The 217239-nt window shown below is 40.7% G+C and overlaps 3 protein-coding genes across 15 annotated transcripts in view; 1 reads left to right on the forward strand and 2 right to left on the reverse strand.

Annotated features, from left to right (window-relative positions):
* Positions 1-11219, reverse strand: part of Trmt10b (tRNA methyltransferase 10B) — a 13330-nt gene extending 2111 nt beyond the window's left edge. The window contains exons 1-7 of one of the 6 annotated variants that reach the window (XM_047525744.1): positions 11181-11219; positions 9661-9862; positions 9079-9187; positions 8370-8494; positions 6163-6315; positions 4412-4490; positions 3728-3795 (exon numbers count right to left, since the gene is read on the reverse strand). In XM_047525744.1, the coding sequence (XP_047381700.1) occupies positions 3728-3795; positions 4412-4490; positions 6163-6315; positions 8370-8494; positions 9079-9187; positions 9661-9862; positions 11181-11218 (774 nt within the window). In that variant the 5' untranslated portion in view covers position 11219. Of the gene's footprint in view, positions 1-3727; positions 3829-4411; positions 4491-6162; positions 6316-8369; positions 8495-9078; positions 9188-9660; positions 9863-10812; positions 11153-11180 lie in introns of those variants that run through there. The other 5 variants (XM_047525743.1, XM_047525748.1, XM_047525747.1 and 2 more) reach the window with 5 other exon arrangements.
* Positions 11220-15638: 4419 nt separating this feature from the next.
* On the reverse strand, positions 15639-190735 carry Frmpd1 (FERM and PDZ domain containing 1). Of its 8 annotated transcripts, XM_047523702.1 has the most exons (19): positions 190519-190735; positions 171775-171873; positions 97982-98093; positions 66597-66701; positions 50169-50326; positions 49310-49412; positions 46202-46247; positions 40282-40416; positions 38761-38868; positions 34794-34889; positions 31464-31589; positions 30166-30285; positions 29155-29291; positions 27853-27979; positions 27613-27708; positions 25558-25740; positions 24518-24662; positions 21463-22269; positions 15639-18518 (listed from the first exon to the last, which is right to left on the reverse strand). In XM_047523702.1, the coding sequence occupies exons 4-19, from the start codon at positions 66695-66697 to the stop codon at positions 16195-16197; spliced, it is 4812 nt and encodes a 1603-aa protein (XP_047379658.1). In that variant the 5' UTR covers positions 66698-66701; positions 97982-98093; positions 171775-171873; positions 190519-190735; the 3' UTR covers positions 15639-16194. The 8 variants fall into 8 exon arrangements, with proteins under 8 accessions (XP_047379658.1, XP_047379660.1, XP_047379664.1 ...); XM_047523704.1 differs by lacking the exon at positions 171775-171873; XM_047523708.1 differs by lacking the exon at positions 97982-98093.
* Positions 190736-199239: 8504 nt separating this feature from the next.
* Positions 199240-202632, forward strand: Tomm5 (translocase of outer mitochondrial membrane 5). The gene is made up of 2 exons (XM_047523678.1): positions 199240-199435; positions 201956-202632. Exons 1-2 carry the CDS (start codon positions 199315-199317, stop codon positions 201988-201990), a joined length of 156 nt encoding a protein of 51 aa, XP_047379634.1. The 5' UTR covers positions 199240-199314; the 3' UTR covers positions 201991-202632.
* The last annotated feature ends 14607 nt before the right edge of the window (positions 202633-217239 follow it).

Below are 217239 nucleotides of genomic sequence, written 5' to 3' on the forward strand. Positions count from 1 at the left end.
GATATAGACATCTCTATATGGCCTGTTAGTTCTGCTCCTCTAGAGAACCCTGACTAATATACTAGATCGCCTGCCTCAGATTAACATGAAACTAGAATTCCAAGAGAGAACTTCCAAAAATATTAAGTGATGCAATTAGGTTGGGATAGGCATGGCTGATAGGATTTCACTGAAGAAGTGTAATACTTTTTTGCACAGATAGCTAACCCAGTACAATTACTTTGAACCACAGTTTAGAATTCAAAGTTAGTAGGATGCCTGGATGCTACCCTACGAGCTTATAGTATAGCTCTTTTTTTTGCATACTTAAAAATAAGTTTTTGAAGAAATACTGTCAATGTATGGCTGTGAAAAAGTCAAAATCTCCAGTAAGAAATAAAAAGTTTTACACATCTGATATATCTTTGTGTCAGTTGTTTTTCAGTTTAAATGGTAAAGAGATAAAAAAGACATGTTAAAATTGCAAATTTAGAGATCACATGATGCTCATTGACCCTCTGGATTTTACTTCCTCAAAAAAGGGGCTGTCTGCCCACTATAGAAGAGTAGGGACAATTTGCTGGGTAAATAGTAATCTTGTCTCTTAAATAAGGATATCCTCCCCCAAGTTTTTATTTTGAAATATTTCAAACCTAAGAAAAGCTAAAATAATAATGTAATCAATACTCATTTCTGTTATCTACATTCACCAGCTATCATTATTGTTTGGTTTGGTCTGGTTTGGTACTGGGGATTGAACCCGGAATGGGTAACCACTGAGTCACATCCCTAGACCTTTTAACTTTTTATTTTGAGACAGGGTCTCGCTAAGTTGCTCAGGCCCTCACTAAGTTACTGAGGCTGGTTTTGAACTTGCAATCCTCCTGCCTTAGCCCCCGAGCTGCTGGGATTATAGGCATGCACCATTGTGCTCAGCTTACATTCACCACTCATTAACGTTTTATTAAACTTACTTATCTCTATACAGACACAGGTTCATTATGCTGAACCAATTTGAAAGTAAGCTATAGACATCACAACACTTCACAAAAATGCTTTAGCATGCATCTAAGAACAATGACCTTCTCCTGCCTTACCAATTTCCTCATTTTTAAGAAATTCATCCATAATCTGTAAAATCACTTAATACATAGTCTATATTAAAATTTCTCCAACTATCCCCAAAATGTCATTTTATAAAGACTTCCTCCCAATCCAGAATCCAAGACTCACTGCATTTGACCTTATTTTCATTCATATATTTTTGAGATGGGGTTCACTACATTTCCCAGGCTGACCTCAAAGTTCTAAGCTCATGTGATCTTCCTGTCTCAGTCTCCCAAGTAGCGGGGACTGTAAGTGTATACTGTACCAGGCTGTTTTTTGGGTTTTTAAAATTTCTTTAATTTACAACACATGCCTTCTATTTCAGTTTCCACTACACTGGCTTTTTCTGTAAGATTTTTGTCTTGCAGAAAGGACCCCTGTAATACAAAGCTGCTCCCCGTCCCTTTCCGATGCAGCCATTTTCCCCGCCTCTCAACTACTGTCAGTCTGTGAACATCCTAGCTAGCTATTGGTTCATCAGTCAGCTTGCAAGTATCCTTCTCCGTTATTGGTCCCCTGTTAGCCTGGGGATTCTTAAAGGTTCACTGCCATCTGTTCTCTCTTGCTTTTCTCTCCCCGACTTGCTTTCTTTCTCCTCCTTGCTTTCCACTCTCTCTAGCGTGTGCCCTTTCTTTTTCTCTTTTCCTCTCATTTTCTCTTACCCTGCAGGGAGACACTCTGTTTGCTTAATAAACTCCCTTATGTGATTTCCTGTGTCTGGCGTGGTTTCCCTGGGATTCCTTACAACCCCATTCTGGATTTGTTTGTTTCCTCATCATTAAATTCAGTTTAAACATTTTTGAATAGGAATACATCACAGGTGAGATTCCATCACATCAGGAGCACACAATATCACTATTTATGAGGCTATGTTTGATCAAATTTGGACTAGACTGATTGCTTCATTGTAATAGTATATTTTTGCTTTTATAATCTGTATTATGATACTTTGATACCATATAAATAGTTGGTTCCTCCACAACTTTTCATGTAATCAATTGCCTGAATCAATGACTATATTGTGACAAAATATTGATATTCTAATTCTAGTATACATCCCTCATTTATTAGCTGTTCTTTTTAAAGAGTTTTTTTGTTATTTTTAGATATACATGACAGTAAAATGTATTTTCTACATATTATACATATGTGATGTATGACCTATTCTAATTAGGATCCCATCCTCATGGTTGAACATGATGTGGAGTTAGATTGGTTGTGTATTCATATATGAGCACAGAAACGTCCAATGCATTCTGTCTTTCCCATGCCCAACCTCCCTCATTCCTCCATTCCCCTTTGTCTAATATGATGAAACTCCCCCATTTATTATGTTATTAGCTGGTATTCTACAAGAGATTCCTGACCATTTTTTAGGTTAGCATTATGAAGTTGTGGAACACTAATGTTTCAAAAGTAAATGCAATTAAGTTGAGCTATCATTTGTGTTAAATGTTTCATATGTGTACCTCACACATATGAAAAAACAAAATACACCCACACAAACATACTTCTGAGATCACAGACTGTATCAAGAAGGATACATGTATGGTTTGAATGTGAGGTGTCTCCCAAAAGCTCACATGTGGGACAATGCAAGAAGGTTCAGAGGAGAAATGATTGGGTTTGAAGACTTTTAACCCAAACAGTGAATTAATCCCCCACAGGGATTAACTGAGTGGTAACTGAAGTGGCAGTGTATGGCTGGAAGAGGTGGGAATTGGGGCATCGCTTTGGGGTATATTTTGTATCTGGCAAGTGGAGACCTCTCTCTCTGCTTCCTGATTGCCATGTGAGCTGCTTCCCTTCCCAACGTTCTTCTGCCATGATGTTTTGCCTCATCTGGAGCCTTGAGGAACGGAGCCTGCCGTCTATGGACTGCCTCTGAAACCGTGAGCTCTCAAAACTTTTCCTTCTTTAAAATCGTTCTGGTTAGATCTTTTAGTTACAGCCCCCAAAAAGGTAACTAAAACAACATGTAAGAAAACAGTGATTGCCTTGGGGAATGAGGAGAGACAGAAACTTACTTCTCTCTATACTCCTTTATGTACATGTTAACTATTATATCCATTATTAAACTTAATAGATTCATAACATACAATAATTAGTAAATAAAAACAAAGAAAATTATCTCAGCAAATAGTTGCATAATAGAAACAAAGTTTAAAACTTTAATGACAACCAAATTATTCCAATGAAACTCCAGTTCAACAACAAAAAAATCTGGACAATCTTACTGAGTTTGAAGTTTTGGAATAAGACACATATTGGCAGGGAAATTAGCCAAGAAAAAAAAAAAAATGGCTGATAAAAATGTTGCATCAGTGCTTACTTAGTCAAGAGCAGAGTTACCCCTGCAGAACTGAAGAGAAAAGAAAGAAGCTCAAGAATGGCTATTTCTGTAACTGCCACACACTACCTATGCTAATTCCTGCTTCTGGCTTCTGTGAGGTTCAAGACTGCTGAGCTGCTGCTGAGAAGAAGGAATGCACTGAGAGACGGCCAACCTTGAAGAGCAGGCTCTTTGTTCCTGTCCCTCTAAGCTCCCGATCCTTTGGGTAAAATTACAACAGGGCAATCACATCTGAAAGTAAGCACTACTTTTCAAAATACAGATGTTGGGGCCAAAATGTACACTTACCTTCTGAATGCTTTCATCCACAAGTCCGCCAAGGACGTAAACTTTGTTTAAGTCAACATCTTGAAGAGCTAATGAGAAAATGAAGGCCACTGAGATCAAATCTGTTTTATAATTTCAAAATCCAAAGAAAGCAAAAGGAAAGAAATATTAACAATAAAGTCAAAATTTAATGAACAGAAAATAAAGATAGTAGATTTGTTCAATAAATCCAAAAATTCTCTAAAAATACCAATAAAATAGACAATCCATTGACATATCTAGTCAAGAAAATAAGACAGAAGGTCTAAATCAACACTAGATTCAGAAAGGACAAAATTAAAACTAGAGGAACATGAAATAATTAAGAGAACACTACAATAAACTTAAAATCAATAAATCTGAACATTAAGTGAAATGGATGATACTCTAGGGGAAAAAATACATGTCGAACACTGACCCAGGAAAGGCCAATGAAGGAAGCTGACCAGAGAAACTGGATTGCCTGAGGATAGAGACCCTGAATCTGTGCAGCAGTGTGATCAAGGCAGGACACCTGGGAAGCATCTGCTCAGAAGAGGTGTATAGTTCACACCCCCTGCCTCCTTTTTGGGTACTACTTGAGTGGCTGTAATAAATTGCCAGAGAATACTGAATCTAAGGGTTAGGAGCAAAGTGCTACATGATTCTACGCAGTAACATACATACCATGTTCTGAGTCAGGAGTCAAGTACACAAGGGTTTCCAGGGGAAATAAACTAAAGCAGTCTTCTTCTGTTATGTCCAGCTGGAACACACAAAGAACCCAATATGGTAGGAATGAGATTAGAACATGGTCCACAATTCAACAGCTAGTTACTGGGCATCTACTTTCCCTCAGGCGCAGCTCTAGGTGTATCAAGGAGTGGCATGTCTGACAGATTCTTGTTAAAAAGTACTTGGTCAGGGAGAGAAAAGTGGAAAAGCACAGACACTCAAAATTATGAAGTGAGTCAGAAAGTGACACGGGGCTCTCACAGAGGTACAGGGAACACAAAGGACTACAGGTGAGGGAATAACACCAGGGACGACCTTCTGGTAAAGGAAATGCTGGAGCTGGGTTTATAGAAAGAGGTGGACTGACACAAATGGAAGAAGAATTCAAAGCAGATGGAACTGCCTAAGAAAAGCAGGAAGACAGAAAAAGGAACCATTTGTAAGTGGGTTTGTTCAGCTTATGTACAAGAATCATAAAAAAAAAAAAAAAAAGTACAGAGAAATAAATCCAGAAATGGCTGATCCTCAGTAGAGGTTGTTCAGACAGTAACAGCAATTCAGCTAGCTGTGCAGTACTACACAGCACACCCTGCACACTCACAGCCTCTGTGGACCTCCCTAGGGAAGGCCACAAATGCTCAGCCCCAGCTATACCATGCAAATGCATTAGGGCACTGTGTGTGTGTGTGTGTGTGTGTGTGTGTGTGTGTGTGTGTGTGTGTTTAGTGGAGGCTGAACCCAGGCCTCATGCATGCTAGGCAGGCACTCCAACACTGAGCCACATCCCCAGACCCCACACGGCATTTTTAAAGGTCTTTCTTAGAAACTGACCTGTATTCTCACTTGCATATCTATGATTTATAAGATCCTAGGAAAAGAGTTAAAAAGCACCTTAGTATTCTCTAAAACTCATCTGAAATCCAGACTACTTCTAAAAACCTTCTTTCTCTTCCTCCAAAAATCGTGTTTCCAAGTTTTGTACAACTAAAAGCAAGAAAGGAATCATGGCATTTCCCAAAACAATTCTGGAGTTTATAGTATAAGCATAAGCCACACAGGTAACAAAACAGTCCTAAGTAGTGGTGATATTAGCTTGCCAATGCAATGTAAGAGTGAGAAAAAAATGTAAATGTTAAGAACTAATAAGAAGGGCTGAGGTTGCAGCTCAGTGGTAGAGCACTTGCCTAGCATGTGGGAGGCACTGGTTCTATTCTTAGCACCACATATAAATAAATAAAATAAAGGTCCGTCAACAACTAAAATAATATTAAAAAAAAGAACTAATAAGAAGTTATGAATTTTAGATTGCAAGAGTGAAAAGATATAATTTATATATATGTACATTACAGTGCCTTCAGTACCTATGGGGGACTGGTTCCTGGAATCTCCCCCAGATACCAAAACCCAAGGATATTCAAGTCCTGCATATAAAATGGCCTAGTATTTGCATTTAAGCTATGCACACTCTCCTGTATACTTTAAATCAACTCTAGATTACTTATAATGCCTAATATAATGTAAATGCTATGTAAACAGTTGTAATATTGTATTGTTTAGGGAATAATGTCAAAAAAAGTCTATACATGTTTTGTACAGATAGAGAGGCCCAACTGTGTATCAAAACAAGAAAATTAAAAAAAAAATACTATTAACCCATGACCACTTTTTAGATAATTCCAAAGAACACGCAAAAAGATTCTTACCAGGTAACTAGAAAATCCATCATTCATCCTCAAACATTCTTCATAGAGGGGACTATCTGTCATGAATCCAGTGAGGCAGATCCAAAAGGGTCTGTCCACTTTTTTGTTTGAACCATACAACCTTCGGATCTGTCCAGCCAGCCTACTTAATTCCTTCAAAAAAATAAGGACAACTCAGGGTGGAAACATGCCAAATCCTTCTCATTCACTACTGACAAATGGTTACACAAGATGCTATTCCAGAAGATCTCGTGGACTGGGACGGCAACTTTAACTCCAGGAGTAAGTACATGCAGGGGTGTTAGACACCCTGTGACACTACACCTCACGGATCAAAGTGCAGGGGATGATACCAGCCCAGAAATGATGAGCAAATGGAAAAACAGTCTTCCCTTCTGCTTACCCTGCTGTTGAGTATTTAATAGATGAAATAGCTAGGTTAGCACTTTTTTTCCAATTATTTTTTAAATTTGTTTTTTATACATGAGAGTAGAATGCATTTTGTTGTCACACATACATGGAGGATAACTTCCCATTCTTGTGGTTGTACATGATGTGGAGGTACGCTGGTTGTCTATTCATATATGAACACAGGAAAGTTTTGTCTGATTCATTCTACTGTCTTTCCCAATCCCATTCTCCCTCCCTTCCCTCCATTTCCCCATCCCAATCCAGTGAACCTCCACTCCTCCCTCCCCCTGCCTATTTTGAGTCAGCACCCACAAATCAGAGAGAACATCTGACCTTTGGTTTTCCGGATCTGGCTTATTTCACTTAGCATGATAGTCTCCAGTTCCATTCATTTACTGGCAAATACCATAATTCATTCTTCTTTATGGCTGAGTAATATTCCATTGTGTATGTGTACCACAGTTATGTTACGTTTTTATCTTAACTTTTAGCAAGTGATATTTACTATTTAAGTTATTTAAAAAGAGGCTGATTATTGTCATTTTTATACTTCATCAGGAATATTTGGCATCTTTGCCCTTAACTTAAGAGAGATGCCATAGGGTTGGAAGTTTTAATTTTCCACCCTGATTCTAGAATGGCTGTCTCACCACCTAATCTTATTTATTCGGTAAAGGAAAAAAAGGCTTTGGGTTTGATTTACTCTGTTATCTCAAGTAATGTAACTAGCAGAGAATTCCTAGTTCACCTTTTCAGAGGGCTAGAGTTGCCATGTAAGAGCCCCAGGTCTACAATTCTCCTGGTTTCTCTGAAAACATGTTAAATACTAGCACATATAACATGAAAGTTTGAAAACAAAGAGACTTGTTTAAAGTCTCTATTGCAGTATAAGGTCTAACACTGAGGAACATTACCTGCTGCCATGACTTCTGGTGAAAATGGGAAGACCTCAAGTGTCCTAATTCAAGTTCCCCTCCCAGCTCTGCCCCTTCAGATGAGCTAAGGTTCCCTAGCTAAATAACCTTTTTTTAATCAAGGGGATGAGGTATAATTCCTGTTTAACTCTGAGTAGCTGGATCTGGTTCCCTGCTAGCACAAGGAATTAACTAAATGAACAGTCACAGCCTCCTGCAAGAACCAGGGGGCACCTCACCCCTGTGATACTACAAAGCCCACACATCCCATCACCCTGGGTGCTCATTTTATTCTCAAGTACATCCCTCTTTGTGACCTTGTGTGGTATGTGGAATATTCCTCCCTAGGGCAGTGAGTATATGAGACTAAAAAACTGCTGTCAAATGTCTGCTGCCAGGTGTTATGCTTTAAGTATTTGACCATCCCCAGAACCCTAGGGTGGAAATCCCTCCCTCACCAATGGGATGAATGAGAAACAATTAAAACATACACTGCAAGAAAACCTTGCACCAGGTAACCTCTCCACAACATACTACCAGGTAAATATTCCTCTTCCCAGCAGAAGGCCAAAGATTAAGGGTCTGGAGAATTGAGCCTGAAAGGTTCCATCCAAACTAAGGACACCATGAACAGACAGGTAAAGGTGGTGGGCTCAAAACAGAAGACAAGGTTTAACATTTGCAAAGAAACCATGGGATGTATATTCTCTTCCAGATTCTTTCCAACAGCCATCTTGGAACTTAGTAGCCCAGTGTAGAGAACACTTTGGCTGGATTACTAAAAAACTACAGAAGCTGGCGATGGTCATACTCTTCACAAAGGCTGTACCCTCTGGGCCTCCCTCAGGTGAGCAGGAAGTCCAGGCTTAATGCATGTTCTACCTTCTTTGACATGTGATGGGTCATACTCAAATCGATACACAGTCTTGGTCCTGAGTGTTTGGCCTCCAAGAGTTTCTCTTTGGTTAAGGATCTCAGAAAGCGTTTGCTGTGCTGGGGGCAGATGCCTATAGCAGAAATATCAGAAAGGAGTGAATGGGAAAACGGGAACAATATCCTGTAAAAAACAAACCTCCCTTTTATTTTTACACATAAAGAGAATCTTGAGACTCATGAAAGGTATTCATTCATTAGATTTATGTATAGCAGAGTGGTGAGGAGTGTGGGCTCTGGAGCACACAGGCGCAGTCTGTTCACTGATTAAATTAATTACCTTATGCACATTATTTAATTTCTCTGAGCCTCTGTTGCTTTCCTATAAAACGTAGGTAATCATAGTACCTATCCCTTAGGGAATCCAGTAACATTTTTAGAACTGAACTCAACATAGCACTGTATAAATGTTAGATGTTGCTGGAATCTTTCCTTCTGAGTTTATAAACACATATGTCAACCAGACTGCTTATATTTAAAATGCAGCAATTTTGCTTTGATACTTTGATGCCCAACAAAATCAGATACTGGGTCCCACCTCCCAGATATTTGTTTTTCCTTAAAACAAAATTCCTACTCTCCTAGGGACATGACGACACCAGTTTGCTAAAAAAAAAAAAAAAAAAATGATTACATCAATAATTTTATTAATCGTTACCTGGATTTTCTGCACGATTGGCTTTTCTTCTTTCTTTTTCTTGTTTTCTTTTGCTCTTCTTTGCTGCAACTATCTTTTCCCAGTGCCTCTGTTTTCTCTGGACATTTTTCTTATGTTATCCAGAAAAAAAATTGTTTGAGAACTTCATAAGCAACAAAAAGGAAAATGAATATTAGAAAGTTACTTAATTGTTTTTTTTTTTTTTTTTTTTTCATTTAGAGGTAAAGTTAGGAGAGAAATAAAGATTTCATCTTAAAAACAAACCTAGACTGGACTGTTTAGAGAAAACAGAGCCCTGGAAAAGATATGTGACCTGGTCAAGGTCATAGTAAATTCATCAGGGACAGGTCCTAATGTACAGTTTAGATTCCCTGACCCTTCTGAGGTACATAAAAATAATCTTTTTGAACTTTATCTACTTTTCTCATGACTCAAATGAAACTGAAATCTTATGATTAGCAGAAAATTAATTCACTATTTTAAATACACAAAAGTCATTCCCAGTCTCTTTTTATTAGTGGTAACTACCCCTGAAGCAGGGGTCTTAGGGACAGTCCATCACTGAAAGTCCCTTGCACTCACCGAGCACCAAGTTGTACTGCTTGTGGGGAGGGGCTCCCTGTCTTGGCAGTCACATTCCACATCAATCTGCAGAAGCTGGAAGCTTTCAGAGAGTCCATCTTCACCTAAGTCCTCTAGGATGCCTTCTTGCCCCTGCAACTCTGGTGACTCTGTTGTTTGAACACTCCCTTCCAATTTCCAGTCCATGTGCTTAGATCTCTGTCTTTCAACCAAATTGGAAAAATACGAAATTACATGAGATACTACACTACTTCACTTACACAGCTAATTCCCTATATCCAAAAGACAACCAATGCTATTGTGTTACTGATGGAGCAAAGAGATGTAAAATACTGACCCCTACTTATTGGGGTCAAGAAGAGTAGGTGTCTTCCAGAGAAATATCCAGCACAGAAACAGTTAAGTAGTAAGGAAGCCCAACATACTTCTTTGAGGACAAACATAAATCCTGACATCTCCAAGCAATCGGTGATTATTCCTTGTTACGGTGATACAGATAGTCAAGTTATTTATTGTATGGGTGTTTTTTTGAAACACACTGAATGACTATGTTTCAAACAATTTACTTTCAAACCAGTGATTTAACAAGTACTTACTGAGTACTACAAACAAGGTCCTATACTAAAAACATCATGGGAGAATGAAGAACCAGCCAAAAATAAGGTAAAGGGGCATGAAAGCAAGCAAGAATTCTTCTAGGTTTGAGTGATGTATCAGAATTCTTAAACTATATATCCCCACCCTCCAGCTGTGTGTCACTGCAGCAGAAAGTCAGTCATCAGTCTCACTGTTTAAATATGCCTCAGAAATGCTTATGTTAAAAAATATGGAGAAGCACTGTAACAGTGCACTTAACAAATTATGTCAATATTCAGGTCATTTCTGATCCGAGAGAAAACAGGTCAGAAATGTTCCATAGTCAAGTGACACAGACCAAGAGTGGCACAAATACTGCCCCTGGCTTGTTCGATATACGATTCATATATATGATAAAAAGACCTACTTTTAATGCCAAGTAATGATCTTCCCTCCTACCCACTTCCACCTCCAGTGGTAACCCTCGTTAAACAGTTGTTTTTAGTTTTTCTAATTTCTTAGCCTTGAAACTATATGCTTACACATTACTTTTTAATTCATCAGCTTTGAACTTACCGACTTCCAAAGAACCGTGAAAATTCAAATCACTTAAGCAAATCCCCTTAATATTTTACATCTTTTATTAGTTTTGTTGGTTTTATTGCTTTTCCTTTTTTGGCGGAGTTGGGGTAGAATCTAGAGTCTGGCGCACGCTAGGTAAGCTCTCCAGCAGCACTAGAACTCCCAGACTCCAGGCCGGGGAGGTGCGGGTCCCGCCTGCCCCGGAAGTCCCCAGCGCGAGGGGCGGCAGGAAGCGGTAGCACTATGAAGGCGGCGTACCGCGGCACTGGACCTCAACGCCGCCTCCCGGGCGAGAGCGCTACGGCACTCGCAAGCTGAGCCTCGTAAATCCTATCCCACCAGGAAACAAGCCCCAAACATACCTGGGCCCGACGCCTCGCGCAAAAGAGGCGGTGCACATCTGGCCCCGCCCCCAGACCAACTTCCGGTTCCTGATCCCGTTCGAGCGGCATTCCGGGAATTGTAGTGTTTTTTTTTTTTAAACTTAACAGCCGGACAGAAGGATGGGTCCCTGCCTCCCTCCCTCTCTCACCCTCCCTTCCCCTTTCCCTCCCCCATCTCTCTCTCTCTCTTCTCTCTCCCCGCTCCACCTCTAATACTTTTTAAGTGGTAGATGAACACAGTATCTTTATTTTATTTATTTTTATGTGATACTGAGGATCCAATCCAATGCCTCACACGTGCTAAGCAAGCGCTCTTCCACTTAGCTACAACCCCAGTCCAGCAACGCTCTTCTGAGCCTTGATTTCCTCATCTGTTAGTTGAAGATTACAATCCCAGACCCTTGCCAAACGCACAGGGCTCCTGTAGGGCCAGGAGTCTTGTTGGCTGTGCAGGGCTGATCCTTGCAAAACAGGTGAAACTAGGTCTTGAACCACCAACCACCGACCATCTCTCAACCGAGGGCCCTTGCCCCCACTGAATTTCTTAACAGCCAGCAGGGCCCATGACCTGACACAACCCTTTCCTGAGCACACAGCCCCTCTTTCTCTACTACCTGGCTATTCAGGCTCACAACAAATGTATGCCTGGGTTTTGGCAATAAGAAATCTAGCCTCTGGTCACTCTCCCTCCTCCATTTCACGTCATACATCAACGGAGACGTTGAGGCTCAGAGACATGTAGTGACTTGCCCAAGCCTTGCCTTGATAAAGACTACCAGCTACTCTTTCCTTCACTCCTGCAGGGTCTCTTTGAAAGGGCAGTCCCCACCCTTTCAAAGAGACCCTTCCATAAATAGGCCAGAAATATCTCCTTCTCAAGAAACTAAGGCCTGTTTGGAGCCCTTCTTGGCCCAGTTCCTCATTTGCACAATGCCCTGCAAACCATACTTCATTCCAAATTTTAACCACTAACACAAAACATTGCTTTCCCTCCCTGTAAGTCTTTTCTAAAACCCAGCTCTCTCAGCTCTTTGCTCTGAAGCTGGTCCTGGCTTCCCACTGTCTGCTGCTATTGGGGTTCCATATTGACCGATCCCCAGAGAGTCAAAGTGCACACATGGCAATGCAAATCACACAACGAGGTTTTATTGCAAGCTCGAGCCTGGACCACAACCAGCCTCTCAGACCACTACCGTGGCTGAGTGGGGAGCAGCCCCGAGGGATGAGAAAGCACTCTACTTAAGAAATGTCCAATCATTCACATACAAAGACCTGTATATTATTGGTTAACATTGGAACAGCTAAACATTTGTTCTCTTTTGGTTGGGTCCTGCCAATTTATTTGCATCTCATTGGGTCCCGCCAAATCTGAATGGTCCTGGAGGAAGAAGGGAGGAGGGAGGGGGTGAACTATGCAGGAGATGAGTCAGGGCTAGGCCCCCTCCCCTGTCCTTGATAGATAAGGTTTCTGGGCAGCTGCCCATTTCTCAGACAGATATCTCTTAACAGCCTTGATAAACCCCGGGGGCCCAGTATGTCCTGTTTTTCCTGTATTGGCTCTTGAGGGTAGTACCTGTGCGCCCTTTCCTGGGGGGAGGTTTTACGGGCCAGTTCCCGAGATGACTTGTTCATACAACATGGCTGCACAGATGTCACCTTGTTCTTAACACTGCAATGTCTCAGTGAGACCTGAAATGTGATTCAAATGACTTTCAATGGCCCTTTCATGACTGAGCTCACACCACACCTGCCTGTCTGTATACATCATTCTCAACCATATTGAATAGCCCCATCACCACCACCACTAAGCTCTTGTGTCCCGTCACCTCTGAAAGAGCTCTCATGGCTACTCTGCCATGGAAAGCACAGACCTTCTGACTGATCTCACTGCTTTCCCATCCACCACATCTGTTTGCCAGATAATTATGCACCCCCAACTCCAGATCCCCTAGTGGCCTCCCATTACTTACATGCAAAATCCAACCCTCCTCCTAAGGCCTTGAACTAACAGGTTCCGACCTGCCCCTCCTGCTCACGTCAGAATCTTCTTCCTCCCTCCAGTTGCACTGGTCTTGAAATGCCTTAGACACACCAAGGGCCTTTGCACATGCTGTTCCCTTTCCTCTCACATTTTCCATAACTGACTCTTATTTATGTCTCAGCTTAAACATTCCCTGTTCAGAAAGGCCTCTCCTGGCTACACTAGGTAAGACTAGCTCTTCCTATCCCTGTCTTGACATCTTTGTTTTTAAAAATCACTTTTCAATCAGTAATTAATTTTTTTCCCTTGTTATTCCTACTAACTATAAGTTTTTCAAGGAGACAATGTCTGACATACCCACGGTTGTATTCCTAATGCCACTGCATAGTAAATATTTGTTGACAAAATAAATTATTTTTCTTATTTCCTGACAGATCCAAATCCTGGGGCCTAATACACCAATAAGTACTTCCTGACATGTTAGTTCTAATGAATGCTGCTTCCTACAGGAAGTCTTCCCTGATTGCTATTCTGCTTCTAACCCCCAAAATGACTTCTCACAGCACCTTAATTCCTGTCTTTGGCATCCCTGGGCACATCGTGCCTTACGTTTTCAGTCTCTTTCTCTATACATCATCTAACCTCCACCTGGAGCTCTTGAAAAGAGGATTCTCACCCAGTTACTTACATCCATAGTCTGGCATCAGGCATCACCTGGCACGGGTGTTCCACGAGAGTTTGTTGAAAAAGATGAATCAGTTGATATGATGGTGGTTGGGAAAAGAAAGGAGGGGTATGTGTATCCAGTAATTTCTTAGTCATTAAACAATTGGCTCTTCGGGTTGCAGGGTAGGTAGCTTCATCCTGCCCATCTCCTATGTCTCAAGGAAAGTGCCAAACAGAGCAACCCCTCCTGCATTTTACCTCCGCAACAAGCAGTGAAGGGTTCCCACCAATTCTGGGACTTGGGCCTTCTCATGGGAACTGTCCAGAAAAAGACAATCTCCATATGGTCACTACCCAAGAAAGGTGATGGAGTTGAGGAAAAGAAAGAAGAAACCGCACACTTTCTGAGGGCCTCAACTTGGCCTCCAGGATTATTTCACACAAAAATGCTGAAAACATATTATATAATAATACCTAAAATATTGAGCATGTTAAAAAATGTATTCAAGCTAGCTAAACAAGGCATCGGGTCCACTAATTAAATGGAGACTAGTATTATTTCCTTTTGTCAGATGGGAAAACTGAGGCCCAGAGAAGTGCCTGTAACAACACCGGCCACAGCCAGGATCCAAGCCCTGGTTGAGTGAGGTCCTAAACGCCTTCCCTAAACTCTTGAACACAAACCTCCATTCACATAAATAAGTTAGTTGACTCTTCGTATCCTTTTAATGAAAAAAATTTCAAGTCCTGTTTTAATATCCTGTATCTAAAAAATTGATACCCTATTGTTCCTATTTTTCCTTACCATTAAATCACTTCAAATTTGTGTTCAAGAGTTATCTAAATTTCATTCAAAATATTCTGTGAAAAGAAATAGCCCTCTAAAAACATAAAACTTTTCTTGGCACAAGTACTGAATAGCTAGTTACTCATTAACAAGTAACTGATAACAGGACAGGAGGGAGATCTCTTCCTCTCCTCTTCCAAGTATTGCGATTCTTCTGACTGGAGAAAGCTTAGGGACATGACCTAACACACTCATCCCTGATCCTGCTTTTGCTAGGTGAAGGGAAGGAATCAGGGAGCTCATAGGAGAAGGGAAAGCTCTCAGCTCACAACTGGTCAGGAGTACCAGAGGGACAATGACACCCCGTTAATCACCTCTAATAGCCCAAGGTGAGCCACTGAACCACCCACAGCCTGGAGTCTCAAAGGAATCTTAAAATGTCTCCCTGGAGTCTGAGAGCAAAATGTATGGAATGGTTTCAGACTAGGAGAGGCATTCAAAATGTTGAAGGTTATTACTAACATTTATTGAGACTCTATTTCCTGGATTCATGTCCCATAACTCGGAAAGTGTCAGCATCTCCATTTACAGAAGGAAAACCAAACACTGAGAGGTTAAGTAGCTTGTCCAAGGTCCACTGTGGTTTACTAGGATTAACTGGATCAGCTGTGATTAGTTAGAAAGGTACTGAATGTATTTATTTTGACCTAATATTATTTAAAAAGCACATGTAACTGGAGCTTTAGTATTTGCCTTTTATTTATTTATTTATTTATTTTTTGGTGCTGGGGATCGAAGCCACGGCATTGGCTTGCAAGGCAAGCACTCTACCGACTGAGCTATCTCCCCAGCCAGTATTTGCCTTTTATATATTTAAAAACAGAAATAGGGTTCAAGATTCAGGGATGCAATTTCAGATCAAGTGCAGAATACACCTGCCTGTGTGCTTGGCTGTGCAACTAAGGAACTTACTGCCACCTAGTGGCAACCTGTGCTTACTACAGTGAGACAGCCAAGAATACCAGGTCTCCCTGGGGTAGATTGAAAATGGGGGAAGGTAGTCCATCCAATATCACCCCTGAATGCGGAAGGCTGTTGTCAAAGCAGTGTGACATGAGAATTCAAGACTATGTGTTATAGTCACCTGTATCTTTCTCCCTCATTCCTGTCTTCTTGGGACAGTGTGTGACTACCTTTTGGTTCCATTCCCCCTGAGAATGCTCCTTTAATAGAACAACTTTGCTGATGGCCGTGTATCGCAGAGGGTCTGTAAGCATCCTGACCAAAAGCTGGGACTTGTGTTATTTATCTGTCATTCTCAAGCTACTAGTATAAGACCTGACACAAAAGAAGTATTCAGTGAATGTTTGTTGTTGAATATAAGTGAGTGCTTTTGACCCAAACTTGTTATCACTCGGTATGATTCAGGTCAAGATTAAGCAGCAGTTTATTTGAATACTCTGTATAGTAAACATTTGAATAGGGTGGGTGGGGGACTGGAAGGGGCTCCTTGGGGAAGTGTCCATGGCAGGGCAGGGGCCCCCGGGCAGTTGACCTGCTCATAGGGCAGTGGATGCCCGGAACTTCTGGGTCAAACAGAACACAGCAGCTGTGAGGGCCGTGCACTGACGGGCCAAGAGTTTCACACTCAGGTCGTGGTAGCCTCTCTCACAGGTCAATTTTGCAGCCTCTACAAACTGGTGGTAGGTGTACACCACATCCCTCAGGTTCCCGGTTGCTTCCCTATGCCGGGCAGAGCAGCGGCTGCAGTCCGTGAACTGGAAGCACAAGCCAGCCAGCTGGACCAGGTACTGGAAGGTGTCACGCACAGCACCCTGCATCTCCTCAGGGGACTGGTCCATTCTGATCACGTGCTGACAGCTCGAAAGGAGCTTCTGGGAGCCCATGCAGAGGCGGCTCCGGCTTTCTGAAAAGTGCCAGGTGCACTTTTCTGGGGGGTGTTTGCTTCCACCCCCCCAGGAAGCTTCTAAAATGTCTTGTAGCTCTAGCAAGTTTTCTATGAGTTGAATGAAGCCCTCAGGGGTACTGGCAGGGGCAGCTTTCAGCTGTCTCAGTGCCCTGGAACAGTACTCAGGCCAGATGTGGCTCTTCCTTGACAGGGGCGCCGTGCTGCAGCTGTGAGCCCGGGCAGGCCTCCAAGGCAGAGCCAGCCTGCTTCCTGCAGAGGGCGGAGAGGTGAGGGGGGCGGTGGGGTGTGTCTCTCGGCCCCTGTCCTCTTCCTCTGTGTCAGGCTGTGGGACACGGAAGCACGTGGCATAGGAGAACTGGCAGCTGCACTGTTCCATCCTGATCCTGGGGGCCACCACCTCCTCGCTCATGCCTGCAAAACCCAAAGATGTGGCCTTCCTAAGACTGGCAGGAACTGCAGGATGGCTTTCTGGGGCAAAGCACAGGAAAGACTTCTCAGTAGGAAGGCAAATACTAGAACTGCTGTCTTTGCTTTCTGATAGTGAACAATGGTTTGATGCTTCAAAGTGGGATTCCTCTTGACAGGGTGGTGGCTTTGTCAGGAAAGGATTAAAACAGACCTGCTGAGGAGTGTCTCTAAGGGCTGCAGTCTCCCCCATGACATGGTTAAGTGACTCTGCCTTGACCCCCTTTGGAGGGAAGGCTGATGGAACAGCCTTCTTCTTCTCAAGTAAGAAATCAGGGTCTAAATCCAATTCTGCCAAGTGTTTTTGTTCTTGGGCCCGCAAGGCTTGACCTCGGGCTTCTCTGCATTGTCCTTGGGGACCTTTGGGGGTATGTGGTGGGGTCTGCTCAGTACCTGTCCCAGAAGCTTCCAAGGAGAGGGAGGTAATTATTTCATCAAGAGCCCGAGGAACATTACCTTTCAGGCCACCCGAATCCTCCCCAGATTCCTTCTGATAGAAGTTGGTACCATTTTTGTTTGTAATTTCACTGTCACTTTCCAAAGATAGTTGCTCCTCTTTTGTAGGGATGGGGGCCATCTCTCCTGAATTCATTACACATTCATCACTTCTAGGCCCATCTCCAGGAGACGACAAAAGCTCTGTGTATTGGGGGGCAGTCTCTTGAATATGATTTGTTAAAAAAGATCCCAATCCCATTGCCAACTGAATGCCTCCCAGCTCCAGTGTGTCTCTTTGAGAGACATTATATGGCCTGGGGCTGTCTGGGTTAGGGTTTGCGCTCGAGAAGAAGGGGAAGGTGCTGTTCCCAAGCTCTCTGGTAAGTTCTCTGGGGGCAGTGCCATCTGGGTCTTGAAATGGAAACAAAATTTGGAAAGGCCTAGACTGAGCAGTTCCTGGGCCAGAGGAACCTGGGTTGGAACCATGAGGAATGATTGCTGAGGAACTATCAACAGTGGCAGCCAAAGAGGCAACCTCAGAATTCTCTTTATTGTTGGGGTCAATCCTGAACCGAATGGCAGAAATAGAAGACACTCGAGAGTCAATGACTGACTTTGTTTCCATGGTCTCAGGCTCCATCTCCATGACCCTGGAGGCTGGGTTTTTGTTCTTGGTCTCCCTCAGGGGAGCCAGCAGCCCCAGGGCCTTGGTCTCCAGGAGGCCTGGTTCACCTTGCACGTCCTGCAGGGAGGACACAGTTGGGGAAGGTGCACTGACAGTCAGGTAGGGCTCCCTGTCATAGTAGCACACGTCATCCACACTCTCCAGGGAGGCTGATGGCACCAGGGGAAAGGAGACCTGAGAGGTGTAGTCGGTCTGCAGAAAGGACCTTCTTTTCCTCAGGGTCCTGGCATACTTCTTCACTCCGCCCCTCCTGCTTGGCTGTATTCCATTTGGCCCAGGGTGCAGGCTGTCCTCACAGGTGCAGGTGCTGGCCTTACCGTGTAAGCCTGTGGCACTGGGTTCTATGGCAGAAATGGTTCTGGGTCCTGGGAGTCAAGAAAGAAAAAAAGTACATAAAGAGCAGAAAAACAAAGGTTTGTAGAGCTTGGGCTCAGGACATGGGCCTGCCTAGATTCAAATATCCTTGGGCAAGTTAAATATGGACCTTCTCAATTTCCTCATCCAAAAGATGGGAACAATAATTATGAAAGACATTCTTTGATTTTTGGTTGCCCAAGATCTGTTTCATTGTCTTCTGGTCACACTATTTTCCCCTCAGGGGACTTCCTTTCAGGGGATGACATCTTCCCAATGGTTACAGTCATCTGGAAGAATTACTATTATTATTTTATTTTTTGTGGTGGTAAAGATCAAACCCAGGATGTCATGCATGCTAGGCAAGTGCTCTACCACTGAGTTATGCCCTGAGCCCCTAGAATTATTAATGAAGGTACCCTCCCACATCACTCAAGTAATCAGATTTATGGCCCAGCCAGTCAACTACAAATTCTCCAGGATTTCAAACTTGAATACATTGATTAAAAACTACTAATGAAAGTAGAGCCCAGCCTTTCCAGCCGTCATATTCTGACAGCACAGATGAGGAATTCTGCTACGCAGACTCCTGGGCTGGTAGACGTCCATGTCCGAGCCCAATTCCCCAGACCTGCTGGAAATCCACAACCTTCTAACACTTTTTCTTGGTACTCGCATTAACCTGAATCAGTACCAATGGTACCAATCAACGCTGCCATGCAGATGAGATGAGGTCATGTGTTTTTGTAACTTACCTGACATAAGGCCTGTGTCTAATAGGTGTTCACAAATAGGAAGCTGCTCTTTTTGTTATTATTATTTTTAAAATATTTTTTAGTTGTAGATGGACATAATACCTTTATTTTATTTATTTATTTTTAGGTGGTGCTGAGGATCGAACCCAGGCCCTCACATGTGCTATGCAAGCGCTCTACCACTGAGCCATAAGCCCAGACCTACTATTGTCATTTCATGTGTGAGGGTTCTAAAAGAACTTTATTTTGACATACAAGGGCCCCAACCCTCAGTCACAGGCATGAGGCATTTTGAGAAAGTGGGGATGGATCTTTCTCAGGGGAAAAGCACTGCTGTGAAGAAGTCTTAGGAATCAGCCAGGAGGAGTCAGGATCATGGCCTTGCACTTAAGAATCAGAGGGTTCATCTACTTGTATCAGTTGTTCCTCACCTGGTTGTACAGTGTTGAAAATCTTATCAAATCCCAGGAAATTCCCTAGACTTCCTAAATCAGAATCTCTGAGGTTACACCAAGGAAGGAATCCATAGTTTTAAAACAAGGCCCCTTGGGTGATTCTGATGGCCAGATATGTTGCTGTCTAGGCTACTGGTAGCCATTGATCAATGGGGTTTCTGGGGCCCAGAAAAGGAGGTGCTCCCATAGCAAGTCAAGGGCGAGACCGGAACCCAGAAGCAGGAGCCACAGTCCTGAGTTCTCTGTTCAGCACCTCACTGGCTCCCTCCCATGAGAAAGAGCATCCAGGATGGCCCTTAAGCCCCCAACTAGACTCCTATAAAAGGGCCCTGCCTGACGGTCTCTGTAGCACCCCCATCCTAACTCCAGTATGATGGCTGCCCAGTGAAGCAAAGCAGAGGCATGGAAGGCTGTTGTCCGGGCCCTTGAGGGAGCAGGGCAGTCTGGTCATAGCTGCTCCTTTCCCTGGGGGCACAGTTAATAACTGAACCCAGGCTAGAGGGTGGCCAGTTCATTCATCCACTTAGTGACGACTTTCAGGCTTTGTACCCAGGGACACAGTGATGAATGAAAACCACACAGTGGCTGGACTCAAGGAGCTCTCAGTCTGGAGGGAGAGGCATGCAGGCAGAATAACTCAAGTAAATATGCCACTACAGGCAGTGCTAAGTGCCAGGAAGCAAAAGGCCCAAGTGTGAAGGAACATGTGACCAACACGGGCAGACCTGCTTTGATCTGGGAAATCTGGGAACCATTCCCTGAGGGAGTGGGCCTCAGGGAGACCCGATGGATGGATGGATGGATGGGCATCAGCAGCTGAGGATCAGGGCAGAGAGCAGCAGGTACAAAGCCCAGAGGTGGGAAAGAGCTTGGTGCTTCTTAAAAGTGGCAAAGAGGTTTGTGTGTCAGGAATGCAGGGTGCTCAGGAGTGAGACAGGCAGAGGTCAGGTCACAGAGGGCTTCAGAGCGCCCACTCTGGAGCTGGCCTTTCTCCCAAGAGCAATGGAAACCCCTGGGGAGCAGGAAAGGTATGTCAGGGAGCAACAGGAAAGCACTGGAGCAGAAAGGAAAGGGCTGTGGCACTCCCAGCTCCTAGGAGGTCACCCTGCCTATGTGCTGTTTCCAAAGTTTCTCCTCCAGAATGCAGTGAGTATGATAGTGTGTGTGTGTGTGAGGCGTATGTCCTTCAAGGTTCTCAGGTCTGCCTGGGAAGCCATTCTGTATGGGTACTGCACACTCTCTATGGGGAAACATCTGAGGAACCTGGTAGGAATGTAGTCAACAGATCCCCTACCTTCTGGTGTCAGGGTCCCTTGGACCCCAAAAGGCCTTCAGTGTCACTGACAGTCCGTCAGTTACAGTTGTCTTGCTTCAAGGTCTCATTTAAGGTAACCTCAGGGTCAACAAAGACACAGCCACCTCCTCTGCTGGGTATTTCTGTGAAACCCTTTTCTTTTTTGTAAATTCTGTCCATAGGGCCCAGCCCATCTGGTACCTCTTCCTGGAACTCCTTCCCACTGGGGAATGAGTCCCTCCCATCTCTGCTCGCCCACAATTCTCTGAACCTCGCTTGCAGCCCTCACTGGAGGCCACGATGCTGGTAATCTGGTCCAGGGAAAATAGGTCTACCTTCTTGAAAGTGGACAAGGACCCCATCTTACCCATGTGTTGTCCTCTCAATCTTGGCCCCAGCCCCTTAGCAGCTGCCTGCGGAGCCTGCAGACCTGTTGGGGGTGGGGCCTCACCTGAGAGCATGTCTGGGGGTGTGAGCTTATCAGCTGCATCATAGTATTCTTCATCGGAGCTGCCATCCTCGAAGGCCAGTGGCGGGTGCAGGGCCGGGGCTTCCAGTGTGGAGTTGGGCTGGGGCTCAGTCCAGCCCTGCTGGCCCCAGGCTGGTGGGGTTCCTCCCTGCCGGGAAGCTGTGCTCTCTGAACTGTCACTCAGGCGGCTGGCTGGGGAGATGCTGGAACACAGGCTGTAGTAGTTGTCCCGGCTGCCCTCATACAGCCTGGGGTCCACCCTGCCCACACTCAGCTCTGGCCCCCAGCTGCAGGTGTCAGAAGCTGACCGCTGGGCACACTCTGTCTTCTGGCACTGCGCACTGGCACTCTGGGCCAGGTCCAGGAGACAGAGGAAACCACTGGCTTCAATCCTGCTCCTCTCCTCCAGGCTGTCAGAATCGAGACCTTCCGGGAAGCCTGACGAGCCAAAGTGGAAGAAGCCAGACCTGCTGGAGGAGCAGGCGTCCAAGTCATCCTCTTCCAGGGCGTCCACAGACTCGCTCGAGCCACTGGTCCTGCAGCCCCGGCTCTCAGTGTTGGCTGAGTCGGATGCTTCAGACTCGGCACTGTCGGTGGTGCTGCCAGCCCCGCAGGTGCTCGCAGCCCTCCGGGCCTGCTCGGGAGTGGGGCTGTCCTCGGGAGGCTGGTCCTCTTTGACAGGCATTCTGCAGGGGCCCAGCTTCACCAGGCATCTGTCAGAGAGAGGCTCCAGCACACATTCCACTTCGGAGGACTCCTCCGAGTCACTGCAGGCCCTGGACTCATAGCCTGCAACACAGGGGACGGGGTTACAAAACAGCCTCCAGGACTGCAGTTGCCTGTGTGTCCCTGCCTCATCCAGGAGGACACGCCTCCAGGAGGTTCGGAAGGGGACTGGCTCAAATCCTACTGCACTGACTGACACAGGATCCCCAATTCCGGCTTTTCCCCACACTTTTGGGTCAACTGTGACCATGTTTGTCTGAGTCACCTAAGGAGAGATGATTAGCCCACATTCCCTTCTAAAGAGGCCTATCTGTTCATGGAAACGTGGTGGGCATTGAATTGGATTTTACTTTGCCGTGGGCAGCAGCACCCAGGCTTGCCAAGCCCCTCCCTCAAGTCTTACTCTGTCCTATTTGAACATCAAAACCAACCGGGGAATTATATTTAAAGCATAAAAAAATATCTTCAGTCCTACCCCTGTTGTACTGAGTCAGTCTCTAGGGAGTGGAACCTGGGAATCTATTTTTAGCAACTTCATGGGGATTCTGAGGCTAGGCTGGCACTGTTCTGAAGACTGGCCTTGGGGCCCATTGGTGCTGTGGGCCTTTCAGGGCAGTGGAAATTCATCTAGCTGCAGGTTGTCTTCATGGTGGCGCAGGGACAGAGCCAGGTCTGTGGTCTTTCTCCCATAGCCTTCAAGTGATCTTTCTAGAACTTCTCTCTGATCACATCTCACTGTGCCCTTTCATAGAAGGGCTGAAGCTCTCCCACAGGAGTTAAAGATTCTCATGAATGGCCTTGCTGCCCCTGTCACAGGGTGGACCTGACCCGCTGCCGGCCTCAGCAGCCTCTGTGCTCTCCCTCACAGTCTAGGCACCCCCTTCCACAGTTTACTCGTCCTTCTCACAGTATGGCTCTGGTTCTTCTCAGCCTCCTCCTCACATACACCCTGTTATGGTTTGGTTGGATCTTAAATGTTCCTCCAAGGCTCAGGTTTCAAAGGTTTGGCCCCCAGTTGGTGGTGCATTGGGAGGTGGAGGAACTTCAGGAGGTGGGGCCAGTTGCAGGAAGTAGGTCAGTATGGCCTGACCCTTCCTCAGCAGCCTGGTCTGCCCTGACACTTCTTCCATCTGTATGGCCATCTCACAGTATGGCCTGGTCTCTCCCCAGGTGTACCTGTCACACTCCTCACAGTATGAATGGATCCCTCCTAAACAGCCTGGTTGTCTGCTGCCAACTTCCTCACCACACTCCAGCTACACACAGAGCTTCTCACAGACCACGGCCTTGCCCGGTGTTCCTGCCTCCGTGTTCCCTCTCCTCAAATGATTGTTCCTCCTTTTTGACCTGGTTAACTCCAGCATGTTCTTCAAGATCTATTTCAGATATTGCCCCCTCCAGAATTTATATATCAATTCTAACCCATTTTACAGGAGGGACTTGAACATCTGTGGATTTGGGATCCCTAGGGGGTTCTGGAATCCATGCCCCAAAGATAACATGGGATGACTGCATTTTACTTTATTTTACTATTATCTATTCTCTTGAGATGATTTACACCTGCTTTACCCATGTGGCGGAAACACTACATGATGAAGAACACCTCTTCCCACCTCCACATTCCATAACATCATGTGGGGGCTTGAAATTGGTCATGATGGGAGTGTTTAAACCACATACTTAGGCAGCTGCTTCAAGTCAGGGTGTTTTCTCCTGCAGAGACAGTTGTTAAATGTTTATCAGCACACCACTGGGAAAATGTTGCCCGGATACAACAGTGCTGACCCGAGAAAGCCTGATGGACGCTGGAGGCTGAGCTGGCTGGGGAGCCTGTGTGTCTCACCTGCCCGCCACTCCTTCATTCCTTACATGATACCATATCTGGTCTCTTTTGTCTCCAGCTATCTCTTGTAAACATGGAAGGTGGAGAATTTCTATTGTCATTCAAGAAAATGAAAAAGGTGCAGAGGCCTGGAGGGGAACCAGGCCAATCTACTTTCTCAACACATAAGTGACACTTCCTTTTGCTGAGAAATGATGATAAAACGCAGTGGATCTTAGAGATGATTTCAGTAACTACTATGGAGAAGCAGAGCAGGAGCATTCCTTGCTTTAGGAGAATTTCAGGTACACAGAAAACTTATTTGGGAAAGATGAACTGTTCACTTGGGAAATAAGTGGAGAAATACCTCTCATCACCTTGAGTTGAAGTCTGGGCTCAATTCAATTCACCACTGCCCTTTGGGCTGCCCTTACCTACAAGGCTGGGGAAATGGGCCTGTCCTTCCTGGGGAAAGAATCAGCACCTCACCTTCTTCAGCAGACACACGGTGCACTTGTTTGTTTCCAGGCCAGAGGAAAATGGAGGTAACTGGGTCGACAAACAGCCTGTAGTACCCAGCAATCAGGCAGGCTAGGTCTTTTGCACTGTTAGACTCTAGCAGCAACGACAGGACCTTTGAAGGCAAAGAGAAATCTTTTGCTTAGAAAAGGGCAAGGGAAACAAGGTCATGTGGGGCCAAAGAGAAATACCACGTAAGCCTAGCCATGGTCCACTGACATTTGCACCAATCAGGCTCCAAAAGACTTTGTGTATGCACATACACAATCGCCCCCCACACAGTGGGGTACCCACCACATCTACACTATGTCTCTTCTCTCCATCCCCTACCCCAGCCCTGGCTCCGCCCAGTTCATTCACACCATGGGGTCCCTTCGAGACCTGACCTAGAAAAAGAAACAGAGCAAGAACAAATAGCAGAATGAGGGCATGGGCGATGAGAAGAATAAAGCACAATTCTTGAGCATACTGGATTAAATCAAAAGAAGGAAAAGTAAGCGTAGGACCTTCCAGAGAGACTCAGGAGGTACTTTGAACTATTTACCCATTTTAGTTTCTACCACTCAAAACTCTTGGGCAGCCATTCTGGTCCCATGCATGTGATCAAATCCTCTGGGGTTCCCATCTACCTTTTCTGAACCAAACAGACTTTGGGTCCAGAACTCATCCAGAAAGCACATGATCCATCTCAGTTTATACAAGAACAAACAACCTCTTCTACTCTACTCCCCTCCCTCCCTCTCTCGGCAATCTCTTCCCAGAGGCCAGAACTATAAGAAATAAATCTGTTTCTTATATAAACAAAAAAACAAGAATCATTTTAGGACCTTCTCAGACTAATGTGCCCTGTTCACCCCTTGCCATTTGATGGGACAAGATGGATAATCCATCCTCAAAAGCAGATGTTGAATATTAGATTTTGTTACTGCTTGAAATTCATATAAATGATCCTAGAATAATTTAGCCCCCAATTCCAGGAGCTGGATTCAGAATATCTTCCCCTGAGTTACCTTAATGTCCTGAAGATACACTTTGACCATGCTCACTTTCTCAGACTCTTCTGTCAGCTCTACACGGCTGATGCTGGCAAACTCGGCCAATGTGGACATGATGTTGAGTTTGCTATTGATAATTTGACTAATCCCATATTTGGCTCCAACTAGAATGGCAATGTAGGATTCTCTGTCCTGTAACTACAGAAGGGAGGAAGGGGTATTAGTTTGCATTCACAAGCTAGTGAAAATACAGTCCTCATTGAAGAAATGAGACCTCCCTCTGCAACCGCCTTGATTCCTACTTCAGGTCTTCACTATTACTCCCAGAGACTATTTCTGAGTATAGACTCTGCCTACAGCCAAATTAAAAAAAAAAAAAAATTAGCAGTGTGTGGTAGTGCACACCTGTAATCCCAGTGGCTCAGGAGGCTGAGGCAGGAAGATCATGAGTTCAAACCCAGCCTCAGCAACTTACTGAGTCACTAAGCAACTCAGCCAAACCCTGTCTCTAAATAAAATATAAAAAAGACCCAGGGATGTGGCTCAGTGGTTAAGCACCCCTGGGTTCAATCCCTGGTACCAAAAACAAAAACAAAAAATCTCCCATAAGACCCCTTTCAGTAGAGGGCTGCTACCTGCTCCATAAACGCAATCTGTACTTCCTACCTCTGTGCCTGTGTTCATGCTGTCTCCTTCTCTAGGAATCTCTTCTCTGCTGCTGCTAACTATTGAAATCCTGATCCTCCTTTAAAAGTTTACATCAAAACTTACTGTCTACAGAAAGCATCTGCCTGGTCTCAGCCTCCTCCCAGAACAGCCTCTTTCCTCCACATTGTTCCCACACTACTCCCCCTGGGCTTCTCTGATCACACTGGGCATGTATGGCTTCTTCTAACTATTTCTATTCAAGTTTTATATTCCATTTTAAGTTCCTGACAAGAGGGTCTGTATCTACCTATATTTGTATAGGCAAGCACCGTGAGCCATTGTATGTGACTGGTTGCTTTTCCCATTACCAGTTCTTTCTTTAAACAAGAAAGTTAAAAGAGACTGGAGATAGAACTCCTGCTCTTGGAAACTTTGGGAAGTTTTTCTTGTACCTTTGAAACCTTCCTTTCAGTGATTGGACTTTTTCCCACCTTTGGGGCCTTCTACTTACACAAAAACTCCATCCATTTCCCTGCTTTCCCTAACTACCTCACACTCTCCTTTCTCTCAAAACATTGGTTCTCTTCTTCCATCTATGTTGCAGTCAGCTGTCTGATTAAATGGATCCATCACTGAAAATAACTGAGAGGCAAATCAAATCCTTTGAAAGCAGTTTGTTGATATTAAAAGAAAACAACAGTGCACACACACAAAACAAAATAAACAAAAACACTCTAGTGGCTAATTGGCTTTGTTCTGGAGAGTTCTGGGACTGACTGTGTGGTGGGGAGACTCCCTTCAACCACACCCCCAGATGCTGACTGTCGAAAGCACCAACTCTAGGCCTAGACGCCAAGAAGAAGCCAGAAGAAGAACAGGCTCAGAACAGACGGCTCTTCTGCTTCTCTTATGCCCACCATTCAGTTCTTCCCTTCTTCTGAACAATCAGGGTCCCATCCCGGCAGTCAGTCTAACATTCCTATTTCTCCTTCATGAGTCCCAATTTTTTCTCTTCAGCTTTATGTGCCCAAAACTTCAGAGTACACTGCTTATAATACCCTTCACCCAGAATGCTTTCCACCACACCGACCTCCGGCCCCATGCAACCTTCTCACCTGCCCTTAATGCCTTTTCCTTCCTGACACACCCTACATTAGCAGTGGTGTGACAGCCCTCTGCCTGTCTCATGGTTTGCTCTGTCTTGCTGGGTAACTTGTTTCCTCCTTGAGGGCAGGATGATTCAGCTCCACCTCCCCCAGCATCTTCCACAGGGCTGATCCCAAGCAAGGGCATGATATATACTTGCCTATGGCATGATATTTAGCTCCCTGGACAAATTCTAGTACATGGCAGAGGTCTCAGGACACACTGATTTGCAGAGGACTATATGTGAGTAGAATTCCACAGTTCTCTGATACATACCATTAAAGTAGCATTAAAGATTTTCCCACCATATGTCTTGAGCTCCCCAAGGATCTGTAGATAATTTAAACGTAGCTGAGCCGCAGAAATAAGTTGCTGAAATAGAAAAAAAAAAAAAAAAAAAAAAGATTGTTGAAGTCAGAGTTACTCTTGCCTAAAATCCAGGCAAGTTGAAAATGTTCTCCCTGAGGCTCACAACAGACAGCTGGGTGGGGTGGGCAGAGGCTGCAGTAGCACTACCTTCTGTCGGGGTTCCAGCAAATTCTGGTTCCTCTTCATGTGGAAGCTAATGGCTTTCTTGATGTCTTTGCCTTTCATGTTTCGGAGTAAAGTTGGAGATATAAAGTTCTCTATTCCCCAGTCTTTCCTGCCACGAGACATTGGAGACAAGCAGGCCCTTTTGGACAGTGTACTTGGCTTTAACGAAGAGCATAATTACATTTCACTCAGTACTCATTGTTCCCATAATTCAGCAATTATAAGCCTGCTTCTCCAGCAGAAGGAGTGTGTGTGTGTGTGTGTGTGTGTGTGTGTGTGTGTGTACGTGTGCGTGCATGTATGCTTCCCCCAGCAGACATACATCAATACATATACTCCACACAAACCACCACAGACATTCAGGAATCAAATTCCATTGACCATTCTGGCAGCAGATGACTCTTGGCTTGGTGTGGTGTGATACTCCATTAATCAGAGCAGAAGTTCTCAATCGTTTTCAAGACAACATGTGACATGTGTGACATGATTATGTATAATGTACTTTTTTTTTTTTTTTTTTTTTTTTACCAATCTAGCGAATTAGAACACAGGTCCCCAAACATGCTAGGCAAGTGCTTTACCACTAAGCTAATATTCCCAGCCCAAACATTAGTTGGGGCAACCAAGAAGTACCTGTGAATCCTCAAAGTCAAGCTTCAGAACGGTGTTAGCCTAGCAGCCTCAAAATTCCCCACAAATTTGTTAAAAGTACAGTACCTCAGACCCCTCCACCCTAGAGTTTTGACTAGTACATAGGGGGTAAGAGCAAGAATCTATTCTGTTTTTAAAATATATCATTTCCCTGTATGATTTCGATGCCAAGGCAGGATAGAGCTGAGATTTAGTGGCGGGGGCTTGGCAAACCTGGGTGATTCTACTCAGAGAGATTCTAAGCTTGGAATCAGGAGGTATTGAGATCCTAGGACTTGAAAATGCCTATTGGGGTATAATGCAATAGGATTTGGTTTACACCCCAGAAAGAATTAAATTCTGAGGCATTTCTGCCTTTGGAAAAGCTTTACATTAAAGTTGTTGATTGACCAGAACATCTTTCCAGGAACTGGGAATGTACAAGGGAATTCTTTGGAGTTGTCTTCTGACCCAGAGGGAACAGCTGGGTTCTGACAGCCGGGTGAGCCAGGCTCGGTAGAAGTGTTCAGAGGGAAATGGATGGAAAGATGAGGATGAGGTCGGACAGGCAGGTGGGTGAATATCATCTTCCTGTGAAGTCTGGCCACCTGCAGAGTCACAAATGCAGCACAGCAGCTGTCCCCTGTCACTCACTCAATGTACTTCAAAGAGATCTTCTGTGGCTGGGCGCATGCGTAGATCCGCTCCTGGATGTGCAGGGCTGCGAGCCGGAGTGCAGAGCTACATTTCATTTCCACAGCAAAACGCTCCTGGAGCACATCACTGCAGCTCTAGAAGAGATTAGACAGAGTAGTTGGAAAACAAGAACAGGCATATTGTGTCTCCTAGTTCTTTCTGGTGAAAGGCAACAGGACCAGGAGTTGAGCTTTGAGGCTTGACTCTGGCAGTTCTTGGCTGTGTGACCTTGGTTAAGTTACCAAGACTCTCTGAGCATTGGTGTTGTCCACTGCTAAATAGAGACAGTCAAATCTACCTTACGTGGTTTCTGTAAGGCTTAAAAAAGATAAGGTATATGAAAGCAGATAAGAGATATATAATATGTAAACAGAGAGCACTGACAATATAATTGCTATTATTATTTTCTGCTACTATTTCTGTAAGACTTTGGGCAAGTTGATCCACTTTGTCTAGGTTATCTGTTCTGTAGAAAGCTGATGCCTCAAAAGATTCTTTCCATACAAATGAGAATGATGTAATAAATGTCACCTAAGGGTCAGCAGAAGGGAGGAACAGACTAAGAGTCAAGGAACTAGGTTTTGGCTCTGCCACTAAGTTGGTCCCCCCACCCCCATCCACATGACCTTACTAAGACTCAGTTTCATCATCTCTAAAATGAGGCTTTGAAGCACTAAAGCCCCATTTAGCAATCAAAACTGAAATGATAACAATCTGTAAATGGATTTAGAAAATGTATCATCCACATTCAGGACTAAGCCTAAATTTCATTACTATACTGCAAATCTCCTATTACAGCAACTCAGTAACAGGAAAGGGAATTCTGAGGGATAATCAGGCCCATTCTCCTTCAGAAAAAGGTAATCCCTACTAGAGTTGCTTAATTGCCTGGAGCTCATGTTCAGAATAACCCAATGTGCCAGCTTTGAGGACAACCGCCATTATTTCAGGAAGCTCAGACCCAGTCACCTGCAGATAGAGGTACTCAAAGGCCACAGGGTCTTCTTTTAGGAGGTCCAGGGGATCCTTGGGGACAAAGCACACCCTGAAGAGGCAGCGAGAGTCATGGGACTCCTCCCTTTCTACCACCTGCCAAGAGTAAAGAAGATACTGTTAATCTTCTAGCTGCCCTTGAACTTGTAGCTATTCCACAAAACAACTTCAAAAAGAAAAAAGACAATGAAAGATGGCCCCCAGTTTCTATCTGAGTGCTACCCAAGACAGTCAGTGACCTTCATTCCTGATCTGACTCCTTTTCTCATGGATACAAAAAATAAAAAGTTCAAAAGAGTGATGTTTCCCAATGACCCATCTCCCAGTTTCCCTTTCCAGAGGAAACCCCTTTCCAACTCCTAAAGTGCCTCCAGAGGTAGTCCATGGATATGTGTACATTGATACACATGGATTTTTTTCCATAAATAATAACAGTCTAAATAACATTCTGCACCTTATTTTTTCACTTAAACTATTTTAGGGATTAAATTTGATTTTCTTTTTCAATGCAAATGCAATATGAATAATAATGCGAATGCAATATGAATAATCTGAAAAGGAGTTTGCAAGCAGCAAACTTTCTAATGGGACAGGGATGGGGCCAGAACTCACCTGCAATGAGGAATATGCAGAGTGGCTTCCCTGGGGCCAGGCCTTACTCTTGCTGGCCCCCTGCTTAAAAGTCCCCTTCCCTTTCTGATGGTTCAACTCCTTTCCATCTTCCACACTCAGCAAGGATATGTTGAACCAACCAAGGATCTGTTGTTTGGCTTTAGAAAGTGGGTACAACAAATAACTGGTTGGCTGAACAACTAAATGGTGCCCAGGGACCAGCTGTGTTTGCCTTGTCCTGACATCAGGCCCATCTCAGTGGCGAAAGTCCCACAAAAAGAGGTTTGCACACAGCAACCAGTGCTTTCCTAACAGCTCAATGCAGCAGGTACAGGGGAAGCTCGTAAGAGCCTGGAAGCAAAAGACTGGGGCTCTATCAGCTGGGTTACCTTGATTGAGTGGTAATCACTTTACCTCTCTAAGCCTCTATCTCTGTATTGGTAAAATGGGGACCTTAAATCTGTGCCCCGCCTACCTCATAGGAGCAGATAAAAATCAGGCCTGATTCTCATCCTATTATCCCCAGGCTGAGAAAACTCTGAGCTTCCTGGGGCGGAGAAAGTATATCAAAGCTGAAGAAGTGCTGAGTCCTGTCCCGGAAGGCTCTGGCTGAGGCATGCAGCCGGCTCAGGCCTCCCAGGAGCAAGCTTCGTCCTCCCTACCTGCTGGATGAGCTCCTCCTCGTGCAGTAGGTGCAGACGTGAGACGTTGTACTGCTCTTCCAGGGCCAGGGCAAAGTACTCAATACTTCGGATCGACAGCTTCTCCTTCACAGTGAGGATGATGTCCTAGCAGGCAGAGAAAGTCACGGAGTCACCCGAGGAGCAGGGAGGACTTTCCTGGCCTCATTGCTTCCCAGTGCAACTAGGGAAGCAAAAGCCTGTGCTGCCAATTCATTAGGGCTCCAGCTCCTGCGAGTCAGGCTCTCGTGGCCCTGCACCCTGCTCCCCTGAGCCCTAGACTCTAGCACCCCCAACATGGCCACTCACTTTTGCATGACTTCCAAAACTGAAGCCACCAATGGAGGTCTATCTCTCTCCTCAATGTCTGTGGCTTCATCCTCTCTGGAGTCTCCAGTCTGCATGGTCAATTGCTTTCCAGGCAGATTCCCACCACCCACATGACACATAACTATGGGAAATTGTCCTGACATTTCCAACCTCAGTTTCTTCCTCTGTGAAATGGAGGAGGAGGATGCCTACCCTCTCACAGTGGCTGGCAGGATGGAATGATAATTATGGCTGTGCTGAGATCTTAGAGTTGCTAGCCCACTCCCCTGGTTCACCATGGTGGCTTTCCCTCTGTCACAGTGATTGCCTTGGGGCACTCACACATTGTTCACTCATTGCACATTTTTCCTATTACTCTTCATAAGGCTGCTTCTCTCCCTTCAGAATTCAGTTCAAATGTCACCTCTCTGGCCTCTGTATCCCAGTTATTCTCTGTTTCAGGGCCATTTTATTTCCCTCATCATTATTTAATATTAATTTCTTTAAAACAACTATGTTTTTTGGTATAAGGTAGTATAGCAAAGTTAAGTGAATGGGTTCAAGACCTAGACTGGCACTTACTGGCTGTGTGTCCCTGGACAAATTGCTTACTTTATGCCTCCATGTTTTTCACCTGTAAAATGGAAATAATATTGATGCCTAGCTCTCTGGATTGTTTTGTACATTAAATTAATTTTCCCTGCATAAGGCACTAAGAATAGTACCTGGCAGATGGTAAGTATTCAATATATGCTAACTGCTAGTGTTTGTTTTCTTATTATCTTTTACCACACATAGATGGTAACTCTCTGGGAATGTGAACCTTGCCTGTCTTGTGCTGGGCACTTACTAGATGCTCAGTGAACTTCCCCTTGATGAATCGTCATCATCAACTCATCACAGGAGTCCTGTAAGAATCCGAAATTCAGTGAGTCCCAAGCCTTTAGGTGCTACTGCTCCTCAGGACTCCTGATTCCGAATCCCCTTTTTACTTGGCTCCCTTCCTTTCCATGACTAACCAGTGACTAAGTCCTGAAGAGTCTTTCTGCTTCTGCAACTCAACAACAGTAACTCAGGGCCTACTGTGTGCCAGGCTTTGTGCTGGCCATGATGGAAACCTGTCTCTTGCCTGGCCTTTCTCCAGACTCCCACATCTCTGCTGGTTTGAGCTCACACATTCCTTCTGGCTTTGTAGGGTGGTGTCCTCTGAACCCTCCTACTACCCATCTGTCTTCCACCTTGCATCCAGAGCAGAGGTTTGCAAACCATAGCCCACAGGCCAAGTCCAACCCACTGCCTATTTTTGTAATTAAAGCTTCCTGGGAACGAAGCCATGCCCACTTGTTATGATGGCAGAGATGAGTAATTGCAAGTTTTCTATCTGGTCTTTTACAGAAAGGTTGCTGAATCCTGATCTAGAGGAACTAGTCTAAGCCTTGGTCATTCCCTCCCTCCCTTGTTCGAGAACATTCAGTGATCCTCTAGGTCTTGTGGACCAAAATCCAAACTCCTGAGTTTAATATTCAAGACTCTCAAGCATTAAATGCTAACCCACTTTCCTAGTGCCCCCTGCTCACAAACCTCATGTACTTGCCAAACTTGTCCATCTCTGGGTGTCTGCCCATGTCTGGATGCTATCTTCACACCATTCCTGGTCCATTCCTGTCAAAAGCCCATTTACCTTTCCATGTCTGTCACATAGGTTGCTGTTCTCTGGAAGCCTTTCCTTGCCACCCGTCTGGATGTTCTCGCTCCCCTGAGCCTTTATCAAACCATTTCAAGTTTGTGCCTACTGTGTGTGTGTGTGTGTGTGTGTGTGTGTGTGTGTGTGTGTGCATGCAAGTGTGTCTGTGCATGTGTGAGAGTGTGTTTTAGCTACTGCCCATTATCTACGGTCACATCAACCCACCTGAACCTGCTCTTCCCTACTTCAAGAGCTGGGCTCCATGTTTATTCTTTTTTTTTTTTTTTTTTAAATTTTTTTAGTTTATTTAGTTATTTTTATGTGGCGCTGAGGACTGAAACCAGTGCCTCATACGTACTGGGCAAGTGCTCTACCACTGAGCCAGGACCCCAGGCCCCATGTTTACTCTTATGTGGTTTTTAATGATAGAATAACTTTGCTTCTTCACTACACCACTTCCTCCCTTGTTCATTTGCTATATTGGTGTCATCCTTTATTGTCTCTGGATAAAATCCAAACTCTGCTGCCTGGTACTTGAGGCCCTCCAAGCCCACTCCCCAGTGACCCCCTCAGTAAACAGCTGTGCCCTGCTGCAACGTTTGCTATTGCCTGGACAATGCCCGTTTTCCTGCTCTCTGCATTCGTTCATGCGGCTCCCTCCGACTGATGTGTACTCCACTGCACAACCGCAGGTCGCTGCCTGCCCATGTTGAAATCTTAGTTGCCCTTCACAGCTCAGTTCAGGAGCAGCTTCTTCTCCAAGCCTTGGCTGGCATCCTGGCAGCATGGAAGAGACGTGCGTGGCTGGCACACACAGTGCTACCTTGTCCCTCTCTTTATAGCCCTGATTTCATCTTGCCCTAGGAAATCTAGAATGTATACCCTCCCTCAACTAGACTGCAGGCTCCTGAAGTTAGAGACTCCCCTTTACCAGAGCATCTCAAGTGGGTGCTTGTTAAGTATAAGTTGAACTGACTTTAAGGCAAAACAGAATATATGGGGGCTTGGGCCTGTCCCCATATTTTGCCTGGGTTTTTAGTTGCTCTTGTATTTGAATAGCAAGTGGAGACAAGAGGCAGAGTTGTGATAGTACCCTGGGCTAGTCACTTCACCTCTGAGTTCCAATTTCCTCCCTTCCAAGAGGTAACATGAATACTTGCTGTGGTTGTGCAACTAAATGAGAACACAGTGCCTGGCTTATCACAGTGCTCAGACCACGGAGGCTGTGAGAGTACCAAGGCAGATGCAGGGCAAGATGCTGCAGGTCCTCAGAGCCACCAAACTCTCCCGAGAAAGAGGTTCAAGTTTACTCTTATTACCTTCACAGTTGTGTTCGCTTCAAACTTGAAAGCTTTGGTCTGTCCATTCTCCAAGTACAGCTTCAGCACGTTGGGCATACACAGCAGAGAATTTCCCTGGAAAATACAGGGTAGTGTTGTGAACCTGACACAATGTTCCCGCCCCTGGGTGCGTCAAATCCTTGGCCAACTGGTTTGAAGAGCAGGAACCTCTCTAACCTCACCGTGTTCAGAGGTTGCTTCTTGGCATTAGGGAATTTCACCAAAGGGCAGTTATGCTTTGTCAATGGCCACTCATGAGAGCTGTTAGATCTGATGGATGGTGGGGAACAGGGAGCCCTGCATAAGCCTATACAATGTCTCAGGACCAGTTGCTGGCATTTCTCTGCTGGGTTGCCACCCTTATGGGACGAATTTGGCAAACAAGACCACCAGCACACGTGCTCTGCAAATTGGTTTTTTTGTAGATTCTTTAGCCCTGCTTTGAGGGGTTGGTGTGAAATGGGGGGGTGGGGGTAGACAGCTTCCTTAGCCTGAGCCTCCCTGTTATTTTACTGTTGCATTCCCCGTAATGAACCATCACCAAAGGACAGAGGGATGGATGCCCTCCACCTCCACTCACCCCAACCAGCACCCCAGATTTGTGAGATCTCTAAGGGACTCTGCCACTCCAGCAGGGCTTCTTGAGAATAAGACACAGGGCTGGTCTCTGTTTGATGACCCTACGCCAGTCAGAATTCCTGGAGTGAGGCAGAGCAGGGTTTTGGAGAATGCCTCCAGGACCAGTTTTCATAAAAAGTGATTTCTGAGAGTTTAGCCACAAGTGAAAGGGATCTTGAGGCTGGTGGCCTCTAGAACCAGTGTGAACTTCTAGAGCCCAGGGTTTGAATTAGAATTGCCCTGCTCTTCAAAGAGTTTAGGTACAAAGCCCACCTGGGTAAAGAAGTTTATCATCTTTATTGTTTTTAAAATCCCTGACAGTTTTCTGATGAGAATCTTGAGTCTTCTAAATATAAGGGTGCTTGTATCTTCTATGCAAGACTCACAATCCTACTGTTCACCATTTTTTTAAACCCATAGTGTTTTGTGGAGAAGAAAGAGATATGGTCATAGCCCAGAGCCACTTCACACCTGATGAGGACGAAGGGTTTCCAACTGCTCACTCTGCGGTCATCTCACTTCTCTGGCTTTGGGAGCTTAGAAATCTTAAGTTTCCACAGGGGAAACTTTTTCCTTGGTACTTCATTATTCAGACTTATCAGGTTTACAAAAAACATCCATTATATCACATACCTACCATCATTTACTTTTCTCTAAAGTTTTCAAATTTTTACCTATATTTGTCAATTGCTTTTAGAGAGATTCAATAACAGACTATATCTAATTCTATGCTCATTTTTTTTTTACTCAACACATATTTTATATACAATTTTTATGTGGGCTTAATGTTTATACTTTTAGTAGCTTTCTAATATTCTATTGAGTTGAAATATCAGAATTGATGAAATCATTCTTCTGCCCTGGAGAGTTGGCATTTTTTTCTATTTCTTGTTTTTTTAAAAATATCAATACTATAAATATCTTTAAATATATAGATTTTTGCATTTAAATTATTTTATATTCTAAATTAACAGGAATCTGGGCCACTTTTTATGGCAGTCATAAAGTTGTGTTTTTTTCCTCCCAAAAATGTTTGAGCCAAAGCACCCAGGTAGAGCAGAGTATAGTTATTTTCTCAGCATTAAGTTTTCCATTTTAGTGACACTAAGTACCAAGTGTCACTTCATATTTTTCTTGGCATTTCTTTAACTGTGAGCAAAGTCAAACACATTTCAGATGCTGGTTTACTACTTCAGATCCTTCTAGAGTGGGTATCCCTGAAGCTGCCTTATCATTTTTCAAGGGGAAAAGTTTAACCATCAGTTTTATCATCTTTTAAGCATTTGAAAGGATGAACAGGTAAGTTGCCCCAATGAGGTCTCTCTGTTTCACAGTATTTGCTACGTGTGGCTGATGCAGACTCCCCCAAGTCTTTCCTTGGTGCCCAAACATGCAAGTGTTCCCAGAGACACCTTTCTAGAGCCCTGATCCTCTAAACTCCCCATACCCACCTAAACCCTAAGCCAGGATGACGGTCAGTTCAGGCCTCGGACCTCGTCCTTATCTGTCTTCTCAGTCCAAACACCAGTGAATGGGGGGTCATGGCCCTTTTAACAAATTATCATCCAGGTGATCTGGTGCACGCTTGAGGTGACCCTGTTCTCTACCTGCCCTGTTAGCTGGTTCTCACCTCCACTGCTCATCACTGTGCACTGCCTTTGAAATCACCTGTCAAACCTAAACTTAATCTGCTAAAGAGATTCAATCCACTTTCACAAATATGGACACCCAGAGACTCAAATATTGCTGACCAACAGCATCAGAGGTCCTTTCAGATTATTTATTTGGCTACTCACTGGCTCCTTCCAGAACAAATTCACTTTTCTCTCAGGTCTAACGAATGGTCCATCAGACCTTTCTCTTAGGTCTTTTAAATGGCAGGACAGAGAGAAAATAAAGGCTCTGTAGATGTGCAGCACGTCACCTGGATCCTTTGTTAAAAGGGCCAGGGATCCTTCCCACCCCCTACCCCAGCCCCACAATTTGTTGGTCTCTATGGTGAGAAGACCAGATAAGGATAAATTTTGACTTTGAAGTTTCAAAATCTAATATTGGGCAGGGTGTGATGGCACACGCCTGTAATCCTAGCAGCTAGGGAGGCTGAGGCTGGAGGATTGCAAGTTCGAAACCAGACTCAGCAACTTAGCAAGGCCCTAAACAACTTACTGAGACCCTGACTCTAAATAAAATAATTAAAAAGGTCTGGGGAAGTGGCTTAATGGTTAAACGTCCTGGGTTCAATCTCTAGTACCAAAAAATAAATTAAAAAATAAAAAATCTAATATTGGTTGCTGAATTCAGAATGGCAATAGTTATAGACCATTATGTAAATTATAAATAAATGAGTCTTTTATCCAATAATGCACATCAAAAACATCAAACTTTAACCAACATTTTCCCTTTACGAATAGGTCTTCCTATCTCCAATCCTGGGTCTTTATGTATCAATGAGGATTAGATAGCATGTTATAATAAAAACAGAAGAAATGAAGCCACACAGACCTGGGATCCTGGCTTTTCTTACTATGTGATTTTAGTGGTTAATTCTCTTAATCTCTCTGAACCTCTGCTTCCTCTTTTGTTAAAATACTTCTCTTATAGAGTATTGTGATAATTTAGGATTATGTACATAAAAAGTTTAGGTCATTTAATATGGCCTTTTAGATAATGGATCTGAAAAAAAAAAGCAATCCCCACCATCAACATAACTGTTATCAATATATCACTCTAGAGGGAATAATAAATTTGAAGGTTCATAATGAGAAATTAACTATTGGAGTTTGTTGCAATTTCATGGGCAGAAGAAAGCAGCCTCAGAACAATGAGGAGCTATACCCAGGACTTCTTTCCTAGTCCCACCCATAGCCCAGAGCTCCCACCAGCAAGCCTTGTCCAGGGTCTGCAGGCATCTGACTGAGAGGGTGCACGAAACCTCTAGCAAGTGTGCTGTACTCCCTCTGCATCCTCTCTATGCTGTGGGATTCCAGGGTTTCAGAAAGTCTGTGCCAGAAGGTACTCACCAGTTTCATCAGAAGTAGTTTCTTTCTTTCTTTCTTTTTATTTTTACTTATTTATTTGGTTGTTTATTTATTTAATTGTGTGTTTGTGTGTGTGTGTGTTACTAGGAACTGAGCTCAGGGATACACTGTACCATCTGCAGTCCTTTTTATTTTAATTTTAGATAAGGTCTCGCAAAATTGTTTAGGCTGGCCTCGAACTTGTGATCCCTCTGCCTCACACCCTGCCAAGTAGTTGGGATTCCAGGCATGCACTGCTACACCTGGCTTCATCATCAAGAGTAGTTCCGGTCCCGTGACTAGTGACGCACCTGGCTGTGTCCACTGACGAGCACTTCCTCAGCAAAGTGCACCTTCACAGGGTTGGTCTTCAGCCTAGCCCTCTTCTCCTCAGTCAGGAAGGACGATTTGGGGACTCCCTAAAAAACATTAACATGACATATTTTAGAAAAGTTCTTCCACAAAAGCCATGTATATCTTCTCATTTCTTGAAAACAAACACTCTGACAGCTGTTATGGATTTCATTAAAACCCACAGGAAAGGATGACATCTCATTTCAAGATCTCTTTTTCTAAAATCTAGGGATCCCAACCCAGACAATGTTTACATGTGTTTGAACAGCTGAAAATTCAATATGGTAGCAAAGAGGCTGTGATATGATGAAGACAGAGAACTGACTTGTGAAGCAGGAGGACTGTGTTCCACCCCAAGTTCTGTTAACTTGACAGTTGTTAGAACTACCTCAAACACAAATTCCCATGAAAGAAAATGAGAGGTGTTGCATGTGTAAAACAAAACAAAATAATTGTGTGACTTTGGTCAAGTCTTTGCTCCTCTCTGGCTTTCAATCTTCCTATCTGTACAATGTGGGAGGTAGAACACCCTGAAGTTCTGACCCCTGTGACTTAACCCTTGGCCCTTCTTTACTCTGTTCAAGAGTAGAAAGATTCATCACTGGTTGGTGTGAGTAAATGTTGAAGCCCTTGGACTGAACTGTATCAAGACAAACTGTAGCATTTGACAAGAAAAATCTTATATGATTTAGAGCAACAGAATGTGATCTTCCTGAATGAAATACACTAGTTCCCAGCCTAGCATCCTATGTTGCCCTGGTCTGAATGGCCCTTTAAGTCAGCCTCTAGAATGTTAAATGTGTAAGAGTCCTGAGATGGAGTTCCTGCCTATGTTCTGTGTAGCTGAGGGAAGAGACACATAATAGCAATCAGGGAAATTGCTGGAAATAATGCTCATAGACATAGATTTATCAACAGACCAACATCATAAACTACACAAAATGAACAAATAACCCTGAAAATGTAATGCAAGAAGAAATATGCATTTATTAGTAACTAGAATCTTGGTGTGACAAGATATATATGATTCAGCACTTCAAATATATAGTTTGCTTTAAAATGACAACATCATTTAGTAGAAGAGAGGGGGAATTAGCAATGTTCCAAGAGAAGTTCACCTGTAGAAACTGGTGGTCTTCCAATCAGAAGGGATAGAAGAGATAAGTAAAAAAGAAAGATCACAATCTAAAGCTAGTGGTAAGAGTATCAGACTACTTTGAATGAGTTTAAGATTCTTTTCCAGGTGAATCTAGGGGGCTCATGGACAAGGTAACAATTGCCATCCCACAAGATAAAGGAATGGATGAAATATTAGGAAGCTAAAGATGTTCAATTATCAAGTTTCCCAGACAATGAATATGGAGGATTCAGAAAAACATGTATTGGTAAGCTTTGTCATTAATTCTTGAAGAAATGTAAGACAAGAGATGATCAGAGAGTTTTTAGGCAGCAATCACGAACAACTAATATGGAGTTACCAAGAATAAGTCAAAGTCAACCAAGTTCATTTTTCTTTTGATGATAGGATTCCAGATTGGTAAGCCAGGGTCCTGTGGACATGGAAGTATTCCTTCATTCTTGTAAAGCATTTGATAATCTCTCCTATAATCCCCCTGTGGAGAAGGCCAAAGGCAGAGCCATTAGGTGGATTCAAAACTGATTGACCTATACTAAAAATAGTTTTGATTTCTTTCTTTCCTCACCCACTCCCACATGTTGGGCACTGAACCCAGGGTTTTGCACGTTAGGCAAGTGCTCTACCACTGAGCTACAACCTGATTTCCAAATGAGAAACTCAGGCTCCTTTTTGCTTGATTTTTATCAATGATGTGTAGCAATGCCTTAGTTGAAGTCAGAGAAAGTGAATAGTGAACAACACAACTTCAAGGTGTTATTCAGAAGATTTCAAGCAGCGGAAATTGGGAGGAAAGATTGAGGAACTTGGAATCTAGAAGAAGGCTGCACAGGAAGTCACCAAGAACACATATAAGAGGGTCTAGGAAGAACTGAAAGGAACAGAATAAAGTGAGCAAAGCAACCCATATAACCATCGCTACCCTAGAGACTCCAAGGAATGAGAAAACAGGCAGAACAGAGGAGAGATGCAGAGAGAAAAGAATCTGCAGGAGGCAACCATTGTTGTCTCTAACCTTAGGGAGAACAATTCTGCCAAGAATTAGGTCCAGAGCCGGATCACGCGAAAGAAAATTAACTGGCTAGTAGTGGGGGAGTCTTGGGAAGAGGACGTTTCCTGATAGAAAGGGAGATGACTGCAGCTGGCAACTCTACAAATAAACCTTTCAGTTCCACAATTCTCTAACTATGAAATCTCAGCATGCCAGAACACCAGGACAAACCGACATGACTTAACAGGGATTAATGTGAAGGGTGGCACTGAGGATCAAAAAAATCAATTGCGCAAGCATGGGACTGAGGGGATTTGGCTTGGAAGCTATTCATTTGAAAACTAGCTCAGTATTTAGTTGAGCACAAGTTTCACCCAAGACAACAGTGTGATTGGGCTTGCCAAAGTATTAACCCAATCTTGGACTTCACTAGCATTCTTGGTGCATTTCAGAAGGGCACCCCCCATTCCCCATGGTCCTTTTTGATCACTGATGGAACTGTGATCATTTCAGGGTGCCACTATCTGGGAGAGTCACTCTGAAACTGTAATCCATTCAGAAAGCTATCAGGGAAGGGAGAGTTCAAAAAAACACATCTATGAGGAACAATTGATAGAACAGTTGTTTAGCCTAAAGAAGAGAAGACCACAGTTACAGTTCTTTGGAGAACTATTTCATACCAGGTAGACTTGTTTTCAACTAGGACTAGTTGGTGGGAGTCACAGGGAAGAAGGGTCTGTCTCTCTTACATTTGGAGCCACCTGACCATGAAACTGGCTGCTTTGAGAAAGAAAGAGCTCTCTTTCATGAAAATGCCCAACCCACAAGACTCACAGAGGTTCCTACATCTGAATGTCAGCACTAGTACCTACCTATCTCGGCATCTAGAACATATTGTAAAACACCCATGTAAGTGCTCTTGGTCAACGAGTACTGTAAGTGGACAACTGAAAGGATATGAGCTACCCTTGATTCTAGGACTTTTCAGCTCTCCCAGGGCTCTGACCTAATTCATCAGAGAGAATTCAGCAGACACAAGCTGATAACATCTGTGTTTTTGCTGAGCTAAGAGTTAATGCTTAAAAGAGCATTAACAGGGACAAGTTGGAAAACATTTCTACATGTTTTTCTAATACCCCTCCACACACTGGGTTACTCAATGTCATTGTATGAAAACAGCAGGGGTTAAGGACATAAAACAGCATAATGTTAACAAGTGTGTATTCTGCAGCCTCCTACCTGGAAAACCACCAGCCCATATCCAATATGAGACAATGGGTGTGTGAGGCCAGTGTCCTCATCCATAAAAGGAGGATAATGAGTATACCTGCCTTGGAAGATTTCCTTTTGGAGACATTAACTATTAGTATTGATTTATTATAAATAATTAATATAAGCAAATACAGATCTATAAAATTAAACCAAAAATATTTTTCCATAAAATTCTATGTCCTAGAGAAGCAGTAATTAATATTCCAACTTTGGATTTTATCATTCCTAATCGATTTCAAGTCACTTGAGGACTCCAAGAATCTACACCTCCTTGCTGAAGCACAAGACACATATGACCATTTTGCAATGCTTGCAAAATGTTTCAGGATGCTTCTGGTGAGAGGCCCGGTGGGGGTCAGGTCGTGGGGGGCAGTCAATGTTCAGGGCATTTCTCAGAGGCACTGAAGGCCATAAAGCAGGCTGATACCTGCTTTCCCTTTAGGACCTCCAGAGAAACAGATTCACATTACTCCTTTCCGGGAAATCTTGTGGGAACCTCAGGAGTGGTAGAGGAATATAGCAATTTCCCTTCTTCCCCACTTTTCAGTTTTTAAAGGATGCTGCTATGTAATGTTTCTCTCCTTACTTAACAAGTGTTTTATTTTGCTCATTTCTTGGAAATGGAGTAGGGAAAAAAAAAATCCCCACCTAATTAAGATTAAGAAGTTCCCCATTGAGATGATAATCAGCTAAATAAAAAGAATGTCTTAACACCTGCACCATCATTTATACTGATTAGCCTTCCCTGTGTTTTATAGGTTTCACATTATTTCACAGGCAAACTGTTTACAATAGAAAAATCTCCATTTATTGTGCATAAAACACTTGGTCTGTCATATTCCTGGCAAACATCTTAATCGTAATTAGGTAGATGTTTTTCCTACTCTATTTCCAAGAAATAATACTTGTCAAGTAAGGAGAGGAGATAATTTCTTTGCTTGTGAAGAGTTTGGACCACAGGAACTTTATATTTTCACATAATGAAATAGCCATCTGTCCCACTGTGCTCTTCCTATTGCCTAGGTGCTTAGGAAATCTTTCTATAATCTGGGACCTGATACATACCCATCCATATTGTTTACACTTTTATGGTTTGTTTTTTATATTTAAATTCTGTAACATAGTGTGAGTCAAGACTGTATTTTTTCCAAATACTTAATGTCCAAGTATGACTTCATTTAAAAAAATTTTTTTTTAGTTGTTGATGAACCTTTATTTAGTTAATTTATTTATATGTGGTGCTGAGAATTGAACCCAGGGTCTCACACATGTTAGACAAGTGCTCTACCACTGAGCCACAACCCCAACCCCAAGTATGACTTCTTGAATAATTGTTTTTTCTCCTCCTTTTTTGGGATGTCATGTTTATCACATTTTAAATTCCATGCAAGTATTTATTCTTTCTTTCTTTATTTTTTGTACTTGGGATTTAATCCAGAGGGGCTTTTCCATTGAACCACATCTCGAGCCCTTTTTATGTTTTATTTTGAGACAGGTTCTTGCTAAGTTGCTTAGGGCCTCACTAAGTTGCTAAGGTTGACTTTGAACTTGTGATCTTCCTGCCTCAGCCTCTTGAGTCACTGGGATTACAGGTGTGCACCACTGTGCCCAGCTACAAATATCTATTCTTGGCCTTTCTGTTTGATTACATTGATATGTTCAATATTTCACCAATATCGTACTGTTTTAATGATTGTAGCTTTATTAGTTCTAAAATCTGTAAAGCAAGGTCATCCTCACTGTTCTTTTTAAAAAAGATCTTGATAAGTCTCACTTTGGTATACTTTGTTAATATACAAATAAAAGTTCCATGAGGGCTTGTTTGCATCAGCGTATACATTAATATGAGAATAAATGATGCATTAAGATATAGTGAGAAGCCGCAGGCAGTGGTGCACACCTGTAATCCCAGTGACTCAGGAGGCTGAGGCAGGAAGATCACAAGTTCAAAGCCAACCTTAGCAACTTAGCAAGGCCCTAAGCAACTCTGTGAGACTCTGCCTCAAAATAAAATATAAAAACGGCTGGGGATGTGGCTCAGTGGTTAAGAACCTCTAGGTTCAATCCCCACTTACCGCCACCCAACCCCCTCCCCCATAAAAAAAAAAAAAAAGATATAGTGAGAATACTTTGTCTCCCCATCAAGGAACTTAGTATGAATCTCTTTTCATATTCAAGACTTGTTTTTTTACATTCTTCAGTAATCTTCCTTCCTTTCATTCTTTGTCCCTTCCTTCCTTGCTGTGGTTCTGGGATCAAAACCCCAGGACCTTACCCCATGCTGATCATGAGCTCTGCTACTGAGCTACACACCTCTCCAGCCCCCTTCAGTGAAATTTTAATTTTCTTCACATAGGGCCCATATATTTCTTTTCCCTAAGTTTTTCCTATTTTTCTATTTTCCCCCTTAAAGAACTAGCTATTGAATTTATAACTTTACAACTTTTCTGTTTTCTAAATCATCATTTAGATTTAGATTATTTTCTTCAGTTGTATTAGTTTTACCATCTTGTTTTCCAACTTCTGGAGCTGGTTATTTAATTGGTCTATTTCCTTATAAACTAATTAAGGTTATGAATTTTACCCTGAGAATTGCTTCAACTGTGCATAAGTTTTAAGAAATAGATGCATGCCTGGGAGCGGTGATACATGCCTGTAATTTCAGCTACTTGAGATACTGAGGCAGGAGAATTGCTAAGCTCAAGGTCAGCCTGAGCAACTCAATGAGGCCCTCTCTCAAGATTAAAAGAAAAGAAAATAAGCCAGGTACAGTGGCACATGCCTGTAATCCCAGCAGCCTGGGAGGCTGAGACAGGAGGATCTTGAGTTCAATGCCAGCCTCAGCAATGGTGAGGCACTAAGCAACTCAGTGAGACCCTGTCTCTAAATAAAATACAAAATAGGACTGGGGATGTGGCTCAGTGGTTGAGTGATCCTAAGTTCAAATCCCCAGTAACCCCCTAAATAAAATAAAATAATATAAAATAAAAAGAACTGGGGATAGAGTTCAGTGGTAGAGTAATCCTGGGTTCAATCTCCAGTACTGCCAAGAAAAAAAAAAAAAAAAAAAAAGAGTAGGGCTGTAATTTATAATTATTTTCTGAACTGTAACAATAGCTTTGCTTTTCTATTTGACTCCATCTTTATTTAGGAAACTGCCCTTTACTTTCCAAAGGGCTGGATGCTTTTAATTAAATTTTTGGCAGTTATTAGTTTCTATTTTAAATTATATTCAGGAAAAGGAACCTATACAGTTTTTCATTTGGGAATTTATTGCATTTTCTTGGTAGCCTGGCATGTGGTCAATTAGGTTAGATTGTTAAATGCATTATAAATTTCTCTATGTCCTTTCTACCTTTTTGCGGGGCGGGGTGGTATCTGTAGCCAAGACTAAGAGGTATGTATTAGTCACTCACAATGAGAATTTTCTGTCAACTTTCCTCCTTGGTAGTTGTTGCCCTTATAACTTGATCATAAGCTCTTTTTCCTGAATCATATAAAAGAGACCCCTTGCCCTGTGGTGGTTCAGGATTACCAGTTCATTCCTGTGCTCAGCTCTGCCACACCTTGCCTTGTAGGCCTCAGAGTCAATAAAACTGTCACATCCAGCACTTCATTTGGTCCTCAGAACAATCCATTAGACACACAAGGCAATCACCGTCATAAACACTAATTTTAAAAAGTAAAAAGGGAAACTAACAATTTGCCCCAGGTGACACCACTCAAACCCATCTTCTGACCCTTAGTTTGGAGCCCTTCCCCACAGTCCCGTCTGCAGAAGCACAGGTCTGTCTCCTCCACTGGGCCAAAAGTCCTCCAGGCCCAGACCATGTTCCTCCACAGCACCTGCATACAGGAGGTCTTCAGGCCACCCACTGCCCAGCAGCTGTCACCCTCTGCCCTTTGACTTTCCTGCTGATTTTATGAGAGCTCTCTTCCAGGGGATCAGGGTCTTGAGGCCAAGAAGGCTGAGACTAATACACAGGACAGAGAGATTTACCGATATGCAGCGAACGACTGTGATTGAAAGAGAATCCTCAGCTTCCCTGAAAAAAAAAGAAAGAATAAAGATACAAACATTCAGTCATTCTGTGTGAAACGTGTGTGTGTGCGCACGCATGTGTGTGTGACAAAAAGACTGATGGCATTACTATAAAGCAGCCTCTTCCACGTGGGTTTCTTTGGCTCTGCAAAACTGAGGATGGCAGTGGGGAAAGTGGCCACCTGCAAAGGAGCGAAGCTGGCCTGAGTGCTCCTTCTGACCCAAGGGAATTTTCAGATTCCACCTCCACCATCTAGTCTACACCACAGTCACTCAACTAAGGTCCCTAATTTAGTCTCATGTGATGGAGAACACATCCAGTTGATACTAGCTAGGCTTATGTCCAAAAAGAGTTTTAAAGAAAACGTGGTAATGACACAGATAAGTTAGGTTGCTATTTCAGAAAACTTAGGGTAAACATTTCACTAAGTAGAATGAATGTCTGTAGTTAAGATTAATCAGATAAAGCCAACCAGTTGTTATGTTTGGACACACCAAGTCAGTAATGAGTCCAAACGTAAACACTTTAGTCTTGATTTTTCTCATAGATTTCAAAAGCGATTAAATCAATCAAATAACTGACAAACCTCCACTTTCTATTAGTGAATGCGATCATGGAATTGACTCATTTTTTTCCCCTTTCTCTTTGCCACTACAGCATAGAGAAGCAGTTTGCAAAATAATGTTATCTGACTTCTTACAAGATGAACATTTAAGCCAATGGCAGCTGGTGTGTCATCTCCTCTAATGAACGAACTCTGAGTTTTCTAAATGTCTGGAGACTCCTCTCCATTTTATGTGATAATGGGCCTCTTCTGAGATAAATCACAATAAACCTAGGTCCCAGTGGCTCTCAAAAAGACATTTTTGGCCTCACAAATATTGGAAGGAGTTAGAAAGGTTTTACTGCCATTCCTGGTGTGTTATTTTGTTTTGCTTTGTGTTTTTTTCCCCCCTTACAACTGCTTTTAGACACTGGAAATGAATTTAAAAAGATAAGCAATCCTGGAATTTTCACAAGCAAGATATGGGCCAGGGCACATGTGCACAGCACACCTGGAGTTACGGCCTGCTCAGAAGCCTGTGATGGCATGCCCCACCCCCACCCCGAGAGTGGAACTTGCTGTGTTGGCATCAGGACCCTCCATCATCTGGGTTTCACTTTCCAGAACGTCTCTGGAGGCAAACTGAACTCCTCAGCGGCCGCTGCTGCCCATCCTGCTGTTCCTGCTCATCTACATCTTTGGGGGTGAAATTCTACCCCCTGTTAAAGGGTCAGCTAAAACACTTCTGGACCTTCTCTGCTTTGTCAAACTACAACTTTCTTCGAAGCTGGAGGAATCTCCAGTATGTATAGCCCATTTCCTCTGCTTTTCTTGAGTGCCTGCCTTCAATCTCAGAGGGGTGTGCACACTACCAGCCTGTAAGTGACTGAGGCGTGGAGCCACCTTGCCCCACAGGGTTTCTTGCCCAGCGTCCGTGCTCAGTGAACAGACAGGTGCTAAATGGTACCTAAACACCCAATTTCTGGTTTATTGCTTAAATGTTAAAAATACATTTGTTGATTCATCAGAGTTTGATCTACTCTGACAGAAATATGAGTAGTGCTGAAAATCTAAAATGCATTTTCTGGAAGTGATCATCTTTAGGAAAATAGCCCAATGACTAGGAAAACAAGCTTCCATGATATCCACACTGGTATTTCTTTATTTTTAAATGAGAAATGTTTTCCTGACTGTCCCACCTACTCAACTTTGTCTCTGGCATTCCTGAAACAATACTGGGCTTGCTAGAAGGGATTCTGTTTTCTATGTTTGGTCAGATTCTCTATTAATCTATTTTTGGCACCAGGGATTGAACCCAGAGGTGCTTTATCACTGAGTCACAACCCCACTCTTTTTTTTTTTTTATATATATATATTTTATTTAGAGGCAGGGTCTCACTGAGTTGCTTAGGGCCTTCCTAAGTTGCTCAGGGTGGCTTTGAACTTGTGATCCTCCTGCCTCTGCCTCCTGAGCTGCTGAGAATACAGGAGTATACCACTGTGCCTGGCTCTGTAAATCTTAAATTAAACTCTGTGTGTGTGTGTGTGTGTGTGTGTGTGTGTGTGTGTGTGTGTGAGAGAGAGAGAGAGAGAGAGAGAGAGAGAGAGAGAGAGAGAGAGAGAGAGACTGACTGTGCTTGCCCTGCATCCTGTACCTCCATTCTCTCTTCTCTGCCTTGTAGCCGTAGTTGCCTGTGTTCTGTGTGGGCTAAGATGATATGCCCTCAGAAATGAATTCCAGTCCAAAGCACATCAGTCAATTCACAGAATGTACAAGTTAGCTTTCACCTAATTCTACTTCTCATCTCTCTCTCTCTCTCTCTATTAAAGTCATTTAAACGGTGTTGAGTAGGAAACAAAAGCCAAAGCCTGCACATGCCACAGGGATGTCTGTTGTCCCTTCCCTCCCATCACTGACATTCCTCCTTTAATCAGGGTCGCCAGTTCCAAGTGCTAACCACATTCACTGATTCAGCTGAGCACCCACTAGGTGCTTGCCCTGGTCTCAGTGATCATGGTGTAGGTAGAAAGTGAGGCATTTACTCAAATCACAATGACACCAAGGAGACAGTTGCAGGTTACATCAGTGAGACTACTTATATGCAGGCAGAACCTGCAAGAACATTTAAGAGATATCAAAAGGATTGAGAAAAACAAACAGATTTGGTATCACTTTAGCTCAGTCTCTGGCATAAGTACAACAAGCCCATCAATCCTTAGAAAGCAGGGCCTCAGTGATATTCATTAGTACACTTCCCACAGTGCCTAGCACAGTGTCTTGGGCACAGAAGGAGTTTGACAAATAAGCACCTGTGATGGCCAAGTTCTGCAGGAGAGCAGAGAGTAACAGCCCCCACCAAAAAGCCACCTCACAAGACAGGGTTGGAACTCTAAAGATCTGTTGCTTTTTCAAAGGAGATTGGACCTTCCTAAGATCATGAGATCAACTATACCACTCCTGTTGCTCATCTTGCTCTGTGATCATGTGTGCAGCTCCGGATGATGGGAGACAATTTGGTACCTTAGAATGTCAACTGCTCGTTCACAGGAGAGGTCTTCAGCAGTCTCATTGTTCATTTGGAGGATCTGATCACCAGGGAAAAGCTTGCCATGAGCAGAGCCTCCTGTTGGACAGAAAATAAGTAATTGGTACTCAGGCCAGGAGTGCCCAGACCCCATGTGTCACAGAGGCACAGCTGAATGGCAGCCTGAGTCCCCTGGGCACTGTTTCATATGGAACCTACTGTTCCTCTTTATAAGCCATGGATAATGTATCTATCATCCATCAACTTCAAGGGATGTAAAGACACTATTCTGAGAAAGAAATCTTCTAAAAGCAAAAGAGCTGGTTAGTGAAATCTACTATATTCTTCTCTGAAGGACTCTGTTGTGTCTCTGTGTACATGTGTGTGGGTAAATTGAAATTAATATATTTTAACTAGTCCCAGATTTAACATCACTACATATGAAAACAAACACTAGGTTTTCCCAGCCTGCTCCTTCCACCCTGGCACAGCCTATATTTCACAGACTCAAGTGAAAACAAATCAATAGTTTCTATTATTGTCTGCCCAGACTGTTGCCAGCTAGAAGCACAGCAGGGTTCAAAGAGAAGGGCAGCTTATCTAAATACTTTCATTGCCCTGGCCAGGTGGTTGGGGGAGGACAGAGGCTTTGGGGGACCTGGGGGTCTTGGGGCTCCCTTCCTCCTAGCACCAAAGAAAGGTGCAAAGCCCAAGACAGAATGAGGTCAGAATTTTCTAACTTCTTGGAGGGCAGCATTTTATATCTTTTCTTATGGGATAGATTGATGGGAGGAGACCCAGGGCTACTTTCCCCCAAGAAGCCAAACCCTTTCACATTTTCCAGTCGACCCTTACCTGCTGTGACGGCCACCACTGTGAGAGGAAGGCTCTCAGAAATGTGAAACCCATAGTCCTGGAGGAGGGCATCTTTATCTATCCTGACTGTGTGCCTCACAGGGGTGAGGGCCTGGGGTGGGTTCCCGGGAGGCGCATTGGCTGCGGCAACTTTAGCCCTGGAAGAGAAGGAGTGTGTAAAATCAGAGAGAGGGAGGATACCCGTTGGTGGCCACAAACTGGGTCAGCCCCAGGCATGATGGAGAAAGATGCAGAGCCGAGCCAACATCAGCTCTCCTCTTGAGAGGGATAAGGCACAAACACCACTAATTACAAAACCACGCAGAAATTAACCCTGTGGGTTTTTGTTTTTGTTTGGTACAGGGGATTGAACCCAGGGGTGCTCTACCACTGAACCACATTCCCAGCCCTTTTTACTTTTTATAATGAGACAGGATCTCTCAGTTGCTGCAGCTGACCTCAAAGCCCCCAAGTTGCTGGATTACAGGTGTGCACCACTGTGCACCTTAGCACTGTGCTTTAAAAGAGAGGTTGTGAGGTACTGTGGGCACTCAAAGTAGGTGAAGTTTCCACTTTGTAGGGCAGGAGATAAGAAACCAGGGGAGCATTTGTTACATGGGAGAGGTAGGATTTGGGCCACACCTTGAGAGGTATCTATGGTATGTCTACACAGCCCAGATCCTGGAACTCATATTTGATATGCTGCAGACTTAATGAATGGTTGGATGGATGGATTGATGGATGGATGGACAGATGAACAGAGAAGTATTCCAAGCAGGAGATACTGCTGGAGCAGAGGAACAGAAAAAACACATGGATGGTGAACAGGAACAAGGAGTTATTTGGTTTGAATGTTTGATGATGGCTAACTTTATAGATGGATTGTTTCTTTGGGGATTTTTAAAAAACTTTCTGTGTGTGTGTGTATTTTTTTTCTCTATGATAAATTTCACTTTCCTTTAAGCTTTGTAACTGTGAGTATTCCAATATGAAATTCTGGATTGCAAGGACTCTGTATAGTAATCTTTGCAAGCATATATATTCTCTATCGAAATGCAGGTTAACTTGAAAATTGTATTTTCTCTTACACTGACAAAGTGAGTGACAAGTTATTTTTCATTTGTCTGTAGCAAATGATTTTTTTTCCTTCTAAAAACAGTGGTTCTTTCTGAGTAAGGTCAAATAGGATGGGATGAGGTGTTTACTGTCATTAAAAACTGCAGAAATGTGGAGAGTAACAGCTTCCTTGGGGTTCTGCAGTTCAGGTCTATCATTTATTCTCATCCATTTACCAAACACTGTCAGGAACTGGGCCTAATGAAACAGGACCTCACTTATGGGAAAATCACCTCTGTCATTTATAATGGTCTCGAATTTCAACAAGAATCAGGAAACATGAAAAACTGTTTCACAGAGTCCAAATGCACACGTCAAGTCCAAGTGCAAAGCCTCCTGCTTCATGCATCATCATCAGAGCAGATTTAGACTCTGTCCAAGGTGACATAAGCCACACAGCTAAGATAAGCAGAGAGAGGATTTCTTCTAGGCAAGCACATGGGTAATACTGAGAAGGGACAGCAGAGAGACCTGCTACAAGGGAAGACACAGAAAACTGAAAATTTCCATTGAGTAAAGCCTGTAGCTCTTCCTGGTTTAAAAATAAAAACCTTAAAACAAAACAAAACAAAACAAAAACCTTAAAACTATACAACAGCTGCCAGACTCAGTGGTGTGTACCTATAGTCCCAGTTACTCAGGAGGCTGAGGCTGGAGGATGAGCCTGGAGGATTGTTTGAATCTAAGAATTGGAGTCCAACCCTGGGCAACATAGAGAGATCCTCTTTCTTGGTCTTGCTGAGTGGCTTAGGGTCTCACTAAGCTGCTCACAATCCTCCTGCCTCAGCCTCCTGAGCTACTGGGATTACAGGCGGGTACCACCATGCCTGGCAACATTTGCCTTCTTTTTTAAAAAGGCCACAGGATCTGAGTGTGGTGGTGCACACGTGTAATCCTGTGGTTCGTGAGGCTGAGGCAAGAGGATTGCAAGTTCAAGGCCAGCCTCAGCAATAGAAAGACCCTGTCTCGAAATAAAAAATAAAGCCAGGTGCAGTGGCGCATGCCTGTAATCCCAGAGGCTCGGAAGATTGGGGCAGGAGGATCTCGGGTTCAAAGCCACCCTAAGTAACTCTGTGAGATCCTGTCTCTAAATAAAATATAAAAGAGGACTGGGGATGTGGCTCAGTGGGTAAGTGCCCCTGGGTTCAATCCCCAGTACAAAAAAACAAAACAAAACAAAAAAAAAAACCCACAGGATAAGGATACCATAGACACTACTACTCTTAAATGAAGCAGGAAAAATGATTATACTCTTAATCAGGGAGGAAAAAATGGTAAGAAGTCTAATAAGCATAGAAAAATGTGAAAGCACCTTTTTTTTTAAAGCAGATGGTGACATATGCCTTGAAAATGATAAGCAGAGAGACTTTCTAATGCTATAAAATAAGTAGAGTTGCAGGATAAATAACACAGCCTAAAAAAGCATTCAACAGGGGCAGGAGGTGAGGGTTAGCTCAGTGGTAGAGCTCTTGCTTAGAATGTGGCCGGCCCTGGGTTTAGTCCCCAGCACCACATAAAACAAAACCAGAGCAAAAGCATCCAACAACTCATTAAAAACAGATTAGCTGAATGCACATCAGGTGCCAGGCATTCTTAATGAGTTGATGCTCAACAGCTAGAAAGGATCCAAGTCATAAAATTAGTGGTGTACATTAATTTAATACAGGGTAAGAGAGATTTATTTAAGAATACTCTAACTTCTTCTGAAGCAATAAAAGAAGATGTAAGTAATTGGGCAAAAGTTATGCTGGGTTCCTGGTTGGAAAGATTAAATATTGAAAAATAAAAACCCTAAGTGAAAATATTGATTTTAATTTTAATATAGATGAAAAAATCCTTCTGGATTACAAAATGAACTTGAGAAACTGACAGGAAGAGTAGTGGTAATGACAATAGTAATAAAATAACATAAGCACAACTGTATATTGGAAGATAATTTAATAACAAGATAATTTGTTTTCTTTTACATCTCATTCAAACCTCTTGACAAATGGGTGAGGTAGGTGTGATCATTATCAATATTTTATAGGTAAAAAAGGAGACAATTTTATGTTGACAGTTTTTAACTTGGTTAAAGGCAGGTTTCAAATTGGGGCTATTCTCTTAATGCCTATGATATTAATAGGCATATCATACAACTTCTAGGGCATAGCTGCCCAAATGAAATCTAAGGCAAGTCTTAGACAGAAATTTAAGTTTTCTAGTAGACATGTGAAAAAAGGAAAAACAAGTAAAGCGAATTAATCAATTTTAGCAATATATTTCAATTTAACTCAATATATCTAAAATACTATTGACATGTAATTAATTCAAAAATTATTGATGCTTTACTCATTTTTTATATTATACCTTCAAAATCCACTCTGTATTTTATATTTACAATGCATATCACTTGGAATCTATTTTCATCAAAAAAATTTACAGTTGAAAAGTAAACTTTCAGGTCCAAATTGTTCCAAACATACTTAAAAGTTTTTCCATAACTGATTGTCATTCTTCAATTTTAAATTAATTAAAATTAAATATTCAGTTCCTTGATCACACTAGCCATATTTCAAATGTTTAAGAGCTCTCTGTGGGTAGTGGTGACCATACTGGACAACACAAATCTAGAATCTATAAAAATGCATGAAAAATGAATGAGACTCCTATATGTGAAAACTGTAAACATCAAAATTGTGATTAATACATTAAAGTAAACATCCAAAATGTACTTTTATGTCAATTTGTCAAATCTTAAGAGTCACAAAAGCTATTCATTGTGAGATATGGGTACACTTCATGTATCGTGCATGATATCATGTAGACTTGGGCCTCCAAACAGAGCTATATTTGAACCCAGATGATTTGAATTGGGAGCCTGAGCTCTTAACCTCTAAATACTTCTGCAAGTTCAACATACAATCACACATGTGAGATCTCTCTTTCACAGATCATAGCTTCATTGTGCTCCTATTAGACAAGGGCAATGATCATAAATGCATGCTGTGACTTTCATCAGTGAATTTGAATAGAGATTCTAGAAAACTTTTCTCATGTCTGGCAGTTCTCAAGTATAAACATGGAGCATAATATGTCCATCAATTTTACTCCTGGGTATACATCCAATGGAAATAAAAATATATGTCCACATACAAACTTGCCCATGAATGTTTATAGCAGCACTGTCTATAACAGTCCAAAAGTAGATACAACTCATCCACTAAAGACACAGATTAAAAAATTCCATGACAGAATATTATTCAACAATAAAAGGCATGAAATACTGATGCATGTTATAACATGGATAAACCCTGAATGCATTATGCTAACTGAAAGAAGCTAGTCACAACACATGTTGTATGATTTCACCTATGTGAACTCTCCAGAATAGCTAATCTATTTTCTTCTCTAAAAAATTTATGGGCTGGGGATGTAACTCGGTTGGTAGAGTGCTTGCCTCACATGCACAAGGCCCTGGGTTCAATCCTCAGCACCACACACACACATACACACACACACACACACACACACACACACACACACACACAAAAAAATATATATATATATATATATGGCATATGTGCATTTTGACACATTGTACACAAATGGAGCATAACTTCTAATTCCTCTGGCTGTACATGGTGCTGAGTCACAACAGTAGTGTGATCATATATGTATATGGGGTAAAAATGTCTGTTTTATTCTACTGTCCTTCCCTCCCCACACCCCACCCCTCCCCTCATTCCCCTCTGCACAATCCAAAGTTCCTTCATTCTTCCCTACCACTGCCCACTATGGATCAGCATCCGCTTATCAGAGAAAATATACAGCCTTTGATGTTTCAGGATTGGCTTATTTCGTGTAGCATGATATTCTCCAACTCTATCTATTTACTTACAAATACCATAATTTCATTCTTCTTTTAAGGCTGAGTAATGTTCCATTGTGTATATGTACCACATTTTCTTTATCCATTCATCTGCTGAAGGATATCTAGGTTGGTTCCATAGTTTGGCTATTGTGAATTGAGCTGCTATAAACATTGATAGTGCTGCATTGCTGTAGTATGCTGATTTTAAGTCCTTTGGGTATAAACCAAGGAGTGGGATAGCTGGGTCAAATGGTGGATCCACTGCAAGTTTTCTGAGGAATCTCCATACTGCTTTCCAGAGTGGCTGCACCAATCTGCAGTCCCACCAGCAATGTATGAGTGTGTCGTTTCCCCACATCCTCGCCAACACTTATTACTGCTTGTATAGAATAACTAATCTATAGAGACAGAAAGTAGATGAGTAGTTGCTTAGGGCCAGGGGAAGGAGGTTTGAGAGGAAATGAGAAATGACTGTTAATAGCTGTGAGGTATTTTTTTGGGGTGATGAAAATCTTCCAAAATTGATTGTAGTGATAACTGCACATTTCTGTGAATATACTAGAAATAACTGAGTTGTATACTTTAAATGGGTAAACTATATGAATACAAATTATATCTCAATAAAATAATAAGGAAATAGGTTAAAAACTAAATAAGTAAATTTATTCAAAAAAATAATATCCTAGCCAAGCATGGTGGTGCATGCCTATAATCCCAATGTTTCAGGAGACTAAGGCAAGTTCAAAGCCAGTCTCAGCAACTTAGTGAGGACCTAAGCAACTTAGCAAGATCCTGTCTCAAAATAAAAAATAAAAAGGGTTAGGGATGTGACTCAGTGGTTAAGTGCCCCCTGGGTTCAACCCCTGGTTAAAAAAAAAAAAAAAAAAAAAAAAAAAGAAAGAAAGAAAGAAAAAAAGGAAAAGAAAGAAAAAGAAAAAGAAAAAATATCCTGCTGGGTGCCATGGCCAGTAATCCCAGTGGCCTAGGGAGACTGAGACAGGAGGATCACAACTTAGCGAGGCCCTAAGCAACTTCGTGAGATCCTGTCACAAAATAAAAAAAAAAAAATTTAAAAAAAAAAAGGACTGCAAATGTAGCTCAGTGGTAAAGTGCCCCTGGGTTAAGTTACCAGTACCAAAAACAAACAAACAAACAAAAAATATCATGGGGGGAGAAAGCTCATAATATGAATATATGAAGAACAAGCACAAATGCATATGGTAAATATCCAGGTTTCATGCTCAAAGCAAGTAAATTGATGATTCTTTCATGTAGAAACAAAGCTGGTAAATAACACAGAAAATGTACAACCTTATTAATTAGGAGCAAAACAGAAAGGGCTACAGAGTACTATTATATTGTCTACTAAAGTACCAAATATGAATAAAAATAAGGCCCCACATGTATGGACACTGAGATTTAAGGCTAACGACATAAATTGGCTATTTCATCTCTCTAGGAAATAAATCAGGGATATTATAATGTGAATTTAAAACTTGATCATTCTCTTTGATCACCTGTTACTCTTTGGACTAGTAATGAACCCAAAGGGAAAATATAATTTGCACTAGACTATGAGTTGCAGATGACATGATTCTATATTTAGAAGACCCAAAAAATTCCACCAGAAAACTTCTAGAACTCATAAATGAATTCAGTAAAGTATCAGGGTATAAAATCAACACCCAAAAATCAAACATATTTCTATACATCAGTGATGAATCTATAGAAAGAGAAATTTGGAAAACTAACCCATTCACAATAGCCTCAAAAAAAAGAATAAAAAAAAATTTAAAAAACCTTGGGAATCAAGCTAACAAAAAGAGGTGAAAGATCTCTACAATGAAAACTATAGAACACTAAAGAAAGAAATTGAGGAAGACCTTAGAAGATGGAAAGATCTCCCATGCTCTTGGATAGGCAGAATTAATATTGTCAAAATGGCCATACTACCAAAAGCATTATATAGATTTAATACAATCCCTATAAAAATCCCAATGATATTCTTCATAGAACTAGAAAAAGCAGTCAAAAAATTCATTTGGAAAAATAAGAGACCCAGAATAGACAAGGCAATCCTTATCAGGAGTATCAGTGCTGCTTTCTTATCAGTGAAGCAGAAGGCATCATATTACCAGACCTTAAACTACACTACAGAGTCATAGTAACAAAAATGGCATGGTATTGGCACCAAAACAGACACATAGACCAATGGTACAGAAGAGAAGACACAGAGACAAACCTACATAAATACAATTATCTCATGCTAGACAAAGGTGCCAAAAATCTACATTGGAGAAAAGATAGCCTTTTCAACAAATGGAGCTGGGAAAACTAGATATCCAAATGTAGCAAAAAAGAAATTAAACCCCTAACTCTCATTCTATACAAAACTCAACTCAAAGTGGATCAAAGACTTAGGCACTAGAACAGAGACTCTGCACCTAATAGAAGACAGAGTAGGCCCAAATCTTCACCAAATATAATTGTCCTTAAACTTTGTATTCCTTGGAAGCAGGAACCACATTTTATCCCCCTGAAGTGAAGAACTCTGCTCACAGGAAGCATCAGTGCTTATTGGGCAAATAAACAACAAAATACTACACATAGAAAGCATGGTACCTCTAATATAGTTGTACCTCTCCTATAATCAGCAAAAGGTGAAAATGTATATGAAACTACAATAAACAGCAGTTTGAAAATAAGTCACAGAGTTCAATGCTTGTCATTTTCCTTTATGTTTGCTTAATTTGATGCATTGCTCAGCCCTATGACTATTGTCCTAACCAGGACTCTTCTTCTCTATGTTCCAGAGCTCAGTAAATGGTATCACGAGGATGTTGGCAGTTGCTCAAGTCAGACTCCTGGTAATCTCACTTGACCATTCCCCGCTCTCATTCCTAATATCACATCAGTCCCAACATCAGAAGATCTCTAAAGATGTCTGTTTATTTCCATCTCCACATCGACCTTTCTATTTCAGGGCCCTACTACCAGGCCTACAGATTTCGGCAATAGGTTCCTGACTGGTCTCCTGCTTTTTCTTCTTCTTTCTCCCAAATAATTCTCCATTTGGCAGGCAGACATATTTTATAGATGAAAACTTGTTCATGTTGCCCCTGACTTAATGTCCTAATTCAGACTGCTGAATATGGCTTAATACCACCTCTGCTCATCACTCCAGTCTCTAAGACCAAACCAGTCATTCTCTTTGAAACTTCTGTTCTGATCAAACTAGTCTCTTCTGAGTTCCTCAAACACATTGGCCTCTGGACAATTTCTTCCCTCTGTGTGCACACACACATTCTTTCTCTTGTTCTTCTTTTCTTTTCTCTTCTTTCTCTCTCTCTCTCCCTCCCGCTTCTTTCTTTCTTTCCCCAACATGCCTAACCATGTAGTCTATCTGTCTAACTCCTTCTCAGACTTTTGAGTAGATGGAAATATCTACTGAACACATTGACTGTGCCCAATAAAGCAGACATCCCTTTTTGAAACACACACCATATTCATAACAAACAATGCAATGTTGCTTGTCCTTTCTAGAGCGTAATTTGCATGGAAAGAACTGAATATTTCTTGTTCCATGTGCTGAACTCAATGCCAGCCATGGAGTAAGGCTTAATAATTGTCCAGAGAACAAAAGAAAGAACAAACCTTACCACAGGGTTTCAAAATGGAGAACAAAAGAAAGAACAAACCTTACCACAGGGTTTCAAAAGAATCCATTTTGATGCTTTCCAAATGGGTGGGCTTCAGCTATCTGACACTTTCCATTTGGAAGGGGGTATTCTTCAACAATGGTGGACAAATGAGGCCCTGCTGTGTTGACTAATCCCTGGACAGTGTCAGTGGCTTTGGCTCAAAGTCTGGATTTGACATTTTCCCCAAAGGCCATGTTCTAGCTTTTGTTTGGAAAGGGATTACCTAAGTACATGACCAAACTGTGGCCTCTCTCACAGGGAACATTTAATATTTGACAGTAAGCTGAAGGAAATGATTTCTGCAACAAAATTTCCTCCTCTGAAGCATCTTATAAATATCAAACGAAGTACTGATCCAAAAACATATGTCTGCTGCCTTGGTAATGATTTCAAACTATAAATCTGAGGTCATTTCTGTGATCTTACTCTGAAAGTGCATAAGACTCATCATCACACTAATGAGATTCCTGTCAGATAACCAGATTTACCCCAAGGTAGAACCAGAAAAACATGTTAAATTTATCATGAAAACAGTCTGGTGTAGGCTAATTCTAAATTTCACAGGTCATAAGTTCATATTGAGCAGATCAATAACACTGAGAAGAAAAATTACCAGATGGAAACAGATTATGTTTCAAATCTTCTCTGGCTTTTTATCTGCTCTCTGATATGCTGGAAAAAATATATTTTACCTCTATCCTGTAACAACAAAGAATTCACCTTCATGTTTCAGCAGGATGTGGAGAAACTATTTTGAATCTATGTTTAAACACTTTATTGTGTTCGACTTGAGCGAGTTTAAAAGCTAAATTTGATATAAACTGGATTTTGTAATTTAAAGTCAATTCAAAGAAAGCTGAAAGAGAAGCGGGCTGAGTCTGTATCAGAAAGAAATTTAGCATGTAGCCACAATCAGAGGAATGTGCTTGTGGTTGTGACAATTTCTAGGGTGGCATTCAACATAGATATTGCGAGCACAATGCTCCTACAGTTTAGAGAATGAAAAATTCTTCCATTATTACTTTAAAAATAGGATTTGGGAAACAATGCAACTTTGTGGATGTAATTCAGGAAGCTTCCAGGCTGTTCTCTTCAAATTTTTCCACTTCTGCCCATAGGTAAAGAAGCAATAAAAAATTGGTACCTGGAAGGGTTTGCTACCCCACCAGGTATATTGAAAAGGTCAAATAGTTAGCCTTATAATTATTAAATTGGCTGTTTATAGTTATAATGAACAAAAAAATTGGGAAAGTGTATAAAATCAGCAGCAAGGGTGTCTGACACAAGATGCTATCATGTGTATATGTATGCATATGTGTGTCTGTGTGCACATATGTGGGTGTGTGCACATGTATGTATGTGTCTTGTTCCTGTGTGTGCAGACATGTGCATGTGTCTTTAATAGTAAAAGATTCAAGCTAAGTTGAAAGAAATCTTCTTTTCAAATCCTAAAGATAAAAGCAAGCAGTAACAAAGAAGGTATGAAGTTGCTTAAGGTCTTTATACTTCTTTAGATCTTGTCCCATAGAAGTAACATTTCTAGATTAAGCAGAAGAGAGTTCAGCAAATCTCATGCTTAATTGATTTAATAATGGAATTAAATGATTCTAAAGTTCATATAGCAGAATAGGTAGGTAGAAGTAAAAACACTGAAAACAAGAAATAAGAGCCTAGTTTAATAGATAATAAGATGTACAAAGTTATAGTAAATAATTTTAACATAGCTGTGTTAAAAATAGGAACAGAATAAAAATGGAACAGAATAGCCCAGAAATGTATTCCATCTCTCACTTGGAGACAAAGGAACTTCATATACAACAAAGGAGGGGTTGGGAAAGAATAATGCAATTGAGAAGGGAAAGATCACTCATGGTTAATGGTGACGCAAACCATTACTATCTCAGAAAAAAATCGAGATAGATCTTCCTTTCCTAGCATTTACTGAAACTCAAAATCAAAGACTTATATATGAAATATTTTGAACTATTATACATAGAGTTGAAAATTAAAGATGAACATGAAGATTTTTATAAGCTTGGAAGCAATCAAAGAAGTCATCCAAGAAAAGAATACTATTTAATACTCTATGAAAATGGAAACTTTCATAGGGAAAAACTGCCATAATTAAGTGGAAAGTTATACTATAATCTAAGTCTTTTTTCTTTCCTCCGTTTCCTTCTTCTCCTCCCTCCTTCCTTCCTTCCTTTCTTGGTGCTGGGATCAAACCCAGGGTTTGCATATGTTAGGCAAGTACTCTACCACTGAACTATACCCCCAACCCCATTTTATCACTTCTATAGTCATATAAACCTATAGAGAAGATGCAAATTTAAATGAAAGAAAAGTGACTAAAAATTAATTTGTTTATGGTGTCATTTCACTATGTTATAGTTTTTATTAAGCAGTTTGTAAAGCTGGGGATTTAGCTCAGTGGCAGAGCTCTTGCATGTGTGAGGCCCTGGGTTCAGTCCCCCAGTACCACAAAGGGAAAAAAAAGCATTTAGTATTGCATTGTTGTTGTTATTGTTATTATTGTTTGTATTAATTTTTTATTTGTTCTAATTGTTTATACAGGACAGCAGAATGCACTTTGACACACTGTACACAAATGGAGCATAACTTCTCATTCCTCTGGCTGTACATGGTGCTGAGTCACACCAGTAGTGTAATCATACATGTACACAGGGCAATAATGCCTGTCTCATTCCACCGTCCTTCCCATCCCTGCCACCCCCACCCCTCCTCACTTCCCTCTGCACAATCCAAAATTCCTTCATTCTTCCCTACCTACCCCCACCCCACTATGGATGAGCATTCACTTATCAGAGAAAACATTTGGCCTTTGGTGTTTTGGGTTTGGTTTATTTCACTTAGCATGATAGTCTCTAGTTACATCCATTTACCTGCAAATGCCACAATTTCATTCTTCCTTAAGGTTGAGTAATATTCCATTGTGTATATGAACCACATTTTCTTAATCCATTCATCTGTTGAAGGGCATATAGGTTGGTTCCATAGTTTAGCTACTGTGAATTGAGCTGCTATAAACATTGGTGTGGCTACATCACTGTAATATGCAGATTTTAAGTTCTTTGGGTATAAACCGAGGAGTGGGAGAGCTGGGTCAAATGGTGGTTCCACTGCAAGTTTTCTGAGGAATCTCCATACTGCTTTCCATAGAGGTTGCACCGATCTCAAGTCCCACCAGCAATGTCTGAGTGTACCTTTTCCCCCACACCCTCGCCAATACTTATTATTGCTTGTATTCTTGATACTCTTGACTGAAGTAAGATGAAATTTTAGAGTAGTTTTGATTTGCATTTCTCTAATTGCTAGAGATGATGAACATTTTTTCAAGTTTGCTGATTGATTGTATTTATTCTGTGAAGTGTCTGTTCAGTTCCTTAGCCCATTTATTAATTGGGTTATTATTATTATTATTTTTTTTTGGTGTTAAACTTTTTGAATTCTTTATATGACATTGTTATTGTTGTTTGACTAATTTACTCTGGGTCAATTCACTTAGAAGCAGAGGTAAAGTTTAAATTTTATGGAAAAAATGCCAATTACAGGTAAAATAAGTACAAAGTTGAAAAGACTGAATTTTTTTTTAATTCTGAAAAAAATAACAGAATATGTATGCAAATTGATATGACTGAAGATGAGCATCTGTTTCCTTTTTTTTGGACTACAGAAAACATTTCAATGTACTTCCTTCATTGCTAGCCCCAGCTACCAGGAAACTCAGAGCTAATAGTATTAAAATGCTAAATCCTAAGTCTAATTGGTTGGAAATCTATAACATTTCTATTTCCTCTTTAATTTTTCCTACATGTCTTAAAACTGTTTGCCATCAAAAATTTCTCTGGAAGGAGGAGGGATGGAAATTTCAGATATATTAAATAAATAATACAGTCCCTTACTATGAAAGCCCTTTGTCAGTAAAAAATGTATTGAACATTTATTACAGAGTAGGCACTCTGCAAGGGCTGAGGATACTTGGTAAAACAAAACAGTCATGTCCATGGTCTCATCCATGACACGAGGGTGAGGGGAGAAGGGTCACAACAAACAGGTGACAATGAATAAGTAAAGGTGGATGTTATTACCAAGCGTGGTGAGTGGAGGAAACGGGATGGACCCATTGTGCTTCAGAAGGTCAGGAAAGGCCTTGTAAAGAAGGTGATGTTTAAACAACCTGAAGAATAAGGATCCACCATAAAAGAGAAAAAAGAACTTTGTAGGCCAACTGAACAGTGAGTAAAAAGGAAGGAGCTTGGTTGGTTCCAGGAATGTGAAGGAAGTACCATGATGGAAAATGCTAACCAAGCCTGCAAGGGGACAAGGTGAGCCAGGAAGGGACTTGCAGGCAGTGGCACAATGGAGGTGAACCACTGAATTGTTTGGGGTTGGAACTGGGGGCTAGTTCAAGGACGAGAACCATTTGCATTTTGAAAGGTCTACAGAGTGGGAGGGGGAAGAATAATGACCATGGCAGGGTGCCTGGGGACAGAGATCTGAGATACATTTGAAGGCAAATCAACAGGAGCTGCTGATGGGCCAGATGCAGGGCATTCAGGATGTGCTCAGGTTTCTTGATTAAGCAACTGGGTGGTAAGTGGTAGCTTTTACTCTACTCCTAGCAAAAGTAATTGTTTACCCCAAAACTTAATATTTCCAATTTTTAAAAAAATTTTTTTCTTAGTTGTAGATGGGCACAATATCTTTATTTATTTATTTTTATGTGGTACTGAGGCAAGCACTGTACCACTGAGCTACAGACCTAGCCCTAGTATTTTCAATTCTCAATCATTTTAAAGTAATCGGAGGAGACCAAGAACCCAGTCTATATAAAGGTTACAGAATGAGATATGAAAAACAGTTTAAACAAGGCTATATGCGGATTCATCCTTGAAACATAGATGCAAAAATGTTGTTTTCCATGAATGCTGATAATAACCTCTTTTTTATTTTCTTTCTCAAGCATTTAGAAACAAAACTCCCCAGGCATGTGAAAAGATGTTCAATGTCATTAGCCATCAGGGAAAAGCAGGTCAAAACCAGGAAATACCACTTCATGCCCACTAGGATGCCTACAATAATAAAGATAGATTATAGCAAGTGTTGGCAAAGATGTGGAGACCCTGGAACCCTCATACACTGCTGGCAGAAATGTAAAATTGTGCAGCTGCTTTAGAAAACAGTCTGGCAGTTCCTCCAAAGATTAAACATAGAGTTACCATGTGACCCAGCTAATCCATTCCTTAAGTATATACCCAAAAGAACTGAAGACATAAGTTCACATGAAAACTTTTACACAAATGTTCATAGCAGCATTACTCCTAAGAGTCGAAAAGCAGAAACAAGTCAAAATGTTTCTATCATAAAAATACATAGAGTGTGTGCATGTGTGTGTGTGTAAACATGCTATATATTTTTTGAGAGTATGTGTCAACCCAAATGTTTATATCAACTGAAGAATGAACAAAGAAAATATTCCATAATGAAATATTATTTGACAATAAAAAGGAATGAAATAGTGATCCTTGCTATAACATGGATGAATGCTAAGTGAAAGAAGTCAGACCTAAGTGATCTCCTATTTTAAGATTCTATTATGTAAAATACCCAGAATAAACAATCTATGAAGCAGAAAGTAGATTAGTGGTTACGTGGACCTAGGGGAGGGATAAATGGGAAACAAATGATAATGGGTATGATTTTTCTTTTTGCAGTATTAAAAATGTTGTAAAATCATATTGTGGTGCTAATTGTATAAATTATGTATGTATGTGTATATATATGTATACATGTATATACACACACACAAATATGTACTAAAAATCCCTTAATTATACACTGGTTGAATTTTATGATATGTGAAATACATCTTAAAGAGGATGTGGGGGAAAAGCTTGCTAGAGGTCAATATTATTTCTTATGTACATCCTGCGAGAGAAGTAAGATGTTATAGGGTTTCAGAGTCAAATAGTTAGGCAACATCCAATTAAATGTGTCTCTTTTCTGCAGAAAATTTTTAAAAAATATTTCTTTTAGTTGTTGATGGACCTTTATTTTATTTATTTTTATGTGGTGCTGAGGATCAGAGCCAGTGCCTCACACATGCTAGGCAAGCACTCTATCACTGAGCTACCATCCCAGCACTAGAACAACTTTTTAGAGCTTTAATTGATATCATGTGCATAAGGTGCATAATGAATCAACAAGGTACATGATTAGATAGAATATAGGCTACATAATTTCTCAAACATATCTGCTCACAGAATCATTTTTAGTGGAGCAGCACCTCACGAGACTAGGTTTTGCAGAATACTGGGAAACAAGATGCTTTGCAGTTTTCCATTCATTCACTGAACACTACCTGACCACCTGTAATGCTCCTGTAACTGTCACTTCTGGGCTATAGAGATGAGGCTAATACTTCCCCTGGCCTTGTAGAAGAATGATCTAGAAAAAAGAAAATGAATGTGCTCAAAGCAGTTGAACACACCAGGAGGAGCACAATGCTGTGGCTACAATTCAAATATGGGGTCCCGTAGGAGGGTTCATTCTGAGTGTGGACTGGGTGACACTTCATGGAAGACCCAGCACTTCAGGCAGCTTTAAACCAAGGGTGGGTTCTGGACATAGGCAGTAGGAAGAAGGGACCTGGCACAGGAGCCCAGGTCCAAGGGGCAAAGGGGAAGAGACAGTGGCTATAGTAGGGGAACAGTGAATAGCATAATATGAACAAAGGAGAGCATAATATGAACAAAGGAATAAGATAAATAGCTTAAAGAACTGTGGATCAACCAAGGGGAAACTGGAAATGTTAAACCAAAAAACTGTTTAGACTTCATTCTATAAGAAATGGGGACCCACCAGGGATTTCTGAGCAGGGATGGTCCTAAAGCAGTCACTCTCTGAACTTCAGGTGTTCATCTGTAAAATGGTACCAATTCTACTGGCCTTATCTCAGCTCAATGTGTGGGGATCAGGGAACTTGCCTGGCAGGCAGTGTAGCCCTTCGCAAAGCTTATTACTGGGCAGCAGAACAGCTGTTTCCATTTCCTTCGGAAGAATGTGTGTCTCAGAAACACCTGACACGTGATATTTCATCTCTGTGGCAGGGCCAGATGGGAAATCTGAGATGGAAAGTGAACGCTTTGAAACAGAACATATTTTAAAGTTCTCTTGTAGCAGTCAAATCAGATCCGTATTGGATTTCATTTTATTTTGTTTAGAATGAAATAAGGACTACAAGGAAGGAACAGCTGCAGGAAACAAAGATAGGGAGAGAATATAAACAGCAGGTTGCTTGGTTCACATATCAAATACCAAGACAAGGTGTGTGTGTGTGTGTGTGTGTGTGTGTGTGTGTGTGTGTGAGAGAGAGAGAGAGAGAGAGAGAGAGAGAGAGAGAGAGAGAGAATATGAGTATGTGTTCCAGAAAGTGCATATGCACGTGTCTGCGTATGCATGAGTGTTTGTGTGACTGTGTCTGGTTGTGTCTGTTTCTATAAATACATGTGTGAGTTTGGGCTGAATATGACTGTGCATGTGGGTATACGTTGGGGTGGGGTACAGGAAAGGCACCCCAGCCAAATCGCTGACCTGTTTACACTTCTTCCTCCATATGGTGTAACAAAGCAAGGCAGCGACTGCAATCCCCAGGTGCTGCCAGGACTGTCAAAACCTCCTCCCACAGGGACACCAAACCCTGACAGATAAAAATCTCTGCTAGCCCGGGAGCCTTACCGGGCTGAGCTGTCCCGGGAGCGTCGAAGCCATCTTGCTACCATTTGTTCTATTCTGTGTGCTTTCCGAGTCTGGAATAAACTGGTCTCCAGCTCTTCCATTTACCTAAAAAGAAGAAGAGTGTTCTTAAGAAGCTAACCAAAATACTGTCAGGTATGATACTTCCTATATTTGCCCATTTGAAGACATGCTGAGCAAATAACTAGCGTTCTCCTTCTATCTGACATCAACATAAAGCTCAATGTCTGCAGAGTAAACACTTTAGCAACCTCTGCCCTGAAGAGGCCAGTCTTTGGTAAACAGAGTAGCTTTGTATCTTACACACAAGGATGAGACAGTACAATAGATAAGGCTTCTCGAACTTTCCAACTGTGACCTATAGTAAGAAATGCACCTTATTGTGTGACACTGTCTTTCCCCCCCACTACGTATGCACCCCTGGACAACAGGTTCAGTTTTGCCTGCATGAGGAACTGCAGGAACCTGGAAGCATTCTTAAACACATTGGGCATACTCTTCTGAGTGCTGCTTCTTTTGCTCAATATTTTATATTTCATTTTTGAATAGGTAGTTCATTTGTATAATACCAGACTTTAAAAAAAAATACGTCACTACTGTTAGCCATGTAAACGTTTGTGAAGAGGGTAGATCTTGTGCTAAGCGTTTTTACGTAGTAAAAAATATGTATACAGTGAAAGCTCTTCCTTCTGTCTTGAATTGCTGTCTACCCAGCTCCCCTGCCCATGTTCTTCGCCTGCTATTTGTCCTTCCAGAGTTTTTTCATGCCTATGCAAATAAACACAAATACAGATTTTTCTATTTCCTCAACACAAACAGTAGTACACCACACACTGTTCTGCACCATGCTTTGTTTTCTCCTTAGAATATATATCCTTGATATCTTTCCACATCTGTACATAGAATCCTTCCTCATTCTTTTTGACAATTACTGAGCAATCCATTGTATGAATGTATTGCAATTTTAAAAAGAGTCCTGTTGCTAGACATTTGGGTTATTGCCAATCTTTCACTATTATGAACAATATTACAATGAGTTATGTTGTACATATATCATTTCTGCATGTATGCAATTATACACCTGGATAGGTTCCCAAATATTAAATTGCTAGGTCAAAAGTTACATGCATTTGTGATTTGATAGATATTTTCAGGTTTCCAAGGGAAGAGAAATACACACACACACACACACACACACACACACTCATACACACACATATATATATAAATGATTAATGTTCCACAAATCAATGTATATTGATTTTTTTATTATAGTCTATTTCACTTTAAAAAATATTGGTCTCAACTCACAAATTAATTCCACAGCTCAATAAATACCCACACAAAATAAGATATGACATCTGAAAATAAACATGGATACAGAACAAATTTTTTAAAAAGAAGTACAAGATATTGTGTTAACACTATACGAATACACTTGAAGACCCTGATGACATAGAGAGTTTCCAAAGGAAAACAAAAATGATCTAAAATGACCCTGGAAGAGACAGAAAAGGTATAATTTTCATAGAAGAGGAATTTGTTAAAGAGCTTCACCCCTCCCCTCACTTAAAAAAAAAAAAGCCATTCACAGATAGGCTTGAAGGTGAATTCCTACACCTCTATAAGATGAAGGTCACCCTAGTGATTGGTTCTTGTTTTGTTTTAAATAAAGTCTTCATTTAGGAATAATTGTAGATGTATAACCAGGTTGCATAGATAACACAAAGAGTTGCCAGATGCCCTTCATTCAGCTTTCCCTACTGTTAACATCTTACATAAGTGCTGTGCTGTTTTCAAAATTAACAAATTAATATTAGCACAATACTATTAACCAAACTATAGACTATATTCAAAGATCACCAGTTTTTCCACTAACATTCCTTTTCTGTTCCAAGATCCAATTCCGGATACCATGTTGCATTTAGCCAACTTAGTTAGTTTTTCCCCAATGATATTTCAACTGTTTGAGAGCATAAAGAAGGAAACTTTCCAAATTCTTTTTAAGGAGCCAGTGTAACACTCATATGAATTTTGACAAAAACAGCATGGTGTGGTAAAAATGCACTCTTCTTTATGTATATAAAAATATCCTTAAAAAATTAGCAAAAATCTAGCAGCAGAAAGTAATTGTGGGATCTATCCCAGGGGTGCAAGGAAAGAGCACTGACAAAGGCATATAAAAATGAACGCAGGAGAACCAAACTGATCTCTTTGAAAACCTGGAGACATACACTGTTCAGTCAAATACAAGCCAAATACAAATTCAGGGACAAAAAGGCTAACAGGGACATAGGCTGCAACCAAAAATAAATTCCATTTAGATCAAGGAATGTATCCTTCTAGTTTTATTCTACAATGGGGACATCAGACCTGAACACTATCTTCAGTTCTAGGCATGTAACTTTTTAAAATGTATAAGCCAGGCGAAGTAGCACTCTCCTGTATTCCCAGATACTTGGGAAGCTGAGGCAGGAGGATCAAAAGTTTGAGGCCAGCCCAGGCAATTTAAAGTGAGACCTTGTCTCCAAAGGGCTGAGGACATAGCTCAGTGGTAGAGCACTGACCTAGCTAGGATGAGACCTGGGTTCAAACCCCCGCCCCCCGGGGCCCCCTGCCACCAAAGGTATAAAAGTAATATGAGAGAGTAGATTTCTGGTTAGACATGGTGAATGGAAACAATGTCATAATCTCTTCTTCCTAAACTCTAATGGCAAAGGAATAAAAACCATATATCTCTAGAATAATGATGAGAGGAGAGAAGATAACAGATGAGAGATGTCAGTGATGTTTGGAAGGTAGAAAGTGTTTAGAAGAGAGGTAACAGAGACCTGTGTGCATCCCCACGGGGATTCTGATGAAAAATGAGCAGATTCTCCCAATGCCCCAGGAATTAGAGGCACTAGGTACAGGAAAAAGCAGGAAGGAGGCGAAAACCTGAAAATATTGGAACAAGTCTCCATGAGGAGCAATTGTCCCCATCTCACTTCCCTTGCCTACCCAAACAACAAACCCTCCTCCATTCTGCTGAAAAAAAAATTGAACAAAAGAGGATCGAAGATGTCACAGGAGAAGAGATGTCTCTGGAGAAGGGTCTCAGGAGATCCCTAAGGGAACAGAGAATTCGATTCAAAACCATTGGGGTTCTTGGCATACGTGATGGAAAAGAATCTCAGCACCTGCTGGACAAAGGCATAGGAAGTAGACAGACCTGGAAGGGGAAATGCTGGCTATCTGGAGAGTAAGAAGCCCCTTCTTGCATTGGGGCTCCAATATTTATCGAAGGGCAATAGTTGGAGGCCAACTGGAGGTGGAGCCTCACATCTTGGCACCAGATTTCCCGGAGCTTGCAGACTTCCCTCAGTTTACAAGGGTGTGGGCCCAGGGCTTGTCTCTCGGGAGTTACATCTGTTACAGAATGCTTTCTGCATCTCAGTGGCTCATGGGCGTTTCCTTTGAGACTCAGTATATCCCTTTCTTTATCCTAAATCCCTATCTCAGGGAACCAGGCACAATAGCAGGTGCAGGGATGAAAATAGAAGGATTAAATAAAATTCTTCTTAATGACGTCTTACTTTGCACAGTTCCCAGAATAAGAGCAGCTAGGACTTTATATCCCAAACAGGAGATTATAGAAACCTCTGGAGAACTGAAAAGCACCAGAGTAAGGCCTTTAGATAATGACATCTTCAGAGTTCCCCCAGTGAAGAGACAATACTGCAAATCACCATGCAATGAAGCCTGTTCGCCAAGGAGTCTGACCCAGAGCAGGAAGTTTCCAATTCTTTGTTTTTACCACTTTACTCTTACCTATGAGTGGGTATTTAAGGAAAGACTGCATTAAGAAAAAAACAGATGCAAACAAATAGAAGAATTCAGAAGTAACAGAGACAATGCAGGAAACAAAAGAAAAAAATAATCTATAGTTTGCTTCCTCAAAAAGATGTTACTTCCATGAAGTATCTTTTTTTTTTTTTTTTTAAGTAAACTGTCAGAGAACAACAATACTTGCAAACTAAAAATAAGATAGCTGGAATTAGATAATTCAATTAAATTTTTGAAAAATGTAGCCAATGAAATATTGCAGAGAGAGTAATCAAATGTCAATTTCAAAGAAAATATACGATCCAATAAATGTATACTATCAATCCAGAAAGTCCAATACTCATGTAATAGAAGTTCTAGAAGTAGGAAATAAAGGAAGTAGAAGTAAGAAAATTCTCCAATCATTCAACAAAATTTCCCTGAAGAACCTGTTTTCAGATTAAGAATATCTACTAATTGCCCAGAACACCAAGGAAAAAATACCCAACCAAGGAACGACATTATAACATTTCAAAAACTAGAAACTAAAAATATCTTATAAATTTTCAGAGGGGAGAAGAGCACAAACAATTGATAATAAAAATGGCATTACACTTAGTTAACAAAAATGGAAGCTGAAAGACATTGAGATTATGCCTTCAAATTTCTGAAGGAAAATGTTTTCAATCTAGAATTCAATATCCAAATTACAAATCAAGTAGAGTAAGGACATTTTCAGATGTTCAATTCTCAAAAAATTTTACCTCTCACACACCCTTGCTCAGGATGATACTAGAGGATGTGTTCCTGCAAACAAGTAAGTGAGTAAGTAAAGAACAAATGAAATCCAGGAAATCAGTGTTGAACTATGGACAAGAGGCAAAAGGGACACCCAGGATGACTCTGAAGGGATGTACCATGGAAACACCTGCATAAAGGACCTAGAGAGCAACCTGGGGAGACAGAGGTCTTAGGAAGCAGAAACAGGGATGGACAGATGATCTGATTTGTTTGTATGGAAAATGTGAGAGGATGGGGCTGGGGTTGTGGCTCAGCGGTAGAGCGCTTGCCTAGCATGTGTGAGGCACTGGGTTCGATTCTCAGCACCACATGTAAATAAATGAATAGGATAAATGTCCATCAACATCTAAAAAATATTTTTTAAAAAATGAAAATGTGAGAGGTTGTTGAAATGTGTGGAAAGAATTAGTAATAAGTACTGGAAGATGATGCAAATAAAAAACAGGGAATTATGACATCTGGGAAATATAAAAAGTGGTGCTAGAAAGAAAATAAAATTATAGTTCTCTACTTGGCTCAGCCATGAACAATATTTACATTCCCATAATAACAGACACTGAAAAGTGATTTCTCAAAAACAGTGATATAATGATATTGGGAAAATATGGTAAAGGAAATTAGTGGAGTGGCATAAAAGCTAAATCCTTATCTACCATAATAATTAGATGATGTTCTAAATTAATAAATTTAGGAAACAGTAATATAAGCATATTTCTCAGAAATATGGAGGAAAAAGCTAGAAGAGTTGAAAGAGGTTGCTTCTAAGAGGTTAAGGTCACTGATTTTTTTTTTTAATTTATTTTTATTGTAAACAAATGGGATACATGTTGTTTCTGTTTGTACATGGAGTAACAGCATACCATTTGCGTAATCATAAATTCACAGAGGGTAATGAGGTTTGATTCATTCTGTTATTTTTTCCTTCCCCCCACCCCTCCCACTCCTCTTTTCCGTCTATACAGTCCCTTCTTCCTCCATTCTTGCCCCCCTCCCCCCCATTATGTGTCATCATCCGCTTATCAGTGAGATCATTCATCATTTGGATTTTTGAGATTGGCTTATCTCACTTAGCATGATATTCTCCAATTTCATCCATTTGCCTGCAAATGCCATTATTTTATTATTCTTTATAGCTGTACAATGGAATATATATATATATATATATATATCACAGTTTCTTTATCCATTCATCAATTGAAGGGCATCTAGGTTGGTTCCACAGTCTGGCTATTGTGAATTGAGCAGCTATGAACACTGATGTGGCTGTTTCTCTGTAGTATGCTGATTTTAAGTCCTTTGAGTATAGGCCAAGGAGTGGGATAGCCGAGTCAAATGGTGGTTCCATTCCAAGTTTTCTAAGGAATCTCCACACTGCTTTCCAGAGTGGCTGTACTAATTTGCAGTCCCACCAGCAATGTATGAGTGTACCTTTTTCCCCACATCCTCTCCAACACCTATTGTTACTTGTATTCTTGATAATCGCCATTCTAATTGGGGTGAGATGGAATCTTAGGGTAGTTTTGATTTGCATTTCTCTTATTACTAAAGATGGTGAACATTTTTTCATATGTTTGTTGATTGCTTGTAGATCTTCTTCTGTGAAGTGTCTGTTCATATCCTTAGCCCATTTGTTGATTGGGTTATTTGTATTCTTCGTGTAGAGTTTTTTGAGTTCTTTATATATTCTGGAAATCAGTACTCTATCTGAAGTATGAGTGGCAAAGATATTCTTCCACTCTGTTGGCTCTCCACATTGCTGATAGTTTCCTTTGCTGAGAGAAAGCTATTTAGTTTGAATCTATCCCAGTTATTGATTCTTACTTTTATTTCTTATGCTATGGGAGTCCTGTTAAGGAAGTCTGATCCTAAGCCAACAAGTTGAAGATTTGGACCTATTTTTTCTTCTATTAGATGCAGGGTCTCTGGTCTGATTTCGAGGTCCTTGATCCACTGTGAGTTGATTTTTGTGCACGGTGAGAGATAGGGGTTTAGTTTCATTCTGTTGCATATGGATTTCCAGTTTTCCCAGTACCATTTGTTGAACAGGCTATCTTTTCTCCATTGCATATTTTTGGCCCCTTTGTCTAGTATGAGAAAATTGTATTTATTTGGGTTTGTGTCTGTGTCCTCTATTCTGTACCATTGATCTGCCTATTTTGGTGCCAATACCACGCCGTTTTTGTTACTATTGCTTTGTAGTATTGTTGAAGTTCTGGTATTGTGATACCCCCTGCTTCATTCTTCCTGCTAAGGATTGCTTTAGCTATCCTGGGTTTCTTATTCTTCCAGATGAATTTCAGGATTGCTTGCTCTATTTCTGTAAGGTACGTCATTGGGATTTTAATTGGAATTGCATTGAATCTGTATAGCACTTTTGGTAGTATGGCCATTTTGACAATATTAATTCTGCCAACCATGAACATGGGAGATCTTTCCATCTTCTAAGGTCTTCCTCAATTTCTTTCTTCAACGTTTTTTAGTTTTCATTGTAGAGATCTTTTACATCTTTGGTTAGATTGATTCCCAAGTATTTTATTTTTTTTGAGGCTATTGCAAATGGAATTGTTTTCCTCATTTCCCTTTCAACTGTTTTGTTGCTTGTGTATAAAAATGCTTTAGATTTATGCGTGTTGATTTTATAGCCTGCTATTTTGCTGAATTCATTGATGAGGTCTAGAAGTTTTCTGGAGGAGGTTTTTGTATCCTTTAAATATAGAATCATGACATCAGCAAATAGTGACAGCTTAAGTTCCTCTTTTCTATTTGTATCCCTTTAATTTCTTTAGTCTGCCTAATTGCTCTGGCTAGAGATTCGAGGACAATGTTGAATAGAAGTGGTGAAAGAGGACATCCCTGTCTTGTTCCCACTTTTAAAGGGAATGGTTTCAGTTTTTCTCCATTAAGAATGATGTTGGTCATGGGCTTAGCATAAATAGCCTTTACAATGTTCAGGTATGTTCCTACTATCCCTATTTTTTCTAGTGTTTTGAGTATGAAGGGGTGTTGTATTTTGTCGAACACTTTTTCTACATCAATTGAAATAACCATATGATTCTTATCCTTAAGTCTATTGACATGATGGATTACGTTTATTGATTTACGGATGTTAAACCATCCTTGCATTCCAGGGATGAACCCCACTTGATTGTGGTGCACGATTTTCTTAATATGCTTTTGGATACGGTTTGCCAATATTTTGTTAAGGATCTTTGCATCTATATTCATCTAAAATTGGTCTAAATTTTCTTTCCTTGATGTGTCTTTGCCTGGTTTGGGTATGAGGGTGATATTAGCTTCATAGAATGAGTTTGGTAGGGTACCCTCTTTTTCTATTTCCTGGAATACTTTGAGAAGTATTGGAATGAGATCTTCTTTGAAGGTCTTGTAGAACTCATCTGAGAATCCGTCTGGTCCTGGGCTTTTCTTGGATGGTAGGTTTTTAAAGGCTCCTTCTATTTCATTGCTTGATATTGATCTGTTTAAATTGTGTATGTCCTCCTGGTTCAGTTTGGGAGGAGCATATGTCTCTAGAAATTCTCAATGTTTTTGGTAGTTTCTATTATGTTGGAATACAGATTTTCAAAGTAGCTTCTCATTATGTTCTGTATATCAGTGGTGTCTGTCGTGATATTTCCTTTTTCATCATGAATTTTAGTAATTTGAGTTTTCTCTCCCCTTCTCTTTGTTAGTGCGGCTAAGGGTTTGTCCATTTGGTTTACTTTCTCAAAGAACCAACTTTTTGTTTTGTCAATTTTTTGACAAAAAAAATTTCTTTTGTTTTAATTTGTTTTCTTTTGTTTCTTTTGTTTTAATTTCATTGATTTCAGCTCTGATTTTAATTATTTCCTGTCTTCTACTACTTTTGCTGTTATTCTGTTCTTCTTTTTCTATAGCTTTGAGCTGTAATGTTAGGTCATTTAGTTGTTGACTTTTCATTCTTTTCTGGAATGCGCTCCACGCAATGAATTTTCCTCTTAGTACCGCTTTCATAGTGTCCCAGAGATTTTGATATGTTGTATCATTGTTCTCATTGACCTCTAAGAATTTTTTTATCTCCTCCCTGATGCTTTTTGTTATCCATGTTTCGTTCAATAGCATATTATTTAGTCTCCAGGTGTTAGAGTAATTTCTGTTTTTTATTTTGTCATTGATTTCTGCTCTCAGTCCATTATGATCTGATAGAACACAAGGCAGTATCTCTATTTTTTTGCATTTCCTAAGGGCTGTTTGTGGCATAACATATGGTCTAATTTTGAGAAGGTTCCTTGTGCTGCTGAGAAGAAAGTGAATCTGCTCGTTGATGGATGGAATATTCTATATATATCTATTAAGTCTAGGTTATTGACTGTGCTATTGAGTTCTATGGTTTCTTTGGTTGGTTTTTGTTCAGAAGATCTATCTAGTGGTGACAGTGGTGCATTAAAGTCACCCAGAATTATTGTGTTGTGGTCTATGTGATTCCTGAAATTGAGAAGGATTTGTTTGATGTACGGGGATGAACCATTGTTTGGGGCATAAATATTTACTATCGTTATGTCTTCCTGATTTATGGTTCCCTTAAGCAGTATGAAATGTCCTTCTTTATCCCTTCTGACTAACTTTGGCTTGAAGTCCACTTTATCTGATATAAGGATGGAAACCCCCGCTTTTTTACTGAGTCCACGTGCGTGGTAAGTTTTTTCCCATCCTTTCACGTTTAGTCTGTGATGTCTTTTTCTATGAGATGAGTCTCTTGCAGGCAGCATATTGTTGGGTCTTTCTTTTTAATCCATTCTGCCAGTCTATGTCTTTTGATTGATGAGTTTAGGCCATTAACGTTCACGGTTATGATTGAGATATGATTTGTATTCCCAGTCATTTGGCTTATTTTTGGTTTTTAAGTTGGCTTGGTTTCTTCTCTAAGGTAGTTCCTCCTTTTGCTGACCTCCATTGTTGTTTTTCATTTCGTCCTCATGAAATATTTTGTTGAGAACATTCTGTAGCGCAGGCTTTCTATTTGTAAATTCTTTTAACTTTTGTTTATCATGGAAGGATTTTATTTCATCTTCAAATCTGAAAGTTAGTTTTGCTGGGTATAGGATTCTTGGTTGGCAACCATGTTCTTTCAGAGCTTGAAATACATTGTTCCAGGCCCTTCTAGCTTTTAGAGTCTGGGTTGAGAAGTTGGCTGCTATCCATATTGGTCTCCCCCTATATGTAATCTGATGCTTTTCTCTCTGGCCTTCAAAATCCTAGCTTTATTTTGAATGTTAGGCATTTTCATTATAATGTGCCTTGGTGTGGATCTGTTGTGATTTTGTGCATTTGGTGTTCTGTAAGCCTCTTGTATTTGATTTTCCATTTCATTCTTGAGATTTGGGAAATTTTCTGATATTATTTCATTGAATAGGTTGTTCATTCCTTTGGTTTGTATCTCTGTGCCTTCCTCAATCTCAATAATTCTTAAATTGGTCTTTTCATGATGTCCCATAGTTCTTGGAGAGTCTGTTCATGATTTCTTACCATCTTCTCTGGGCAACTTTATTTTCAAGATTAAATATTTTGTCTTCATTGTCTGAGGTTCTGTCTTTCAAGTGGTCTAGTCTTTTGGTGATGCTTTCCATTGAGTTTTTTATTTGGTTAATTGTTTCCTTCATTTCAAGGATTTCCATTTGTTTTTTTTTTTTTTTTTTTGAGAATCTCTATCTCTTTGTTGAAATGATCTTTTGCTTCCTGCAGTTGCTCTTTCAGCTTATTGGTATTATCATTCATTGCCTGCATTTGCTCTCTTATCTCATCCTTTGCTTCATGAATCAGCTTAATCATGTATAATCTGAAGTCCTTTTCTGACATTTCTTCTAACATACTATCATTGGATTCTATTAATATAGAATCTAGATTTGTTTGGATCATTTTCTTCCCTTGTTTTTTCATGTTGTTCATGTATCTTCACCTCTAGCAGTGCAGACCTGGTGTATTGCAGATTTCCCCCTATAGGCTTATAGTGGCCCTATAGGTTTCCAAAACCCTTTCTTTATGGGGAGATCAATATTAGCAGGGCCCAATTCAGATACTATGCAATCCCAGAGCAAATAGCCCCTATGAGGACATTAACAAAATTGTCATAATAAACAGAATGAATTCAAATATTATCTTCAGTAAAACAAATAAATTTGCAATAAGGTCTGCAGTTTCTAATGGAGGACAAAGAGGATGCAGAGGGATGTAGAATGTGACTGTTAATGGGATAAGAAAAGAATATACAGAAGTTGTAGATAATAGAAAGGGTGAGAGTGTAATCAAAAGAAATTGGATGTTAGCATACAAAAAAGGGAGAAAGAGACTCTGAGGGAGCAGGTAAACAAAAGGAAAAGAGAGCAAGAAAAGTAAAGAAATAAAAACTTAAATTTTTTCAATAAGGAGAAAAAAGAAAATCTACAGTATAATAGTCATATAGTAATGAAACCTCCCAGAGTTCAGAAGCTAATACATGAGGGGTACCTGACAATGAGCTTCAAGCCTCCAGCAGGTGTCTCAGGAGGGGATTTGCCCCACCTAAAGATCGGAGCTACAGCTTCCAGGATTATCCAAGATGGCCGCTCTGGCTTTGAAACGTGTTGGCAAATGGGGAGCTGCGGCTCAGGGTGTGGATGTGGTCAGCTGGAGGTCCTGGAGGCGGGACGCGGTTGGTCAGGCAGGGGTCCTGGAGGTCGAGTGTGTTTGGTGTGGTTGTGGGATCCTGGAGGCCAGGTGCAATCAGTCGGTCTGGGGTCCCGGTGATAGGGCATAGTTAGATGGTCTGGGTCCTGGTGGCAAGGAGCAGTCAAGTCGATGTGAGGGTCCCAGAGGCAGGTAGTGATCAGTCAGGCTGAGGGATCCTGGAGATGGGGCTCAATCAGTCTGGCCAGGGGTCCTACGGGGCCTGGCTGGTGTCTCAAAATGGCCGCAGCCACGTATAATCAAACCTGCAGGTACTGTCACAGTGAACTTCCAGGCAACAGCAGGCAGCTGGTGCTCCACTGGCAGTGGGCAATCAGTTTGCTCATTGTTGTCGGATGATCAGGAGGTGAACCCCATGCGTTGGGTGATGGATAGGAGTAAGGCAGGCGATGGACAGGCGAGAGGCAGGCAAATGGTGGATGATAGGTGCCCGACAGTGAGCAATCTGCACTCAAAAAAGGCATCAATATGCTGGCAGATTGCAGGTGATCACAGCAGACAAATGGGGTAAACAGCAGGGGATCGATAAGCAGCAAAAACTGCCTTACCAAGAAAGAGATATCCTCTGCTTGAAACCGGAGTTACAGTGCGACAAGGAACGCAGCCTCCCTCTAGTCCGCCATCTTGGATCCAAGGTCACTGATTTTTATTAAAAGTCTTAGTACTATCTTGTTTTTAATTTTTAAAGTTATTTAGCTTATGTTTTCAAAATTGAAGTAATATATGCTTATAGTAAAATAGAAAAATGTAATGAAAATAAAATCCTCTATAATCCTACATCCTAGAGTTACCAATGATTAATTTTTCATTCTTTTTCTATGTTTTGAAAATGTGTGTATTTTTAAAATAAAGTGAAGACAAGGGGCATAATTCAGGGGTGATGCCCTGGGTTTGATACCAGCACTGGAAAAAAAATGCTATTATACTTTTCCCACTTATAGTTTTCATAAACATCATTACATATTAATATTTAAGCATTTACACCATCATTTAAAATGGCTACATTAGTAGTATTTTCTCTCATATCATAATTTATTCAATAAATCTATCATCAGAAATTTATGTTGTTTGCAGTATTTCAGTATTATAAAAGCTTTACAACAAACATCCTTATTCATGACCAATGGCCACTTACTAGGTATTTTCTTAGGATAAATATATAGAAGTAAAATTACTGGATGTAAAGATATATTCATTTTTTTCAAATTTTGGATATATGTTATCAAATTGCTTCCAAAAAAATAACAATTTGCATTCTTTCTATGACAGGCCTTTATGAAATTTAAATATTATCATTTAAAAAACTATTTGCCAATGGGATGGGAAACTGGATCTAATTATCAACATGAATATTTAATATTTTAAGAAACACAGACAACTAAAGCAAATTTCCATGTTGTCACAAAAACTGGATATTATAATTTGAAAAATATTTGCTAATGGTATGGAAAGTAGCATCTAATCATTGTTTAAAAATAATTTTACATATTATGTATATATACATAAGTATTATATTTATATAAAACAAAGTAAATATCACTCATAATTCCATCACATTAAAAATTAGTTAAAATAAGAATTTCATTTCAAGCATCAAATCCATACTCTCAGAGGTGAACACAGTTAATAATTTGGTATGAATTCATGTTAACTTTGCCCTAAGTTTATGGAGGCTGATATAAATATTAAAAATACCGTTTCCACAAAAATTGTATCATATTTCACTCAGTGGTCTCACTTTGTATTTTTTAAACCTGTGAATATATTGTGGACATATTTCCAGGTCAGAGCTCATTATAGTTTTGATTTGAAATTATTTGATTACTAGTACATTTCAATATTTTTCATATGCTCTAGCCATTTATAGTTTTTTTTTGTTATTTTTCTATTTCTGGTTTCTCCTTATTTTCTTACTGAAACGTTTGCCTTCTCATTACTGATCTGTAAAAGCTCTTTTATAATAAGAATTATTTAAGGTTCCTTTGCCAAGGACACAGTCATATATTTCTGTGAGACTTAACATGGAGGATCAAGAATGTATGTTCTAATATTCTGACAATATAGGCATATTTCTCAGAAATATGGAGGAAAAAGCTAGAAGAGTTGAAAGAGGTTGCTTCTAAGAGGTTAAGGTCACTGATTACAGAGGATAGAATAAATGTCTAGAAAAGTTCGGATGTTGTTTTGTATATCTATTGCCTCAATCAGACTTTCTATAGAATCAAGTTAGGTGACAATTTTAGGATATGGATATTAACTTGGTCTGTCTTCTTTTCAGTATCCTACTTTCAGGAGTCTAAAATGGCAAAGAAGCTTAAAACCAAGTTATATGAAGACTCATTGAAAAATCAGAGAATGCTTATTAGACAAAACTTGGGGATGAACTATATGATTATGGTTCATAAACAGCTTAAAAGCCACCATGCGGAAAACACATTCCATATGGTTCTGGAATGCAGAGCCAGGATTAATGGGAAATGTCACAGAATGGCTGCCTTTAGCTCAGGTTAAATCAAGACCTCTGCAGGGTTCTTTATAATCCAAGGGTGTGATGGGTCTTCTCAAGAATTGTTAAGATCCCAGTCACTGAGGGAGACTGAATAACTCTGCATGGGTGTAGCAGGCGGGATACTGCATGGACGTAGAGGCAGCTTCTATGGAGTACATGAACTAGAAGAAGTCTTCTGCAGTTCTTTCCATCCATTCAATTTGAGGGCTCCCCTAGATCTCAGAGTCAAGTAAGATGATATTTGGTGACTTCTGTCTGGAAATTTAAAACTCCTAGAGTATTTGAAAGTCCCTACGTAACCACAGCACCGGAAGTCGCAGAATTTCTGACCTCTACCTTGTTTCAGTCCCTGAGTGGCTGCAGGGTTGTCAGGGATCTCAGACCTATCCATAAATGCAGAAGGCCAGCAAGCCTTTCTGTTTCTTTTGAAGGTCATCAAAATTCAGTGGTTACTTACAGGGGATTGTTAAGAAACTGCTTCCAAATACAATTTAGCTAATGATTTCCATAAATATATATGACTCTGATTAAAATAATTAATTTGGACTGTGGGTAAGCACATGCCTTCAACCAGGGATTCCCCCAAAGACCAAAGAAATGGCTACATCAATGAAGGCATTAAAAGTGTTCCCTGACTTAGCACGGTCTGAGAAGGGGAATTTCAAGTCAAGAGAATGACCTGCTAATGGCTTTAATATTAGCCTCTGGATTGCAGGGCTAATGGAACAAAGTAAGAGCCCAGATAATTCCCAAACATTTGAATCGTCCCTGCAATCCCACTGCCAAGAAGTCATCTGACCTCTAGTGGTTTTGTCATTCACAGTAGGACCCATCTTCTTGTTATCAGAAAGTGTCTTTACCCAAAGCTCTGGTCTCTAACAGTAGTGCTGTCCTCTGACCACCCTGACCACAGCCCCCAGAATTAATCTGCTACCTCCTCAGAACATGGAAGCCTTGTCTTAAGTCTCCTCTACCCAAGACTAAACATCCTCAGTCCCTCTAAAAGTTCTTCACAATTCAGTGCCACTTCAGATCACATGCTCGGGCACATACCTACTAGGCAAAATCCCTCAAAAGGCACAATTCCCAAAGTGACATGCTCTGGAACAAAGTGAATATGAAAAGGCAAACCCTTGCAATGTATTCTGCAAGGAGATAAGATGACTCAATGTGACAGGGTGATAGTTATCTTAAAAGCAAGTAGACAATTAAAAATATAAAATCTCAAGAGGGATAAAAGAAGTGATAAGGACTTCAGGTAACTAAACAAGCTATTGAGAAATTAAAACCCAGGAGGGAGGCAGTGAAAGAGAGAAGAGAAACTGAAGGACCAAGAATCATTTACACAAAATTGGAATTTTAAAATAAAACTGGAAAGCAATTCGAGTGAACTGTTCAGACCTAGAGTCAGACTGAGAATATCCAGTTTACAAATAATAGGGCCTGGTAGAGAAAAACAGAAAAGAAATGCACAAAATTATAACAAAAGTAGTGGTAAAATTTCTTGAGCTGAAAACACCTCTGTTTCAAATAAGAAGAACTAAAAAGCAATCCTCAGATAAGCTCCAAGGAAGGCTCTTACCCAAGTTCTTAAATTTAAAAAATCAAGGAACTATCCTTTGCGGAGCATGCATGAGACCCTGGGTAGGATCCCCAGGACCACACACACACAAATCACCCTTAAAACCCATTTTAGAAAAAAAAGAGAATGATTGTTTAGAATAGATTTCATGTTTTGCAGCATATTATGGAGCTATAGACTCAAGCTTGTTATTTTTCTCTTTGAAAAGCAAAAAATCTTTATAAATGATAAGTGACACATCAGTGAAAGACATCCCTAAGAGTCATTCTGTGATTTTTCAACCTCTTTTGTCAGCCTAGTTTTTTTTTTCTTCCTTTCACGATTTCTTCTCTCCTCTTAATAAACTATCAACAATTTGTGCATAGAAACCATGTCTTATCCACAATTATTTTCTCTCAGGTTGTGTCACATAATAAGACTTAGTAAATGTTGTTGAATGAGTGAATGAATGAATGAACAAAATTTAAATAGAAGTAGAAATAAAGTAGAAAATTAGAATAAAATTTCACTTAATAGAGACAATGTTAATAATGTGAGATTGACAAAATCAATAATCCAATGGTACAAGTTATTCTTAATAAAATGAGAAATGAACAAACATAACATTAGGCGGAAATATAGAGTGCCACCCTTGTTCTGGGGATGTAGCTCAGTGGTAGAGTGCTTGCCTTGCATATCCAAGACCCTGGGTTCAATACCTGGCACCACTAGGGGCGGGGAAGAACACTAACTTGTTATTCACAAATAATTTAAGTAAGCTAAGTAAATGGGTGACTTTGGAAGATGTCTATTTCTAATCTGCCTGGTAAAGTTTTCTTTGTTTCTTTTTTGGGATCAGGGATTGGACCCAGTGCCACATTCCCAGCCCTTTTGTGCATTTGATTTAGAGATGGGGTCTCACTGAGTTGCTTAGGGCTTCACTAAGTTGCTGAGGCTGACTTTGAACTCATGATCCTGCAGCCTCTGCCTCCTGAGTCGTGGGATGACAGGCAAGCATCACCATGCCCAGCTGATAAATCTTTCAAATCCCGTGGAGCAAAATCCTGGGTAACAAGATCAACTTCATAGAATGGTGCTTTCCCAAGATTTCCATATCAACCCTTTAGTATCTAAGTGCATTCTTATTTGTTGGGGGCTGTGCCATGCTCACATCGGCGGTGGGGAGGTTAATTGACATAAGCGCACTCAGGTGATTTATCACTGGCCGTATTCAGTTAAGTCCATGTGCACAACATGTGCACAGGTGTTCCCGAGCACGCCTGCTTGGGCCTGCTCGTTTTAACCGTTGCCGTGATGGGGCAGCTGGCTCCCTGATCGAAACTGGCGTGGCCCTGCCCTCCACCTCCTGGGAGGGAATATAAGTGGGCGGTGGGCGGGGGCACGACAGTAAGGAGCAGCAGCAAGCAGAGCAGCAGCAAGCAGAGCAGCAGCTAGCAGCAAGAAGCGAAGAGAAGCCACTAGCAGAAAGAAGAAAAGGCAGCAAGCAGATAGAAGAGGCTCGCAGAGAGAAGCAGCAGGCAGCGGCAGAAGGCAGATCGCAGAGCAGAGAACTGAGAACACATCTTTAGGTTGCAGATCACAGATCGCAGTATGCGGGACACATCACTAAAGCACCTCAGATAGACGCACCCTTAGTTCACAGGATGCAGAATGCACCTTTAAGAAGAAGCAGCAGAACTAAGAAGATAAGATCTCTGAAAGTGTAGTCTCTCTCTCTTAAGCAAAGTCTCTTTCTCTCCAATAAGCAGTCTCTCTCTCTCTCTCTCTCTCTCTCTCTCTCTCTCTCTCTCTCTCTCTCTATCTCTCTCTCTCTCTCTCTAAGAAAAGCCTTTCTTCCTCAACAGCCCAGGGAACAAGCGAATAAGCGAGAAAGCAGCCCACAAAAAGAAAGATAGAAGCAGTTCATTTCCAGTCCACCACCGATACAGACCCGCGCAAATTGTTGCTGCAGGCGGTGACAAATACCCCCAGATTTGGCACTGCAAAGAGCCAGTGACACTTATTTATGGTTTGGATGTGAACTGTCCCCTAAACACGTAAGTGTGAGACAATGCAAGAAGGTTCAGAGAAGAAATGATTGGGTTATAACAGCTGTAACCACATCAATGAATTAATCACCTGATGGGATTGAGTAGTAACTGAAGGCAGGTAGGGTGTGGCTGGAGGAGGTGGGGCATTAGGGGTGTGACTTTGGGGTACATATTTTGTACCTGGCAAGTGGAGTCTCTCTCTCTCCTCTCTCTCTCTCTCTCTCTGCTTTCTAATCATCATGTGAGCTGCTTCCCTTTGCCACACTCTTCCTCCATAACATTCTGCCTCACCTAGAGCCCTGAGAATGGAGCCAGCTTTCTATGGACTAAGACCTCTGGAACCATGAGTCCTCAAATACACATTTCCTCCTCTACAGTTTTTCTGGTTGGGTCCTTTTAGGCACAGCAGCAAAAAAGCTGACTAAAACACCCCTAGACCAGTTCCTTGGACATAGTGGAGAACATGTGAGATCCTATGTAAAATCTTAAAGAAGAATCTAAGTCCCATAGAGGGGGATAAAAATAGGATTTTCACCAATGAAACATTCTGACAGCCTCTGGGGACCTGCAGGACTAAGAGGTTGATGCTAGTCTTCCCTGGATGTGCTGAAGATACCAATTGTAATGTAAAAAATTCAATTCACTGAGAACACATTCACTGAAAAACAGTACAGGTGTTCAAGAATGAGAGATGAGTAAGGTAATAGCCCACATAGAACCTGATGTGATAATGTATTTATCAAAACCTCTCCGCAAAATTAATAGACAACATCTCTTAACAGAGATAATGACAGTAGGTAACCAAGTTCTTTTAATGATGCAAAGATAACCTTGAACTTAAAATCTGACAAAGATTATATTTAATAAAAGGAAATGTAGGTCAATCTTACTAATAAGCTACTCACAAAATTGTGAAATAAGAACCTAGCCAGGAAATGTTAATAATTCATGAATCTGGGAGATAGCTACATAAAGTTAATTTTACCATTCTCTCTGCTTTTATGCACATTTAAGTCTTCCCTTAATAAACTTTTTTAAATGAAAAATTACTGCCAGCAAAACCCAGCATCTATATATTATAAGGATTATATGCCATAATCAAGTTGGATTTGTCCTAAAAAAGTTTTCAAAAAACTAAATTTAGGGAAAATTATTAACATCTTTCTTCTAATAAAGAGAAAAAATAGAATAAGGTAAACAATTATATCATAAGAAACTGAAAATCATTTTTTAGATGTAACCTAATTTTCTGGTTTAATAAAAACAAATTAAACACAGAAATACCAGGTGATTTAATGTTACTTCAGAAAGAAAAATAGATATATTCCACTTAAAAGAGAAAACAAAATTACTTTATTCATCACAACATTAGAGTTGCTGGTCAGTGCAATGCAACATGAACAAGAAATGAGAGAGAGAGATGCAGCACAGGAAGTGCTTAAACCCTACAAATGCTTGCAGGTAGCATGATTGCATATAGGACTGTGATGGACTGACTGAACTGGCTCCATGAGAATGTTCTAGGCCAGACTCTAAGGGAAATAACTAGACAGACTCCATTTTGCTCTGAGACTCCATGTTATGTAGGAAATAAGCTTCTCCCATGGGAATACCTCACCTCTGTACCCATCATCAGTTACTTAGTGTGACATGTTTAACAATACAGAATGATAATTCCTATGTAAAGAAAAATTGCTCTCTTTTGATTCCTATTGCTCCTAAACAATGTACCATGTGAACAGTGATTGTGTGGATGTTAGTAACCATTCTTTAGTTTGTACCTAGGTAAGGGTCATTTTGACTCACTTCCCCCTCTGTTGATGATCTCATGATGTTAATGTGTAATTTCGAATCATAGCAACAGATACTTATGATTAATGTGATTTTTGGTATAAGAACCCCTACAACCCTGTGGTCGGGGCTGTTCTCCCCATTTTGGGGGGCATTGTGTGAGACAGTCGGCTGGCCGGCTTAATAAAGACTCTCAAATTTGAACTTCTCAGTGGTGATCGGTCTGTTCTTAAGTTGCACCCCATAACAGGACTCAATTTTGAAATATTGGAGATCATGAATAACCTGAGCAAATTTGTCTAGGAGGCTTAGGAGATTTTAGGAACAATCAAAAGTCCTGGAATAGACTTTCTGTGTAAAAGAAGCCTGGACTTGTTCTGTATGGTCTAAAAGTAACGGTTCATCCAAGTTCAAGAAGACAAATACTGACTTAATCTAAAGAACTCTTTAATTTTTCTTAATTTCTCTTAGGGAAATTTTTAAACATACACAAAAGTAGACAGATCAGTATCATGAATTTCCGTGTATATGTTACTCAGGTTGAACACTTACCCAATCTGCCCATCTTGTAAAGAATGTTTTTCATAATCAGGACTATCAAAACTGCACTGGGCTACCCTGCTTTTCATCACCAAAGTATATAAGAATACAGAAAGGTCAGCTGGTCAGAGACCCTCTAGGGGACAACCAAGATTGGAAGAGGAGGGGCTGAGGTCATAGCTCAGTAGTAGAGCACTTGCCTGGCATGTGTGAGGCACTGGGTTCGAATCTCAGCACCACAAAAATAAATAAATAAGTAAACAAATAAATAAAAGATATTGTGTTCAACTACAACTAAAAGATGTACAACTATAATAAGAGATGAGGATTAGAACCAACATGTCTTCCAAACCTGAGAATGATTTAGGAGAGACGAATCCATATTGTGAGCTGCTTGGGGCTAGATCATAAACAACTTAAAGGCAGGGTTTTTGTCTTAGTCATCTTTGTATCTCTAGCTCCTAACATAAAATAGACATTCAATACATTCAATAAGTGTTTGCTAATGTGAATAAATGGTAAATGAATAAATGGAACACAAATAGGATGGTGGGTCTTCTATACAACAATAATAAACAGAAAAAATAATAATATAATAAATAATCAACCTTTCCACAATATGTAAGAGGTCCAGAGTATAAAAGGTCCAAGTATATAAACTGACTGTTGGCACAAGAAGAAAATACAAACAAGAAATCAGAAAACAGGACAATTATTCAGCCTTTTGAATAATGAGAGAAATAAATTAGTACTTTCCCTTAAACTAACATAAATAAAATGTTACAACTTTTCAGCTTTCCTCCTTGGTTCCTGTGACACCTGCCCAGTCTCTTAGGTTACAACCTACTCAAGCCATCTTACAAACTCCTCATCATCCTGAATTCTAGGGTTTGGTTAGCAACCTCCCTTCTAATCTAAAAAAACCATAGTAACGATTATTTCTAGACCTGTAGCTTCTCGAACTTCACTGCATATATTGGAATCACCTGCAGAGTTTTTAGAACTCCCAGTTTGCATACCAGACCAATTAAATTAGAACTTTTGAGGATGTGAGCCAGATACTCATAGTTTTAAAGACACCCTTGCCCCTGTCACCAAGTAATTCCAGTGAACAGCAAAGTTTGGGGCTCACTGTTCTCAATGGGCAGTCCCACTTATTCCCACAATTCCTGATGCTTTGAGAACCAACTGCCTCTTTAGGCAAGAGTTCCAATAAGAGTTCCAATAAGGGTTCCAAGAGCTCCGATAAGCATGTGAGCTAGTTACATCTAAAACAGAACTCACCATCTTTCTCTTCTCTATTCCTCCAATGCCTTCCTCTAAGGTAAAACATCTTGTTGAAAAAGACCACCATTTAACTCTCTAATCACCCAAGTCAAAAAATTGAGAATCATCCCTATCTCCCTGTTTCATACCTCATTTTGATCCAGTATCTAGGTCCTGTGACTTAGTTCACAGTTACCCTAATTCTCGCCATCTCTCCTTTCTCAGTGCTACTGATGTAATGCAAACTTTCCTTTCATCTGAAAAACTATAATAACCTCCTAGTCAGTCTCCATGGCTTTACCTTCCATCAATGTGACTGCCTTCCTCTATGTGACTGCCAAATAAGATAACATGCAATTCTAATCAAAACACTTTTATTAATATTAATTCTTTTTTTTTTTTTTTTTTTTTTTGCGGTACTGGGGATCGAACTCAGGGCCTTGTGTGTGCAAGGTAAGTACTCTACCAGCTGAGCTATCTCCCCAGTCCTATATTAATTCATTTTTAAATTTTTTATTTCACTTCTGGGGATCAAACCAGGAGCCTCTTGCATGCGGGACAAGTGCACTACCACTGAGCTGCCGCCACAGCCCAATACTTTTATTTTCAAAATCCCCCACTGGCTCCCCTTCATCTTTAGGATAAAATCCTACAATAATGTTAATAACATAACTACAAGGTTGGGGTTGTAGCTCAGAGGTAGAGTATTTGCCTAGCATGCATGAGGCCCTGGGTTCGATCCTCAGCACCACATAAAAATAAAGGTGTTGTGTCCGCCTACAACTAAAACAAAATACTAAAAAAAAAATAACACAACTACATTAACAATACTACCATTTACTATGTGCTGGGCACCGAGTTAAGCAATTTACAGATACTATTTAATGCTTATAACAATCCTCATTCACAAAAAAGGAAATGGAGGCATGAAGAGGTTAAATAATTTGGCTAAGAGTACACAGAAAGGAAGAGGAAGAAATGGGATTCAAAATCAGATTAGTTCACTTGTGCTGGTGCTGGACTGACCATTTCATTCCATTCCCTGTCTCCCTGCCTTGGGGTCATAGTCGAAGCTTTTGGGATTTGGTCCCTGTCTACCTGTCCATCTATCTCCCTCACTATGCACTTCAGAGCAACCGACTGCCTGTTGTTCTCCAGACAGGCCCTGATTTCACATGCCCTTATGCCTCTGCAGATGTAATTTCCTCTGCCTTGTCCCCAACCCCACTGCCTATCCATCAAGTTCCTACTTGCACTTCCATGAACAGGTATGGTAGTATATGACCAGCACAGAACATCCCCTCTCTGGTTTGTTTTCTCATCCATGAAAACAACAATAATGATCCCTACTGGCTATGTGCCAGGATTGCTCTAAGCCTTACATTCCATTCTGTTGTGAAGATGCTTTGAAAACTATAGAGTTCTATGCAAATGTGAGTAACCAAGTGTAACCTCTTTTTCTGGGTAGTGTGAGTTCAGGTATGTGAGTCAATTTGTTTAAGGCAAAAGTTTGACAAGTTTCTCTCCACCATAAAATGGAATTTGATCCTGGGGTTGGGGCTGTAGCTCAGTGGCAGAGCACCTTTCTAGCATGTGTGACACACTAGGTTCAATCCTCAGCACCACATAAAAATAAATAATTTTTTTTTTAAAAGGAGTTTGATCCTAACACATGCTCCAACATGGAAGAACCTTGAAAACATGTTAAGAGAAAGACTCCAGACATAAAAGTCCAAATATTTCATGATTCCACTTGTATGAAATTTCCAAAACAGGCAAATCCACAGAGATAGAAAACTGATTAGTGGTTGCCGGGGGGTTGTGGGGAAAGGGAAACAGAAACTAACTACTGATGGGCAAGAGGTGTTTTTTGTATGGTGCCCAACTTTATCTGTCTGTCCCTTTTTCCTTGATGATAACACTCAACTCTGAAAAGGAATTTCTCATATCTTCCCCCATCTTTTTTTTTTTTTTTTTTTTTTTTAAGTAAAAGCCTAAGGCATTTAGAGCACCTGGAGGACTGGATCAGACACAAATCACTGGGGTCTGGAATTTCCACATCAGTAGGTCTCAAGTGGGGCCCAAGAATTTGCATTTTTAACATCCCTCTAGAAGAACACCTAGGGTTGCTGAAAAAGAGCACCGAGGACATCTGGGGTCCTTTCTGGTTTTGCCTCTACTTGAGCATAGATTTATACAAGTCACCAAATCTCTGGTTATCTTTTTTATCTTCATGGAGCATTTGCTGATTCTAAAATGCTATTACTTTGTCACTTTCCTCCTCAAGTCATCCAAGACTCCCTGCCCCTAAAATCCAGGCTCTTCCAGGATATCCAATTCCATCTCCCACTGCTACCTCAAAAGATTGCTCTCCTGACCAATTTGGAAAATTGCAACTATTTACTCCTCATGACAACACAGCATGTTGGAAATTCATAACTCCATTTTGTGAACTAAGAAACTGAGGCTTGCAGAGGTTAAAGAACTTTGAAGAGTCAAGGTGACCCTAAAGACTCATCCTCCTCCTGCCATGTAATTCTCTGTTACAAGGCTGTTTTGATTCCTCAAAAAACCCCTAGGTAGCCCCTCCTTGTGTTTTTGCTCATGATCTTCCCAGTCTCCGGGACTCAAATCCTATCTAACCTGCAACACCCAGCTAGAGCACCACCTAATCCAAGAGAGGTTCCTGGCGACTGGCCTACCATGTTCCTCCAGGGTCCCCAATCACAGTGCTGCTGTGTAGCATTTTACTCCTTCATCTAGCCTGTGACTATCTTCCCTGTGCTTTGCCTTGTGTTTTCTAATTTCATATGGATTCAGGTCTTGTTTTCTGCTCCCTGGATTGTAAACTTGAGTGGAGGAGAAGAGTGCCTGCTTTACAATCCCTTCAGGGCCTAGCAGAACACCCTGAGCTTGATAGATACTTGTTGACTTTAAAACACAGGCTATGGATGTCTGAAATGCAGTGGGAAGATCAGAACACCAGAACAATAGCAGCTTTAATTATAGAACCTTCTGAACACAAAGAAAAAGTTATTGACAAATATTTCAGGGAAGCTCATATTTGCATTTCTAATCTCAATCATTTGATGTTGCTTTGGTTCATTACAGTGATCAGAGTTCAGTGAGAGAGAGTGAGCTGGTGTCTCACATTTGCATGAATTTCTTAAAAAAGAATTCAGATTCTAATGATGTTTCATCAGAAAAATGACAGTACTAAGAAAGGAAGGGGACTTCTCTATTATACCATGTGAATATGTCTCAAAGTGCAATTGCAAGCAGGACCCCATGAAGGAGTTTCAAATCTCTCTCCCCTATGCAGGGATTCCAGTCAATCTTTCATGGCAACACAGGACCTGATATGTTATGCCTTCACATGATCTTTCATCTCTGGCCATAAAAAATGTCAAGGAAGAACTACGTGGAATTGCTTCATTTCTTATTTTGGAAGAGCACTACATATCATCCCTGTGCCTCTTCCATCTTTTTCCCCTTTTTAAAAAATTTTAAAAACTTTTTTATTTGTTCTTTTTAGATAAACATGACAGTAGAGTGTATTTTGACATATCATACACGCAGGGAGTATACCTTATTCTAATTAGGATTTCATTCTTGTGGTTGAACATGATGTAGCATTTCACTGTGGTGTATTCACATAGTAACACTGGAAAGTTATGTCCGAATCATTCTACTGATTTTTGGCCTTGCTCTCTAATAGAATCCCATTTCCACCCTACCCCCTCCTGCGTTTTTTGTTTTTGTTTTTTTCTTTTTTTTACATATATGTATAAAAAGACTTTGAATGACTAAAAGCAGGTTTACCATGGACCAAAGAAAAAACAGTGACTCCCAGCTAGCTGGTTTCCTAAGGTCACGTGAAGGAGCTCCAGGTACCAGCATCCTCCACCATCTCACCATACCCCAGGTGACACAGGAGGTAGTTCATGGGAAAGCACCCTGGATCACCGTCATCCTGTGGTAACATTCCCCAATGACAGTTGATCTCAAACTGCCTTCATGACTTGTCATGTCAGTAAATCACTAGGCTACCACATCTGTCACATATACAGTTCTGCATGAAAGAGATTCTATGATATGGTGCCTCCCATGTTAACTTCGTCCTAGACAATAATATTCATTAAACCACAGGTTTGATCATTCTGGGTATATTTTTTCCCTAATACACATTAAAATGAATATACAACATTTTAAAGAAATGAACAAAAAACATTCATTTTCATATCACCTAAAATCATCTTGAGTTCACGTGACGTAAAGCTCTTGGGAATACGAGTCCAGGGCATCATCATGCCCCTTGGATTTCATATCTGCCTAACAGGATTAGACATCTCTAAGAGAGGGTTTAGCCTCTTATCTAGCTCAGTACAGATGGCCTCCTCATGGCTCTCTGGGTACTATAGGGCAGCCACAGGAATAGTCAGCATTAACAGGGACCCAGGCTGTGTCTTTCTCTTGCTAGTGATCACAGAGAATGGGGCCCAAGTAGAAGATAGGAAACTGGCCAGACTACTCATCCACTTAAAATGAGCTTTGGAAAGGACGCAGGACAGGGCTGACACTAACACCAATGCAAGGCCACACTTGACCTTGGGGTCCCTTAAGCAGCCTCAGACACGGGCAGCAAATGATACCACTGAACCTCCTGTTCCCATCTGGGTGAGAGACAGAGTACTTTACAGGGAGACAGAAGACCTGCAATCATGTTCCTGTTCTGTTAACAGTTGGACAGGTGACCCAAGTCACATCCCTTCCTTCTGCAAGTCTCAGTTTTCCTATCTGTAAGGTTAAGGGGTGAAGCATGAATGCCCGTTGAAAACCTTATGCTTAGTGTTTTCATATGAAAATACAGAATCAGGAAATCTTTGTGCTGGGCACTGTTCTATGACTTTCAACAGGAAAACAATATCCTCATGGAGATTACATTCTTGTGGAGGCTCCCACTAGACAAGAAGCAATAAACATATAACAGAATATGATTCAGCCATTAAAAAGAATAAAGTACTAATACATGTTATAACACAGACTAGATCTTGAAAACATGATGCTGATTGAAAGAAGTTAGACCCAAAATACCACATGTAGTATGATCCCATTTAAAATGTCCAGAACAGAAAAGATACAGAGATAAAAAGCAGATTGGTGATTGCCAAAGACTGGAAAGAAGTGGGGATGGAGAGACTGATTAATGGATGTGATGAAACATTTCGAAACTGGATAGAGGCAACAGTTGCATAATATTGTGAATGTACCAAATGCTACTAAATTGTACAATTTAAAATGGTTAAAACGTGGTAAATCTTATGTATTTACTGTTTAAAAAGTACATGATCAACCATGTTAATGTCCAAAAAAGCCAAGAGAACCATAAGATTGATGCTGAAAAGGGCCTGTAGATTTGACAACTAAGACCTACGCAATGACACATTCTCCTGTTGCCTCCTGCTGTCAGTCACACAAAGCGCCCAGAAGCTGAACTAGAAGTCTGTTAGGCTGTCCAGCTCAGAGATTTTAAGATCCCATGGCCTTTAGTGTCCCCTGGCCATTCAATATGAGGTTCTTTTCTTCTTAGACTTGTTGGTTATTACAAATGCCTTGAATCTGGTTGGTTGGTTTGGTATGTGTGTGTTTGATTGTTTGTTGTTGTTATTTAGATTTTCTTAACAGCCATCTGGGCATAATTCAACAAAATTATGGAACGTGAACTCAAAGTCTGGATTTTTTTCCCCTTTTTACTGTGGAATGATTCATCAAATGTCATTACACACCAACTAATTTTCTTTAGCCTCTGGACATGTTCGATACCACAAGTGCCAAAAAGAAAACCCACAGACTACAGTGCTTGGAAAATTGACACTGAAGACTCCCAGAGCTGCTGCTTGCCACCCTGGGAGGCTGAGATTTGACTTCATATGTTTGTGACTGGGGAAGGAAGACAGGATTCCAATCCTGTCATGCTAAAATAAACAATAACAGCCACAACTACAGCACAAGATATTAAGAATGGTTTCCAGGGCTGGCCCCAAGGTATGCTCCATAGAGCTCCTACCCATGACCTGTGACATCAAGGCTTTGCTCTGCCCCTGAGGTCCCTTCTCAAGTCCTTACCCTTCTTATGCACTTAGTACTAGCCATGGCTTATAAGACCCCAGTCTTTGCATTTTTCAAATCCAGTCCCTGCAGTTCAGATTCCGGTTTGAAGGGTCCGCAGCCATCTCAAGCCAAAGAGTTTGGTCCCTAAATCAGTGCAATTCATTCCACTTGTCTCAAGTCCCTTCTTTCCACTGGGATGTATGCTGGGTATGGTAGAAAAGACCCAGGTTAACTACACTTGGCCCTGGCCTGGGGAGAGTTCATTGTGTTATAGATGAGATAAGACACACAGAGAACTCCTAACCAATATAAGGCAGAGTGTGGGGTCTATAAGAATAGGAGGTCTCAAATGCCCTAGGGAGTCTAAGAAAGTACTCCAGCCAAACAGCAGGGCAGCCTGGGCCTCCTCACCTCTGCCTGGGGCTTGAGAACAGCTGATTGCTGTCAGCCAGCCAAGAACGCCAGGTGCTGCCTGCCAATCAGAACCTTCGGCAAAGGTTCAGGCCAAAGGGCTGCTTTGGCTGTCTTAATTAAGCCCTAATTAAGTATTCTGCCCGGAAACCTCTTCTCTCTCCCGTAGAACTGCCCAGTTTACAGCAAGTGATTCAGGGAATCGGGTCAGCTGTTAGGAGACGGCAGCCATTAGGAAAGGAGCCGACAGCTGTGAATGAATACCAACTGGATTCAGAGACCTGTGAAAACCACGGGGCCCAGAAAGCCAGCCCTCATTAAACATTCTGCCCTCTGTCCCTAGCCTCGGTGAAGAAAAGTGTCCCGTTTGGGTCACCCCGCTGTGAAGTTCATAGCGACTGCCATGGCTGGGAGTGTTGCCGAAGAAGAGAAGGAAAAGGTCATGCAACCGGATGCTCACTGAGGCACAGGCACTCTCTCTAAGAATGCAGGACAGAACGAGGACGATAGGAGAATGGTTAAGGAAGTTCCAGCACACCCTCTTTCCTGAAGGCTTACATAATGCTAACTACAAACCACACAGGATTTTCGAAAATGCTTTCTAATCAAATGCTTTAATGTAGGGTGTGAGCCATCAGCTCTAAAACCATGTCCAAGCTCTGAGAGCGAATGGAAAAGTGAGGCTGGGAGGGAACACAAAGCAACAAGTGCAATCTGATGGACACGAGGGGTAGGTGGGACATTATTGTCTTCCTTAGTTAATTTCCATTCTTACTTTTTGGGTAGCAACGATAGCTCTTTTAAGGATCAGAGAGACAATCTCTGAGAACCAAAACTTGAAGGGATGGAGCAAAGGTTCCCTGGGGAGTGGCAAGGTGGCACGCAAAGGAATGTCCTTGAGCATCAGCAGGTACACACCTCATGGTGCTTGGCATGAACCCCCTGCAGGACCTTCAGCAAACCTCTTCTTCTGGTACCTCCATTTTCATCTCTAGACCAAGAGGGATTCTAAGGCCCCCGCCACCTCGATTCCATGATTCTGACTGGTAGAGGTCAGAGGTCGAATCTATACTTTCCTGCATAGCCACTAACTATCCTACACTGGGGCACACCTGTGGCATCTACATCATGAGGACCATCAAACACTCTTTTTACTCAACTTCCCAAACCCCCAAATCCATGCATCCCTCTGAGAGTTTCTGTACTCTCCCCTCAGATCCAACACTACCAACTCCTTTCCATGTGGCCTCCTATACATCTCTCAAGTTTCCACTTCACTCCATCCCCACTGCCATCATACACATGCAGGGTGGCAGGGTCTCTTAGGATCACAGCAGCAGCTGGTCTCCCTGCCTTCAGCCTAGCTGTCCTCCAATCTGTGACACACACCACAGAGTAATCCTTTTCTAAGATGTAAATCTGACCTTTTCACTCTCCTGCATAAAACTCTATGATGTAATCCCATAACTTTTAGGATAATTTATTAGGTCCCTACTGTGAACTCTGAAGCCAGACCTCCTGGGCTTCTATTCCAGTTCTGCCATTTAATAGATCTGGGACTATCAGCAGGTAACTCACTACTGATAACATATGGACAATGGTACCTGTCTCACAAGGTGGTTGTGAGAATTAATGAATTAATGAATGTAAACAGCTTAAAACAGTGCCTGGCATACAAGCTCTCCATAAATGGTAGCTATTTTAATAATTTATAGACCTTTAAGGCTCCACCTCCCCTTCAGCCTCTTTGCATAAACATTTTGCTTTAAAAAATGTTTAAAAGGAAGCAAGAAAGGAAGGAGTTAGTTCTGGAAGTTTCCTACAAAGGCATTCTGTTAAGCAGTTTCCAGTTTCCTACAGATTCTCCACTCTAAAATTAGAGCTACATCTCCCCTGAACAATAATCTATGCCCTGGATACTTATTTCAAAATCCAATGACCATCTTAAGAAAAGTAATTACCTTCCAATTAAACAGTAAGACAAATTTTTAAAATATCATCACACCGCTACAAAATAGTTACAAAATAAAAGTAACGAAGGCCTCCCCCTCACACACCTTAATTTACTTCCTGCACTGATGGCAGATGAACCTTACTGGAAGCCCAGCTCTTGTCAAGCCTCACGCTTGTTGGAAACCTTTCAATAGCAACCTATTGCCTTCAGGATGAAGAACTCCTAAGTGGATATGTGCACATCCTTCTCCTTTTGCCACTGACCTACTTACATAGCCTCATTTTCTTCTAATCATCTTCAAATAACTCTGATACAAACAAATTGCACTGAGTACCCCTGCCATGCCTTTATCTTTTTCCACCTCTGCCTAGAATGTTCTTTACTCACAGCCAAGCTCTCTGGGTCAAACTACTACCTCCTTTCAAATTTCACCCAAAATGTCACAGTCTTCATGAAATCTTCCATGTCCTCCTCCATGACACCTGCTCTAGATCATCTCTAGGCTTCTAAGCCCTTTCACTAAAGGTGAGTTTCGTGTATTTATCACTTGCTGGCTCATAGTACAGTATTTCCAAAAGTATTCTCCACCTCTTCATAAACCATAAACTCAAATACACACTTAACACATGTCATGCAAATAGATTGTTGAACAATGAGTAAAATAACTAAATGATAGAAAAACATGGTACAATATGGACAGAAACCATCTAATTTATCTGAGCTTGGAGAAGTATCGAGTTTTTGGATTTGCTAAACTGTTTATATTGAAATCCTCTATTTACTTTCATTATTGGCCAATATATATTTCACTTCTGCTAGGGGTGTAGGAATGAGGGGGAAGCAGAGTGAAGAACAGGAGTTATTATTAAAAGTTGGCAGCAGCAACAGAAAAATTCTCTTTGGTGAAGAAAACTCAAAATCCACCAAAGAGACAAGATGAATCACAGCACTGGCTGTCAAAACACAGGTCATGTCAGGCAGTGGTTCTCCAACTTCACTGGGTATTGATCACATGCAAGACTTGTTAAAACATACAACGTGCAAGACTTGTTAAAACATACATTGCTGGGCCACACCGCAGGGTTTCTGCAGGTCTGGGGTGGAGCTGAGATTTTGCATTTCTAACCAGTTCACTGGAGCAATACTATGGGAACCACACTTTAGGGATCATCAGCACATACTGTTAAATAAATCAAGGGATTCAAGGTCAAGGGATCAGCCATGGTATATGGCACAGGCATTTCTAAAGCTAGAAAATTCGTTTTAATTAGATCAAGGCATATAGAAAAACTAAATCAAAGAGTGATTTTCCTTTTCACTTGTAATTCAGAGGCTAAATTTGACAGATTAGACCAGAGAAGTATAGACAAGGGAATAGGGGACCTGGACTCAAGTTCTGATCCTGCCACTAGTGAGCTATGTAACAAAGACCACTCGTTACCCTCTTAGGACATCATTGCACCATCTGAAACACAGAGCTATTAACCTGGAAACCTTCACTCTCCAGTCTTACACCCTACAATCCCACAATTTTGAAAACCTGCAGGCAATTTAATTCTAAAAGTATTCAAGAATCAACCTATCTATATATAAAATGATTGAAGATACTACCATTTGAAAGCACAAATGTGAGAAATAATTGTCAAGTTAAATTTGAGATGAACCCTTAACAAGTAAATTGCCATTATGAAAACTGAAAGAACCTTTATTCAAGCAGACTGCAAAAAGGATAAATATTCAGAACAAATATACCGTGAAAATATATAAAATATAGAGTAGATACTACAACTGAAAAGCAAAACAGCCCCCTTTCTGAAAATAGTCTAGACACAACAGAACACGTTTCAGAGTGAGAAGTCATCAACTCACCGTTCAAGCAGAGCTGAAGGGACTCCTCGGAGGAACAAAAGGCACACCTCCTTCCCATGCAGACACCTCCCCTCCATCTCTGGACACTGCTCCTGGGCCTCCCAGCACACAGCTATTTTTAAAGACAAAAGGCCACATTCCCAAGATTGCAACCACAAGAATGTGAGTATCAAATGACCTTCCCATAGCTCGTCAATAAGCCCAAGTGAAGCGGGCTGTGCAGCCATATGGGCAAAGCTGACAGTCTATGTGTGGCCAGGGCCCCGGTGCTTGCAGGGCCTCTGGAGCTGCTGGTCCTAGGCAGCTGCAGCTATGCCTTTTAACTCAAGGTTGGTTTTTCTCCTTTCAGCACCACAGATCCAGAAGTCCTCCAGATGTCACTGTTATCCTCAAGACCTTGGCCACTTGAGCCAGCCCACAGAGGAAACCCTAGCGATCCTTGATTGACAAACTAGCTTCCTCAATGCCAAGGGCAGCACAGATGACGACGTCAAAGGCCTTCAGATGCATCCATTTAGTGGCTATAGTATATTCTGTGCCACCTAACCCTTGGTCTCCTGCTGGTTCTGCAGGAGTCATCTTTGGTCAAAGTTAATAGCAATGGCTTTAGCTCACTAAGCCTCACAACATCCCAGGGAGGCAGGTCACTCCCAAGCACATCATCCCCCCTTAACAGATGGGGAAATGACGCCACAGGAAGATTAAATAACCTGCCCAGCCTCACACAGCCTGCCACAGGTGGAGCACGAGACGATCTCAGCCCTCATGCCAGCTTGGGACAAAGAATGCTCTGGAGAAAGCCCTTTGCAATTCTAGGATCCCATGCAGCATGGATAGTTTGCACTACAGAGGTTGAAAGGGGGTAACCTTCTTAAAACTGCTCCATTTGTCTCTTGGCCTGTGCCTCCTACAACACCATGAGAGAAGAATGATTTTTAAATACACCAGCATTGAATAAAAGATGGTGTGGGCACAGATGCAATGGGCTGGTCAGCAGCAAGGGACCTCAGTGAAAAGGATCAGAGGAGGAGTCAGTCTGTCAGTGACTCTGTATGCCTGTATACATGCCTCTGACCTCTGTGTGCCACAGGGCTTTGCACAAGCTGTTGACCCCTGGCGTAAAACTGTACCCATTTCTTTCTTTTCTACAATGAAAACTTGCATATCTAATGTGTCCAAGGAACTGAGAGAAACACAAAAATGAATTGACCATATCTGCAGTGAAGAAAGTTGAAAAGTTAGCAAGGAGCATACATCAATCACTGAAACCAAGGTAAAAGATAGCAAGAACCACAGCTGGTGGAACTGAGAGTCTGATGGTGGCCAAGCTATCAGGAGGCTTTGTGCAGGAGGTGGCCAGTGATGATGGACAGAAAGTGAGACCTCTAGGGGTGGGGAGAAAGACACTGGAGGCAGTATCTAGCAAAGTGAACAGAAGATGACACCGTACTACTCTGTAGGTCACATGTTCAGCTACGGATGAGGAGTGTGCCAGGTGTGACAAACCTATAATCCCAGTGACTTAGGAGGCTGAGACAGAGGGATCAGAAGTTTGAGGCCAGACTCAGCAACTTTTTTTTTTTTTTTTTTTTTTTTTTTTTTTTGCGGTGCTGGGGATCGAACCCAGGGACTTGTGCTTGTAATGCAAGCACTCTGCCGACTGAGCTATCTCCCCAGCCCTCAGCAACTTTTTTCCAAAATAAAAAATAAAAAGGGATGAGGATGTAGCTCAGTGGTAAAGCACCCTTGGATTTAGTTCCATGTACTGCAAAAACAAACAAACAAAAACCCTGCCTCTCTCTTCTTTTGTCAACCATCAGGACAACTCCTAAGTTTCCTTATTTATTATGTTTTGGCCCACATGGAGACCATAATACGCTCCATCAGCTTCTCACCCAAGAACACTGAAAATTAATGATGAGGTAATGTCTGTGAAATGCCCAGAGCTCTTTGAAGATGTGGCAAAAGGCATCACTATAATTAATATTTAATGAGATGCTACCCAGCTCTGATCTCTTTTTCTGCAGACTAATGTTACGTCCACAGGATAAGGTGATGCCAGATTGGTCCCTAAATGAGCATTTCCAACAGACAGTAGGCAACACAGGCTGACATTCCCTAGTCCCGTACATGGGGCTGGCAGAGTCCACCATCACAAGAATGCAAGGGTGGTTGCCCATGTGGGAATCCAAGGTTGCCAAAGACTTTGGGAGCAAAGCAATCAGGTAGAAGGGAAAAATAGATTCCAAAGGGTGGTCTGCCTTGGGACCTCATATTTAACCACGAGAGAGATTCCAGTGGAGATTTCAAGGGGAATTATTTTAGCAAAACCCACATCCTAAGCAAGTTAATATTTTTAGGTCTAAGGCAGTGTCCAAGAAAGGAAGAAATAAGAATAGCTCTGTGGGTTCAGTTACAAATGGAGTGGAGAAAATAATTTCAAAAGTTCAAGGGGAAAAAAAATCAATCTATTTCCTCCCCCTAAAGCTTTCACTTCTATAAATACATTCACACAAATGGACCTAAGACCACTCTTCCTTCTGAAAACACTACCTGTCTGGAATTTGCAAGATAAATTACGTGCCAAGTTAGCTTTCAACCCACTGAAGCTTAAACAATGCTCTTCCAAAGCTTATCTCTTCTCTTTAAATAACACTCATTTTCCCTCTCTGATTATAAAACTAATACATGTCCCTGGTAGGAAATGTTGAAATTTTCATTTTTCATAAAGAAGAAAATAATTATCCACCAAAATCTACAAGTTGCTAATTACCCTTCTCGCTTTGTGTGTGCATGTATGAAAATACACATTTTTAACATCACTTGGGAACTTACTGTCTATTCTGGTTTATAACCTGATTTTCTTCTCAGAAAAATACACAGTAAACTTTCCCTGAATTTTCATTATCCTACAACATTATTTTATGACCTGTACATCGAACATTCATTTTTAAACTAATCCCCTATTGCTGGGCATTTGGTTTACCTTTAATGTCTGTATTCCAAATAACATTGAGGTAAACATCTTTGCCTAATACATCGCTAGATATACTCTTAGGATAAGTTCCTAGGATTGGCACTACAGTGTGAAAGACTGTGCATGAGTTTTGAAAGCTTTGATTACAGTTAAACTGCCCTGCAGAAAGGTTATCCTAATCTCACTCCCTCAGTCAGTGGGAAAGCCACTTCCCCCAATTGCTCACCAACCCTTATTTTGAAAGATTTATAAAGGTAGTGTTGCTGCTTTTATTTGCAGTTCTTTGATTATTCTAGAAGCCTATTTTCCCCAACATGTTCAGTGTCAAAAGTAGTTTTCAGAGTATTTTTTAGTTTGCACTTCTGATCATCAGAAAGCCAACATCCGACGCCCTCTGCAAAGGGTCTGTCCCTCACTCCACCTCCAAGTGCAAGCCTGTTGGACCTCCTGCTCTGCATCTACTACCCCCATTTTCACCTTCATGCACTTCACTCCTTTCTGAGCAAACATTTCACAGTTCTAGGAGGCGAGTCAGACAGAACCCATGGGTCATTTATTCAATCATTCATTTCTTCAACTGATATCTCTCAGGGGACTGCTATGCTTCTGGCACCAGACTAAGAGAAAAGAAGAGACCAATACTAGGAGAAGCCAGGAGAGGGGAAGTAATGAGGTCAGAACAGCAGAAGTACACTCAAGCTGAAAGATAACTAGTTTTACTGGTAGGGGAGGGAGGAAGGAAGGCCAGGCAACAGGAATAGCATGTGTAAAAGTTCAGAGGCATGTTAGCGCTTCATGTGTTGAAGGAACGTTATCATTGTTAGGTCATAAGAAGGAGAGGCTGAAAAGTTAGCTCATGACAAATTCACAAGCTGGGTTCACCTACTGATTTTTTCTCTTTCCCCTGCATCTCAGTGGCTTGCAATCCCTGCCTGGCACAGAAGAATCCTCCAAAAACCTTCCTGGAGAGCCCCTGTCATTATCCATCTATCCAAACCTTCTGCCTGGGGCAGGAATCTTGGTAGGGTCACCAATCTGCTCAGCAATCTCCAGTGAATAGATGACTTTTCGCTGATTCCTGAGTGTAAGTCTTATAGGTCTAGCTAGAAAAGAAACTTTTAGCTAGTGATATGTTTCCTCATACCCCTAGGCTCTCAACACTAAACTTACCTAATAGGCAATCAATAGAAGCTTATAGAATCTAACCAAATTAAATTGGGCAGAATAAACACAAGACAGGATGGGTATACACGGTTGTATGCATCTAACTGTCATCCAGGCAGTTGGGAAATTTGAAACTGTCTTTGAAAATTAGCTTCTAAACAAAATCATGGCAAAAGATGAATTAATTCTCTTTAGTCATGTAATTCTGCATCAAGCTAGACATTTCTCAGTTAGGCACACAATAGGTACTTGTTCAGCTGAGCTGCATAGCCCAAGGGCTTCTGTATAAGGAGGTTAATCTATTCTAAAGGTTTGGATTTTTTTTTTTCCTTTGCAGGAAGGCAGCAGGAGAAGACAGGAAAGATCGCTAACACAGGACATTTCTGCTGGGATTTTCAATACTGATAATTCCATCTCAAAGCAATAATCCTGGGAGGGCCTCATCTTCGTCATTCATGTTTTCATGAAGACAACAAACATTTCTAGATAATTCTTCCCTGAGGGTAAAATCCCAAACATTCCTCAAGTGGCTTGTCTCTCCCTGTTCTGGTTTGGATTCCCTCAGTCCTGGATTCATCCCCTGTGGGAGAATTCCTCATGTTGATTTGTTTGTCCCCACACTAGGCTCTGATCTCTACAAGACAGAGGACTGTATCTCCTTTCCCCAGCATGTAGTAGATTATCTACCTATGTTGTGGAATTAAATGAAGTGTCAGGGCTGCAAAGGACCTTAGAAATAACCCAGTCCACAGACAGGAAACAGGCTCAGACAGGGGAAGCCATCTCCAAATTCACCTGGGGAGTTCGTGGTAATCAGCAGGTGAAAGAGTGAAAGATAGAAAAAAATGTCAGCAATGTTTTAAACTTGAGGAAACAGAAGTGGGGAATGAGAGGAGGGGGGGTTAGTGGAATATGAAAAGGATGACAACTTAGAGAAAAACTAAGCTTGGTCCTAGACAGTCTCTAACACACAGAACAAGTCTATCTCTTCTCCATGACAGTCCTTCAGATAGTATAAAAAGGAAATTAACATTTATTGAATATTTCCCATATGCAGATAGAAAATAGGGATCCAGTCCTCCCTGTGTTTTCTGTTTTGTAAGTTTAACACACCCTGATGATCAGTAAACCTAAATAATGGGTCTTAGTTTACATAGCTAGTAAACCAAGGTCTGATGGAGTCAAAAGCCCTGGCACTTTCTTCTGCACCCCATTTCCCCTCTAACTCTAGTCCTAAGGCTACAGGGCACCAAGAAAGAGCCAGCTGGATTCCAGGTCAGCTTGGCCATGTCCCAGGACAACAGGCAGCAGCTCTAAAGGCTGGATGTTAGGTTCTTGACCTCTTCATCCTCTGAAAATGCAGAGAGTGGGCAACACCCTCTGAGTTCTTGCTATTGTTTGACTGACAAGGCAGATCGACTCCAGGTGCAGATGTAAGATGGAGAAACGCAGAGGTCCACATATGTACTTGACTTAGGCAGCATGCCACTGGGGACAGTAAGGATAGCAGTGTCAGCAGGGAGCCAGAAGCAACTGAGGCAGTAGTCAGGATCATCATCATCATTCATTCATTCATTCATCAGTCAACAGTATCCCGAACCTCTGCCCTGGACCGGCCCCATTTCTGGGCTCTGGATTAAGGAAGCAGCAGAGCTCAGTGCCTGACAGAAGCTCACAATACAGTGGGGCAGGTTACACAGAAACCCCTGAGACCATGCAGTCAGGGGAGTGTTATTTGGAGCAGGGAGGTTCCCTTAGCCTGGAAAAGGCATCCCACATGAAGGAAAACATTGTGATATGGACATATTACAAAGTGGATGTACCAAACGAGCCTTGTCAAAATGGGAAATCACTGTGCTTTGAATCCATCAAGCAAAATAAGAAGCAAGAATCTCTGAACCACTGTCCTGCCCTAGGGCTCCAAGCAGTACAGACTGAATATCTCAGCCTTACTAGGTGGTACTTAATGTACCTTTCAAACCTAAGGTTTTTCCAACACAGCTCAGGTTGATGACCAAGAAAGGAGTCATCTGAAGCCCTGGAGAGACACAGCTGAAGGCATCTTTTGGGTATACTGCTCTATCCATCTCTCCCCTCTTTATCTCTTACCCATTAGGGCTCAGGTGAAATGCCAGTCTCTCCTGGAAGCCTCTCTGGATCTCCTCCAAGGCACAGCCAGCCCTCTTTTGGGCTCCCATGGGTCTCTAAAATGCAGCACCTTGCTCAGGCTCACTTACTGCCAGCTGCAGGTGGGGCAGGACTCTGTCTGATTCATCTGTCTCCTGTCTCCTCCCTCTCCACCTCCCCAGCACCCCAGCCCTACACAGGCCTTTTTAAGCAAAGCACAGTGAACTGAGCAGAGAACCCACCGAGGAGGCTAATCTGGGCAGATGTGAGGCAGGAACCCTGGGAGCAGGAGGGGCAGCATTGAACAGAGTCTGGAGCTGCTCAGTGACAAGATCCTCACAGATCACAGTCCTCATCCTGATTTTCCTTGGTTCTGCTAAAACCTGCACCAGATCAGCACTCCTGCTTGCCCTGAGGCTTCTCTTGGTGCTCTGGAATGTCAACCGCAAACAAAGTGGTGCCCACGCTTTGGGGACAAAAGCACATGTCAGAATTGCATTGGGAGAGCTCAGAAGCCAGCAGCAGCTGCAGGCCATACAGAACCATGAGGCGGTTGTAGGGCAAGATCACACTACAGCACTCTTTCAGGGCTACTAACAGGCAACATCCTCGTTGTTAACAGAAAGAGGTGTATGCTTGAGTATTGAGCATATAAATAATTTCCTTCAAGTTCATGAGCCAATACTGGACTAAATGAGTGAGGAAATAGGAGGCCCAAAGTTTTCCTCTGTGTCGCTTCTCTGTCTAGAGCACATTCACTGTGGGATCTTTCCTAAGTCTAACAACTGGTAATGAATATTTTAAGAGCTTCAACTTCTCCTTCCCATTGATAAAAACTCCACTGACTAGCCAAGCATGCTGGTGAAAATGAGGGTGTGGACCAGAAAAACCTGAGCTTTTCTGAGCAGCCTGATCCCTGATGGCCCCACCCAATCATAGAACAGGGATGATCACAGCAGCACTGGCACCCTTCAGAGCAGTAGTAGCTAGGATGATGAAGGCCGGGAGAGACACAAAATGGGCAGAATGAAAACCTGAGGCCAGTGAACCTGGAGAACTAGGTTCAAATGCACTCAAGAGAAAAGGCAGTTGCAAAAGTAGCCAAAAAGAAAAATGTCCAAGTCCCAACTCCAGAAAACTACAAATGTGACATTATTTGGGAAAAGAGTCTTTACATGTGCAATTAAGTTAAAGATCTTCAGAGGAGGAGCTTATTTGGTTCACCCAGGTGGATCCTAAACCCCATGACAAGTGACCTTATGAGAACAAGGCAGAGAGATTTACTGTAGACAGAAGAGGAGGAGGTAATGTGACCAACGAAGTAGAGGCTAGAGTGACAGGGTCACAGGTCAAGAAATTCCTGCAGCCACCAGAAGCTGGAAGAGGCAGAGAAAGGATCCCCCTTACAGCCGTCAGCTAGGAGGTAGCACTGCCAACACCTTGATTTTGAACTTCTGGTTTCCAGAATTGTGAAAGAATAAATTTCTGAAGTTTTAAGTCATGGCTGTGATGGTATGTTCCAGTATCCACAGGAAACTATACAGAACCTAAGAAACGGATAAGGAATTTGAGTTCCAATGTGGTGGCCAACTGACTTGGGGCCACCCCACATAAGCCACTGGTCCACTCTCTTCCACAACCTACCAGGCCCCTCTGACAAAGGGCATGGAGTTCCCTAATGGCACAACCTAAGGCCCATGGGGACCCTAAGTGAGCCTAAGCAGGACTAACACAAGCACAGACCTCTGAGGTGAGGCTGCAGTGGTCCTGGACCCCTCTGGGCTGATCTGAGCCCACCGGCACAGCTGTTCAATTCTTAGCTCTGTCCTTTTCAAGGGACTGGATAAACTGGAGCATTCTGCCTGAATAAAGGAAGACTCTGGGGCCTGATCTCTGTCTCTGAATGTCCAAATGGCCTATGTGGCTGTCAGGAAAGAAGAAATGGATTTTTATGTGGGGCCTCAAAGGGCAGAATCAAGGCCAATGGGACAGCATTGCCTGGGGGAAGATTTTTGGCTCAGCACAATGAAGAATTTTCTAATAATCGGAGCCAACTGAGAGTAGAATAGGAGTGCCTGGAGGATTGGCAGGTCCAAGCAGAGTCTGGGTGTGCTGGGGGAATTCCTGAGCCAGACAAAGGCTGCTCTTGATCATCTCTGGAGCTGGCAGTTTTGTGTGAGGGTCCAGGACTGGTGGCTAAAATGTCCTGTAATGTGTGTATGAATCTGGGTTTTCTACTTAGAGACAAGTGACACTCTAAGAAACTTATTATGCAGCTTTTGTGAAGAACTAAGTTCAGAAACTACCCAGAAATGACTTGATAAAAAAAAATTGATTCTTACTTAGTCACAGTGGTACATGCTTATAATCCCAGGACTCTCAAGGCTGAGACAAGAGAATCCCAAATCCAAGACTCAGCAACTTAACAAGACCCTATCTAAAAAGAAAAAAATAAAAAGGAATAGGGGTGTAGCTCACTAGGAAAGTACTTGCTTAGTATGTGTGAGGTCCTATAATTGATTCCCATCTACACACACACACACACACACACACACACACACAGAACCAATTCTTCCTGTCCCTATATACAAAATGTTCCCCACTCCCAGGGATCAAGAGAGTAGAAAAGCATGTATCTCTGTATAGACATCATTTTCTAACCTGACCAGGGGCCACAGCACTGTACAGGTGACAGAGGAGCCCTGCAGGGATAGTCTGGGTTTGATGTTCTTTCCCAGGGAAAACCAAAGAGAACAGAGGCTCAGCTACTGGCTGAAGTATCTTCATAAGAACAAATAAATGACACCATCATCTTTATCTTAATAATTATTTTTTCTTCTGAATTCTACATTTGGGACAAGTAAGACAACGAAGTAGTTACTCAGAAGGTTACCGTGTTACTGTCCATAGGTTAGCTCTGGGGAGAGTGTTTCTGGTGGGGGCAGGGTGTTGACGCTGCTTTAGGAGGCTGTAGTCTACACTGGGTATCTTGAAGACTCAGGACAGGAAGCACAGCATTTCTCATCTGCCTGCACATCTGTCTTCTTTTAAGTCAAAATCTCAGAACGAAGCACTATTGCATCCGGATGAGTTCCTCTGAAGCTCTTTCCGTTCAGGATTTTGAAAATTTGCCATGTTACCCTTTTACTGAAACAGCTGAGGTTCTCGGATCATTCCTCAAGAGAGGTCAAAAGAATACACTTTCATACTTTTAGATTTACCACCATATCTTTCCTAGTCTGTAATTAGTGTTTTGGAGTTTTTTACCCCACTTTTTCTTCAGAAGAGTCAGTGTCAAGAACACACATCATTTAGTGGATGACTTGGGAAATGATTGGAAGCCTGAATCTTTTCTAACCACTGGCGAAAAGGTTTCCAAACATCAGATGAGTCCCTGAAAATGCTGTCAGTTCACTGAAAATAATGGCTACTGCCCTCCCATCAACTGGCCAAGCACCAAACCAGGCTTTCCACTGTCCTTCAGGCCGAGAGTTAATTTTTTTTTTTTCTGAGCTACAGAATGTAATCTGTAGTTACCCAAACAAATTTAAGCCAGTATTGCTACTGCTTCCATGAACATTATTAAATATCTTAAAATATTATATATCTTAAAATAGAGTAGAAATAGCTGGGCATAGTAATACACGCCTATAATCCCAGCTACCAAGGAGGCTGAGGCAGGAGAATCACAAGTTTGAGATCAATGTGGGCAACTTAGCAAGACCCGGTCTCAAAATAAAATTTTAAAAAGGGATAAGGATGTAGTTTGATGGTAGAGGGCTTGCCCAGCATGCATGAGGCCCTGGGTTCATCCCCAGTACCCTACTCCCCAACATGCAAAAATAGAAATACAACTACAACAGCTGTACAGTAATCAAAATTTTATATATTGAATAGTGTTAAGAACATAGGCATGTTTGGTATTTGAAGACTTTTCATATCAGATATTTTGGTAGGGTAAAGAATACTTTTTATAATACAAACAATTATTGTCAAAAGCTTGAAGTTTCAAGTCTTACATAATATATTTATTTAAAATAGGCCACAATGAAAAGCTAAATTCAAAATGCAGGCTCATCTTTGAGGTTGCATGGACTGTTCATCAAATGAAGGCCCTATATTTGAAGCTTCAGAATGCCAGCAGTGAGTTCAGCTAAGGACCAGATGCAACCCCTACATAGCAGCACTGAGTTTTTGGCTTGACTCAAACCACTTCAGATCTCAGAAAAATCATAGGCTTTTATCAATCCAAAACAGCAAACACATTACCAAGCTTGTGCTAGTGCTGGGCTCTATTGAAAGGGCTGAAGAGTGAAATGGAACATCATGCCTGCCACTCCAGGGGTTCCTTGTGGGTCACAGCCACATATACCAATGACCACATACAACGTACTTCAAAGCCAACAGCAACTGCTTCTCCATGGAAGGAACCAAATACAATGGGAGATCAGGGGATAGAAAAACCTCAGGACAATGGGATCAGAAAGACAGCTTCCTAGGGGAAGGAGGATTTGAGCTTGGCCTTCAGTCATGGTTAAGACCATCAAGACTCAGGTAGATGCTAGGCAGAGAAGGTATAGAAGGGCAAAGGCCTAGAGACCTGGGGGTCATAAGGTATCATGATGCTATTCTTCACCCTCCTGTCCTTTTCTTCTTTGACCACCACAAATGCTGAGCAACCTACATTAGGGCAGAAGGAAGCCAGAGTCCAGTTCCTAGCATATATGGACAAAGAAGATATATTTATAACTGTGTCTGACTGTCAAATCCTCCCACCTGGGTCCTTGAGCACATAGTGATAAGCTTGTGGGAGGCAGGGATTGAGTCTTCTGATTAACCCATCTGCAGCCTCTACTACCTAACAGTATTTACAGGACATTGGCTGCTGCCACTGTTAGTATCTGATCTAAGAACCCTCGAAATAACAAATAGCCCCTGTCTCTGGAATCAGAATGCACTCTGAGTATAACAAGTTGTCATGGGCGTTCCATCCTGGTGGAGAGGTTCAAGTCAATATGCAAACTAAAACAAAAAGCACCATTTTATACTCTAACAGTGCCTGGCAATATACTGAACTTTTCCAAGAACACACTGATAAGAGGAACCAACTTTTATCAAACACCTATTATATGCTAACACCCCATGTAAGAGCTTTTATACATGATCTCATGTAATCTTGTAAGCTTGAAATTATCATTATTCCCCTTTGATAAATGAGAAAAGTGAGATTCAGAGGCCCAATATCCCAAAGCCAGCAGACAACAAGCAAAGGTCTGGAGCTTGCTGCACCTCTTCCCACTGACCTCTGCTTTGGAACATTTCACCTGCTCCTGTATTTCCACCAGACTCACTGATCTCATTTGTGTCCTGGGTTTTCCTAGCTCTGTGCCTTTGCTCATACCAGTCCCTTTATATATGTCACCACCTGTTGAAACCTTCTTCCTCCCTCCACCTTCTAGAGGGCAGACTTCTCCATCCTGTTAGAATTCACCATCCTTCTGTTCTCAGAAGTCCCAGGTGATGAAGCCCAGAATGCCCTGTGGTATAATCTCTCTATTCCTTAGGACAACCTGAGCTCCTTGAGGGAAGGGCCTATCCGTAATTTTCATATTTGTTTCTTCCTGAATGAGTGGTAAGAAAGTGCTTGCTGAACCACTAGAGAATGAAGAAGAAAAAATTAAGTTTGCATTTGAATGCATCTGAGAGATAAAAGGCTCTGGACAAATTAGCTTGGAATACAAAGCATCACTTGGGAAAGGCAAACGTATGCACCACAACTCTGCTCCAGTCACAAAGCATGCTCTCACCAGCCCTCTGACTTCATAAAGCTTGAAATTTAAAACCAGGATCTCTAGGAAGGAAATAATAAAAATCACTTCCATGAGAATCTTTTCATAGTAATGCATTTCATCCACACACTGGGGAGACACTAATTGCAGCACAAGAGGAACAAGATTTGGGCAAAAGAACAAAGCTCATGTCACATTTAACTACCTCCTGCTTATCTTGCTGTGGCTGCACTAGACTTCTCCTGTGTTGTACTTGCTGATCTCTAGGCCTCCCAAACATCCCTATAAGAGCGCTCACCAGGTATTCGTGATTTAAAGTGATTTTAAGTGGTCTCCATTGGAAAACATCTCCACCATGGCTTAAATTAGAAACAACTAGATGTTGGCCTCTCTGTCAGACCCCTATAACAGTGCAGTATTTTTTTCCAAACAACAAATCGAGGTTTTTACAAAAATAACTGCCTCACAAACAGAAACATTTCCTGATCTATACGCCACTTTGAAAACAAATCATTATGCCGTTGAATATTTTATGATGGTCCAAAGCACTGAAGGAGGCAAAATGAGCATTCACCAATCCTTGCCATGTCTATTTTGGTACTCCCAAAGCAAACTGCAAATGTTTCCTTTATTTTCTAAACACCCATTTGCAAGTGCTGGATGGATTTTTGATGAAACATTGCCTCCATCCAAACTGACCCTTTAACTCAGAGACCCAAGGTTCCACTTCCCTAGAACTTACAGCTGGAGGACCTTAGCCAACAACGAGTGAACACTACTTGCACCTTATGTTGAAGCGACCAAACCAGTGGGAGACTTGCACAAGGTCACACAGCCTCCATGGTATAAGAGCCACCAGGATCTAGACTCCCAACCCTGGGAGCTTCCTCAACTCTGAGGCTTTCTCAATACCCCTTCTTAAAGCTCAGTCAAAGCTACTGCAGTTTAGCGATAGGACTCTGAGATTCACTTCTGTGGGTCCCAGCATTCCTCTCTAACCCCCATGATCCCTGGAGCTGAAACACTTAAGAGATGCCCCTCCACTCACAAAACGGCAATCCAGGGTTGGTGCTCAGCGGATAGTCCCTGGCGAATCCCTGTGGGTCCAGGGAGGGCCGGGCAGGGAGGGCCGGTCTGAGGTCACTCAGAAAATTGGCGCTGGCTGCGACCGCACCTGAACTCAGGTTTGCCTCCCGGTTTGCCGCTCTTTCCACTAACTACACCAAGCAGGTCTCGGAAACTTAGGCGATGCATGGGTCCTGTGTAAAGAGTTAACCGTTGCAGGTCCTGAACTAAGCGGTGGGCTAGTCTCGCGTCGGGAGTGGGGACACCAGGACCGGAGTCCGGCGCGGATCACCGGGGACCGCTGGTGCAGGCAAAGCGCACCGTGGAGGGCGGCGCGGAGGAAGCCGAGGGAGCTTGCAGCTCCCGGAGGCACAGGCCTGGGGTGTGGAGACCGGCAGTTCCCCCAAAACTTTGCGGCGAAGGGACCTCGCCCTTACCTGCAGAGGAGGTGCCGCCCGCGCGGACACGGACCTGGCGGGCTGACGCTCTCGGCGAGGGGCGGCCCCGCCCAGCGGCGGGCACAGTAGCGGGCCAGGCTCTGGCAGCCGCTCGGCTCGGGCTCGGCTCGGGCTCCGCCTCCCGCGCCGCGGCTGCAGCCGGAGGGGGGACGCCGGGCCGGGCCGCGCCCGCGCCGTCTGGCGGCGGCAGGTGCTGAGGCTGCAGCTGCGAGGCCGCCAGCTGCCGGCGCCGCGACCCCCGCCCCGGGGGAGGAGTCCCGCACGCCGCCAACAAGGGCCCGGGAGGTCCCGGCCCGCCGCAGTGGGCGGTCCTGCTCCCACCCGGGCCCTGCCTCCGCCGGCCTTTCCCAGCTCCCCGCCGGAGCACGCTGCGTCCGCCTGTACCCACGGGGACACTGAGGCCTGGAGAGGAAACGGACTACCCAAGGTCACCCAGACCCGCGGAGGTTGGGGCAAAACTGGAACCCAGAATGACCTTCTACTCCTACCTTCCTCGGCTCTCCTACCCCAAGGGTTTTCAGATGAGCAGGGCTACCTGGTACTGTGGGGGACACAAAGGACTTTACTTTCCCCTATAACCTTCCCAGCCCCTAGCGCCCAGTCCCTCAGGACCTCGGGATGAGTGAAGAGGGCAGGCTGGGGGGAGCATATGTGGCACGCTGGATCTCCTCTCCCACCTCTGCAAACTCCTCAGGCTCGCTGGGACGCTTCACAATCCCGGCTCCCCTCCCCAGCCCTCCTGGATGGCTGGCTCCTCAAATCCTGAGAGCCCTAAACTGCCGGAGCGTCCTGGATATCTCCACTCAATCCTCTTCTGATTCCTTGGGCCATCTCACCTACTCTCTCGGCTCCCGTCTACCACCTCTCTGTCCATATACCCATATGCCTGTCTCTATCCAAGAGACACTTGACCCTTACTGTGTGTCAGAAACTGGAGATACAGCCTTCTGCAAGATATGATTCATGCCTCAAGTAATGTAGAGTCTAGCAGACTATGAATACAGTGCAGCTGCAGTAACAATATCATATCCCAGGTGTCCAAGACCCCATGGCAGGTGCCTGTGTTAACTGAGTGAAGTCCTCCTGGAGGAGACAACCTCTACACAAACCTGAGAAGTCAATTGGGGTTGGCCAATAAAAGGGAAAAGTGTGAAGAGAGCATTCCAGGCAGAGGCACAGAAACAAAAACCCAAAGATGAGGTAGGTCCCACTAAGAGAGGGGCAGGAGGTCAAAGCAGAAGCCAGAAAGTCAGAGGGGCCCATGTCCGGTCAGGAATTTGTACTCTGTTCTCAGTGAAATGGCAGGTTTATGAGTGGGATTATGAGGATGGAAGAAGACCAGCAGACTCTTTGCAGCATTGGAGTCAACTGGACCCAGATGTAGACAGATGCTCCAGCACCTACCTCCTCTGTATCCTTCATTCCCAAATGAAGGACATCCCAATTTCTCCAGAAACTCTCTCTTGAACAGCTCTATCTTTGAAAGGCCTCCTAGGTACTGCACCCAAAGCTTTCTTTTCTCTCAATGCCCAACCCTGTGCCACCCTGTGCCATGGGCTGAATAAGGCTCAGCTCCTTGGAACCTGCTTCTGATCTCACCCATCTCTGTTGTAGAAGTACAAAGTTCTCCCCAAGGATAAGCACTATTGGGAGAAATGGACAAAAATGGAAAATTCTGAAGCCATAATAGAAATAAAGTAAGTCTTTAAAAACTTAAGTTTATCTTTCCACATTATTCTTTACAATTGCATATGAATACAGTTTTCTCAAAATAAAGTTTAACTTAAAAAAGTGTATTTTAGATAAAGATTAATAACCAAATTATGATCTCCAGTGCAGATTAAACATCAAAGACAGCACTTGTCAGAAAGGAAGATAAGAACTCAACCCTCTTGTCCAGTGAGTACAAATTTTCCCCATGGCATTTCATTCCATTCGTCTCAATTTCCTAGTGGCCTGTGCCAGAAACATCTACCCCTTCAGGTACTTTATGTATTTCTGTATAAACAATGCCACCGTTGTCTCCAGTGATACCCCCCACCGGCCCTGTAGGGTTCCCATTCTGATTGCTTTTCCTTCTCACTGTCCTTTGCCATTTCTTCCTCATCTGCCAGTGTGGCAGATGCTGAGGTTCCACATGCTCCCCCGTGGTCTCTTTCTCCCTTCACTCTCACTGAGCCATTGTGTTGGCTGCGTGGCTTCAGTCCAGACCTTCTTTTGACACACCACTGCTTGCTGGACATCTCCTGAATGCACTTCAAGAATCCTGGTCCCAACACAGACGCTTTAGTCAGCTTTTTGTTGCTGTGATCAAAACACCCAACAAGAACAACTTAGAGGAAAGAAAGTTAATTTTGGCTCATGGTATCAGAGGTCTCAGTCCTTACACTGCTGACTTCATTGCTCCAGGGAACAGAACATCTGATGAGGCAGAACAACTTAGGGGAAGGGCTTGGCAGGGAAAGCTCCTGTCCTCATGGCAACCAGGAAGCAGAGAGGGGTGGGAGGAAAGGACCACAGGGAAGATGAACCCTTCCAGGGAACACCCCCAATGATACGCCTCCTACTGCCAGACCTCACCTAACTACGGTTACCACCCAGTCGGTTCATTCCAACTAGTATGAGCTGATTAGGTCACAACCCTCGTAATCTAATCACATCACCTCTGAACATTCCTGCATTAATGCAGGAGTTTATGGAGGTCACCTCATATCCAAACCATAACAACAACCAAAACCAAACTCACATCTTTCCCCCAAATTACCCCTTCTGCATTGTTTCCTTCTCTACTGGTGGTGGCTCCATCTTCTCACAGGCATTTGAACTAGAAACTTAAAGGACATTCTAGACTCTTCCTTCTTCCTGGCCTACTGGTCACTAAGACCAGTCAACTCTGCCTCCTTATTCTTTATGCATGTCAGCTCCTCTTCATCCTGCTGTCCTCGTCTCAGTTTGGAGCCTTAGCATTTCTTGCCACAGTTGTAGTAACTGCCCCAGTCTTGAGTATTTGCAATTCATCCTTCAAATACTGACTGTAATATTTAATATTTTAAACCACAAACCTGACAAGTCACTCCCCTGCTGAAGATACTGCAATTGTTCCTTTTATAATTTTTTTTTTTTTTTTTTTTTTTTTTTTTTTTTTGGTATTGGGGAATGAACCCAGGTTAACCACTAAGCTCCATTTGCTGCCTTTTTCATTTTTTATTTTGAGACAGGGTCGCACTAAGTTGCCCAGGCTGGTCTTGAACTTCCCATCCTCCTGCCTCAGCCTCCTGAGTCACTGAGACTATAGCCATGTGCTACTGCACTCTGTTGCATTGTTCCTTTTTGACCTAGCCATAGTTTTAACACCTTAGCAAGGTGCGCCACCCTGTTACCAGTTAGCCTTATTTCCATTTCACCCTGTACCTGCATACCAAACACCCTATGTTCCCAGGGTGCATCATACAATAAGAAAACAGCACTGTGTTAAAAAAAAAAAAAAAAAAAAGGAGTCTTTAGTGAAACCATCTGGGTTCAAATCCCAGCGCTGCCATTTTTTAACCTGTGTAACGTGAAGGGATAGTTCCATAACCTCTCAGTTCTATATTTCTTTCTTTGCAAAGAGAGCATAATAAGAATATCTACACCCCAAGCCAGATAAGGTGGTACACACCTATAATCCCAGCAACTCAGGAGATCTGAGGCAGGAGGATTAAAAGTTCAAGGTCAGCCTGGGCAATTTAGTGAGACTCTGTCTCAAAATAAAAAAAAATAAAATAAAAAGAGTCAGGATGTAACTCAGTGGCAGAGCACTCCTGGGTTCAATCCCCAGTACAAAAAACAAAAACAAACCTAGCAATATTCTATAAATTCTGAGTTTCTAGAAAAGAACCTGCTAACCATCACTGTTAGTGAGACTTATAATCATTCTATGCAGTGAAGATTACTCTGTTTATTTTACAGAAAAGGTCACTGAGACTCCAGGAAGTTAAGTAACTTACCTAAGATTTCACAGCTATAAAGTAGCAGCCCCGAGATTCATATGGGATGCTAAATCCCATAGTTTGAATAAGCTCTTACCTCCCTCTTGTTTCCCTGCTTTACCCACTGCCTGTTAGACAAGCTTTTCTTCTTCCTTTAAATCCTGGTAAAAAAAAATATTTTCTTTTCCATGAAGTCTTCCCAGTCCCTCTTTGTGCTTCTGCTATATGAAGCATATACATCAAATAAAGCACACAGCATGCCATTACAATGGATTGTTAACATGTTTATCACCTCTAGACCCCTTTGAGAAAGATAATGTCTTATTTTTCTCTTCCTAGAATTCTATAAAGATTTGTTGAATGAATGAATAAGTCAACACATAAAATATACATAAGATTCTCAAGAGTTTTACCCAACAACTGTCATTTCCATATAGATCACTTTTAATATTTATTTTTGTCACTCTGAAGAGTAACATTTTGGTGAGAGAAGAGCATTAAATGATCCCATATTGATATAGAGCAAGATGTAGCAAGACTGAAATTTCTCATCTTGCTGTTTGGTTGTGCCTTGTCCCTATCGGATGTCTCTCCTTTTTTTAGTGACACAATGTAATAACCCATAATGAGAAGCCATGTTGCATTCTAATGAGACTTCCTGACTAAAACATCTGAGGTTTGAATTTATTTCCCATAAGTACCATTTCAGTTAAAAGTTTGCTTTCTCTATGGCAATGAGCGTACCATTTGTCATTTGCTAAGTGCCCATACCTTCCCTTTATCTGTATTAATTTCCTTTGCATTCAAATAATTCTAAGAGCTGACTTAATAGTTAGCTTTTCTATACAATTTGTGTTCTTAGAATGCCTAACTCTTCCTGCTGCACATCTATTGTTCCCAAAATAGAATAGTTTACTGCTTCAAATTTCAGCTTCACTGTCTGCAGTGACTTAGGACAAGTTTCTACTTTTCCTCAGAATGATCAAATGCCATGTGGTTAAACAAATGTTTTTAAAAACCTGGGCTTGTCATTTTGTATGGAGTAGTGATTTTAAACTAGATGTTAGAAACATTTAATACATACCAGAACACAAGTGTATTGGCAATTTTAATGACTTCCCCTCAAATTAATGAGAAGCACCGCAGGTAAAAGAAAGCACACTGTTCTGGAGAAGAGTACGAAGAGGAGATTCTAGTACTGTTCTAACACTTATGCAAGTCTTTTTTAGGGTCTTATTAGAAAACAGAAGAGACAAGATTACCTTTCAGGTCTCTTTCAGATCTAAAACAACGTGCTCCTTGTGTCAAAATTGAAAGTAAAAAAGGCTGGCGATGTAGCTGAGTGATAGAGCATCTTTGGGTTCAGTCCCCAGTACTGCCAAAAAAAAAAAAAAAAAAAAAAAGAAGAAGAAGAAGAAGAAGAAGAAGAAGAAGAAGAAGAAAGAAAAACCATTTAAAAAGAAAGAAAGAAATAGCCATATACAAAGGGCTAGAGATGTGACTCAGTGGTAGAGTGCTTACCTAGCATACATGAGGCCCTGGATTTGACCTCCAGCACCACATGCAAATACAAAAAAATAAGAAATAGCCCTATCCAAGATCTACGTCAGAGTTCTAGATCCTAGTTCTCTCTACCTTGCTTCATGGCAAGTCCACTCTTCTGGGATACAATTTTTTCTTCCATAAAAAGAGGGGCTGATATCTGATGATAACCAAGATCCCTTGAGCTCTTCACCAAATAATTCTTCGAGATTAAGCAAGTTAAAGTGCTATCGAGTCACAAAGAGAGGTGCTGCTGTGCTCTGCCAAAGACACTGGGCACTTACCATGAGGATTACATTACCTCTTGAGCACAAGGAAATTGTTGCTGTACAGAGAGAAATGATGACATGAAAACAACACGCTCTTACTCCCCAGGTTCTAGGACACAGGCAGGGACATTCACTGCTCACTTCTGAACAGTGAATCACCCAATTCACTGAAAATATGGAGAACAGGGAGTTGGGCTCGAAAATCTACCATCTGTGTATTAGTGAAGCGGGATGAGTCCCCCCAAACTCCCCAGATCTTGCCCCATCACTTATCACAGTAGTTCCTACAAAGGTGATCAATTTGTACTTTTAATTTATGGGAGGATTGCTTGGGGGTGGTTAAGAAACATGTCTCCCTCCTGGATTGCTTCCTTAGCTCTCATAGAAGCTTTGCTTAAATTTCATTTCTTGCTCCTTGATAAAACTGATATTCTAATCTATTTCTAATGTGATAAACTTAATGACTCAGAAACAGAGGGAGAAGATGGGATATTTGTGTAGAATTGGGAGTGATTATAACAATTTAAAAATATTCAAGGTCCTTATGCCTCTTGTCAGATGCATTTTAATCTCATTTCTTAGGTGACAAATCTTTCTGTGTTTTGAGGACAGTTTTGAATATATATAGGAGTGACTTGAGCATCTTTTACTCTCTCTTTTTATCTCTGTAAAAATCTCCTCACCTCTGCTGTTTTTGGGAGATAGCATCTGGGAGGAAGGTACGCTTTTGAGGTTGTGACCAATCTCCAGTGTGGCCCTACCATGGTCTCACCAACTACATCTGGTCCAATTCCCGACACTTGGTTCTGCTCTGAATCTACTGGGTAACTGCAACTGTGCATCTCTGTTCTGTTCTGCTCCCCACACCTCTGGGAGCAGATGCCACCATCTTCAATGCTACTCCACCCCCTACATCTCACCCCTTTACTCTTTCATAGAATTTGAGTTTGTTACATACCAGACAGAGAGGTGATTTCATTTTAGTCTCTCACCAGCTCCTTGAATAATGCAGGACAAACATTATGATCCCCATTTGACATAAGATGAAACTCAGACAAGTTCAGAGAAAAATGATTTGCATGAAGTCACAGAGTCGGTCAATGGAATTGAAATTCAGGTTTATGTGGGGAGCAGAGTTCTATCCTTGGCGGGAAAAAGGTGTTAGGAAATTTCATATCAAGTTATGGAGAAATTACCTTGATCCCCTTAGGATGACTTTCCGGGGGTGGTTCTCGGATGACAGGGACCTGCATCCTACAGCCGACACCTCTCTTGTCCAACTCCCTACTGAGAGAACTCAAACTGTGAGATGTACAGTGAATGGAGGGCATAGGACACTGGGGCTATGGTGGGAGCCTAAAGGAGATTGCGGGGGGACACAGCTAGGGAGACACCCAGTGCAGGAACACTGAGGGTATCCTCTCTGCAATGCTGTTTAAAATGCAAGGTGAACCAAGGCCCAGGAGCCTGTGGAATGTCCTACCTCACTAGTTTGCAGTGAAAGTTTTTGATCCTGGAACTAGCAGAGGAGCTCAGCTGACCCCAACTGAGCAGGACCCCTTAGCAGGGAAGGAAGAATTGCCCGTCCACTCGTTGCACATAGCTCTGAGGGAAGACGCCTGATTCTACTGAGTCCTGCCCCTGTAGAGGAGGACACAATTGGGTCAAAATACATTTTCTAGGTGTACTGCTAGCATGCACAGCATCTTTAAGTGGGTAAGAAAAAGGTATTCCATTTCGGATGTCATTGTGATAATAAAAAAACAATGCTCCCTTCCTTTGAGCAAGCACACCAGGGTATGCAGTTCAGCCAGTAAATTTTGCTCCTTAGCCTCTCAACCAGGTGCTCATGTGCAGTAGACAACATACACAACAGCACACAGCAGCCCAAACCCTCCCCGTTCATCCTGGGAGTATTCAAAGATCCTACAGGCCTCTCCCACCTCATCTCAGCCTTGTGCATCCAAGATTAATCATCTTGCTCCCCATTGGACCACTAGGGAAGAAGCACCTTTCTTTCCTCTCAGGATTGCTGAACTACTACTACCAAGTGGCCACAACAGCCTGTCCTGCCCATGTGATGTTGACACCAGTGGTCAAACCAAATCAGGTTCACTGAGAGGAAGTCAAAAGTTCGAAGGAAGAAGACCAAGATGGCTAGAAGAGAGAAATCATTCTAAGATAAATGTAACAGAAGAAAGAATATATTTCATAAGAATTTTAAGGAGATTCAGGTCGAAATTAGAAAGAAATGGTCAGAGTGAAGAAAAATTGTTTTTGGAAATTAAACATAATTTTTAAGCTTAAACTTTATAATTGTGGAAGTGAAAAACAAAATGAACACCACTGAAAACTTATTTAATGCTCTGAGAATGAAAAAGGAGAACTAAAGAATCATATGATTATTTCAATAGAGGCAGATAAAATACAGCACCCCTTCATCTCAAAACGCTAGAAAAAAGTAGGGATAGTAAGAACATACCAACATTGTAAAAGCTATCTATGCTAAAACCAAGGCCAACGTCATTCTAAATGGAGAAAAATTAAAACCATTCCCTCTAAAAACTGGAATAAGACAGGGATGCCCTCTTTCACCACTTCTATTCAACATCTTTGAAACTCTAGCCAGAGCAATTAGACAAGCCAAAGAAACTAAAGGGATACGAATAGAAAAAGAAGAACTCAAACTATCACTATTTGCTGATGACATGATTCTATATTTAGAGGATTCAAAAAATTCCACCAGAAAACTTCTAGAACTCATAAAGGAATTCAACAAAGTAGCAGGATATAAAATCAACACTCATAAATCTAATGCATTTCTCTTCATAAGTGATGAATCCTCTGAAAGAGAGATTAGGAAAACTACCCCATTTACAATAGCCTCAACAAAAAAATAAAATACTTGGAAATCAATATAACAAAAGAGGTGAAAGACCTCTTCAATGAAACTACAGAACACTAAAGAAAGAAATTGAAGAAGATCTTAGAAGATGGAAAGATCTCCCATGTTCTTGGATAGGCAGAATTAATATTGTCAAAATGGCCATACTACCAAAAGTGCTATACAGATTCAAAGCAATTCCAATTAAAATCCCGATGACATACCTCATAGAAATAGAGAAAGCAATCATGAAATTCACTTGGAAAAATAAGAGACCCAGAATAGTCAAAGCAATCCTCAGCAGGAAGAGTGAAGGAGGAGGTATTACAATACCAGACCTTAAACTATACTACAGAGCAATAGTAACAAAAACAGCATGGTATTGGCATCAAAATAGACAAGTAGGCCAATGGTACAGAACAGAAGACACAGAGACAAACCCACATAAATACAGTTATCTCATACTAGACAAAGGTGCCAAAAACATACAATGGAGAAAAGATAGCCTGTTCAACAAATGGTGCTGGGAAAATTGAAAACCCATACACAGCAAAATGAAATTAAACCCCTATTTCTCACCCTGCACAAAACTCAACTCAAAATGGATCAAGGACCTAGAAATAAGATCAGAGACCCTGCACCAAATAGATGAAAAAGTAGGCCCAAATCTTCATTTCGGCTTAGGACCAGACTTCCTTCACAAGACTCCCAAAGTGCAAGAAATAAAAGCAAGAATCAATACATAGGATGAATTCAAACTAAAAATCTTTTTCTCTGCAGAGGAAACAATGTGAAGAGAGGGCCTACAGAGTGGGAGAAAATCTTTACCACACACACTTCAGACAGAACACTAATCTCCAGAACTCACAAAGAACTCAAAAAACTTAACACCAAAAATATAAATAACCCAATCAATAAATGGGTTAAGGAACTAAACAGAAAAAGATATACAGTCGATCAATAAATATATGAAAAAATGTTCAACATCTCTAGCAATTAGAGAAATGCAAATCAAAACTACCCTAAGATTCCATCTCACTCCAATTAGAATGGCTACTATCAAGAATGCAAGCAATAATAGGTGTTGACAAGGATGTGGGGGAAAAAGGTATACTCATACATTGCTGGTGGGATTGCAAATTGGTGCAGTCACTCTGGAAAGAAGTATGGAGATTCCTCAGAAAACTTGCAATGAACCCATCATTTGACCCAGCTATCTCACTCCTTGGTTTATACCCAAAGGACAAAATCAGCATACTACAGTGATATAGTCACATCGATGTTTATAGCAGCTCAATTCACAATAGCTAGATTGTGAAACCAGTGGAACCAACCTAGATGCCTTTCAATAGATGAATGGATAAAGAAACTGTGGTATATATACACAATGGAATATTACTCAGTCTTAAAGAAGAATGAACTTAGGCATTTGCAGGAAAGTGAATGGAATAGAGAAAATCATGCTAAGTAAAATAAGCCAATCCCAAAAAATCAGAAACTGAATATCTTCTCTGATAAGTGGATGCTGATACATAATGGTGGAGGGGGGTGGTAAGGGAAGAATGGAGGAACATTGGATTATGTAGAGGGAAATGGGGGGGAGGTGGAAATAGTGGAATGAGACAAACGTCATTACCCTATGTACATGTATGATAACAGGAATGGTGTGAAACTACATGGTGTACAACCAGAGAAATGAAAAGTTGTACTCCATTTGTGGACAATGAATCAAAATGCATCCTGTTGTCATGTATAACTAAATAGAACAAACAATTAAAAAAAAGAAAAGAAAAGAAAAAGGAGAACTATCCCACAGATAAAGAGACTCGGTGAGGTTAAATAATTTGCTCAAGATCATCCAGCTAGTAGACAATGGAATCAGAATTTAAATCTGGTTCTACCACCATCCTAGTAGGTCAACAGGCTAGAGTGGCTTTTGGAGCATATTTCCCGTGGTTATTCCCATATTCCCATGATTATTGTCATCACAGTGATCCAGAAAGAGAAAAGGAAAGGGTCTGTCCTGTCTGGGTGATTTTAGTCAATCCTACTGAGTCACACAGTGTCATCTATAAAACAGAACTAGACTCCAGCAGCACTTTGCTAACTTGGGTAGAGAGGAGGCCAGAAGAATATTCAACCAAATCCTATTAAACAGAACCCAATATAAAGGTGTAAACAGGGCAAACAAAAATGAAGGGACCTAGGTAATGTGGGATTGGTGTAGGCCTTGACCTCTTCCAACTAAAACACTCCTTCTGGACCCTAGGATCTGGGAGCAAGGACATGGAGAGCTCCCCCTGGCACGCAGAGTCTCAGGGTTGCTCTGTCTCATCTTCAGCACAGGATGGGAGTGAGAGGGACGATGTTGATTCTCCTAAACACAAGGCTTTATTCCTGTTTTGTTACTATGTACTGTGTACTGCAACAATGTTTCAGCTCGTTCTTTGAATCAGAAGGACGTTCTGGAAAGGACCTGGGCTATGGAATCAGATGCAGCTTGAATCCCAGCTCTAGCCCTTGCTAGTTTGTGACCTTGAACAACTAATGTAACCTCTCACTTTTCTCATCATAACATAAAGATAATACTGACCCTGAAGAATGTTCTGAGGAATAAGTGAAATGGGACAAAGTTCTTTGCATGGGATCTGGGGTGTTGTAGGCACTCAATAAATGGCGGCTATTATTATGCATTTCGAAACTCACACATCCTCAAGACACTTTGTCTACCTTTTCTTTCACAATTTGTGGAATTTGGTGCTTTCTTCCTTCTGCTCTTTCATTATTTTTTAGGCAGACTTTTAAAAGAGATACTTCTTGTAAAGAGACCCTAAAGCTTATGTAAACATAACTCAGTAAGCTCTGAAGAACCATGTATTTATTAATTATGCTGAAGACAAGATACGCTCATAATTTAGATTCCAATTAATTAATGCCTATCGCACATGCAGACTAACCTGAAACAAAACACATATTCACAAAATAATCCAATGTAAAATATAAAGGTTTTTTTTTTTTTCCAAAAATAAAAGTTGCTTTTATGAGCCTAGTATTGACAAAGAACATTATTTTACAGGCTTTCTGTCTTAAAATAAGTGCTGTCTTATGCATCATCATGTAGTTGGGGTGCAGCCTGGCCCTCCAGAACCTAGGAGATCTAGGAGTAGGCTTTACTGGAGGCTAAAGTCATGTCAGATTTCCTATAATGGACCAGGAATTCCTGCCATTTTCCATGAAGCTTAATGGGAGAATATTTCAGAGCATATGGTACTTTGTCAACTGATCCTAATTTGTCCATTAGTGCAACTCCAGAGGGAATTGCAATCTAAGCCTAGAGAATGGTTACTTGGGGAATAGAAGCAGCTACTTATAGCCCCTGCCTTCACTTCAGCCTCTTCTTCCTCCTTCAGTCCTACCAGGAAGAAGGTGGAACAGGGTGTCATTAATGGTACCTGCTTAATCCACACCGGAACCATAATCCTTCAAAGCATACCACCATGGCATCCTTCAAAGCCTTTAAGCACACAGTATCTCACTTGACTCTCAGAGTTAATACTCCTCTGAGTGAGGTATTGTTATCCCATTTTTCAGATGAAGAAAACAGAAGCTCACATTAACATAAACTACTTGATCAAGATCAGAGGTAAGCGTGGGAGCTACGCTTAGTTCAATGCTGTGCCCAACCTCATGGCAAATGCATGTAACTTGTATATTTGGCCAGATTGGGTTCTGTGAATTACTCCCTTTGCCGAATCAAGGTGTGGGCCCAAATTTAGTACATGCAAATATATTCATTCAAGTAAAACTGACAGGGTGCTTATGGGTAAGGCGCTGTGCTAGGTGGGGTGAAGTAGTGTCCTTGAAAGTACATGAACTTTGGACTCATGCAGTCCATGAAATGTATGAACCCTAGTAAGTGCTCAAGAGCTAGACACTATTACTAAGCGGTACTGTGGAGGACACAGATGAGACATGGTCCTGACCTTCAATAGGAGATATGTACACTTTCACGTAACTGTCACAGAAGGTAGAATGTATTCTTTGACATCAGAGGAAGAAGAGTACTATGGCCAAACTATGGTTGAGGTGCCCTGGGAGCTGCAGAAAATTCACAGGGACACTATGAGACATTTTAATATTTTGAGGGAAATGTAGCAATACTCAAAATCTACTGGACATTCACCAACTGCTAATTCCAAGCAGTTTACAGTTTCAACATTAAAGCACACTACATGCCTTTCTAGGACATCAATCGTTGCAAAGCAGAGTTTTTGTTAGTTGCTGGGGAAAAGTAAATACTGTACAAAAACCAACATGGAACAGGGAATGAAAGTGGTAGCATCCAATAGAATTCCAAGGGTTGAGAAGTTGTGTGGTACCCAATAGACATACCCATCCCTTTAATAAATAATTGTGGTTATCTTAAAAATGAAATAAAAAGCCAGGTGCTATGGCACACACCTGTATCCCAGCAGCTCAGGAGGCTGAGGTAGGAGGATCATGAGTTCAAAGCCAGCCTCAGCAACTTAGGGAGGCCATAAGCAACTCAGTGAGAACCTGTCTACAAATAAGATATTTTTAAAAGGGCTGGGGATGTGGCTCAGTGGTTTAGAGCCTCTGGGTTCAATTCCCAGTACCAAAAAAAAAAAAAGAAGGAGAAGGAGAAGGGGAAGGAGATAGGGAAGAAGAAGAAAGAAGGAGGAGGAGAAGGAGGAGGAGGAGGAGGAGGAGGAGGAGGAGGAGAGAAGAAAGAAAAATATCTTTTCAATGTATGTGCATTGTTTTTCAAATGACTACTAAATTATTAGGACTTAAATACTTAAGTTATTTTGACCTAACTACTTAATATGTGAAACTCTTAGAAACTGATTTTTGCCTGGGGCTGCTAGAACCTGAGGAAGTTGAGGAACCCCTCCTCTCAGGGATTTTAAAGGAGGGAGAGGTCACTTGAGGATGGGAGGGCTGGGACTGTGAAGATTAGGACAGACCTAGAGGAGGACAAAAACTAACATTTGAGGCACGTGCCTTACAAAAGTGGGGTGCTGGAACATACTGCAACAATCTGTAACAGCTCTCTGTAACAACTCTCCCCTTGGAGCGCTGGGCCAAGAACTTGCAGAGTTGCGAAGCACATCAGGTACAAGGCATTATTCTCTTATCCACTTGGAGGAGCCAATGGGGACACAGATTTAGAAAATACCTCCCTAAGGGGCTGCAGCAAGTGGCATCCTGGACTATCTGCACCACAGTCCTACAATCAGACTCCTTTCTCTGGGATGATATAAAAACAAAAGATATTTAATACTAAAAAAAAATTTACTTCCTGAAAGTCTGTGGGCAGAATTTAATAATCAGACAGGTGGGCAGCCACCTCCTTGTCACTATCAGGGTGCTCTCTGGGCCACAGAGGCGTGATAAGTCCTTTCTTTAATTAATTTTATTCTGATTTCCTTTGAAAAGTCCACAGATGTGTGACTCTTTAAAAGCTAACACTGATTAATTCTGGTCTCTCCTGAAATATTTTTTTCATTCACTTTTTACCAGGATGATAGTTTATCTTTGTGTAGCACTTTGCACTGTTCAATACATCTTTACTTCCAGCATGTCTGTTTATCCTCATAATAAATCTGAAAGGCAGAGGGGATGTGTTAGTCAACTTTGCATCACTGTGACCAAAATATCTGACAAGAACAACTTAGAGGAGGGAAAAGAGGTTTAATCCATGGTCGGCCAACTCCCTTGCTCTAGGCCCAAGGCGAGGCAGAACATCATGGCGGAAAGGTGTGACGGAGGGAAGTTGCTCCGTTCCTGAGAGCCAGGAAGCAGAGAGAGAAGTGGGAAGAGGTCACAGAAAAGAGCACCCTTCCAGGGCACACCCTGAGGGACCTACCTTCCCCAGCCAAGCCCCATCTGCCGAGTTATCACCCAATCAGTCTATTAGAACTAGGATGGGCTGACTAGGTTAGAGCATTTACAACCCAATCATTTTACCTCTGAACATTCATGCATTGACATAGGAGCTTGTGGGGGACACCTCATATGCAAACCATAACTGGGGATAAGTGATATTGCTCCCATTCTGCAGATGAGCAAACTGACACCTGGGGAGATTGACTTCCCTAAAACTCCTCTAGTCTCTCTACCAATTTGTGAGAGCTTTATAAAGTACTATAGGATGGAGCAGAAAAGGGGAGACAGGGGAAAAAAGAGGTTTTTTACTGACATAATAAGCATACTTACCAGGGTGCCAGCTGTTATAACCAATTGAAGGACCACAGTGAACTGGCATGGAAAAGAAGCTGTGAAGGCCTCAAACCCTTATTATTCCCTGCAGTAGGGAATCAACCAGGATCTAGACATATGGAGAGCTGCAGGAAACAGTTATCAGTGGCAGATTGTATTTTCTAAACATGACTACAGTGTCTCCCATCCCACACATACTTATATCTGACTTTGACAATTCTCCCATTGAATTCGGAGGATGTCTATTTTCTCTCCCTTTGAATCTGGGTAGTCTCATGACTAGCAGAAGTGATGGTATGTGACTTCCAAGGTCAGGTCATAAAAGACAATACAGCTTCTTGGTGTTCTGAGGATATTTACTCTTTAAACCTAATCGCCATACTGAGAGGTACAAACTAGCCCTTGCAGAGAGACTGCATTGAGAGATCAAGGGTAGCTCCCAACCTTCAGCTCAGCTGAGGTCCTGGTCGATAGTTAGCATGTGAGTGAAGATATTTCCAGATAGTATTGTACTGGTAAATTGGCTTTAAACACACACACACACACCAAAACAAATAAACCAGGAAAACCCCTTGATTTATATATACTGTTTTTCTGATTTTTATGGTGTAAATACTCTGACCATGACTGATTCAAGACTTGGAAGTTTTACTAAAACAGAATTTGAGATAAAAGGTACACATTGGCTCTAGAGCCAGTGTGAGCCAGCTTCAGTCTACCAGTGCTCCAAATGAGTCCAGAATCCTGATATTGAATCGCTTCCAGCCTTGAATCTTACCAATCAAGGCCCCAAATATCAAGGAGCAGAAACAAACCATCCCATTTTGCTCCATCCAAATTATTGATCCCTAAAAACTTTGAGCATGTTAAAGTGGTTGCTTGATGACCATTTTGGGGTGGTCTATCACACAGAAAGAATGAATGGAACATAGGGCATTTCATATGTCCTCTGCTTTGTGGATGGAAGCTACCACGGTGATCAAATGAGTTACTATACTCAGTTTCCAAAAACCAATAATAAAAAGACCACTACCACTAGAAAAATGAACAGAATATAGGGACAGATAATTTATAGTGAAGCTATTGTAAATGACTCTAATATCTATAGAAATGATCAACTTCAGCTAGGTGCAGTGGGGCACACCTGTAATCCCAGCAATTTGGGAGGCTAGGGCAGGAGAATTGCAAATTTGAGGCCAGTTTTAGCAATTCAGTGAGACCCTGCTTCAAAATAAAAAAGGAAAAGGGCTGAAACTCAGTGGTAGAGCACTCCTGGGTTTAAGACCCAGTATCAAAAAAAAAAAAAAAAAAAAGAAAGAAAGAAAGAAAATGTTCAACTTCACTAAAAAATGCAAATAAAGGCCTTTCATGAGCATGGTGGCACACACCTGAAATCCCAACTACTTGGGATGCTAAGGCAGGAGAACCACAAGTTGAAGGCCAACCTATGTAACTTGGTGATAACCTGTCTGGGGTGGGGAAAGATCTAGGGATCTTTAGTGGTAAATCATTTGCCTAGCATGTATAAGGCCCTGGGTTAAATCCAGGGCCTTTTTAAATCCAACATTAAGATATCGTGTGTATGTAAGCAACTTCCTAAAGCTGTGACAAAATACCTGAGAATAACAACTTAAAAGGGGAAAGATTAAGTTGGCTCATAATTCCAGAGGTTTCAGTCCGTGGTTGACTGATTCCATTGCTTCGGGCCTTAGATGAGGCAGAATATCAATACTGAAAGGTAAGGCAGAGGAAAGCTGCTCTCACCTCAAGGCAGCCAGCAAGCTGAGAGAAAGAAAGAGAGAGAAAAGGGGGTGGGGAGAGTGCTCAGGACAAGGCAGTCCCCAGCAGCATACCCCCCCCAAGGACCACTCCCTTCCACTAGGTTCCACCTCCCTCACTTTCTACATCCTCCCAGTAATGACATCAGAAATGAACCCACTAATGGATTAATCCAGGGATAGATCAGATCCCTCATGATCCAATCACCTGCAAAGAGCCCCACCTTTGAACATTACTGCACTGAGGACCTGAACTTCAACACATGAACCTTTGGGAAATATTCCAGATCCAAATCCTAACAGGGTATCATTTATCATGATGGCAGAGATCAAAAAGTTCCATACACTTTGGTATACACTGTGGTGATTAGGATGTACAGAAAACAAACTCATACCTTATTCATGGGGTACAATATCTCTAAGGAACACTTTGTCAATGACTGTGGGGTTTATTTTCCTTTTTTTTTTTTTTTTTTTTTTGGTACCGAGGATTGAACCCAGGGGTGCTTACCACTGAACTATCTCCAACTCTTTTTATTTTTTCTTTTGAGACAGTATCTTGCTAAGTTGCTCAGGGCCTCACTAAGTTGCTAAAGCTAGCTTTCTGGCTTTAAACTTGTGATCCTCCTGCCTTAACCTCCAAAGCTGCTGAGATTACAGGCCTGTACTGCTATGCCCAGCATGTCTATGACATTTTAAAAAATGTACACCAAGAGAAAAACATTTTAAACAACCTAATGTCCACCATTAAAGGACAGATAAATTATTCCATTTGATAAAATACCATGTAACCAGAAACAGTAAAGCTCTTCAGATACTACTGATTAAGAATCAAACACCATTATCCTATGTAAATGTATGATTACACATATGGTATGCCTCTACTTCATGTACAATCAGAGAAACAAGATGTACCATTTGTTTACAATAAAAATAAATTTTAAAAAAATGACATTTTCTGAGGCCAAGGATGTAGCTCAATTATAGAGTGCTGGCCTAGTATGCATGTGGCCCTGGGTTTAATCCCCAACACTATAAAAAACAAAATAAAACAAACAAACAAAAACTCACAAAAAGAACAATTTTCACAGAAGTCAGAGAATCTTGAAATAATATGCTACAATTTGTATTTTTGAAAATGAAGGAACTAGTTCTTTAAGGATATACATGAAACTGATAACACTGATGGACTTGGGAAGAGAAGTAGGAAGTCAAAGAACAAAAATGAAAGCTACACTTTTCACATACACCCTTTCTATCTTCTGAAGTTTGAACTGTGTGATGACATTATATACTTTAAACATTTAATATTGGAAAAATATTTTAATCTAGCAATTCTACTTCTAGGAACTAATTCAACAGATGTATTTACACATGTACTCCATATGTACAGAAGTATTCCTATTGAGATATCTGAAGACTCTTGAGTCCTCTCTTCTTGGCCAAGCCCTGAATCTGCAAGTGTTTGCTTTAGGAGAGATCTGTCTTCACCCTGGTCTCCACCTCTGGATCCTCTCAGTCCCCAGGGTCATTTTGGAAAGGTCATTACTGAAAGCTGACCACTCCAGACTACTGAGGCAAGGCTAGCCATACACTTTCTTTTCTTTTGTGAAGGGACAGTGGCCATCCTAAGCCTTGTAATCTTTTACCTGCAGCAGAATCTAGATTCGGAGTGGCCTGCTTGAAATTGTGACATCATAGAACATTTAACAACACGAAAAATGCAAGTTGCTTCAGATTACTGTGTTGGGGACTGTGTTCATGAAGCTGTCCCGAATGGTGTGAAGAAGAGCAAAGTGTATCTGCAACTAGCTAAAGATGTGCTCATGTATGCTGGACTTCCAACCTTACCCACATAGCTCTGCATCACTGGAAGGAAGTGCGGAGCTGTTCTAGGAAGGACATGGAGGACCTCTGTGGCTTCTACAATCTCTGATCTAGACACCATTATAAATTTACCTTAGCCCTTCTTGGGTCTTTCTTTTTAAATATAATACTTAATCTTTCTGATTAGAAAAATTATACATATCCATAGTATACAATTTAGAAAATACAAAGAAAGTTCAGAAAAGAACACTCACAATCTTACCGTATATGTACCGTCATTTTTTCCGTATTTTAATTTTGTTTCTTACAAAATTGAATGACTGCATACAGTTTTGTATTCTACTTTCTTTTCAAAACTGAGGATCAAATCCAGGGCCTTGTGCATGCTAGGCAAGCACTCTATTGCTAAGCTACATCCTGAGTCCTTTTAATTTTTAATTTTTTTGCCATACTGCAGATTGAATTCAGGGGTGCTCTACTGCTGAGTTACATCCCCGGCCCTTTTTTGTTTTTCATTTTGAGATAGGATCTCACTAAATTTCCAAGGCTGCCCTTGAATTTGTGATCCTCCTTCCTTAGCCTGCTAAGTTAGGTGAGATTACAGGTGTAGGTTACCATGTCAACTGTTTTTCAAAAACATGGTTTGAAATACTTCAAAATGGTATTTCATGAAGATGTGCTGTAATGTATTTAACTACTCATCTATTTTTAGATATTTCATTTCCAATTTTTCCCTAATTGATGCTGTGATGAACAGCTTTTTACATAAATCAACATCTGCCTTCTTGATTACGTTTTAGAATAAATTTCTAAAAGTGGAATTCCTGAACCAAAGGACTCTTGATATGTAGTGTTAAACTGTTCCAGGAGGAATATACCAAGTCATTGTGCATATACAGGTACCAATTTCACCTCATGCCAAACTAACTGGGCATTATCATTTTTTAAAAATGTTGCTAATTATGTAAGTAAGAAATGATAACTTACGCCTTTAATTTTTATTTACATTTATTTGATTACCAATGAAACTAAGTGTGTTTTCCTGTGCTGACTGACATTTGTAATTCTTACATGAATTATCTGTTTAAGTTTGTGGTCTTGGGTCCTAACTGAATGTTAGTCAGATTTCAGAGGATCTGTATAAATGGCCTGCCCAATATTGTTGTTGTCAGAACTTATGCTGATAAGGCAACATTCTGCTAATTAGTATCATGTTTTCATATAATTACCTTTATCAAGCATTATCTCTTTATGGAGCAACGAACTAAAGATGTCTACATAACTGCTTGCATATTAAAAGCTACAGACTTTAATTGTCCTCCATCTTGATCTATGAGATTAAATGAGCCTAAAAAGATCCTGATATGAAATCATCAGCCTTATAGAAAGACAAATTGTCATGTTGGGTATTGTGTTCTCTGAAGGACTCAGAATATTAGACCATTCTGAAAAGGCAAAAAAGGATTCCTTCTATTTCATTCTGTGTGGGACCAGGTCAGAAGGCAAGGGGCATACACTGTCACTGGGCCAGGAGTCAGAATACCTAGAGCCTATTCCTAGTTCAGTCTGAGTCTAGGCTCACTTGTTCTGGAAATTGGAATAGGCATTGGGTATCTGAGACCATCTCCCTCACTTACAGATGAGACAACTGAGATTCTGGGGACAGAAGGCTCTTCACTAAGGTTTGTTTGTTTGTTTGTTTGTTTCCAGGGGAAAAGACTGTTTTCAGAAGAAGGATAAGGAACTATTGGTGTGCTTGACCACTCACAGCAAATGGAGTAGCACAGTGACACAGGGTGAGACAATAGTCATTTACTCATCCAAAGAGGGGTCCACTCAGATGGTCTCTGCAGTTAATTGCAAGCTCTGACACTCTGTGAGTCACTCATAGGAAAGTTATCTATATGTTCTATGCACACACTGTGTTCCAGTCTAGGATAAGAGATTTCACAGACCACAGTCTCAGGAAGAACTAGCTTGTGGATGGTTGCATGTAGCTACTCACCATCACCAGAAACCAAATCAAAGTTTCTGTTTGTCTCATGGTGTATCAGTGGGGCCACACTTGCAGTACATGGTGAACATTTTCAGTTTGCTCACAAACCACCCTGCAAGTTTAAAATCTGGAACCAAATAGCAGCTAACCTAGAAAAGTAGGGAGATGCTCCTTCTGTAGGCCTTCAGTCTCTGCAGGGGCTGCTGGGACACTCCCCCTCAGGGCACAAGGACATGCTCCTAAGGTGTTCAGGGTGCAGGGCAGAAGCTGCATCACTGTCACAGCCATGATTTCATCCAGAGAGGAATGATCAGCCACAGGAGGGAAGATGACAATTGCCTTCAACTTCTTGAGGCCAAAAGTGGAATAAGATAGACTAGGTTTGTTCTGTGTGGTCTTTCAGGGCAGAGCCACAGGCAGTGGGAGGAAGTGGCTGGGAAACCACTGGAATGGATGGAAGGAAGAACTTGAGTTCAGTCTGTCTTCCATGTTCTCCAGTGACTGACCCTAGACAGGGCACACAGGGAAGGTCATATCTTGCCTCCTGAGTCTGGAGCTCAGACACCTAGCAAGGCTCTGAGAGCAGGGGCTCTCTCAGGCTTCCTGGTTCCCTAGACTGGTGAGGATGTTGGTGTTTGCCGTTACAACCAGTGAGAACAAAACTGGACGCTATCAAATAGAGTACTGGCAGTGTACCCAGCTCTACTCCAACCTGGGTCCCCAAGAATCCTTTGTTGTTGTTTTTTCAATTTCAAAAATCTAATTGTAGGGCAATCCCTAAGGGGGGGTCCCCTCTTGCACCTGCAAGAGTTCTATTTCTATTTTTCATGTTTGAATAAATCCTACTCCTTTCATTCTAGAAAAACAATCTAATTGTAAAATAGACAAAATACACAAATCAGCATTTCACTGAGCAGTATCTAGGGATGGCAAATGTTTTAGTCAGTTTTGTATCACTCCCAGGAATCCTTGACTGCCCTATTTCTTTACCTTATACATGTAGTCACCAAATATTAGCAATTCTAAGTCCCTTCCTTCTTGTCCATCACATTGCCACTATCTTGATACAGGTCCTCCTTACTGTTTGCCTGAAGCTTTTCTTACAAAACTTCCCTGCTGGGTGGGGATATAGCTCAGTTGGTAGAGTGCTTGCCTGACATGCACAAGGCCCTGGGTTCAATACCCAGCACCACAAAAAAAATAAAAACAAAAAACTGCCTTACTGTTGTCCCCGCCTCCCACCCATGTCCCTTCAGCCATCCAATGTACTGATGCTGGAGTGCCTAACAAAGCATAGTGCTAGTCCTACTGCTCCCCCGCCCCATACCTTTCAGGAAGGCATTTACTCATTTACTCATTCATTCATTCAACAAACATAAGCCGATTGCCAACCAAGTGTGCTCGACACTAGGACTACAGTGGTAAATAAAGTAGAGATTGCCCTAAACTCACAATGTCTGTTGCCCAGTTGGATTTTGTCTGGCATCCATGACCCTCTACAATATGGCCGAACCCAACCGCCATTCCAGTCTTCTGACCTCCCACCTCCTCCATGTGCCCCAGGCTCTGGGAAGACCAAACCATTCGAGGTGTCTTGGATATGACCCACATATTCCAGTCTCCCTGCTGACCCTTCTACTTGCCTTCCTCCCTTTTCTCACATATGTCTAATCTTACTCATCTGTCCAGTCCCAGAGCTAATTACCACATTTTCCAGGAAATCTTTCTTGATTCTTTTCATGCTTCTCCTCCTCGAGGGTGGATATAATCTTCTTCTTTCTTGACTTCCATAACTTTTTTTTTTTTACTTTTTCTTTTTTCAGCACTAGGGATTGAACCCAGGGACTTGTACATACTAGGCAAGCACTCCACCACTGAGTTCTATCTCTACCATTTTTTATTTTTATTTTTAGACAGGCTTTCACTAAGTTACTCAGGCTGGCCTTGAGGTTGTGATCCTCCTACCTCAACCTCCCAGCAGCTGGGGTTATAGGCATTCGACACCACACCCAGACTCCCGCAGGTCTTCTGTCATATCTTCAGCATGTCAGGTTTTCACCTGCGAGGTCCACATTTGCAGTACTTTCTAGGCCAGAACTCTGGGAGGGCAGAGTGCACAGCAGCTGGGCTGGTCCTGAGGATCCAGACGTGTCAGCTTTTTAGAGTCCCTCGTTGGTTTACTCTGCTTCCCTTTCCTTTCATCTATGGACAGGGCTCCAAATGACAACCAAGTTCCTTCAAGTTCCTCATGAAGGCAAAGTTCTCAGTAAAGAGGTAGAAAAGGGGCCCCTTCTAAACATAAGGAAGTGAGCGAGATCCTGAAAGGAAAGGTAGCGCATGGTTCTTTCCTAACACCTTACACTGCAGCCTCCTTCACCTGCAATGCTCTTCCCCTTCTCTTCTCATTGTAAGTCAAGGACACTCAAATACCACCTCCTTCGTGAAGTCCTCCTGGGTCTCTTCAATCTTAATCAAGTCTGCATTGAAATATAGACTAGATCTTTGTGTTCCAGACTTAGACCACAAACTCTCTGAAGGCAGGGCCCTCTCTGTATTCATCACATAGCACAGAAACTTTCATGTCATCTTGGTTGTTTTTGTTTTTGTTTTTTGGTACTGGGAATTGAATTCAGGGGCACTAGACCACTAAGCCACATCCCCAGCCCTACTTTATATTTTATTTAGAGACAGGGTCTCACTGAGTTGCTTAGTGCCTCACTTTTGTTGAGGCTGGCTTTGAGCTCACAATCCTCCTGCCTCAGCCTCCGAGTCATTGGGATTACAGGAGTGCACCACTGCACCTGGCTCATGTCATCTTTAATCAGTCAATGTTTTTTTTTTTTAAATTGAAGTAGTTATATAAAAATTTTAAAACTTCCTAATTGCCAAATAATTTTCATTAGCAATATAAACAATAATGAGGGACAGATTATTTTAAAATGTAAATGAAGTACACTGGACTTTCAAAAGAACGAACTTGATTGTTCTGTTTCTGGCCTAAAATGGATTAAATGTCAGAAAGACCTATCAACTTCATACATTTCATAATACATACCTGAGGTCAGAATTACAGCAATGACAATAATAAAAATAATATCAACAAAAATGTAATAGCTAGCTTATACCATGGGTCAGGCATTTCACGTGTGTGTTTGTGTGTGTCTCTCTCTTTCTCTCACCAATTTTTTAAACAGCAACTCTATAAAGTGAATTCTATAAATATTCCCCCATTGATGGAAAAGTAAACTAAGGCTAAAGTGACTTGATCATAAATGATGGAGCAAGGTTCCAGTGTACTTATGGTTCCTTAGCAGGATTATGATCCCAGGTCTCCATCCAGAACTGGTGAATTAGAATCCCAGGGGACATTTTGGAAATCAGTGTTTCAATAAGAGTTATTCTTGAACTCAAGAATAGGATATAGGCATTTTTACACTATCTGACTTCTAGCAGGCTAAGTCATCGAAAGCAATATAACTTCCACGTGGCTCTTTCTCTCTTAAAATGTTTTTCCTTGGAACTCAGCCACCACCCAGAGAAGAAGCCCAGGCCATATGAAGAGGAACCAAGGTTCATAGTCTTCTCACCTTCCTGAGTTCACAGTCAACAGCCAGCACCAACTTGCCAGATATCCTGACAGAGGATCCTCTAACTGAGTATAGTGGTACCTACCTGTAATCCCAGATACCAGGGGAGGCTGAGGTAGGAGGACCTCAAGTTTGAGGTCAGCCTTAGCAACTTAGCAAGACCCTGTCTCTAAGTAAAAAATAAAAATGGGGGGATGTAGCTCAGAGGTACAGCACCCTTGGGTTCAATCTCCAAAACTGAAAAAGAAGAGGAAAAAAGAAAGTATATACTTCAGCCCTCAATTGAGCTACCCAGCTGAAGCCACGTGGTATAGGAGCCTTTCCTGCTGAGTCCAATCTAAATGACAGTGTTAGAAACAGCATTTCTCTTTAATTTTTCTTTCTTTCTTTCTTTTCTTTTTTTCTGAAAACCGCTATGTCCTGTCTGGTTCTATAACAATAGAAGACCAGAACACCTTCATATCACAGTGGTGGAAACTGTGCTTCAGAAAGCCAAAGTGACCTTTCTTTCCTGAAGGTTTCTGATTATTCCAAAGTAGTTATCAGTTCTCAGAAAGACAAACAACTTAAACTCTCTGAGATTCAAGTATATCCCAAACCTCATTTATTGTGACATTAATAATTTTTAAATTATTTATTTTATGTTGATTTGCCTTTTAACCTCTAATCCTAAAGAGTACTGAGAGTCCGTGTATAGTGTGTTATTTACTTGCACACAATATTCCAGACCAGTAAAAGTACAAGAAAATGTTAACATTATCCAGATAAGCCTGACTCAGAGACAGCTCCCAGAGAAACAATTTTTAAAAATATGTCCTTACATTATTAGCTTTATTAAAAGTTGGATTAATAGAACTTTACATGAGTAACATACCTATAAGAAACATAAGTGATGAGAGTCTGTTTGTTCTCAAGAGAGTAAAGTCAAGCTGAACTCAATGGATTTATATCCAATATTTATATACCGCACCCTTCAACTTAGTTGTTGATTGGTGACCAACCTAGGGACCTCCAGTTCTCCACTTTGGTCTTCTTCTAGGTAACTTGCAGGAAGGTTAGCTAAATTCACAGGACCTGTTTCCACATTTGTAGAAGAAGGGGGATTATCCCTGCATGTCAACTAGCTCCCTCTCACAAATAACCATATTCTCTACCTTTGCTTGCCTTCCAAGATGGTGGCGTAGGGATATTGAATGCTCTGAACAACTCAGGGGATGGTTATTCTGATGTCATTCCCTCCTACAAGACCCAGAGCCAGGTCAATTCCACTGCAGGGAGGCTCAAAGCAACACCAATAGGGCAATGCCAGCGCAGGACGTGCAGGGTTAGGAGAGCAGATGGTGTGACAGAAGGTCAGAGGGCATCTGCTCTCTGCTCTCCCTGCCAGCGCAGCGCTCTGAGGATGGTCCTCACTCTAATCAACTTTTGATGCCGTGTTCTAAAGATAGAGGTTTTCTCTGAGTCATTGGTAATTTAGTGAATTCTAACTGAGAATTTAACTGCAGCCAGATTTTTTTTTAAGAAAAATCACAATAAGATCATACAGAGGGAAAAAAAAAATTTAAAGGAATGGCTTCTAGGATACGTTCCAGGGGTAGTGTGAATATAGCCACATAGCCCAATTCAACTGTCAGTTTGTCCACCCGAGAAATGAAAAGACTTAATAAGATGATGGGTGAGGTTCCTTTGGGGCCTACAACTCTCAGTCCATAAGTCTGCATAACGGACTTTCGCCTACACCATCGGTCCCCACTTATGCACATATTACGGTATGGCTCTAACATTGATGCATTCTTGAAACACTTAAATGATATTACTCCAATAATCTTTGCCCAAATTGCTAAAAGAATATCTTTACTCAACATTTTTTGGTATCAAAATATAGAATTTCAGGAAATGGGGTTGGAGCATATAGGACATGATTCCTTCCTAAGACCAGATGGATAGTTTTGTTCAATTGTTCACTTTTCCAGGTCTCAACACTGAATTTTCTTCACAGCATAAAAAATGGGTACCATCTTTTCCTATCAATTAAGGGAAAAGTTTGCAGAGAGATGAAAGTATTTCTGACTTTACTTTGAATTCTTAAACTGCCTTAGATGTTATCTAGTCCACTGCCTGTTTTTTCATATAGGTATAAAGACCTAAATGGAAGTCTCTAAGATGAATCCTCATTGCTTCCTCTTTGGCAACAGAGTCCTGAGAATTTCACTCAATTGAAACTTTACATTTCCTAATCTGTACTTCAAATATAGGCAGCCATTAGTGTTTACGAAATTATAAGAACAAATGCCCACAACAGTTCTTTAAAGGAGTAACCATTATTCTCTTTTTCCTTTCCTCCTCCTGGTAACCTAGAATTTGTATATGATAGCTGGAGCTTCAGAATCCATATGGGACCAGGAGCTGAACTTGAAGAAGGAATAATATGCTAAAGATTGTGGGGCAAAAAGATAAAAGGAATCTAAGCTTATAACAAGTCAAGGATAAATGTTGTAATCTCAAGGGCAACCACTAAAATAATAATAAAAGAATGCATAACTAAAAAGCTCAGAGAGAAAAATATGGAATAATAAAAAATAGTTGACTGATCCAATATAAGTTCAGGGAAAAGAGAAAAAGGAATATAAAACAGAAGGGACAAATGGAAAACAAGTTGGGCGCGGTGGTACGCACCTGTAATCCCACTGCCTCTGGAGGCTGAGGCAGGAGGATCCAGAGTTCAAAGCCAACCTCAGCAAAAGCAAGGTGCTAAGCAACTCAGTGAGACCCTGTCTCTAAATAAAATACAAAATAGGGCAGGGAAGTGGCTCAGTGGTCCAGTGGTCCCTGAGTTCAATCCCTGATACCCCACCCCCCCAAAAAAGAGCAAATGGAAAGCAAATGGTAAGATGGTGAATATAAACTCAATCATGAAACCAAATGGCTGGTGAAGTCACTGCTATCATATCTACAAACTGGCCAAAGGAGGGAAAAATCTGAGTCTCAATACGAATAATAAGAGAATTGGATTGAAACTTGTATAATGTATTTTAACTCCTTAATTCATAGTAACACAAATGAACCTAATTCGTCACCTTGGAAGATCCTAGGGAACCAATTCATTATCTTGAAAACTGATGAAAAATAAGGGGAGAACCAAGTACTTATCTAGTTTCCTTATAAGAACCATGCCCAGTTGTGCGAATGTTTAGCAACTAGACAGCTATCTAGTGGGGACAGTCCTAACTTGCATCACTTGCCAATTTCCATGGTGTAAGTACTCCTGGCACCGACAATTCCAAGCTATCAATGTGGTACTGGTGAACCTGGGGTTGGAAAGAGACGTGCACAGTCAGCTCTCATGAGCAGGTAAGATGTGGCTTCAGCATACCACTGACCAGATCCCCAAGGAATAAAATAGTTCAGGAAGGGAAACATCTCTGTGTCAAAAGTATTCCAATTAGTAAATGAAAATGCTAGAGTTAGAACATCATCATTTTGCAACTTCTCTTGAAGCACTGGATCTTGGCATTGAGAACCCACAACTCACACAACATCACACTAGAGAGATGACCAAACACTATGTGACTCCTGCTGGAGGAGCCACTGCCCTTAGGGTTTTACCAGTGGGATTGAACCTGAAAAACCTCTAAATCCTGCTGTCAGTTTAGCAGGAAATACAGAGAACGGGGTGGGGGGGTGGGGGGATGAGTTGAACTGTACCATAATTATGCAATAAGCAAATCCAGGCTGTAGAAAACTCTACAGGTCAAATGATTCATGTTTTCAATAGAAAAATTATGAGAAATAGAAGGGTGTGAAGGAGAAGCTAGTAGATTAAAAAATATTTAACTGACATAATGACATAATCAATGTTGTTGTTTTTTTTCCCCCCCAGTACTGGAGTTGAACCCAGGGACACATTACCACTGAACCACATCCCCAGCCCTTTTTATTTCTTTAATTTTGAGACAGGGTTTTACTAAGTTGCTAAGGCTAGCCTCAAACTTGTGATCCTCCTGCCTCAGCCTTCAGAGTAGCTGGAATTATAGGTGTGAGCCACTGTGCCCAAATATAACAACTTTTATAATGAATGAGATTAAAGGATAATGTCTATGGGTGCAGAGTTGGGTGATAAAACATAAAGGAATGCAAGGAATTCAGTCTAAAATCAGGAGAATTATTACTGTTAAAGGAATGGAGTGGAGGTTGCAATAGGATATATGGAGGGGCTCCTGGGTAGGCTTACAGAGCTCTAATTCCTCACCTGGGTTCTAAGAACTAATTACATATGATCCTCATAAAAACTCATTAAACTAACCAGGCAGGTGGTGCACACACCTGTAATCCCAGAGGTTTGGGAGTCTGAGGCAGGAGGATCATGAGTTCAAAGTCAGCCTTAGTAACTTAGTGGGACACTAAGCAACTCAGCAAGACACTGTCTCTAAATAAAATATGTATATATAAAAAACCTTGGGTTATGGCTGTGTGGTCAAGGGCCCCTGAGTTCCATCCCCCGTACAGAAACCTCATTAAACTATTTGCTTGTAGTTTTCTATATCTGTGTTTGAGTTCACAATAAAAAGTTGAACAAAAGCCAGATAAAAATATGTACAATTTTTAAATGTTCGTCAAGTTTTTAAAAAATGTTTAAGAAGATGGAAAAGCTAACTATTCCTGATTGGATCATTATATACTGTATACATATTGAATTATTATGTAGTACCCCATAAATATGTACAATTAAAATAATAACAAATTAAAAGACACATGTTGATTTCATTTAACAAAGCTCGAAAACAGATAAAACTAATATGTGTTAGTGATCAAGATAGTGGTTACTGCCGGGCGTGGTGGTGCATGCCTATAATCCCATGGCTCAGGAGGCTGAGGCAGAAGGATTGTGAATTCAAAGCCAGTCTCAGCAAAAGCAAGGTGCTAAACAACTCAGTGAGACCCTATCTCTTAATAAAATACAAAATAGAACTGGGGATGTGGCTCAGTGGTCAATTGTCCCTGAATTCAATCTCCAGTACCCCTCCCCCAAAAGAAGTAGCTTAGGTAGAGCTAGTGACTGGAAAGAGACACAAGAATTTTCTGAGTAACATTCTGCTTTTTATTTGGTTGCTGGTCACATGAGTGAGTCCATTTTGTGAAAATACATGAAAGAAAATTAATCCTCTATGTGTTAATACAGTCATTATTTTGGATTTTCTGTTGCGTGTCGCCAACCTAATCCAAAGTCCCATGACGAGTTCATCACAAGGTGACCTCTCTCCATTACCTTCACTGTGATGCTACCTGTCCTGTGGGCCCTCAGTGACGCTCACCTGTTGCCGAGTTTTGGGTCAGTCTCCTCTCCAGGAAACAGAGGATACTGAGCACCAAGCCTCCCTCTGCCTCAGAAAGGTATTGTCATTCCACTACTCCATAACTGAGCCCCAACCTGTACAGTTGCAGAGATGAATTAATCGCCATCTTCATGGGCTCAAAATCCAGTGGAAGAGGAGGGCTAATGACAGGAATAGGATTTATATAGAAGACTCCTTTAGTAACAACAGAAACTTTAGCAGGGTGAGCCTCTCTCCTCCACAGCCAGCAAGGACAAGCTGCACACTCTGTTCTGTTTTCACTTGAGAATCTCTGTTTTCAGTTAGTGCCTAACCAACCATGTTTCCATTCTGGTCTTGACCAGTTCTGCTCTTTGGCCTTTCCTCCATCATTGGCCCTGTTCTTCCTGTCCAGATTTATACACTGATCTGATGTTTGCATTTGGATATATGCAGTTTTAGGACTCTGGTTTAGTTAATCTTTCTGGATGTTTTCACCTGTTTTAGATGTCCTTACGATTGCCTCTCCTGGATCCAGACCCTATGGGGTTATGAACAGCCACAACCACCCAGCTCAGTCTCTTTCACTTCAAACACAGACTACCAAAGGGAAAGAGATGGGAAATCATTTTATCTCTTCCAAAAACATCTTAAATGTCAGATCTTTTAAATGTAGTGCACAAGAACAAAAGTGAAAAATGGAAGAAAAGGAGGAAGTAGGGATGGAGAAGAGTTTGTGAATTTGTTGGTGATGATTTCTTCTTATGAAAAATAACTAAATTTGTGACAATGGCGGAGCATTGCATCTAGAATTGTTTGCTCTCCAGTTTCTATCAAGAGTCTGTGTGAAGCAAGTCATATTTGAAAATGGAAAAAAAATGTGGGGATCACTAAGTACTTATTCCTAGATTCTCTAAGCTTTGTCCTTGCATCAGTTCAAATCATCATGAAGCTATGTTCTAGGTCTACATTATTTTGACACTCCATAAAAATAATTTTATAGAAATTACAATTTAATAAACAAAGAGCTCTTACAAATAAATAAGAAGCAGATAACTATGCAGTAAAAATAATAAATAATTCACAATGACTTCTAAATGAATTAGAAGGATGCACCCTTTCTTCTACCATTTCCCTTTTAAGAAGGCTTATTCTGGTATTGGGGGAGGTTCCTTTGATTGACAAGAAGAAGGATAGTTGTGAGTATTCATTCCTTAATTCCTGACAAAGAGATGACAAAGAAAGTGAAGAAGATCCTGAAGCATAGAAAGCCAGAACTGTCAAGCTAAGCACCATGGAGGGGACAGAGTAAAAGGGAACCGAATAGAGAATGTAGCAATATATAAAAAGCATAACTAATCATGACCCAGTCAGGCTTATCCCGCCTATACTAAACTGTACAACACCAGAAATTTAATAAATGTAATTTACCATAGAAGCAAACTGAAAAGAAAAAACCACAGGATCATCTTAATAGATGCAGACAAGTTATTTGATAAAATTCAAATTCAATTCAAATCATCATGAAGCTATGTTCTAGGTCTACATTATTTTGACACTCCATAAAAATAATTTTATAGAAATTACAATTAATAAACAAAGAACTCTTACAAATAAATAAGATATAATTTATAAATCTAATATAGTTTGGTTCTAGAATGTCCCCCAAAAGTCCATTTCCCCTTTAAAAACTCAGTTCCATTTAGTATCAGAGGCAGACGGTTGAAACTAAGAGGTGGGGCCTAGCAGGAGGTTTTAGATCATTGGAGGTGTGTTCTTGAAGGGGATTGTGGGACCTGGGTCTCTTCCTCTTTCTCTCTCACTCCCTGACATGAGGTAAACCACTTTGCTCTGCCATGCACTCCTGCCATGATGTACCACCACAGGCCCAAAACCATGGGCCAACCAATCATGGACTAAAGCCTCCTAAACTGTGGGGCATAATAAGCCTTTTCTCTCTACAAGTTGAATTTATCTCAGGTACTTGTTACAGTAACGGGAAATTGACTAACCCAATATCCATTCATGATAAACACTCTCAGCAAACTAGGGTTAGCACAGATCCTCCTCATCTTAATAAAGGGCATCTGCAATAACCTCCTGCTAGCATACTTAATAGTGAAAGAAAATGCTTTCTCAGGTCAAGGAACAATGCAAAGTGTCTGCTCTCACTACTTCCATTAAAAATCATGCTGGAAGTCCTAGCTAGTGAAATAAACCCAAGAAAAAAAGAAAAAAAAAAAAAAAGCTTACATGTTGGAAAGGAAGAAATAAGACCATTTTTATTGGTAGATGACATAATTGTCTACCTAAAAAATCCCAAGGAATCTACAAAAAAAGCTAGCAAGTTCTAATAGCTCAGTACAAAGTCAATATTTTAAAAATCAGCCTTATTTCTAGACACTAGCCTTGAAAAAATGGAAATTGAAATAAAAAATAAGTACCTTTTTAAATTGCACCCAAAAAAGTTAAAACCATAGGTTTAAAATCATTTATAAATATGTGCAAGATCTGTATGCTAACAACTATAAAGACTGATGAAAGAAATGAAAGGAGACCTAAATAAATGAAAAGATATTCCATATTCATGAATTGGAAGACTAAGTCTTATTAAAATGTCAATTCTCCCCAAACAGATAGATACAGTCAGTGTACTTCCAGTCAAGTTTCTAGCAGTGTTCTGTAAAAATCAAGTTGATTCTAAAATTTATATGGAAAGGCAAAGGAACTAGAAAAAAAAAAACAAAATAATACATTTCTTTTAAAGTTGGAGGACATATACTACCTGCATTTCAGACTTTCTACACAACTGAAGTAATGAGGAGAGTATAGTATTGGGAAAAGATTAGGTTGTGGAACAGAATAGAGAGTACAATGATAGAACCACACATACATGTCAGTTGATTATCCACAAAGCTACACCAATGCAAAATTTTTTTTAAAAAAGCAATACAATTAACTCAAAATAGAACATAGTTCTATCGGTAAAACTTAAAAAAGAAGGGAAAATCTTGTGATCTTAGGTTAGGCAAAGATTTCTCAGATTTAACACCAAAAATACAATTAAAAAAAAGAAAGACTAATAAATTGAACTTCATTGAAATTAAAAGCATCAGGTCTTCAAAAGATACCTTTTGTTAAGAGAATGAAAAGACAAGCCATAAATGAAGAAAACATTTTCAAATCACAAATCTAATAAAGAAGTTGTACTCAAAATATATAAACAGCCCTCCAAACTTAATAATAAGGAAAAATCATTTTTAAATGGGCAAATGATCTGAATTCTTTTTATTTGAATTTAAAAGGAAAGAAGATATGTATTCACAAAAGAAGATACATAGAAGGTAAAGAAAGACATTAAAATATACTCAAATCATTAGTGATCAGAAATATGAAAATTTTATATCACTGTAAGATATTATAAAGCTTCAGACAAATATCCCTGATGAAATAGATGCAAAACTTCTTAATAAAATAATGGAAAATTGCATGCAAAACATATTAAAAAGATAGTGCATCATGACCAAGCGGTTTTCAACTCAGGGGTGCAAAGCAGATTCAACATACAGAAGTCAATAATTGTAATTCACCACATCAACAGACTTAAAGACAAGAATCACATGATTATCTCAGTAGATGCAGAAAAAGTATTTGAAAAAAATATCTGTTCATGTTCAAAACACTAGAAAAACTAGAGATAGGTGGTAGAACTATACCTAAACATTGTAAGGTATTTTAAGGCCAACATCATTCAAAATGGAGAAAAATTAAAAGCATTCCTGGGGGTTGGAGATACAGCTCAGTTGGTAGAGGTGCTTGCCTTGCAAGCACAAGGCCCTGGGTTCAATCCCCAGCACTTCCCCCATGCTCCCCAAAAAAGAAGAATTCCCTCTAAAAACTGGAACAAGATAGGGATGCCCTCTTTCACCACTTCTATTCAACATAGTCCCTGAAACTCTAGCCAGAGCAATTAGACAGAAGAAAGAAATTAAAGGGATATGAATAGGAAAAGAAGGACTCAAACTATCCCTATTTGCTGACCACATGATCCTATATTCAGAAGACCCAAAAACCTCCATCAGAAAACTTCTAAAACTCATAAATGAATTCAACAAAGTAGGATGTAAAATTAAAACCCATAAATCATGTTCCTATATATCAATGATAAATCAGCCAAAAGAGAAATTAGGAAAACAATCCCATTCACAGTAGCCAAAAAAAAAAAAAAAAAAAAAAAAAAAAAAAAAACCTGAGAATGAGTCTAACAAAGAGGTGAGAGACTTGTACAATGAAAACTATGGAACGTTAAAGAAAGAAACTGAAGACCTTAGAAGATGGAAAGATCTCCCATGTTCTTGGATAGGCAGAATTAATATTGTCAAAATGACCATATTACCAAAAGCACTATAAATATCTAACAAAATTCCTATTAAAATTCCAATGATTTTTTTTTTTTTTGTACAGAAATAGAAAAAGCAGTCACGGTGTTTTCCAAGATGGCAGAATAGAGAAGATTGCTTTCCTGGCTGCTCTGTGGAATGAAACCAAGAGAGCAGATAGACAGTTTTTTAGCAAGGTGGGTGAACTAAAAGATGGGGGGAGCTTTACTGGGATTTAACACTGGAAATTCAAAGCAGAATGGGGACTCAGGAGGTTGAATATAATAAAATAAGAAAGAAATCCTCAGCACCACCTCTGCTGCCACCACTGGAAGCAAAAGTCAGAGCAGTCCTTCCACCAGCAAAGTGGAGGGATAAGGGAATTAAAGGAACCTGCGTTTTTGGGAGGCCTGAATTGTGTCTGGGTACAAACAGTTTAGAGATCAAAGATACTGCCTGATTAAACTGAGAGCTGTGCTGCATACTATCCTTGTGCGGGAAAGAAGCTCCATCTCTCCTGGCTGCATGTGAAGGACAGAGGAAGAAATCATTTTGTAGCTGTGGTGCAGGGTCTGGCAGCTAGGGGAGCCAATTCCTGGCAAACCTGAGTTTGGCCCAAAATACAAGCCTGGCAAACCCACATTGCATGACATAGATTGTGCCTAAGTGACCAGAAGAAAATCAAACATGGAGAGGGAGGTTTACACAGAGGACTTTTGGTCATGGAAACTCCCCGGATATCTCTCTCCCTGTCCAATTCAGTTGCCTGCAGGACAATTGGGAGAGACTCGTCTAGCCCAGAATTTAAAAGGAAGGGGGTGGGGGAGATTGAGTTTAGAGACTGAACACAAGACCAGGAAACATGGGATCAGCAGGTGACATAGTGGACAAAGAATTGGGTCCCCCACCACATGAGTGGAACCCAGGGGAGATCCCTGGGATGTAGTCTTCTAGCGTGAACTGGTAGTTGCTGGACCCTGGAGATGCACTGATTTAAAATCTACAGTCCGACTGGCATTCAGTGAAGAACCTAGAGTACACCTAAGCCTAAACCCCAACTCCAGGAGTTTCACCAACAGGATTACCTCTCTCACCCCTGAGGATGGAGCAATCATCACACTCCAGATGACCCCACCTAACACAGCCAGGAAGGGAACTGAGAATCTTTTGCACTCCCAAAGAAACAATTCTTTAACTTTTCATCGAGATTTTTAAAGTTTTTTTCTTTTCTTTTTTAATCATAACCTGAATGATTCATGGATATTTATACATATTCATATTTGTTTTTTTCTTCTTTTATCTCCTAGCATTTTTGAAGTCTTTTCTTTTTCATGGATCAGTATTTTGAGGACTGAGATATTTGATTAGTATATTATCTCTCATTTATCTCTTTCCCTTGATTCTTTCTCTCTTTTCTTCTGCTAACAGTCAATCTCTGCTATTCTCTTTCACTCTTCCTTAAACTTTCCACTTCTGTCTTCTCTCCTCCTTCCCTCATAATCATCACATCCGACATCACTTCTGTTTTCTCCCTGTCCACCATTCAAAATTGTAAATGCTTTTGCAAACTTGCTATTTTTATTATAGGCAATAACTGATCATTTTATTTCTGTTTATTGTTACAATTAGCATTGTAGACATCAGAGCAGGAACTATTTGGTTTAATGTTGTTTATTGTTTGCATTGGTTGCTATTATTATTTGTCCCCATAATTTAAAAAAAAAGTTTTTTTGTTGTAGGTGAACACAATACCTTCATTTTATTTTTATGCAATTCTAAGAATCAAACCCAGAGCCTCATGCATGCTAGGCAAGCACTCTACCACTGAGCCACAACCCCAGCCCTGTCCCTGCTAAATACTGAGATACTAGAAGTCTTCAGGGACACTATAAGTCCACAGGGTAGAAACTCTATACTGCCCCAAATCCATACTGTTAGATGGGTAGACACAAAAAAACATGAAAAAGCAAGGGAACAAATCGCCCCAAACAAACCAAGATACTTCGAAACCAGAATCCATTGACACCGTAGTGGGAGAAATATCAGAGAAGGAGTTTAGAATGTATATAGTTAAACTGATCTGTGAAGTAAAGGACAGTAAAATGAAATCAGAGAGAAAGTATAGGAAGTGAAAGATCACTTGAATAAAGAGACAGAGATTCTGAAAAAAAATCAAGCAGAAATCCTCAAAATAAAGGAGCCAATAAACCAAATTAAAAATTTGGGTTGAGATCCAAAATGTTGGACTAGAGGGAGGTTTCATTCCTTCTCTCTCTGTAACTCTGTAACTTGGGATACATGCACAGGAAATACTGTTTCTCTGTGAGGCAGTCATCACTGCCCACATATTTACTGCTGTTTGCCCCCTTCAGATGCTGCCAGTTTATCGCCTGCTTTTTGAGTGTGGATTGCTCACTGACTGCCACTTATCGTTTGCCATTTGCCCAACTGGCCACCTCTTGCCTGCCCATCATCCATCTTTCACCTACCCATCACCCACCACCTGACATCCACCCACCAATTATCCGCCATTAGCTTACAGACTGCCCACAGACTGCCAGCAGATTGCCTGCTGCCCACTTCACGTGGAAGTCCATTGTCACAGTACCCACAGGTTTGGTTACACATGGCTGCCACCATCTTGGGACAACAGCCAGGAACTCCAGGTCTGCTGCTGACCACCGCCATCTTGGAGCATGGCCACTACGGTCTGGGGACTCAGGCCAGGACCTGAAGATACATTGGGTGCCTGCAGGTCTGGTTGCACCTGAAGTCTTCCTGCTTAGTGTGTTACTGGCTGCCATCTGGCTGCTTCTTTGCAGGGTTGCACCTTTGTGTGAGCACAACCTTGGTGGACTCTCTGCGAATTGAAAGGGCATTGAGATGTTTGGACTGAAGCAAGACAGGGCCTGGGGGAGCTGAAGCCCAATTGCAACTGGGTTTGCCAGTCTGGATCTGGGAAATCTGTGGAATGCCAGAGACTAAGGGCAGTTCCCTGGGGGGAGCACAGGATGAAGGAACTGGAGAAGACTGGACTCTCTCCAGCTCAGTGAGTCCTGAAGTGTGCAGGGATGGAAGGGGCCAGCTACAATGGGTAAGAAGACTGGAAGAGGGTGTGAGGGCATCTTGCTATTAGCTCACCCGCCCAACAAGTCCTGCCACCCACTGGACTGGAGCTAACATCAAACTTCAGACAACCCCACCTATTGGTGAAGAAGGGAAGCTGAGAAAATTTATGAAAGCCAACAAAAGTAATCATTCAATTTTCCACTGAGACTTTGCTCCATTTTTTTCTTTATTTGCCCTCTCTCTCCCATCTCTACCATCTTTGAATCCAAATATTTTTCATGAATCAATTTACTGAAGAATGGGATATCTGAATAGTATTGACAGTTTTGTTGTGTATTCTTATATTTTTACTTTTTTAAAAAAAATCTGTACATATATTTTTCTCTCACCTACCTGTCTCCCTGATTCTCTTTCTCACTTCTCTCATACTAAAAGCCAACCTCTATTAATTCCTCCCTCACTCATACTGTAAATTTTTACCTCTATCTTCTCTCCCTCTCTTTTGTAAACATCACAACTTATACTACTTCCATTTCCTCATTGTCCATCATTCGAAATGGTAAACTATTTAGCAAACTTACTGTTTATATTGTAGACAATAATTGAACACTTCGTTTCTGTCTATTGTGACAAAACTGAAAAAGCCTTAATAGGAGACATTTGGTTTAAGAAGGTATATCATTTGCATTGAATGCTGTTAATATTGGTCTCCCCCTTAAATGTGAGGTACTGGAAGCCTTCAGGGACACTATAAGATGAGAGGATAGAAACTGTACCAACTCAGATCCAAATTGCTAGATGAGAAGACACACAAATGACATGAAAAAACAAGGGAACAAATGCCTACAAACCAAGATATTCCAACAATAGAATCAATAGACAACACAGTAGAAGAAATGTCAGAGAAGTAGTTTAGAAAATTCACAGTTAGATTGATCTTTGAAATAAAGAGAAAATACAGGAAGTGAAAGATCACTTCAATAAAGAGGCAGCAATTATAAAAAGGAATCAATCAGAAATTCTCAAAAAGAAGGAAACTACAAACAAAATTAAAAATTCAATGGAAAGTATCACCAACAGATTAGACCACTTGGAAGGCAGAACCTCATACAATGAAGACAAAATATATACTGTAGAAAATAAAGTTGACTGCACAGAGAAGATGGTAAGAAACCATGAACAGAACTCGAAAGAAATATGGGATATCATAAAAAGACCAAATTTAAGATTTGTTGGAATGGATGAAGGCATGGAGATACAAACCAAAGGAGTGCACAATCTTTTCAATGACATAATATCAGAAAACTTCCCAAATCTAAAGAATGAAATGGAAAATCAACTACTAGAGGCATACAGGACCCCAAATGTACGAAATTATAGCAGACTCACATGAAGGCACATTATACAGAGAATGATTATCATACAGAATAAAGATAGAATTTTGAAGACTGTGAGAGAAAAAATCAAATTATAGATAGGGGGAAATCAATTTGGATCTCAGCTGATTTCCCAACCCAGACCTCAAAACCAGGAGGTCTTGGAATAACATATATCAAGCTCTTAAAGAAAATGGACGCCAACTGAGAATTTTATATCCAGCAAAATTAAGCTTCAGATTTGAAGATGAAATGAAAACCTCCCTTGATAAACAAAAGTTAAAAGAATTCACAACTAGAAAGCCTGCACTACAAAACATTCTCAGCAAAATAATCCATGAGGAGCAAATGAAAAACAAAACAAAACAAAACAAAACAATTAAACCCAGCAAAAGCAGAACTACACTAAAGAAAAGGTCTATCAAAGGAGAAACTGTGTCAAGTTGAAAATCAAAAATAAACCAAAAATAAACCAAAATGACCAGGAATACAAATCATATCTCAATAATGACCCTGAAATATGAATGGTCTAAAAGCATCCATAAAAAGATATAGACTGGCAGACTGCATTTTTAAAAAAGACCTAACAATATGCTGTCTTCAAGAGACTCACCTCCTAGGAAAAGACATCCATAGACTGAAGGTGAAAGGCTGGGAAAACACATGTCACTCACATGAACTAAGTAAACAAGCAGGGGTTTCCATCCTCATATCAGACAAAGTGGACTTCAAAGTTAATCACAAGGGATAAAGAAGGACATTTCTTACTGCTTAGGGGAAATCAAACCAACGAGACATAACAATCATAAACATATATGTCCCAAACAATGGAGCATCTATGTACATCAAACAAACGGTTCTCAATTGTAAAAATCAAATAGACAACACAATAATACTGGGTGACTTTAATAAACCTCTCTCACCACTGGACAGATCTTCCAAACAAAAACCAAACAAAGAAACTATAGAATTAAATAATACTATCAATGACTTAGACTTAATGGACATGTATAGAGTATTTCATCCACCATTGAGCAAATACACTTTCTTTTCAGCAGCACATGGATCTTTCTCTAAAATAGACCATAAATTATGCCGCAGAGCAATTCTCAGCAAATACAAAAAAAATAGAAACACTACACTGCATTCTATCATAATATAACAGAATGAAACTAGAAATCAATGATAAAATAAAAAATAGAAGATACTCCAACAACTGCAGACTAATTAGCATGCTATTGAATGATGAATGAATAAAAGAAGAAATCAAGAGGAAATTAAAAATTATGTAGAGGTAAACGAGAACACTGATCCAACATATCAAAATCTCTGGGACTCTGTGAAGGCAGTGCTAAGAGGAAAGTTCATTGCATTGAGCTCATACATTAAAAGAATAAAGAGTCAACAAATAAATGACCTAACATTACATCCCTAGAAAAAGATGAACAAATCAACACCAAAAGCAGCAGAAAACAGGAAATAAGTAAAATAAGAGCTGAAATCAATGAAATTGAAACAAAAGAAACAAATGAAAAAAACTGACAAAACAAAAAGTTGGGCTCCTTCTCTTCTCTTCCCTCTCTCTCTCTCTCTCTCTCTCTCTCTCTCTCTCTCTCTCTCTCACCCTGCAGGCAACTCTGCCTGTCCACTTAATAAAATCTCTTGTGTGAAAAAAAAAAGTTGGGTCTTTGAAAAAATAAATAAAATTGATAAACATTTAGCTACACTAACAAAGAGAAAGAAAGAAAATTCAAATTGCTAAAATTCATGATGAAAAAGGAATTATCATGATATACTACTGAAATGCAGAAGATAATTAGAAAACTATTTTGAAAATTTATTCTCAAATAAAACAGGAAAACTCGAAGACACAATTTCTAGAGACATAGGATCTACCCAAACTGATGCAGGAGGGCATACAGGATTTAAGCAGATCAGTTTCAAGCAATGAAATAGAAGATGCCATCAAAAGCCTACCAACCAAGAAAAGTCCAGGACCACACAGATTCTCAGTCGAGTTCTACAAAACCTTCAAAGAAGAATCAACATCAATCCTCCTCCAATTATTGCATGAAATAGAAAAGGAGGAAACCCTTCCAAACTCATTCCAGGAGTCTAGTATTCCCCTAATACCAAAACCAAAGACACATAAGGAAAAGAAAGGATCAGACCAATATTCCTGATGAATATAGACGCAAAAATTCTCAGTAAAATTCTGGCAAATTGCATACAAAACATATTAAAGAGATAGTGCACCATGATCAAGTGGGGTTCAACCCTGGATAGCAAGTTTGGTTCAATATATGGAAATCAACAAATATAAACATCACATCAACAAACTTAAAGACAAGAATCATATAATTATCTCAATAGACAGATAAAAAGCATTTGAAAAAGTACAGCACCTCTTCACATTCAAAACACTAGAAAAACTAGGGATAGTAGGAACATACCGCAACATGGTAAAAGTTATCTATGCTAAGCCTATGGCCAATGTCATCCTAAATGGAAAAAATTGAAAACATTCCCTCTAAAAACTGGAACAAGACAGGGATGCCCTCTTTCACCACTTCTATTCAGCATCCTCTTTGAAACTCTAGCCAGAGAAAGTAGATGGACCAAAGAAATTAAAGGGATACAACTAGGAAAAGAAGAACTCAAACAATCACTATTTGCCAATGTCATGATTCTATATTTATTGGATCCAAAAAATTCCACAGAAAACTTCTAGAACTCACAAGTGAATTCAGCAAAGTAGTAGGATATAAAATCAACTCATAAATCTAATGAATTTCTATACATCAGTGAATGAATCCACTGCAAGAGAAATTAGGAAAACTATCCCAATTTGTTTAGACTATTTAAACAAACAAACAAACAAACAAAACAAACAAACTTGGGACTCAATCTATCAAAAGAGGTGAAAGATCTCTACAATGAAAACTACAGAACACTAAAGAAAGAAATTGAAGAAGACCTTAGAAGACAGAAAGATCTCCCATGTTCATGGATAGGCAGAATTAATATTGTCAAAACGACCATACAACCAAAAGTGTTATACAGGTTCAATGCAATTCCAGTTAAAATCCCAATGACATTCTTCATGGAAATAGAGAAAGCAATAATGAAATTCATTTGGAAAAATAAGAGACCCAGAATAGCCAAGGCAATCCTTAGCAGGAAGAGTGAAGCAGGAGGCATCACAATACCAGACCTTAAACTATATTATAGAGCAATAGTAAGAAAAATGGCATGGTATTGGCACCAAAATATACATGAAGACCAATGGTACAAAATAGAAGACGCAGAGGCAAACCCAAATAAATACAGTTATCTCATACTAGACAAAGGTGCCAAAAATATACATTGGAGAAAAGATAGCCTCTTCAACAAATGGTGCAGGGAAAACTGGAAATCCATACATAACAAAGTGAAATTAAACCGCTCTCTCTCACCCTGCACAAAACTCAACTCAAAGTGGATCAAAGACTTAGGCACTATAGCTGAGACCCTGCAGCCTAATAGAAGAAAAAGTAGGCCCAAATCTTCATCATGTCAACTTAGGACCTGACTTCCTTAGCAAGACTCCTAAAGCACAAGAAGTAAAATTAAGAATCAATAAGTGGGATGGATTCAAACTAGAAAGCTTCTCAGCAAAGGAAACAATCAATAATGTGAAGAGACAGCTTACAGAATGGGAAAAAAATCTTTACCACATGCATCTCAGATAGAGCGCTAATCTCTGGGATACATTAAGAACTCAAAAAACTCCACACCAAAAGAACAAATAACCCAATCAATAAATGGGTTAAGGAACTGAATGGACACTCCACAGAAGATGAAATACAATCCATCAACAAACATATGAAAAAATGTTCATCGTGTCTAGCAATTTAAGAAATACAAAACAAAACTACTCTAAGATTTCATCTCACTCCAGTCAGAATGGCAATTATCAAGGATACTTAGCAATAATATGGGTTGGCAAGGATGTGGGGGAAAAGGTACACTCATACATTGTTGGTGGGACTGCAGATTGGTGCAACCACTTTGGAAAGAAGTATGGAGATTCCTAAGAAAACTTAGAATGGAACCACCATTTGACCCAGCTATCCCACTCCTCGGTTTATATCCAAAGAACTTAAAATCAGCATACTACAGTGATGCAGCCACATCTATGTTTATAGTAGCTCAATACACAATAACTAAACTATGGAACCAACCTAGATGCCCTTCAACAGATAAATGGATAAAGAAAATGTGGTACATATACACAATGGAATATTACTCAGACTTAAAGAAGAATGAAATTATGGCATTTGCAGGTAAATGAATGGAACTAGAGAATATCATACTAAGTGAAATAAACCAAACCCAAAACACCAAAGGTCAAATGTTTTCTCTGATAGGTGGATGCTGATCCATAGTTGGGGGCAGGCAGGGAAGAATGAAGGAACTTTGGCTTTGCAGAAGGGAGTGATAGGAGGGGTGGAGAGGTGAGAAAGGTCAGGATGGTGAATGAGACAGACTTTATTACCCTACATACATGTATGAAATAAAATTTTTAATAAAAATAAATAAATTGAAAAAATTCAATGGAAAGCATCCACAACAGACTGGACCACTTGGAAGATAGAGTTTTGGGTAATAAAGACAAAATACATAATCTTGAAAATAAAGTTGACCAAGGAGAATAGATGTTAAAAGACCATGAACAGAGCTTCCAAGAAATATGGAATAAACTGAAAAGACCAAATTTAAGATTTATTGGGATAGACGAAGGCTTAGAGATACAAACCAAAGGAATGTACAATCTTTTAGATGAAATAATATCAGAAAATTTCCCCAAATCTTGGGGCTGGGGTTGTGGCTCAGTGGTAGAGCACTTGCCTAGCCCATGTGAGGCACTGGGTTTGATCCTCAGCACCATATAAAAATAAATAAATAAAATAAAGGTATTATGTTCATCTATTACTAAAAAAAAAAGACATAGACTGGCAGATTGAATTAAAAAACAGGACCCAACAATATGCTGTCTTCAAAAGACTCAACTTATAGGAAAAGACATCCACAGACTAAAGATAGAAAGATGGGAAAAATATATCATTCATGTGAATCTTGTGAACAGGTGGGGTTTTCTCTCCTCATATCAGAAAAAGGGACTTCAAGCCAAAGTTAATCAGAAGGGACAAAGAAAGACATTTCATATTGCTTAAGGGAATTATAGATCAACAAGGCATAACAATTATAAACATTTATGCCCCAAACAATGGAACATCTAACAAACCCTTCTCAATTTCAAGAATCAAATAGACCACAACACAATAATACTGGGTGACTGTAATATGCCTGTCTTAGCAATGGATAGATCCTCCAATCTAATACTAAATAAAGAAGTTATAGAACTGGAAAGATCTCCTATGTTCTTGGACAGGCAGAATTAATATTGTCAAAATGGCCATACTACCAAAAGCACTATAAAGATTTAATGCAATTCCTATTAAAATTCCAATGATGTTCTTCATAGAAACAGAAAAAGCAGTCATGAAATTCATTTGGAAAAATAAGAGGCCCAGAATAGCCAAAGCAATTCTCAGCAAGTAAAGTGAAGCAGGAAGCATCACAATACCAGAGCTTAAATTACACTGCAGAGCTATAGCAACAAAAATGGCATGGTATTGGCACCAAAACAGACATGTAGACCAATGGTACAGAAAAGAAGACACAGAGACAAACCCACATAAATACAGTTATCCCACACTAGACAAAGGTGCAATAAAAACACATTGGAGAAAAGATAGCCTGTTCAACAAATGGTGCTAGGAAAATTTGAAATCCATATGTAGCAAAATGAAATTAAACCCCTATCTCAAAACTCAATTCAAAGTGGATCAAGGTCCTAGGTATTAGACCAGAGATCCTGTGCCTACTAGATGGAAAAGTAGGCCCAACTCTCCATCATGTTGACTTAGGATATTCCTCAACAAGACTCCTAAAGCATAATAAATAAACTCAAGAACCAATAAATGGAAAGGTATCAAACTAATAAACTTCTTCACAACAAAGGAAACAATAAAGAGCATGAAAAGAGAACCTACAGAGTAGGAGAAAATCTTTGCAACTTGCACTTCAGACAGAGCATTAATCTCCAGGATACATAAAAAACTTAAAAAACACCAAAAACCCCACAAATAACCCAATCAATAAATGGGCAAGGGAACTGAACAGGCCCTCACAGAAAAAGAAATACAATCAATCCACAAATATATGAAAAATTGTTCAACATCTCTAGCAATTAGAGAAATGCAAATTAAAACTACACTGAGATTCCATCTCTAGTCAGAATGGCAATTATCAAGAATACAAATAACAATAAATGTTGGCAAGGATGTGGGGGAAAAGGTACACTATTACATTGCTGATGGGACTGCAAATGGGTGCAACCACTCTGAAAAGCAGTGAGGAGATTCCTCAGAAAACTTGGAATGGAACCACCATTTTACCCAGTTATCCCTTTCGTCGGCATATATTCAAAGGTCTTAAAATCAGTATACTATAGTGACATACCACATCAATGTTTACAACAGCTCAATTCAGAATAGTTAAGCTATGGAACCCCTAGGTGCCCTTCAACAGATGAATGAATAAAGAAAATGTGGAATATTACTCAACCATAAAGAAGAATGAAATTATGGCATTTGCTGGAAAATGGATGGAACTGGAGACTATCATGCTGAGTAAAATAAGCCAATCCCAGAAAACCAAAGGTCAAATGTTTTGTATTGTTTTTTGATATGCAGATACTAACACACATTGGGGGAAGTTGTGTAGAAGTTCAGTGGATTAGACAAACAGGAATGAATGAAGAGAGGGGGGATAGGAATAGGAAAGACAGTGGAATGAATCAGATATAACTTTCTTATGTTCATATATGATTATACCACCAGTGAAACTCCACTTCATGTATAACCATAAGAATGGGATCCCAATTAGAATAATTTATACTCCGTGTACGTACAATATGTCAAAATGCATTCTACTGTCATGTATATCTAAAAAGAACAAATTTTAAAATATTTAAAAAGATCATAACATATCTATTAGAATGGCTAAAAGGTTAAAAACAGACAAAAATGACACTATCACATTCTGGTAAAGATATGGAGCAACTGGAACTCTCACTGTCATTGCTGGTGGGAATACAAAATGATAGAGCCACTTTGGGAAATGGTTTGAAAGTTTCTTCTAAAGTTAAAAATATACTTATCATACAACCCAGCAATTCTACTCCAAAGTATTTATTTATGTGTAATGAAAACTCAGGTTCATGCAAAAATCTGTTACAGATGTTTAAATATCTTTACTCACAATTGCCCCAAACAGGAAACAACATGAATGTCCCTCAGTTTGGAAATAGATAAACAATTGTTCAAACAATTGAGTGTAACCCAGCAATAAAAAGCAACAAATTACTGATAAATGCAATAGTGTGGATGAATTTCAAAGCATTATACTAAGTAAAGAAGCCCCGACTTGGAAACCTACATAGTCTATGATTCCATTTATTTGACATTCTTCTTTTTAATTTGTTCTAATTGATTATACATCACACTAGAATGCATTTTGACACATTGTACACAAATGGAGCACAGCTTCTCATTCCTCTGGCTGTACATGGTGCTGAGTCACGCCGGTAGTGTAGTCACGCTGGTGGTGTAATCATACATGTACACAGGGCAATAATGTATGTCTCATTCTACTGTCCTTCCCATCCCCACCCCTACCACCTCTCCCCTCACTCCTTCTGTATAATCCAAAGTTCCTTCATTCTTCCCTGCCCAACCCCAACTATGGATCGGCAGTGCTTATCAGAGAAAACATTAGGCCTTTGGTTTTTTGGGATTGGCTTATTTCACTTAGCATGATATTTGGCCTCAGCATCTTCAAAGCTGGAGTTGCCCTTACTTGGGATGAGGTTTGTCTGGGGCAAGGGATGAGACAAAAATATTAGGAGCCAAGTTATGGACATTTTAAGCTTGGTGCATACCTGTAGTCCTAGCTACTCAGGAATCTAAAGAAGGGAGGATCAACTGAGCCCACAGGCTTAAGACCAACCTGGGCAACATAAAAAACACCTTGCAAAACAAACTTAAGGTGCTTATTAAACATCTACACAGAGATATTGAGTTGGACGTTTAATCAGGAATTCAGAAACAAGTTTGGGCTGTCATAGTGTTCATTTGTAAATTTGGAATAAAAATATAATCATATCTATATAATAATTAATATTTGGAGGTTGAACAAGACAATACATATAAGATGCCCACCATACATTTTACTTATTATTCCTATTAAAATTTCAATCCTCTTCCCTAGCCACCTGCCCCTACCCCACACACTTTGGATCAATATCCCCTTATCCGAGAAAACATTCGGCTTTTGGTTTTTGGGGATTGGCTTATTTTTGACATTCTTATAAGGCAAAACAATAGGAACAAAAAACTATATCAGTGACTACCACAAAGTAAGGGTTAGGGATATGGTTGACCACAGAGGGGCAGAAGTTTGGGGGGCTGTAGGCACTGTTCTATGTCTTGACTGTGATTGTTTCACGACTTTGTTGCACAACTGTATATTAGTTTGTCAAGAGTCACAGAATTACACACGTAAAAGGTGAAATGTATACAATTTTCCCCTAATTTTTAAAAACAAAACAAAACAAAAAACCACAATCGATTCAAAAAAGGGGGCGATTGTCCAGAACTATCTAATGAAGATTTACATTGTACAACAAATGCTGAGCAATATAAACCTCCCACTCTGTTTGGGGGAGGGGGTACCGGATAGGACCCAACACACAAACACACACACACACACACACACACACACACACACAAATTCTACAATAAACATTGATGGTTTATGGAATTGTTTCTCTTTATAAAGGACATGTAAAGAAAGTTCGAGGGTGTTCTTCAAGAATGATGCAAGATGAAAACAGGCTACCCACAGGGGACAGTCAATATGTGGATTATGTAATTCACTCAAAAATGCAAATTACAAAGGTTTATCATTTCTTCACTATCATATTGGCAATTTGGTAGAAATTGGAAGGGGGAGAATGAATCAAAAGAAAATGGATTGATTATTTCAAAATTCTGGAGGAAATGTTTTCACCTAAAATGTTATTATCCAGACAAATGATCAGTCAAATGGAAGTCAGAAAAAAGGTATTTTCATACTTGAAAAATATCTAAAATTTGACCTTCCATGCATCCTGTCTTAAGAAGCAACTGGAAGAGCTTCTCCAAAACACTGACAGTAAATCAAAAAGAAAAAACAGACGAGTTTCAGAAAAAAAGAAGAGCTAAACAGGAGAGAGTTGAAGCAAAGTGGGAAAGAGAGTTCACCTCAGGTCTACAAAACAACCAGTGCAGACGGCACCTGAAACACAGGATGTTTGCATGGGGGAAGAAGAATCGGTGTGCTGAAGCAGTTAACCCAAAATACTGAAGGGTACAGACAGGTGTTGTGGGACACTTGAGGAAAAATAGTAATAAACAGAGAAAGTCAAACGAATGAGACAAAACACACCAAGGAAATGACGAACTCCAAGAACAGCCAGGGGCTGTCCAAGGAAGCATGATGTGTACTTTCTGGCCTAGCAAGGAAGAAAAACTTGCACGCTTCTGATTGTTAGGTCGGGATTTAGGGTGCTACATGGTAGAGAGCAGAACAACTACGCAGCGACCAATCAAATGCGGACAGATAAACCCCACTAACCCTGATGTCCACCTATCACTCAGCAGGACCCCGCCTATTCCAACCTATAAAGACTGCTGGCAGCCGGGCCACGTGCGATTTTCTCTGGCTCTCCACCCCCCTCACCCCCCCCCCCCGCCCCGCCCAAGGGCTGGGAATTTCCTCCAAGAGCCAAATTCTAATAAAGTTTTGCTTCAGCCATTTTTGGTCCGCTTTTGTTTGGCCACCAGCCCTCGCCCTCGAGCTTACGCACTGGCTAGCAAATGAACACAAAGAAACACACAAAATTAGTTAAGCTGGAGGAATGCTGGAGGTGAGAAGTGGAGAAATAGTGTAAGAACAAAATTCTCATCTTACCATAACAGGGAAATATATTTCTATTATTCCTACAGGGAAGGCTTAAAATGGATAAACTAATGTAGTAGTATAGGCATGTGATGCAGAAATACAGAGGTGAATAAAATAGAAGACAATAATCAAGTGTGGTTCCCGCTGGGGAGAAAGACTGCGTGTTAGGGAGGGAGGGGGCCGTAGACGCTGATTCTTATGAAACACTGCTGCTAAATGCCTCCATTACCGGGAAGCCCTGCTGTGAGCATGTAAAGCACAGACATAGGTAAAACCACACATCGAGGCTTTCTCTTTTTTTCCGGGGACCCATTTTACAGCACAATCCCTGGTTCTTATTGGTTTTATATAAGTATTACCTTGTTTAAATAAAACTATTTTAAAAATACAATGGCATTGCCGGATGGTTATGAGGGCTTAAAGACGAGGATTTTTCATACACTGTTAGTGAAAGTGGGGTACGTTTCTGGAAATATAACTTAATTATATGTATTAGAAGTCTTTGTTTAAAAAGTATATCTTTTGATTTAAATGACCTTCTTGTAGAAATTTGTCTTTAGGGAACTCGTTTTGGTTTTAGTCTGACCAGCACCCCTTCCTTTGAGAGATCCTCCCTTTCCCGTTCAATGGTAATCCTTGTTTATCTGTGTGACAGGGCAGCTGACCCACCCACCAGGTGGGCAGATGACTCAGTCTTGGCTCATTACAGTATTCTAGCCCTGGCCATGATGAATGAGTCAGGAATGGCCATGTGACCCAGGTACGGCCAATCAGTGTTTCCCTGAGACTTTTGCTGGAGCTACCAGGAAAAAATGCTCTCTTTCTCTAAAATTGTGAATTATTAAGACCACATAAGCTGGCAGCTGCCAGTGGTCATCTTTACGACTTTATGGAAAGAGAGTTTGCCTGAGAATAAGGCCTACATAGAAGAGAGTGGAGCTGAGAGCATACAAAGAGCACTCTGACATTGTTTGAGCACTTGAATCCAGCCATGCCTGAGGCCAGTGTATTCCTGAATTTTTCACTTATTACAACAACAGTAAATTCCTTTTTTGTATAAAATAGCTTGGCTTGGATTTCTGACATTACCAGCCCCCAAAGCACCAATAATACAGAAAACACCATGAATAGGCTCAATGATTTATCTATAGGGTTGTTCATCAACATATTGAGCACAATATTAGAAAAGTGAATGCAATGACATAGGACATTGTGAAATTCTGGCATAGCCACTAAATGGTGCAATAAAAACTTTATTGTAGAGAAATAATTGAATGTGGGGAAAGGGTCCTTAAATATTTTTAAGTAAAAAAAAAATTGTAGGTTCAAATAGATATATTAAACAATCCCATTATTACACCTGCCTAACAGTCTATTCCTGAGTATAAAACACTAGATACGGCATGATGAGCAACTTTCTTTTTTTTTTTTTATCACCAGTATATGTATGATAATGAACATGTATTACTTTTTGTTATTCAGTGGTTAGTACAAAGACATAAAGAATTTATGAAATTATTATTTTAAACTATGCTGTTGTCCAGTGAACCTCAAATCATGTCACACTTTAGAATTTAATGACGAAATGATAATTTGTCTGTTTTCACAAATGGGCATGCTTCCCTTTATTGGTTAATGAAAGCTACCTAACTTATCATGCATATCTTTTTCCCAGACTGCCAAGAAAATTTGAGTGGTTTTTAGTGTGAAATGACAGCAGCTCTTTCTAATAGCAACAAATCCCATGGCTTCACAGTCTGTCCTGTTGTTTTGAGCATCTATTTTCTACTCAGCCCTCTCTCCTAAATTTCTTACCACTTAAATTTAGTATGATGTACAAAATAGCACAATCTGATTGCAACCAAACCCTTTTGCCTCATATAATCACCCTCTTTGCTGGCCACAAAGGTTTTCTTGTCATTTCATAAATGTACCTTGCACTTTAGGGTCTAAACACTTTCCTTTTTAAGTTTTTAAAATCATCTTTATTGAAGCATAATTTATATACCATAAAATTCATCCATTGTAAGTGTACCCTAAGTGCTTTTGAATGTACTGTTCTTTCCCTCCTTTGCCACTCAGTGATGTCCTCTTCTTCTTCAAGATCCAGGTGATGTCACCTCCTTCATGAAGTCACACCCAACAAATCCAAGCAGACTTAATTTTTCCCTCTTCTGTAGGAGTTTCTGTGTGTCTCTGTTACAGTACTGAACACATGACATTATAATTGCTTGCCATTATAATGTAGTGACACAAGTCACCTTAGACTTGACTCTAATAACTTTTCTACCAGAACATGAATCATTGCCCAGAAGTAGTCAGGCTGCCAAAAGGAAGTTGCTTATACATAGCATTGAATAACCTAGGGGCCAACATAACCACCAGCACTCAATAAGGAACCAACTAGTTACTGTCTGCTTAGGTTTGTCAGATGCCTAAACCATGATGCACACTTCCTGTGAGGAACTCTAATCCCAGACCCAAGGGTTATAGGAGAGTTTTAGACTTCAGTAAAGGGTGTGGATGAAAGCTTGGCATAGTATAGCTTCTGAGTGCCAATAACAGTGCCAATAACATACCATATTTTACTGGGTTTAAGGAACATCCCAATCTCATAGGTTAAAAAAAGATGTCTTCTTAGAGTTGGTGAAGTATGGGGAGTACTATGGACTAAGTGGTTTCATCTTCCCAAAATTCATTTGTTGAGGCCTAACACCCAATGCGATGGGATTAGGAGGTGGGGGCCTTTGGCAGATGATTAGGTCATGAGATTGGAGTTCTCATGAATGGATTTAGAGCCCTTATAAGAGGCTAGAGAAACCAGAGTTCTCTTCTCCAACTATGTGAGGACACAAGATGTCAGCAGTCCACAATCCAAAAAGGGGCCCAGACTAAAATCCAGCCATGTTGGCGTATGAATCTCTGACTTCCAGCCTCCAGAACTGTATGAAATAAACTTGGAGAACTTCAAATACCCTAGATTCTGAAAAGGTCATATAACACCCACTAAGTGCTTATTCCTGCCCTAAGAATTTTGAAATTCTTTTTTAAAGCACTAAACTATGAATTAATGTAAAGAGGTCTGCTAAAGGTCAGATTCTTCCTTATGAGAATTACTTTAACGGCTTTTGGAAAGCATAAGATATCAAATGTTTTCCAAACAAAAATAATGTTGGTGGGTGGCCCTGTATTACCAGTGTCCTGAGCATGCACTTAGCCTGCCTGCAACAGGTCATCTAGTGGAGGAAGGGAAGGTTAAGGACTGTGACTCGGTCTGCTCCATATAGCGCAGCCTCACTCCACCCTATTCCAGCAGCTGGGAGTTAGTGACCCAGAGCAATGACATCTGCCTCAGTTACCTATATCTGCTTTGATTCCTTAATTTACAGAAACACAGACTGTATAGTCCAGTGGGTCTCAAACTTGAGTGTGAATCAGACATATCTGGAGGACTTATTAAAAGACAGATTGCTGGGCTCCACCCCAGAGTTTCTGATAGAGTAGAATTTCTACTCCTAACAAATTCCTAAAGATGTGCTGTTTTGCTGGCTCAGGGACCACACATTTAGAACCATGGGCCTGATCTAAACTATTCATTTTATGGAGAAGAAACCAGAGCACCAGGAAGGGAAGAAACTTAGCAACGATCTCACACTAAGATTATGGGAAAGCCAGGCCTGAACATAAGTACCTTTTCTTCTTTATGCTACAAGTTCCCTACTCTCAAGGTAGCTATATTAGTTGCCAACCCAAAGAGGAGTGATAAACATTTTGTATCTCTAAGGTTTGTTTTGTATTTAAATTTTAAATACAGTTGCTAATAATCAAATGAGACACCTTGGATCATTAGGCTTATTAATGAAACCCATCCAATCTAAGCTATTATTTACTTTTAAAACTCAACTTCCCCTTCCTCTCTCCTTTGTCCTCCTTTTTCTCTGTGTCTACATTCTTCAGAGCAATTTGCAGAAAGATTTCCCCAAAGGCTAATAATATGTTTACAAGTTCTTTTTTGTCCTGAGTCCAAGTGTCTTCTTCACATTTTCCGGTAAAACTCCATTCTGCTGCTGCCCAATCCATTATCACCAGAGCAGAAGAAAGACAAGGAGGACTAGAAGGATGGGGGCGCACAGCCTTGCGTCCCAAGGTTCGGCAGCAAGCTTCCCAAGGAAATCCAAATTCATGGCAATTAGGCAAAAAGACATATCAGCAAATGCTTTTTAGTCTGAAAATTATTTTCATGTAACCCACATTTTCTTAAAAGACTACTGGATGCAAAAGAGCGTGCCTCATTATTAACAGGGCTCCACCACTACTTTCCTTTTTGTCTGAGCCTCATTTTGCTTTTAACTAGGCTGTTTGCTGTAAATCAAGGTCCAGTTCTTGAGTACCTAATACATATCCTATTTGCTGTTTGGGCACTCAATGAGTGTGTCTATATAAGCTGGGTTTAAGCCTGCTTGGTCCTACTGATAACTCACAGGGACCTTCTGTTCTTCCCATTATTTCACAGCCAGCACAGGCTATAGATTTCTCCAACCCAGATCTGACAGCTTTGTCATAGCACATGAGTACCTATCCTTTGCCACCCAGCATCCCAAGACTAAAGAGATTAAGAGCAACCGTTTTGGAGGAAGGCATGATAGAGTAAAATTGCGGTGTTTAAAATGAAAACCCACTCAGTTGGTAGAGTGCTCGCCTCACAAGCTCTAAGGCCCTGAGTTCATCCCCAGCACCGCAAAAAAAAAAAAAAAAAGAAAGAAAGAAAGAAAAAGAAAAGAAAACCCAGGGCTTAGGATAGGGCTCAGGGGTAGAGTGTTTGCCTGGCATGTGTGAGGCCCTGGGATTGATCCCCAGTACTGCAGGGAGGGAAAAAAAAAAAAAACAAAAAAACTGGAGATGAAAGGAAATGACCCTAACTCTTAAGACACTGGGAAGGCAACAGAGATTAAAAAGAGCAAGAAATAAAGTTTTGTCAGGAGAGCTATTATTTTGAAAGTTAAAGAAGAAGGTAAAGGTAGAGGAAGAAAGAGAATTGCAAAGGCGTGTCATGGGGATTTAACATAGTCCTTGAACCAGGAAAGAAAAAGATGAGGGGCATTCTGGGAATTGAGGTAAGGGACTTGGGCTGGAGAACAGTTGGGGGAGTGAAAGGACTCTGCTTCTGGGGGAAGATGGGTGCTGAAAGAAATTTCTCTGGGTAAATACAAGAGAAACTGGGCCCGCAAAGCTGACCTGGAGGAACTGGCAGTGGCTGTTAAAGCCCTATCATGTGCAGATGTCTATTACACGAAAGGAAATGAAGATGAACTGCAAGGCAGTGTCTGTTCTCTAAACCAGTGCTCCTCACAGTGCGAACGGCACACAAAGCCCCAGTGCCTTTGCTAAAACACAGACTTCAGGACCGCAGCCCCAAAGATTCTGGTTCAGTAGGTGTGCAGGGAGGCCCATCATCTGCCCTTTAAGCAAGTGTCCTGGTGATGCTGCTGCTACTCATCCGCAGGCCTCACACAGCCCACCAAGGAGGAGGAGCACTCTTGGCAAGGAGGGACAAAGGTATGGACACGAGGAAGGACCACCCCACTCTCTGAGATGACTATAGGGAGAAAATGACATCACGGCCCCCAGCCCCGGTTGTCTTCTCTGTGTCCATGTCTGCAGTTCCTTTAGCTCTTTACACATTTTTTTCCAGGTCTTCGGCTCTGGAAGCAATTTAAAGCAATTGTATCAACAGCACCCTGGAAAACATCCTTGGCCACCTGACCCTGTAAATATTTAGGAACTGCCCAGGGTTCAGGAGAGATAGGCATTTGTTGACTGCATCCACCCACGGCGATGTCTGGGACTGGGAAAGGGGAGCACTGATGAGACCACAGAAGGATCCTTGCATGCTTGTTGAAGCAAATTGTACCAAGGCTTTCCTCAAGGGGCTTCCCAGCAGGGAACTTTCTACCTGCATTTCATCTGACATGCTTCACCAAATCAGAGATCTGAATTCTCAAGCCAAATCACCAGTGTCAGAGATGAAGGCAGCCTACCATCTCATCTAGGGCCTATCCCTGAGGATCAGATGAAGAAAAGCAATTATAGTAAAAGAACTGAGTCTTGGGGCTGGGAGTGTAGCTTGGTGGTAGAGTGCTTCCCCAGCATGAAAGAAGAAAGAAAAAGAAAGAAGGAAGGAAGGAAGGAAGGAAGGAAAGAAGGGAGGGAGGGAGGGAGGAAGGAAGGGAGAGAGAAAGAGAAAGAAAGGAAAGAAAGAAAGATAGAAAGAAAAAGAAAGGAAAGAAAGAAAGAAAGAAAAAAAGAAAAGGAAGGAAGGGCAGATGAACTAAGTCTTCACATGGGATTTAGAAGTTTCAAAACAGTCTTGAGGGGCTGGGATTGTGGCTTAGTGGTAGAGTGCTTGACTAGCATGTGTGAGACACTGGGTTTGATTCTGAGCACCACATACAAATAAATGAATAAAATAAAGGTCTATCAACATCTAAAAAAATATTTTAAAAAATCTTAAAGGGCTTTTCCTCTTTCAAACTGCTAGCTCATCCAAATTACAATGGGTGAAGCTCTTCCCAACTGTGAAAGGAAGCTAGTAAGTTCAGGTAAGGGATTCTACATTCACACTTGGGATATTTGGTCAAAGTTCCTAAGGCTATCTCACTCCAAGAATATATGGAGGAATGTTCCTTTGTTGAATGAAGTTAAATATTTCCCAACTATCTTCATCCTGAGTAGTTTTAATTCCCTCTGACAGTTATCAGAAGTCAGAATGTGTTGAGAATGTGTTAAGAAGTCCCATGGGGATGACACAGATTGAGAGATTATGCACCAGCCATGGCAGAAAGGGCGCATGTATTCCAAATTCAGTTCAAGTTACTCCAATGCCATACCTTTTGTCTGAGCAGCCCGCTGGGCCAGACCCTGTACTGGTAGCATGAAGAGTACCAAAACAAGAATGGAACAGTGCCTTGAAACTGTTCAGTGACTTATAGTCAAACATTACTTTAAAAAGTAATTTTTTCATTTTCATGATAACCTTATAGAGTAGATACAGAGGAATTAATATCACCATTCTACAGAAAACCTGAGATTCAACAGTTAAATTATATGCCCAAACTTGGCCCTCTCACTTCATTATTTAGATTTTATATTTTTGTTATCTAGTGTGTGATAACTTATCATGTCGGAATCAAGGCCAGTCCCTCTATCTGAAATCCCTAGGATTTAAGAAACTCCAAGACATGAAAACCTAAGACACAGCATGATTTAGCACTCTATGTTGATTATTCTCCATTTGTTTCCCTTCTCCCCCATACACATTTTGCTCACTTTTTCTCCTGCTCTGTACCCTCAGAGGTCCACCTCTATAACTGCAACACCAGGTCAACCTCTTAGGTGTGTGTGTGCAAGAAAAGGAACCAGAGGGAGATAGCAGGGCCAAAACTGAGGAAGGCCGAGTGATTTCTTTCCTGCTCCTTATTTTGCCCTTCTTGGACCTCGGCACCTGCCAGACAGCCCTCCTCCACGGTCCCAGCTCTCCCTGGAAACTGGTAATACCAGTTCCTCTTAGGGGTTAACTCCTTCCTGCTCTTACTTATTTCTGGTTACCTCAGGAGCCCCTGGTGGTTCCCTTGACCCACACTGCTGCTAGCATGCCTTTACTACAGTCTCTTGAATCACCTGTTATATTCAGTTTCCTGCTAGGGCCCTAAACCATGTACACCTCTCCCAACCATAGCCCTGATCTGTAAACCCAGAGGAACACAGTGAGCCTAAAACATCCACAGTCACAAATCATTGATCTTTTCCTTTCAATAATTAATGTGTGTTTCTCTAGGGCTTATTTGCCACAATCCTACCTTGGGCCTTTATTTATCCGCACCTGAACTTGTGCCATAGTCTGTCTCCTAAATAGACTATGGTCCCTAAAACCTCCCACCTTAGATCGATCCAATCATAGCTTCTTACAGGTGTGAATTTCCTGGTGCGTGAATCTGATCATCTCATTCCTGCAATGACTCCCCACAGTGCCTATAAATAAAGTTTGAACTCCTTAGCCCGCCATACAGAGCTCTCACCTGTGTGCCCTGCTGTAATTACAACTCAACTACATGTTTCTGTACTCTCCATTCCCCAGCCCTGTGCCAAAACATGTGATCTTCATTTTTGTTCACTCTGTTCCCTTAGCCTAGAAGAGCCTTTACTTTGAAATTCTTCACAAACTGCAAAGTTCAGCCAAACACTGCCTCCTGCCTGACAGTTGTCTCTTTTCTTACAGAGATAAAGAACCACTTTTTCTTCAAAACTTGTCTTGAGTCTTTTTAAATCAAAAAAAAAAATTTTTTTTGTCTCCTTTCTTATGGCATTTAGTATGTTGAACCTCTCAGTACAGCAATCTGTGCCCTGTCCTTCCCCACTCTCTGCTCTAAGCACCCTTCCCACTGGAGGCTGTCTGATTCATGACGGTGCCTCGGACAAGGCCAAAACAGTGTAGAGGAGGTCTCAGCTGATACACATTGAGTGAATAAATGCATGAATGAATCCAATTTCACACCCCCTCAGCACCTAACATAGTATCTAACGTGGTTAGATTTCAAAATATTTGGATGATCTGCTAAACAGGCAGCATGAGTTATACTGAAGGTTCCACATGAAATCTGCATATTTGCCTATTTTGACTATCCCTTAATATGTACATATATTATTTTATCAAATGCCATTTGAAACAATATCTCTCATTCCCTCTGTAATGCCATACACATAGCATTAAAAAAAAAAAACTACATGTTGTTAAAGCTGAAGAAGGGCCTAGAAGGGGTTTCTGAAGGTCAAATGGATGCGTGCAGCTTTGAAATATCCTACTTCTCTTTCATTTCCTATCAGTCAGCCCCATCCCCTCCTTGCATCCAATTTAGTCTAATGAGGCTACTGCAACGTATTTATTTTGGAGTGATTGAATTTAGAAAGACATTCATCTAACACGCAATTGCTGCCATAAGGCGAATGGCTGAATCAGAGCAGGGATGATGGCATTAATCTGAGGACAGCTGTTTCTTATCATTTATAACACACACAAAAAAGCTCAGGTCAGGCTGGAGTTTCTGCCTCGGTTGAAAGATGGGACTTATCGGATCTGAAAAAGAAATACTTCTGAACAGGTGGCAGGAGACAAAAGGAAGAAAAGGAATGCCCCGTGAGGGATTGAATGTCGGACTTCTAGAATTCATCTATCTGATGTGTGACAGTGACTACTAACTCTTTGGGGTGTTCAAGTTGAGATAATTTGATAGGCATCTGAGTGGGTAACTGACATTTTAACAAGAGTCTACAAGTCTGTTGTTGTTATTTCCACCTATTAAAGAACAATGATAACAATTCTGGCCCATACCTATGGTACCTTATAGGTGACAACATGCTTCTGCATTCACCATCTCAAGCAAATGAAGTAGCCACTCCCCACATGCCCAAAACTCAAGGGCTACTATGGTTGAATGTGTCCCCCAAATTTGTGTGTTAAAAACTTCCTCCCCAACATAAGTGTTAGGAGCTGGGGCTTAACAAGAGATGGTAGGGTCATGTGGTGGAACCCTCATGAATGGATTAGTGTCCTTATCACAGGAGTGGGTTAATCACCAGGAGAGCAGAAGGGGGTGTTATAAACGTGAACTCGCCTTTTGTGCTTCCTCAGTCCTGCATTCTGGTACCCTCGCCCTCTGATACCTTTGCATATAATACAGCAAGAAGATGCGGCTCCTCAACTATAGACTTCCCAAATTCCAAAACTGTAAGAAATAAATTTATTTTCTTATACATTACCTATTTTGTGGTATTCTATTATAGCAACACAAAACAGACTAAGACAGGGCAAGGATGGTTCCCAGGGAGCTGGGGAACCTCTTCCTAAGTATTGCCTTTGGCACTTGCCTGCTTTTGATACCCAAAACCTACCATGAAGGCATTGCTTCTTTGAACCCAGGTACTTTCGCTGTTAGAGTAACACTGTCCCTGGAAACAAGCACATAGCCTGAATATAAATGTATTATCAGCATCTCACAGTGGAACAGCTGACAGAGGCTTTGAGTGGGTCATGAACGTAGCAAGAGAACAAAAGGAGGTTGGAGCTTAATGAGTAAAGGATAGAAACTGGTGGCACTCTTCACTAGCTGTGCCTGTTTTCTGCTATCTCAAAAGCTATAGCAAGCAAAGAGTGCCGCCACCCTCTTGCTAAATGGGGTGAGAGGGAGGAGAAAGAAGGCCAACAAAAAGTCTTGCTTGATTGGTACCCTGGTGAGATGGCCTCACAGTCTCTAGGCCTAGGGGTTGTCTAAAACGAACTTTCTCTTATGTGATATTGTCGTGAGTTCCTTAGAGACCTGCCCTGCCCTTTAACCTCAACCCCTGATGGTCTCTGACCTGGGGATCTCCAAACCCACTCTGGCAGGAACTTCCTCCCCAGACCCCACATTCCACATCTAACTTCTCCTCTGCTGAGGCTATTACTGCCCACTAGACAGATCTAAGCTGACTAGCGCTCCCCTGCAGGGACCCAGAGCTACTTCTTGAAGCATTCTTTTCCTGAACAAATTCTGGGTGCATTGGCCAATCCCCAAGCAGCAGTATCTCTACTGCCAAAGCATTAGCCAGCTCTGTTCTTTGGCAGTAAATTTCCGGAGTGGGAATTAGACCAATCCCCTGGGCCCCAGCTGCAGGAAACACAGTCCAAACTCTGAGTGGTCCTGTTGAGGTAAAGTGGGCACCCACACATCCCTTACCCCTGCAACCAGGAGTGGCACTTTGCACACCATATACTAACTCTAAAGAAATCCCCTTCAAAAGACTTCAACCATCCTCTCTTTTGACCTTTGCTGTGGGTAAATGTGCACACCACGTAACCACTCTGTGCTATATTCGACTTTAAGTTCCTCTGGGTGGTCTCCCACCCTACTTTGGGTAAATGATAGCCATTGTGTCCTGATTCTCTTCCGGTCTAACATCCTGTTACAATTCACTCCATTGTTCAGTGAACAATTACTCAAGGTTCACCCTAGTGTACATCTTTCCGGCCCCTATCTTGCTTCTTTTCCTTATTCATTGTTCACCTTCCTGATATCAAATAATATGTATGAAAAATTGATCATTCCCTCTCTTTTTCTCCCTTCTTCCCCCTGCACAAATTTCCTATCATTTTAGATACACGTGAGAAATTTTTTTTTAATTTTCTATACCAAAATAGATAACAAGCAAACTAAAAAAGAATTAAATGTAAAACTATACTAAATAATGAAACTAAAGGATGTCAAATCATCTTAGAAGCACAGAATTTTTTAAACAAAAAACATTGAAAGCTGTCCATGAGGAGTTGGGTACTTCGAAGTGCTATTGCAAACACATAATCTAAAATATTATAGGAAAGAAGATACTTTGTCATCTGCTCCTTGTACACAGGGCCTGGGACAGGAGGAGAAAGCTGAGGATGATTGGGGACCAGTAGGTCACTTCAGTATTGCTAAAAACTCAATGTAACTGTGCCGTGCTTTCTGTAGCATTTAAGTACAGGCATATGAACCCTGTACTTAAATGCTCTAATTGCTCTAAGACTGCTCTGCCAGACAACTGGAATATCTAACAGGATTTCTACAATATCATATAACAGCTCTCCACTTTGCTGAGTCCTTGCATACTTGCCCCAAATAGCTTTTTAAATAATCATGATGATTGATATGTACCATTTACTTAGAGTTTTCTTCAGTTGCAACACTGGACTAAGGTATTTATGGCACACGTTATTTAATTCTTACAACAGTCCTATGAAGAATATACTATTTATTCTCATTTTATAGATGAGGGAAATGAACCTTTGTGATTGAGCCTCTTACCTGAAGCTGTGTGTCTTGCAAGTGGGAAAACTGCTAACCCTGCTCAGTTCTCAGTGATGCCAGAGCCGGGCTCCTTCTGCTCTGCTGTGATGCTCTGACCTGGAGGCACAGAAAAAGGAGTGTTCCACTCCTGCTTTTGCCTCTTTTGCAGAAATGAAGGAGAAAAAGGAATTCTAGCCTCAGCAGGAAGCCTTAAGTTTTTATTTTGTTAAGAGCTACCTTTACTTAAGTGGCCATTTGACTGCTCTTGGTGTTAGTGAAACCTTCAGCAATCACAACAACCCTCTGTTACAGAGTAAGAATGGAAGGCAGTTGCCAACTGCCTCCTAATTATTTCCTATTGAGCCATGGATCACAGGACCAGTTTGAGGATGTGGAAGGAGAAAGGGGACAAGTGGACCTGGGAATACAGGGCTTCCCCCACCCTTACTCAGTGTCAGTTGACATCTACAAAAAGCAGTATGTAGCTAGTAAAATACCTTCACTCTATCATTAACTCACCAAGACAATATGACAGGGTCCCAACGTATCTACATCTCTTTAGATTCAACTTCTCTGCAGCTTTGGCCTTCCTCCATCACTACACAAATATGCCACTCTTTCTCCCATTTGCCTTCTTTTCTTTTCATCCATGACTATTTGTTGAGGACCTGCTATGTACCAAGCACTGACTAAGTAGAAGGAGACGACAGGGGTTAAGGTTTGGTTTCTGCCATCAGGGATCTTCTAGTCTGGTAGATGAACCAGATAAATAAGTATACAATTAGCTGAGCATGATGGCACATGCCTATTGTCCCAGCTACTGGGGAGACTAAGACAAGAGAATTATTAGAGCCCAGGAATTCAAGGCCAGCCTGGGCAACATAGTGAAACCCTATCTCCAAGGAAGGAAGGAAGGAACGGAGGAAGAAAGGAAGGAAGAAAGGGGCACACAACTTTTTTTAAATATTTGTTTGGTTGTTGATGGACCTTTATTTTATATATTTATTTATATGTAGTGCTAAGAATTGAACCCAGTGACTCACACAGGCTAGGCACCTGCTCTACCACCGAGCCACAACCCCAGCCCAGGGGTGCACAATTATAATACCAAGTTGTGAAGAGAACAATGGGGAATAGGTACCAGAGGGACATGTGTCACAGAGGAGATGTCAGGGAAGATTCCCATTAGAAAAATGACACGTTTCCCAGTCTTCCTTTTTTGAACAAATTTTATCCCCACTTCAACCTGAATGAAACTTCATTTTGGATCTCTGTCATAGAACCCTGGTGGCATTTTGGCTTGTATTAGTCACTTTGGGCTAGGTTTATCTCCTCCATTCCACTGAGTATAACTCCCTTCATATACATATTGTGCTAGGCTGTGCTGTGCAAGAGGAAAATGACAAAGTCAACCCCAGAACCGGCTCCTCGAGGAACTCGTGGGAGGAAAGCTATGCTTCACAAGGGATGGACAAACCAAGTGCTATGGAGGAGAACGTGGGCACAGACGACAACCCATTAGGAAAGGCGAACACCAAGGAATGTTCTAGGGAAGAAGTGGCATTTGAATGAGCTTTGAAATGTGAGTAAGATTTCTCCAGCCAGAGACTAAACCAGAAGATATATTATGCTTCATAAGAGATTTAGAGAAGGCAAGAAGAACGAGACCATGTGAGAAGTGTAGTAACCCAATAAGAATGGCATATTGCGCACATGGCGAAGTAGAGAAAATCCTGGAAAAGCTCATTTGGACCAATACATGGGGACTTTAAATATTAATAAGGTATTTTTACCTAACATAGAGGCAGTGAGAAAACATTTTTGAGTGGGACAATTATGTAACCAAACTTGTTTTTCATGATTGTGGTTGAGTAAAGAGATAGGGAGACCAGTTAGGGGGGTGACTGCAGTTGTCTAGGTGTCACCACTGGTGAGAAGTGGCAGTGGGGATGGAGGGCTGCTACTCCTGAGTCAGGGACTGAGTGTTACTGGTGTGTCCCCTGTATAGCCAACACTATTTCATACCCTGAATAAGTTTCACAAGTATTTGAAACTGAACTACATGAAAGGTTCAATTTGATAGTATGAATTTATGTTTTGCAGGTGTTTCGTTCTTTTTGTTTGAATCCTGTAACTTAAGTCATCCAATTCCATGTCACAGAATGTCCCTGCCCATGGTCATCATTATCAGGCACTTTGGGGACACCTCAGAGCCATGGCACTTTGGAACAGTCCTTAACTACCTCATGCACCATTTTAGTTGGTCTGTAAACGTCTGTATCAATAGCCTTGGGTTCCCTGCTAGAGTCAGCTGGGGCTGCCCCACCTATTCTTGCCAGCTCAGTCATCTGGAACATCACTGGCAGAGAAGTGTCAGGAGGCTGCTGAGCTCCAAAGCACGCGAAGAATGGGCAATTGTGGGAAGATCTAAAGACCACAGGGCTTCTACGACTCACAAAAGGGCAACCATCCAGTAAATTCATAGTCTCCTTAGGCAGGCATTTCTAGGGTGGAGGAAAGTACAACAGTGGAAAACTATAGTGATTACCCACCGTGTGATCCCAGAATTCCAGATGAGATCTGATATTTCAGCTGTGGGGATCTTTTAAAATGGTTAAAATGACTCATTTAGAAATTAACCAATATCAAGGGGTGTGGTGGCGCATGCCTATAAACCCAGCAGCTGGAGAGGCTGAGGCAGGAGGATCGCAAATTCAAAGCCAGCCTCAGCAACTTAGCAAGGCCCTAAGCAAGACCCTATCTCAAAAACAAATAAATAAATAAAAAGGACTGAGAATGTGGTTCAGTGGTTAAGCATCCCTGGGTTCAAACCCTGGAACAAAAAAAGAAAGAGAAAGAAAGGAAGGAAGGAAGAAAGGAAGGAAGGAAGGAATTAACCAATCTCAAGAGATTAAAATTATGGAATTAGTGAGGCTACCATATGTCCCCATAATCCAATCAAGTGGTTAGCTTATATTGAGGTCATGACTCCAGTTTAATCAAAAGATAATACTGGCTAATTTTACTGAGCATGTAGATGTGTCAGATATTTTTCTAAGCACTGTTCTTACATTAACATATTTAATCCTCACAATAACCCTACAGGTTGAGTACTATTATTTGCACTTTCCAAGCGAGGAAATAATACAGAGAGGGTAAAATTTATCCCACATTACAGTGGGCATAAGGTGGAGCCTGAATTCCAACCCAGGAAGGATACTTTCTAAATGAGCCATCTTTGGCTTCCACATATACAGAATGCAACACTTTCCGTCTTTCAGAGTTCAGAGTGTCTCTCATTCTCATCACTCTGACCAGAGGCCTGGAGGACAAAAGAGGTCTTTTGATATCTCAGTCTGACTCATGAAGATTTTGAGGGTTAATGTGCACAATGGGAAAACCTTGAATTTTGCATCCAAACAGACCTGACTTAGAAAACCATTTGCATCATAGATTAATGACCTTGGACAAGTCATTCAACTTGCAAGCAAAGTAATGTACCTAGTCCTGAGCCTGGCGCAGTGTGGGTATTCAGTAATGATCTTGAGCACAGGCTGTGTGTAGTTGGGAAAAGACGCAAAGGAAGAAGATATCCTCATGCATCCACAAGTGTTTAGAGGAAAAGACCCCTCAGTCCAAAAAGAGGCACTCAGACCTATGCTCCCTATAGCTTGGTGGCAACATCCCTCAGTGACAGCCGGCCCCTTTTCCTAGCTCTGGGCCTTCCAGTCTAGGATTTGGTCTTTTTTTTTTTTTTTTTTTTTTTTTTTTTTTTTTTATTGTAAACAAATGGGATACATGTTGTTTCTCTGTCTGTACATGGCGTAAAGGCATACCATTTGTGTAATCATAAATTTACATAGGGTAATGTTGTTTGATTCATTCTGCCATTTTTTCCCTTCCCCCCCTCCCCTCCCACCCTTCCCCTCCATCTATACAGTCCTTCCTTCCTCCATTCCTGCCCCCTCCCTAAACCCAACTCCAACCCCAACATTAACCCTTCCCACCCCCCCATTATGTGTCATCATCCACTTATTAGCAATATCATTCTTCCTTTGGTTTTTTGAGATTGGCTTATCTCACTTAGCATGATATTCTCCAGTTTCATCCATTTGCCTGCAAATGCCATAATTTTATCGTTCTTTATGGCTGAGTAATATTCCATTGTATATATATACCACATTTTCTTTATCCATTCATCAATTGAAGGACATCTAGGTTGGTTCCACAATCTGGCTATTGTGAACTGAGCAGCTATGAACATTGTTGTGGCTGTATCTCTGTAATATGCTGATTTTAAGTCCTTTGGGTATAGGCCAAGGAGTGGGATAGCTGGGTCAAATGGTGTTTCCATTCCAAGTTTTCTAAGGAATCTCCACACTGCTTTCCAGAGTGGCTGCACTAATTTGCAGCCCCACCAGCAATGTAAGAGTGTACCTTTCTCCCCACATCCTCGCCAACACCTGTTGTTGCTTGTATTCTTGATAATTGCCATTCTAATTGGGGTGAGATGGAATCTTAGGGTGGTTTTGATTTGCATTTCTCTTATTATTAGAGATGTTGAACATTTTTCCATATGTTTGTTGATTGCTTGTAGATCTTCTTCTGTGAAGTGTCTATTCATTTCCTTAGCCCATTTGTCAGTTGGATTATTTACATTCTTAGTGTAGAGTTTTTTGAGTTCTTTATAGATTCTGGAGATTAGCGCTCTATCTGAAGTATGATTGGCAAAGATTTTCTCCACTCTGTAGGCTCTTTCTTTGCATTGCTGATAGTTTCCTTTGCTGAGAGAAAGCTTTTTAGTTTGAATCTATCCCAGTTATTAATTCTTGCTTTTATTTCTTGTGCTATGGGAGTCCTGTTGAGGAAGTCTGGTCCTAAGCCGACATGTTGAAGCTCTGGACCTACTTTTTCTTCTATAAGATGCAAGGTCTCTTGTCTGATTCCGAGATCCTTAATCCATTTTGAGTTTAGTTTCATGCATGGTGAGAGATATGGGTTTAGTTTCATTCTGTTGCATATGGATTTCCAATTCTCCCAGCACCATTTGTTGAAGAGGCTATCTTTTCTCCATTGCATATTTTTGGCCCCTTTGTCTAGTATGAGAAAATTGTATTTATTTGGGTTTGTGTCTGTGTCCTCTATTCTGTACCATTGATCCACCTTTCTATTTTGGTACCAATACCATGCCGTTTTTGTTACTATTGCTTTGTAGTAAAGTTGAAGATCTGGTATTGCGATACCCCCTGCTTCACTCTTTCTGCCAAGGATTGCTTTAGCTATTCTGGGTTTTTTATTCTTCCAGAGGAATTTCATAATTGCTTGCTCTATTTCTGTAAGGTACATCATTGGGATTTTAATTGGAATTGCATTGAATCTGTATAGCACTTTTGGTAGTATGGCCATTTTGACAATATTAATTCTTCCTATCCAAGAACATGGGAGATCTTTCCATCTTCTAAGGTTTTCTTGAATTTCTTTCTTTAGTGTTCTGTAGTTCTCATTGTAGAGGTCTTTCACCTCTAGGATTTGGTCTTTGTTCCTCCTGCCCCTGCAACTCTGCTCTCTGAGGTCTGTCTGATGCTGTTGTTCTACCTTCTAGAGAAAGGGATGGGACTGGGCACTTCTGTTAGTCAAGCCCTATTTCAGGAAAAAATCCTCAATCATGGCTTTCATACCAAGTCTCAATATCTGTCTTTTGTGCTTCATTTTCGAGTAGATAAATGTAGATAAATTCAAGAGTATTTTTTCTCTTTTTTTAATGTGTGTGTGTGTGTGTGTGTGTGTGTGTGTGTTATTGGAAATTAAACACAGGGTGCTCTACCACTGAGTTACATCACCAGGCCATTTTTAAGCTTTTTTATTTTGAGACAGGGCCTCACTAAGTCACCCAGGCTGGCCTCAATTTTGTGCCTTAGCCTCCTGAGTTGGTGGGATTACAGTCATGCCCTACCAGGCCCATCTCTTTATTTTTGATATTTCTTTTCCTTGTAGGGAGAATTTAAAAGAAAACTTTCCCCTCCCTCTCCCATGGTGAAGCAGCAAGATGTAGAGAATGGCCTGGGGTCTGAGCTCTGTCTCCATCCCTTATTAACTGTGTGACCAAGAGCAACTCCAATCAGTGCCCTCTGTACCTCAGGAGTTCTAAAAATGATGGGAAAAAATTACAGACGTGATTGTGTTTTCATTACAAAGAAAGACATGAATGGAATGGAAAAGGTATGATCACTGAGGCTTTATCTATTCTGTGAAATTCTGACAATGTTAAGTAAGATTGTTCTAAACCATCTGGGGCTCCCCACTACCAATTTGGAATCTCAAGGGCCATACAGTGTTGTCAGTTTTCAGGACAACTGTGAATGATCTTGAAAGAATTAGAAATGAGATTGTCCTCTGAGGGTTAAACTAGGACATCAACACATAATGGATTAAAGCAGAGATTTGCTAAGTCACCTTAAAGAAACAGAATGGTTCTCAGACCAGGAAAACGTGACAAAATCTGAAGGAAAGTCCAATCAGAAGGAGGGTTGACTAGCTACGAAAACACGAGAGGGTTGGGTATGCAAAACTTGGCATTGCTTATCTAATGCCATCCAGCACAAAGAGCTAAGTTAAGAGGGTGGTTGAAAAGGTGACTGAGGTAGACTGGCACCGTGGTACATGCCTGTAATCCAGCAACTCAAGAGGCCGAGACAGGATAGCAGTTCGAGGCCAGCCTCAGCAGTTCGAGGCCAGCCTCAGCAACTTAAAGAGTCTCTGCCTTAAAATAAAAAATAAAAAGGGCTGGGGGTGTAACTCAGTGGTAGAATCCCAACAAAGTACAACAAAGGCAGCGGAGAAGGTAACTGAGGTAATTCTGGTGACAAGTCTCTTCCTATAGAGGTCTAGGTCAGATGCCTCAAAACATCCCTTTAATGTTTTCCCTTGTTTTAATTCCAAACTTATCAAGCAAACTAATTATAGTTTAGCTTCTCAAACTACAGCTTTAAGTCCACCTACAGGACATGAATACACTAGTCATCAGGCTTGGGCATCCTTTGGTAACTGTATTTCTTATTTGGAGTTAATAAACTGACACCAGATCATAATAGGACTTTTCATATGGCCTGCCTACAGGGCTACAATGCTTTTGTTCTAGGACTTGGACATTTGCTACCTTCAGCAATTCTAATTTTCCTTGTAAATTACTAAGTGAATGTCCTGGTTATATACAGTAGCTTAGACCTACCTGGGAGCTTAGACCTGCCACTGAGTGCAGGCAAATCAGATTTCTGAGCCGGATGGGTAGAGTCAGACCTGGACCCTGCAAGATCATTGAGGTAATGCCCATCAATGCAAGCCTTGTGGGAACATTCCAGCTTGCCTTTCCCAGGAGTCATTCAGTCCTTGTCATTGCTCACACCATTCCTTTTAGAACATAAAAGATAGAGAGACTCCCCCCGATCATGGCAAAGTCTACCAACAGATTAATAAGTCCACGCTCTTCATGCTTATCTCTCATTGGGATCCCAGTCTGGCTTGCCATGTTATTTTCCACTATTCCCCTACACTCAGTCTGAACGCTGAATTTGGCACCTCTCTCATGTTGTCCATCTCTGCTTACTCCTCCCCTTAGTTCCACATGCTAAATCTCATGATTGATTCAAGACCCAGACTAGGTGCCCTCTCTTCCATAACTGCTTCCATGATAGTTATTCCAGTTCAGAAATCCCCCAGCTCATCTCCTATTTACTTGCATTTCCTATCTAGTGATGGCATGTTGCCATAGAGTAAGATCTCCAAGAACTTCAGAAATAAAAGTCTTCTCTGCTCAGAGCTGAGCTTCTCTTACAGGAAGATCTTCCTGAGAAATCAGGTTTTTTCAGTCTTTCATTTAACAAGTTTCTACCGAGTGCCTCTGTGTGCCAGGCAATGGAACACAATGGCAGAAAAGCCTGACAGGGCTTCTTCCTTCATGCAGCTTCCAGTCTAGTAGAGAAGACAGACACTGAAGAAAAAAAGAGTTAAATTCCAGCTTGAAGAAGTACTGTGGAAATAGTACTGAGAGGGTGCAGAAGAGGCTTTCCTGGGAAAGTCACATTTCAGTGTAAACCTGGTAGGAATGAGCAAAGAGAAGAGGAGGAGGTCCTCGAGAGAGTGGGTTGAATGCTCTCAATGGCCAGTGTCGCTGAGCCGTCCACTATTCTACCTGGTACACTCTTCTATCTTCAGATAAGGCTGGGAGCAAATTCACAAATATTTTTCCTCTGATTCTCTGTTTTCTAGCTTCAGGCAGACTACTCCATTTATACCAACAGTCATCAAAGTATATGATTTGTTACATTTAAGCTTTCTTAGTCATAATCGCATACCCATTAGCCAAAACATTTATTTAATTTGTTTCATGTTAACTTTCCAAATTTTGGTCTCCAAGAGTAATATTAACATCGTGCTTTAGGGATTCTTACTGTCAATTTCATCGACCACCTGTAGGATACAAAGTCTTTATTTTGTAGATTGCTGTATCCCATCACATAAGAGGTGCTCAGCATACATTTACTGAATGGATGGACAGAAGGATTTTGTCCTCCCTATTACACCAGAAGCTCTCTAAGAGCACAGTGCTTGCCTGGTTCATATTTGGGTTCCTCCTGCACTTAGGACAATGACCTGCCCATAACAGGTAATCAATAAGTTATTGGAAAATATGCCTAAGAAGAACTCAGTTTTTTCAGGCAGTTGGCACTGGTTGAATTGCTCTAGCTCTTCTAGTCCTTTCCATTCTGGGGCTAATATCTTCCTTCCCATTGGACCTTTCTTCCCTCTGAACCCACGAAAGACAACCCCACATCCTCTGCTCTATGGCCGCCCTTCTGATAATGAGGACAGTGACCAGGTTCCCTGCAGTCACTTACAAACAGCACACCTTTCCAGTGTGCACTCACATATTTTAAAAAACTTTGAAGTACTTCTAGCATGCTTTAGAGGAGGACACACCCCTCATAGTTTTGTGGGGTGTTATGAACTCCTACAAAGAGCCAGTATGCAAGCAGTTTCTCTCTCCCAGTCAGGAAGCCACACTGGAACTGACCGTGATAATGATAATTAATGCTTACTTCATAATTAATTATGATTTACTGGTTAATCCACATAACACCCCTGAGAAATAGGTCAGAGTTTCCAGGCCTATAAATGGTGGAGGGAATGAGGCAGAAGATAATGGGCCTACGTGTATTTTGCATGCATGCTGTGGCCCGAGGAGATCGGTAGTGTTAAGATGTCAGTGCACTGAGAATCCACATCCAGGCTGATCCATCTGCTGTCACTACTGGCCTTGCTCCTTGGTTGAGAGAATCACTTAGGGACCAACATATAACCGTATCTGTGAAATGTTCAAATTCTAGGATAAGGGGTAAAGGGAGAGGAGCAAGTAGAAGCCAGACATCGAGGGCTTACTGAGTACTAAGCTCTGCATTAGGCTTTGTGTACTGAAATATGTCAAAAATGTTTCCAAATACAACATCTCACACATAACAGGCCCAAAGTTATGCACACAGGTTTTATATTAGTATTTGAAATAAAAAAGTGTTAACTGGAGGTTCTGATATCTTTTTATTACCCAGATTTTATTGTAGTGGGATTTACTCTGAATCCTCTTAGAATCGATACACTTGGGTCACAGAGTCTACTAAAATAAGTACATGTATTCAGTTTCATTGTCGTCACTGTATTGTAAATACACAAGACATTTTCAGGGATTCCTTTAGAAAAGCAAAGAAGCCTTTTGAAATCATTTATAATTCTTTACACTGGATTTTCAAGTGCAAGGCTTCCTGTGAGAAATGATTCTTAACCTTTTGGGAGATATTGAGTCCTGTGGTAATATGGTGGTAGCAATATGGACTTTGCCCAGAAGAAATCATAGGTTCACAGATGAACAAAAGCTTGTATACAATTTCAGCATCTGTGAAGTCAAGGCTAAGAACTTGTAACTTCTCACATATATCGCTGATGAGAGTGCAAATTGGTACAAAGGCCATGGAGGAAATTTGGCAATAATCTATCAATATTACAAATGCACACACCTTTTACACAGTCCCTCCACTTTTAGAAAGTTACTCTACAAATACATATATTTTACACAAGCAAGATATTGTTTGCAAAAAGGTATTAACTGAGCATTATTTATTATAGAAAAAGATTGGAAACAACCTTAATGTCCACCAACAAGGGAATGGTTAAATAAATTTTAATATGCCCATAAATTGAATGCTATGAATCATTCTTTATAAGAATGACAAAGTTATTCATGTACAGATATGATACAGTCTTAAGATATATGATAAATGAAAAAAGTGACATATACAGCCAGCCATGGTAGCACATACTTGTAATCCCAGCAACTTGAGAGGCTGAGGCAGGAAGATCACAAGTTCAATGCCAGCCTCAACTTTGGAACACTTTCAGTAACTTAGTGAGATCCTGTCTCAAAACAAAAAATACAAAGAACTGGAGATATAGATCAGTAGTAAAGTGCCCCTGGGTTCAATTCCCAGCACTGAAAAAAAAAAAAAAAAAAGATATAGGACAGTATAAATGGTGTGCTACCATTTGCATTTAAAAAAGGTGGGGCCAGGGTTGTGACTCAGAGGTAGTGTGCTACCGTAGTGTGTGTGAGGCCCTGGGTTCCATCCTCAGCACCACATAAAAGTAAATAAAGGTATTGTGTCTGCCTACAACTAAAAAATGTTTTTTTAAAAAAGGTGGGGTTCGAATGTAAAAGGGAACAGCTGCTATGGAAAACAGATATAGCAGTTCCTCAAAAAATTAAAAATCAGGGCTGGGGCTGTGGCTCAGTGGTAGAACTCTTGCCTAGCATATGTGAGGTACCGGGTTTGCTTCTCAACATCACATATAAATAAATAAATAAAAATAAAGATTCATCCACAACTAAAAAATTTATATATTTATAATTTTAAAAATTTAAATGAGCCAGGTGGGATGGCAAATGTTTGTAATTCTAGTGACTCAGGGTGAGGCAGGAGGATCACAAATTTGAAGACAGCCTCAGCAACTTAGGGAAACTCTAAGCCACTTAGTGAGATCCCATTTCAAGATAAAAAATAAAAAGAACTGGAGATGTGGCTCAATGGTAAAGTACCCCTGGGCTCAACCTCCAATATAATAAAAAGAAAAAAAAAATCAAGTTTCTGTATGACCCAGCAATTCCACTGCTATGTCTACACCCAAAAGAATTGAAAGCAAGGCTTCAAAGAGATAGTTATACACTCAGATTCACAACAGTGTGTTTACAACAGCCAAAGTTTGAAGCAACCCAAGTGTCCATTGACAAATGAATAAACAAAATGTGATATACATACATAATGAAAAATTATTCAACCTTAAAAAAGGAAGAAAATTCTTATACATGCTATAGCATGGATGAATCTTGAGGACAGAAAGTAAAATGATGGTTGCCAGGGACTGAAAGAAGCAGAGAACTGGGAGTTATTAATGGGCATAGAATTTCAATTTTGTAAGATGAAGAGTTCTGAAGATCGAATGCACAACAATGTGAATGCCCTTAACACTACTGAATATTACACTCAAAAATACTTAATATTAATTAATATTATAATTTTATGAAATATTATATTTTTTGAAAAAATAGAAGAACAAAAGTATATATGTAGAATAAGTACAGAATACCCTTAGAAGGGCACATAAGAAACTGGTAACATTCGTTGCTTCCAAAGAGAAACTAGTGGCTAGGAATGAGAGAGAAACTTTTAAAATTATAAACTATATAGCATATGTAAAGTTATATATAAAAATTTGTGCACAGTTTAAAGAAAAAGAATAAAACAGCTACTCTGTACCACCTGCCAGGTCAATAAAAAGAATATTGTCCTTTCCCCAGAATTTCCTAGGGGTCCTTTCTTGATCACATTCTTCATGGAAGGCTTTTCAGGACATGCCTTTCAAATTCAAATTTCTTATAATGTGTTACATAGTAAAAAAAAAAAATGTAAATCTGAAAGCTTCTGCCTTCCATGTTATGAGATGGTGACTGAAATGTGGTTACAGAAAACATGGTACACTAAAAATGCAGATTACATATAAAAGCCACAAGTTTGGCATCTTAAATTCAAAGCATAGAGGCCTCATACTATCCAGCACATTCCATATACATAATGGTTAAAGCCCAGATCTGAAATTAAAGCATCTAAGTTTGCATCCCAGTTTTACTATTTTAATATTTGCATAAAGTCAGATGGGTTTCCCCCACCCCTGTTTTATTTTATTTTAGTTTTCTGTGCTGTGGGTGGAACCCAGGGCCATGTGCTCACTAGACCACTCTACCAATAAGCCACATCTTCAGCCCTCAAGCAAGTCTTAAGCTTCACTTTCCTTATTTATTCAGTTATTCGACAAATTGAGTGTCTGTTTTGCACTTACTGTGATGTGCCAGACACGTTCTGGTTACTGGGGATACATCAGTAAAGAAAAGAAACTAAAATCCTTGCCTTCGTGGAATTCACATTCATAGTATGTCCAGGTGGGATAATGGTTGAGAAGACTAAAGCAGGGAAGGACTGCGGAGACTGTCAGAGGGAGTTGTAAACTAAATAGGGTTTCAGGGTAGGCCTTTCTGGGAAAGTGATGTTGGGTCAAGACCTGAGAGAGAAGCAGATCCAAATCCTGTGGAAATGTGGTAGAGAGGGCATTCCAGGTGGAGGGAAGAGTGAAGGTGAAGACTGGGGCAGGAGGAGGCTTGATTTTCCAAAGGAAGCTGGAAGGCTAGAGTTGCTAGAGTCAGTAAAGGGAGGTTAAGAGAAGATTAGGTCAGAGAAGAAACTGGCCCCTGCTGAGAGGCCTTGTAGCCACTGTAAGGGCTTTGATTTCCACTGAGTCAGACGGGAAGCCCTAGAAGATCTCAAACTTGAATTTTAACAAGAGCTCTGGCTAGCATGATGGGAATATACTTGAAAGGAACAAGGGCAGAAGGAGTTTATCAAGCTCATCCAGGTGAGAGAGAAGGAGGTTTGAAACAGGGAAGTAGCTGAGGAGCCAGAAGTGGTCAGTTTCTGGCTATAGTTTGAAGGTGCACGACAGGACTTGCTGACCAGACTGGAGCTGGAATGTAAGCTGAGTCAAAGATGACTCCAAGTGTTTTGGCATTTTTTTTTAATTTTATTTTTAAAAACTTGTTCTAATTAGTTATACAGAATGGTAGAATACATTTTGACACATTGTACACAAATGGAGCACAGCTTCTCATTCCTCTGGCTGTACATGGTGCTGAGTCAGGCTAGTAGTGTAATCACACATGTACACAGGGCAATAATGTCTATCTCATTCCACTGTCCTTCCCATCCCCACCGCCACCAACTCTCCCCTCACTCCTTCTGTACAATCCAAAGTTCCTTCATTCTTCCCTGCCCACCCCCAACTATGGATCGGCAGTGCTTATCAGAGAAAACATTAGGCCTTTGGTTTTTGGGGATTGGCTTATTTCACTTAGCATGATATTTGGCCTCAGCATCTTCAAAGCTGGAGTTGCCCTTACTTGGGATGAGGTTTGTCTGGGGCAAGGGATGAGACAGAATATTAGGAGCCAAGTTATGGACATTTTAAGCTTGGTGCATGCCTGTAGTCCTAGCTACTCGGGAATCTAAAGAAGGGAGGATCAACTGAGCCCACAGGCTTGAGACCAACCTGGGCAACATAAAAAACACCTTGCAAAACAAACTTGAGGTGCTTATTAAACATCTACACAGAGGTATTGAGTTGGACGTTTAATCAGGAATTCAGAAACAAGTTTGGGCTGTAATTGTGTTCATTTGTAAATTTGGAATAAAAATATAATCATATCTATATAATAATTATTATTTGGAGGTTGAACAAGACAATACATATAAGATGCCCACCATACATTTTACTTATTATTCCTATTAAAATTTCAATCCTCTTAGTATTTCTGTTATTACTATAAAGTTAGGAGTGTGGCTGCCTTTGAGATCAATAAATTGTCTCTGGTGTCAGTTCCCAGGAATGATTTGCAAAAGAAAACAAAGTCTTGAGTCATGACAGTGTTTTTGGTGAAGGTTTCCAGTCCACAGAACTTAAAAGTCTGAAGGTTTTTTCCTGCATTCCACAGTCTTGGATGGGAGGTTGTGTCAAGTTTCTTACATAATCAGTATGTTCCTTCATTGACCCCGAATTTATTACAAGTTTTGGAGAGGATCTGACATGGAAAATAGGCAGTTTATCAGGGGAAACTGAATACCAGAAAGGCCTCTATGGGGAAGATGTTCCCAGCCCATCCTGTGGTCTTGGTGACACAGAAGGTTTAAATGAAATGAAGCATGAGAACTGGCTGCCCTGTGTAGACTTCAATAGCTATAGATGTTATCATAGGTCACAAGTTTATCTGATTCCTTTTAAAATTGATTCACAAAAGCCATGACCTATGTCTACCTGAAATAGCAAGCTTCTCAGAGGAACTTTCCTTCAAGAAGCACACCCTTTCCATCTTCCATTAATTTATTCAGAGATATTTAGCTGTTATATGCTGGGAAAGTAGAAACAAAAGCCAGTGTGGTTTTATTACACACTTCTAAATCTTTGAAGCAATGAGCGTCTAACATCAGAACTTTAACAATGGGGTTTCTCGTTAATTTTACATCTCTTTAAGTTTTGACTGTAAAATCCCTGACCCTGTAATTCTCTTCAATATCTATGGCCAGCCTAATGCTCAATAATTGTCTATTAATAATCCTCCCAATCTCTTCTGTAACCAAAGGAAAAAGATGTTGAAGCAGTTCAAACAGTCCAAAAATGTTTCTATAACAAATAGATGACTATGGTCACGTACAATCACAGGCCCTGTTTGATGAATTTAGCAATAGCGGCACAACACAGACACAAGCAGACATATTAGCCAGGGGACAGAGAGAAAATGAACAGTGACACAGAGACTCCTTGGCCTATACCCAAAGAACTTAAAACCAGCATACTACATCAAGTTTATAGCAGCTCAATTTACAATAGCTAGATTGTGGAACCAATCTAGATGCCCTTCAATAGATGAATGAATAAAGAAATTGTGGTATATATACACAATGAAATATTATTTAACCAAAAAGAAGAATAAAATTATGGCATTTGCAGGTAAATGGATGGAGTTGGAGAATATCACACTAAGTAAAATAAACCAATCCCAAAAAACTAAATGCCAAATGATTTCTCCGATAAGTGGATGATGATACAAAATGGAGTGGGGTAGGCGGGTGGAAGGAGGTAAGAGAATGGAAGAAGGATGTATTGTGTAGAGGAAAATGAGGGGTGAAGGGGAAAGAAAGATAATAGAATGAGACAAACATCATTACCCTATGTACGTGTATGATTACACAAATGGTATGAGTCTACTTCATTACAACCAGAGAAAATGATAGTTGTTCCTCGTTTGTGTACAATGAATCAAAATAAAAATTAAAAAACCTAACACTAAGACAAAAAAAAATAACCTAACCAGCAAATGGGCAAAAGAGCTACAAGGACACATCTCAAAAGAATAATACAAATGACCAACAAAATATGTGAAAAATACAAATCAAAACTACATTTAACCTCCAGTTCAACTCCAGCTAAACTATGGAACCAACCTAGGTGTCCTTTGACAGATGAATGAAGAAATGTGGTGTGTATGTACATATATATATATATATATATATATAAGAGAAGGACTCTTTCCTGGAATCCTTGTTATCTTCCATCTTTAAAAGAGACCTCGTAAACTGAACTGATTACTGCTAATGAGGAGGTCATTGCTCAATTAAACTTCGTGAAGCACTGATTTCATTCCTTCTCCCTGATTCTTTTGTAAGTTTCTAATAATTTCTACATTCATAGTAATATTTCATTGTTACTGTGCTTCAAGTGGCTGCTCCTTGTGAAAAAATAACCCTTCACCCAGGAGTCAGGAGAATAGGACATCCCAAGGACTAACCCTAGAGGTCCCATGGCCCAGGAGTATGTGGTTGCCTATGAACACCTCAATCCTGCCTCTTCCTGGCTATGTGCCCCAGAACACCAGGAGAAGGAGAGCTGAAAGATCCAAGAACTGATTATTCTGAGTCCGTAAAGTTTGTGACAAGAAGTTAATGAATTTGTACTCTGTACCTCTTTTATTAACTTTAAGTAAATTTTAGTTTTATATTTTTCCAGTCAAGCTGAGAGGGAAATGGAAAGAACTTGATTCAAACACAGACATGGTAGTGGGAAAGGCTAGCAAAAGGGGTTTATACCTCAGCAACTCTTTGGCTTTAGAATTTAGAACTCAGGTCCACCAGAAAAATGTAGGTTTTGTTGTTGTTGTTTTTGTTGTTGTTGTTGTTGTTCATGGGCAGATAAAGTTTAACATTCGAACCAGAATACTTTGGAGAGTGAAGCAAGGGAATATAAAAACCAGCCATAGAACAAGCATAAACTGGGCCATCCAGTCAAATGTGACATCACCTTTATTACCAAATAAATTCCTAGCCTACCCAAATTTCTTCATCCCCGAAAAGACCTGACCCCAAAGAAAATGCCAGGGCTACCCATAGCATAAGGGCCCTCTTCTGCTGGGATAAATAGGTCCTGGTGTTTATGAACGTGAGAGCACTCTTCCTTCTTCATTCCCTTCTTTCATCTAACAATCTCTCTAGTCATGTTAATTGCAGAGCCCTTTTGCAGACTCTGTCTACACAGCTTTGCTGCAGCCTTAGCCCCTACACCCTTGCTCCAGAAAGTTCATCCTAAGGCCTGAAGGTTATACAAACTGTCTCCTGCATTCAGTTATTGGGCAGTGAACTGAATATTTAAAATTTCACTGAGAGTGACAACAGGATTTAGAATTAGTTTTGTCTGCCTCTATAAACCAAGACAGAGGTCCTAAGGAAATTTCCAGAGTCCTAACAGATAGGCAGCCCTCCTCATACTAGTCTGGGGCTCCTCTAGGACACAGAATAGGCATTGCCTAATTCTCTATTTGCAGTGACCAGTGCCTAGCACAGAACTGGTAGAGAGTTCACAATGTGTGCTATAGAATAATCAGGCAGTTTCCTTACCTTCCTCAGCTCTGGGTTCCATAGTACCTATGATTTTCCTCCCCCTTTCAGTGAAGGGGAATCTTGCCCAAGATCCTCAATCAGCTGGTTGGGCTGGGCTTCTGCTGCCAACCCTCAGGGACTGTCTAGCATTCAGTGCCTCCTGAGTACTATGCTGAACCAAACAGAGCCTCCCACAGACTCCAGGTACTAGGTTTGGGCAAAGGCTGAGTCTGCTGGGTTCCACTTAGTTCAGGAACATTCAGCAAAACCCATTACCTTCCCAGCCTTGGGAATGAATGAGAGTCATATAGAACCTTGAAATTTTATATCATGATGATTAAAAGGAAGAACTCAGCAGCTAAACTGCCTGGATCTGAATTCCAGCTCTACAATGTACTGCCTGATTCTCGTTGGGTGAAGATTTAACCTTTCTATACCAGTTTTCCATTTATAAAATAGAACCAATGCAGTTTGCTTCAGGTGGTTAATGTGAGAATATTCAATGATTTGGGACCATACTTTGCACAGAGTAAATACCTGGTAATGCTTTAGCTTCTCTTCCTGGAAACCTCAAGCTTAGCCCATTTCTTTTAATTCTCTCTGGTTCTGGCTGGTTCCCTCATCTCTTGGGAGGGTCTTGTCTTTGCTCCTGGCCCCCTCAGTCCTGGTTTTCTGAGAAGGACATGTCCCCACACTTACACTTGACTGGTGCCCTGTCCACTATGATTCAAAACCAAAATCTTCTAGAGCTTCAGCAAGTGTTCACCTTCCCTGAACCCAAGTAAATCATCATATAAGTATTCTCTAAGGAGAAGAAACTTGGTCAGCACAGAAGAAGGGCCATTTTTGAAAGAAGCTGCCATGAGCCAGGAGCCTGTGTCCCTGAGCAAACCTTGTATGTATATATTTCCCATTCTTTCGAAAACAAAGGTGGGAGTTTCCACCTGCCTCTCAGGAATTCTGATACTAGTGAACTATGAAGAGAAAGAATCTTCCCAGGATTTTTAACAATCATAATATTATTTTCTTCTGTACTCATTCTAAGTTCTCTACCGGGTACTAAGTTTTTTAACTAGTATTTATTGGTTGTGACATAATTATTCAGTTAGAAGATATACTTCTCATTGTGCTTCTTGAGGAATATTTAATGTGATTATCAAAGCCACTACCAACCAGCTAAGATGGATATACTTCAAAATAAACTAAATCTCTTTTTACTTGAGCTATGGCAATTCTAAATTTCTATGAGTTGGTATTCACAGCCTCAAATTCCAAATAATCTCAATTCATGAAGTTACAGTTCCATTCAATGACATTGTGTTGCTGTCATACCTCACCCAGCCAAGTCCAGGTGGTACTCTTTGCATCATCTCTAATACTTAAATGGATAATTTCAGTGCAGAGTGAGTGATATAAACTCTCAGTTAATAAACATAAAAACTTTCCTTAAATGTGGTCATTTTATTAAGCGAAAATTACTACTGTTCTGCCACCCTCCTCCACCAACTCCCTTCTGAGAAAACTGAGTTAGGTCCTTAAGACACTATGGTGAGTTATTGCTCCCTACAGTTCTCTACTTCCAGGATGACTTAAACAAATCTCTGTCCTAGCTTGGTTTCTTTTTGCTAAAAAAACCTCTACTGATCTAGAACCAATGGCTCAGTTGCCACATGCTCCTATTACACACCTGCTTTCTTCCATGGGTGTCCACAGTCTTCACGGTGATCACAGAGCATCAATCCTGGAAGGAACTTGAGAGACCAGCCACTCCAAACCCTCATTTTACCAGCATCAACTCTGGAGCCTATGAAGAGGTAGACACTTGGTCAAGGTCACAAAGCTCATTAATTTAAGAGCTGGGAAGAGAATTGCCGAACTGGAGATTCATCGCCCTGTGGTGTCATTCTTCTTCCAACCGGTTCTTTTGCTCTCTGCCCTAGTTGGCTTTTGAACACTTGACACACAGTCCACACCCTTCTGGGATGTGCCGGCAGCCTGCAGGGTTCACCTGGAGTGAACCAATTCAGCTCTGCTGGCCTGGGGCCCTTTACCTAAAGGTGAATGAGTGTCATGTGGTTCTCTTGGAAACATGAACAGTATATAGGGATGCATTTAATGTTCAAGTATATCCATAACTGCATGTCTGCCAACTCTATCATGCTGACAAATAAGCAGAGCCTATGAGATGTTTATAACCTCTGAAATTTTTAAGTTCTTTTCCCCATACTTTCAGATTTATTTTATTCTACAACAAAAATTTTGGTATTGCCCCCCCCAAATCAACTTATTTAAGAACAAACATTTACTCAAGAGACAGTGAGCATTTCCCTAGGCAGGCACTATGCTAGCTCAAGGATTAAAACATGAGACGACATGATTCTGTCCTTTTTCAGTGGAGGAGTCAGACACATAGACAATGGCAAGATATTATGTTAAGTACTTTGACACTTGGACATGAGTAGGCACAGGTCTCATAGACACACAGAAGAAACAGCTAAGCCAGCACAGGAGAGCTAGTGGAGACATTTTAAAAAGATCTTTTTAATTTAGAATGGTGTAAGATTTACAGTAAAATGCACAGAGAGTGCAGAGAATCCCATGTACCCCTTGCCCCAGATTCTCCTAGTATGAATGTCTTATATTACATAGGTACAACTATTACAAGTTAGGAGCCAGCACAGACCCATTGCTGTTATTAAAGTAGGTGAGGTGTTTTGACATCTAAGATTATTTCTGGATGACATTAGGATTTAGCCAGATGAAGAGATAGGAAAAAAAAAAATTCTAATCAGAAAGTATATGCAAAGATCCAAAACAAAGAATTTGGTGAGTTCAGGGAGCAACCAGTAGTTCAGTATGTGAGGACAGGGGTGGGAGATTGATCAGGAAAAGAGGGTACAGGAAGGGTGAAGAAGATGCGTCAGGTTGAGGAGCAGGGTAGAAAGGGATGATGTCACTGAGGGCCATGGGGATCAGATCAATAGAAGACCTTCTAGACGGAGCCAAACCATTTGTACATTTTTCTGAGGGCAATGGAAAATAATTATTTTATACGGGATGCTGGCATACAAAAATTATATTTAGAAATATCACTAAAACTTCAGGGTAGAAAGTGCACTAGCAGGGATAAGATAAAAGAAGGAAGACAGTTGGTGGATGGCCTGAGCAAAAGTCATGGAAGAGGGAACAGAAAGAATATGAATTTTAGACATATTTATAAAGACAGAATTGGCAAAACTTAGAGGTTAATTAGATATGGGTCTTCAGGTAGGGGTAGAATCAAGTTGACTCCTAGATTTCTGGCTTTAGCAACTGGAGGAAATGGATAGTGGTGTAATTTATTAGGCTATAGGGCACAGCAGTTAAAGTTGATCGGGAGGGTGCTATGGTTTGATTCAAGATGGAACAGTGTTGTTAAGTGGGCCTAATGGGAGTGTTCAGGTCTTGATGCCTCTGACCTCATGAATGGATTTATGCCATCATGAGAAGGCCTTTCGGGAGTGGGTTCTTTCTCTCTTGCCCTCCCACCTTCCATGATGTGAGGATGCAGCAAAAAAGTCCTCACCAGACCATTCGCTGGTGCCTTGATCTTGGACTTTCAAAAACTGTGAGAAAAATAAACTTCTGTTCTTTATAAATTACCCAGTCTCAGGTATTCTGTTTTAGCAGCACAAAATGGACTAAGACATAAAGAAAGATGATTGGTTCCACTTTGTACAAATGAAGTATGAGGTACTCATGGGACAGCAGAGGAGATGGTGAAGTCAAGAGGTTGGTCAAATATACAGGTCTGCATTTCTTGGGGGAAATGAGCTAGAGACGTGTGGCAAATTGTTATCCTAAAGATTGCGATTGAAGTTAGACTAGATTGTTCATGAGTATAGAAAAGAAGAGGAGGGACTGGGGAGATAGCTCAGTCGGTAGAGTGCTTGCCTTGCAAGCACAAGGCCCTGGGTTTGATCCCCAGCACCACAAAAAAAAAAAAAAAAAAAGAAAAAGAAAAGAAAAGAAGAGAAGTCAGAAAGACTTCTAAAATAATCTGCCTTGTAAGAGTTGACCTAAGGGAGAGATATGGAAAGAGGCTGTCAAGCATCCGGAAAGATGGATGGAAAAACAGAGAATGTGGTATCCCTGATGCTAAGAGGGAAGAACTTTGCTGAAAGAATCATGTAGCCAATATCATCAAATGCTGCAGAAGAGTTGAGACCCACAAGAGTCCCTTGCATTTGGCAATAAGTTCCTCCCTCAAAGAGGCGGTTTCAGAGAATGGATGGGCCAGAAGCCTAATCTGTCCTTGACTGTAGAATGAATAGAAAGTGAGGACAAAAGGACTATGAGTGCTTGTTATTCTTTTAAAAAGATTTACTGTGAATAAGAGACCAGAGATAACTTAAATGGGACTGACAAATGATAATAGATACTGTTGTAGTAAAAAAAAAAATGTCTTACTTGTTCCATTTAGAGTATGTCATAATTTTTCTAATGAAAATTTGTTTACTATTAGTAGTAGCTATCATTTATAAAATGCCCACCAAAAGTAAAGCACTTTAAATACACTATTTTATTTAGCACTCTAAACAACATTTTGAAGTAGATACTATGTTCCTCTGCTACCCATGAAGAAACAAAAGCCCAGAAAGGTTAGACATCTGGCACAATGTCTCATAACAATTCATAAAGGTGCTGGAACTGAAACCCAACCTTCATGTTTTTCTACTGCAACTACACAGGCCTCTCCTAACTACTTCCTGCAGCTGGTCTTCATTTCACAGTCAAGAGCTCCAATGTCCAGCCAGGGAATTCCACCCACCACTATGAGAGACCTGAGGGAAGAGATGGATACCCAGGAACACTCTTCTTGTTCAAGGACAATCTCTGAGTAAGGAATAAAGAGTCTCTGGCTTTGAGTTCTAGAGGTCCTTGCCCCAGAGTAAAAAAGTGCCCTTTAGAATGTATATGTGTGCCTGTGCAGGTATGTGGGGGACAGAGGGCAGACAGCTTAGAATAAATCAAGCCATCATTATTAACTAGATAAGTTAAGGTTGTAAGGGGAAATCACAAAATTTTATGAAAATTTGGCAAAGATTATTATTATTTTTAAAAATATTTTTAGCTGTAGATGAACACAATATCTTTATTTTATTCATTTTCTTATGTGGTACTGAGAATCAAACCTAGTGCCTCACACATACTAGGTGAGTGCTCTATCACTGAGCCACAACCCCAGTCCACAAAAATTATTTTTAATCTGCAGAAAAGCATCAGGCAAGCCCTGAGCTGCTGTTACAGAACCATGAGGGAAAATGAAACTTGCATTTGATACTCTCAACTGGGACCAGGGGCACATGGTATGGAGAGGCCGGCATGGCTCTGACTAGACTTTCCAGGAGAGTGATGAGCTCCCTGGAACTGGAGAGGCTCAAGCAGCAGCAGGGATTCTGGAGTTGGAGGCTAAGCATGGAAGAAGACCCTGAGATTTGGGGAGACCCTCTGAAGAAAATGGCTAAGGTAAGTTTTCATATTTAAGGACTTTATTCTCCACTGATGAATTCTAAATCTTATATAATGGAAATATGGGCATGTTCCTTGATTCACAATCTGTACAATGTATAGCAATTAAGCTTTGATATGCAAGAAAGAATTATCCCTGCTTTTAGGAAGCTGTGTTTTTTCTAAGATGAGACAATGAATGGGTATCTGCTTGTCTGTAATCATGCAGGTCTGTCTTCCTGAGAATGTCAGGGAAGTGCATAGAGAATGGATGCTGGTAGAAAGTCTGAAAGGATTATCACCAGTATGTCAATAGTGGTTGTGGGATTAAGGGGGATTGTTTTCTTTTTTCCTTAATTCTGTATTTTCTAAATATTATTATAATAAGCACATACTTTTGTGAAAAAAAGAAAATTACTAAAAATATGATATGGGGTTTACATAATTATATTGATATAAGAAAATTTATGTTAAAGTTCACTCTTTAACCTTGCTGATGACATTTTACAATTATTTTTAAAATGTTTATTTAGCCAAACAAAAACAAGTTATACCAAAGAAATAGGTAGCTATATAAAATATTTATATAGAATTTGGGGTAAATTTCTTTTGGGGATAATTTCCTTTCAACCTAATATATACATAGCCACTCATTTTAAAATTTTAAATAGTCTAAATGAAATTCATTCCTTCATATACTCAGGGGCACTTAGTGAGTTTTTATCATGTATAAATACCTGTCCTCAGTTGGTTGGAGGATTCAAGAAAAAACAATGATATGTTCTTTGTTCTTGAGGTGCTTACAGTTTACTTGGAAGGAGAGCACATGTTCATAGGTCATCGAGACAACAAAGTTCTAAAAATTAGAACAGAGAACAGGATATTATAGGAAGTGAATGCCAGGGAGGTGAAGGTTATCAAAGTTCTACTCATTTTTTAAGGTTCAAAAGGCTCCCTTCCTGAAGATGCCTTTTGCTGAGATCCGATCTGCTAGGTGAGGACTCTGGTTAGCATTTACCACAGAGCAACCCTTATTGAGAGTCTGAGTGTGCTTTCCTTGGCCTGACTTTTGTTTCATTCATTCTGGGACCTGAGTGGATCTCAAAGCCGTGTTTATTTGAGGAATTCCAGGCGCTGTTCTTCTGCAGGAATGAGGAAGGAGAGGTGTGGAGCTGGATAATAACACAGTCCAGATTAACGAGTAGTGATGGGTGTGGAAGTGTGGGAAGCAGGGCTTCCCTCAGCCAGTGGGTGAATAGCAGCCACGCGTCATCCTGTCCCTTCCAAACTGGGACGAACAGCACCTCATTCTTCCCATCCTCACTTTTACAGGAAGAATTTTCAGTGAGAATGTTCACAATCAGAGTATCAAAAATAGCAAGCTATGATGGGTAAAAGCGCCAAAGAGGGAGCTCAGAGACCTACCCTAGTTCCAAGTAGCTCTGTTTTTAATTAGCTTCCTTCCTTCTGGCCTCAGTTTCAGGAGTCGAACTATTCCATACCCAAGTCTATAGCTCCCTATAAATTAGAAAACATGAGGTTCCTGTGATTTTGTATCAGATTTATTCCTCAGTCATGAGTCATCAATCAATCTCTGACCTTGCAAATACAAATTCCTCCCCAGTGATGGAAATTAAAGCACTTAATTCTCTTATGGGTAGGTTGTACACTCTGAATACTTGCCGGACGTACTGTCTGGGAAGTTAAGGCAAAGGAAATGGCTCCAAAATCCCTCCTGGGATCTAAATGGAAAACAAAAGAGGCTATGACATCAGCTGCCATTTCCTCTGTGATCAGACCAAATAATATAAATACCAATATTAAATTATGAGTGCGTTTTTAAATTTTTTGTCTTTCATGGCAAATCCAAGTGCCTTCATTGTTCTTAGCCTTTAGTTCAAGGTTATGTACAAAGAAAAGGAAAAATGAGCAAAAGTGAAGCATCTTAGAGCTGCAGGTGACTTTAAAGTTTAGGCCTAAACTTTTCATTCATCCCAATGAAGAAAAAAGAGGGTTCTAATATGTGAAACAGCTCAATCCAATTTTGACTGCCTGAAACAAGTTTTCTCAACTTGGCCTCACTTAAATCCTCTGTAATTGGTCAATATCACCACCTATATGCCAAACAAAAAAAATAAGAACTTTTAAAAAAGTCAACAAAAGAATCCTAGCCTCTTTTAATGAGTTTCCTTTATTACAACTAGAAGAGGCATGCAAGAGGAAGACCAAGTTTACCAGGATGACCATATCTGAGACAGAAAGTTCACCTTCCTGTATCCAGAATCACTTTCTCCCTTTTTGGTTCCCTAAGAATCCAGGCAAATTACTCAAAAGCATCTCAGTAAATAAAATAATATGGTAGTTCCATATGTGAATCAGTTATTTAAATTAGACCAGCATTAGGGTCTACATTAGAATCATATAATAAGAATATTAGAATAAGAACTCCTTCCTTCCCAATCTGTTTTGCCTCGCCATTTAGATAGATGAGATCTGCCTTATTATTCTTCCTACAATGACAAATACACACACTGGCTACTTTGTTCTTTGACCACATTTGATGATATCCATACACTCCCAATCACTATGTCCTAGATGACACGATTAGAATTCAAAATGCACAGTGTTAGAGCTGAAAGGAACTGTCGGGAACATTTAAACCCATGTCCTCCCTTTACAACTAAAGAAGGGAAGTTGTAGTGAAATAGACTTGTTCCTTTTCACATGGACAGTGAGTGGTGGTGTCAGTTCTAAGGACCATGTCTATGGTTTTCCTGTTCAGGTTCTTTCTGTGGCCCCTGCTTCTTCCACCATCAGCAAAGATTTTTCAAACATTCACAAATGACTGACTGGAGTCTATTTCTTGGGAGTCAGCCCCTCCTATTCCAGAGCTGCCTCTGCTATTCCACTGCATGAATTATAGATGCAAAAGCTTACTTAAGTTTGGATAAGCAGATGAGTTCTTTTTCTCACCCAGTGTCTTACACTCTGTCAATCAGGAAGGTGGGTAGCAAAACTTACAGTTATTAGTTGCCACCATTAATTGATAAATTAGAAATTATTGTTTTGACTTATCAAAAATTCATTGTTGCTATGCAATGTGCTGTCAAGAAGGAACATTCTGATAAATGGATTTTGTGAGCAATTCAGTCATCTGGTTCATGTCTGAGAATTATATATGGCTAGTTGGCATTTATAACTTGGAGTAGCAGCCTATTAACAATGTTTTCATGATTTTGTGACAGAAAGTCTGATTGCCTTAAACTCCTGTTTTCTGACTCCAGGAATATCTATACTTGCAGGTAGCAACTGTTAAAACAACCAGTAGATCAGTAATGTGCAGAGGAAAGAGAATTCAACTTGACATTGTAATTACCTACAGTAGAACTCTGCCCCTGCACCTCAGTAATATCATCTACAGCTTCGCCCAGGGACCCTGCCTGGATCCCACCTAGCTGAATTCAGCCACCAGATGAATAAGAAATAGACAAAACATGGAAAAATGAATAGTAAACTTTATGCACTTCGATCAAACTGACCAGTTTTTACTTCTTTTCATTTTTCCATCTTTTATCTATTTCTTATATGGGCAGGCAGCCAAATCCAGCCAGCTGGGATCCAGATAGGGTCACTGGGCTAGGTCATGGGTAACAGAAGGGTTACTACATGCTGGGGCTATAATGCCACCTGTGGCTAGCCCACTCTGGAGGAAGAGAACTGATAAGAAACTGAATTTAAATTTTGGGACTTTCTTCTTTTCCTTAAAACTAGTGCCAACTGTCCTTTGCTGCTTTAATAAGATGAAAAAATAAATTTTAGTAATCTATGGGCCCAAAGTTTAGCTTCTCCCTTAGTCTCACTGGCAGTGCACGTTGACCCTTGTCCTTCCTTCTTGTTGTCTGGGTCCTTAAAAGGCTCATTCAGGATTTCTATGGAACCTATTTGGAGTTCTGTTTGTTCTGGAGTTTTTTAGTTAATTTGATATTTCTCTGAAATCAACTTGGAGTTCTTTCTTGAATTATTTGACAGGGGTTGTCAGGTGCCAATTTGTTTGGAATAAACACTAAGAGGAGTAGAGATCTAGGGTGTTTGGGAGAGCTCTGTTATAAAAGTAAACTACTTTTGCAGTGGGGTACTGAATTCAGCCAACTGGGATCCAGACAGGGTCCCTGGGTTAAGGTGTCCATAACACTTATACAATGACTTTACACAAAGCATTTGGTTTCTGAGGCACATTCTCCTGAATATGTAAATACTGATCAGTTTTGAACTTGCTTTACACAGGTTGTTAATTAATAGGCCTGTATAATAATTTTAACTACAGAAATGAGAATACAGCAATAACAGGGAAAATATTAAAAACCCTGTCTCTGGCAAGTTTCACCAGCTTTGCCTTTCTGTCTTATCACAGAAAAATTCACTCAAGCTTGAAAGACTAGAATTATTAACTAAAATACCGATCACCAGCTTCTGTAGTTTTCAGTATTTGCTAATGTTTCATCTCTCTTCCTCAACACTTTTTTCCCCACCTGAGATATTTTAAGGCACATTTGGGCAAGTTGTTTTCAAGTCTCTGTGCTTCAATTTCTAATTTGGGAAGTAAAGATTATAATATGTAATTCAGGGAGAAGTGCATTGAGTATTCAATAAATGTCAGCTATTACTCAGGGTAGTACCTATGCGCGAGCCCCCTACCGGGAGGCGTGAAACCTCTTTGCAGCGTGGCACTTTTTCGGCTAGTCAGAGGATATTAAAGAAACAACTTGCAGGAACCCGAGGCTCGGTGGCTAAGATTGCTGCCGCCCCCTTCCGGCAGTCCTTCTTCAGATCCGCTGCGGTAGGATGAGAATTGTTCCTCGCAGGCTCCTGTCCCCTTGCGCGGAAACGAGGGGCGGGCACAGGAAGTGGGGTTGGCCAAGTTCCGGGTGCGAGGCGACTAGTAAGGAGGGGAGAGCCGAACGCTGCGGCTGGAAGCTGGTGAGGCAGAGCGGCGATGTTCCGGATCGAGGGCCTCGCGCCGAAGCTGGACCCGGAGGAGATGAAGCGGAAGATGCGTGAGGATGTGATCTCTTCCATACGGAACTTCCTCATCTACGTGGCCCTGTTGCGAGTCAGTAAGTGTCCTCCCGGGCTGTGACCACTAGATCACTTCGCCGACACCGCCCAGCCACCTCTAGTCCTCCAGGCCATTTCGAGGCCTTGGGGAGCTAAGCTGAGCTAAGCCGTCACGGGAAGCAAGAGGCGTGCCCGTCGAAGCGACAGTTTAGAGTCTGCGGGTCTGGGCGGGGGTTCCGAAGCGCACGTGGTGGCCCTGCGCGCGTGGTTAGCTCATCCTCGCTCTCCCAGCCTTAACAGTGAGTTGAAAGAGCTTTAAAGATGATCCTAGAACAACTCTCATTTTGCAGACCCAGAACAGTACCACAGTTAGGGAAATGGCTTGGCCAAGGTCATCCAGCGATTCAGTGAATGGACTTGACCTAGAATCTCTTAACTCAGTGCCAGGTTTCTCTCCTGTAGTGCCGACCTTTGAAATTCAAAAGGTTTTTCTTCCTTGCTGTTTATTTGTACAAAGGGCGAAGTAAAAAATTACTTCTGGGGGAAGGAATGAGGAGAAATAGGAGTTTATAGGATTATTAGAAATAGAAAAATATCTGATCTGTACAGTTGGCCGAAAGTTACTTCCGTTAATTGGTCTTGACAGTGGCTTTCTGAGGGAGGTAGGGCCTAACATTTCTTGTATCCATTTTTGCAAATGACTATTCCATTTTCAGGTGGGACATAAAGCATCAGGGTTACAGTACACTGAATATAAGAACTGGAAGCAGCTTTATAGAGCAGTTCTCTAATTTTATTGGTGTGTTTCCGAAATGACTTTCAGCTGTCACCTCATTGTCAACAGTATCCTTTTCATTGTTACATGTTTGTATATTATTGTCTGGTCTGGATGGAGAGGCAGGGTGGTCAAATCATTGAAGGCCATACAAAGGTCATGCTGTAGAAGGCTCATATTAGGCCTAGTCTGGAACTCATTGAGGATGAGGTCTCCCTTGTTCAGGTGTTTCTTTCATGGGTACTCTTTCCCTGTATTGCTCTCTTTCCCCAGGAGAGGGAGCTTTGGGGATCAGAAACACCCAAATAATCCTGCTTATTCAAGAATTTTTTTTTAACATTTTTTTTTTTTTAGTTGTAGATGGACACAAAACCTGTTATTTGTTTATTTATTTATTTATTTTTTTGTGGTACTGAGGATCGAACCCAGTGCCTCACATGTGCTAGGCAAGCTGAGCTACAATCTGAGCCCTCTCAAGAACTTCTTATAACTCCCAAATGTACTTATTTCCTCTTAACTTTTTGTGTTGTTGACCTAGCTGCCAGTAAAATATTTTCTTCTTAGTGATTTTTGCATTTGATGGTAATGATTTATTATCACATTTTAGGTTGAGTCATAATTTTGTGTATTATATGATACATCCATATTTAAAGTGTACAGTTCAGTGATTTTCTGCATAGTCAACAGTGTGCAGCCATCATTGCAGTCAATTTTAGAAACATTTTCTTTTCTTCTGAAAGAAATACCATGTTCATAATCTGTAACCCCATTTCTCCAGTCCTTGATAACCACTAATTTTCTTTATGGATTTGCCTTTTGTGAATTTTTCCTATAGATGGAATTATACAATATGTAGCCTTTCGTATCTGGCTTATTTCACTTAGCATGTTTTCAAGGTTCATCCAAGTTGCAACTTGTGTCAGAACCTTTTTTGTATTTGAATAAAATCCCATTATGTGAATATACCACATTTTGTTTATCCATTCATCATTTTGTGTGGATGTTTTCCCCCTGATTAAGAATTAGTAGAGAAGGTTGGATGTACTGCAGACTTTGTCAACTTCCAACAGATCTCAGTATCTTCAGTTTAGTAGTAACAATGTTCTAAGTGTGTATATTAAGAAAGAAGTTCATGTGGGCTGGAGTTGTGGCTCAGTGGTACAGAGCTTGCCTAGTATGTGTGAGGCACTGAGTTTGATTCTCAGCACCACATATAAATACAATAAAGATCCGTTGACAACTAAAAAAATATTTTCTAAAAAAAGTTCATCTGTTGACTTTTTGTGGCCACAGCATATTTACACAGGACAGTAATGTCATTTCTTTAGATCTGTATGACCACACTTCATTTTTTAGATATTTCTTTGTACCACATTTTGTTAGACCCTCATAGTAGCTGAATAAGATGCTATGATCTGGAGGGCCTAAGTGATATATAGCTAATCAGAGAGAAAACAAAATAAGTGTCCAACTCTTCTTGTTCTTTACTTCATTGTGGGTTTGGGTTTTTTTTGTTTTGTTTTTTTCTCATACCATCTGCCATCTTTCAAATGAGTCTTTAAAGTGAAAGAACATCAGATTGTTTCCTTTAGAGTATCAGTGAACTTTATAGTAATCATAGTTGAATGACAATGAAATGAACTGCTTTGAAAGGCAGGGAATCGCTTGCTGTGTTTTACAAGGAGAGGCTTGGCTATCATTTAAGAGTTTTTTTCAAAAACATATTGAATTATGTCTTTTCTGTCGTGTAGCCTGGGGATTGAGACCTAGAAACTAATTTCGGGTGGTGTTCTTTTTATTTTAGCTCCATTTATCTTAAAGAAATTGGACAGCATATGAAGATTGGACATCACGTACATATGCATGATACAAAGAACCTGGTTACAGTTTCTCTCCTCCTTCCTGCAAATGAATGGGCCCCAAATGGCGTAAGAGACTCTTTCATTGAATGGACATAAAAATTCTACTTGTTAAAAACAAGTTGGGCTATGGTAACTGACCTTCATAGCTAAAATATACAACTATTTGGAAAGTATGAAAAGACATCTTGTAATTATACTGTGCCCTTATGCTTATGATACTCGACCTCTGTGAATGTTGGTATGATTGTAAATAGTGTCAGACTCCATTTTATTAATTATAAGGGGATTATGTTTGAAATGGCACTGTCTTGTCAGTCATTTCTGTTTACATTTTTACTTCTGTCCAGAGTGTATTTGCGAAGAATCCCTTACAGTTATGTTTCTGAAGTCAGCACCCAACCACAATGACATTTAATCACAGAAGTATTAGTCTATATTTTTAATAAACATAGCAATTAAGAAAATTTGGGTTTTTATTTTTCTTATCCCACTTTCTGCTGAAAACCAACAATCACTGGTGAGATTATTATAATGTGTGATTATTACATGCTGCATTGACTTGAGTTCTTGTTTTGAATTTGATAATTGACTAATCCTAATAAAGTAGTATTAAGTTCTACTGCCAAGCAGTGTTTGTGAAAATAATAGTACTACTTGCTGCTGAGTGCATGCAGTACCACCAAAGGAAAAAAATGCCATATTCTTAAGTCAAATAGTCCTCCAGGTTTGTTGGCAGAAGGGGATAGTCCTCTCAGAAGCAACTGCACTCATCTCTTTTTAGCTAATTGTGTCTAAATAGTATGATGGGATTTTTACTTCATGGTTTTCTGTTACTGGAATTGCCAATTGATTTCTTGATGTATTTTCAGGACTTTATCCCCTTTTATTCATCTTTCACACATTCTTGTCATTTCTTCCTTCCAGAGTACAGTGTAGTATGGTTTTTATTAGATCAGTATCCTTAAAACTCTTAAAGCTGGGTTTCTTTTCCTACACATCTTTTTATTTTTCTGAGGCTTCATTTTTCTGTGAATTTTTCTCTAAATTAATGAAACATTTTGCTATTTATCTAAATTGTACACATTGTTAGTTTCACTGGGCACCCAGCTTCATCTTCCTAAATAAATCTTTCCTGGAGCCATCTGATCTGTCCCAATCCAGACTGATAGCCTTTTGTACCTGATGTATGACTGTAACCTGGGAACTTCTTTCACCTTTATTATGGGAATTCCTTTTCCTCTTGTTCGAATATGAATCTCTTGCTTTCTGTTATCTTTTCTTCATTTATCCCTTTATTTTGATAGAGCCCTTTCTTAATTCAGAGGGTGGCATCGAGGTAAATGTTTTTAAGTCTTGTTGGTCTGAAAATGACTTCATTCTATTCAGATATTTGATAATTTGCTGAATATACAGTTCTAGATTAGAAAGCTTTTTCCTTCAGATTTGAGGTTTCATTATTGCTATTGGGAAATGTGAAACCATGCTGTGCCTGACCTTTTTGTGGGACCTAAGTTTTTTCTTAGAAACAAGAATCTTTTGTTCCTAGTAATTTTTATTCCATGTTGACATACTTTGGTGTGTTTATTTTAATTCACTGTGCTGGGCACTTGCTAAACCAGTTTAAACTTGAAACTTGTATCATTTAGTTCTCATTTTGTCAATTTTTATTGATGATTTCTTCCCGTTATTTTCCCTCCGTCTCTATTTGAAGAAGGATACGACTTTTGATGTTTTCTTTTTCCTCTGTAGTTAGTTTTAACTAAAATTGTTTTTGTTGGTTTTTGCTTGAGGCTGCACTTGGATCTGTGGTTATCCTTGGTTGTATGCTCATATTTAAAAACAGGATACTAACAAATTGATTAGAGATTCTGAATGGGTAGAATTCATTGATGTTGAGCTTTGCCAAAGGACAATCTGTTGGGTCATTTAATTGGTAAAACTTTTATATTCCTCTCTTTAGTTATTTCCTATTGAACTGGCCATTCCTCAGCCAAGACTCTTCCAGTCTCCTAAGTGAAGAATGAACTCCTTGCCAGTATTCTGGCAGTCAACTGAGGGGGAGGGCTGTGGTGAGGCCCAGGGCAGAGGGATGTGTGTGTGTCAATATTCGCTATGTGTTTGCTCATTGAGACTGCATTTTAAATATAGTATATCAACTGAAAGTGCCTGGCTTCCTACAAACGAGACTGTTTACCCATTTCCGAAAAATAACATTTTTTTTCTGACATAAATAGGGATTAAATTTACCTCTAAATTATGCCCATAGCTCTTGTTATTTTTTTATTTTGATACAGGGTCTTGCTAAGTTACTGAGGCTAGCCTAAACTTGGAATCCTCCTGCCTCAGCCTCCACTGTGCCCAGTTAGAAAAGAAACTTCTAATTTGGAGAGTGAACTGGGGAAAGGAGGGTGTTCAGCTGTGTATAGAGTTGCAGAGAGCATCTGATTACTTGGACTTTTAGCCAATACTTGTTTTTGTGTCTACCTGTTCACACTTTACTTCCAGAGACACATGAAGTTACCAGTTCCTGAGCCTTTTAGAATTCTGTGATGTGAATTGAGTTGCTTTTCCTACTACTAGCTCAGACTTCAGTTTCCTTGGGTCTACTCTGTTATTCACTACTTGTCCATTTGTTCTCCAGCTTCTGATTTTTTTGTTGACATTGTCTTGTCTTCTGTCCTTTTCAGTTTATACCTTAAAACGGACAAAAACTTATACTGTCATTTGATAAAATTTCAGGAAGGAGAAATACATAGATGTGCTCAATTCACCATCTTTACCCAGACAGTACATAATTTTTTAATCCTCTCGTTCTGTTTCATGGTTGTCATTTATACCTATTTCTGACTTAGTTGAGAAGGTTCAGTATATAGCTCCATGCTCTTGAATACTGGCTTTAAAGACAGACTGACTTAAAATACTTACGATATGATTGACTTTCAGCAAGTGAACCTCCATAAATTTCATTTCCTTGAACTGTAAAATTAGGATAATAGAAACATCTGTCTACTTCAAAGTATTGTAAGAATTAAATGAGAAAATGCAAGTAGAGCAGTTGGCCCTATTGTTGACATTGGAAAACATTATTAATGGTTGGTGTTTGGTGTAACATGTTTAGAAGTAATTTGTGCTGGCATTTACTGCTTAAACAAGTTCATTCATGTTCCAGATGCTATGAGATAGCATGCTGATCCTCTAATTATATACAGACTTCAAAATTATTATTATTCATTGTTTGAAATCAATCTTAACCAATCATTATTGATGCCATTCAACAGATGGAGAGGTTGAAATTCTGAAAGTTTCTATATGGCTGATAAAATAGCAGCTGGCCAAGGCTTAGGGGATTTTTAATGTTTGCTTGTTATACCCTGTCCTTAGGTGCTTTTTGGTGGGGAGGGGGTGGAAATAAGTATGATTGTTACTCTGGATTCCAGTGTTATATAATATGAAAAACTCTAATGGTTTAGTTTTTGTGGCTAGCTTTTCAAAATTCAGGCCATACCCTCTGAGAGATCTCAATACTTAGAATAGACAGTTCTGAAATAGTGCATTGAAAATAGTTGGACTATATACATATATAGCTTAGTTGTTTTTTTGTTTTTAATCTAGGTAATGTGAAATAGTAAAGAACCATAGCAAATTGGATGCTCTTGAAATGGAACATTGAAAGAAAAAGGGATGATAGAGACAAATGTTAATTCCCCACACCAGGTTGTGTAGAGGAATACCATTTTAATAGGTAGAAATTTGACCACTAAGTTAATGTCCCCACTGCTGGCAGTGCTACAGTTTTTAAAAACTGCCTTGATCATTGCTCTTTTTATAGTTCTTCTATGAAATAAGTTAGCTTCACAGTTAAAATGTTCAGGAAATTGTGTCACTAAACTTGAACCATCCTTTGGCACAAAGGACAAGTACAGGATTCTGAACTTCTTCTCTTCCCACTCCTTTTTTGAGCTAAGCACATCTCTGTCTACCTGAAAGATCCAGGCACCATATAGTATAGGTAGTAAAGAAAGGAAATCAGCTGGACATTTACTCTTTCACTCCAATGTGATCACTTCATAAATTCTGCATGCAGCTTGAGTCATCAGAGAAGCTACAAATGTAGAGATGGGCAAACTTGCTGGTAAGGGTCAATTGTAAGTACTTAGACTTTTCAGACCAAGCTTTTTCTGTAAGCTTTTCAGTCTTAGCTCTGTCAACTCTGCAATTGTGAAAGCAGCCAAAGAGGATGTATATTGGCAGTGTCCCAATAAAACTTTATTTACAGAAATAGACAGCTGACTGGATTTGGCCTAAGGAATACCTGGTTGAAAGAATTCAGCAAAGTAGAAAATGGTGACCAAATCACAGAAGTGTTTTGCAGATCATGTAGGGAAAATGATTTTATTATAGTCTGGGCTTTACAACGCCCAAGATATTGCATATTTATTCATCAAAGTTACTGATTCCTGCTATGGACAAGGCATTATCCTAGGAGTTGAGAATATGAACAGGCATGGGACTGCCTTTTGAGGTCTCTAATCCACCATAGTATGCTGTGTGAGTTGACATCTGAAAGATCTAACCTTGCTGGAGAGAACTTCTCTGAAGAAGTGGTGTTTAGGGACCTGAAGGGTCAGTTGGGGTCATCTAGGGGTAGAAGGTATGGAAGGGAGGACCAGGCAGGGATCATGTCGATCAAGGTGCAGCGTTCAGAGTTGCCCACTTAAAACAGCATTGGACACAGTGTATGGATTTGAAGGGGAGATAAAAGGGGTAAATGAGCAGACTGATATTGAATCAGTTATGTGTAGTGAAGAAGGAAACATATCAAGTAAGACTTCCTGATTCCTGGCTTAAATAGCTCAGTTGATGATAGCAATTACTGAACTAAGACAGGGGTTTCAGGGGAAAATAATGGGTTCAATTTTGGACCTAAGTTGGAAGTTTGCGTGAAATGAGATAATTAAGTAGATAGACATTCAGATAGCCAAATATTTCCAACATTTTGATTTGAAATAGATATTGAGTTTCTTTTAGATACATGCTAATTAAAACCATGGTATGGCTGAGAGAAAGTGTGTGTGTGTGTGTGTGTGTGTGTGTGTGTGTGTAGGAGATAATTCAGGATTGGAAGTATTTCAAGAATGAGCACGTAGGCCACAGATAAAGTTTGCAAAATGTGATAGAACAGGTAATGGATTTATGTAGGTATGAAGAGAACAGGTCTACATAATAGGAAAAAGAGGAAGGAGTGCGCTGAAGTGTTAGTTTCTTATTGCTGCTCCCCTTTAGGGAATGAGTAGAACAAGTTTAGACAAGGGAGTGTATCAATGTATTAGCTTCAAATTACTGCAGACCTAGTGGCTTACAACAACACAGATTGATTTTCTGTAGCCCTGAAGGTCAGAAGTTTGAAATGGATTTCATGGGGTTAAAAAACAGGTTTCAGGAGAGCTACATTCTTTTTGGAGGTTTTAGGAGAGAATCTGCCTTGCCTCTTCCAGCTTCTAGAGGCTGCCCACTTCTGCTTGTGCAGTCACATCTTCTCTGACTGAACTTTCTTCCTTTTATAAGAACCCTCGTGATAACATTGAATCCACCCAGATAATCTAGAATAATCTCCCAACCTCAAGATCCTTAACTTAATCACATCCACAGAGTTCCTTTTGCCATAAGAGGTAATTCTCAGGTTTGGTGATTAGGACATGGGCATCTTGGGGTGGGAGTGGGGGCATTATGTCTGCCACATACAATGAGGGTTTAGATTTGGTGGGAAATAGTTGAGAGTTCCTTCTGCAAAAATTTGCTTTCTCTGGGAGTTCATTTGCTGACCTCAGCCTTCCTAGTCACTCAACTCTAAAGTCATTACCTGGATTTAATTTGAAGCATTCTTTTGCCAACATGAATAATTTGTTGACCCCACCAGGCCCTATAATCTGTTCACCCTGCACCTGATCTCCTCTCCCCTCCAACCAGGTCTCTGCTCACATTTCATCATTGTGATCATTTTTTAATCCACCTTCAATTCTCTTTCCTCCCTATAGTTTCATTGTCCTTCCCTGGCAAAACCCAGATGGTTAAATCCTATCTGTTCCCTGGTGAGGGTGCTGGGATTATGGTACAAGTGGTCTTTGTGGGGAGACACGTTAGGCAATGAGTGAAACAAGTTTTGAGCAAGGGAGAAGAAGTTCAGTTGTGATATACTTGTGACTATGTGCCCAGCCATCCAGGACTGTCCCAGGTTTAGAGCTGATAGTCCTGAATCCTGGGAAATCCCTCAGTCCTGAACAAACAGGAATGATTAGTCACCCTAGTTGCACCCGCAATTTTAGTCATCCCATGGGTGTCTTGGGTGGTGGGATGGCCCATCAGAGAAATCCTGCATCAGGCAATTGGGCAGGGCCTTTGAACCCCTAAAGGGCTTGTTCGTGGATGTGTGCTTGGTATGAAGGGCATAGCTTTGTGGGGGCAGCTTCACTGTGAACACTCAGCAGCCAACATTCCCAGCTATGGGTGTGGGGGTGAGTGCTGGTGCTGACCATTGGATCTTGGTGGTTCCCCACAATATCTGCCATAGCCCTGAGTCCTTGCCTGTCTTCATCTGCCATCCCTTTTCTCTGCTCTCATAGTTAAATGCCTCAGTAAGGTTGCTCATATGCTTCCTTTCCTTTCTCATTAGCTCTTGAACCCATTCCAGTTAGGTTTCATCCCCATCAGTCTGAAATTGCTCTTCTCAAGGTGAACACTGACCCCCATCTCCAGGAGCAGCATTTAATACACTGCTCCATCATGGGAGCTGCCTCTCGGATCTTTCCTCACACCACTTTTCCTAATTCTCCTCTAACACCCTTCCTCAGGTTCTTATGTTGGTTTCTTTTCATTTCTCCACCCTCTTTGAGAATTGCAGTGTCCCATGTGTCTGTCCTCATACCTGTTTGTCTACAGATTCCACACCAACTCCTTCTCATTAAGCCTCTTGCTATTGAGTGCCATTTCTGGGCTACAAACTCCCAAATTTTAAATCTAGTCGAGACCTCCCCCTTTAATTACATACTTGTCCAAAGAGCAAAGTACCTGTCTTTGCTCCATTCATGCCAGACTGAGTGTCCAGAAATAATTTTATCTTTCCAGTTGCTTAGGCCAAAGACCTTATTATCACTGATCATCGTCTCTGATTCCTCTTTTTCACCTGACACCAGTCCCTCAGGAAATCCTGTTGGCTCTTCTTCCGAATTACAATCAAAATATGACCTCACCAACTTCATTTCCACGACTCTGATCCAATCCAATCATTTCACGGATTTTTTTTTTTTTTTTTTTTGAGTACTGGAGATTGAACTTCAGGGCATTCTACCACTGAGTTACATCCCCAGCTCTTTTTGTTTTAAGACAGGGTCTCACTAAATGGCAGAGACTAGCCTCCAACTTGTGATCCTCTTGCCTCAGCCTCCCAAGTCACTGGGAATCCTGGTGTGCACCACTGCACCCAGTTGTCTCTTCTGAATTATTACTACAGACTCTTAACTAGTGTCTTGCCTTCCACCCTTATCCCTCTACAATATTTTCATAACTTAGCAATCAGAATGGTCCTTCTAGTCAGAAGATGACACTCAAAACCCTCCAGTGGCTTCCTGTCTCACTCAGACTAAAAAACAGAGTCTTTATAGTTGCCTGCAGATTGAGAACAATCTGGTCCTTGCTGATCATACCTTTTATAGACATTCCTCTACCTCAGTGTACTCCAGCCACCTTGGCCTTGCTTCCTTGAATAGCTCAGACATGATGGTACCTCAGGACCTTGTGTGGGAGATTTTCTCTGCATGGAATGCTCTTCTCTTAGATTTTCAAGTGCTTTGCTTTCTCTTTTTCAGATCTTTGTCTCAGTAACTTTTTTTTTTTTTTTTTTTTTTTGTACCTGGGATTGAACCCAAGGGTACTTAACCACTAAGCCACATCCCCAACCCTTTTTATTTTTTATTTTGAGACTGTCTCTCACTAAGTTACTGAAGCTGGCTTTGAACTTGGAATTTTCCTGCCTCAGTCTCCTGAGTCCCTGGCATTACAGGTATGCACTGCCATGCCCAGCAAATGACATTTTCTCAGTGAGTCTTTACCCAACTCCTTTATAGACCACAGGATATTTCAGCATGTGAAGATTCAGCAGCTGTGTACTTATGGCATTTTTCTGTATTTATATTACACTCTAATAATTAAAAAAAAATTAAAGCCTGTCCAGAATTTCATACTCCCCCTTCCCTGCTTTATTTTTCTTATCATTTATTTTTTCTTAATTATTTTGTTAATTGTCTTCCCTCATTAAATATATGCTTGATGAGGGCAGGAATCATTATGTGTTGTATTCTTTGTGTACCTGGAAGATTTCCTAGAACCCAGTAGGCACTCCATATTTGTTAAATCAAAGCATTAGAGTGAAATAATTTTTAACTAGTTGTGGGAAGTGTGAGAATAAGGTAACCAGAAAAAGGTAAGGTTGCCTGTCAGGTGATCCTAAGTTCCGGTTAAAACTGGTGATCATTCATTTGCCGTGCCTGGATGTAGGGTTTTTCTCTGGCACTGCTCTGCCAAAAGGCAAACCTGGAGAAGTTGGAGAGTCAGATTCATCCAGGATTGTGCCTTTGCCATGTGGAGACCTGAACTGACAGATATCTGAGATGATGCACAAGTCATTTAAGCTGCATAAGGAGGAAAAGGCAGGAAGGAAATCAAGGATTTAGTCCCATTGAGGACAGCTGTAGGTAGGCAATAACCTTGAGACCTCTTATGCCCCAAATATCTTCCCTTCATTTTCAATGAAGAGCAAAGTTCTTACTGTGAAAAATAGGACCCATTCATTCTGTTTTGTTGCCAGAGAGAAAAATCACCAGCTGTGATCTTTCAAGCTATCACCACAAGAGGTGGCATGTTCGAATTTTTTTGTTCACAACTAAGTGTACATGGGGTAGGTTGGAAGGAACTGCATCAGACCTTCCACAATTTATGCTCTTCATTTAGGAGGAAAGTACCAATGTTTTTGTGATATCAAGAGGTTAATTATATGGGACAATGCTGAAACTGGAGACTCTGCACAATATGATACTGCGGTGGGTTTACGTGGAGCCTTTCTCCCAGAAGTCAAGCTGTACTGCCTCTGATTATCTGATGGGAGAGAAGCAATATTTAGGCTAACTTAAAGATAGGCCCGATGAGTTGCTCATCTTAACATTACAGGTATGCACTGCCATGCCCAGCAAATGACATTTCACAGTTGTGAAATTAAGCTGTTATATTTTCAGTGTACCTTTGAGTAAAGTTTAAAACTTACTATTGAATCTTTACACCAACTGTAAAATTTTAAATACTCAATTTTCAGAGTTACCATTGTTCTTACAGCTTTCGTGCATATGATACAATAAAAGTCATAAAATAAAAGTAAGATTTTTAAACCTATTAAATTGAAAAGAATTATTCTTAATAAGATGTTATTAGCTCAGTGACACAATGCCACTCAAGAAGTTGGAGGGGAAAATATTTACTGTAACAACTACTTTTTCCTCTTTAACCTAACCCTCACTTTGTTTGGAAGCACTCTACTGCTTTAGAAATTATCATCATGAAAGAGCAATTGCTTTTTCCTTTATTTTCCTGAGTTAAAGGGTGCCCATAGGTGCAGCACTCTTTCCTGAAGGTGAAACCAGCTCTTGGTTCCTGTTGTTTGACCACAGCTCCCATGTACCTTTGATGATCTTATTGTGAAAAATAAGACCCATTCATCCTGGGTCCTTTTTTTCCTTTAAGAGAGAGAAAAGGGGAGGGCACTGAGTGTCTCCATTAATAAAAGGTGGTACTTAATCCTGCTTTAACAAAGTATTTAATGGTTTTTCTTTTCTTTCCTCTCTTTTAACATATTTTCTTTCTTAAGTATATCAGATTTAGATCCCCCTTAATTATTTCACCGTTCCTAATTTTACAGAGTACAGCAGAGGAAGGGCTAGAATCTTTGCACTAAATAATTTAGACTCAAAATATCCCTTTTATTTGCTTCTTCCCAATTCCAAGTGTAAATAACATGGTAAAATAGCATATTTTTAATAATTGTTTGTTGGTAGAAAAAGGACTCTAAATTTTTTATGTCATATGGATGACAGAGTTTCTAGTCACATATTTTAAGAGTAAATAGATGCTGGATGTCATGTACTTGGGAATCAAAGAATGTTAGGATTTTCATACGCTGGTACCTATGGTGGTGGGCTCCCTGCTACTGAAGAGGCTCAGGTATAATGGAGGAAAGAGTACCTGAATTATGTATGTCACATCATGTACAGAGGTGCTTTCCAAAACAAGTTTCAAACGAAACCACCTGGGAAGCTTTTTTCCTAAGACTTTTTGACTTAAAGCCACCATGGATGGGACCCAGAAATCTGTTTTTCAGAACCATTCAGGTGATGTCATTGGTTCAAGAACTGCTCGGTGGGTGGGGGAGAACTGCTCTGGTTACTTGGTAAATTAGTTTACCTAAAGGTCTTTTCAATTCTGAAATTCAGTGACTGCTTTGGGAATTAGAGGCACATCTAAAAATGAAAGTAGTTTTAGGTTTCATTAGTAAAATTATGGTATTAAGGTCCAGGTCTGACAGATGCTTCAAGAATAGCCATCTTACCAGAGAAGAGTTCAGTACTGAAGGAGTCTAGAAACCATACTGCTAGAGAAATGATTGACGGGATTATAGGTGTTTGGCCAGGGGAAGACCTGTGATAGAAGTCTGAGAGGTGTTTTCTAAAGATGAAAAGGGTTGTCCAGAGGGCAGAATAGAATAAATGTTTGAAAGTTAATAAGGAAGATTTTTGTTTTGTTTTGTTTTGTTTTGTTTTGTTTTGTTTTGTTTTTGGAAATGGGGATTAAACTCAGGGGCACTAGACCATTTAGCCACACCCCCAGACTTATTTTGTATTTTATTTAGAAACAGGGTCTCACTGAGTTGCTTAGCACCTTGCTTTTGCTGAGGCTGGCTTTGAACTCTCAGTCCTCCTGCCTCAGCTTCCTGAGTTGCTGGGATTACAGGCATGTGCCACCATGCCTGGCAGGAAGATTTGTTCTTGAACTTAATGACAACACTGTGACCAACATGGACTGGGTTGTGAAAGCGATCTTTCACTAGAAATCAATGTTGGATACCCTCTAGCAGGGGTTGTTGCTCTAGGGTAAAAGTTTATTGTTGTCTTTTCCCTGTTCCTTAAAAATATTTGAGTATAAGTACTATCTCATATTTTTCTGTCCCAAGAATGAACTGAATAAATAACAGCTAAATTGAAGGAGGGAAAAGTACTAGCTTTCTGGATACAATCTATCATCGAGGCCATACAGTCTATTGTGGAGGCCTTAGAAACACATGTGCAGTCTATCTGGTAGAGGTGTTCACATTCACACTGTATTGATTGACAGCAGTCAGGCAGGCAGTGCTGTAGGAGTCATACAACAGAGAATTCAGTCATGGTCCCTCCCCTTAAGAGGCTTGCAGTCTAGCAGGGGAATCAGATATTACATCGTTCCATTGTTAATTACTTCATCATATAAACTGCTTCAAGAGTCAAGTGCAAAGAGCTGTGTGAACATGGAATAGGGGAGCCTGGGCCTATTTGGTAGGGGAAGAAGCAGGGAGGGCTGTCTCAAGAAGAGGTACATCAATTAATATCTGGACAAGAACAATTGGCAAGGTAAAGAGTGGGAAGAACTGAAGATACAACTTTCCTAACACGTACAAGTCCCTTGGTTCGGTGCCCAGCACCCTAAAAAGTGTGGGTAGCCTTGAAAGTGTCAGTGAAGATGTGTTTGAGGAAGAAAGACCAGTATGACTGCATTAAGCAGAAAAGAGCAAGAAGCCCTCAGTCCTTTCAGAAACTATTTTCATACTTGGCATCAAGAAACAGGTTCCGGGGCTGGGGTGTGGCTCAGTGGTAGAGCGCTTGCCTAGAATATGCGAGGCCCTGGGTTCGATCCTCCGTACCACATATAAATAAGTTAATGAAATAAAGGTCTATCAACATCTAAAAATATAAAAAAAAAAAAAAAAACAGGTTCCACTCTGACATCTGCTGGCTGGTGTACATACTGCAGTTCCAAATCCCACTGTACAAGAAACAACTCTCAGTGACCTTTTTTTTTTTCTTTTTTCTTTTTTCTTTTTTTTTTTTTTATGGTAAAGGCTACAATAATAAATTTGAAATAAAACAGTATTCCCTACTCTGCATTTTGGGTATCACCCAGGGGGCAATGACCAGTTGTTAACTACATGCTACTTGTAAGCATTCAGTATTATAGATACACATGTGGTGTTAGTTGCCTACTTTACTACAAATTCACAAAAATCACACTTACAAAAGTTGAATAGATTTGTTACTGAGACATTAAACATTACAAAATCATGCATTTTGTCTTTTAAAAACAGTGCTGATGAAATATTTTCAGAGTTATGAAATATATTCTTAAATTGTTTCCTTCAGAAATGAAACACACAGCTGGGACTGGGAGTGTAGCTTCTCAGTGGTAAAGCCCTGGCCTGGCATACCCAAGGCCCTGGAATCTATCTCCAGGATCACAAAACAAAAGCAACAACAATAAAAACAGCTGGTTTTAGTCCAGTGATCATTCTATTAAAGCTAAAGATTGACTTTAAACATATATAATAGTTTTCATCTTTTTCTCAGTCACATTAGTAATAGTATTTCCATTTTCCATTGTCTATAGAGGCCAAAAATGGGAGGGGGTACTTACATAAGCAGATATATGGACAAAGATATGGTTGTGTTTGAACTGAATGTTCTACTACCTCACCATGCAGGCAATGGAAATGTTCATTTGTCAGCTTACATGTGAAAGTGTGAATTTAGTAAACAGTGATTTAGGGACATCAATATGTAATGTAAAAATTGTGGGTTGTTGGAAAGTGGAAGTCAGTCTGTATGGAAAGAGCACTGTAATTAGGACTTCAGATTCCTGGGTTACAGCTTCAACTTTTATTATATGACTGTATGAGTCAGATTTTTCAGTTGCAGATATTAAAATCCAATTTTGGCAGCTTTAAGGAAAAAAAATATTAAAAGGATAATAGAAAGCTAAGCATCACCAGGAAGGCTAGAGAATCAGGCCATTAGAATATTACCCTTTGTCATTTGATCACAGACCTGGTGCAGTGAGAACACCATCCTTACTGAGCATTAGGTGCCACCACTTACTTTGCCAAGGCTGCAGGCACAGAACTGAACCCTGCCACTATCATGCAGCAAGTGTCACTCTAAAGAACTTGCTGCACTTTCCATGGTCACCAGAGAATTTTTTCCGAGGCTTTGTTGTCTCTGGCTCTCAGTTCAATCTGGGGAGTAGCCTTGGAATCACTTGGAAAAGCAGAGGGAAAACAAAATACCTGGGATTTCTACTTCCATAGTGAAAAGCATTCCGTGCTCGTAAGTGGGGAACTCCCAGCTGTAGGAAGGAAGTTCAGATCCCTGAAGGGCAGATAATGTACTATCTTGACCCCAGATAAATCACTCTGCCTGACCCTAATCTTTCTATAAAGTTCACATGACTGAGGAGATTGTGTATGTTCACTTATTTATTTGTACAGCAAGTACATGCCACAGTACAAAGAAAAACAGATCTACTCTAGTCTAATAGAGGAGAAAAATCAACAGGCAGCAAAACGGAGGCACGCACAGGACAGATGAGGGCAGAAAGGAAGGAGGAGTCGACTGTAATTTGCAAATCATGTTCTTACATTTAAATACTTATATTTTAAAAAGTCAAATTTCTCATATGGCACTGGACATAGTTGCACATGCCTGTTATCCCAGTGACTTAGGAGGCTGAGGAAGGAGGATCACAAGTTCAAGGCCAGCCTTAGCAACTTAGCAAGGTCTTACCAAGACCCTGTCTCAAAATAAAAAGGACTGGGGGATGTAGCTCCATGGTAGAATGCCATGGCTTCCATCCCCAGTACCAAAAAAAAAAAAAAAAAAAAATCCCATGTGGCATTTGATGCTTGCAACATTAGTGGAGAAGCCAGACAGTATGCCCTGGTAGAAAGCTGCTGTTGTGCTCCTTTGAAATTCTTAGTTGTTTTATAGTTTATTTATTTTATTGGTATATATTAATTATACAGAACAGTGGGGTATGCATCATGAAAGTAGAAGGGAGACGGGCTTAGCTGTTTTATAAAGATGTCAAAACAATGTTGGCTGGCACACCAGGGACTCAGGATTTTAATTGCTTATTGACAGTCCTGTGTAGACTGCCAGTTTCATACAATGGACACTTAAAAGGATTAAATGTGATAGTTTTGCCAGTCATCAATAATAAGATAAATCATCAAGTTTATTGTAGTATGATTTCACCCCTTTTCTGATCTAATCTGACCCAAGCATGGTCTCTCTGTATCTGGCTGCTTTATATACAGCTTTGTCTTCACTTTCAAAAATCATTGTTCAAAAATCACTTTCAACCATTATTGGGGTTGTGACTCAGTGGTGGCCTAAAATGTGTGAGGCACTGGGTTCCATTCTTAGCAGGACATATAAATAAATGAATAAAAATAATGGCTCATCAACAACTAAAAATATATTTTAAAAATCATTGTCTTCAGATGGAGGTGTTTTGTTTTTCCATTTATTGAACAACTAGGGGCGGAGGCGTAGCTCAGTTTTAAAGCACTTCCCTAGCACACATAAGGAAGGCCCTGGATCTGACCCCTAGCATCACTAAACAAAACAAAAACCAGCTCCAGCTCCATTTAGGTAACTTAGGCCTCACCAGATTCATACCAAATTTACCACACAATAGTACTAGGTGGAATACAGTTTAAAAGAATATATAAAATGAGGGACTGACAGGTCAGTGGGCCCACAGGGGTTAGCTGTTTCAAACCTTAATCTAGTATAATAGTTTCTTAATATTCTTGGTTCGTTAGGTTTCAGTAGCTGATATTATCTTCTAAAATGCAGAGGTCTGAGTCCAGTTGCTTTTTTAATCACTCCACATGAGGATACACAGGCATCTTAAATTTAACAGTCCGAATCTGAGTTCTTGATTTTCCCCCACCTCCAGATACACCCCTTACAATAGGAACCTTTTTGAAATAGGAACCTCTATGGGTGCAGTTACTAGGTTTAACTAGAAGACTGGGAATCCCTCTAGTTTTCCACATCAAGCCAAGTTGGACTACCTCAAAAAATGTATCCCAAACCCA

This window comes from Sciurus carolinensis, chromosome 14 (assembly GCF_902686445.1).
Source record: "Sciurus carolinensis chromosome 14, mSciCar1.2, whole genome shotgun sequence".
NCBI classification, from domain to species: Eukaryota; Metazoa; Chordata; class Mammalia; order Rodentia; family Sciuridae; genus Sciurus; species Sciurus carolinensis.

Excerpts from the sequence above, each read along its gene's own strand:
- Frmpd1 (XM_047523706.1), bottom strand. The coding sequence starts at position 66,697 with ATGGAAGAGCTGGAGACCAGTTTATTCCAGACTCGGAAAGCACACAGA. Across the intron at positions 50,327-66,596 it reads TCCCGGGACAGCTCAGCCCG|GGCTAAAGTTGCCGCAGCCA; the intron begins GTAAGGCTCCCG and ends CTTCTCTTCCAG. Across the intron at positions 29,292-30,165 it reads TTGAGTACCTCTATCTGCAG|AGCTGCAGTGATGTGCTCCA; the intron begins GTGACTGGGTCT and ends AATCTCTTCTAG.
- Tomm5 (XM_047523678.1), top strand. The coding sequence starts at position 199,315 with ATGTTCCGGATCGAGGGCCTCGCGCCGAAGCTGGACCCGGAGGAGATG. Across the intron at positions 199,436-201,955 it reads CGTGGCCCTGTTGCGAGTCA|CTCCATTTATCTTAAAGAAA; the intron begins GTAAGTGTCCTC and ends TTTTTATTTTAG.